This window comes from Callorhinchus milii, unplaced genomic scaffold (genome assembly GCF_018977255.1).
Source record: "Callorhinchus milii isolate IMCB2004 unplaced genomic scaffold, IMCB_Cmil_1.0 Scaffold1, whole genome shotgun sequence".
NCBI lineage: Eukaryota > Metazoa > Chordata > Chondrichthyes > Chimaeriformes > Callorhinchidae > Callorhinchus > Callorhinchus milii.
This window is the reverse complement of record NW_024704742.1, coordinates 121437301-121689343: the sequence shown is the minus strand read 5'-3', so window position 1 is coordinate 121689343 and position 252043 is coordinate 121437301. Positions and strand designations below refer to the sequence as shown.

The following is a 252043-nucleotide window of genomic DNA, read 5'->3' as shown; positions in this document are numbered from 1 at the left end:
CTCTGCTTGACCCCACCCCCCACTGCCTCCCTCTGCTCCAGCCTGGGAATCCTCCACTAGGCTCATTGCGGTACTCAGCGTTGGCTGTCCAGCAGCAACCACTCCGACTGCCCCATTCCCCACTACCACCGCAAGTCACCCCGGGCCCAGACCCCAGGGGCTAACATCTCCTCCCTCATCCACATCCCCACCCTCCCTGCCAACCAATCCACTACCCCCTCCCATCCTACACATCCCTCTGCCAACTGTCCACTCCGCATTGGCCTTGAAAATGTCCACTCCATCTCCAACAAATCCCTGGCCATTAATGATCTCATCCTTGATGAGAACATTGGCATTATGGCCCTCATGGAAACCTGGATCACCCCAGGTGATACCCTCCCCCTCACATGAGGCCACACCACCCGGCTACACCTACCACCATGCCCCACGCGCCAACCGTCGTGGCGGTGGTGTGGCCCTCATATCCAGGGCATCACTTGCCCTATCCCCTACTCCACTGGCTCAGTCCCCTCTTTCAAACACCTTACCCTCTGACATTCCTCCCACCTCTCTCTAAAAATTCTCCTAATTTACCGCCGCTCAAAATCCTCCCCCACCTTCATCTCTGACATCTCCACTCTCCTAGCTTCCCTCTGCCTCTGCTCCGACTGCCTCATCATCCTAGGCGACTGCAACCTCTACTTCACCCCCTCCTGCTCCACCTCCTCAAACTTCTCCTCTCTCAACCTCTCCCTCCACATCCACTCTGCTACCCATGTTCATTGTCACCAGCTTGACCTGTTGATCACCCGGGGTCTCAGTGTCTCGGATGTCACCATCACTGATAAGGTCATCTCTGACCACCATTTCATCTCCCTCAACTCCCATATCCCTCTCCCCACTGCCTCCAAACCTACCACCATCTTCTACCGCCCGTGGAAGAAGATCTCCCCGCAATCCATCTCCTCTGCCCTGGAGTTCTCTGAATTCCTCCCTTTCTGGCCCACCTCTTGCATCAACCCATTTGCTGCGCTTACTCTCCTCCACAGCACCCTCTCCACCACACTCGACGCCCTTGCCCCCCTCGCCTCCCGAACTGCCTTCTATTCCCGATCCTCACCCTGGTTCACCAGCCGTCTCCACTCGCTTAGGGGCCAGGTGCGGTCTGCCGAATGCACAGCTCAAATCCAGCCTAACGGTCCACCGCCACATCTGGCTGGACCTCATTAAAACCTACCGCTCCACTCTCACCTCACCCAAATCCTTCTTCTATTCCAGGTTATTCCTGGAGGCGAAGAGCAACCCCAGGCTCCTATTCTCAACCACCAACCGGCTACCCGGCCCTCCACGCCACGTAGATTCTTTCCCCTGACTCCCACTGCAAAAAAATCCTGAACTTCCTTGAATCCAAAATCGAGGAATCCGCTCAGCTGCCACTGCTCTCCCAACTTCCATCCCCTACTTACCCCCTCCGCCCACACTCCGATAACTACCCATCCCTCCTTCCACACCTTTGAACCTGTCACCCCCTCCTCTGTTTTCACCACCATATCCTCCATGAAGCCCACCATCTGCTCCCTGGACCCCATCCCACCCCTCTCCTTAAATCCCAGCTCCACACCCTTGCCCCACTATCAGCAACATAATCAATCTCTCCCTGTCATCTGGCATGTTCCTACACCCCTCAAAACAGCCACTATCACCCCCACCTTGAAGAAATCTTCCATTGACCCATCACAGCTATCCAGCTACCGGCCCATAAACCTTCCTTTCCTATCCAAGGTCCTTGAGAGAGCTGTTACCTCCCAGCTTCGCTCTTTCCACTCCTCATTCCCTCCATGAACCCCTCCAATCTGGTTTCTCTGGTCTGCCAACTTCTCAAACTGCTCTGGTCACGGTTACAACCAGGGCTCCCTCTGCCTCCTCGTCCTCTTCGACCTCTCCACTGCCTTTGACACTGTGGACCGCTCAATCCTCCTCCACCGCCTCTCCTCCCACCTCAACCTTCAAGGTTCTGTCTTCGACTGGTTCAGGTCCTACCTTTCACACCGCCTCCACTTCGTCGCAGCAAACAACTTATCCTCCAGTCTCCTCTTAGTTTCGTTCAGGGCTCTATCCTGGGTCCCCTCCTCTTCACCCTCTACATTGGTGATATCATCCGCATACACGGGGTAAATTTCCACATGTATGCGGATGACACCCAACTCTATCTCTCTGTCTCCACCCTCAACTCCAGGATTAATGACGTCCTGACCGACTGCCTGTCTGACATCAAGTCCTGGACGAGGGACAACTTTCTCCAACTGAACGTCAGCAAGACTGAGGCCCTCCTGATTGGCTCGCGCCAGCGCCTCCACAACTCAGGCGCTGGCAGCATCAGCCTCCACGGCTGCACACTCAACCTCACTAAGCCAGTCAGGAACCTGGGTGTCTTATTTGACTCTGAACTGTCCTTTCTCCCCCACATTCGCGCCATGACCAGCACTGCCTACCACCACCTCCGCAACATTGCCAGACTCCGCCACTGCCTCACCTTTCAGGCTGCCAAAACCCTCACATATGCATTCGTCACATCAAGGATCAATTACGGGAACTCCCTCCTCATCGGCCTTCCCAACTCTTCCCTTCACAAGCTGCAGATCATCGTAAACTCTGCAGCTCGTGTACTCTTGTGCACCAGGCTCCGTGACCCCATCCATAGCCTTGCTCCCTCCTACCTCTCTGACCTGCGGACTCCCTACCAACCTGCCCGCTCCCTCCATTCAGCGGCCTCCGGTCTGCTCCATGTCTCCCGCCCGACCCTCCCTATCATCAGTGGCCGGGCTTTCACCTCTCTGCCCCCATACTCTGGAACTCCATCCCACGGTCCCTTCACCTTGCTTCCTCCCTTGCCTCCTTCAAGGCCGGTCTCAAGACCCTTCTCTTCGATCATGGCTTTGGTCACCCTCCCACCTCTCTCCCTTCCCTCACCGCTACCCCACCCCTCCCCCATGCTTGGGTCCCGACCCCTGACTGTCCCGACGTGAAAGGCGCTCTATAAATGTAATTTTGTTGTTGTTGTTGTTCCCTCTCCCTCCCCACCCCACCCTCCAGCCCCCAAACTATGAAAACAGACAAAAGAAAATAGCCTGTATTTTTTTAAAATTTTAATTCCGATATGAATTTGCTTCCACTTCAACTGCTGAGGTCCCTACTGTTGTCAATGATTTTGTACATTTTGTACTTCTAGGTCGTCTTTCAAGCTCCACAGTTGCACAATGTGAATATCTGTACAATCGCATATAAACGTTATCTGCCAAATGTTTGTCTGGTTCACAGTCTTGGATGGAGACCTTTAATTGCAGCATATCTAACAGTGCAAATTTCTTAATATTGGTTAATTCTGTAGCTCTGTGGTTAGTGCACTCGCCCCGCATTCGAGAGGACCTGGGTTTGATTTCCAGGGCAAAACGTTGGGCAAGTTTCCTTACTCAACACTCCTCTGTATACCCAGCAGTAAGTAGGAACCCAGTTGTTCGTCGATTTGCGGATCGCTTTTCCGGGGGTAATTATTCCTTAAAAATTTTTTTGTCATTTAATCCACGACTGTTTGTGGGACACTGCTGTGTGCAATTGGCTCTTGCGATTTGCCAACAAATATGCAGTCAATTCACTATACAGTATATTCTGTGAAGCACTTTGAGATATTTATTGATCATTTCAAGCAATGGATCTGCGTTTGATTCCCGGCAGGGCGAAATGTTGGGCAAGTTTCCTTACTCCACACGTCTAATAGTAAGTAGGAACCTGGTTATTAGTTGATTGGCGGATCACTTTTCCGGGGGTAATAATTCCTTCAAAATATTTTTTTAAATAAATAATTTGGTCACTCATTCTACGACTGTTTGTGGAACACTGCTGTTCACCCACAAAATATATAGTCAATTCACTTTACAGTATATTCTGTGAAGCGTTCTTAATTTCTGAGACGTCTCGCAGATGTGATAAGGCACTATATCAAATGCAAGGATTATTATTATTATTATTTGTCATTTTATTCAGGTTTTCAGCTTTCCTTTACTAAATACCTGGAAATCTTAAATGTGGAGAAAAAAAATTTCTGTGAGCCTGAGGATAATTCTTTTTGACGATAAAGAGGAATTTAATACAAGCTTGACTTAATACTTATCACAATTTAAAGAGAATGGCTGCTGTGATCTGTAGTTTAGTTTACAGCCAGGAAACCCAAATCCTGATCTTTCCCCTTCCATAGTTGACTCATATTCTGCATTACCCTGAATTCACAGGGATATTAAAAAAATATATTCCAGTACAAATCATACACTAACATTTATTTAAATATTGTAACATCAAAAGAGCAAATAAATAATAATAATATTTGCATTCGATACAGCACATTGTTAAGATGTCTCAAAGTGTTTAAAATGAATCAATTGAATTGATGGTAAGAAATTGTACTGTTTTATATGCTGCAAACAAACATCTGTATTTTTGGAAGCAAATGCTAAAAACAAACTACATTTCTCAGAAGCACTTAGGGAACTGTAGAGTAGAAACCAACAGGAGAATTTAGTTACACAGGTGGAGGTTCCATTATAATAAGATTCGGGGCTTCACGTCTACACCTCGCAGTCACGAGATCAGCCATTTACATTTGCAGGTCTGCCTGGTTTCAGCAATGTCTTGGATTACTGATGAGCTCCCAGTCTCCTCGAAGACAATATCATCCCATAGAGGCTCACTTAATTTCCTCAAACACATAAACATGCTACCTCCCAAGGATATTTTTGAGACAATATACTTATTTAATTGATTGGTTCAAGCCCAGCATCTCCTAGCCCAATGTCTAGTGCTAACCAACTAAGTAACAAGCAATGTTGAGACAAATGGAACAGAGACATGCTGCACTAGAACCAGACCATAGTAAAGTCTCACTGGAAGATATTAACCTGTTTGCACTATCAATCAAAGCCTGGAGCAGACCTGTCAGCCAATCAATCTGATTTATAATGATCTCAGGTTATCAGTAATGCATCTTTGGAGAAGCTTTAATACTAGAACAAATTCAGTAGCAGTGATAGTGTAAACAACAACAACAACTTGCATTTATGTAGGTCCTCCACACAAACACACACACACACACACACTGTAGAGTCCTAGAGCACTTCACAGTGGTGGGAGGGGAAGGGGAGGCGGTGGCCGTAAGCATGGTCGAAGAGGAAGGTTTTCAGGTGGGAGAGGGGACAAGGCGCAGAGATTGAGGGAGAGTGTTCCAGACTTTGGGGTCGTAGTGGCTGAAAAGGCGACCTCTGATGGTGGGGCGGAGGGGTGAGGGATGAACAGGAGGCTGGTGCCAGTTGAGAGGAGGCACCAGGTGGTAGATTGGGGAGTGGGGAGGTTGGAGAGGTAGGGAGGTGCCAGAGAATGAAGGGATTTGAATATGAGTGTGAGGATCTTGAAGTTGATTCTTTCGGTGATGAGGAGCTAGTGGAGCCTGACTAGAACTGGTGAGATGTGCGTACAGAGTTTGGTCCGGGTCAGTACGCGGGTGGCAGAGTTCTGAATGAGCTGAATTTTTTGAACAGTGGAGCTGGGGAGGCCAGCGAGGAGTGCGTTTGAGTAATCCAGACGGGAGGTGACAAACACATGCACGAGGGTTTAAGCTGCATTTGGGGTAAGGTAGGGTTGGAGGCAGGCAATGTTGTGGAGGTGGAAGAAGGTGGTCCTGGTCAGGGATCGGATGTGGGGGAGGAAGGACAGCTATGTATTTTCTGATCAAATTAATATAGAGGCAAGGCATAGAAACACTGCAGAGAGCATGCAGTAAAAGTGGGGCAAGTCTATTTAGGTAAAAGTTGCATCTGAATACGGAGATTGAAATGCTGACCTATTTTCACTTTAAACACAGTAAACGCTTTTTTTTCTTTCCCCATCGGTCTTTCTTTCCTCTTGCTCTCACTTTTTCTCCCCTCCTGGTCTTTTACATTGTTCCTGAGTTTAATACAATAACTTGTTATTTCTGTTTTCGTTTGAACGTACTTCACTTTTCTTTGTTCTTGTTACTTCCCTTTGTCCATAATCCACCCTAAAGATTTTGCTAAACCACTGCTGTCCCATTTTGATTCTTTTTTAAAAAAATAATGCAGTACTTATGTTTGATAGATCGCAGAGGTAGGGTGGGGCGAGGCCATGGAGGGCTTTGTATGTGAGGACCAGGATCTTGAACTGGATCCTCTGAAGGACAGGGAGCCAGTGGAGTAGGACGAGAGTGGGGGAGATGGGATCACAGAGTTTGGTGCGGGAGAGGACATGGGCTGCAGAGTTCTGGATTGTCTGCAGCCTGTGGAGGGAGGAGCTGGGAAAGCCGACAAGCAGGGCGTTTGCATAGTCGAGCCTGGAGGTGATGAAGGCATGAATAAGAGTTTCAGCAACCTGATGGGTGAGGTAGTGGCGGAGTCGGGCGATGAGCATTGAACCAGAAACCTCGATTGCACACTAGTTTGGTGAATCTGAGGGAGAGCCCAGGGAGGTTGAGGACTTCAGATTCACAGGAGCGAAGACGTTGATGGGAATCAAGGAGTATGGCTTCTGTCTTGTCCACCCGCCTCACCATTGGAGGGAGAGCCTTTAGCCACTCTGCCCCCAACCTCTGGAACTCCAACCCCCAGTCACTCCGCCTCGCCCCCTCCTTAGCCTCCTTCAAGTCCCGCCTCAAGACCCTCCTCTTCGACCATGCCATTGGCCATCCCTCTTCCCCTGCCTTACCCCCTTAACCCCAGCTTGGGTCTGAAATGCTGTACTCTGTCCAGCGCCTTGGGACGTCCTCCCAATGTGAAAAGCACTATACAAATGTAATCTTATTGTTGTTGATATGGTGACTTTCACATCAGGAAGATGTCTGAAAATACTTCACATGATTTTACTGTAAAGTGTAGCGACTGTAGGTGAATATAATAACAGATTTGCACAGAGCAATGTCCCACAAACAGACATGAAGTGAATGAGGAATTTTATCTGGGTGATTATTGGCCATGATATCAGGAGAAAGTTTTTAACTAGAGCCTTGGGATCTTTAACGTCCACCTGAACAGGCAAACAGGACCTTGGTTTAACATTTCATACTAAGAACGGCTCTTCCAACAACAATAATAATCCTTGCATGTGATATAGTGCCTTTTCACATCTTCTAGATGTCTCAAAAAGCTTCATAGAATACACCGTAAAGTGAATTGACTGTATATTATGTGGGCGAAACACAGCAGTCAATTGTGCACAGCAGTGTCCCACAAACAATCGTGGATTAAGTGACCAAATTATTTTTTTTTAATTTATGGGATTGTTACCCCCAGAATAGCAATCTGCCATTCAACTAACATCCGGGTTCCTACTTAATGCTGGGTAAATAGAGGCGTGTGGAATAAGGAAACTTGTCCAACGTTTCACCCTATCGGGAATCGAATCCAAGTCCTCTCGCTTGCAAAGTGAGTGCTCACAATATAGCATTCCGCAAGCACTGTATTGGACTATCAACCAAGAGTGCGAGTTCAAAGTTTCTGAGTGGGGCTTGAATCCGCGACCTTCTGACTCAGACCTTCCACAACTGCCACATACAGCATTGGGCTCTAAAATGTGGGATTTGTAACAGGATTATTGAATAAGGAATCATGGCATATATGGGGACTTCTTCCAGAAACCTGACATACATCACACCAACCCATGGCAACTCCATTTGAACATCACTGACTTTCAAAGTAGTTCCCACAGGTCAGTGACCCCATTAGAAATTCCATTAGAAATATCACGTTTTAGATCCCAGGTATTAGCAGCATTACATAAGAACATAAGAACATAAGAACATAAGAACATAAGAATTAGGAGCAGGAGTAGGCCATTCGGCCCTTCGTGCCTGCTCCGCCATTCAATAAGATCATGGCTGATCTTCTCACCTAACTCTGATTACCTGCCCTATCCCCATATCCCCTAATCACTCTATTTTTCAAGAATCTATCAGTCTCAGCCTTGAAAATGTTCAAGGACTGAGCATCTACAGCCTTCACTACTCTGGGCTGGTGAATTCCATAAGTTCACTACCCTCTGAGTGAAGAAATGTTTCCTCAACTCTGTTCTAAGAGGCTGACCCTTAATTTTAAGATTGTGACCCCTGGTTATAGATTCTCCTACCAGGGGAAACAGTCCCTCAGTGTCTACTTTATCAGCCCTTTAAGAATCTTATAAGTTTCAATAAGATCCCCCCTAATTCTTCTGTACTCTAGAGAATACAGCCCTAGTTTATTCAGCCTATCCTCATAGGTCAGTCCCCTCATCCCAGGAACTGACCGAGTGAATCTACGCTGCACCCCTCTCTAGGGCAAGTGTGTCCTTTTTTAAATAAGGAGACCAAAACTGCACACAATACTCTAGGTGCGGTCTCACCAAAGCCCTATACAGTTGCAGCAAGACTTCCCTACTCTTATATTCTAAACCTTTCGAAATGTACGCTAACATGCCGTTCGCCTTCTTAGTTGCTTGCTGCAACTAACTTTTTGGGACTGGTGTACAAGGACACCCAAATCCCTTTGAATACTAACTCTATCTAACTTCTCCCCTTCCAGAAAATAATCTGTTCTTTTATTCTTGCTACCTAGGTGAATAATTTCACACTTGCTAACATTGAATTCCATCTGCCACCTACTTGCCCACTCCCCGAGCCTATCTATATCTTGATGCAATCTTTTTGCATCATCCTGAGAGCTCACTCTGCTACCTAGTTTAGTATCATCCGCCAATTTAGACACATTACATTAAATGTCCTCGTCCAGATCATTGATGTAAATGGTAAATAGCTGAGGCCCAAGCACTGATCCTTGTGGCACTCCACTAGTTACATCCTGCCAATTCGAGAATGATCCGTTTATCACTACTCTCTGCTTTCTACCCGATAGCTGGAGAGTACTCCTGGCAAATTATGCATAGAGCCAGCACAGCCTTTTTCTGTGTTGTAATTTCTATAGATTCACCATGGTACTTCAGGCATAATCTAACCCTTTGATCAGCACTGGTCCTATTACCCCATTTAATAAACATTTTAAACCTTATTTTTGAGTTGAACAGCACATGATTAATCCTATCCCTTTACTGCATAATATGAGGAATGACAGAAATGATTCCAAGTGCGCTTGCTGTTTCACAAGTTATTTGAATCTATTCCAAAGACACAGTGATACACAGATGGACAGTACTCAGTCCTTTCAATTCTCATTAAAAACAAATTAGTCAATAATAAATAATAGTAATAATCCTTGAATTTGATGTAGTGCTTTATCATGTCATCGAGACATCTCAAAGTGCTCCACAGGATTTAGTGTAGAGTGCAGTGACCGTGTATTTTCTGAGTGAATGAATAGATCAACTTATTACAGTAAAAACTGCCCAATTGTTCAGTTGGTAAAGCCATTGCAACAGTGAAACTGAGGTACACAGTCCCAGAAGGGTCAGGTTTGATCCTCCTATCTATGCAATGTTAGATGATTGTAGTCAGGGCAGCTGTAAGGGTGCAACAATTGGGCTCAGTGTCCTGGGTAGGGTCAAAATTTCAGCTCCTGACCTCTAGCCAATAAACCCCTCACTAGAAAACACATGGCCTGGATGCTGGCTGAGGACAAAAATGAGTTGTGATGTTATTCACAATCCAATAGCCTGATCACCTTCAGTGCCTGGCTAACACATGAAGAGGGTACATTTGAGCACAGCACTGAAGGGTGGTTGACATCCACATACATCCCCTTGCTTCTTCAAATCAGTCTTCTCCCCTTGAAGAGACAAGGGGAGAAGACTGGAGGGAAATACAAAACTTTCAGAGAGAGGAAAATAATAATAATATTCCTTGCATTTGATATAGTGCCTTATCACGTTGTTAAGATGTCTCAAAGTGCTTTACAGAATATCCTGTAAAGTGAATTAATTGTATATTTTGTAGGTGAACATATACAATGAATCCTAACCCTTCACGAAACGCTCCAATAGGGTTTCCATGCCGCCCACAGCACAGAAACAGCCCTGGTCAAAGTGACAAATGACATTCTGTTCATCTGCGACCAGGGCTCCTTCTGCCTCCTCGTCCTCCTTGACCTCTCTGCTGCCTTTGACACCACTGACCACTTTACCCTCATCCAACGCCTCCCCTCACACCTTAATCTTCATGGTTCTGTCCTTGAATAGTTCAAATCCTACCTCTCAAACTGCCTCCATTTCATCTCCACAAACGGTTTCTCCTCTAGGCCCCACAACATCTCATGCGGAGGTCCTCAAGGCTCTGTCCTTGGTCCTCTTCTCTTCAACATCTATATGCTGATGTCTCCCCCTTAGTGACATCATCCGCAGACATGGGGTCAACTTCCACATGTACGCAGATGACACTCAACTCTACCTCTCTGCCTCCACCCTTGATTCCAGGACCATTGCTGTGCTGATAGAATGTCTGTCAGACATCAAGTTCTGGATGAGAGCTAACTTTCTTCAGTTGAACGTCAACAAGACCGAGGCTCTCCTGATTGGCTCCCGTCAGCTCCTCCACACCTCAGGCACTGACAGCATCACCATCCATGGTTGCACACTCCACCTTGCTAAGCCAGTCCGGAACCGTGGCGTTTTGTTTGACCCACAACTATCCTTTCTACCCCACATCTGCGCCATGATCAGCTCCGCCTTCCCCAACCTCCGCAACATCGCCCGACTCCACCACTGTCTCACACCGCAGACCACCAAAACCCTCATACATGCAATCATAACATCCAGGCTTGACTATGCAAACTCCTTGCTTGTCGGCCTCCCCAACTGCTCCCTCCATAGGCTGCAGATCATCCAGACCTCTGCAGCCCATGTCCTCTCCCGCACCAGGCTCCGAGATCCTATCAGCCCCATCCTCGCCTGACTCCACTGGCTTTCCATCACACAGAGAATACAGTTCAAGATTCTGGTCCTCACCTTCAAAGCCCTCTGTTGACTTGCTTCCCCTTACTTCTGTGACCTCCTAACCCACTATCATCCTGCCCGCTTCCTCCGCTCAGCGGGCTCCGGCCTGCTTCACATCCCCGTCCTCGCCTGCTCCACCATTGGTGAGTGGGCATTCTGCCACTCTACCCCACCCTCTGGAACTCCATCATGCAGTCCCTCCGCCTCCCCCCCTCCCTTGCCTCCTTCAAAACCCATCTCAAGACCTTCCTCTTCGACCATTTTGATCACTCTGCTTCCCCCCTGCCCTCCACCCTCCCCAATCCCAACACCCAGCTTGGATCCGAAACACTGACTGTCCAGCACCTTGGGACGTCCTCCCAACGTGAAATGTGCTATACAAATGTAATGTTGTTGTTGTGAAACGGGACAGCCAAATGTGCATAGCAATGTCCCACAAACAGTGGTGGATTGAGTGACCAAATTATTATTATTGTTTTTTAGAAGGGATTATTGACCCCGGAAAGCAATCCACCAATTGACTAACAACCAATTTACTGCTAGGTAAACAGAGGCATGTGGATTAAGGAAACTTGCCTAAGGTTTCGCTTTGCCCGTAAATCAAACCCGGATCCTCTCGCTTGTGAGGCGAGTACTCTAACCAATAAGCTACAGGAATGAAAGAGTGAGGAAAGAAAAAGAGGAAAAAAGAGGCAGAAAGCATTGAGGAAAGGTAGCATAAAAAAGAAAAATCTAAAATGATTTTTTTTTACACAAGAAATGTTTCAAAAAGGAAAGCCTGAGCTCTGGTGCTTAGCCAGAATTGTCAAGCTTTTGGGATATCTAACCGATCTAAAACGCGCTATATAAGTATCAATTGTATTATAAACAATGGAAAAAGAAATAAAAAAGGGATTGGAAGGAAAAAATCTACAAATACTATAAAGAAATATGCAAAGGGAAATAAAAACATTGCAAGACAAAAAACAAGTCACAATCAGGAATAATATGAAGGAAGAAGAATAAAACAAGAGCAAAATAATATATCCAAGCTCACAATAATTTTAGTAATGATTTACCTACATTTTAAACTCCTTTCTTATTTACTTTGGCAGCTCTTTTCACCTTCCCTCGTTTCAAAGGAAAAGATATTCTGTTCGTGCAATCTTCAGCACATTGCGCAGGTAGAGATTTTACATTCTACTGAATGCAGACTTCTATTTGCATTTGCTGCTTTGCAAGCTGTCAAATTCCCAGTTAAGGTGGACTGCTGTGAGAGGATTATCCCAAACAATTTTTTTCCCGATGCAGAATGTGAAACAGCAAAGGATTCATCGGGAGCTCTGTTTAAGTACTGTTTGGAGAAGATTTTAAACATTTCTTTTGTGCCAAAAAATGATCAGAAAAGCATAGAATTTGATATGAATTTTTTACACAGTTGTCAGTACCAGAGAAAGGAACTTCTTGCAATGGATGAGCCCGATTGAAAATAACATTTTTTGCTTTTCTGCTCCTATAAACCCCAGAGGCCATAAAATGTCATCTCGTTTTACTCTGTGGGGACCATTTTTCGGACAACAGTGGCGTTCGGGGAATTTTGGTATGTTCAGACACACAGAGGCTTTTCGTGATATCAGATCACCAGTGCCTGCAACAATCTCCCTGGAGGCCTCTTCTGAGGCATCGAAGAAGTTTCAAGAGACAGTGAGGGGTGCTGGACACCCATACCATACCAAGTCTTGGGCTTCTTTAACTGTGTTTTTGGTCATCTTTTCTTCTCCTCACCCCCCTCAGCTCCTACCCTCAGCTCTGGTACCCAGACAGATTGTGAAGCATTTGGTATGTTCTCCTGATGTGAAAGGTGCTATGTAAGTGTAAATCATATCGTATAAAATTGTATTCTGAGTGTGAGGTAACCCTATTGCTCCAGATGAATTTCCACTTACTTTGCCTTTAATGACAGGGCCAGACACTGGGATTGAGTACAGATGCAACAACAGCACAACCTTTGTTGCTGTTGCTGATGTACCCAACTTACGTTTCACAGAACCAACCACTTCACCTGTCCTGTTGCTGATCCTCACCAACTTCAGAATATAGTTTCCTGAGATTGCAGCGCTCAAGAAATATAAATGGACTTACTGAACTTTGTATACACTGGAATGATGTTCTGCTGCACTTAACTTTGATATGTGAGATGATGCTCCTGTTTGCTGCCAATTTAAAAGCTTCATTGAGTATAACCATAGAAAGCATACCCACAAATAGATGTGCCTTCAGCGAGAATGGTCTATTGTGGTCTGTATTTAAGCCATAAAAGGTTTTACAAATGTCCATTAGTGACTATATGTATATTTATTACTGCTATTATGCTTTGTGGTGACACTGGGCTGAGGCTTCTGTACATGTAGTGGATAATCTCTAAAGCCTTTGTACACTCACTTTCCAGTATTGGCATTCCTTATTTGTATGCCTACAGTATTGTTAAGGTTTGCAATTTCTATGCATGCGCTGTTTGTAAGGTTTTAGATCATCAGACTCTCACAGAGCACACTATTCGCTGATCTCATGACTTTCTTTATTTAGATCCTTGTTGTAATAAAAGTTCATTGCACAGCACCAAACTGTATCACTGTTCTCATTGCTTGGAATAAGATTTTACGCTAACAACCAGCATATGTTGTTTGTACAAGCTTTGCAATTGTTTGAGGTGAGTTGCGGGAATCTCTCTGCCTTGCCCCCTGCCGTGCTTCCTTCATGACCTCTCTCAAGACATTCCTCTTTGACTTGCCTTTGGTCATCTAACCATCACCACCCCACTTGCTTTCCACCCCCCTCCTGATTCCAAACCCCAGCTCGGGTGCATGGGACTTCCTCCTGATGTGAAAGATGTATGTAAATCCAATTTGTTGCTGTTGCTGTTGTAACTCAGGCCTGATTCACAATCCCGGCCCCTCTGTCCCACCATCTTTGACTAAATCCCTGTGTCTCATAGCCCTACACTCAGGTTTTCAAAAAGATTTTCAAACTACTTAAGAACACAAGAAATGCTAGATGAAAAAAAGACCAAAATGTGTCTGCCGCCTTCCACCTTCCTGGCTGTCGCACGCACATATGTCCCAAACTACCTATGTACGTTATTCCATAATGTTATTTCCTAAAGGAAAACTATCTAATCTGTGTTTGAAGGAATCAACACTTCCTGCTTCAACTGTCTCCCTAGGGAGCCTGTTCCACAGGTTCACTATTCACTCACTGAAATAGTGTTTCTGTAGATTTGTTCTGAACTAATCTCTTCTGACTCTGCCTTTGGTCCACTTCCATTTACCCCACTATCTTTCACTCTGCTCAGACTCCCAATCCATCTCTGCAAAGGACTTTGAGATGTTTCCCTATGTGTGAAATGCACACATGTGTGTGCAACTTATTTTTGTTCTTTTGAGCTCTCAGTTTTCATCTCTTACTCTATCCTTGGGAAGAGTATTGCGCACTGCAGATATGAGCAGCTGGGCTGGTAACTCCCTGCCCATTCTTAGGCAACATGAGCTTAACCTTATCTACTGCACGGAAGAGGGTTTAGATGGAAGAATGCAAAAAGTTTCCAGGAAGTTTTGCTGCATTGCTCTTAAATAAACCTACGAACTGACCTCAAGTGTTAGTGCAATGTAGGACTCTGCTTTTAAAAAGTACAACTAATGAGTTTCAAATAAATTCGCTGAAACTCTCTCCCTCTATCCCTCCGCCTTGCCCCCTCCTTCCCCATCTTCAGGTCATGCCTGAAGACCTTCCTCTTCGACCGTGCCTACAGTAAACTCCCCCTTCCCCGGTTCAGCATCATGCTCCACCACTGTCAAGTGCTCTGGGATGCTACCCTTGCGTGAGGGGTGCAAACTGTTGTTGTTGTTAGTTGCTTTTCAAACAGTGCATTACTCACTCATTCATCTTTCTAATAGTAGCAACAAGTCATTCATCCAGCTTCAAAGATAGTCAGAACAAAAGAGACGCTAGAAATCCAAGAGCCAAGGCAAAGAATGTTTTTTTTAAGAAAGATGGGGTTTTAATTGCAGAACGAGAGAGAAAATAACTAGCAACCACAGAAACTGGGCTCATTATGACACAGCTCTAGAACAGGTTGTAAACTGTTATGTATCACAGTGGCCAAATCTATGAATGGTAAACAACACAAGAGGTAAAATCAATACATCAATGAATGTCTTTCGCAGCAATTATTTTTAACCGAGGTGCAGAGATAAAACAAACGTCTATTGCCAGAAGATAGTACATAATATTGCTATGGGGAAATACTGCCAGAGAAAAGAAAATTTGTGGTTTACAAATAACTTGCTCCGAGCATTCAAAAGCATTCCTTGAGGGTGATAATTTTCAAATCAAGCATAACATTCACATGAGATCTAGGAGTATAATATCTCACAAAACTCATGCAAATTCTTCGAATTTATTGACGTTGCAGATTTCTGATGGCAACAGCAAGATGTATTATGAACTTTTTAGCATGGTTTGGTTATTCAATCCACGACTGTGTGTGGGACACTGCTGTGCACAATTGGCTGCTGCTTTTTCACCCACAAAATACATAGTCAATCCATTTACAATATATTCTGTGAAATGCTTTGAGATGTCTCAATGACTTGACAAGCGCTACAGCAAATGAAATTATTATTATTAATATAAGGAGAAGAAACAAATAGTTGTACACGTGTCAATATCATTGAAAAACTAGTTTGCTTTTGTGAAACTCAAACATTTATATATTGTTCTTGTCTTACAATTCAATTCAGAATGCCCTATTGACCTGCATTTCAACAAATTGTATGAATTGTATGGCACTATGCAAAATGTAATTTTGTATTGTATTGTTTGTAATTCATCTTTTTAAGGTTGAAAATGGCCTGCATTATAAATCTATGAAACGTTCATACAGCAAATACTCAGCAATTCAAATCTTAAAATGGTATAGGTTGTTTCATTGTGTTATAGAAAAGGCCTTTGACAAAAGATAAACAATTGCCTTCAAGCTCTAAATTGTTCTCGCTGAGAAGCACTTTACATTTTGTTACGTATTTGTGTTTGAAAATTACATGCACAATCACAGAAAGAAATGATGAATGTAAGTGTGTTGGTAACTGGGTACATCCTAATTACTATAATAAAAACTCATAAAACTGAAACATTTACTGTGTGCAAGAATTTAATCTAAGGCTCAATCTAATTCTAAAGTTCCAGATAAAATCAGCATTTTATTATCAGATCTTTATTATTAAGTTCATTGGCTACTTGTTTTCCAGGAGATGTTAAAGACACTATTCAAAAAGAGGGAGTTTATTCCAGTATCCTGGCCAATAATCCTCCAGATTTAATGATTATTCACCTCATGGCTGTTTCCTGGATCTTGCTGTGTGAGTAAAATGGTTGCCACATTTCCCTGCAAAAACACTTGTTACAACTTGACCACAGTTATGGTGAAGCATTTTAAGATATTTTGAGATGATAAAGTGCTGTAAAAACAAACACAACAGCAGTGGAAGACATATCATAGGCGCCTTTTCGTAAATTGAGCAATTTTAATATCTTTCATTATACTGTAATTAAACAGAATAAGATCTGGCAACAATGCAAGTTCTTTCTTTTTTGTCTGACTCCTGTTTTATGACAGGCATTTTTTGAACTTGTGGTCTGACACACTAAAGCTATTTTCATGATAGCACATGCCACTTGCTCCTCAGCAAGTTGCACAAATTGTTTCCTACTTAGCTCCACACTCAGCTCTGTTTTCCTAACATTTTAAATGATTCTCTCCAGAGTTCTTTACTCCGAATTCTTTTTAGATATTCATATTGTAACTTTAGTACCCATCGAAACCTGCTAGGAGCATGGATTCTTTCCACTCAGCTCCTTTGAACCCAGCAAGCAAACCCCTAACAGGTAGTGTGGTCCTAGCTTGACAAGCAGTGGGAAAGCTTGCCAGACTATGCTTTCAATGGCAAGCTATGCTGTTTTAGCTGGTTAAACTTCAGTAGCTCTCTAATGCACCCTCTAGGTCCCCAAGCCTTGGCTCTTGCCAAACAACATGTAACACTCTCTGAAATTAAGTATGCAGGGTGCGTCCCCCAAGGGACAGAATGTGCATTGCGTTCCAGACACAGGGAACTTTCCATAATAACACTCTGTTTGCTAATACAGGTGCACCTAACAGTAAATTAGTATCACCAGGAACTAAAACATCAGTTATTGAGGAAGGAGTGGAACTGATAAGCAGCTAATCTTTATATCCTAATTGCATCAATTCAATCTGGTTTTATTTCCACCATTAGTCTCAGCCAATGTGGTAATGTAGTTTTAACCTGCAGTTAAAACCTGACAGAAATTCTAATTCAGAATGAATGTATCAATCCTAAAGATGCAACACAATGTAACATGAGGCAATACTAAGGAGTTTCCATAATTTCTTTCTATATCAATATGCGCAATAAATTACATTGAATTGCATCATTTCATTGCAACAATTTGAATACCTGTTTTAGGTTCGTTGTAAAATGTACAATAATAAATCTTACATTTGATATCACAGTTGAAAACATCATCAAGATGTCTCAAAATCCTCATAGAAATTACTGTAATAGTAACTATGTATTTGCAGGCAAATGTGGAAGATAATCTGCACACAGCAATGTCCCTATGAAATAAATGACCAAATTAATCTGTGGTAGTGGGGGCTGGGGGTTGTTGACCAAGGCACAGGGAGAAACTCACTTCTCTAATGAATAGTGCCATGGATCTTTAACGTCCATCTGAACAGGCAAATGGGACCTCGGCTTAAGGCGGGATTTGAAGGTGGGGAGGGAGGGGGCAAGGTGGAGGAATCATGGAAGAGAAATACAGAAGAAAACAGTGAATCAAGAAATAATATAAAATTGTATATTCAAATTACTATAAAATTCCACAGTAAATAGATATCTTCCTTCTCTTCTAAAATATAGGGATAAATTTTACAATATTTCTTTACCATCTGTCTTAATTAAGAAATTTGAGCGGGGACTCTTTCTGGAAGTACATCCCACTTGTCATTCTAGCCTGAGGGAAACATATTCTGAATAGTGGAGCTTTTTGTTAAATTGGATTAAGTTGGCTCATGGACTCTCAGATTACCTAAGAATTGCTATTAAGAAATACGGCAAATTTGATTCCATATGTTATTAAATTGTAATTAAATTTCACTGTATTACATATGGAAGTAAAATACTGTTTAAAACATTAAGAACAAGCAATTTTGTTTTAATGGTTCAAATTAAATAGCTTTTGTAAACAACAAAATTACATTTATAGAGCGCCTTTCACGTCGGGAGGACGTCCCAAAGCGCTGGAACGTTTCACAAACAATTAAAGTAATGGTGATTAATGTAATAGCATAAGAACATTTTATTCTAAAACTATTTTCTGATTTGCTGCAGGACCTTTGGTATTTTAGCACCAGATTAAATTGTTCCTGATGAATATGATGTCAATTAAAATTAAAATTGGTCACTAGATATCATTGGGTGGGGGTATTGGGTAAATTGCTTAGGCTAAGTGGTTTGTTGAGCTGCCTAATTGCCCTGGTGATTGGGATCTGATGGGATTCGCTGTGCATTGCTTTCAGTAAAGTACATTGTGGAATATTTATACTTAAAGGTTCAAAATTATGAAAGGGTTTGAGAGTGTTAATGGGAAAATGTCATTTTGGCTGGTGGTGAACCGGCAATAATTAAACTCAAAATCATGCATTAAGGGAGCATTGTTTCACACACACGCACAATAAATATGATATTTCAAGCTCCTTGAAAGAGTCGTTGCTTCCCAGCTTCGCTCCTTCCTCTGTTACTACTCCCTTCACGAGCCCTTCCAATCGTGTTTCCGCGCTTCTCACAGCAATTTATTTTGAGGATGCTTATACATTTACGACTTGGAATCCATCTTGATTGGTGTGCAAAGTTAAGCTGCAACTGCTGCTCAAGTTCTACACATCCAAAAGGTGAGAGCATGCTCAGTGGGTATGGAAAAGTAAGTGGGGTCTTTGTTTCTCTCTCAATAGAATGATATGTATCTCAATAGCGACATGTTTCTCAATATAATATTGGAATTGGGTCAACCTTCTGTGGTGGTCTCAGTGGTTTGGTTCCTGAGTCAAAGTTGCCCATAGTACTCAAGGGCACTGCTGTTGACAAACCGGATAGCCTGGCTCCATCAGCAGGACTTGGAGGTGCAAATTAGAATCATAGAATTATACAGCACAGAAGGAGGCCATTTGGCCGATCGTGTCTGTGCCAGCTCTTTGAAAAGAGCTATCCAATTCAATCTCAACAATTTATATAGAGTCCTTTACACAGGGTAGCATCCCAGAGCACTTGTCCTCACCAACCTTCACCTCATGCTCTCCAGAATTAGGTTAGCAGAGTGTGTCCCTCCACGGAAAGTTGGGAGTTTTTCTGTGGTGTAGGTGACATACATATGTGGAATTCTCACTTGGTTTAGATACTGTTAAGCATTGCGATGTGTTTACACATAGAATCGTAGAATCATACAACACAGTAGGAGGCTATTCAGCCCATCGCGCCTGTGCCGGCTCTGTGAAAAAGCTGTCCAAATTAACCCCACTCTCTGCTCTCTCCCCATAGCCTTGCAAATTTGTCTATCCCAAATACCTATCCACTTCTCTCTTGAAAGTTGTTATCGAATCTGCTTCCACCACCCTTTCAGGCATTCCAGATCCAAACAACGCACTGTGTGAAAACATTTCTCCTTCCCTCGGGTTCTTTTAACAACTATTTTAAATCTGTATCCTCGGGTTACCAGCTCACCCACCAGTGGAAACAATTTCTTCCTGCTCACTCTATCAAATCCCCTCATAATTTTGAACACCTCTATTAAATCTCCCCTTAATCTTCTCTGCTCCAAGGAGAACAATCCCAGTTTCTCTAATCTCTCCACATAACTTAAACCCCCCATTTCTGGTACTATCCTGGTAAATCTCATTTGCACCCTCTCCAAAGCCATGAATGACATCCTAAAGGGTGATGCACAGAATTGAATACAGTACTCTAGCTGAGACCTAACCAGTGTTTTATAAATGTGTCAGAAACCCAGCTGACCAAAATGAAGATGGTGGAAGACCCAGAAAAAATAATAAACATTGAAATAACACCTCAAAAAAACTATCGGATCCTGACTTCCATGACAATGCTGAAAGAAACTATGTGCTCCTCATGGACTTTCTAGCCAATCATAGCTGTATACTTAAAGGCAAACTGAAATTCATCACAAGACTAGGAAAGCTATCAGGGTGGAAGGTAAAAGGAGGTAAAAAGTCAAAGATGTTCAAACCACAATACAGACTTGCTAATAACATTTGGGTCCACACAGAATACCAAGTGATTAGTTCTCAGCCACAGTAAAAGACTTCTAAAACCCGAGTTCCCATAACCTTGCAAATTTGTCCCCCCCAAATATCTATCCCCTTCTCTCTTGAAAGTTGTTATCGAATCTGCTTCCACCACCCTTTTTAGGCAATGCATTCCAGATCCGAACAACTTGCTGTGTGAAAACATTTGCAACAATTACAAAGACATCAGTCTTTTGGTCTTTGACCCTTATGCTTTCTGACAAAACACTCGCTGGTTTTGCAGGTGAATTCAACTATAATCAGGCTGATAGCAGAAGAAAGCATCTGAGCATGCACCAATTGTCATCAGTTAAACTGCTGACACAAGATTGAAGAAAGCCAAATTGTACCCAACTTGTGTCAACATTAAACAAGCTCTGCTCAGACTGACAGGAGGGGTTCTGGGCTAGATTTTACCACTATGTTGACAAAACTAGGCTTGTCATTCATTGAGAAGCTTCACAAGGCACAAGCACACTCGGTAAGAAGACTTTAAGGAAGAACAGGCTGATACAAACAGAGTCATCCTGTCCAACCTATTTTCAATCACTTTTATCAAGGGGTTGTCAAAACTAGTAAGAATACTACCAGTTTTGAAGCATAAGCGAGCAGGCAGCATTGATGCTTTGAGCTTTGCACTGAACTCATTTATACTGAGTTGCAATATTTAAACCAACATTTCAAACAGTTCTCCATCAGGAATGAATGAGTGAATCTTTGCACCTAGGACAAAGCCTCACCCAGGATGATAAAAGTCATGCGGCAGCAGAGCTGTGACAATCAATTGTTGATCACTGCAACGTTCAAGCACATTGTTCCCTACACGTAACCAAAGGGATCTGAATATAATACCATACTCTTCATCCCACCAACACTTCTACTGCACTGTGACCAATAGCAATTCTCACTTGAGAGAATTAATGATATGAAAAACTACATGAATGACAAATATCTTATGGAGACCACCTTTTCAGGAAGAAATACATCAGCAAAAACATAAGCTCCTAAGATAAGTTTGCCAGTACTAGTGGTAAACCATGCGGTTTGTTAACTAAAGCTAGTACACGTTGGCTCTCCTCTGCACCTTTCTACACTGAGTACTGTGCTAACATGATGCAGATAATGTGTAGGTTGTTTAAAACAAAACTCACATTTGCCTTTCCCATTGGGAGGATGTCCCAAGATACTTAACAGGTCGGGGTCTTGTAGCTTAGTGGTTAAAGTGCTCGCCTCACAAGCGAGAGGATCCAGGTTCGATTCTCAGGCAGGTCGAAACCTTAGGCCTCAATCCACGACTGTTTGTGGGACACTGCTGTGTGAAATTGGCTGCCACGTTTTGCCCACAAATATACAGACAATTCACTTTACAGTATATTCTGTGAAGCTCTTGTATCAAATGCGAGGATTATTAATATTATTATTATAAATATAATAGCTCAAGATAAACACTAGTTCCTTTCGGCTTCTCCTCTTATAGTCAAATCCTGGTGTCAAGAAATACAGAGCAGACCACCCACTCATGGATAATGATGATAGCATTGGGAAGATCCACCATTCAGATCCATCCAACAGCATAGAATAACACCATCACTACCAATCATAAAGACTATCCATTGCACATCAGACAAAGAACTCCTACATCAAACCTTCATTAGAGATAAAAAATAAAGAGATCAAACTATTAAGCAAAGTAATGTTAGTGAATGGGTATGAAAATACATTAGGTGCAGAAACTGGTACAATAAGTAACAAATTCATTTAGTAAAGTAAGTTGAAACATTATGAACATTTTGTTGGAACACGTTTTAAATAAAAAAAACTCATAAACACGTAGAGAAAATGGCCATTTTTTACAACTGTTTTATCATTACTAGAAAATACAGTGTATAACTCACATAACCCACCTTTTTAAAGGCCATAGCTCTTTAATCTCCAATACTATTTCTTCTCAACCAGTTACTTCTGCAGTTCTTTCTTGAACCACTTTGAGACTGTCCTTTACTTGAAAAGTACTACTGATATTCTAAATATCGACTCATTTATGGAGAAAAATTTGTTCTAATCTCTATGCTTGCTAGATAATTCCTTGCATGTTCATTTTAAAGCTGTGTACTTTGGATTCTATGATCGCAGTCTACGTCAAATAGCCTGCTTACATCTATATCTTTTATGCTTCACAGCATTTTAAAGATTTAGGTCATGTCCTGCCTCAATCTTTTCTCCAATGAAAACAAGAATGAAAATGATCTACAAATCTCAGCATTACTCTCGTCTCAGCATCTTCTCTAACCCTATCCATTTAACATCCTGATTTTTTTAAAGGAGGACATACAAAAATATACAGTATTTTACATAATAACAACAATTCTTGCATTTGATATATTATACAGAAGGGTAGAACTTCCTTCCGATTTATATTCAAATGTTCATATTGCAACCTTATTAGAATTTACTTATCCAAACAATAGGATTATTATTTTCAAACCATCATTTAGATTCAATGGAACACAGATGAATGGTAAACATGACACATCTAACAATTAATTCTGATAATAGTCTGAACTATAAAGTTCAAGGTGGGTATGACAATCTGGATTACATGGATGGACAGAAATTTTCACCATTGAAGAGGTTCATTTGCTCATTATATACGATGTTACTTTTATTCATGCTTCTAATTTTTTAAATTATTTCCTTATCCACCTCATCCCTCATATCCCTTAATGTAATTACTGATTGGGTGCTTATCCATAGGGATATAAGAAATATATTCCACACATTATAAGAGACTGACAAACATTTTTTTTATACTGTAGTACATTATATTGGTTTGGCAGTTGAAAATTTCACCTTCGAGGGCCTCATATTGAAAACGTTCATCAATGATCGTATCTGAAATATTATATCAAGGGCATTTCAGGGCATATTCACACACCCTGAAATGTATGGTAAATCTGGAGTGCCATGCAGCATTCTCCTCATCCAGCCTAGATGAACAATATGCATTTAGATGGATGACAATTCTCTTTATTTGCAACTTAATCAGAGTAAAAATGAAGGGTTGTCCAATTTGCAGTACTTCAGTGTACAGTTCTTCTGTACCAAACTGAGACTGTATTTGTTCATCTCTGAACTGATATGCAATTCCTGTAATTGTTTAATCACACACATGCACACTTACACAAAGAACCTTTTTAAAATAATAATCTTTGTGTGAATGACACTGTTAAATATTTCACAAATATTCTACTTTTGTTTCAGACATATCTTCAGAAATTTGTGATTTATTAGGAAGAACAACAACATGCATTTTTATAGCTCCTTTCACGTACATAAGTTCCCGGAGCACTTGACAGCAGCAGAGTCTGACCCCAAGCCAGGGGGACGGACAAACAGGAGACCGGAGCCAGCCAGGCAGAGTAGAGGGTAAGCAGATTGGATAGATAGGGAGGTTGGAGGGCATGAAAGGTTTTGAAAACGAGTAAGAGGATTTTGAAATCAATCCCATTCAGTAATTAGAAGCCAGTGGAGCCTGGCAAGCACTGGTGTGATGGGGGTATGGAGTTTTGTGCAAATGAGTATCTGGGCGGAGGAGTTTTGGATTAATTGGATTTTGTGTATGGTGGAGCTGTGGAAACCAGCGAGGAGGGTATTGGAAAAGTCCAGCCGGGAAGTGACGAAGTCATGGACGAGGATTTTGGCTGCGTCGGTTGTGAGGTACGTACTGAGGCGGGCAACATGACAGAGATGGAATAAAGCAGTCCTGGTCATCTTTGAACTGACATGAAATTAATTGTTTCATTACACACACACACCTATACAGAGAACCTTTTTTAAAATAATAAATCTATTTTTGGAAAACGGTGTTGGTACACTTTAACAATCTGAGTATCTACATTTCTTGACTTAACAAAAGTTGTATTAAAATCACTATTAACAGTGCATTGAGTTATTTGTAAATGGTGCTGAATGATTTTTTTTCAAGTCACAAATGTGACCTCTAGTGGCAAGTAACATGATTAGCTTTTGCAATTTATTTTCCAGAGTTGGAGAGATTTGGATGAAGACAATGCATTGACCCATTTGATTTTCTCCTTTCAGAATATCAACACTCAAGCTGTTTCTAATAGGAGGCCAGTGATCTGGTTCCTACCACCCTTCCTGATCACCCGTTCCAACTGTTAATTACCCTCTGGGTAAAAGAATACTTCCTTCGAATTTGTGCAAAAATTAATCTCCGCAACTCTGAACCTGTGACCTCTTCCGTTGCCTCGAAATTATTTTTTGAGGTTCTATATGATATGAAGGATTTTTTCTCACCTTATATTCATGGTCTTAAGCAAAATGTGGAACATCACAGAGATGCAAGAAATAGGCAAACAAAATCCAATTTTACTTACCTCATGCATCTGCAATTTTTTTTACTGGTAGCACAAAGATATTTGTTAACAGAAAGAAAGTCAGAGACAAATAGAAAAATGAAAGTGTTAATGAACAGTTAACTGAGAATCAGAGAAAAAGAAAGAGGCACAGAAAGATAGAGCGTTTCAGAAAGAAACAGTCTTAGAAAGATTTAGAGTCAGAGCAAGATGGGCTGGCACAATGTGTTGAAAATTTTAAAACATGTCATCACTAGTAAGAGTAATTTTAATGTGATGTAATATTCCTGATAAATTATACTAAATATGCTTCCACAACTAACTAATTATTGTGTTACAATTTTTACTTTTCCTGTTACGAAATCCCACAAATTGGACTTCATGATTATCAAACCTAGACTATTAATTGTTGCTCAATAAAGCAATGTTGCTAAGGCAGAAAATATTCATTATCCTTTGCAAAACACTTTTGCTTTGGTCATCTGATACATATCCTGCTTCAGAGTATCCAAATCAGAATGAGAATTCCGCATATGTATGGATCCTACACATGGAAGATTTCCAGTGTTTGAAATGGAATACGCACTCTGTCCCTGGAGGAAAGCACATTGCATCCCTAAATCCAGAGTATTAGGTGCAAGTTGGCTAAAGCCAAGACTTCAAGACTCCAGTGTACATTGTAGTATCAATTAAGTTTAGAATTTTGTTCAGGAAAGAGCCAGGCTGGCTGGTCTGTCATCAACATGGTACTTTGGATCCCCTAGCTCAGTAACTGGACTATCAAGTCTGTTAGAGGACTCACTTGATTCTGACATTCTGTTGTCAAGCACATCACCTTGGAGCTCAGCTCAACCCTGCTCCAAAGAGTTTCCATTTCTGGGAATGCCTTTTCATCCATATGCATTAATCAGACACTTCAAAATGTAGGTTGTTAACTTACAGATCAGGTTAGTTTTTGGTCGAGGCGGGGGCGGGGGGAGCTGCAGGGGGAAGAATTCAGATCATAAACCCTCTTATATCTCCTAGAAACATGGGCCTGTCACCAGGGTTGAACCTGTGGCTGTGAACAGAGGTTCTATATCAATGCAATATTAAGTTGAGGAGAGCATCAGAACACTATTATAAATGAATTATATCAGCAAATTGGTGGGAGGATTTGTAGATGTGTAAAAACACACAGAATGAGTAAACATAATTTGGCCTACAAAGTCCATTTCCTCCACAACCCATATAAAATCTACCCAATCAGACTTCACCCATTTGCATGATCTACTGGAGAAAAACTCCTATAACAAACCCTGAAAACTCAATCATGATAAATTCCATATATCATTTTTATTGTTGCAGTATTCAAACATGATCTCTCCAGACACTGCTCTCTTCTCACAATCCCAAGTCAAATATCCTTAAAACTACCTCATATATTTTACCATTTTTAAGAGACCGAGATGTCCACTTTGAATCTCTGTGAACCTTTCCTTGACCCTAAAAAGTTCTAAGTTCTAATGATCATCTTTAATCTTTATCGTCATCGTCAGAATGCTACCCCACCTGAAGGAATGGTGGTTCATCAAAGGGATGCACACAATATTGCAAATATGGTCCTATCGGTGTTTAATACAAGAATAGTATTATGACTTATAATAACCGCACCTATGTAGTGCCTTTCACATAAAAATAAACATTGATTCACTTCTAAAATAATCAATAGGATCACTTTGGTCTAAAATTACACCTTAGTAACTGAAGAGTTTGAGAAATAACATTTGTTCAAGGACTTTATTGGAGAACAAGTCTTCAGGTGTTACATGAAAAACACAATCCAGTTGACAGTGCCATCGATTTTTTTTAAATCTTACATTTGTTGCATCAACATAATGTATTATTCAACTACAAGTAGTCCAAACATTTTACAGTAAATCTTTGAGGTTTTGATGATGTGTTAAGGCATAAGGCCCTATCAAACACAAGAATTATAATGAATTATAGAAGACGTCTGTGAATTGACTGATTCAGAGATACAGAACTTACTCTTCCCTCCAGGGCTGAGTATCCCCCAATCTCAGCCACAGTTAGGAGTGTGCTTTCCCCACAAAGAAAAGGAACTGTGGAATTAATCCATATTTAATTTGTATTGTATATTTTGCCCACCATCTAATACCTTTCTCAGAAACGACAGAAGTTTCAGAATTGATTAACCTTTTGACTGCAGACAGTGCAGAAAAAGAAATAAATCATATAAAGACAAGTTTACAAGAATCCTCCATTCACTCACATTTTACACCATATTGTTATGTGAAATTAGTCCTATAGCTTAGCGTTTAGAGCACTCGCCCTCAAGCGAGAGTATCTGGGCTCAATTCCTGGGCAGGGCAAAACTTTGGGCAAGTTTCCTTACTCCACACGCCTCTGTTCACCCAACAGTAAGTAGGAACCCGGTATTAATCAATTGGTGGATCGCTTTTCTAGGGGTCATAATCCTTTTTTTAAAAAAATCATAATAATTTGGTTACTCAATCCACGACTGTTTGTGGGATACTGCTGTGTGCAATTGACTGCCACGGATCGCCCAGAAAATGTACACTCAATTCACTTTACAGTATATTATGTGAGACGTCTCGAAGACATAAGGCGCAATATCAAATACAAGGATTATTATCAAAATATGGTATAAATTATGTAGGCTACTTCTGAGATAACACATAAAATGAAAATACACAAGACGATAAAAGTAATAAAACAACTTATATGAAGTGGGGGCAACTGATGACAGTAGATGGCACCATTTAGTTACTGGCTTCAAATACAGAGAATTTGCAGCTCCAAATTAAAAATACAGTAAATGTTATAAGCTGTACAAACTCTCAAAAGAGGAAAAATGGTTATCAAGTAGTAAACTAATTTTTAAAAATCACTTTTGCACACAACATGGTGGTAATTAACATTGAAAGTTAAAACTATTTACATTAAGCTACTGCACAGTGGTTTCCCAGGCCCAGAGGTCAATCTTTATTTGGGGCTTTTGTACAGAAAAAGTAAAGGCAAACGGGTTTTGCAAAGTTAGATGGAGGAGAAAGGAAGAAACACAAAGAAATGTTTCAGACCAACAATAAAATTACACTCTACAATAATAAAGGCTGGTTCAAGATAAATGAATTGTAGGTTCAGACCAGGAACCTGGAGGGTCTTTTATTCTGAGCGTCAACAACTAGTGTATTGAGAAAATAAAAGGCCATTAAAGCTGGTGGTGTTGAAATCAAATTGAGTGATAACATACACATTTCTCTACCACTTTAAGCACTCAAGAGCAGAGCAAAAAAAAATCTTTACTCCTGTCACTCACCTTCCAATGGTGCAACATTTCCTGAACAGAGATGGGCATTATGGTCAGTTAATACCAATAAAGGTCACTCGTAATCCCTGGAATAATCAATAAATTGATGATTTACGTTAATTTTATTGCTGAAGAGAAATAGCTAGAGTCACTGAAGCCTCAATTCAGACATTGACTTAGTTCATCATGACCTCAGAATCGAGCCTCTTGTGACACATCTAGGCAATATTGACATTGGATGTTTATACACCAATACCAAATTTAAGCTTTTATCTAAACTTCACATGGCAATCGTTTACTCTGCTCTTCTTTAGGTAAGAACAATAGGATTGTCCATTCTGTCAGCCAAAGCAATAGAATTTAATTCAACATCCATTGAAGCAAATCTGGTCCAAACATAACACAGTACAGGTAACATAAAACAAATAACTATGGTATAACTAACTCTTATCTAGCTATGGTCAAGTCCTGCTTAAAAAACCCACAAGATTCAGTAAATAACAGCTGACCCCTAACACACCAACTCGATTATTTATTTCTCAGTAACTACAGCAATAATCATACAATACTCAAAAAAAATTCCATTTCTGCCTTAGTTTTAAATCTCTTATAAAAGGTTTGACCTTACCACTTAATGGATACAAATCAGACTAAAATGTTTTTGTGCAGTATCCAGTGAATATTTTCTCATTAAGTCTCAGACTCAATTAACCTTGCACATCTACCACGCAACAAGAATTCTGGAAACTACAATCTACATAACATTGCAAGGGGTCATACACAGTAACATGGATATTTTCAGATACAGCAATATGGATATTTTCAGCATTCAACAGCTCCAAATCTCCTGACATAATTGAAAATTGAGGACATTTAGAGACAATCTTCTAGTGGCAGCAGCAGCAATCCTCAGCAATAAGATTTTACATCCGAAAACTCCGGGTTCGTTGAAATGGCTGGAATGACTTCTTCATGGTGAAAAACATGAGCTGTGGTTTGAGTTTTGGTTTTTCAGGAAACAGCAGTGCCTCACTCTCGGTTGTTGGAAATCGATTTTGATATACGTCAGGATAAGATTTCTGAAACTGAAGCAAAAAAAGCAATTTAAAAAATGAAACAATACAATAAAATCATATTCATATTACATCATTCACATCAGCAGGACATCTCAAAGCACTCCACATTGCTGGCTATGTCCCAAGCTCGGAGATGGAACCAAAAAGTTTAGTGAGGGGGAAACATGACCCAAAACATGGTCAGAGGTAACTTTGAGGTAGGTTGGGGGCACAAGTCAAAGGGACTTCAAAATGGAATTCCAGAGAGTGAAGCAGAATGGCTGATAGGTTGTCTGCCAACAGTTGGCAGATTGAACGGGGACATGAACTAGGCCAGTTGATAGAGTTGTAGGATTTAAACACAAGAATCTTGGACTCGATCCTTTGGAGGGTGCGGAGCTAGTGGGGTGATAGGCTCACACAATATAAACACGAGGATAAACAAATGAGGAACAGCTCTTATGTTGAACATTTCTGAATATTCGTACAGCATTGGTATTATTCACTAGCCCGAGCCATGAAGGTTAACCTTCACAAGAACAAATTTACATTTACATCACGCCAGGAGGATTTTAGATTCCAAGCAACTTCTTGGTGGCAGATTAAATAAAATATCATGTTGGATCCAAGGTTGCAGTTTATATAAGTTTGCTGCAATTGTGGAAAATCTGGAGCAAAGTATTTACAGTAATGTTAAGGCAATAATAATAATAATAATAATCCTTGCATTTGATATAGCGCTTTTCACGTCGGGAGGACGTCCCAAAGCGCTTCACAGAACACACTGTAAAGTGAATTGACTGTATATTTGTGGGCGAACGCGGCAGCCAATTGCGCACAGCAATGTCCCACAAACAGTCGTAGATTGAAAATGGCCAATTTAATTATTGTTTTTGTTTTTTGGAGGGATTATTATTAGGCGTGTGGAGTAAGGAAACTTGCCCAAGGTTTCGCCCTCTGCCTGGAATTGAACTCAGGTCTCTCACTTGCAAAGCGAGTGCTCTAACCACTGAGCTACAGGACTCCACAATAAAACATAAACTATTCAATAGATATTTAATATTCAATACATAATATCTATTTGTAAAGATTATTGTACAGTTGTAAAACAAATGTGACAGAATCCTTAATTCATTCTACCTGCTTTAGTTTCCTCTTTTTCTCTTTGACAGACGTGCTTTTGTCCATTATTATTTCTTCCAGCAAACAAGCAATTGATTTTTGGGCACTTGTTCTTGGTTCCTTAAATTCCTCAGCAATAATCTGATGGCAAGAGTAGGAAGCTAGTGTAGCATCAGCATCAGCGCCTTGGTACTTTATCTGGTAGTGATTTGGTAAGAAAAGGAAGAAAGACTTAGTTGTAACCTCTACAACTGAATTCAAACAATTTGCAGCTGCCTAGGAGTGACTTATTTCCTTCTGAAGCTGCAGATTTTACATTCATTGCAGGTGGTCAATAATGGAGTAAATTTTTAGAATTACTGAAGCAAAATAAAAGTCATCATTTTAGTGACATTTAGGCATCATTAATAGTCATCCATTAAACAATCTACCTGAACTCTTCGGAGGTGAGCCAAGTGTTCCTCTACTGCACCCTGCAGATGGTCAGGAATTCTTAGAACATCCTGGTAATGATCCATCATAAAGCTGACTAGTCTAGCTGCTAGCAACTCATCAAGATCCACCTCATCCTCGGAACAGAGGATACAACGAGAGAAAGTTTGAACCATCTGCAATAATGTTTTAAGAATATGTTAGTTGTTATTTCTCTATATAAACCTATGTATTAAGAAATAAATTGAAGCTGATTTGCACCTGTTCCTCTAGTTTGACTCATGGATCTATTAAAAAAAACAATGTAATTAAGATACATTTGAAGAGATATTAACAAGCTACATAAAAGTTTCTATATCTGCCACCCCTGTCTCCTCACCACTTAATAAGTCTTTATACTTAATATACTTTCCTACTGGAAATACTTTGGGGTGAGTATAAAAAAAAAGATTTCCATAAAACAGTACTTGATGTGAGGTGGAGAACCTACAAAAATATTTTAAAAACTGACCAAGATAATTCCCATGAAGATTTTGATTTACAGCTCATTGTTACACCCATTATAAGGCAACTCGTTACAGTGAGAGTGTGTAGATTGTGGCGCTACACTACACTGAAAGGTACATGTCCAGCAAACTATTGCCCAATTCAAACTTTAGGAGCCACAAGTAAGTTGAATGTGAAGCCATCAAAGGAGTTTCTCCTGGTGCCCTGGCCAAGAATCTCCCCAAATTAAAATGAATCATCTTTTGGGACATTGGTGCCTCCACTTATAACATAGTCACATTTTACAGCGTATCCTATGAACTGCCTTTAGAAGTCTTCCCGATGTGAAAGGCTCTATATCAAATATAAGGAATATTATTAAACTCACCAGCATTCTAGCTCCAATAGCATTGTGTAGAGCTGGCATTTCAGTATTTTGAACAATTCGAGCCATCATTCTCATCAGAAGCTGAAGCTTTCGACGATTTTCCGGAGGTAAGAGGAGGCAACAAACCTGCAGTGCTTCGATACCAACATGCTGTTGTTGCAAAAGACCTAGGTTTCCAAAGAGAATCATGGTTAAAGTAAAAACAACAACTACAACTGTAACTCCCCTTATCATCTCCAAAAATAATAAATGTCAAGCCCATTTATAAATCTTTCAGTTTAAAAAAAATTGGTAGACCAAAAAGGAAAATGGTTTCAGCAAAATATTTTAAAAAAGCACAGAATTCATCAGCAAATCCTTCGCCATATAAACCCGTACAATCATCCTACCTTTATGACACACCATCTTTAATCAGTAGCTTTTGTTTGATTTGTATAATTCAAAGCAGACTGCCACACACTGTTTTGTTCATAATCCCATTGTACCTTTATACTTAAAGCAAATTAATAGAAGTAGATCATGAGAAAGCATAAGCCACCAGCCACCAAGACCAATTCAACAAAAGCTAGCAGATCATTCCTGAAAGCAAACCAGACAGGAATCATCTGTACATATTGAAGAGTGCTTACTTGGCATGCTGCTAGGCTTGAGCAGTACTTGGAGAGCAGCTCCACGTGGGTTAGTAGAAAAGGTGTATGGATTATCAAGATCACTCCCTGAACTAGCCTTAGAAGGTAGGTCTCCTGCCCAAGTATTTTGAATATTATTCAAATCCTTTAACACCTTGCTTGGAGAGCTAGACTTTAGTCTATTGAAACAGTGAGCAATAGATTGGAAAGCCGATCCATTCTCAGCTAGATCAATTGTCGATTGCTTGAAACACTGATCATTACAACATTGAATCTTTGTTGAAGATTTAAACCACTGATGTTCTTTTCTTTGGTTACATCTATAATTTTCTCCTTTTCCTTCTTTTATTGGTTCAGAGTAGACACGATTCAATCTATCTTCACACTGAGAATTTGACTCAGTTCGAACAAATCCAGAATCTTTCCATTTTGATGATAAACTACACAATGACTGCTTTCTTTGCTGAACTAGGCAAGTTTGCGACTTCTCATTTTCCAGCTTTTCTTTTTTAAACACCAACTTTGTATTTGAATTAAAGAAGGAAGAAGGATGTCTTTCAGTTTTATTTCCATTTACTGTCATGTTAAGGTCTTCTAATGAGCAATACCGATATGTGGAGACCCAGGGATTTACAGCCTCGTCTTTCAGTTGTCTGAGATTTGCAAGGCTACTGCCTCGATTCATCTTGACATCACCCTTGCTTTCCATCAAAGGGTTTGTAGCATCTTGTTGACCCAGGTCATTTGTGGAAGTGTGCATCAACGAAGGTTGAGAAATGGATCTGTCCCTCAATTGGTTGTTAATAAAATGATTATGAACTTCAGGATGCACTAAGCTAGATAGGCTCCCATGACCTTTTTTTACACATTGGTCATTCATAATTTTGAAAGACTGCATGCAACACTTCAATTCTAGAGTTCGATGTGATGACTGTTGTAAGATTTCAGGAGAATATTCTGAAAATTCTTCTTTTCTACCCAGACTTAACATAAGATTTTCAATTGAAATAAACGAGGAGAGTATGGCCTGGCTTGCTGTGTCACGAGTCAATGATTCTTGTATACAAAGTGGTTCCCTTTGTCGTTCTTCAGTTTTGGAAGTTTGGCAGGGAAGTGTAATAAACCCTGAGAGTGCTGCATGAAGTGCAACAAGATGATAGGTAACAAAAAACAATTAATGTTACAATTGGACTGAAACATGACAATGGATATGTACATTGAAGAGAAAGTGACATGTGGTTAGTTGACTCCCTCAATTATGATATTTGAAAGCATGCAAATCATAAGATACGACAAACGATACAAACTTAATCTGAACAGAGAAATAATTAAAGATGTTAACACGACTCATCTCAAAAGACAGGCCAAAAAGTTGGAATGAATGCACAAAAAAGGAACATGAAAATAAAACATGTGAACCAATGTTCAATGGATAACTCAGATGAAAGAAACGCACTCCATTTATCAGATTATTGCTATTTAAGCAGAATTTATTGACAATTGTGATCATCCTGTAAAGGAGCCAACTTATTTTCTGCAGTAGTTACCGTAGTTTTTGAATTAAGTTAATCTTTGCATGATACTGTACCTTCCTCAGAACCCTTTACATCGATTGCCTCTTCTTCATAAGTACTGAATAATGTATTAGTTCTATTAATCCTCTAGAAAAGGTTAATAACTCTAAACTTCTTCAGATAGCACGGTAACAGTTGCCATTACAACCATTGTGCTACAGCAGACAATACTTCAATGTTTGCATAACTATTCCATTTATAACATGCTCTGGACAAACTTTATTGCACTTTAATGCTATGTAAAAGGTCAAATTTAACATATATCAGGGTTAGAAAGAATAGAATAGAACAGAATAAGATATGTCAGGATGGAGTTGTTATGTGATGCCACACTTAGATTTTACAATTCTATAAGTTGTACAATATTGGGAAGGTTAAGTGAATTTGAAGTCTAAGTGTCTTGGGAAAGATTGTGTTTAAGTATATCTTGTTGGTCATAAATAATTTCTGGTGGCACAGTATGTACCAACACGGGTTCAGGAATAGATCTATTAATCAATTGTTAGCAAAATGTGGAGTCCTGTAGCTCAGTGGTTAGAGCACTCGCTTTGCAAGTGAGAGACCTGAGTTCAATTCCAGGCAGAGGGCGAAACCTTGGGCAAGTTTCCTTACTCCACACAGAGCCTAATAATAATCCCTCCAAAACCAAAAAAACCAATAATAAATTGGTCATTTTCAATCTACGACTGTTTGTGGGACATTGCTGTGCGCAATTGGCTGCCGCGTTCGCCCACAAATATACAGTCAATTCACTTTACAGTGTGTTCTGTGAAGCGCTTTGGGACGTCCTCCCGACGTGAAAAGCGCTATATCAAATGCAAGGATTATTATTATTATTATTATTATTGCATATTAGTGTAAGAGGTGGCAAGTGATAGCTTGATTTCTAAGACAAGGATAAAAAAGTACTTGTATTGTCCCGTCAAAATAACCATTAATCAATTGTTAGCATTAATCAATTGTTAGCAAAATAACCATTGATCAATTGTTAGCAAAATGACTATTGTATATTAGTGTAAGTTAGCATTTATCAATTGTTAGCAAAATAACCATTAATCAATTGTTAGCAAAATGATTCATATATATTAGTGTAAGAGATGGCAAGTGATAGCTTGATTTCTAAGACAAGGAGAAAAAAGTACTTGTATTGTCCTGTCAAAGAGCATAGAGTAAATCAATTTTTAAAGACTCAGCCAATGCATTGCTCAGGAATAAAGGCAATGTGATCTGAAAGAGATTGATGAATAGAATGGATTCATTAACATAACAGTGGATAGAGTAGGATGATTAGTAGAGGAAAATGATTGGAGTGGATAAAGAACAAATTGAGAGAAAAGGCTGAGCAAAGTCAGTAGTTGAGAAATCAACAGCAAGAGTTCCTCTAAGCTGATCAAGTGTGGGTCTCCTTAGAGGAAATAAGGGTATCAAAATAGAATTAAAGACTTGAGTCCAATATCTAGGGATACAACAACAACGAAATTACATTTGTAGAGCGCCTTTCACGTTGGGAGGACGTCCCAAAGCGCTGAACAATCAGATGTCAGGGCCTGAGCATGGGGGAGGGGTGGTGTAGGGGTGAGGGAAGGCAGAGAGGTGGGAGGGAGACCAAAGGCACGGTCTAAGAGAAGGGTCTTGAGACCGGCCTTCAAGGATGCAAGGGAAGAAGCGAGGTGAAGAGCCATGGGATGGAGTTCCAGAGTGTTGGGGCAGAGAGGCTGAAAGCCCGGCTACCGATGGTAGGGTGGGTCGGGCGGGAGACATGGAGCAGGCCGGAGCCTGATCAGCGGAGGGAGTGGACAGGTTGGTAGGGAGTTAGCAGGTCAGAGAGGTAGGAGGGGGCAAGGCCATGGATGGCCTTAAAGGTGAGGACGAGGATCTTGAACTCGATCCTCTAAGGGATTGGGAGCCAGTGGAGTCGGGCGAGGGTGGGAGTGATGGGATCACGGAGCCTGGTGCGTGAGAGTACACGGGCTGCAGAATTTTGGATGATCTGCAGCTTGTGAAAGGAAGAATTCGTAAGGCCGATGAGGAGGGAGTTCCCGTAATCAAGCCTTGATATGACGAATGCGTGGGTGACGGTTTCGGCAGCCTGAGGGGTGAGGCAGTGGCAATGTTGAGGAGGTGGTAGTAGGTAGCACCGGTCATGGTCATGGGAGAAAGGAAAGTTCAGGGTCAAACAAGACACCAGGTTCCTGACTGGCTTAGTGAGGTTGAGTGCAGAGGCGCTGGCGCAAGCCAATCAGGAGGGCCTCGGTCTTGCTGACGTTCAGTTGGAGAAAGTTGGCCCTCGTCCAGGACTTGATGTCGGACAGGCAGTCGGTCAGGACGTCAGTAGTCCTGGAGTTCAGGGTGAAGGCAGAGAGGTAGAGTTTGGTGTCATCCGTGGAAATTTATCCTATGTCTGCAGATGACATCACAGGGGGAGCATGTAGAGGGTAAAAAGGAGGGAACTGAGGACAGAGCCCTGAGGAACACTGCACGAGACAGTGCAGGGGCTAGAGGAGAAACCGTTTGCCGCGACGAAGTGGAGGCGGTGTGAAAGGAGGACCTGAACCAATCAAGGACAGAACCTTGAAGGTTGAGGTGGGAGGAGAGGAGGTGAAGGAGGACTGAATGGTCTACGGTGTCAAAGGCGGCGGAGAGGTCGAGGAGGATGAGGAGGCAGAGGGAGCCCTGGTCACACATGGTCAGGATGTCGTTTGTGACCTTGACCAGAGCAGTTTCCGTACTGTGGGCAGCACGGAAACCTGATTGGAGGGGTTCATGGAAGGAGTGAGAGGAGAGAAAAAAGCAACGCTGGGAGGCAACAGCTCTCTCAAAGACCTTGGTTCTTGAGCAACGGCTCTCTCAATGAACCTCTTCCATTTATTGTAAAATGTCAGTGGAAGGCACCATCGGAGGTTAGAACCCCCACAAATGAAGCTCTAAGACTCTCATTTTTAGGATTGCTATGGCTACCAGCTAGGTTGAAAGATCTAAGTAAAGAATGACAAATATGAATCTACAGTTAGTACCAGCAAAGTTGGTCTCTGCGTCGTAGGCCTGAACAATTTGTGAAAAAATCACAATTTCCTTTGCCAGTTTACTTGCAATTTCTAAAGAATTGGCCAGCTTCACCGAAATCATCTCCCTAATGCCCCTTGGAAAAACAACATAGAAGTGTCCTGATTCAAGTATTTTTATGACCCCCAAAGATGTTCAAGAATAAAAAAAAGTATCATACATTCACCATAACGACAAACAAGATTTCTTCAATTCAATACTTACAAAATGTTTACTGTAAGACAAATTGATGGTTTAAAAACTCACCTAATATATTGATGAAGAGTTCATAAAACTCAAATGTGAGCAATGGCTCCTTTAACTTCTGAAAGTAATCTGCTATGGTTTTGAACACATCTCTTTCAAATCCTGGATACATAGGCTGGTTTAGATCACTTCCATTTGGCCCTAGGTGAGGAAAACACACAAAAACAAATAGTAATTGCATTAAAGCATTCAACTAATCAATTGTTGAAATAAGGACGAGCAATCATTATTTTGTGAAGAGCAAGAACACAGGCTTGAAATGGCTTATGAATAAAGCCCCTGACGTTTCATGCATAATTCATGACACTTCAGTATAGTGCTGGAGGAGTGTGCTGCATTTTCAGAAGTACCATTCTTCAAATGAAATGTTAAACCAAGGTCCCATCTACCTCTTCAGCTGGATGTTAAAGATCCTGTGGCACTATTCCAAAAGAAAAGGGAGTTTGTCATGTTGCCCTTGGCCAATAATCCCAAAGAAAATTGGTCACTCACTTAATGCTGCTTATGGGATATTGTTGTGCGCAAATTTCTGTAACTGTGGAGCTATGTTAAAGTAGGGCAAATGAAGTATATAAATACATCAAATCAACTATTGATTGATCACATCGACATGAAAGGTGCTATACAAATTTAATTTTGCATTGTATTGAGAATTTCAATTGTGAGGTAATAAAACAATATCAAAAGAAGTACAGACAGGATCCACAACGGCTTAAGGATCCTTCTTGCTTACTCAAAAAGTACTTTCCATTTTCTAAAGTTAGGACCATCTTCATGGATAAATCATATTTGCTTTACCTGATTAACCCATAACAGAAAGGTAAGTTGTCTCAGCCAGTAACAAGGAAAACCTCCCAGTATCTGAATTTAGAACCTGAGATGTTTTGAGTAAACATCAAAGGACAAAGATAAGGCTGAAAAGGGCACCTTGTATTCTGTGAAAGAGCAACACCAAGAATTGCCTGTGCCACAAGCATACTGACGCTTGACTTTTTTTTATTTAGGTTTATCACAGCTAATATATCTCCTGAGAATGCTGCTTGAATGATCTGATTTGTTACCATGTTGAAAGTCAGGGTGGTTTATTCAATTATTGCAGATCTAGGAAGATTATAAACTCTGATAAAAAGACACTTTCTAGTCAACCTTTGAATGTGAAGCAGACGGGAGTACTGATGGATCTAGATTATTCTTGGTCCTTTCAGGTTATTTAATTGGAGATGAAGTTGTGCTGTTTAACATCATAGACTTTTTTTTTTTGTTTCCCCTTCAATCATCAAGGCTGTTTCTGGAATGTGTGAAGAATATTCCAACAACTACTTAATTTATTAAGACATCCTTAATTTATTTTCAGAATCTATTTCTGATTGTAAGGCTATTTATAAATAAACAAATATCTAAATATAAAAATCCTTTAAACAAACACAGTCATCAATTTGCTATATGAAAAATAGTAATATCAGATATGACTATATTGCATCTTTCTCCAATCTAGAAACTCAACAGTAACTAAGAAATTTAGCAGATACTTGGCTGCATTGTAGATCAATATGAAAGCAAGCAGAGTGCTGAGTTCCTTAACTCTCATGCTTATTTTATTACTTCTTGCCAAATCGCAAATGGTTTTATGTATTCCCAATTGCAATTTCAACTAAGTTGATGGATTGCGTGTACTGAGCAAACTAATTCCTCAGTGTGTAGGTGTACCATATAGTTATGGTTCATATCTACAAAATCTTTTATAAAGGATGCTTGATACTTACAGTTTGCAAGACACCTCATTGCTGACAGAACCCAATGTGGAAGTTCTTCTGTTTGGAAAAGGAAAATTATTTAGGCCCTTTTTTAGACATTACAAATTAAGAGTTAAATCCTAAAAAGGAGCAATCTTAAAGTCCTCCTGGGGTGTAATCAGCGTCTCTTTGAGCTGAACTGTCTCCAAGGTGTTTGAACCAACCCCCTGTGGTGGTCTTGGTAGTCCGGATCCTGAGCCAGGCAGACTCACAGTACTCCATGGCACGCACTGGTGATGACAGCACAGCCAGCTTGGCTCATCGGAAGGACTTGGAAGGACAGACACTGGGTGCTCCCACACAGCTCCTGTCACTGGGGGTAGGGAATTTTCCCACACAGCTCCTGTCACTGGGGGTAGGGAATTCTCCCACACAGCTATTGTCAGCAAGCAAGGGTAGGACCACCTTAACCATAGGGCTTTTGCAAGTCAAAGTCCTAACGGGTAAGAAGATCGTAGCTGGATAAGCAGCGGCAAAGTTTGCCAAACAGTGCTATCAATGGCAAGGTATGCGGTTTTAGCTGGTTAGACCCAATGCACACTCTGGGGTCCCCAAGCCTTGGATCCTGGCAATCTGCACCTAATGCTTTCCAGAATTAAGCAGGATGCATTCCTCTAGGGAGTGCGCGCATTCCATTCCAATAATCAATCTCTATAATTCCCATGCATATGTGAGATGCATGGAATTCTCAGTTTGTTTTGGATACTCTTAAGCATCGTTTCCGAATATGTCACACCAAAAAAAAGGATTTTTAAAATTAAACAATTGTGAAAAGCAATGAACACAAAGATACCTGATTTGTTCTCTAGAATTACTATTCCTTGCTTATTAATATAATGTACATTATACATGATGTGTTTCGGGTTGACTAGTTTAGCATCAAGCACTCCATCCAGGGAATCCAGCCCTAGGATCTTCTGCAACCTGGAAGTCAAAAGAAATTTGAACAATAGAACTTTGAGTATTCTTGCATTTTGAGGAAAAATATATTGCTCTTATAGTAAATACACAGTTACCATTTAGAGCAAATATAAAATAGGTATTTCAGCTAACTCTTCCAATGAACCAAGAAAACAATTTTAGAACAGGATCAACAAGCTGATCATGTGTATCAATTTGGTTCAGTTGGTTGAACTCCAGGTTCTAGGCCAGATTTGGGTATCAACCCAAGGTGGAAAAAATTGGGTCTGAAAGTGACCCCTGACCACGACAAAAGACATGGGTGAGAGTTTTGGCTGTGTTGGGAATGAAGTAATAGTGGAGCTAAGAAGGTTAAAGGAAGCAGACTTGGTCAGCGCCTCAATGAAAGGTTGGAAGGAGACTTGAGGATCACAGTGGGAGTGATGTCAGCAACAATGTGAGAAAGTGGGAGCCATTGAAAAGAAATACCCTCTTTAGAAATGATATTAAGCACGCTGAGACACCACCCTGCGTGGAGGGCACTATATAATTGCAAGTTGTTGTTGTTAATATACAATTTACAATGAAGTTTTGCTAATCGAAGACTGAATTTGGCAGCAAAAATTATTCAGTAAACCAAACTATTCATTTAACTAGACTAAACATAAGGAGACTCATCTCCCAGAGATTGAGGCATGCAGCCTCCAACCACACTGTAACTGGAAACACTCTCCCCATTCGGACGCATCTTCATTCACGTGTGGAACCAGTCAATCGCCAACGACCTCTCCAGGGAGCGAGAGGACATGAGGGGGAAGGAGGAGAAGAAGCTGATGATGTTCTCGCTATACCATGAAGGTAATGATTTGGGATTACGTGTTTATCCGTACTAAGATTAATGGTTTTATACGGGCAGACACGAGAAAATTGTTCAATAAACCAAATTATTCATATACCCGGTATTCAAATTACCCAATCTGTATTCTTAGATTAAACGTGCAGAAGGGATTTGGGATTTCTAAATTCTATTGAATAAACCAAATTATTCAATTATCTGATATTCAATTAACAGAATTTCACTGTATTAAGCTATAAAATAGAATATACAACATATGGGGAATAAAGCAGCATTTGAGTAAATGGCCCCATTAAAAGTCACACTATACAATCATGATTTTTAGGAATCTAATGTTATTTATTTTGGAAATGAGAAGTGGGGAAACTCGGGGAAGAGAAAGCACAAACACGTTTCACCTACTTTGATAGTGTAATTGATTTCCAAATTTCTTCCATAGTTCCTTTTGAAATCTCTTTCCTGTATATTATTCGACACTCGGGTACTTCCCCAATTGCAATGCTGTGCCGCTTCTGCCACAAATCAGCATTCTAGAACACATCGCAATAAAAACAGTCAAGTGAATGTAGAAACTTACAATACATCACAAAGTACATTATGCTACTGTTAAATCAGAGCTTCCAACACACTTTCAAACAACATTTATTGAATTAAGTGGTTTGTATACACACAAAATTAACGTTAAGAATTTAATGAGAATTTAACAGGATTAGATATGTACTATTCGGTAAGAATTTTCACACAACATTGAAGATTGACACAAAGCAGAAATAACTAATTCATACATTGATGTCTATATATCAGACAGGGAAACACAATCAAGTGGTTCCATTACTACATATCAAACATCAAGTACTACTTACTTAAATAGACTAAGATAATTACTTTTTAAATTGTAATTAATCCAATCTTTGATACTTGAGTGTTTTGCATGGCAGAGATCTCATGATAGAGATGAATGGATATCAAAAATGCTACATAAAGCTTTGAGTAGTGTGTACAACAGAAATGCCAGCTATCCACAAAAGTGAAATTTCATTATAGTCGACTTTTCCTATTCAGGTTATTTGTGGCATAAGAAACTGTATAGTTTTTATGAGCCATTGCAACCAAAGCCAATAAATTCAGGTAAAACAAAGTCTTCCAGGCATAATTATTTGGGGCCCCCAAAGATAAAGCATTTTACAATTTAAAATCCCATATTTAATGCAAGACGATGCACGTTTTACATCTTCAGCATTCAGTTTAATATATTGTAGCGCGAAACAAACATAATTAGTGAAACAGAACTTTTAATATGTTTGTGTATATTTTACCCATTTTTACCATTTCTAGTAATAATAATTGTACATGTCTTAATTCTATAGTTTTTATGTTCTTTAATTATAGAAAAGAGAAATATACAATTTGATTAAAAAATTTCCCCAATAATAAAAATTGAAAAACATCTGAAAAAATATATGGCTAGTAATCTCTGACAACAAAAATGGCCAACCTCCAGGATGTGAAGGCACAATAGATATCACACTGCACATGTGCGCTTTGCGCAGGCAATGTCACACACGTTGTCAGCCATTTTTGTAGTTCAAAACAATTTTTTAAAATTGTCAACAATAGGAATTCATTTTCCTCGGTTCTGCAGAAAATTGAAAGACTCGATAAATAATTTTTAATTAATTAAAATTGAAAACGGGTAGATCCATCTATGATCCAGAACCCTACAATATGCTGCTCAAAGCTATCTTTGTAGCAGAAAAAAATCACGAGTGCACTTTATGCCCTTAATGTATTTCAATCGCTACTGAACAATACAAATCATATATCTACAAATTACAGTATTTCAACGTGTCTTACCAAAATTACAGGTCTCACCAGGACAGGACCCTGTCTTGGAACATCGTAGTCATTCCAGTCTGGAAATATGGGATTTAAGTCACGGACTAAACGTGTTGTCTTTTTTGGATAGGGCTTAAGAGGAGATGATGGAGGAAATCTAAAGAAAAAAATGTATAATCGTAGAATCAACATATTTACATACAGGGCAACCATTTATAGCACTGTTGCCTTGATCCAGGAATTACCTGGAACCAATATCATGAAAAAATGTCTGTCCCTGCTAGTGTTATATTCTACACATTGTAATAATAATCTTTGCATTTAATGTAGCGCTTTTCACGTCTTCGAGACATCTCAAAGCGCTTCACAGAATATACTGTAAGGTGAATTGACTGTATATTTATGGGCGAAAAGTGGAGCCAATTGCACATAGCAGTGTCCCACAAACAGTCGTGGATTGAAGTGACCAATTTTATTATTGTTTTTTTTTCTTGAGGGATTATTATCAGGGGTGGAGTAAGGAAACTTGCCCAAGGTTTCGCCCTGTCGCGAATCGAACCCAGGTCTCTCGCTTGCGAGGCAAGTGCTCTAACCACTGAGCTACAGGACTTCATACAGCACGAACATCATTTTCCACACCTGCACATGAGCACCATGGATAACAAGCACTGCTGATCTTCAGATTTAGCGTAGCAGTTTTCACATCAAGAGGACATCTCAAATCGCTTCACAGGATATACTGTAAAGTGCAGTGATTGTGTGCATTGTGAGCCAACTCGGCAACCAATTTGCAATGTCCCCTTGTTTCACAAAGTAACATCAGTATTGCTGGACCTCAACACAGGAAGTAACAGATAAAGACCCAAAGATATGGAAGTTAGCCATAATTTAGTACCAGAGGCTGGGTGTACTGCACTGAAGGAAAAGCTATATTAAAATGAGGAGAAAAAGCATTAAGGGTTACCCTGAATCAAATTAGTCTCTATAACTATATTCTAATTCAATTGTTCGTAAAAAAATCTGAGTGGGTCAATGTGTTCCAGAACCAAAAAATTGAACATGTTCAATTATATATTTTAAAAGCTTGTTTCCCATAGGAGCAAATTGAAAACTATGCACTCCAGTTACTCAAGTGAACCTTTTGAGGCACAGCTCAAGAACATTGCAATCAAGGCCTGGGGACCTATCGTTTGTTAGCTCAACACCGATGAGGGACAGTGGGGTTAAAAAGAAAAAAGAAAAACAAAATAAATTAAGGAGCCTCACGTTTACCTATACAGGCGATTGTTGTCTTCAAAGTCTTCTTTTCCCCATCTTCCCTTTATATCTTCAATCACATGATTTTTTAAAAACTTTTTGAGTAACTGTACAGTCTGGCTGCGAGTAACTTCAGAACCAAAGTTGTGGTTGCATCTAAGTAGTTTATGTAAGCAATCAACACCCTCCGAGGCAGAAAAACAATGGCCATAGGTACGAAAATGAAGTCGATGCTTCTTTAAGGGCATTCCTCCTCGAAAAAGCTTGATAGTTTCATTCCACTGGGAAAGAGAAAAACAGGAATTCAAAATTAATCTTAACCAATTTGCTTCAGAATAAATCGTGACATTAGTCAGTTTTTACTGATTTTCACCATATATTCACAGATTTGTTTCCATTAAAAGGTACTCTGATAGATAATGAATAAAAAAAACTCATTTTTTTCAAAATAAAAACTGAAATCTTTTCAGATTTGTTAGGCAAACCAGCAGGCATTTTGCATACAACAAGAACCCACAAATACACATGGAGGTAAATGGCCACAGACAATAACAACCACAGCAAATTATATTTATATAATGCCTTTCAGCTCGGGATGATATACCAAGGCTAGTCAATCAAGGGTTTGCACTAGAGTTGGGGGATGGAATCAAGAAGGGTGGAAGGCAAAGGTGATTGGGAGGATGAGCAAAGGCATGGTCAAAGAGTCTGGCCTTGAGGGAGGCAAAGGAGGGGAAAGGCAAAGGGACTCAGGATGGAATTCCAGAGGGTAGGGCAGAATAGTTAAAAGTCCGACCACCGATGGTGGGGTGGCTAGGGGACATGAAGCATGCCAGCGCCCGCTGAGCAGAGGGAGCAGGCAGGATGGTAAGGACGCAAGGGTAGAGATGGGCAAGACCGTGCAGGGCTTTAAAAATGAGGAAGAGTATCTTAAACTTGATCCTCTGGGGATAGGTAGCCAATGAATCCACGATGGGGGTGATCGGCTCACGGAGCTTATAATAATAATAATAATAATCCTTGCATTTGCTATAGCGCTTTTCACGTCGGGAGGACGTCCCAAAGCGCTGCACAGAACACACTGTAAAGTGAATTGACTGTGTATTTGTGGGCGAACGCGGCAGCCAATTGCGCACAGCAATGTCCCACAAACAGTCGTGGATTGAAAATGGCCAATTTATTATTGTTTTTGGTTTTGGAGGGATTATTATTAGGTGTGTGGAGTAAGGAAATTTGCCCAAGGTTTCGCCCTCTGCCTGGAATTGAACTCAGGTCTCTCGCTTGCAAAGCGAGTGCTCTAACCACTGAGCTACAGGACTCCACGTGCTTAGTGTGGTAAAGAACAGGAGCTGTAGAGTTCTAAATAATCTTCGGTTTCTGGATTATTCAGAAGAGTGTTGGGAAGTCAGGTAAACAGGGAGTTAGCATAGTCAACCCTGGATGTGATGAACCCATGGATGAGGGTCTCGGGGGGCTGAGGGGTTAGGTAGAGGTTGAGGCCGGCAATATTGGGGAGGCAGCGGAAGGCAGAACAGATTAAAGGACGGTTGAGAGTCAAACAGAACACCAAGGCTCCATACTGGTTCCGTGAGGTGGAGAGTATATGCATGAATTGTAACGCTGTCAGCACCTGAGGTGAGGAGGAGGTGCTGACAGGACCCAAGCAGGAAGGCCTCGGTCTTGTCGACATTCAACTGGAGAAAGTTAGCTCTTATCCAGGACTTGATGTCTGACAGGTAATCCATCAGGGAATAAACAATTTTTCTTCAAGCTATCAAACTATGAATGTACAAGATTAAAAAAAATGAAAACCAAATCAAAGTTTATTTATACAAAATTATAATGCCCTCTTGAGCCAATTCCACCATCTTATTGGACCATTATAGAGTTAATCCATATCTGTCAATACATCTATTTCCTAAGCATTTATCTACCTTTAACATAATCAATTATGGATATACAGCCATTTGAAGAAATGTATTCTACATTCTCAGAACTCATTGTGTGAAGAAATGTTTTCTTAATTCACTTTTAAGATGGTCTTTTATTTTACACCGCTTTATGTAGCTTGATGTGCATTATTACGCGCTCCAAAACCCTACTCTGCGTGAAGAGTGCTATATTAATGCAACTTGTTGTATTTTAATAATATTAAACAAGTATTTTAAACACCTCAATCAGATCACCTTTAACCTCCTCAATTCTAGGCAATATAATCTAATTTTGCCTAGCCTGAACAGATAATCTCTTTAACCCCAGGTGTTAATCTGGTGAAAAGTTATTGGACACCCTCTAAGGTTAGTAGAATAATAATAATCCTTGCATTTGATACAGCGCTTTTCACGTCTTCTAGACGTCTCAAAGAACTTCACAGAATATACTGTAAAGTGAATTGACTGTATATTTGTGGGCGAAACGTGGCAACCAATTGCACACAGCAGATGAAAACAATGAAATAGTAATAACGATCTTTGTATTTGATATGCTTTCTAAGGATGGAAACTCAAACTGGATATATTACTGATATCTGACCAGCAATCCAAGACATGTGCAGAAACACTTCCTTGCTTTTATATTCCAGAAACCTCCTTATAAAGCGCAGCATCCATTAGTTTTTTTGATTGTGATCTACACCTGTAAACTAGCGTTCAGCGACTCAAGTACTCAGACCCTTCACATTACTTTGTTCATCTACCAAACTAATGTCTCTCCATTTGCAAGATATTCTTGTCGGCCATTCTTGCATCTCAAATATATTTGCTCAAGTACATACAGTGACTACACTTTACAGTAAATCCTGTGAAGTCCTTTGAGATATTTTGGCAATATGACAAGGCCTTATTTTAAATGTAAGGATGCTTATTATTTACTGTCTCATGCTACAATGTTTCCGCCCAGTTATCTTAGCTTTAATGAACCAAAATTAAAAACGAATGGATTAGAGCTAACAAACCAGATACTTATAACCTGATGAGAAAGAACAAAATGAATATTCTGGATGGTACAATCTCAAAGGTGAAGAAACAAAGAGACCAGGGGGTTAATAACAGTAAATCTTTGAAGGTGGCAGGACAGGTAGATAAAGCTGTTAAAAAAACACATGGAATATCAGGCTTTATAACTAGTGGCATAGAATACAAAAATCAGGAAGTTATGATAAACCTTTACAAAACACTTGTTAAGCCTCAGCTGGAGTATTGTGTTCAGTTCTGGATACCACACTTTAGGAAGTACGTCAGGGCATTGGAGAGGATGCAAAGGAGATTTACCCGGATGATACCAGGGATGAGGGACTTCAGTTATCAGGAGAGGCTAGAGAAGCTAGGATTATTCTCCTTGGACCAGAGAAGATTAAGATGAGACTTAATAGAAGTTTTCAAAATTGTGAGGGGATTCGATACGGTGAACAAGGAGAAACTATTTCCACTGGCGGGTGGGTCGGTAACCCGAGGACACCGATTTAAAATAGTTATTAAAAGAAACAGAGGGGAGATGAGGAGAATTTTTTCACACAGTGAGTTGTTCGGATCTGGAATGCATTGCCTGAAAAGTTGGTGGAAGCCGATTTGATAACAACTTTTAAGAGAGAAGTAGATCATTATTTGGGGAGGACAAGTTTGCAGAGCTATGGGGAGAGAGCAGAGTAGTGGGATTGAATTGGATAGCTCTTTTCAAAAAGCCGGCACAGACACGACAGGCCGAATGGCCTCCTTTTGTGCTATACAATTCTATGGTTCTTATTGGCAATGTCAATACCGAGCCAAATTGCCCTCCAAGTAATTTCTCCTATGATGTTCCATATCGCAAATCATTTGGTCTTTACTCGTAAATGAAATTTATAACACCTTATCACCTCATCAAGACGTCTCAAAACGCTTCACAGCATATGCTGTAAAATGGTGCAACCGCATATATTTTGTGTGTGAACACGACATCAAATTTGCACACAGCAATTACCCCACAAAAAACATGAAATGAATGACCAATTTTATTTGAGGAATTGTTGGCCAAAACATTGGGGAAAACTCCTATCTTTTCGAATAATACCACAGGATCTTTAACGTCCATCTGAACAGGCTGATTGGACCTCAGTTTAACCTCCAACATTGCAGTGCTCCCCCTTGCCAACCAAGATTGTGAGCTCAGTCCCAAGGCAGGGCTTGAACCCACAATCTTCTGACTCAGAAGCGAGAATGCTACCTACTGAGCCAGGCTGCCCCTTGTACATAAACAACACCAATCTCTCTCTATCTCCCCCCTGGATTACAGGACTTGTGCTTTTTTGACCAATTACCCTTCATCCATCAAGTCCTGAATGAGTTCCAACTTCTACAGCTCAATGTCACCAAGACAGAGGCTCTCCTTCTTTGCTCCTAACAGCACCTCATCACCTCAGGATCTGACTGCATCAACCTAAATGCATGCTCAGTTCATCTCACAGATGGTAATAGGGAACCTTTGGGTTTTATTCAAACCTTCAATTCTTTTTCAAAGCATAGATCCGGGTTCTCACCCACTCAGCCTTCCCTCACTTCTGCAATATCACCAAGCTCTGCCACCACCTCTCCTTCAGGCTGCGGAGAGCCTCATGCATAACTTCATCACATCCATGTTCAATTATTATAACTTGCTACACTTCCCAGCTCTTCACGACACAAGATGCAGATCATCCAGAATTCTGCAACCTGTGTCCTCTCCCACACCAGGAGCTGTGAGCCTATCACATTGATCCTTGCTTGCTTCCCCTGAACTCAAAATCTTTGTCCTCATTTTCAAATGTCTCCTCCTCCTTCCACAAAAAATAAAATAGCATTCTGCAATGCAGCTGACATTCCAATAAAATTCCTCTCCCTATGTACAACGTCTATGTACTGCCGCAATTAGAGGTACTCAGAATTTCACTGATCTGCTTAAGATATAAATCAATTACTTCTCTTTATGTACAAAAGTTAGAATCAAACATGACAACAAATAGCTTAGGTTGAAGGTTCATTTCAGCGTAATCAGCTAGAAGAATCATTTCTATTAAGACATAGAAAACCTTAAACTTAGAACAATGATTCTTCAAACGATTGGTTCTTTTCTAATTTAAATAATGCACAAATTAGTCTCATCCACTGATCCCATGTTGAACTACAACCATTTTTAATTGGAGCAGTTTTTAAAAATGTTTGCTGCAGAGATTCCCCAGAGCTTATTTAAATTACACGAGCCTCAAATGTCTGCAAACAAACTGTAGTAATTAGTCTTTTCTTAAAATTATTTCCTGCAATTACCTTGGATAGATACAATAAATGTTTTGATGTACGTTATCTGTGATCTGATGGAATATTTGGCACGAATATCACTATTTAGACTTACTTCAAAGAGAAGTGCAGCAGGAAATCTTTGAAAGTCCATTTTATTTTAATAATTTACTGGTCCCCATGGTCTAGGATTTCTTACCCCCATTACAGCATTTCTCTGAAAATATACTTGAGTAATTAAATTACATCAAGGCTTGACTATGCAAACTCATTGCTTATCGGCCTCCCCAACTCCCCTCCACAGCCTGCAGATCATCCAGAACTCTGCAGCCCTCATCCTCTTCCCGCGGCAGGCTCCGTGACCCTATCACCCCCATCCTCACTGGCTTCCCATCACACAGAGGATACAGTTCAAGATCCTGATCTCCACCTTCATAGCCCTCCATGGTCTCTACTTCTGCGATCTCCTAAGCCCCTACCATCCTGCTCATGTCCTCCGCCTCGCTCATCCCACTATTGGTGGGCAGACCACCTGCCACTCTGTGCCCACCCTCTGGAACTTCATCCCGCAGTCCCTTCGCCTCACCCCCTCCCTTGCCTTCTTCAAGACCCGTCTCACAACCCTCTTTTTCGATTGTGCTTTCGATCTCCCTGCTTCCACCCCCTGCCCTCCACCCTCCCCGACCCCCAGCTCAGGTCCGAAATCTATCTGTCCATCGCCTTAAGACATCCTCCCAATGTGCAAGGCACTATACAAATGTAATTTTGCTGCTGTTGTTAAATTGTCAACTTTACTGCTGAGCTTCAAAAGAGTGCTCAATTTCTTAGAAAAGTGGGGGAACAAAGGCAACTAAATATAATAGACATCCTGCACAGACCGAGTTACTGCAAAGTTCTGGAAAATTTGATTTGGTGCCAAGAGTAATCTCAACTAAACATTTAAATGCAATATCAAGCAGTTTCCCATTCAAGCCTAGTAAGCCACCTAGTAAATCCTATTCTCAAAATTACATTTGTATAGCACCTTTCACGTTGGGAGGACGTCCCAAGGCACCGACCTTCAATATCAACCACTTTTTCAAGCATCTATCCAGTTCCTTGTTAAAATTAATTTATCGACTCTGCCTCAACATCATTTGGGGCAGAGAACTCCACAAATGACTAAAGATAAATTTTTCAAACCACTAATTCATGAATTCATAGAACCTTTAATTTTTCAAACCTTTAATTCATGAATTCATAGAATGTTAGCCTATTACAGCACATGGGCTGTACTAAAACATTCACTCAAATTCCTTAATTTTTCTGTGCTGTTTGTTTTTTCATTTGCAGTTAGCACTGCATCCAAAATAATAAACAAGTGTGTCAGTAACACCATGAAGTTTGGTTAACCTAGAAGGCTGCAAGACAAGCTCGTCATCATACAGTATATCATAACATTACTTGGAGCTGCATTATTAAATCTTCCTCCACGAATGATTTTTTTTAAACATTTACTTTAACAACAACAAATTGCATTTATATAGCACCTTTCATGTCGAGAGAGCGCCCCAAGGCACTTAAACATTTTAGGATTCATTTTCTGATAACTGAATATCTTTTAGTAAAACAGTAAAGTTAAAATTAGAATTCAAATATCTCATAATTTGTGACTTTTCCATTTTACAATGCAAAATTACATTTGCAAAAGCGCTTTTTGCATTGGGTGGACATCTCAAAGCGCTGTACAGTGAGGGATTAGAACCCAAGCGGGTGGGGGTGGGGGTTTGTTGGGATCAGGGAGGGTGGAGGGCAGAGAGGGTGGCCAACCGCATGGTCGAAGAGGAGGGTCTTGAGGCGTGTCTTGAAGGAGGTGAAGGGAATGAGGGTTGGAGTTCCAGAGGGTGGGGGCAGAGAGGCTGAAGGCCCAACCGCCGATGGTGGGGCGGGCCGGGCAGGGCAAATGGAGCAGGCCGGAGCCTGCTGAGGGGAGGAAGTGGATAGGTTGATAAAGGGTTAGCAGGTCGGAGAGGTAGGCGAGGGCAAGGCCACAGAGGGCCTTGAAGATAAGGACGAGAATTTTGGACTCGATCCTCAGGAATGGGGAGCCAGTGAGCCGGGCAAGGCTGGTGTGGGAGAGGATACGAGTTGCAGAGTTCTGGATGATCTGCAACTTGTGGAGTAAAGAGTTGGGAAGACCGACAAGCAGGGCGTTGGCATTTTAATTTGTATACTGCAGAATCCATAATTAAGCAACTATCTTAAAGGGAAGAAAGTCTAGTACTGAACAAAATGTTCAAGTTCCTAAAACCATTAACAAACAAAATAGTGAACATGATTGCTACAGTTCACAGCCATGTAGAAAGGAAATGCCATGTTGTCTTGTCACAAAAGAGAAGCCTCTAGACAAAACGTTCAAAGGGTTAGAGCTGATTAAATATGTACCAGTCTTTCTGTGTCCCCTCACCCCACAAATGACCACTCTTCAATAACAAAACATCATGTATGTACTGGTACTACGTATCCCATTGTATTGTTGTATTGACTCTAATCCCATTCCGCTGCTCTTTCTCCATGTACTTTAACATTTAGGTGCCGACTTGGCTCAGTTAACACTCTTGCCTACAAAGCCCTCCATGGCCTTGCCCCAACCTACCTCTGTGATATCCTAACCCTCTACCAATCCGCCGGCTACCTCCGCTCAGCCGGCTCCGGCCTGCTCCACGTCACCCCGACCCACCCGCCCCATCATTGGCGGGAGAGTCTTCAGCCACTCTGCCGCCAACCTCTGGAATTCCATCCCCCAATCACTCCGCCTCGTCCCCTCCTTAATAATAATCCTTAGCCTCCTTCAAGTCCTGCCTCAAAACCCTCCTCTTCGACCATGACATCGGCCACCCCACACCCCCCCACCCCCCGATCCCAGCTCGGGTCTGAAATGCTGGACACTGTCCAGCGCCTTGGGACGTCCTCCCGACCTAAAAGGCGCTATACACATGTAATCTTGTTGTTGTTGCCTCTGAGCAGAAAGTATTTAAGTTTGGTGATGGACTCTTGGTCTTTGTCTAACACTCAAGTCCAGTGAAATGGAAAGGTCACAAATTAACATTTTTTGTACAGAGCCATGAGCTCTTTAAAGTTGATCTGTACAGGCAGACAGGGCTTTTGGGTTATTTCCATGAGTGGGAAATCAGAACATATGGTTCTCCAATTGTAACCTAACCAATGTTGTGTGCAAATTTAGCATCATCACTTGTGGTAATAATAATTCTTGCATAGCACCTCATGTCGTCAAGACATCTCAAAGCGCTTCACAGGATATACTGTAAACCAGAATGACTGTACATTATGTGGGTGAAACATGGCAATCTTAAATGTGTACACAACATTAGTTAGATTAGTTAAAACGTTTGGTAGATTTGGTGGATTTTATAGACCCGACTTCTTGCATATCAACCTTCAAAGTCGATGTTAATAGCCCCTCAGTTCCTGGTGTGTAGGATGCATTTACAAAGCACCGGCAGTCATTATAAGTGAAGGAACATCACATGCACAAACACTTGCATAAACATTCACCATCTGAAAACATACTCCAATTACTTGCATTTATAATAATGATAATAATCCTTGCATTTGTTATAGCGCTTTTCACGTCTTCTAGACGTTTCAAAGCGCTTCACAGAATAGGCTGTAAAGTGAATTGACCGTATATTTGTGGGCGAAATAGTGCCTTTCAAGCGGGGTGCCGTCTCGGAGTGCTTAACAGAGGCAGGGCTTCACGTTGAACCAGGGTTAGGTAGCCATAAAAAAGAGGAAGGTCTTCAAGCGCGATTTGAAAAAGGGGAAGGAGGGGGAATGGCGGAGGGATTGAGGAAGAGAATACGTTTTGGCGGCGTAGTAGCTGAAAGCACGACAAGGCACCCTTTCAAGTTGGAAGACGATTTGAAGAACTCGGTGCAGGGCCAACCTGCTATAATAACACAACGGAAAAGTTCTGCTGCCTTCTGAAGTTAGAAAGGAGGACATTACACAAACGTGTTAAAGAGCCACCCGTGCGAAGTGCAACAACTTACATTTGTATAGCGCCCTCCATTGCTGGGGAGGGTCTCAGAGCGCTGATCAGCCGCTGAGCTCCACATGGAGGTGGGGAGAGAGGGGTGAGGTGACCGGAAAAAGGTCAACGAGGAAGGTCTTCGGAAGACGGGCAAATAGTGGGCAAGAGGGTCGGATAATAATAATCCTTCCATTTGATACAGCGCCTTATCACATCGTCTCCAGACGTCTCAAAGCGCTTCACAGAATGATACTGTAAAGTGGGTCGACTGTGTATATTGTGGGCGAAACGCGGCCAGTGGTGCAGAGAGCGCTCCGGAGCCTCGGGGCACCGAAGGCAGAATAACAAAGTCTCGGGTGCAAACTGCACTCCCAGCCCCGGCTGCACCGGCCGGTGAGACTCGGAACCGCGGCAGAGGCGCCCCCTCCCTTCCCCCTTCCCTTCCCCCTCCCAGACCAAGTCACCCGCTCACCAGTTTGGTTGCCCTGTAGGGCCCCGGGGCTATGATGCCACTCTCCATGGTGCTCGCGCTGTCTCGGCTCGGCCCCGGCCCACAGGCCCCCACATCAGTCAGCCACAGTGACCGTTGGGAGTCACGGCCTCCGGCCGCTCGAGCTCCTTCAACCCCCGGCAGTTTGAATCGGGAGCTCGCGCGCCCGGCGCCCTCTGATTGGACAGGAGCGGAGGTCCCGTGACCCGGTAACCGGGCAACCGGTCAGGAACGCTTAACGTTCGGTGTGGGGGGGGGGGGAGGAGAGGAGAGGAGAGCGGGCCAATCGGAGCCCAGCATGAAGGGCACGTGATCGGAGCGCTGGGGTTGGTGACGGTTGGCTGCTGTACACATCAATGAACAAATCAGAGGGGAAAAAAAACCTTAGCCGTGTTGCCCTGTGGTCAACGAGTGAATTAGTTCAGCGGTTTGGCTTTGCACTCCTAAAAACATGGATGGGAATGAGTCAGCCCGGGCTGTGACTGGGACGTCAAATGTCAACACCCATTCAGATATATATATATCTGTCATACATAGCAGATGTATGACAGGATCCAAGCGGCGTCTCTGCAAAAGATTCTCTGCAAAGTTAATAATAATAATAATAATAATCCTTGCATCTGATAGAGCGCCTTATCACGTCGTCGAGACGTCTCAAAGCGCTCCACAGGATATGCCGTCAAGTGAAACGACTTACGTGGGTGGGACGCGGCAGCCAATTGCGCACAGCAGTGGCCCACGAACAGTCGCGGATTGAAGTGACCAAATTATTTTTTTATTAAAAAAAAGAGATTATTATCCCCGGGAAAAGCGATCCGCCAAATCGACTAACAACCCGGTTCCTACTTTGCCGCTGGGCGTGGGGAGTGAGGACACTTCTCCGACATTTCGCCCGCCCGGGGATTGGATTACGATACTGAACCAAATTACGTTTGCGAAGCGCTGACGGGGTCAGCGGGTCAGGGGGGTGGGAGGGGGCGAGGCCGTGGAGCGCCTCGAGGACGAGGGTTTTGAATGCTATCCTCTGAGGGATGGGGAGCCAGTGGGGTCGGGCGAGGGTGGGGGTGATGGGGTCGCGGGGCCTGTGGTGCGGGACCGGCCACGAGCTGCAGAGTTCTGGTTGATCCGCAGCTTGTGGAGGGAAGAGTTGGGGAGGCCGGCAAGGAGGGAGTTTCCGTAGTCGAGCCTTGAGGTGACCTTATTTTCTGGCTCGTTCTGCCCAACTGAACTTGATACTCGGAGAGAAACGTCTTAGGGGAAGAGTGAACATTGAAATTAATAATAATAATAATAATCCTTGCATTTGATATAGCGCTTTTCACGTCGGGAGGACGTCCCAAAGCGCTTCACAGAACACACTGTAAAGTGAATTGACTGTATATTTGTGGGCGAACGCGGCAGCCAATTGCGCACAGCAATGTCCCACAAACAGTCGTAGATTGAAAATGACCAATTTATTATTGTTTTGTTTTTTTGGAGGGATTATTATTAGGCTCTGTGTGGAGTAAGGAAACTTGCCCAAGGTTTCGCCCTCTGCCTGGAATTGAACTCAGGTCTCTCACTTGCAAAGCGAGTGCTCTAACCACTGAGCTACAGGACTCCAAATTGAACTGAATGCTGCAATTCGACAAATATGGAAGGATCACTTCTCAAGACGATAATTGTTTTTTTCCTCCCCTCCTTTTTTGGGTGTCTTAAGAGGTCAAAAGGCCAGTAGTTTTAAACCCAACACCGCATGCAGAAAGCTGAAAAATATTTACACAATTACAATAGTAATCATCCTGCTTTTTTTAATTCAGTACATGCATTAATGCATAGTTGTAGTCATTTACAAGAGGTGCACTTAATAACAGTGGGTCATCTCAGAAAAAGTTTTAGATCACCTTACAGAATCTTATTTTTTCCAATGAAGACACCCTCCAACATACTTCAGGAGAGAGTCAGATCATGAAGTCAAAAGGACACTGTGCCTTAGAGGGCTCATTATTAACAGCATGTGGCCAGGACTGATGTGCAGTTTTATAAAAAACACAGGTAGCAAAGATAATATAAAAATACAAAATCTCAGATATACCATTTTACAACACAAAATATCCTCTGGTAAGATTACTTAACTTCAATGATCTCAGGAGATTCTTTTTAACCCTTTCACGCAAAATATCAATAAAATACAGATACACCCCCTTAAGACAAATATGCAATCTACTATCATTTCAATGGAATAAGATTTATTTTTTTAAAAATCAGTATTTTCTTTGAGAACAGTGCATATAAAGTCATCATGTCTGATTTGAAGACATTCATCCCAACAAGTATCGCCACATATGAAAGAAATTCATTTGAAAAAATGCCTGTAATAAAGATAATGGAAACTACATAATGGAGACAAAAGTTATGTATTGGATTATTACACAAAGATAAACTTCCAGGAATATGTTCAATACCCAACATAGTTCTCTCAATAAAAAGTCACTTGTGGCAATCTTGTCAAAATGCATCTGTGTCATTAGTTTTCCACCAACTATGGTTTCATGTAGTCTTTCAAAGAAAACCTGCATTACTCGTTCAAGTTACAATAACCTAACAGTACTTGGATTTGGAAATGTAAAAGTAAAATTCAACCCTTTTTAGAAAGTGGCAGGTTTCTAATTCACTCAGCTTCAATTTATCTGCTGCCTACTTGGAACAATACTCGAAAGATATTCGCCTTGCAGGTCTTTTCCATTTAAAATGGCCAATTCCAGTATAGCTCCCCCTTTAAAAAAAGAGTTCTGGGCAGGAGGATAAAATGATCCTTTTTTCCCCCACTCCCGAAACTGCAACAGCCCAGTAAATCCTATATACAAAACAAATTCATTGTTCACTAACAAGCTACTTAACATTTCTGCTCACTTTAAAATGCTGCCATTTGTTGGAACAGGAAATCTGTGGATCATGCAATAAAGCTCTTTTCTGTGATCACTGCCTTCTTTGGCACCTTCCGAAACATTAGGTAAAATATGGTTGCATTGTAATCGAGAGTGAAAGATTATGCCTTTTTCCCATTTTCCCAATAACACATACTTTTCATCCTTCAATTTCAGTCTGGTACAAACCTCCTGCCAAAGCCAAAGAGTACAAGAACTGTTCATGCTCCTTCTAATTTCTTTTTCTATATCTCTCACCCCACAAATTAATCTACATCTTTCTCTCTCCAAATTACAATCTACATCTCTCTCTTCCTGAGTTACATTCATATCTCTTTCTCTCCTCCAAGTTAGTCTTCAGACACTTCCTACAACTTTCTTCCCAATTCATTCAACAACTATATTACAAAAATCCCCGGCTATCGTATGCCTCAGATTTTCTTTAAAAAAAGGTCAACTTTCTGTCAAATCCCTTTATCCACTAATGGAATAGAACCATCTAAAAACATCCCTCAGATTTATCCAATCTAATAATTTATTTAAAATTAAAAGAAATCACGTCTTTTTATCATACCGTGTCTCAGCCGAAAACATTGTTCAAAATTATACAATCTTAACACTGATGCTAGTGTTTAGCCTTCTCTATTCAGCCACTATTTTTTCTCCCCTCAGTGTCTGTTTTCCTTGATATAGGCTGCAGCTGAATAAATCTATAAATAGGGCATTTGAGTGTTGAGCATAAAAAGCTAATTTCACTACTCAGTCACACAACTAAAAATAAAGGAACTCAGGCCCTTTTATCTGTGTTGAAATGGCAACAGAGAAAAAAATTCTATTGATGATCTACTGTTAAATAGGTTTGGTATCAATGAAAAAGAGCCAACGATAGTTCATAAAAATACAGTGGAATCCGCTTTAGTCGGACATCAGGTAAATCGAATGAAACGACTGGCCCTGATTCGTTTGTTTCTTACCCATTTTAAATACGTCTATTAATTTGGACAAAAATCCAGTTAATCCGTGCAAAATGCCGCACTGATCACTGCTGAATGTACTCACTGTGCCGCAAGTGGCTTCTGTGCCGCAAGTGGCTCCATTTAACCACAAGCAGCTCTGGAATAGAGATGGGAGGAGTCACATTGAGATTGACAGCAGACTCCAAACATTCGCAAGCGGGTCTGGGGGGGACAGTGACTGCATCCGTTAGAAGTGAAGGGGACCAATTAGCAGCGGCTCTGATTGACACCTCTTGGAGCTGCTACTAATCGGTCCACATCCAGAACGATGAGAACTGCAATGGGAGGGAAGAGGAGCTCAGCAGAGGAGACGATTTGCTGAGCGGAAAAAGAGAAAGGTAAGAACTTTGGTTACCCGACGCTGGGTAGATCAGACAAAACTTCCTGCCCTGATGTGTCTGACTAAAGCGAATTCCAATGTAAATGAAAATTAAGTGTTAGATTAGTTACAATGTGGTTAATGTAAATCATAATAAATACAAGATAAGCCTCTTGACTATATGAAGGAAAACCCTCTTGAAAGTTGCCTTATTTACATTAATACGTTGGAACCAGCAACATCACTACAATTGCTGAACATTACCCATGTTCAAGGTGCACAGCAAGAAGTGGAGTCTTGTGTGCCATCCTACTTTAAATCCAGTTTAGAACAGGAAGGGATTGAGTAATGCAATGTTTTAAGATGGACTTCTCCACAATGCAGCAGGTGAAACAATAGGCATGGTTTAGAGCTCAGGCAAAGTATCGAGATTGTGAGGATTGTGCCACTTTCTAAAGAGCTTTACTTTGACAAGTTTAGCAGCTACATGGTAGCATGCTTTGGTAACAACAAAATTATCACAAACATTACATTCATCACAAATACATATTATCCAATTTAAAAATGTGTACTCCACAATGTACATGTTCCTCAAAATTATCTAGAGCTTGAAGTACCAGTCAATTACATTCCAGTGTTAGAATTATATTCTGGTGGTAGAATTTTTAATGCTCTTTCTTCTGTTTCTTCGTCATGTCTTTTGGCAACCTCTGACCCTTTGTGTAAGCATGGTACCAGAAGTTGAGGAACAAAATCATGAACACAACTCCATACAGCCAGATGATGTAGAGGAAGACTGGGTATTGGTACTGGCAGTTTTTCATGAAGAAGAACTGCCCTATATGAACAGTAATAGTCACAAACTGGATCTGGAAGTAAAAAAAAGTTTAAATTGGTTATAATTTTAGAATCTAAACACAATACATATTAAGAAATCGTGTTAGAACAGTCAGAAATTATTACCAACTAAATATTGAGGAAAAACTGAAGATGGATAGAGCAAGTTAGAAAGAACCTACAAATCACGTCAATTCATTAACTCAGGATTTAAGAGCTATATTCTCTCACTTGCACATAGTCACCTGGTATAAGAGCACCACTTAGAATGTGCTGAATAGAGCAATGATCAATGACACAGAAGGCTGCTGAAGATTACACAAACACTGGGTACTGGAGCTCTACAAGAGGCAATTTACAATGCCAACAGACCACATTATAAAATTTAAGCCAGCACCAACAACCATTCAATGAAGCCTCTGGAGGAGAAAAAGTTACTCTGGGTTCCATACATTACTCAAATAGGCAATCAGCTTCATACAGCAAATCAAGTGTGCTGTAGCTTTAATATCTTGGTTTTGAGTTGTAGAAAAGTACTATACATATATATATATATATATATATAATCATATCACTGCATTCACCTCCAAATATGGATGTGCCTCAAGTCAATGGGTAAATGTACTTCATGGGATACCACAGAGACCCCAAATTTAACCTCTATACTGAGCTGATCTCCGCTTGAGCAGTGATGGAGAACTACAATTGGCCTCATCATTCCTCAACACACATTGGGGCACATGGAAATTCACAAGACCAGACAGGAGCATCGCAGTTCATCAGAGCTGCCCAAAGTAAAATAATCCTACATTATATAGTAGAACCCCATGATAATGCAGGTGCATTGTGGATCATGTTTGGTTTCAGTATGCAAATTGTCCAGCTTCACACAAGCTAAAAATAGTCACGTCCATGTTGTCACCACCACTTGCTGTGCACTCTCCATGCAGAAAAAGCCGCACATTTTCAGACATTGCCAAACAAATAAGTTACATAAGTTAGCAGCAATCAGACATTGGCCATTTTTAAACATGGAAACTCAGTGTGTATACACAGTAAGAAGCGTCATTCTCAACTATTCTGGTTTTGTGGCCCCTGTTAAATCAATGTTTGGGTTTATGATCTAAAACAGCAGGGTTCTTCTGGATCTCTTTGCCAATCAGTTGATTTTCTTTAGGCATGCTTCAAAGTCATTAAGTTTAGGTCCAGCTTCCATTGTGATTCAAGTGCACCAAAAGGGAACTGCATGTCGGCTTTTCAAAGAAATTATTTTCTTAATCAATTAATCCAGCCTACATTCACTCGTGCAGATTCACCCATTTTCAAGTTAATTGACTACTTACCTCAGTTTGTCAACTGATGAAAATTAGCTGCCTCCCTTGCCTACATTGCAAACCTTTTTTGATTAATCCAATATAGTAACGTATTTTGTGAATTCTTTTACACAAAGGTGCTATGGAAATTGCAAGTTGTAGTTTATAACGGGTTCCCCTGTTGTGGACATTTCTTTTTTAAAAAATTTGGTCACTCAATCCATGACTGTTTGTGGGACACTGATATGTGCAATTGGCTGCCGCATCTCGACCACAAAATACAGTCAATTCACTTTACAGTGTATTCTGAGAAGTGCGTTGAGACGTCTCAAAGACGTGATAAGGCGCTAGATCAAAATACAAAGATTATTATTATTGCAATCCTTAAACCCACAATGGGGGAACATTTTTTCAAACTCACATGAAATAAAATGTCAGTAATACTCACTAGCTGAATTGTAGTCATGTACTTTTTCCACCACAGATACTTCTGGTAAACTGGTCCCATTGCAGAAAGGCCATAGTAAGCATACATGATGACATGTACAACACAATTTACAAGAGCATGAAAGGTTCCAAGACCACCTGTGGGGGGATAGAGAAAGGATGGAAAAAAATTAAGCTTTTTGGGTTACTCAAATATTAATAGAACATACAAATAATAATAATAATAATCCTTGCATTTGATATAGCGCTTTTCACGTCGGGAGGACGTCCCAAAGCGCTTCACAGAACACACTGTAAAGTGAATTGACTGTATATTTGTGGGCGAACGCGGCAGCCAATTGCACACAGCAATGTCCCACAAACAGTCATAGATTGAAAATGACCAATTTATTATTGTTTTTGGAAAAAAAAAGTTTAAACCCCACATGTGCCAAGCAATCAAGTTGAACATATGTTACAAATGCAGAACCGTCTAGAACTTAAGGAACTCTAAACTTGAACTTGCAGTGCAAATACTTAATACAATCATAATTATGTTACTGGACAAGAATTGTAATATCTAGGCACAGTTTGCTAACTAAAAATTGTTTCTCGTCATGCAGGGTACCAACAACAACAAATTACATTTGTATAGCGCTTTTCACGTCAAGAGAACATCCCAAAGTGCTGGATAGTCAGGGATTTGGACCTGAGCAGGGGGTTGGAATCGGGGTGGGGGAGGAGGGGGGGAAATGGAGGGCAGGGGTAGGAAGGTAGTCAAATGCGCGATCAAAGAAGAGGGTCTTGAGATGTGATTTGAAAGAGACAAGGGAGGGAGCAAGGCAAAGGGACTGTGGGATGGAGTTCCAAGAGTGGGGGCAGAGAAGCTGAAGCCTTTGAGACATCTCAATGACATAATGAGCAACATCAAGGATTAAGTATTGAATATAATTTGCTCAGTGTATACCTATGACCCAGCTCTCTGTACAGTAATTGATATCATCAACTTGGCCTTGCATATTTCTATTGTATTGACTAATTGTTGCAGTGTATAATAATCCTTGCATTTGATATAGCACCTTATCAAATGTCACAATTATAAGGGAAAGGGGAAGTTGCTATGTTTCGAAATGTTTAACAAGTCTGTTGTGTTACTGAAATAAAAGCAGAATGTTGACTAACGCAGTAGATTTCTTTCAATTGTATTTGGTTCCTGTGCCACTAGAGGGCACTTTTGTGCATTTTGTAACTAAAGTACTATATCCCACAAAACATGCTTGCACCACCCAATGGCTGAAAGCTAGTTACTGCAAAAGTTCAATTACTATAGCACACAAACTATTTCCTTACCGCAGTTTGTCCCCAGGAAATAGTGGTAAATGTAGCATGGGTTATTTGGCAGTTAACAAGTTTTCACTTCTAAGCATTTCACTTCTACGTTTAGCAACTTCCCCACCCATTTTCTCACATTAAGCCCAGTAATCTACCTGGAGCAAATTTGACACCAAACCACCATGTGAAAGGCATGATAGAATGGTGATATACGTGAAGGAATGTCACTTGGCTGTTCTTTTTTCGAAGCACAAAGAAGATCTGTGAAAAAGATGGAGAGAACATTTAGTTTTGAGTTTTTTTTTAAAAAAGGAAAAAAAAAGTTGGAATTTAAAATGCTGGTAGTTGGCAGGACCTAACAGAGAAAGATCAATGGGACTTTTGTCAAAACTCAATTCATTGCTATCAGTAATTACCTTAGCCAGTGGTTACTTTAGTCAGTAGTTAACACCACTTTCCCTTGGTTTCCCAGCCATTTCACAATGTGCAAGGTGCTATATAAACATAAATTGCGTTGCACTTTTAATTATTTTGTTAAGTAAAGAGCATTTTGCAAGTTACTTGGAAATTCTACTGATAAAAAAAATTGTCTGTTGACCACTTATATAGAGAAGTTTAAAACTGTCCTAATGTGTTTTAATTTTGACTTTTATAAATCAAGTTATTGAAGATTTCAATCAACGTCCACAGCAAACTGTAACAGGTCAAACAGAATTCTGAAGGCTCCCGCCTTCTCACCCAAAAAACATCTTCCTTTTCTCTTTATTTATACTTACAGTGTCCAACAATTCGATGAACTTTGACATGTAAAAAAGCCAGCAGGTCCATGCCATCTAAGGGCCAAAAATATACATCAGTACAAGAAAGCACAAACCTTTTTCCAAAGGAAATCACTAAAAGTCCAAGTTTTAACAGCAATGGAGAATCAGATTGTGTACATAGTGGCAATAATCTGCAAATTCTTCCTCCCCACAAAAGTGAGTGGAACTTGAAACCCTTGTTGAAGATGAAACTTAATTTTAAAAATTCTATTTGCATTCTAATAGTCTTAATATATATGAGAGACTTCTCTTCATGGGATTTCTAACAGGAACAAAGAAAACCACAGTGGCAAATCAATCATAAATCAACAGATCAACATTGCAATTACACCAGCAACAGAACTGAGGTTGCTGAACCACCAAATGAAGCTCCTTCAGCCATTATCTCCAATGGCAGCAATGTCTCTGTAGGCAAAAAAAACCCTAGTGCCAGGAGTTCTGTTCCAATGAGATATTTTGCTGCAATTGGCCTGTACGGAGCTTTCCCAGNAAAAAAACATTGGAATGAGCGGTTACACCCTTCAAGATATCATTGGGACCAGTGTGAATTGCACATATCCATGTGTTATCGAATGTGTCTGATCACCATAGGGCTTCTCCCTCCCATTACTCATGCTACAACAATATTGAAGCTGCGGGAACTTCAATTGTAGCATGACAGTTTTTGAGCATTTTTACCATCGTCTCCAGAGATTGCTTGCGGCAAAAACATTCTGTGTATGTATTGACATCATTGGACAAATATTTTGATGAAGTTCAGTAAACTGGTGAACTCTGCTACCCAACTATCATAGACCAATAAGGTCTGCTGCCTAAATAACTAGCCTAGGCTGGAGGCACACCCCAAAAAATCTTCCTCCCTCCCCTCCACCCTCCTAACACACGCATACTTCTGCTATTTTTATTTGGTAAGTGCAGATGACAAAACAAGCATTCTAATGGTTTGTGCTTTTTTTAATGTTCATACTTGCTCTCGAGGTCATCATAATGACTTCAAGATGTCCACGCACTCCAACTCAGCAACGTTTCATTGTGGAATCAGATTCTGTGTGCGGAGACAATGGGAGAATGACTCCAAGTTGGGTCTTAGTAGATTTGGAACCAGAAAACTAGCCACTTTGCAGTAAGAGTTTATCGCCAAAAGCAACTAGTCTTGTAAAGTGTAAAAAAGTGTATAACTGCAATAAAAACAGTTAAATATTTACATACCCTGAGGGCTTGTGGAGAACTGGAATAATCCACAATGTCACAGTGGAACGAGTATCCTGTGGCCCATCCAGACATGAGAAACTGCAGATTTCAAGAGCAAGTACATGTCAATAAGGTGTGTAAAATACACTTGCTAAACTACACACCAGGTCTTAAAACACTTCGCAGGATATAAAAAAACAATAATAAATTGGTCACTTCAATCCACAACTGTTTGTGGGACATTGCTGCGTGCAATTTGGCTGCCGCATTTCACCCACAAATATACAGTCAATTCATATTACAGTATATTCTGTGAAGCGCATTGAGACATCTAGAAATGAAAAGCACTATATCAAATGCAAGGATTATTATTATTATGCTGTAAAGTGGAATGACTATTTTGTGGGCGAACACAGTAGCCAATTTGCACACAGCAATGTCCCACAAATAACCATGGAGTGAATGACTAATTTTATTTGGGGGGATTTGTTGGCCAGGACACAGGTAAAAATTCCCTTCTCTTTTTGAATAGTGCCATGGGATCTTTAAAGTCCACTTGAACCGGCAGATGGAATCTCAGATTAATGTCTCGTCTGAAGGATGTCACTTCCAAAAATGCAGCAAATCCCCAGTATTGCATTAGAGTGCCAGCTTAGACTATGATTCCAAGTCCCAACATGGGATTTGAACCCATAACATTCCAACTCAGAGGTGAGAGTGCTACCACTGAGCCGGGCTGACACACTTGCATATGAAGCATGTATGTTCACTTGAGTTTGGGTGGCAAAGCACCATTGTTGATATTTAAAGGAAAAAGTATTTGGAGCCCTCCGTAGCTGAGCAACACAGATATTCTCACCAACAGCAAATCAAAATGGTGGCCCAACTAAGATCCTTAGTTCGAAAAGAAATTTAACCAATAAAGGAATTGAGCCCACTCAAAGTGATAGCAACATTATATGAGCTCATTAATTCAGGTTATGCCAGTCTGAGGAGAGCTTGAAATTCCAGACTGGTTGCCAAGTTTAACATACTTGGGCACGTTTCACAGGTGGAACAAGATTCTTTTGTACCGCAGTGACTTATAGCTGCTTTAAGTTGGCTGCGGTGCTTGTAAAGAGCACTTTTCAGTCCACTTGGGTCACCAAGCAATTAGAGGAGAATCACAAATCACTGGATTCTACGGCAGGAATATCATCGCATGCAGAGATTCACTAGCACAAAATAAATTCCTATCCACTTAACTTATCAGGTGACTTTATTCAACGTACTTAGAACTTTTTTTTAAGCTATCTAGTTAAACAGATGGAGTGACAAAATTTTACAAGCCAGTTCTGGTCACGAGTTAATATAAATGCCATCATCTAGTTGAGATTTTATTTTACTCAATGCTTGTTCGCAAACGCAAATTGTCCACCAGCCAGCAGGGAACAGTGGAGCCTTTCGTTTGGATTTTAGCCAAAGCAAAACAACCAACAGATTCCCAACATTGTTTGGCATTTTTCAAAATGACATTAAACAAAAACACATTTAAACGATTCTATTCAAAAGATTTTTTCTAATAAAAAAATCCTACAATGATTTTCTTGGAGGTAATTGGCTGCTCCAGCATCCACAATGGTTGAATGGTGATAGTATCCCACAAGTTCAATGTTCAATCATGGATTTAGAAATGGCTGGATGCAAGTTTTTATTAAAATTTGGTGTATTTACCATTTTTTCCCCCCACACAAAAAAATGCTCTCCCTCCTGGTATATTCCCATCTGCCTCAGGTCTGGCCTCCTCTTGCTATGGTACAGTTCTAGTGGGCGCTAATTGTCCTCTAGACGGAACTGAAAACCCAGACTGCCACTCACCAGTAGCGGTGTAGAGTGATGAGGAGCTAGAACCCCAACTGTTTTTTCCCCTCCCTAACCCTGGAAAGGACAGACCAATTTAGCCTCCTCATGCAGTTTGACAGACACCAGCAAACTACACAAGACTGAAATTCTAATGTTGTCTGTAAATTGTAAATGATTCACTACGTCCTGGATCGAGCAATACAACACTCCTCCCATCACTACACTGGAGTGTCAGTCCAAATTATGAGCTCTAGCTTGGATGTGGAGTTTCAACCCATGAACGTTTGACCACCAGGTGTGAGTGCCACTAATTGAGAAGTGCATCTCTTTTCATCACTCTGCCCTCCCCAAAAACATCAGTCGATGTGCAACATGTTGTCAACCTAATCAAGTTAGTCACTCTCGCCGCTGAATCAGAAGATTGTGGATTCACAGTCCAGGTCTGGATTTTGAGCTCACTATGCTGACACGCCAGTGCAGTGCTAGGGGAGGGTACACTATTAGAAGTCCTCTTTCAGATGAGACACTGAAGTCCTATCTTCCTGTTCAGATGAACGTTAAAGATCTCATGGCACTATTTGAAAAGATGCGGTATGGATCATTTCACTCACCAGTGCCAATTCCAACCTTGAAGAGCCAGTTTAAACTGTCCAATTTCAGTTCATCCAACTTACAGCTTTGGCATATTCACTTAGTCACGTACCTAATGCTACATTTATAAGGGTTTTTGTTGTGTCTTTGGGGAAAAAGTCCAATACATTATATAGCACCTTTCACATCAGGAGGATGTCCCAAGGCACAAAACAATCCTGGTTCGAAACTCAAGCTGGGGTTGGGAACCGTAAGGGGGTGGGGGAGGGAGGGGAAAGTGGACTGAATACTTGGTCAAGGAGGTAGATTTAAATGAGGTGAGGGATAGTACAGTAGATGTAATGCTACAATGCCACAAGTCACAAAGTAGTCCTTTTTTTTCACTGAAGAGACATTTAAGGGGGACCCAATAGAAATTATAAAAGAATGCAATAATGTTCACATAAATAGTCTGTTTCCACTAGTTGGGGAGCCTGTTACCAGGGGACACAAATATAAGATAGCGACTAGGGGATCTAAAGAGAATTTAGGAGGAACTACTTCACACAGAGGCTAGTAAAATTGTGGAACTCACTGCCTGAAGTGGTGGTTGAATCAGATAGTACAGATGCATTCAAAAGGAAGCTAGACCTTCACATGAGGGAGAGCAGAATAATAATAATCCTTGCATTTGATTTAGCGCTTTTCACGTCTTCTCGATGTCTCAAAGTGCTTCACAGAGTATGCTGCAGAGCGAATTGACTGTATATTTGTGGGTGAAAACGCAGCAGCCAATTACGCACAGCAGTGTCCCACAAACAGACATGGACTGAAAATGACCAATTTATTATTGTTTTGTTTTGGAGGGATTATTATTAGGCGTGTGGAGTAAGGAAACTTGCCCAAGGTTTCGCCATGCCTGGAATTGAACCCAGGTCTCTCGCTTGCAAGGTGAGTGCTCTAACCACTGAGCTACAGGACTCCTGGAGGGTAAGGGTGGGAGTAAGGAGTGGGTGAAGACTTATTTGGAATATAAACACTGACACAGACTGGTTGGGCTGAGTGGCCTGTTTCCGTGCTATATGTTCTTTGTAAACCTTTGTAAAATACTTACTTCATAGCACATGTATATTGAAAACAGCACCAAGGAAAAGTTGTACACAATCATGATCTGCTTCAAGTTAAATGGCTTCCTGTTTTCCATAAACTTTGGCCCAAAAGAAGTTACAAAATAGATATAGGCTCCAATGATAATAGTTTGAGGGAGTGGAGAAGACATTAATGGCCAATCTTCAACTCTGGGGTCTAGGAGAAAATGAAAGAGCCCATCAGACAAGAATATCATACACCTACAAACACATATTGCTAAAACTCCTCAGTCTCATGAGGTAAAAGGCTCTAAATCAACTGCAAGTTTTATTATTATTGTTTATTAATAATAATAAATTTTCATGCAGAGCCCATTTCAATTTGAGTTTATAATTTGAACTCTGCCACATTAAAACTCACATGATATCAAAACCAAGGTCTCTAAAAGCTGGGTGTGGAAAGGCACTGCATGGTACAATTTACACTTGTATAAGAATGTCCCAAAGCCCTTGGTGTAGTACAGAATTACACAGACTAGAAAGGTTCAAGTTGGGCATCTTGGTTGTGTAGAATAGATAACCACAGTGAAAATGCCAGTTAAAAATTTTAGGGAAGCAGAAAGGTAGTAATGAACAATAAAATACTGATCCTTATCCAGTAACCACTGGCACAAAGTTTGTTTGTGTAAATGTCTATCAGGAAAACACCAAAGATGGTCAAACATTGCTCTGACATTAATCCTCTGTCACACATAAAGAATGGTTACTTAGCGTTAGACAGCTTTCAGGACTCGTTGGCCCATAGCTCAAATCATGACCTCCAGGAGAGAAAAGCATTGTACAGTTTTGTTTGAACATTGTTCTTCGTGACACCACCCAAGAGTTGCATATAATTATTGTACCAAATACATTATTCCAGGAGATACCAACAACATGCACTTATATAGCGCCCTCCACGCAGGACAGCATCTCAGAGCACTTAACAGTGGTGGAGCCTGACTCTGAGCCAGGAGTGGAGGGAGAAGTGGTAGAGGTGGCCGTAAGCACGGTCGAAGAGGAAGATTTTTAGGCGGGACTTGAAAAAGGGGAGCGAAGGGGCAAGGCAGAGGGATTAAGGGAGAGTGTTCCAGAATTTTGGGGCATAGTGGCTGAAAGCGTGACCTCCGATGGTGAGGTAGAGGGTGCGAGGGACAAACAGGAGGTCAGTGCCATTCAAGCGGAGCTGCTGGATGGTGGATTGGGGAGTGAGGAGATCGGAGAAGTAGGGAGGTGCCAGAGAGTGAATGGATTTGAACTCAAGTGTGAGGATCTTGAAGTTGATCCGTTCGGCCAGTGGAGATGTGGGTTCGGAGTTTGGTCCGCGTCAGTATGCAAGCAGCAGAGTTCTGAATGAGCTGGATCTTTTGAATAGGGAGCTGGGGAGAGTAGGTTCAGTGCTAACAATAAGGGCATTATATATATCACATTGTATCAATAGCGTGCCAATTACCAGATCAGATCAATAATCTACCAGTCAGATTACTTTCAACCCTAAGTGGAATTTGAAACTAATAAAAAGTTAGTCAAGGACAACAACATTCAGTTGACCCGGTTATCCACGCACATACATACCAGAAAGCTGGCAGTACCAGTGGACTCATTGGCTGGCTTCACAGCTTGCAGGAAAAGACATTAACTTCCTATACCGAAGTCAACAGTAGTCACACCTCAATACAATGCAGAGCTTGGTTTTATGGACACAAGCACCTTATTGTAAATGGGCACCAATTATATGCAAATAATCAGTTCAAGGCAAAAGTACCCATAAAATGTAACCATCTCTCCCCCAAAAAACAAAATTACATTGTATAGCACCTTTCATGTCGGGAGGACGTCCCAAGGTGCTGGACAGTCAATGTTTCCGACCCAAGCTGGGGGTCAGGATTGGGGAGGGTGGAGGTCAGGGGGAGGGGAAGGAGGGAGGGGGCGAGGCGGAGGGACTGCGGAATGGAGTTCCAGAGGTGGGGGGGCAGAGTGGCTGAAGGCCCGCTTGCCAATGATGGAGCGGGTGAGGCAGTGGACGTGAAGTAGACCGGAGCTCGCTGAGTGGAGGGAGCGGGGAGGTTGTTAGGGGGTTAGGAGGTCGCAGAGGTGGGGGGGAGCAAGGCCATGGAGGGCTTTGAAGGTGAGGACCAGAATCCTGAACTGTATCCTCTGTGTGAAGGGAAGCCAGTGGAGGTGGGAGAGGATGTGGGTGATGAAGCCTGGTGCGGGAGAGGACACGTGCTGCAGAGTTCTGGATGATCTGCAGCCTATGGAGGGAGGAGTTGGGGAGTTTGAATAGTTGAGCTTCGATGTTATGAATGTGTGGATAAGAGGTTTGGTGGCCTGCAGTGTGAGACAATCGTGGAGCCGGACAATGTTGCGGAGGTGGGGGAAGGTCATGGCACAGATGTGGGGTAGAAAGGATGGTTGTGGGTCAAACAAGATGTCAAGATTCCGAACTGGCTTAGTAAGGTGGAGTGTGCATCCTTGGATGGTGATGCTGTCAGTGTGAAGGCGTTAACGGGAGCCAATCCGGAGGGCCTCAGTCTTGTTGACGTTCAACTGAAGAAAGTTAGCTCTCATCCAGAAACCTACCAGCATCTTTGAGCCATTCATCATAAAACCGTACTGCTCTAGATGTCAGATCTTTGAAAGACATTTTCAGAGATGTGCAATGTTTATCCAAGGTTTCAATGCTGCAAAATAAATTCAAATGTTACAATGATTACAGCAATAAAAAAACACAAATCTTCAATCTGAAAACAAAGAAATATTCGATGCTTCTTTCGATCAGTAACAATGTCTTTTTCGAACATCACTTTTCATTTAGCGCAAATAATGATTAGTCGTACATTTTAATATCATACACAATGAAGATATTCTCTATCAGTCCTTTTGATGTTAGTCTCTCAAATGCACTGCTTATATCAGCTTTTCACCATGAAGTGAGGTGGTCATGTGTGGGGAAAGAATTGTTGGCCAGGGCAACAGAACAAACAACCTTCTCTTTCCAAATATTGTTATTGGATCTTTAACATCCCCCTGAATGGGTAGGACATCTTCTGACAGTGCAATGCTTCCCAACATTGCACTGAAGTGCAATGCATCATAGACTATGAGCTCCAAGTACTGACATGGGGCTTCCGCCCACAACCTTCAGACTCAAAGGTAAGAGTGTTAAACTGTTGCTACCAATTGAGCCAGGTTAACACCCAACAGTTACAAACTCCATTTTATTTTTCAGAATCCTTAAATTCAAGTTATCTAAGTCACCATGCGGACAGTTTAGTTTATTCTGATATTTCCATTGCTTATAATAGATTGTAAATTCTCTCCTTCACCTCAGATTTAAACCCCAAACTGAAAGATCCTATAAATATTTTATTTTCATAAACAGAACACTTTCATTTGATCTGCTGCAAGATCACAATCGTACGAATGAGAATTATACAACAGATTCAAAATGTTCAGTCCAGTTTGCAAATTACTCCAGATTATAAACTCAGTTTACAAGATGTTCAGGGAGGGGGGGGAGGGGAAGGGGGGTTGGGGGGGCGCGGGAGACGAGGAAGGGAGGCATTCAATTAGTTGGACTATTTGGGCCAAAATGCCTGTTTCCATGACCCATCATTCCACAATTACAGTCAAGAGACCAGATCACATTGTGGGCAATACATTGTGGGCAATACCACCCTGGTTTAGCCTGGGCACACATATTATTTAATATTCTATACTGAAAAGGTGACGGCAGGATTTTGGCACTAACCAGCCAATTCCCAAATTAAAACATGCTTGCTCTCCAGCTTGTCAACTCGCCAATGAAAATCACTTATTGTGTATACAAACTTCATGCTCAGGTGTACACTACGAGCAGGAAACATCACTGCTGTTATTTTGCAAAGGAAGTGACATCAGTAGCAACCCAATGACTGTAAGACAGCTTTTTTGCATTTATAAGTTTATGGATCCGAACCATTGCAGCTTTTTGGTCAGCTGAGTGTCCAACACATGCGGAAGCCCATAACCATGCTTAAGAGTAACCAAACTAGACAATGTTCCCACATATGCTACTTACATTTGAAATTTCCTCATGTCAAGAATGGAATGCACATTCTCTCTGGAGGTACACTCCCTACTTAACCGCATTCAAGAGAGTATTACGCATAGGCAGACAAGAGCTAAGGTTTGGGCACTCCAGCGCATGCAATGAGGTATTACTGGAGTTTAAAGAAGCTAAACCACGTTGCTTGCCATTGCAAGCATTATTTGTCAAGCTTCCCACTGCTTGTCCAGCTAGGTTCACCCACATAATTAGGTTTTTGTTCCTACAGGGTTAATAAAAGCAGGGTGAGTCACTACCCTCAGTGTCCTGCTGATGAACCAGGCTGGCTGGTTAATTATCAGCAGTGCCCTGGGGGGCTGTAGATCCACCCCACAGAAACTGGACGACCGAGATCGCCAAAGGGGATTGACTCAATTCCAACAATCAGCTGGAGGCAGATCAGCTCCAAGGAAACAACGCACCCCCCACCCCCCCAAGGAAACCAAGTATAAGCCTGTATAATTTGAAATAAGATACAAATGGGAACAGAAATGCACCTTTATCTCAATAGTTACTGAACATTCCTGTCAAACAGGTTCTTCAAATGCCGACACCAGTAAGTATTGAAAAGGAGGCTGGTGGGATTGGAACACAAAACTAGCATTGTATGATCATCACAACAAGTCTCATTATCAAACAAAACTTTCGGTAAATAAAATGATCTATTCTTTAGGATGAACTTATGCATACCAAACTCAATACATATCAAACTCAATAAATATACCCCTAAAGATATGGAATGCTCTGCCCCAGAAAGTTGTAGCTGCCCATGACCGTGTCTGCCCTATTTCCCGCAACTCTGCCCTCACCCCTTCCCCCTCTTCCCAGAACCGTGATAGGGTCGTCCTAGTCTTCACCTTCCACCCCATCAGCCTCAACATGCAACAAATAATTCTCCGCCATTTCCGGCACGTCCAGCGTAATCCAACCACTAAGCATATCTTTCCCTCCCCTCAGCACTCTGAAGGGACCGTTCCCTCCATGACTCTCTGGTTCATTCCTCCATCACCACCAATTGCTCTCCTCCCCCCGGCACCTTCTCGTGCCAGCACAGGAGATGCAATACCTGCCCTTTCACCTCCTCCCATATCACTGTCCAGGGTTCCAAACACAGATTTCAAGTGAGACAATGATTTACATGTACTATCACCAATGTAATTTACTGCATTTGCTGCTCACGATGTGGTCTCCTCTACATTGGGGAGACGAAAAGCAAATTGGACGACCGATTTGCCGAACACCTCCGTTCAGCCCAACTGAAGACAAGCTTCCAGTTTCTTGCCATTTCAACTCTCCCTCCCACTAGCATTCTAACCTCTCCATCCATGATCTCCTACGCTGTTCCAATGAGCCACAGCGCAAGCTCAAGGAGCAGCACCTCATTTATTTGCCAGGGACCTTACAGCCCTTTGAACTCAATATTGATTTCAACAATTTCAGACCATAACAGCTCACCTTCCCTCTCCCCCTCTTCTGTGACCATTACTACATCATCTGGGTCCCAGACACACCTTCTCTCTCTGGTCTGCCTATTTTGTTGCAATTACCCCTCCCCCCGTTTTGCATTACTAACACCTCTATTCCCCTGTTTTGTTGCAATCCCTCTCTTTGTTTTGCATCATTAATACCCCTGTCCTCTACCCCATTTTCTCCTTTGTCTTTCTTGCCCTGCCTTCCCCCTCTCTGTTACCCCTTAAAAGCCTCTCCCTTCCAACATGCCCCAGTTCTGACGAAGGGTCACGGACCCAAAACTCACTTTCCTTTCTCCTTAGATGCTGTCTGACCTGCTGAGTGTTCCCACAGAAGGAGCCCATTTGGCCCATCGTGTCTGTGCAGCTTTTTGAAAAGACCTATCCAAACCAATCCCACTCCCCCACTCTCTCGCACTGCAAACTTGTCCCCCCCAAATAAATATCTACTTTTCGTTTAAGTTGTTATTGAATCGGCTTCCACCACCCTTTCAGGCAATGCATTCCAGATCCAAACAACTCGCCGTGTGAAAACATTTTTCCTCACCTCCCTTCTGTTTCTTTTAACAACTATTTTAAATCGGTGTCCTCGGGTTACCGACCCACCCGCCAGTGGAAATAGTTTCTCCTTGTTCACCGTATTGAATCCCCTCATAATTAAGTCTATTAAGTCTTCTCTTAACCTTCTCTGCTCCAAGGAGAATAATCCTAGCTTGTCTTGCCTTTCCTGATAACTGAAGTCCCTCATTCCTGTTTTATAAAAGTTTATCATAACTTCCTGACTTTTGTATTCTATGCCCCTATTTATAAAGCCTAGTACCTTAGATGCTTTCTTAACAGCTTTATCTACCTGTCCTGCCACCTTCAGACATTTACTTATATGAACCCACAGGTTTCTCTGTTCCGTCACCCCCTTTAAAATTATACTATCATTTTTTATATTCCTCTCCTCATTCTTGCTCCCAAAATGCATCACTTTGCATTTCTCCACCTGATATGTAATGTAAATATGATATAGTGAAAGGGCAGGTCATTGTGATTAAAAGGTTTAATAAAGTCAGGATGTCCTGGTAAATAATATGGCAGATAAAATTGCTCATCTACATCACAGTAAATCCTGTGAAGTACTCAAGACATCATTCAGACGTGAAAGGCACTATAATAAATGCAAGGAATAATATTTGTCTTAGTAATAACCAGTGCAACAGGTTTGGTGGATTGAATAACCTCATTATGTTCCTATATTTCACACCCACATTTTTGGGGGGAGGAGAGGCTGTAGAAGAAAGAGTGTGAGCAAAGTTCACTCATTTGAGATTACCTATCAGCATTAATGATCATGGGTGGTCCAAGTGGTGATTCAGAGGTAATATTCATATAATTTTCATGTTTGATACCACCCATGATTTCATAACCAGAAACCGACATGAACAATGTGGTTCAAAATAAAATTGTGCAATTCAAGCTCTGTCAAGGTTACTAAGTTATTATATGGAACTCCCAGGAGGCAAATATACACTGGTAGATAAGATAAATATTCTGATAAATTATAATTAGTTATAACTGTCTCCAATATTCATAAATATTAATGTGCAATTTTCAGTACTTCAGTACTTCTCAACATCAGATTTATACAAACGGTAACACATTCTAAAGGATTATGACTACCGGAATAAGATCTCAACAACAACTTGCATTTATATAGCATCCTTCACACGGGTAATGTCCCGGAGCGCTTGAGTATTCTCTTCTGCAATATTAACCTTTCCAACTTACAATAATCTTTGTATTTCTTCTGTAATCTCTCCTTGAATTCAAAATGACCAATTCCATCAATTTAAATTGCCTTGTGCCCTGCCCTTTCCAATACCTAATAATTTCTTAATAATTTCCATAATTGTGTGAGCAGATCGCAACCCCAAGAGAGTACACACTGTTTTAGCAAAAGGGAAATTTCTGTACATATATCGAACTCTCAATAGTTTGGCTTTGAAACCCATCACTTTGCTTAAGAGTATCCAACACCCCAATGTACAAAATAACGTTTCCTCACCCGACTGGTACAATTATCAATCTACTGTAGAAGAAACAACATCTCTCAATCTACATGGCAGACATAACTGAAACTTGCCATTTGTCTGGAATGGGTTCCATGTATTTGTGCCAAAAATTTTGAAGTTTTGATTAAAAATAACAGAGTTCTTGTATTGTAAATGAGCTATTACAGTGCCTATTACTGCATACCTGCTCTGTTGAGTTTATATCAATGATCATTGACACTGATCAATGTAAAATAAAAATCTATGAACAAATATTATTTTGAAAAATAATCCAACCAGTAATGTGCTTTTAATTTTGTGTCATTTCCTTATTTTCACTGCCTTTTACACTTTACATCAGACATTCACTGTATTAAAAACAGATAACGTGTTTGAAATATTATTTAATTGGCTATTTTATACTTTAAGATTCACTTAGTAGTCCTAACCACAATATTTCTCTTCTATGAGCAATTGCGAGTCCTGTAGCTCAGTGGTTAGAGCATAGAATGGCTAAAAACTGTTCCAGTAGCCAATTAAGCTCAATATAAGGAGCAGAGGAGGGGGGGTGTCGGGGGAAATAGAATATTTGATATAATCAGGAAATTGTGGAACTTAGTGTTTCCAATTGCAGAATTACAATATGAAAATCAAAATTTTAATAAAATAGAAAACTAACTAATAGATACAATCTAGTGTGTAACCTACATGCAACTGAAGGGTAGCGTTTGATTGTGCACACTGTGACGCATTATGTACTGATAACACCATTTCCTATAGTAAAGTAATTCAGTACATTTTTTCAGGCAGATTTGCAGAGGACACACCCATGATGCAAGATCAATGACAACTCAGCTTGTTTGAAAAATAAGCAAACTAAGGATCCATGTTGCTTTTACACTAATAACTGGCTGCTATGTTCTGCTCACAATATACAGTCAAAACCATTTTACAATACATCCTGCAAAGCAGTATGAGACATCGCAACGACATAAGGTGCCATATCAAATGCAATGATTATTATTATCTCAGACAAAAGTTCTGTTAAAAACAAGTGTGCTTACTACAATAGTAAGCAGTGTGTTTTCGAGTACGGAATCTACCAGTTGCAGAAAAACACTGGGAATATTGAAACTGCTGGCACTTAACCAGGTACAAGAACTCAGCGGTATCAAATTAATCAGATTTTAATCACCATAGTTACTAAATCACTACTCGGGTCCAGTGTGTGGATGAGGATTGATTCCACGTCTTCTGGTATTAATGTACCACTTGTAGCAGAATAATTATTTATCATTAAATCTTCCTTCTCAGAACAGTTCAACTTGCTAACTGAAGAGCTGCCAACTCCACAACTGCAAATGACAGGGTTGAATTAACATACTGGTCACCAGTTTACGTCCCACCTAGATTTCTTGTGGTTTCAGTTGACCTTTCTTGTTACTTGTAACAAAAACAAGTGGCCGAGGAGTAATTTATTCTGTGGAATAGAATTCCTGAATACCAGCAAAAAAGACTTTTTAAAAGAAACAGCCTTCACTATTAACAAAGTATTTAAAAATAATTTGGATGACAGTGCATAAAAGGGACATGATTGACTATTCCAAATCATGATACACCAGGATTCGACCACAAAGCAATGTGTATGTCTGGTGTTCACTGAGGGTTCAATACGAGAATAAACAGAATGGTTTGTAACATAGAATTGCATGGAATGAGACGACACTGAAATGGGCCATTCAGCGCAACTCATACTTGCTGGGAAGTCTGATTAATTTGATTTTAGGAAATAAAACACCATTAAATTAGTTCTGTTTCAAAGTTCCAAGTGTCAGAATGAGAAAATGTACCTGAAAGCTGATTCAGAGAGTGAGAAAAAGTGAACCAACTCAGTATGCAATAAGCTGGTTTTGTATGGAGATGTCATGTGGTTCTCATCCCTTTTGATGAAAATCCTGAAACTTACATCCCAAAGTCAAACTATTCCATATTCCTGCATGCTTTTCATTTTATTACCACAGGGGGCAAATTGCACAGATTTATATAATGCATCTTCCCCCCTCACCCCCCCCCCACCACCACTTATCAAGCCTGCAACTCTCCATATTACCACTGTTCAAATACTGTTTGTCTGGAAAAAGCCATGTCTATATTCTGTACTGCAGCAAGTTAGGATCCTACACAAATATGTACCTATCTCTTACCCTCACCAACTTTACGTGGATGCATTATTAGTTTGCACAATTACTCAGCAGCAAGCCATCAAGTCCTGACATGCATCTTCCGTCAACATCAAAGATTAAGATCATAAACAGAGCGCCTCCAGCTATTATTCAACACACGTTCTTGTGCTATTAAAAAGGTCATTCTTTTCAGTTACTGCATTAACCAATCCACATCAGATCAGTCATTACAGTACCACAAGCAGATACACAATACTACAAAAATGTCTGGCACAAATCCGCTTGTACTTGAACATTTTCACTTCGAGCCATCTCGTAACAGATAAGACAATCAAAGCCACTTTACACAGCCTCCCAGAAGTCAAAATGAAGTAATTATTCACAGGAACAACTATTTTAATACAATACAAACTCTAGATTGGGGCTAGAGACAAGAAGAACTGCACACAAATGAGATGCTGGCAATGGACACCATTTTTTGGCCACATCAAAGGGAAAACGAGTACAATTTGTAATGCTCACTTCATAAATGCCTTGTTGTATTAGCCAGTATAGCAACACAAGAAATCATTTTATTAGGATACAGAAGATTACTGCATTTTTACAACATTCATTTCTTCACAAGTGTGCAACTGTCAACTTCAAACAGCCCAGTTAGCTTTCCCTACAACATTTGGAGTTTTAGTAAAATAGTGTAAATGAGCAGTATATTGATTATAGTTAACCATAGCCTACTGGAAATGGTACAGCTCAGTAATACTGACAAGGAAAGTCATCTCAATGTGCTTTCTGCCATCCCAGACTATCATTATGCCAGCAAAAACATTTCTGTTCTTCGTAACTGCATGATCTTTTGAAAATATGTGGAGCAGGATTGAGAGAATAATTTCCTTGCGATCAGTTGAAGAAAATGCAGAGAAAGCAGAATAAATTAAGAAAATGCATTTCAACGTCCAGGAATCTTTGGTGAAGTTTCTTAGCGCTCTGAGACACTCTCCGGCGCAAAGGGCGCTACATAAATGCAAGTTGTTGTTAAAATGCAAAAACGATAAATTGACATAAAACTCGGCTTGCTGTAACCTGGAGCATATCAGATGAAACACGAGGCAGTTCGTTATTGCTCAAGTTGATTACTGTAATGTGCATATCATTTAAAGCTAGGAGTTACTCATTATATGAGCATTACAAGTTGAACACCTGCTCTTGACGTTTTAAGTACGGTATTGAGCAACAATATTATCGCAATATTCTCTCTAAATTGCAGTCTATAAGACGTAAGCAACATTCTGTCCCCAGGTATTCATGTTCTCCTGACATTCAAAGAACATCACAAAGAAAGTCAGAAAGCTGCAGATTACTTTTGACACACAAGTTTCTGAAAGATTGATAAGTAGATTTGATATCAAAGCACTGAGATCTCCAGAAACAACTTAGTGCTCTTATAGTCCTGTTTCACCTTGTACCTCTAGCAGTGGAGTACTGGGTTATTCTCAAGAACAGGATTATTTTGATCATTTGCATTCAGCTGTCCTTAAATATTGTCCCTCAATTTTAATAATAATTCTTGCATTTGACATAGGGCCTTTTCACATCGACTCAAAGCACTTCACAGGTTATACTGTAAAAACATGCCAGCCAGTTTGCACACAATGTCCCACAAACAGCCATGAAGTGAGTGACCAATTTTATTTGGAGATTATTGGCCAGGACACCGGGAGAAGCTCCATTTTATTTCAAATAGTACCATGGGATCTTTCATGTCCACCTGAACGAGCAGATGGGACCTTGGTTTAAAGTCTCATTCGAAGGACGGCATCTCCAACAATGTAACACACACCCAGCACTGTATTGGAGTGTCAGTTTAGACAATATGATTCTAAGCCCTGGCATGGGGCTTGAACCTACAACCTTCTGACTCAGAGGCAAGAGTGCTAACATTGAGCCAGGCTGACACACTGTCAAATGTGAATTTTGCTAAATTGAACCATCACCTTCCATTTTAATGCTTCATTTTTGAAGAATGGGGCAGTGAGAAACTAACCTCAAATCTCATGAAACTACAACCTTTTTTAGCTGATCACTACAGTCACACCGAAAGGCCTGATATGAATGTCATTTTGTTGTTATTATTATTATAAGTGAGTGTGTCCAATCTGAAGTAAGCAAGTGCAAGTTGCTGTAACAGTACAGGGATATTTGAAGGGCAGGAGAAATAGTGCAGATTCCTGCAGAAGTCACTAAACTGCTCCTCTTTAACTTAATTAGGTAATTAAGTTGGACATCAAGTCCTGGATGAGGGCAAATTTGCTACAGTTGAATGTGAACAAGACTGAGGCCCTCCTGATTGGTTCGCACCAGCGCCTCAGCATCTCAGGCTCTGGCAGCATCAACCTCCATGGCTGCACACTACAACTCACCAGCCAGTCAGGGACCTCGGTGTCTTGTTCGACCCTCAACTGCCTTTTCTCCTCCACATTCAAGCCATGACCCGCTCTGCCTTCCCTCACCTCCGTAACATCGCTCGACTCCGCCACTACCTCATCCCTCAGGCCACTGAAACTTTTGTTCATGCCTTCATCACCTCCAGGCTCGACTACACAAATGCCCTGCTTGTCGGCCTTCCCAACTCCTCCCTCCACAGGCTGCAGATAATCCAGAACACTGCAGCCCGTGTCCTCTCCCGCACCAAACTCCATGATCCCATCTCCCCCATTCTCATCCGACTCCACTGGCTCCCTATCCTTCAGAGGATCCAGTTCAAGATGCTGGTCCTCACATACAAAGCCCTCCATGGCCTCACCCCACCCTACCTCTGCGACCTCCTAATCTCCTATCAATCCGCTCGCTCCCTCCGCTCAGCCGGCTCTGGCCTGCTCCACATCCCCCAACCCACCTGCCCCACCATTGGCAGGAGAGCCTTCAGCCATTCTGCCCCCAACCTCTGGAAATCCCTCCCCCAGTCACTCCACCTCACCCCCTCCTTAGCCTCCTTCAAGTCCCGCCTCAAGACCCTCCTCTTCAACCATGCCATCGGCCACCCCCTTTCCCCTCCCTTACCCCAGCTCGGGTCTGAAATTCTGTACTCTGTCCAGCGCCTTGGGACGTCTTCCCGACATGAAAGGCGCTATTCAAATGTAATCTTGTTGTTGTTATTGTTAATTATACAAGGAAATTGTCAGACAGGAGAGGGTTGGAGGCTTTACATTCCATGCATTTGTTTTCCCATCACAGTGGTAGGTAAACTGGAAATGGTACAAAACAAACCAGGTAAATGCACGATATTAAGACGAAATTTAAGAGGAATTGATTATTTTGATCCAGGTTGTTGGAAGATACAAAAATGGTATAGGTAGAATGACATTTAATGCATCACAGATTTTAAGCAGACACTAAGGTAGTTGTCTTACTTTTTTAAAAAAAATTCCCAAACGAACTATTCACCGACCCTCAAAAAAACGGGTACGTTTTAAAAACAGCAGTGTCACAGATACAGGTGTCAAATACCAATATCATGCAGAAAATGTATTTTGCGTTTAAGCAACCAGTCTCTCAGAATGTAGGACAAATGGTGACAAGTTTGCAAAGAATGCTTCAAAGAAGATAAGTAAAGTGGTAGGACAGGACAGTTAAAAACTCACGAGACTACTCAAGTCATTATTTTAAACCCACAGAGATACTGCAACGTGAGAGCTGCCAAGTGGGAACAATGGGAGCAGAGAGTTCATGAAGTTTGGCATATGTATAAAAGCTGTGTACCATATCACATCAATAAACACGCCTGCTTCACACACACACACACACGTTGAGACAAACAAACAAACCAAAAGGACTAGAATAATGTCAAGCACTTTACAATCATTTAAAACACACTACTTACCACTTCTCCCAGCTACACCATCCAAACACTTACTAGTTCCAAACTCCGCCATCTACATACTCACCACACCAACTCCAAATACCTCACTCCATTCCTCAACTGGCTCAACTGGATTCCAGCAAATCAATTTCAAAGTCTTCATTCTCACATATAAATCCCTCAATGACCGAGCACCTCCTCATCTCTCATCTCCAAACTCACTCCCCTGCTCGGTTAACTCAGGCTTGTTGCTCATCCCCTCCCTCTCCACGGCACCACCAGTAGCCAATCTTTCAGATTCCACATCCCTAACCTGGAACTTCTTCCATCTCCATTTGTTATTAAATCCCACCTTAAATCCTACCTTCTCGTAAACTTGTTGAAATATTTTCATGAAATCTGGATATGCTCAGCCGAAGCTCAGGGAGATGGATTATACCCTTTAAATGTCTCATCCAAAGAATGGCACCTTTGACAATACAATGTTTTCCCTGGTACTGCACTTGAGATTCAGACTAGAAGATAATAATAATAATCCTTGCATTTGATATAGCGCTTTTCACGTCGGGAGGACGTCCCAAAGCACTTCACAGAACATACTGTAAAGTGAGTTGACTCTATATTTGTGGGCGAACGCAGCAGTCCCACAAACAGTCGTAGATTGAAAATGACCAATTTATTATTGTTTTTGGTTTTTGGAGGGATTATTATTAGGTGTGTGGAGTAAGGAAACTTGCCCAAGGTTTCGCCCTGACCTGCCTGGAATTGAACTCAGGTCTCTCACTTGCAAAGCGAGTGCTCTAACCACTGAGCTACAGGACTCCACATAATCTAGTCTATTCCCAAACCCACAATCTTCTGACCCAGTTTATTAAAGAAACATTTTCATCACTTCGCTGACTGACATTGTCAAATCTTAACATAAAAAGGTTAGAACCTTTTGTGGTTCGTAAAGACACAATGCAGGGTAGTGCATCAGTTTACACCTGATAGGACAATGAATCAAGTGTCAGCACAGCCACATTTGAACATGTTCCAGTTAATTAAATCTCAGGTTCAGTTAAGTCCACACTGTACACATGGTATAGCTATTGCCATTTCAAGCAGATTGCTCTGTGTGCATTGCTAATGTCATTACTTGCACACTGTGTATGAAGCAATGGAAACTTCATCGCAGGGAAGCAGGATCACTGGCTATTTTTTCCCCCATGGACTTGATAATGTTGTGTCCAATTTTTGGATCCATGATCCCAGATTCAACATTATCCAGGGAAATATTATCAGGATCGTTCTCTTTGTCAAGAAAGTCATCACGAGTAGTGGAGGAGCTCAATCAAAAAAGTAGCTTCCCCTTACTAATCAGGGAAATCTATCAATACTGCAATGAAGATAGAAATTCAAGAAGTTTCAGGAATACAACACTGGAATTTGATGCATCATTCTTGCTTCACCTGCTAGTTAGGCGTCAGTCTGGCTCAGTAGATAGCACTCTCCTTTCAGACAGAAGGTTGTGGATTCATGTCCTACATCAGAACACACACACATACACACACTCTCTCTTTCATATTTAATCCCTCCACAGTCTTGCCCTACCTTACCTCTGGCCCTCAACACCAACCCAGCCGCTACCTCTATTTAGTGGGCACTGGCTGCTCATATCACATGCACCACCATCAGCAGTTAGGCTTTCAGCACATCTGCCCCCTTTCTGTGGACTTGCAACTCGCCCCTTCGCTTACCTCCCGCAAGACCACTCTTTGACCTACTTTCGACCATCTTCCCCATCCCTCCTCACCAGCTCAGGTACAAATCCTGCAAAGTTCAGCACCTTGGAACATCCTCCCAACATGAGAGGCACTATGTAAATTTGGGTTGTAGGCTGGACAAGGTAAAAAAAAACATTTTAATGAATTGCCTTTGAAGCCTTCAGAACACAAACACAATCAACCACCAGTCATGTTCTTCATAAAATCGTTGCATTTGATATAGTGCTTTACCACCTCATCAAGACATCTTAACGCACCTTACAGGATATACTGTAAACAACAACAACAACAACAACAAGATTCCATTTATAGAGCACCTTTCACGTCAGGAGGACGTCCCAAGGCGCTGCACAGTTGGGTCATGACCCGAGCAGGGGGAAATGGTCAGGGTGAGGGGAGGGAAGGGAGGGAGAGAGGAGGGGGGAAATGGTCAGGGTGAGGGGAGGGAAGGGAGGAAGCGAGGAGGAGGAAGAGAGTCGAGAGGGGAGCTGAAGGCACGGTATGGGTGTACTTTGTGAGCGAATGCCGGAGTCAATTTGCACACAGCAATTTCCCACAAACAGTCACAAACTCCCTGAAAACAAAGGGTGCCATGTCACCATGTACTGCTCTACACACACACACACACACAGTGGGACTTGAAGCCAAATGGAGCACACAACAAGGTCACATCAAATCAGACACACTGAGCAGAAAATTTACAAGACAGGAAAAACATTAGATGCCATTTTGCCAGCCAGATATTATTTTGAAGAAAACTTTGCCAGGTTGCAACTTTATGCATCAGTGCAGCAGGAGATCAGGAGTAAGGAATCCAAGCTGTTTGGTTCCCCCTCCCTAGCCCAGGGTGCTGAAACAGCCATTTACTACTAACTGTACACAAACAGTGAGGTCACAGAGTTTAAGACACTTAAAAAAAACATACACACTAGGTTTCTAAAGTGGAAGAGAGAGACTTGGAGTTATGTTACCATGGACCCAACCCTGGGCTTTTGATTCAAAGAATAAAGTGAGCAAAGATCCAAGTGGATTCAACTACTTAAAACTGGATCAAACTTGCAGTTCTACAGCATTCCAGAAAATTCCATGAAACCTGCACTCCATCCATCGACCAGGAAGCTTTAAGGGGCGATCGAGAGACTCTCCAAAGCTCTTTGCACACAATGTGGTCCTTGTGACTCAGGACCAGGCACCTGATTATCTTTTAGCCCCAAATCAAGTTTGCATCATTGGAGAGACAATCTGGGGATCAGCTCAGAGTCTCCAATTCACTTTGCTAATCCACATGTTTAAAGGACAGGGACTCACAAAGCGACTTGTGAACAAAGTTAAGTCAGTCTTCATTTCAGCACTTTGCTGTGATTCAGGTAATCTGAACAGGAGAGGCTGCAGGAGAGGCTGTGGTTAGGTTCACCTTTTACTGCAATGATTTGCTTCTTCCTTAACCACACAAACAGGTTCCCCATCATTTCCAACACAGAAACTTGGCCACAAACTCATTCATTCCTGAACCACAGGGAGAGAGAGAGAAAAAAAACACAGACTCCGATTGGGGCAATTTCAATCAAAAGTAGCTCTGCAGATACCAAATCCCACTTCTACTCCACGTCCGGATGAAATGACTTGTGGGTTTGGGATTTATTCACTTACACATGGATTAAAAACAAGTCCCAGCCAGAGCCAGAGCCCATGTCAACCAAACAGGTTGAGGGAATCAGATTTCTCCCCAAAGCCCACGACACATACAGTGGGGAAGGATGGAGGCAGTCAGAACTCTTTAAAATCCAATAAAACTTTAAAAGGGTATATGGTTCAAAACTGTTAACAACTTCCCCCAATGATACTGAAATACAATACCCCCCACAACAACCTATTCATCTCAGTGGGGTGGTGGGGGCTCTGCTTTCTCCCACTCACCTGTCCACCACCAAAGGAGATTTGAGATACTCTGCTACAGAGTGAGCAACAGGTGCAGTGTTTACAGTTACATTAGATGTTACTGAAAGAGTGGGATTTAAAGTGCAAGTTTGCTCACCTGGAGGGGCTTCAAATAGGTCCTCACAGCGATGGAGAAAGTCTCAGAAGTCAGTGATTGAGAAACTTCTCTCTCTCTCTCTCTCTCTCTTCTCCTCCTCACCTACACAGACACCTGTCCCTGACCCTCCCCCAACACCCAGTAATCCGGGAAAGGGGATCGCCTTCGCTGTGGGAACTTGTGATAAAAGTTGCAGAGATCCGAAAACGTCAGAGCCCACGATTGGCTGCGCNTTTTTTTTGATCATCAATATTAAAATCAATCCCCTCCCTCAGTGTTTGCACAGCTCTCAGTCGGTGCACTTAGCCTCATGTTTGACGGTTGTTATGAGAATCAATATGCACACAGTGAGGCTGTGAGCGGTTACTGGGACCTCCTTCGGTCAACAACCAGTATTTCCAGAAGTGGCTGATATTGCAATCACTCCCTGGTTCAGTCACACACCCACACACACACACACACACCAACCTCTTGCCTGATCTTCTTATACCAGGGCTTATTTTAAGGAATTGTGACAGGTGGGGACTGAACTCAAAGGGCTGCACATTTAATCCCCACATCCAGATACATTAAAAGAGATTTCTGCAGATCAAGCAATGCTTCGGGTATTTCTTTCAAACCTTAGAATGCTTAAAATGTTGCCTAAAGGCACTGGGTGACTGCCTGGAGAATGCCAACGAAATCACAATTTATTATTATTGTCATGCAAGGGCAATTTACTAGTGGGAACTTTTGAAATTCCCGCTGTGGAATTCCTAGGGGCTGGTGGGGATTTTCACCCCTTAGTTTACATGATATAAAAAAAAATGTCCTGCCTTATACCCCATTATTACCACGAAACGAAAAGGAAAGTTTAGGAAAAAAATATCTTTTGCACAGGCGGGAGGTTGTTAGGTCGTGGAAATGTCTCACCTCAAATCGATGTTTCACTAACAACAATAACAAATTGCATTTATATTGCATCTTAAATTGGTCATTTTCAATCCACGACTGTTTGTGGGACACTGCTGTGTGCAATTGGCTGCCGCGTTTTGCCCACTAATATACAGTCAATTCACTTTACAGTGTATTCTGCGAAGCGCTTTGAAACGTCTAGAAGATGTGAAAAGCGCTATATCAAATGCAAGGATTACTATTATTATTATATCTTTTCCATCTGGAGGAAGTCCCAAGGTGCTGGACAGTCAAGAGTTTGCACTTGAGATGCTGGTTTTATTTGGGAGGGGAGGGGTGAGAAGATGACCAAAGGTACGATCGTGAGATGGACCTTGAAGGAGATGAGAGAAGGGCCGAGGCGAAGGAACTCCGGGATGAAGTTCCAGAGAGCGGGAACAGAAAGGCTGAAGGCACTGCAAAGTAATATCATTTAAAAAAAAGAATTAGACAGGTATTTGAGGGAAAATACAATTGAAGGTATGCGTAAGGATCAAAGAAATGGGTTTACAGTACCTAGTTCCAGTGATGGATGCTGGCACGAGCACAGAGGATAGGCCCAATGATCTCCTATGTTGTAAACATTCCATGATTCTCCATACAGCAACAATATTACATTTGTATAGCAACTTTCACATCAGGACAGCGTCCCAAGGCGCTGGACAATCAGTGTTTTGGACCCGAGCTGGGGGTCAACAAACACCTATCAAGAATTTGTAGTGAAATACTGTTGTCTGTTGTGCAATTTCTAGCAGACTACAAAAGGCCACAGTTTTTTCTCCAGAACAAGTGCTTCGTACTTTGTATTTAAAGAGGGAGAGAAAAAGTTCTTCAATCTATTTGCAGCTCTGCAGTGTAGCAACCGATTTGATCAACCTGCTGAGTCACTTCAAAAAGAAACAGCTTTGTAATATTCTAAACTATTGTAGGTGTGAATTTAGTGCTTCACCTTGGAGGCAGATAACACAGAACAAATGAAATTGCCTGATATCCGAGAGTAGTCCATACAGGCCAGCAAGAATAAGGCCTTAGCCGATATGAATGGGCTGAAAACCAGAGATGATGTTTATACTGCGGCCAGCAGCAATGGAGTAAATATTCCTCTTGAGGCAGGTCTCCACGACTTCAGTAGAGCATTTGCCCAGTAAGGTGAATGAGGAATTAGATATATCATTTTATTGCAGAGGATAACCAACAATGTGTGATGGGACTGCAGCATCTAACAACAGCTGAAAATTATATACTACAAATGCAAACTAGTCATCAGAACTCCAACAATCTCACAACTGTATTTTCTTCATATTTCTGAGCATTTGTTTCCCTCTAATCGTCCTTTTCCTGAAAATGAAATCAATCCTCTGTGACATTTTTGGTGGTTCAGTACCTGAGCCAGGCAGATATGCAGAATCCAAGGCACTGTTGATGATGGACCAGCCAGCCTGGCTCATTGGTAGGCAGTCCATACAGGCCAGCAAGACAAACAACAAGATACAACAAGATTGCATTTATAGAGGGCCTTTCACGTCAGGAGGACGTGCCAAGGCGCTGGACAGTTGGATCGGGACCCGAGCAGGGGGGAAATGGTTAGGGTGAGGGGAGGGAAGGGAGGGAGCGAGGAGGGGGTAGAGAGTTGAGAGGGGAGGTGAAGGCACGGTTGAAGAGAAAGGTTTTGAGAACGGCCTTGAAGAAGGAAAGGGAGGAAGCAAGGCGAAGGCACTGGGGGATGGAGTTCCAGAGCCTAGGGGCTGAGAGGCTGAAAGCCCGGCCACCGATGGTAGGGCGGTTAGGGCGGGGGATGTGGAGCAGACCGGAGCCAGAGGAACAGACGGTACAGGCAGGTAAGTAGGGGGATAGTAGGTCAGAGAGGTAGGAGGGAGCAAGGCCGTGAATGGCCTTGTAGGTGAGGATGAGGATCTTGAATTTGATCCTCTGGTGGATGGGGAGCCAATGGAGGCGAGCGAGGGTGGGAATGATGTGGTCGCGAAGCCTGGTGCGGGACAGTACACGAGCTGCAGAGTTCTGAATGATCTGCAGCCTGTGGAGGGAGGTGCCGGAAAGGTTTAGTGGGACTTTGAGGAACAGCCCAGTCATGGGATTCTTCCCACTTGGCACCTGGTAACCATGCAAGGAAAAGCCTCTAACGGATAAAGTAGTTTAGATGGACAAGCAACAGGAAGCTTGCAAGGTCAGCTTGTTAAATTCAGGAGTACTTTACTCCAATGCACACTTTGAGACCCCAAGCCTCGGCTCCCGCCAACCAGGAAGCTCTCATTAAAACTTTGAGCTCATGGTCGAACCTGATTTCTCGGAATGCATTGCTGGGAAAGGGCTACATTGTCGGAGATACCAACCTTCAGATAAACAAGGATTCTCTGTCTGTTTGTTCAGATGGACAGTGAAGATCCCATAGCACCATTTGAAAAGAGAAACAAGTTTCTCCTGGTGTCCTGGCCAATAATCCCCTGGACTAGAAGTTGATCAGTCACTTCATGGCTGTTCATGGGACATTGCTATGTGCATATTTGCTACCACATTAGCCTACAAATACACTATCACTCTACTTTGAGATGTTTGAATGTGATAAGGACTATGTCGAATGTAAGAATCCCTTTCTGGTACCAAGATTTATGGCATAAATCAAGAAATATTCACCAAGAAAATTTATTTTGTTGGCCGACCAAAAAGATTGGCCGCCACTGCTCTTGTGAAAGAGTGCACTTTCTATCCCAGCTAACCAAAGAATATGTGCAGAATTCTTAGTCGTTGTGTTTTAAGACACTGATATGCAATGTTAGCTTTCTATGTCACATACTTGGTTGACCAAAAAGCCATTTTTCCTGAAGGTGCCAATGCATGTGGTTGTCCTGTTTATCACAGGATTGTTGCTTAACAGTGGGAAATAAGTACATTTAGTCAAACAATGGTAACATAGAAAAGCTTTTTCCAGTTCCACCCAACCCATGTCCAAAGTATGTGCCTCTAGCACTGAGCATCACTGGATATCAATCAGCAATCTTGATTGGGAACCTTTGAGACTGGTTGTAACATTTCCCAACAGTGCTCTATGGACAACAGATAACTTAGCACAAGCTACAAATTAAAAATCTGGAATCTGGAACAATACAATTATACAATACAATTATAGCTGTAGATAGGAACGAGGCTCTGGAGGGCCCAAAAATAGAATCCATTTGGTTAGAGATAAGAAATAAGAAAGGAGTGGTTACACTGATAGGGGTTTACTATAGACCACCAGACAGCAGGAAGGAGATAGAGGAGCAGATCTGCAACCAGATCGCGGATAGATGTAAGGCGAACAGAGTTGTGATAATGGGGGATTTCAATTATCCCAATATAGACTGGCAAAATAGCAGCGCTAAGGGCAAGGCAGGAGAAAGATTCATAGACTGTGTACAGGAAAATTTTCTTGAGCAGTATGTCTCCAGTCCTACGAGGAAGGAAGCATTGCTGGATCTAGTTCTGGGGAATATAATAGGTCAGGTTGAGCAGGTTTCGGTAGGGGAGCATCTAGGTAACAGTGATCATAATATTATTAGATTTAAATTACTCATGAACAGGGACAAAATACAGTCAAGGGTGAAAATGCTTGACTGGAAAAGGGCTAATTTTGATGGGCTAAAAAGGGACCCAGAGTTGATGGACTGGCAAGTAAGACTAGCAGGTAAAACGACTCATGAGCAATGGGAGATCTTCAAAGATATGATAGCTCAAGGTCTAAATAGATATATTCCCCCAAAGGGAAATGTGCGACAACCAAGCCACCCTGGATGACCAGGGATATTCTGTCTAGGATGAAAAAGAAGAAGACGGAGTACGACAATTGGAAGATGCAAGATACTGAGGATAGCAAAGCGCATTATAGAGAATGCAGGAGTGATCTTAAAAGAGTGATAAGACAGGATAAAAGATCACATGAGAAGAGGTTAGCGGGTAACATAAAGGGGAATCCTAAAATATTTTACAAGCACATAAAGGAAAAAAGGTTAGTTAAAGGTAGGGTGGGGCCAATCAAAGACAATGATGGCAATCTTGTTGTGGAGGCAGAGGGCATGGCTGATGTACTGAACGAGTACTTTGCATCTGTCTTCACAACGGAAATGGATGCCCCAAATGCCACAGTATTGGATGAGAGGGTAGAGGAAATAGATCAGATTACTATAGACAGAGAGGAAGTTCTGAAAAGATTGACTGGGCTCAAAATTGATAAGTCACCAGGACCAGATGGGTTTCACCCAAAGTTGCTGTGGGAGATACGGGTTCAAATTGCGGAGGCTTTGGCCATTATATTTCAATCTTCACTGGACACAGGAGTGGTGCCAAGAGACTGGAGAGTGGTTGATATTACCCCTCTCTACAAAAAGGGGCAGAAAGACAAACCCGGAAATTACAGGCCAGTCAGCCTAACTTCGTTAACAGGAAAATTACTGGAGACCATAATCTGGGACAGAATAAATCTCTATTTAGAGGAACATGAGGTAATTAGAGACAGCCAACATGGATTTGTTAAAGGCAAATCTTGCCTAAAAAATCTAATAGAATTTTTTGAAGAGGTGACTGCGAGGGTTGATGAGGGAAATGTGGTGGACGTTATTTACATGGATTTCAAAAAGGCTTTTGACACAGTACCGCATAAAAGATTAATACAAAAATTAGAGGCCCACGGTATTAAGGGGACAGTGGCAGTTTGGATTAAGAACTGGCTGAGTGACAGAAAGCAGAGGGTGGTGATTAATGGGTGTTTCTCAAAATGGAAGGAGGTGTGCAGCGGTGTCCCCCAGGGATCAGTATTGGGACCACTGCTCTTTCTAATATATATTAATGATCTGGACTTGGGCATAGAGAGCACTATTTCCAAGTTTGCAGATGATACAAAGTTAGGTAGGGTAGTAAATAGTGAGGAGGACTGTAACCAACTGCAAGCAGACATACACAGAATGGTGGAATGGGCTGACATGTGGCAGATGGATTTCAATGTGGATAAGTGTGAGGTGATACACTTTGGTAGGAAGAATGATAGGAGGCAATATAGACTTGGTAGCTTAATCTTAAGGGGGGTGAACGTACAGAGAGATCTGGGTGTTCAAGTAAATGAATCATTAAAGGTAGCGGGGCAGGTAAATAATAATAATAATAATCCTTGCATTTGATATAGCGCTTTTCACGTCAGGAGGACGTCCCAAAGCGCTTCACAGAATATACTGTAAAGTGAATTGACTGTATATTTGTAGGCGAACGCGGCAGCCAATTGCGCACAGCAATGTCCCACAAACAGTCGTAGATTGAAAATGACCAATTTATTATTGTTTTTTGGAGGGATTATTATTAGGCGTGTGGAGTAAGGAAACTTGCCCAAGGTTTCGCCCTGTGCCTGGAATTGAACCCAGGTGTCTCGCTTGGGCAGTAAAAAAGGCAGTAAGACAGTAAAAAAGGCATTTGGTGTACTGAGCTTTATTAGTAGGGGCATAGAGTATAAGAGTAGGGAGGTTATGGTTAATCTATACAAAACAGTGGTTAGGCCTCAGCTGGAGTACTGCGTCCAGTTCTGGGCACCTTACTTCAGGAAGGACATTAAGGCACTGGAAAGGATGCAGAGGAGATTCACGAGAATGATACCAGGAATGGGGAACCTTAGCTATGAGGACAGGCTGGAGAAGTTAGGACTTTTCCCATTAGAGCAGAGAAGGTTACGCGGGGACCTGATAGAGGTCTTCAAGATCATGAAAGGTTTCGACAGGCGAGATAGGGAAAAGCTGTTCCCGCTGGTAGGTGTGTCTGTGACCCATGGTCACAGTCTTAAGATATCTACCAAAAGAAGCAGAGGGGAGGTTAGAAGAATTTTTTTCACTCAGCGAGTTGTTCGAATTTGGAATGATCTGCCTGAAAGGGCAGTGAAGTCCAATTCGATAACAGCTTTTAAGAGAGAACTGGATAGGTATCTGGGGAAGACGGGTTTGCAGGGTTATGGGGAGAAAGCTGGTGATTGGGGTTAGTGAAAGTGACTTGCTCTGTCAAAGAGCCAACACAGACTCGAAGGGCCGAATGGCCTCTTTCTGTGCCGTAACATTCTATGAATCTATGAATTGTAGTTATGTATAAGAGGGATCGCAAATTAAAAACGTTGGGTGTCAAATTCTTTGAAACAGAAACAATTTGTAAAGTCACTGCCAAGTGTGCAACTGACCCATACAGAATGAGATAGTCACAGGTTCAATCACTAGTCTGTGCTGATATTAACTTACTGAAAATAGAGGGGAACCTGGAGGCTAATGTTAGTGAGGAATTTAAAGAAATGAACATCAGTAAAGCAATAGTACTCGAGAAATTGATAGGATTAAAAACTGATAAATCTCCTGGACCTGATGGCCTGCATCCTAGGGTTTTAAAAGAGATGACTGCAAAGACAGTGGATGCTTTGTTTTTGATCTTCCAAAAATTTCTGGATTTTGGAATGGTTCCCATTGATTGGAAGGTCGCAAACATAACGCTGATATTTAAGAAGGATGGGAGACAAATAATGGGGAACTATAGACCAGTTAGTCTGACATCAGTAGTAAGGAAAATTATTATATTTATTATAAAATTCTAGAGTCCTTAATTAGGGACGTCGTTGTAGGGTACTTAGAAAATCATGACATGATTAGGCAGAGTCAGCATGGCTTTACGAAAGGGAAATCATGCTTAACAAATCTTATAGAATTTTTTGAGGATGTAACTAGCAGGTTAGATGGGGGGAACCAATAGATGTGGTGTATTTGGATTTCCAGAAGGCACTCGACAGGGTGCCACATAAAAGGCTGTTGCATAAGATTAGAGCCCATGGAATTAAAGGTAATATATTAGCATGGATGGGAGAGTGGCTAACAGGAAGAAAACAGAGTAGGGATAAATGGTTCCTTCTCAGATTGGCAGGATGTGACTAGTGGAGTGCCACAAGGATCAGTGCTTGATCAGTACAGTCAAATAGATAGGTTTTAAGGCAAGACTCAGGCAGATAAATAATAATAATCTTTCCATTTGATATAGTGTCTTATCATATCAGAGATATCTATTTACAAAGAGACAAAGGAGCCATTACTGTGTATCTGAAGGCAATGTGCCTGCCAATTTGTACATGTAGAGTGGAGTCCTGTAGCTCAGTGGTTAGAGCGCTCGCCTTGAAAGTGAGACACCTGGGTTCAATTCCTTACTCAAGTTTCCTTACTCCACACGCCTGATAATAATCCCTCCAAAACAAAACAATATTCAATCCACGACTGTTTGTGGGACACTGCTATGCGCAATTGGCTGCTGCGTTTTGCCCACAAATATACGGTCAATTCACTTTACAGTCTATTCTGTGAAGCGCCTTGAGACGTCTAGAAGATGTGAAAAGCGCTATATCAAATGCAAGGATTATTATTATTACATGTCTGACAAACAGGCAGTGCTTGACAAGAGATTCCTGAGGTTTGTAAATAGATTAACAAGTTACTTGAAACTACACATATGTCAGTTTAAAGATAGCTTATGGAAGATCTTTGATTTTGAAGGATATAGTGGGAAAACACTACCTTGTGGAGTCCTGTAGGATATTGGTTAGTGCGTTCACCTCACAAGTGAATTGACCCAGGTTCGATTCCCGGGCAGAGCAAAACCTTAGACAAGTTTCGTTATTCCTCTATTAGTCAATTTGGGGATTACTTTCCAAGAGTAATAAGCCCTCACAAAAAATGTGGTCACTCAATCCACGACTGTTTGTGAAACACTGCTGTGTGCATTTGGCTGCTGCATTTTGCCTACAAAATAGTCAATCCACTTTTCGATATATTGTGAAGCACTTTGAGACGTCTCGACTACATGATAACAAGATTACATTTTTATAGCACCTTTCATGTCGGGAGGACGTCCCAAGGTGCTAGACAGTGTACAGCATTTCAGACCCGTGCTGGGGTCGGGGGGGGGGGGGGGGGGGGGGGGGGAGGGAGGAGTGACTGATGACATGGTTGAAAAGGAGGGTTTTGAGGCGGGACTTGAAGGAGGCTAACCAAATACAATCTTGATATGAACAACTTGTAACTATCTTCCAGGGGTGGGTGGAGGGAATGAGCAAGTGGATTCCCCTTGGGGTGAGCTGGCTCCAAGATGACATGTTTGACAATGTATTGTGGAATCAAATCAACCCTATGTGGTGGTCTTGGTCATCCTGTTCTTGTGTCAAGCAGGTCCATATTCCTCTAAGGCACTGTTGATGACAGAACAGCCAGCTTGGCTTAGGGGAAGGGATTCTTCCCACTTGGCTCCTGTTAACCTCATAGCTGGACAAACAACTAGAAGCTTGCCAGGCTTGTAGAGGAGGAGGGGAGGGGGTAGCGGTAGCAAGGGCAGATATGGCAGAGTGGATCCCCCTTGAATATCAAATGTTCTACTTTTTGTGTAAGTGGTTGTGTTAAAACTGTTGTATTTGCCAAATCAGTGTTCAGCCAAAAGACCCTTTGTGGTGTTATTTCATGTGGGTTTGGCCACATATATATGTGAGAGAGAATAGAGGGATATGGGCAAAGGAGTAGCAGGAGTGAAGGCTTGTGTAGAGCATAAACATTGTCATGGACGAGATGGATCAATTGACTGGTTATTGTGCAATAACATTTTATGCAATTGCATATGCACACACAATAATAAGCTTGCAGAACTACAAAAAAAATGCAACAGAAAGCAGTAAACTGAACTAAAGCTGGAAGGAAACAAGTTAGTCAGGAAAGTCAAATAATGGTCTGGAGTGTGATATTCTTAACTTGGGCATTCCATGATAAACAAATCTTTTAATGCATTGAAATCCTTTCCACCATTTGAACTGAAAGCTGTAAAATGAAAAAACATTCCTGTGATTTAAACTGCAAGGTAGATGTGTGTACATATTGCTTTATTGAGACAAAAATGATATGAAAAAAAGTGATACATTAAAAAATAAATCCCCTCTCTCAAAGTTTCTCCATTTCTCTCCTGAAGGTATTAACTCATGCTGTGGTATGGTTTCATGAGCTCCAGCCACATTCCAGCAAATTTCTTCATTGGTGACACAGACAGTCAGTACTTGCAGGATATTTGATTGTGGGCTAATTAAAATTGAACAAGATAACCTTCACCAGCTGTGCACAAAAGCTAACTTTCCAGAAAGGGGTCATACAACTGTGTTCAGGGTTGGGAACCTGGTCTGATTTGTCCCTCTATAACCCAGGACCACTGAGGGCAATTGTGCAGTCCAGTCACCAAACAGCCTAAGAACAGCCATCTCTGTACAGTTACACACTACCAATGAACTTACCAACGGAATCATTGGAGTAGTCAGGAGTAAGACTAATTATCAATTCACATAAATAAGATGGAAAACAGGCCCAATCCTTTTAATATAAATCTTAAACATTATGGTCTTTGTTACGAGTTGACGTTTCTAAATATTCTTGACTTAAGAACTCATGATTCTTTTTTTAAAAAAAGGGGTTAAATCAAACAATTAAACCAGTGTGACATACTAATTCTTTTACACTAAATATTGACTAAAAAAAATCAGTAATTTATAGCTATTTTACATTTTTAATTAAAGTACCACAGATGCTTCATCTCAGCGATAATGTAGAGCTGAATAGAGAAGCCAGACCACTTGAAGCTGTAGTTAAGGCTCCTGGGAATGTCTATCGAGCTCTGGGCATCTATTTTAAACGGGTTTCCTCTGACAGAGGAACGTGGAAGTCAGTTCTCCTCCTCACTGCTGCTCCATTCATCCTGGAAAGCACGATTCACAGAAGTGCTCACTCCAGACTGCAACACAAGAGAAAAAAGCATACTATATTATTACTCTATATTGGTAAGTTGGTGTCAGCCTGGCTCAGTTGGTACAACTCTCGCCTCTGAGTTCAGAAGGTTGTGGGTTCAAGCCCCACATCAGCTCTTTGAACTCACAATCTAGATTGACACTGCAATATAGTACTAATGGACCGTGCATTATTGGACATGCCATCCTTTGGATCAGAGGTTAAACGAAGGCTCCATCTGCCTGTTGGATGTTAAAGACCCCATAGTAACTAATTGCAAAGAGAAGGGAGTTTCTCCCAATTCCCGGCCACCAGTCCCCCAGATCAATTCACCCCAGTCCTCCCCAGCATCCACTGTGTACCTGTCTAACAGCAGATCGATTCCAAGTTCCTCACTGCCCTAACACTGCCTCCATTTATCTGATTTTTTCCAACCCCACCCTTCTGCTCGCCACTCCACTGACTAACTCAGGCTCACTGCATATTTCCCAAACACCATTGTTGGCCAAGCCTTCAGATCCTACACCCCTAAGCTCTGAAACTCCCTCCTTCTATCCCTACATCTCCCTAATATGTCTTTAAGTCCGACCTAAATCCTACCTCTTCAGACACACCGTTGGCCACTTCTCCCTCCCTTGCTCTGTATCCGACCCTGACCTAGTAATGTACTACTAAATGCTACCCTACATGAAGGGTGCTATATAAATGCAAGTTGTTGTAAACAGCATTTGCTTCACAGCTGTGTGTGGGACGTTGCTGTGTGCAAATTGACTGCCGTGTTTACCTACACAAGTCACTACACTTTACAGTGACTTTGACATGTCCTCCTGATGTGGAAGTTCTGTAACAAATGCAAAGATTTTTTAAATATATAACATGTAATGTAGTTGTATATTCTTTTAGATTGTTATTTTGTTGGCATCCCTATTCTAAAATGAGAATTGTGATATGGAAACTAATTTAGTATTTACAAACCACGGCCCATAAATTCCATGCATGCCATCAGTGAAAGCCAGCGATTTCTCTACAATAAGTAGGAAGAGTTAGAGGGTGCCTATTTCTTTTGAGTTTGCTCCACTACAGCCTATCAGCTAGTTAAAGAACAACACTGATAAAGACACCAAATAGGAGATTGAAAGTCAGAAAAATTGAGCTTTAAAAACAATAAGTAAATGACTGAATATCAACATGAACACTCCCCCGATGGCCTAGTGGATAAAGGCCCTGCCCACCACTTCATCAGATAATACCAACCGGATGGTAGAAATTTTCCCTCAGTATAGTTTTGAGATTTTTTTCTCAGCATTTGAAAGTGCAAACTTTGGATAATTTTTACTTAAATTCAATCTTAATTTTCAAGATTCTTTTCAGAACTTAATTTTCAAGAACTTTTAAGAAAAACAGCTTGAAAAATAAGACTGAATTTAAGAATTTTCCACAATTTGCTCTCTCTCAAATGCTTAGAAAAAACAATGTTAAGTCTAAACTCAGATGAAATTCCCCCCCTGCAGAATAGATTTAAATTTTGGTCTGTGCTTTAATAAGTTAGCTGGTCTCTGTCAGGCAGTAAATACTAATCCTTGCATTTGATATAGCACCTTATGAAGTCTTCAAGACGTCTCAAAACGCTTCACGGAATAAACTTAAGTGAATTGACTGTATATTTTGTGGGCAAAACAAGACAGCCAATTGTGCACAGCAGTGTCCCACAAACAGTCGTTGGGTGTTATAATTCTCCCAAAACATGCACTTGAAGACAGCCAATTGCTGTCAAGCATAATGTTTGTGTATTTATAGGCAAACATGGCAGCATTAACAACTATAATAGTGTTACTGCAATATCGTTAAACAAGATCTTGACAAAGGGCAAACAAATCCAAAGCAAAGTCAATAGTCTATTTCCTTTATCGCTAGCTACAGGTGCAAATGAGTCACTGTAAACGAAAGTGAACTCTGTAAACCCAGGACACAAAAGTGACTTTTACAATTGTTTAAAACAGAGTTATTTTTGAGATCACAAGTAAGGGAACAATGCTAAATTCCACAGCCAGGCCTTCAATAAACAACCATGGATGCCATACCCAAAACGTAAACAGTGCTTTGATGTCACAACATAAATTACATATCACATGATTGGCAAATAAACTACTGATATGACTGAAAGAGAAATATGTTCCAAGTCATACTTGGAAACACAATTTTTTTAAGTTTGAACGTTACAGTGAATATATCAAACCCTACATAGCACAGTACTAAAAATCACATTAAATATTAGTAATTAAGGTCCAATAATCTTATAAGAATTATCCTTTCATTTGGTATAGCACCTTTCACACTGGAAGGACACCCCAAAGTGGAGTAATTGTGTATTTGGAGCCAATTTGCGCACAGCAGTGTCCCACAAACAGCCATGAAGTGAATGACCAATTTTTTGGGGGGAGGTTGTTGGCCAGGACTACAGGCAAAACTTCCTTCTCTTTTCGAATAGTGCCATAAAATCTTTAATATTCCACCTGAACAGGCAGACAGGACCTTGGTTTAATGTCTCATCCAAAGGACAACACCTCCAACAATGCAAGGCCTTATGTGTAAAACTCTTAATAATATAAGCTTTTTTCCCCAACTCTTTCTACTTATGCTGCCACTTTCAAGGACTTATGTACCTGCACTCCCAAATCTCCCTTTGCTCCTCTGCACCTTGCAAGATACTGCCATTCAATATATATTCCCTTCTTTCATTTTTCTACCAAAATAAATCAACTCATATTTTGCTTTATTAAACTTTATCTGCCACTAATTTGCACATTGTGCTAATCTATTTAAATTCGCCTGCAGTCCCTTGTTATCCTCCTCATATTCACTGTGTCTTCTCGTGTGGTATCATCTGCAATGTCTGATACTATACCCCTATATATAAGTCAACATCATTAATACATATGGAAAAAGAGACCTCTGTGGCACACATTCCATGGTCGACAATAAAGACTGGTAAAACACATTACAGTTCTTGTAAAGAGAGGACATAAACTCAGAATTGTTATTGTAAAATTTAAGAGGGAGATTGGAACGCACTCTTTCTTTCAGAGTATTATCAGATTGTGGAATATTTTGTACACGTGGCAGATACCAGATCAACATTTAGGGAATTGGATACGCATTTGAAGCGGGAATGTAAATGAACGTTGAAAAGAGTGGATAATTGGGATTAGATTTGTTAGCTCTATTGGATGAGCTAGCACCATTTTAGGGTTGATGGTTTACATGCCCTTCTCCTAGGCTGCAGTTTCTGTAAGTTGATCAATATTGGTCTGTGATGACAATGCAGTGCATGATTTTCTCCTCTTACCCCTACAGGCTCCTCTTCTTCAACAACAATTCGACCAAGATCTGGGACCCATGATAAAATGTTCACATCACTGCCTCCACTATAGAGTTCCTGGAAAGAGCAAAACAAGAAATTAAAATAATTCCAACTAAGTTAGTGTTTGAATTTCACATTCAATACCCGTTTGAAACTCTTTTTATATGTTGATTTGTTTTTAGGACAACTTTCTTTTTCCCTTCTCTTCTAGCAACAGTGCACAAGGATGTTGGATCTCCAGCAGTCTCAGAGAGAGTAAGAAATCTGTATGTCTTCAGATGACACTCTACAGCTTATATTTATAGAGTACCTTTCAGTAGAATGAATATCTCAAAGCACTTAACACTTGATACCTAGGGAGGAACTGGGAAGAGATGTTAGGGCTATCAACCAAAAATATGGTCAAAAAGAGGGCTTTGAAGGCAAGGAGAGAGAATCGATAAATTTAGTTCAAAAACAATGAATTGGTAATCAGCAAACTGACAATGAAATGCTTTGATCCATGTGAAAACAAGTTCAAATTGCTTGTTAACTGGTTCAATGACCACTGCAAGTGGCTTTTTGGACATGATCAATCAGTCAGGGGGTGGTAAGTATCAGCAGACAGTCATCGATTGGGATTTCTCTAGGAGATTAAGGTCACATTAGTGATAACCACATCACATGCTACATCTTTCACTCATACAATGAAAGCAAAGAAATACAACAGCAAGGAGAACCAGAAAAGTACAGCAGAAAAAAGAGATTTATTAATCCTAAAATACATTAAGAATGAGTATGGAAACAGTTCCATTAACTCTACATTTATCCTGGTGTGTTGATATCCCCATATATATGGAAGAATATCCACAGGAATACTTACCAAACCTGTAAAAAAAAGTTATAATGACCAGATACGTAGGCTAACACAGCAGCCAAATTTGCACACAGCAATGTCCCACAAATAAGCATGACTGATTTTTTTTATGTTGGGAATTGGACACCAGGAAAACTCCCTATCCTTGTCAAATAGCACACAGGATTGTAAATGTCCATCTTAACAGGCAGAGGGAACCTCAGTTAATGTCTCATCCAAGGGACGGCACCTCCAACAATGCAGCACTCTCCCAGCAATGCACTAAGTGTCGGCCTAGACTATGAGCTTAAGGTCTGCGCACGCAGCTTCAACCCACAATCTTCTGAGGGTGCTCCTATCTTAACCGGGCTGATATACTTAGTCTCCTGGATATGCAATATTTCCTTTACTGTTTTAGCGGTTTAGGATTATTGCAAATATTGCAAAAGTATTTGTGTGATCTATCTAAAAAGGTATTAAATCAGAAAGCCATTTCTAAAACAACAGGGAAAGTGGAGGTGAAGTGCTGGGCAACAGAATGTCAAGTCAACCCTCTGTGGCAGTCTCAATAGTTCGATAATCTGCAATACTCCAGGGCATTGCTGACGACAGAACAGCCAGCCTGGCTCATGTTAATAAATAAACCGGACATGAAACGCAGACTACCTGAACAAACTGTGGGAAGCTTGCAAGATAGTGCGCTTAATGGCAAGTTGTGCGTTTTTAGCTGGTTAAACTTCAGCAGTACCTCAATACGCACTCTGTGGTCCTTAAACCTTGGCTCTTGCCAACAACCTCTCCTAAACTCTTTGGAATTCAGTAAGTATCCTTCCAGAGAGAGAATGGGCTTGCCTTCCAGACAGGAAAATGGGCATTGCTTTCTATATGTAGGTGGCATACACATGTGGAACTTTAAGTTTGGTTTTGATTCTCTAAAGCATGGTGATGGGTTTCCGATTGTGTCAGATACCAGGCTAATCAAAAGCAACGACAGAAGTACTCTTTCATCATTAAATCATTCCAAATTTCAGCTCAGCTGTTCTCTGCTAAGACAAACTATATACAGAGAAAGAATAAATGACTTACTTGGAAATCAGATTGGAAGATGCAGCAGTTTACAGAGTTATAATGGCCCCTGAGTTCAGTTAGTAGTTGTCCTGAGTAGATATCATAAACAGATATACAACTACCCACAGGAACAAAGGCAAAATCTGGGCTGCAGCCACTGGACACTGTAAACTGGAGGCTCTTTCGGCTTTCATTCCCCACTTTTCCGTAGTTCACCTGAAATCATCAAATGCCTATAATTACTTGTCAAAGGAATTCCATATCATGTCTTTTCTGAATTTATTTTTTCTAGTTTTTTTTAATTGTCTTGGAGCGATCTGATCCAGTTTGTTAAGTGAGTGATGCTATATTGCCTAAACGTGTGATCAGAATTATTGTTATTAAATAATTATTATTATCATCATCGCAGGTGAGGTTAGCTAACTCAGCACAGTTGAGAGATCAACATGGAACACTCCAGCTCTGAAACCCATGATTCAGTGCCATTATCTACTGAGTGGTCAGTGCAATACAGGAATGTCAGTCGTAGGAGTAAGTGATGTACTGGTGTTCTTATTAAAAATAAGTGGAGAAAATGGAGGATAAAAAGTGGAAAATAATAGAAAATTATAATTCAGGAATTGGAATAGTACTGACATTGAATTTTGGGAAAGTCTGCTCACTCATCAGATGGATGCCGGAGCAGTTGAACAAAACTGGGAAAAATGTAAATGTTTTGCTTCTTTAATTTAATGTGGATCCCAGAAGGATTAATTAGCTACAGAACAACTAACTGGAGGCTAGGCAAATTAGTTGATCAAACAGATCAAACATGACAAATGCTCACACATTTTTCTAATAACGCAGATTATTTTTTCATTTTCACATTTTAGACTGTAATTCAAGCCACATGGGTGAGTTGCCACCAAGCTTTCAAATACATTGGGTGGGTTTTGGTAAAACAATCTCTGAAGATAGCTGCCAAATAAGAGCATACACTGGTTCATTGTCTCCAGGGACTGGATTGGAAAAGTAACAAGAAAGCAACAATTAGTGTGAGACAATCACTTGAAAGTGGTCTAACTTATGCCATTACAACTGAGGTTAGAATAATGCCTGCAATAGCCCCGTCACATAGTTTAATGGCAAAATCGTGTTCACCTGCTCCTTACTTTATAGCGTTTACGTTACTAGGTAAATATAGCTGCAGTGCAGCCCCTTAGAAATGAACTTCAGTATTCGCTGATAATCCAGTTGCATTGTGGTCCCCATTCTATGTGTATGTGTGCAGCCAGCTCACTTTCTTCTATGTGCCAACCATCCTTTTGCTTTAAAACGACTGACTTCCGGATCATTAGGTTGCCGCTGATAGCACTTTCTGCTTCCTGAGCATGTGCAGAAAACAGAGAGTGATGTTGGCAGTGACTCATTGGCCACTTTTCTTTTAGAATGGGAGATGGTTAGCTGTCAGTATACACAGCCAAACCTGCTATTACACCTCGCTATAATCTGGCTGAGATTTTATGGAACCCAAACACTGTTATAATGAGGCTGCACTATATTAACCCAACTGTTTATTAAACAATTTAAACACCTCAACTATAACAATTTCTATGAGAACATTGCTTGCTATGCTTGCTCCTTGCCAAAAACAATTAGTTAAATGTTCAGTTACAAAAGCAGATAATACCAGCGTATTGACTCCTGTGGAACTATTCCAGAGTCTCATGCGATCATCTGTGCCAATAGTTAAAAGGTGCAGCCCATCACTGGTAAAGCAGAGTCCATTAACACGGCCATAATGGGCAGTATTTCCTGTCAATAAATAAATAAATATTAATTAATATTTCCCGAATCACTGTGGATAGAAGCTATGGTATTCCCTGTAACAGCTAGTATAATAAATCCTTTATGTTACAATACATGTGTCATCTTTTATGCTACAAAAACGGAATAAACATTATCAAAAAATACAAGATCAAGATATTTGTTCACTTTCAAGGCAAAGTTTCCCACAAACAGTCATGGATTGAGTGACCATTTTTTTTAAAAAAGGAATTATCACCCCAGGAAAAGTGATCCGCCGATCGACCAACAACCAGGTTCCTACTTACTGCTAGGTAAACAGAGGCGTGATGGAGTTAGGAAACTTGCCCACGTTTCTCCTTCCCGGGAATCAAACCCAGGTCTCTCGCTTATGAGGCGAGCGCTCTAACCACTGAGCTATAGGACTCCACTGACATCTTGCATCGCAGAGCCCTCCCACCCTATCCTGTGGCTGGTGTGGACGCTCAGCGGAGGTTGAGCACACATATGTTCAGATACATCGCAGAGGCTTCTGCTCTATTGGAGGGCCATGCTATAATAAACGTATACTTAATTTAAACAAATTTTAACAAATAAGCTGACAGCTCTGGGACCATGGCTGTTCGTCACACTAACAGTTGCTCGCTATGTGCGTGTTGATGTATATATACATGCTCACAATGCTCCCTGGACCTTTGCCCAACTTGTCATATCTGATAACTTGTTACTTCACTTTCACTTCAGAAGGAAGTCTCTTCACAAAAGTCACTATAAAGTGTGGTGACTGTGTACTTTGAGGATGAATGCAAGAATGCAGGTCACCCAGCACTAGTGTGGACCGTCAGCCTAGACAATGTGAGTTCAAAGTCCTGACATGATACTTGAACCTACAAATATCTGACAGAAGCAGGAGTGCTACCAACTGAGCCAGGCTGACACACAAAGAAAGTAAGAATAATTCATCCGAGGCGCTTTTTGTGTGAGAATTAATAGCCAGTACTAATGGATCACAAACAGAGGCTTATGTCAATAGCCTGTCATGTGACACAGACAGCAAAACAACAACAAGATTGCATTTATAGAGCGCCTTTCACATCGGGAGGACGTCCCAAGGCGCTGGACAGTTGGGTCGGGACCCGAGCAAGAGGGGAAATGGTCAGGGTGAGGGGAGGGAAGGGAGGGAGCGAGGAGGGGGAAGAGAGTTGAGGGGGGAGGTGAATGCATGGTTGAAGAGAAAAAGACATGAGAAAATAAATAAAATACCTGACAAGCAAAAATAAAGGGGTGGTTATTACCTGCCTCTGAAGAAGACTTGGCAGTTTCACCATTGTGCTGATCAAGTACAATTACACTTCCCGCAGCTTGACGTACGTCCCAGAATCTAACTTTACTGTCAGCACTAAGAAACATTTGATAGAAAAACATATTTGAGAAATAATAATAATAATAATCCTTGCATTTGATATAGCGCTTTTCACGTTGGGAGGACGTCCCAAAGCGCTTCACAGAACACACTGTAAAGTGAATTGACTGTATATATTTGTGGGCGAACGCGGCAGCCAATTGCGCACAGCAATGTCCCACAAACAGTCGTGGATTGAAAAAGACCAATTTATTATTGTTTTTGGTTTTGGAGGGATTATTATTAGGCTCTGTGTGGAGTAAGGAAACTTGCCCAAGGTTTCGCCCTGCCTGGAATTGAACTCAGGTCTCTCGCTTGCAAAGCGAGTGCTCTAACCACTGAGCTACAGGACTCCACAGACGGAAGCGATTACTTTTCCCAACTCTTGAAAGTTGGATCCTTTTTTCCCCTTCCACTGGGTACAGTTAGCCTTGACAGTGAGGGTTGACAGGCTATTCAACCTTTGTCACATCATGGCCAAGCCGATTCTTTTGAGCTGATTCCGTCCTAAACCCAGATCAATATCTGTCCACTTTCCAGCAAGGGCACTGGAGTGTGATCAGGATAGGGATATAGCTAACATAGTCAAATTATTTGTGATAAATAGTAGAAATGTGTAGTTTTACTGTTTAAAAAAAAACTTTCACGAATGCCTTATGGGGTTACTTCTCCTACCAAAACTACCTGTGCAAGAATGGAACTGCCCAGGGTAAAGTTATTGTTACTTGTTCATGAAGAGATTTAATAAGTCAATGGCACTGAATAATAATCTTTGCATTTGATATAGTGCCTTATCACGTATCCTCGAGATGTCTCAAAGCGCTTCACAGAATATACTGTAAAATGAATTGACTGTATATTTTGTGGACAAAACGAGGCAGCGAATTACGCACAGCAGTGTCCCACAAACAGTCATTGATTGAGTGACTAATTTTTTTTTAAGGAATTATTCCCCCCCCCAGAAAAGCAATCTGCCAATCGACTGACAACCGGGTTCCTATTTTCCTACTTACTGCTAGGTAAGCAGAGGCTGTGGAGTAGGGAAACTTGCCCAAGTTTTGCCCTGCCAAGAATCAAACTCAGGTCTCTCCCTTGCGAGGCAAATGCTCTAACCACTGAGCTATAGGACTCCATGTCGAGACAAATTTTTTTTTTCAGGGTGAGGTGATGGCAGTTTAGAGGGAAAGAACGCACTGCATTCATGGGAGGAATATTTGCAGGAAAGCCCAATTTTATACAACATAAAGGCACATGTCGCCTAGTTTTAAAAGTGTCCAATTACTTAATTAATAGTGACCTTATAAGTCACTTTACCAAACCTGTATTTCTACCTTAAAACATGCATTTTTTTTAAAATCAATTACCTTGCTGTTACTAAGATATGTTCATGACGTGGTGACCATTTCACTGATAACACCTCACCTTTATGACCTAAAAAGGAGGAAATATCCGTATTAGGAAGTACAAAGAATGTAAATGATTATAAAATACAAAAATAAATTACTACAAGGGGCTGACAAAATCTTTGTTTTTCATCAATGTGTGAGCCTGATCTGGCTCAGTTGGCAACATTCTCAAGTTTGAGTTAGAAGCTTGTTCAAGTGGTCATTCACTTCATGGCTGTTTGAAGGACATTGCTATGTGCAAATTGGCTGCCCTTTTTGCCTACAATTACAGTCAATACACTTTATAGTAAGTGCTTAGTGATGTTTTGATGTTGTGATAAGGCACTATTCTATTATTTATTATTATAGTCTTAAGCAGAATATATCATGAGCAATAGAAATATACATTCTGCGTGGCATTCAACTATGATTTTTTTTAAATAGGAGTTCCCACCTCCCCTTACACCCAGATTTGGACTTTTCCTACATTGAAAGTCAATACAATATTTACTTTACAAAATAAAGTTTAGCATTTGTAGATCAGGTTTAACATAACATAATGTAAACCTGTAAAGCTTTATAGTGAAAAAAATGCTTAAAGAAAGGATAGCACTTCAACTTTTCTCGTACTATTCCAGCAGCAGATTCCCCAAATCAAAAAGATTTCCTAAAAGCTGCAAAAAGGGCACATAATTCAAAGATTTTACACAAATTACTTTTAGTCATGAACTTTTTTTAAAAAAATTGGCCTTGGCATCTCTTGCATCTGGGCTGTCTTTGCTTTTCCCGAGTGTATACTGTACTTACAATAACTCTTTTGATACGGTGCGCACCGAAGCTTCTCATTATCACAGTGGTTGTGTTGTTTAATGAAATAACTTGAAGAAATTACATTTTTATAAAGCCTATCAATTCAAATATTTCAAAACACGTCACCTGCAACCATGGCACTAATGACCAAATAACTGGAAGGATTTTTGATACATCAAATTTTTTCAGATTAATTTGTGAAATTATCATCTGAAAGAAAATGTCTCCAACAATGCAGCGCTCCTCCCCTACTACCCTTGAGAGTCAGCCAAGGCTATGAGCTCAAGTCCTGATGAGCGATACAAACCCAAAGCCTGAGAATACTACCAACTGAGCCAAGCTGATACAATATAATTGATTTGTATAAAGAGAATTAATTTTAAATCATTTTCATTTGAGTATTGTCGGGGCTTCTAGAGAGAGCTTACCCTGTAAAATGTGGGTGAAGGATCCAGACTTAAGATCACAAAGCTGCACTTTGGGATTCTTGGTACCAACTGAAACAAAGAGATCTGTTTACAAAGGAATCATCACATTTTAACAATTGCTGCATAAAGTATTAAAAATGAGAAACACTAAATAACAGCTAGAAATGTTTGCATATTAATCAATCAACACAGCAATTTTATTTCTACATCTCAAATACTACAACATGCATTTTATCATAATTCTTCAAAATAGCACTGTAGAAAATTAATGTTGTACCATCAACATGGATGAGAACACTTAATGTTCCCTTGTGGAACGTGGCTTAAATAACCCATGCAATGTTATGGCTTTGCAGATGGTAACAGCCTTCTATTGTTTGGTTCAACCAGCCATTCTTTGTGCATTAACAGCAGTCAGTCAGTGAGCTATTCAACCAACAGAATCAGAAGCAGGAACCTTGAATGATTTTACTGTTCCATACCCAAGGGACCTTCATACCTTCATAGCCTACAATTCAATTCCACATTTACCATTATAAGTTCACAATTGGTCATACGAACATCATTACCCATACTTGATAATAATTTAGGATATAATACGTCAAAATGGTAACCTCAGATTTCAAAAGGTTAAAACTGCAGCAGAACAATGAGTGTTTGAGTTAAAAAAGATAAATCTTCTACTAGAATTTTTTTTGATAAATATTTAACATTACACATTTGGCAGTTCCAGCATACAAAGCTGTAAGTTGTTATACGAACCAGCTATTAGACAATGCTTGGTTGCAATTGGTGACATATGATGACAGTAGACGGTTCCTTCAAACGTGAACACTTCAGCAGGCTATGTAATAAAATAAAATTACCAGTGTGAAACAAGCATTTGGTGAACTCCTTTCAGCAAATGTTATGTTATGTTAGCACGGAATCCCATACACATCACATCAGCTCACTAAATCTTGATTTTGATCCAAGATCACTTCAGTCATCCTCCTCAAACTTGCCCCTCCAGCTTGACCTCCCCACTCAGTCTCACTAAAGCACTTTGAGATGTTCTCCAAATATGAAAGACTATACAAATGTGAACTGTTGTTACTGTTGATCTTGAAAAAATCAACGTAACGTACTTTAATTTGTCTGCAGAAAATATGGTTTACATACTCCAGCAGTGACGTAAAATTATTTTTAAAAATTACATTTGATATAGTGCCTTTCAATTGTTGAAACATCTCAAAGCACTTCACAGCATCTGCTGTAAAGTGTAATGACTATTTTGGAAGCAAATGTAGCAAAAGCAGTCTCTCACAAACAGCCATGAAATGAATGACCAGACTTATTTGGGGGATTGATGGCCAGAGAAACGCCCGTCTCTTTTTGCCATGGGATCTCCAACATCCACCTGAATTGGCAGATGGGACCTCAGTTTATATCTCATTGCAGGACAGCACCTCCAACAATGCAGCACACCCCCAGCACTGCATTGGAGTGTCAGCTATGTGAATTCAAATTCCCAATGTGGAGCTTAAACCCACAACCTTGACCTTTTCTGGCAAATTACTGGATCTCAGTGCTACTAAATTTGGGAGATGATTAAAAAATAAAAAGCTGAACTTTGTATTGTTTACCACAGAAAACTTTCAGCTTTAAAAAATTAAGTGATCCTGTCCAACATTGAGTAATTGTTTGCATTTCCACCACATAAGAATCATATATTTTCTACATAAACACTAAACTTACCAAAAGGCTATTTGTATCCCAGATTTTTAGTGTTTTATCAAATGAGCTTGAAGTAAACATGCCAGTGTCACAGGGGTACCACTGAACAGTCTCCACACTGAATTTGTGTGAGTGCTGATGAGACCTTTTGAAGAAAAGATATCATTTTTAGTAACTAGCTAGATTTTGAATTAGGCATTACTTGGTGTCTTAATAAATTAATCAAATGGATTCCTACCTGCCCACTGTACAGATTGCCTTACAGGTATACTGCGGCTTCCTACTGATGTTCTCCAGGTCATAGATTACAATGACACCATCTGACCCACCAGAAAGCATGCTAAAGGAAGAATTAATAAGGTTTAGTGCAATACACAAAGTAAAACTGGAGCAAAAAAGTAGAACTTGCACTATAAAGCTTCAAATAAATTATAGTGTTTCCATTAAAAGGACAAAATAAGATTACTTTGCCCATCTTAAATTGAAGTTCATTTTCTAGACCTGGATTTTGTATAAAGGTTCATCTGCACCTTGGCACAGCACTAAAGCAGCTTGATATAATTCATGGCTTTGTGGCCACATTAAGAACTTAATTTCCTCCTTTCTTAAACCCCCCCCCCCCAAAATCAATTCAAACATTTAAGAGTTCTTGCTTTTCTAAGATTACAAAATGAGCTGTTAAGTCTATTTACCTTTCATTGAGAAAATTGTGTATAGCGGACTGTGAACATTTTGTAGAAATATATGATTGAACATTTTAACAATAAAGAAATCTGAGCAATGCTTTGGAATTATAACCAGAAAATGCCTGCGTTGCTAATATTTTTATGTATAATTGTCTACCATTGTTATTTCAGAGCAACGTGGAGTCTTCCTCCTGGTTATTCTGTTTTATATTCCCTCACAATCCAAATTTACCCCCAAATTTAAATGATGTGGCTGCTCTCTTCAGTGCTATTTATGGCACACTGGTGACATGGGTTAGTTGACACTTTTGCCAATAATGTTGATTTTCATTTCCAATCATTTATTTTTGGTAAAGCCTTCAGAAAGTGTATTTTATCGTTAAAAGCACTTATGTAAATATAAATTATTATTTTGTGAAATTTCATAAAAGCTATAATTGTACTCAAATTCTCCTTGCAGCCGCGGTCTTGAATGGTAGCAGCCTAGACTGTTGGAGGTGCCTTCCTTTGGATGAAATGTTAGAAGGGTCTATCTACCTGTTGAACTGGGCATTAAAAATTCTTGATTTGATATAGCACCTTATCACAACATTGAAATGTCTCAAAGTGCTTTACGTTAGCACTTTAGGAATTATTGTAAAATGTAGTTACTGTGCGTTTGTGTGTGAATACAGCAGCCAATTTGTGCACAACAATGTCCCATAAACAGCCAGTAGGTGAATGAGCAATGTTGTCTGGGGTATTGTTGGCCAGGACACCCATCTCTTTTTAAATATTGCATGGGATCTTGTCTTCCTGAACAGTCAATGCTATGATTCAATTGGTGCCCTGGCCAACAATTCTCCAGATAAATTGGAGAATTCATAGCTGTTTGCAGGACACGCTTGTGGCTATTACACTTACGTACAAATACAGTCACCATATTTTCCAACTATTTTCTGTGAAGCACTTGGGAGATGTTTTATTGTTAAAGGAGCTTTGTGAAATGAAAGTTTTTTTTGTTATTTTACTTTAAAAATTATTTTAAAATTAGAAAAGCGCACAAAATAGTCTGCATTTTAAACCTGAATTTCATCTGTCACTGTAGGTTTTGTCAAACAGAGTGTAAACCACACACTGTACTTACTATTTTCCCTCAATAGGGTCGATATCAATAGTGTTAACGCCACTTCCATGGATTCTCTGCACATCCCGATCTTTATTTAACTCCAGATTTAAAACCCTTGATACAAAAGATAGAAGCATATTTATTCTCAGACAAAATTAGCTACTAACATTTTTTCTTAAATTCATAAAAATAGCTTTAGTCTAATAAAAATATTGGTCTAAGGCCAATTTTAATGGTCTTACCAATTCTTCATGAAAGTTTTCAAATTACTCTACCCATAACGCTGGCTAAACAAACTTCCAATATATTTTGCAAAGTACTCTAATAATGTTTCTGAAACTATATGGAGTAGGATAATATTACAGATCTGATTAGGATTCTAGTTTTGAGAATGACAGAGACATATTGATTTCCAATTACATAAACATATGAACCAAAATGCAAACAAAAGATCATGCACACGATACATGATCAATTTCAACATCCTCACCCTCACCTACAAACCCTTCATGCCCTAGTACCCCTCAATCTCTGTGATCTTTCCTACCCCGCTCTTCGGCTTGAACCCCTCTACTTGTGAAACGCGGCTCTGCCATGGCTCCTCCGAGTCACCAACATTGGCTCCTCTGTATCTGCCTTTAAATAACACCTAAAGAACTCTTCTTCCTCTTCCTCATGTCTGATGCCGTCTCTGTGAAACGCTCCTGACTGTTATCCTACACGAAAGGTGTTATATCAATGCAAGTTGTTGCTGTGGTAATCTTGCACTCCTCCAGTTTCCTGAGTACTCCCCCAGAATTCAGCATAATCCCAACAGATTTCCGGGATAAGCCTCCCTCCTTGCTCCCCTCGGTTTCTTGGATACCAGCTCAGTTTCCAGGATTACCACACCTTCCCGTAAGTTTCCGGGATTTTGTTTGGCCATTCGAGTGTCTTGGCACCAGCAGAAAACCATGACTTATGCTCAAGAGTATCCAAGCGGAACGGAGAGTGCCACGCAGCCCACCCTCCACGTGGAAATTCTGGAGATGCTCATTGGGACGCTTCGCCCTCAAAATTAATTCCGGAGAGCAGTGCTGTCATCAGCAGCGCCCTGGAATACTGCGGCCTCGCCCGGCTCGGGAACCAGACCCCCCCCCCCAGAGACCGTCACCGAGGGCTGACTCGATTCCTTAGCCAAACATGTCACCTCGGAGCCAATTCAGCATCAAAGAGACCCCACCCCGGGCCAGGAGGACAGTCATTGGTTGGTCATCTGACATCCAGGTTTCCAGCATGAACCCCCCCCCCCCACTCCTTGCTCTCGCGGTTGCCAGGGTCCGGGCGCGGGTCGCACTCACCTCCTGGTGGACTCGGCTCGTCTCAGTGTCAGCGGCTCATTGAAGCCGCCCTGACGAGCCGACAAGAGACCGAGCATCGCCTGGAGCCCGGGCGTCGGCCTCCCACATCCGCCGCGCCGCACGTCTCTCTCTCTCTCTCTCTCTGCCCCAGAGATTTTAAAAGATGCGCTCCCTCTCCCCCCCTCCCCCGAAAAAAACAATCACACAAAGAGAACAACGTCAAACCCCCGCACCCAAATACATCCTAATAACGGACTGGCTCCCGCCGCGCGCCGTTTACATGACAACGGGACCCGCCGGCGCTAGGCGCCGCCATGTTGGGAGGTGAGGGGTCACCGCCAAGAAGCGCCGCTCGGATTGGCTCCAATGGAGCCGGGAGCACCAATCGGGTGTGCTGTTGCTGGGCGGTGCGGGGGGGGGGAGACGCAGGCGATGGACAGGCTGCGGGCGCTGCTCAGCAGGAGCTTCGGCCTCGTCAAACAGCTGGTGGGAACCGACCACCTGGGCAACAAGTATTACTGCATCCCCCGGCAGGAAGGCTGGGCAGGTGAGCGCACCGTCACCCCGGGCGGGGCGTGTCGTCAGCAGATGAGTGAAGGGCGCAGGGGTCCGCTCACTCACTCAGTCTGTCTGTCTGTCTGTCTGAAGGGTAACCAGTCTGGTTACCACTCACTCAGTCACTCACTCTGTCTGTCTGTCTGAAGGGTAACCAGTCTGGTTACCACTCACTCTGTCTGTCTGTCTGTCTGAAGGGTAACCAGTCTGGTTACCACTCACTCACTCTGTCTGTCTGTCTGAAGGGTAACCAGTCTGGTTACCACTCACTCACTCACTCAGTCCCTGACCTCAGTCAGAAGTTTGTGGGCTCAAGGCCCCACTTGAACTCACTCAACTCATTCAGTCTTAAGTCGCCTTCGCCTCTCCAATTCAGTGTTTTTTTTTAAATTTTAATGTGTTTTGCATTTTTTTTGTACATCCTGTGAAGCTCTTTGAGACGACTCGAAGTCCTGATAAGGCGCTATTATCAAATGCCAGGATTATTATTATTATTGTTATTATTGTTGTTTAAATTTTTTTTTAAATTTTGCTGAGGGCGTGAGGCTTTGCCGGAGGCGCCGTCCTTCGGATGAGATGTTAAACTGAGGTCTTGACTGCTTGTTCAGGTGCCCGTTGGAAAGAGAATGAGAGTTTCTCTCGTTATTCTGACAAACAAATCCCCCGATAAAGTTGGTCATTCACTTCATGGCTGTTTCTGAGGCAATGCTGTGAACAAAATTTACTATTTTCAGCTGTTTCTCCTGACACAATAGGGCTATATATCAAATGCAAGGATTATTATTATTATTGTCATTATACAAGTGGATTATAATGTTTATTGTAACTTTCAGTGTTTGGTCCTATCATGTAAACCCTGATGGTTAGTGATATAAATGTTATAGTGTAGTGTGTAATCCTTAGAAGTCAATGTATGTAGGTTCAAACCTCATATCAGATTGTGTTGGAGTTATATGTTTTAAACAAATTTGTCTCCCCAAATTTCTTGGTAAAAATAAAATTTAAAACTTAGCCACCAAGGCAGTGGAATTTTTACAACATTTCTAATTATAAACCCTTGTCACTCCTAAACTGGTCTAAAATCGATTTCAAAGCTGAAGCGGGGTGGTGGAGAACCAATCATTCAGAATTATTGTTGGTGTTGAGTGAATTAGTGTATACAATGAGAATCAAATGTATGCACTTATTATTCGCTGGTGGGGCTATGACCACCCAATAGTGACAGTAAAAAACAACATACAAAGTGTTTTTTAGGAATGCTCATGGATCATAGGGAAGTAAAGCTGTTGTCTCAGATACTTGGCATAAATTCATGATGTTTTTAATGTAAGATAATGGTTATTTCACCATCATGTACTCCAATCTTAATTTTATTTTACACAACTTGATTTTCACAAAGCACAAAATTGACAGTTCAAATAAATCTGCATATTCAACCAAATGGGTATGTGATTTTGCTCTTAATCTTTTATGTTTGTGTCTACAGACTGATGAAAGTGCATATAACATTGTGGCCTCCTGCTGTTGCTTACCATGATACACAATTTCTGAGCTGTAGGTGGCAGTATTTACTAAAGACTGAAGATTTGGTCCAGGGAGAGGAAAGAGAGACAGACATTGTTTTTGAAGTGTCAATGTGCTATGTATCTCTTGGAAGAAAGCCATTTTTGCCATCTTTATTCAGAGTATTGTAGAGTGGTGTTCCTCCACCAGCAATTAGAAAAGCAGACCCTAAGGGGTACACAGACTCCCAAATAATGTTCGAATGGTCCAAAATCACCGATGTGTTGGGTTTCTTTTCATTTTTTTTTGTCTCCTTTCTTTTATTATTGCGCGCCTCCAGCAATGGTAGTTTATTATTCAGTCATTTACTTGTTCTTTAAATCAGCAGTAAAAATTGTCAGAAAGTGGTTCTTAAAATTGTGTATAAGAATTTCACTCCCATTAATAAAGTGACAAAATGATTAAAAATTCTAACTGTATGGTTATTAAACATTGAGTCTGATACTGAAACTTATTTATACTATGCCTTTTTTTGCATTTCACGAAACATTGAATAGTTTGAGTGCTAGAGAATGTGAAGCTATAGCATTTATTTTCCAGAAGCTAGTAAAAATAATCCTTGCATTTTTTATAACACAGTATCATGTTGAAATGTCTCAAAGCATTTCACAGAGAATTCTGTGAAATAATGGCTGTGTATTTGTAGGCAAATACAGCAGCCAATTTGCACACGGCAACATCCCACAATAGCTGTGAAGTGAATGACCATTTTTGGGGGGGATTGTTGGCCTCGACACTGGGAAAAGCTCTCTTCTCTTTTCGAATGGTGTTAATTATTACCTCCATCTAAGCAGGCAATTGGGACCTCGATTTAAAGAGCAGAACTGAGAGATTAAAGCAAATTGCTTATTTTATGGTACTTCGTAACAATATTTAATGTTTATACCACATAAATTGATGCAAAACTACTAACCATTTAACTCATTAATGTTAAAAGTCTAAAATAATTGGAACATAAATTACACAAGTCCTTCCGTTATTTAATTTTGGAAACTGATTAAACTAAGGTGTGTGTGAAACTATTCAAAAAGAGGAGAGTGTTCTCTCAGTACTTTGGCCAACAAACCTCCAGATTAATTGATCATTCACCTCATAACTGATTGTGGGATCTTAGTTTTCATAAATGGCTGCTGTATTTTTGTACCAAATAGTCACTGTAGTTGACTGTAATTGCTTGTGAAGCTTCTCGGACACTTTTGAAGTGATAAAGTGCTGTAAGAAGCAAGTTTCTTTCCTTAGTGTCTCACATATGGGTTTAAAATGTAAAATATCTGTTTACATGGAATAGTTCACAGCTTATGCTTACAGCTGAAATATGCCGAATCATCATCTTACTAGTAATGCTTGCAGCTTATCAATCATCATTCCACATATCATCACTGGAGGCTTCTCTGTGGGGTTGCACAGGGAACTATTATCTGTAGGGTTATTGATGAAATTGATCACAAGACTTTCATTTTGATATTTAAGCTAGCTCCATGACCAATGAATTCAATCATCATTTTGAACAATATTCAAGGTGAGGGCCCTCCATCCTCAGAACTTTTCCTTAAAATTAATGAAGCAAATTAAATAAAAACAGAAATGTAATTTACTCTTAAGTGTCATACAACCTCGCCAGCAATAAAATGTAAACTATTTTTATCTGTGATGAGTTATTGGGGCAGCATGCTTTTTGTTGGTTATTGTTGATCATGATGACGTATCCTGTTTATTCAGTGTCGGTGGACATAAAACCATGAAATATTTCAATTTTTTAATATATTCAGTTTTGTTATGAGCTCTAAACAATTTCAACCGCTTGGTGTTGTAGGAAAAAGATGCTGGAATGTTTATAAACGCATAAAGGTGCCATACCATAAAGTTGCAGTGTGAAAAATTCATAAAAACGTGACTGGATCGTGATTGAAAGGACCTGGATATACAGTATTTAACACAATGCATCAAGCAGTGTTAATAATCTTAACAATAAGTAAAATCTACTGTGAAGTTGAAAAGTGTGCTGCAGTAAATGCAGTTGCATTTGTATTTTCAGAAGTGAAAAGCTGATATAAGCAAGTTTGAAGCATGGCCGTGATTCATGCAAATTACATCGAAGACTGAATTTTGCTGCTGGATTGAAAGCAGACTTTCCATTCAAATATTTGGTCTGCCTTGAGCTATTTCACACATGAGAATTCTTTCTGTGGTTGCCTTTTGAAAGATTGGAATTAAAGTGGTGTATCCACCAGAAATTATAATTTCTCTACCTCAGGCTCGGATATTTCACATGCCTTTGTTTACACATGTGGATAGCATCCATTTTGTGATGTTTTTTTTCAGTTACTGAGACCAGAGCCTAGTCAGTGCTATTGGGGCAATATATCAGGTGCGGATCCCTGACTCACCAGTGCTTTGGGATGCCCTGACGTGAAAGGTGCTATACAAATGTCTGTTGTTGTTGTTATAACTCAATTTTGTAGAGGAGGGCACACAAAATAAATATCTATCTTGGGGAAAGAAAGTCTGGTGCCATAAAGCATGGTTGGGATGTACTTCTGGGTGCTCAGTAAGGTGCTTCAATCTTATTTTTTGACAACTCGTAATTGTATTTATAGCATTAAGCAAGGAAAAGAATGTTGCCTCCAGCACATCTGGAGAGTGACTGTCTAAACATTCACTTATGTAGGAATGAAATCATTCCATCCAGCCCAGGACTTGTTGTCTGACAGGCAATTGGTCAAAACAACAGAGGTCCTGAAGTCAAGGGTAGAGGTAGAGAGATACAGTTGGGTGTCATCCCCATACATGTGGAAATGAACCCCATGTCTGTGGATGATGTCACCAAGTAGGAGCATATAGAGCACGTGAGGAGAGGACCGAGGATAGAGGCCTGCGGGATACCGGATGTGAATCTGCGGGAATGGAAGGAGAAGCCATTTGATGAGACAAAGTGGTGGTGCTGAGGTAGGTATGATACCAGGATAGGACAAACAATAACAGAATTACATTTGTAGAGCGCCTTTCACATTGCGAGGACGTCCCAAGGCGCAGGACAATCACTGTTTTGGACCCAAGCTGAGGATCAGGGAGGGTGGACGGTGACCGAAGGCACAGTCGAACAGGAGGGGCTTGAGACAGGTCTTGAAGGAGGCAAGGGAGGGGGCGAGGTGGAAGGACTGGGATGGAGTTCCAGAGGGTGGGTGTAGAATGGCTCAAGGCCCGCCCGCCAATGGTGGGCGAGGTGGGGGACGTGAAGCAGGCCAGAGCCCGCTGAGTGGAGGGAACGTACAGGTTGATAGGTGGTTATGTCGCAGAGGTAGGGGAGAGCAAGGCCATGGAGAACTTTGAAAGTTGAACAGTATCCTCTGTGATGGGAAGCCAGTGGAGTCGGGCGAGGATGGGGCTGATAGGGTTGTGGAGTTTGGTGCGGGAAAGGACAAGGGCTGCAGAGTTCTGGATGATCTGCAGCCTGTGGAGGGAGGAGTTGGGGAGGCCGACAAGCAGGACAAAGGTGGAGCAGACACAAGAGGCGGTGTAAAAGTATGTTAGGCTTTTTATGGTTAATTTATTTAGGAGTAGCATAATTTTAGCAGGTTTACCTAAGAGATTAAGGTACTGGGTTATGCCCTGACACAGACTGGAGTATAGTTGCTTTATTTAGGATTCTGTCTTACCTAATCTCATGAGGGAAATAAAAATAACCACAGGCAAAAATAATTTTTTGTTCTCTCTGATCTGTAAAGATAAGGCAAGCTCTACATTTTGTTTCATGATGCTTCCATGCTTTGCCAGCAAAACAGCCATCAAGTTTGCATAGACGTTTACAGCACAGAAACATGCCATTTATCCCAATAAGTTTGTGATGGTGTTTCTCTCCACATGAACTTCCTATTCTAAACCTACTCACTCGCTCACTTCCCAAGCCTTTGAATATTTCACTTTTTTCAAGCATCTATCAAATGCCTCTTGAAAAGAATTTGGAGAACTTTTGTGTCAACAACAGATTTTTGGCAGAGAATTCTATATTCCAACCACACAGTGTATATGACGATATGTTTTCCAATCTCCTCTTCAATTCTTTACTGTTTATCTCAAATCCGCACGTTTTCTTTCCTGACTGTTGACCAGTAAAAATAATCAAATGCTATTTATCCTATTGTAACCCTTCATTGTCTTGACATTCTGTATTCAGTCGCTCTTTAAACTCCTGTCTTTGCGACAAAAGTCCAACTTCTCAAACCTCTCTTCATAACTGGAAACCTTTATCTATTAAAACACGGTGAATCTTACACTTTACCGTTTTACTTTATTTTATATAATTCCGATAAAAATGCTCAAAACTATTCACAATGCTCGGTATTCCAGTGTATTCGATTATCTGATCAGTATTTAACCATATATAACTGTCATTCCTGTCTTTAATCAGATATTTATCCAGCTCTTTTTAGCAGCAGTTAATTAACCTCCAACTCTTTCTGATGAGAAACAGTTCTGCATATGTACTATTTTATGGCTGGGAAGGAACAGCATTTTTTTAATTTCTTGTCCAATCTGAGGTTTATTAATTCTTTACTCTTTAACCCTGTATCTGTAATCATCCTTTAAATTAAATAACCTGCTTACTTGCATGTTATATGCCTCTCAGTATTGTAAAAAAAAGCGCCTGGGTCTTCCCACTGTCTTTTGCACCAATGAAAACAAGTGCCTGTGTGTCTCACATCTTAGCTTTGCCCCAGAATCCTCCTTATGTTCCCTCCACTCCAAAACATCAATATAAGCATTCACCTATAAAACACAGTTACAGCACTCAAAGTATATCCTGCGCTTTTGGACGTCAAAGGCGCTATACCACCAATGTTAGTATTATTATCGTATATTTTCACATTTTTCGAAACCTTGAGTGAAATTTTACCAAATCAATACCTTCTAAAAATCTGAATAACATAAGGATAGACCAGAGAAGCTGGGATTCTTTTCATTAGAGCAGAGAAGGTTAAGGGGAGTTACAACAACAATAACAACAACAACAACAACAACAACAATGCAGGGTAGCTTCCCAGACAACAACAACAAAATTACATTTGTATAGTGCCTTTCATGTTGGGAGGGTATCCAAAGGCACTGGACAATCAGTGTTTCGGGCCCGTGCAGGGTGTCGGGATCAGGGAGGGCGGAGGGCAGAGAGGAGAAGGAGGGTGACTGAAGGAACGGTCGAAGAGCGTCTTGAGACAGGCCTTGAAGGAGGGGCGAGGCGGAGGGACCGTAGGATGGAGTTCCAGAGGACGGGAGCAGCATGCCTGAAGGCCCAATGGTTGAGCGGGCGACGTTGGGGAAGTGAAGCAGGCCATAGTCCGCTGAGCGGAGGGAGCAGGCAGGTTGATAGAGGGTAAAGAAGTCGCAAAGGTAGGAGGGATAAAGACCATGGAGGACTTTGAAAGAGGACCAGGATCTTGAACTGTATCTTCTGTGTGACGGGAAGTCAGTGGAATCGGGCCAGGTGGCGGAGCCTGGTGTGGGAAAGGACACGGCTGCAGAGTTCTGGATGATCTGCAGCCTGTGGAGGGAAGAGTTGGGGAGCCAACAAGCAGGGAGTTTGCATAGTCGAGCCTGGATGTTATGAATGCGAGTTTGAGGGTTTCGGCGGCCTGCGGTGTGAGACAGTGGTGGAGCCAGGCAATGTTGTGGAGGTGGGGGAAGGCAGAGTGGGCCATGGCATGGATGTGGAGAAGAAAGGACAGTTGAGAGTTAAACAAGATACCAAGGTTCCAGACTGGCTTAGCACGGTGGAGTGTGCATCCTTGTGTTTTGATGCTGTCAGTGCCTGAGGTGAGGAGGCGCTGACGGGAGCCAGTCAGGAGGGCTTCGGTCTTGTTGACATTCAGCTAAATTCAGAAAGTTAACTCTCATCCAAGACTGGATGTCTGACAAACATTCTGTCAGGACAGCAGTGGTCCTGGAGTCAAGGGTGGTGGCAGAGAGATAGAGTTGGGTTTCATCTACATACAAATGGAATTTGACCCCATGTCTGTGGATAATGTCACCAAGAGGGAGCGTATAGATATTAAAGAGGAGGGGACCAAGAACAGAGCCCTGAGGAATACCACACAAGACAGTGCAGGGGCTAGAGGAGATGAAGTGGAGACAGTGTGAGAGGTAGGATCTGAACCATTCAGACAGGTGTTCAAAATTATGAGGGGTTTTGATAGAGTAAATAAGGAGAAACTGTTTCCATTGACAGGTAACCAGAGGACACAAACTTAAGATAATTGGCAAAAGAACCAGAGGGGAGATGAAAATTCTTTTTACGCAGCAAGTTGTTACGATCTGGAATGCACTACCTGAAAGGGCAGTGGAATTGGATTCAATAATAACTTTTAAAAGGGAATAGGGTATTTACTTCAAAAGAAAAACATTGCAAGGCTATGGGGAAAGATCGGGGGGGCGGGGGTGGTCGGGGGACATTGATTGGGTTGCTGTTTCAAAGAGCCAGCACAAGCAGGATGGGCCGAATGGCCTCCTTCTGTGCTGTAGGATTCTATGTTTCTATAACCAGCAGATAGCTGGAAATCTACTTATTTAATTGCCTCTTCAAAAATAATTTAAATAAATTTATGATTTTTTATGACTGATCAACTTGAGGAATGTCAGCCGTATTAACTGGAATAATATCCACTGTAGACACTTGTACATCAAGTAAAGCAGATCCAGAACAAAGCACCATTTTGTCTCCTTCAACAATTTTCTTTCTCTTCAGTTTATTAAAAAGTGTTGCCCCCCCCACCTCCTCGCGCATGTGGAGGTGGGGGGAACCTCCACTCCACCTATTCATTGACTCACTCACATATTGTGCACACACTCAATCATACATACACGCACACTAATTCACTCATACACACACAGGGCAATTGTGAACTTTTAGATTTCCACATCAACCTTCCAGAGTAAGATTGCCAGTTTATTCTGAATTGCGAGTAGTTTTTTTGCTTTGGGCCTTCAATGACTAGATGAAACTACAAATTAATTTCTTGCAGGGCCAGCAGAAGGAATAGGCTTTCATCGATTTAATCTTAGCTGCCTGAAACGCAGGTTGTAAAGGTGAACAGTCATTTTGCTCACTCATGGCAACACTCTCATGCATGACCTATTGCTTCTGAAACCATTCTGATTGCGCCTTATGGCCCTTTGTACTGTTTAGTTACACACTAATAACATCCTATTATACCCCAGTCTGTGTCAGGGCATAACCCAGTACCTTAATTTCTTGGGTAAAGCTGCTAAAATTATGCTACTCTTACATAAATTAACCATAAAATGCCTTACATACTTTTACACTCCTTTCCTTTCCTTAACGATTCTTTCTCATGAATGGCATCTGGCCTAAGGTACATTCAAGACTTTTAAGTTACTTGTGTTTCTCTATAACATATGTTTTTCTGACCTATGCATATGTTCCAAATTTCAAGCCAATTTGACAAATCAACATCAAGTGATCTCTTATTAAAAGCAAACCGTCTTAATTTCCAGAAAATATTTTATTTACACCATTCTTTAACTTTATTATTGTACAGTTTTGATGTTAAACTAGCACAACATGTTTCTCAGGAAATGACTTCCAGCTTGGAACACAGTTTTACCCTCAGGGTTCGAAGGGGAAGGGAAATGTGCACAACAGATAGCTTTTGTATGGAATCTGAATTGTTGATGCCAACGCCAAGAGTGCTTTTTTCCCCCTTGAATTGCTTCAGCACAGTAACACTGCAGTTGGTGAGGTATTTTTATAGTTTCTTGCAGGGTGGAGAAAATGTGTCCATTTGCAACAGCTTCATGTGGTCTGAATTCCAATGTCTATTCTTCCAACGTAAAATGTCATGCTTGTAGAAATGTCAGTAAAAACAGCAGTATAACTGTAGTATTTTGCAAACTATTCATATCTCTCCCTTCCAGGCACCCTCTTAGTCAACGGTGGTGTTGACATTTGGTTTCATTACACTCGGTTCAGAGCATCTGACATCACAGCTGGAAAATTCCAGTGGTCCTGACTTCATTCCTGTCTTTAAAGGTCTTTGTGCACTTTGGCATTGCAAGCAGTGAGTGCACTGTATTTACCATTTCAACACGCCAACAGTTGAGATGTACCCACATGTATTATTGTAGCCTGGTATATTAATAGATCAGACTTTTTGTCTAACCAATGTTTAATCTGCAGGTGTTCTCAGTGGGTGAAGGTTCTGCAGGGTAAATAATAACTGCAGAAACACCAAAGCGAAAGAGTTTGCAGAATTATTAGTACTATCATTTCTTGGCTTTCGAACTTGGAAGTAGAACTGATTTTTTCCATTGTAGTTTGTTCTGTTTATACTACCCAATGCAAACTGACTAGGACATGCTATTGTGAAATCCTGTAGCTTAATGGTTAGAGCACTCGCCTCGCAAGCAAGAAGACCTGGTTTGATTCCCAGGCAGGGCAAAACTTTGGGCAAGATTCCTTACTCCACATGCCTCTAATTACGTAGCAGTATGTAGGAATCCGGTTATCAGTCGATTCGTGGATTGCTTTTCCAGGGGTAATAATCCCCTAACAAAAATCACTCAATCCACGACTGTTCGTGGTTCACTGCTGTGCACAATTGGCTGCTGCGTTTCGCCTACAAAATATACAGTCAGTTCACTTTACAGTATATTCTGTGAAGCACTTTGAGATGTCTCAAAGGCATGATAAGGCGCTATATCAAATGCAAGGGTTATTATTATTGAAGATTCAGCCAACCATGTTGTCACGTATAAGCAAGGTGGCTATAATTGCATTAGCAGACACATTGAGCAGTATTAGTTTGCATAGTTTAAGAATTCTGTGTTGCTTCATGGGGTGCCAGAGTAGTATTTGCTACCCGCTCTCCATGAAGAAATGCCTGGCCTCTATTTATAATCTCTGTGGAGGCCAAGTGTCATCAGGAATTGAGGAATTGGCTGCATAAATAAATAATAAGTATACATCTGATAAATGAGATAATCCTGTCATTAAAGGTGGGGAGAATTACAAAACAATTATAACCTTTTTTTGAAATAAACACACTTCAGTATTTCAATTGGTACTTTTGTTTTGGTCAGCTTAGTGTGTGACACATGCAGAAAACCATCACATTACGTGTATCCAAACAAGACTGAAAGTTGACATATGTATGCCACCTACACGTGGAAATTTCTCTGTGTCTGGAATGGAATGCACGCTCTCTCCCTGGAGAGACACACCCTGCTACCTAAAGCTGGAGAGTATTTTGCGCAGGTTGGCAAGAGCCAAAGCTTGGGGACCCCAGAATGCGTGTTGGGTACTGTTGGAGTTTAGCTACATAGCTTGTCATTGAGAGCACTGTCTAGCCAGCTTTCCGCTGCTTGTTCAACAAATACCACCCTACCTGTTATGGCTTTGGCTGACAGAGTTAAGAGAAGCTGAGAGGGACAATTCTCTGCTTCCAGTGACTGCTCTACCTCTCCAGGCCCTGCCGATGCACCAGTCTGGCTGGATGGTCTGTCATTACCTGTGCCCTGGAGAACTGCATAACCACCTGTATCCGTAAATGGTTTTTCAATTATAAACCAGTTTATCTTTATTTTATCTATGTAATATTGTACCCCAGTCATTTCCCTTAATAATGAGCCGTAATCCTATAACTGTTCAAGAATACATCATTGCTCATAAAAGGTGAGAATAATGAGATGTTATTTTACTCTATACAGTCGTGCTGGGATTATTGTAATAAGGGAACAATGATTTATGTAATAAACGTAGCTTTAACTGCTTCCTCTACTTCAGCGTAAAAGGCTTAAGAGCACTTTATTATCTAATATGATGCTGGATTAATTTGTAGTGATACAAAATAGAATTGTTGCTCCAACAGCCTAAATATTTATATTCAGCTCCCTGAGACACGACCCTGTGTGAAGGGTACTAAATAAATGCAAGTTGTTGTTGTTCATGAACGATGGTGCCTATTGCCATTATGAGATATTTGCTTCATCTTGTGTTGCCAGACTGCACTGGCTGTCTGTCCCAGAGAGGATCGACTTCAAGATCCTCACCCTTGTATTCAAATCCCTCCACTCCTCTGCAACCTCCTACCTCTCTGACCTCTTCTCTCCTCAAAACAGTACCCGTTGCCTGTGTTTCTGGGTCTGGCCTCCTCCTCGTCCCCCGAGTCCTTCAGCCACTATGCCCCGAGGCTCTGGAACTCACTCCCTTCACCTCGCCCCCTCTCTTCCTATTTTCAGGTTTCAGCTGAAGACCTTTCTCTTCAACTGTGCCTTTGGTCACCTTCCTCCCCCTCCCCCTGGCTCGGCCCCGGGATCCGTTACTATGAAGCGCTCTGAGATGCCGTCCGGCGTGGAGGGCGCTATATAAATCCAAGTTGTTGTTGTTGGGTCTGGAACATATAGTGAGGAAGAGGAATTGGGGAAAACAGTGATTAAGAATAATAGACATGATTTTTTTTTATTTTTCTATCTCTTAAGTGCCTTGAAATACTATTGGAATGATCATTTTATTTGAATCTCATGAAATAGTTTGTAGATACCAAGATAGAACCATAGAAATTAATGGCACAGAAGAAGGCCATTTATAGCACAGAAGAAGGCTATTTGGCCCATCAGATCTGTGCTAGGATTTTAACGCGCAATCCTTTTAGACCCATTTACTTGCCTGAATCCCATTCTCCTGTAGTTTATTCCTCTTTAGGTATTTATCTAACTCCCATTTGATGGTGCCGTATTCTTTTTCGTTTCTGCATTTTTTGATGGAAAAGAAATAGCATAGAATTTGTTTGGTGAGAAAGCTTGGGGCAATTCAACAGGCAAAATGCACCTTTTTGTGGTATTCACCCGGTCGTCAAGAGAAATGAAACTTCAATCTGCTCATGTTATCGTCACCTCTTCAGCTAATAGTAGAGAATTTCTTTTCAGCTTTCCTTGGTAACAACAACAACAAAATTACATTTGTAAAGAGCCTTTCATGTTGGGAGGACGTCCAAAGGCCTGAACAGTCGGGGATCAGGAACCGAGGGTGGTGGGGCAGGGTTGGGATGAGGGAAGGCACAGTCAAAAAGGATAGTCTTGAGTCGTGCCTTGAGGGAGGCAAGAGAGGGAGCAAAGCGAAGGGATTATGGGATGGAGTTCCAAAGAGTGGGGGCAGAGAGGCTGAAAGCCCGGCCGCCGATAGTAGGGCGGGTCGGGTGGGAGACCTGGAGCAGACCGGAGCCTGCTGAGCGGACAGGTTGATGGGGTTTAGCAGGTCAGAGATGTGGGAGAGGACGAGGCCGTGGAGGGCCTTGAAAGTGAGGACGATGATTTTGAATTCTATCCTCTGAGGGATGTGGAGCCGGTCGAGAATGGGGATGATGGGGTCACAGAGCCTGGTGCAGGAGAGGACATGAGCTGCAGAGTGCTGGATGCTCTGCAACTTGTGGAGGGAAGAGTTGGGGAGGCTGACAAGGAGGGAGTTATCATAGTCGAGCCTTGAAGTGACGAATGTGTATATGAGGGTTTTGATGGCCTGAGGGGTGAGGCAGTGGCGGAGTCGGGCAGTGTTGCGAAGGTGGGGGAAGGCAGAGCGGATCATGGTACGGATATGGGGGAGAAAGGACAGCTGAGGGTTGACAAGACAACAACAACAAGATTCCATTTATAAAGTGCCTTTCACGTCAGGAGGACGTCCCAAGGCGCTGCACAGTTGGGTCATGACCCGAGCAGGGGGGAAATGGTCAGGGTGAGGGGAGGGAAGGGAGGGAGCGAGGAGGGGGGAAATGGTCAGGGTGAGGGGAGGGAAGGGAGGGAGCGAGGAGGGGGTAGAGAGTCGAGAGGGAGCTGAAGGCACGGTCAAAGAGAAAGGTTTTGAGACCGGCCTTGAAGGAGGAAAGGGAGGAAGCAAGGCGAAGGCACTGGGGGATAGAGTTCCGGAGCCTCGGGGCTGAGAGGCTGAAGGCCCGACCACCGATGGTAGGGCGGTTGGGGCGGGGGACGTGGAGCAGACCGGAGCCAGAGGAACGGAGCGTACGGGCAGGTAGGTAGGGGGATACCCTGACGCCCTGACTGGCTTGGTGAGGTGGAGTGTGAATCCATGGATGCTGATGCTGCCAGTGCCTGAGGTACGGAGACGCTGGCACGAGCCAATCAGGAGGGCCTCGGTCTTGTTGACATTCAGCTGTAGAAAGTTGGCTCTCATCTAGGACTTTTGGGACGTCAGTTGTCGTGGAATCAAGGGTGGAAACAGAGAGATAGAGTTGGATGTCATCCGCGTAAATGTGGAAGTTGACCTCATGTCTGCAGATGATGTCACCAAGGGTGAGCATGTAGAGGGTGAAGAGGAGGGAACCGAGGACAGAGCCTTGAGGAACACTTCAAGACTGTGTGGGTGCTGGAAGAGAAACCATTGGCAGAGACAAATTGGAGATGGTGTGAGAGATAAGACTTAAACTATTCCAGGACCTTGAAGGTTGAGGTGAGAGGAGGATGGAGTGGTCCACGTTATCAAAGGCAGCCGAGAAGTCAAGGAGGCAGAGGGAGCCCTGGTCACAGATGGACAGGATGTCGTTTGTGACCTTGACCAGAGCAGTTTCAAACCCGATTAGAAGGGCTCATGAAGGGAGTGGAAGGAGAGGAAGGAGCAAAGCTGGGGAGCAACAACTCTTTCAAGAACCTTGGAAAGCAAAGGGAGGTTGGAGATGAATTAGAAAGCAGGGATGGGTCCAGGGAAGGTTTTTTCAGGATGTGGGTAATTATAGCTGTGTTGAGGGGGATGGGAACGTTGCCAAACGATAGGGAGAGGTTGATGGTGTCGGAGAGTAGAGGGATAAGCTGGGAGATAAGGAGAGGAGTGGGGATGGGGTCAAGGGAGCAGGTGGTGTGTCATGCTGGATATGGTGGTGATTAGAGAGGAGGGAGAGACATGATCGAAGATGTGGAGGGAGGGATGGGTAGGGGTCGGAGTGTGGGGGGGAGGTAGAGAGGGAGTGGCCATTAGGAAGGCAGAGGCAGCTGAATGGACCCCCTCGAGCAATACTGACCTGGCTGCCCCTTTTGCTCAGCAGGCAATAGCCTTCACGTGCCCCGCCCACCATTGGAGGTCAGGCTTTCAGCCTATCTGCCACTCTCTGGAACTCTATCCCCAAATCCTTCTGACTTCTCCCTCCTCACCTCTTTTAAGGTCTGCCTCAAGACCTTCCTCTTTGACCATGTCTTCAGTCATCTTTACCCTCCCCAACCCCTCAGCCCCCATCCCAGGTCCCAAGCTAGGACTGTCAAATATCCTGGGATGTCCTCCCAGTGTGAGCCATGTAAATTAAAATTATATATAAATTTATTGTAACAGTACATTTATATGTATTGCCATATAAATGTAGTGTACCACAACAAGCACGTTTTAACCAACTTTAATTGTCTTGTTCTGACCATTAAAGATGAGTGCTTTGGGGCAATTGTGCTCAAAATAGATTTTAATAAAGTCATGTTGTTTCTACTTTTAGTGTTTGTTCCACTGTGGTTCATGGGGTTTGAATGAATGAATGAATGTTACCAACTGACGGCATGGATTTCCTTTTTTTATATTTATTTAGCGCCTTTCTCGTTGGGAGGACATCCTAAGGCACTTAAGAATACTGACTTGGCACTGGAGCTGTTGTGGAGGGAGGTGAAAGATGACCAAAAGCCTGGCAAAGGGATAGGTCTTGAGACAGATCTTGAGCAAGGTGGGAGGGAGCAAGTCGGAGGGACTCCTGGATGGAGCTCTGGGGGGGGGGGGGGGGGGGGGCAGAAAGACTAAAGACCTGCCAGCCCATGGTATTGTAGCTATTTAGTTATTAATCCTTCCAAATAATATTCCTTCAATAAAATGTTCATCTTAACATATCCAAAGAACTTCTTAATAGATGACACAACCACAGAGTTACTGTATAAACTTTTGAGGATTCCTGTGGAGTTTGATGACTTGCAGTCGAATTAAGTGAATCCATCAGGAGCCACTCTGGATGCTCTGTGGTACACTATAGTGAAGCAGATTATGCCATGTAGAATTCTGGTTTGTAGCTTGCTATTCAGCAGGGGATTTTCCAATATGCCTGTTGATGGAAATGGCTGTCAGACAGAATCTCTCTTAGCCTTGGTGATCTCTCCAAAATGAAAATCCATGGAACCAAATCAGAGTTTCTTACATAGGTAAGGAAAGCTTCACCACTGATATTCTATTCAGACGTTGAGCTGCGCACCTTTGCCTGGGGAATCCCTGACTTGGTGTTGGCAATAAGAAAACAATTGCTTGGACATCCTCCTGATGTGAAAGGTGCTATACAAATGTAATCTTGTTGTTGCTTCATTGTCATAATCTGATTGCACCCTCTCAAGAAGTCTTGCACACAGTTCAGGAGCTCACTAGATGTACCTCACAAAGCAGCTTTGCAACAAGACCAAGATGTTATTTGTGCATAGATTTGATTTTTTAAAAAATTATTGTGGCCAATTTCCAGACATTATTCCTTCTCATCACTCAACCCTATTAACTACTTCTGTACTGTACATTGGGACAATAATACTCAATGGGTACTAGTCAATTTCTTAGATTCTTACAGAATGATTTTGACATAGTAATATCTTTAATTTTAAAATCTGTTATTCCTCATAATAATGGGACCTTGTATCTTTTTCAAAATGTTTATTGTGTTATTGGAGGTTGATTACAAAGATTGTATTAAAAAAAACTTGAGTCAGGGCATTACATTTTCACATAATATCTATCCCCATCGAGAATTTCGAGGGAGAAAAAGTGTGTTACACCAAGCATTGAACTGTACAAAATCTTCCATTTATATAGTAAAAGGCAAATTAATTTCACAAGTAGGAGTTTAAGAGTTAGTGCTAGATAATGCATACATTAAGGAGAAAGGAATAGAAGAGTATAGGCTAGGGAGGAAGGGCAATTAGGGGCTCTTATGGTGTATAAACAATGACATAGACTAGTTGGGCTGAATTGCATGTTTTGGTACTGTAGATTCTATGTAATTCAATGTAATAATGCACATTGCTTGTGTGATATCTATATTAAGGATAGAACAATAGAAATGTACAACTTGGAAGAAGGCTGTTCGCCCATTGTGTCTCTCGATGGGGATAGATAGACATGGCTCCCTCAAGAGTAATCCTTTCAGTCCCATTTACCTGCCTTTTCAAATATCCCTGTAGCTGACTCTCTTTAAGGTATTTGTCCCGTTCCCTCTTGAAGGCCAATGAGAATTCTGCCGCTCTACTCACAGCAGGACGTTCCATATCCTAACTATTCTGTGCGTGAAAACATTTTCTGTTTTTTAAATTGATGCCCTCTAGTTACTGTCTCACAGACCAGTGGACTGACCAAAATCCTCATCCTCACTTTCAAAGCTCTCCATGGCCTTGCCCCCTCCTACCTCTCTGACTTACTAACCCCATATCAACCTGTCCGCTCCCTCCGTTCAACAGGCTCCATGTCTCCCACCTGGCCTGCCCTACGATCGGCGGCCAGACTTTCAGCCTCTCTGCCCCCACTCTTTGGAACTCCATCCCCCAATCCCTTTTGACCAAACCTTCGGCCGCCCTCCTACCTCTCTGCCCTCCCTCATCCCAACCCTGTCCCCAAACCCCCACGCTCGGGTCCTGATCCCTGACTGTTCAGCCCCCTGGGACGTCCTCCCGACTTGAATGGCGCTTTACAAATGTAATTATTTTGTTGTTGTTGTTGGAAATAACTTCTCCCTGTTGATGATCACAACCTTCATAATTTTAAAGACTTCTATCAGGTCACCACTCAAACTTTTCAGCAGAAAAGGTCGCAGTTCCTCCAGTCTCCACTCATAGACCAGTGAATCTCTCAAAATCTAGTCCAATAAACAACTACAACAACAACTTGTATTTATATAGTGTCCTTCACGTAGAATGTCTCAGACCATTTAAAAGGCCAGATGTTAAGCAAGGGAGGGGGAAGGGGAGGTGACCATAAGTCATAACAATAAAAAGTTAAAAATTGCAAAATATGTAGATTGGTGAGGATAATTTATAAAGTTCTGTTTGTCACCAAGTGCAGGTTGTGAGTTGTGTATATTCCAATACTAATTCAAATATGTTACGGAAAGTTGAAGGTAATTAATTGTATTTGAACGGAATACATTTGTGGAATCTCAACAATTATTCAACATATGGTCTGGGACCACTGGGGGTCAGTAGTGTTTTGAGGATTTTGTTTCACCAAATTACAGTACAACATAATGGTTCTTTTCAATTGAGCGGCAGATGGATGAGCACAATGATCCATACTGGGAAGAGTATCTAATCTCTAAGCCAAACAAACTTTCCAAAATTATTCTGTGAATTAATTTTGAATTTTCCTCCTCTGTTGATCTATTGACATGCACACAAAGTGTTAAACAAGATTACAATATTGTATGTACCTTTAATCTCCCTGGAACCAATGCACTTTTTTTCTTGCATTGTGTGCAGTTTATTACTTTAGTTTGTAAATTGTAGCACAAATCGCATTTAGAGACTTCAAATACACTAGGTTTGCAAACCATAATTGTATTTCAGGTCAATTAAGTTTTGCAGGGCCAAATGTCAAAGCAGCATTGAATTTGAGCAGGTCAAGATCTTTCTTTGATGCTGTCTTGATGCTGTGTTGAAAGCGTGTTAATAAAAAGCACAGTGGGGCATACAATGTATTCTAAGATACTACACCTTTTTGTTTCGAAAAATATTTTTGTTTATAATAAAACAAAACAGAATTAAAGACAAACACACAAATAGAAGTGATATAGGTTTTTATTTATAAACTCCTCATGCACAATGTCAACATATGTTATGCTATAAATGTTATTGTTTCTAATTTAATCATGACCAAAGAGTACAATTATATAACGATCAATGAGTCACAACAGTGCAGAGCTTGAGATTCATAGTCTGGGTTGATATTCCAGTGGGGAGCGCTGTATTGTTTGAGGTGCTGTCTTTTCAATAAGTTGTTAAACGTAAGTCCCAACTGCCTCTCCAGATCAGAAATCGACTACAATTTCTTCCAGTTTTCTGCCAAACATTGCTCTTCATCTCATGGGTATTTCTGGAACTTGAACAAAATAGCTGCCTTGTTTATAATAATAATAATCCTTGCATTTGATATAGCGCTTTTCAGATCTTCGAGACATCTCAAAGCGCTTCACAGATTATATTATAAAGTGAATTGACTGTATATTTGTGGGCGAAATGCGGCAGCCAATTGTACACCGCAGTTTCCTTACTAAAAAAAAATTCCTGTTAAGTGCTTTTCAGTGTTATACAGTCTATAAAAACGCTTCTTTAATGTAAATAAGCTCTTTATGATTCCTTTCAACACTGGAAAGAGAAATAAGCATTAACATTGGAAGCCAATATGTGGATGGATATATGGATTGGGCCTCATTGATTTTGCATACTAAAGATGAATGAAGCAACAGTTCATGAATATTGTGCAAGAGAGTGAGGAGAAACTTCTTACATTGTGTCAAGAAAGCAAAAGTCAAGTGAGTAGCAGTGGCAGTGATGGCAAGTGCTGTGATAATCTCTGAAAATGTTACTTTCGTTGAGAGCTTTCAGTGTCAAAAAGGCAAATTCAGGCTTCATAAGAGCTCAGGCAAAGTTTGATGATGGTGCTCAAGGTAGATAAATCACCTGGTCCGGATGGGGTGCATAATATTAATAATCCTTGCATTTGATATAGCGCTTTTCACGTCTTCTAGACATCTCAAAGCGCTTTACAGAATGTAAAGTGAATTGACTGTATATTTGTCAGTGAAATGTGGCAGCCAATTGCGCACAGCAATGTCCCACAAGTGGTTGAAGTGACCAATTTATTATTGGGTTTTTTCTTGAGGGATTATTATCAGGCATGCAGAGTTAGAAAACTTGCCCAAGATTTCACCCTGCCGGGAATCGAACCGAGGCGAGTGCTTTAACAACTGAGTAACAGGACTCCATGATCCTAGGCTACTGGACTCCATGCATCCTAGCTTACTGAGGGAAATAAAGGTGGAAATAACGGAGGCTCTTGCCACAATCTTTCATTCCTCTTTGGACACCGGGGTGGTGCCAGAAGACTGGAGGGTTGCAAATGGGGGATAAGGATAAACCCGGGAACTGCAGGCCAATCAGCCTGACGTCAGTAGTGGGGAAACAACAACAACAATTTATAGAGCGCCTTTCACGTCGGGAGGACGTCCCAAGGCGCTGTACAGTTGGGTCAGGACCCGAGCAGGGGGGAAATGGTCAGGGTGAGGGGAGGGAAGGGAGGGTGCGAGGAGGGGGGAAATGGTCAGGCTGAGGGGAGGGAAGGGAGGGAGCGAGGAGGGGGGAAATGGTCAGGGTGAGGGGAGGGAAGGGAGGGAGCGAGGAGGGGGTAGAGAGTCGAGAGGGGAGCTGAAGGCACGGTCAAAGAGAAAACTTCTAGAGACGATAATCCAGGATAAAATTAATTTTCACTTAGCAAAATATGGGTTAATAAAGGACAACCAATACGGATTTGTTAAAGGCAAATCATGTCTGACAAACCTGATAGAGTTCTTTGAAGTAATGGAGGGTGGATGAAGGTAGTGCAGTTGACTGATGGATTTTCAAAAGGCGTTTGATAAAGTGCCACGTAATAAACTTGCTAGCAAAATTGAAGCCCATGATATTAAAGGGACAGTGGCAGCATGGATATAAAATTGGCTGGGAGACAGAAAGCAGCTTTTCGTGGTGAACGGGTGTTCTTCTGACTGGAGAGAAGTATACAGTGGTGTCCCCAGGGGTCGGTATTTGGAACACTGTTCTCTTTAATCTATACAAATATAATAATTGCATTTGATACAGCGCCTGATCACGTCTTCGAGACGTCTCCAAGCGCTTCACACAATATACTGTAAAATGAGTTGACTGTATATTTTGTGGGCGAAACGCATCAGCCAATTGCGCACAGCAGTGTCCCACAAACATTCGTGGATTGAATGACCAATTTTTTTTTGAAGGAATTACTACCCTCAGAAAAGCGATCCGCCAATCAACCAACAACCTACTTACTGCTAGGTAAACAGAGGCGTGTGGAGTAAGGAAACTTACCCAATGATTTTCCCTGCCGGGAATCGAACCCAGGTCTCTCACTTGCAAGGTGAGTGCTCTAGCCATTGAGCTACAGGAATCCACTGTAGCTCCAGGTCAAATGGCCTGGACCTGGGTATAAGGAGTACAATTTCCAAGTTTTGCAGATGATACAAAGCTAGGAAAAGTAGTAAATGGTGAGGAGAATAGTAGCAGACTGCAGGAAGACTTAAACCGACTGGTGAAATGGGCAGACACATGGCAAATGAAATTAATGCGGAGAAATGCGAAGGCATTTTGGGTGGAAAAATGAGGAGAGGCAATATAAGCTAGATGGTACAATCTTAAAGGGGGTGCAGGAGCTGAAAGACCTGGGGTTCCACACAAACAAATCTTTGAAGGTGGCAGGAGAGGTAGATACAGCTGTTAAAAAAGCACACGGGGTACTCAGCTTTATAAATGGGGCATAGAATACAAAAATAAGGAGGTTATGATGAACCTTTGTAAGACACTGGTTAGTCCTCAGCTGTGTTCAAATAATAATAAATAAATAATCCTTGCATTTGATATCACGCCTTCGAGACATCTCAAAAAGTGCTTCACAGAATATACTGTAAAGTGAATTGACTGTATAATTTGTGGGTGAAACGCAGCATCTAATTACGCACAGCAGTGTCCCACAAACAGTCGTGGATTGAAGTGACCAATTTATTATTATTAAAACGATCTGCCAATCCACTAACAACCAGTTTCCTATTTACTGATAGGTAAATACAGGCGTGTGGCATAAGGAAATGTGCTCAATATTTCACCCTGCTGGAAATCAAACTAAGATATCTCACTGAGCTACAAATTCTGGGCATCACACTTCAGGAAGGATATCAAGACCTTGGCGAGGGTGCACAGGAGTTTTACCAGGATAATAATATAATAATCCTTGCATTTGATATAGCGCTTTTCACGTCGGGAGGACGTCCCAAAGCGCTTCACAGAATATACTGTAAAGTGAATTGACTGTATATTTGTGGGCGAACGCGGCAGCCAATTGCGCACAGCAGTGTCCCACAAACAGTCATGGATTGAAAATGACCAATTTATTATTGTTTTTTGTTTTTGAGGGATTATTATTAGGCGTGTGGAGTAAGGAAACTTGCCCAAGGTTTCGCCCTGCCTGGAATTGAACTCAGGTCTCTTACTTGCAAAGCGAGTGCACTAACCACTGAGCTACAGGACTCCACAACGATGATACCAGGAATGAGGGACTTGATTTATGTGGAGAAACTAGAGAAGCTAGGATTGTTCTCCTTGGAGCAGAGCAGGTTAAGGAGAGATTTAATAGAGGTGTTCAAAATTATGAGGGGATTTGATAGAGTGAACAGGAGAAACTGTTTCCACTAGCGGGTGAGCTGGTAACCAGAGGACACAGATTTAAGATAGTTGTCAAAAGAACCAGAGAGAAGGTGAGGAGAAATTTTTTCACACAGCGAGTTGTTCCGATCTGGAATGCATTGCCTGAAAGGGTGGTGGAAGCAGATTTGATGATAACTTTCAAGGGAGAAGTCGATAGATATTTGGGGAGGAAAAATTTGCAATTGCAGGAGAGCATGGGGGAGTGGGATTAATTTTGACAGTTCTTTCAAAAAGCCGGCATGGGCACGATGGGCCGAATGGCCTCCTTCTGTCCTGTATAATTTTATGTGTTTGTGCCTGTGAGTTTGTGATCTTGATCATAGATTCAGGAAGGTTTCCTGAGTCAATGCTGACATTTTTTCAAGTGGGAGAAGGAAAGAGGATGGTGAATTATTGATATGCAATGGGAAGACAATGGGGTTTTATGTTGAATGGATAAGATCAAATGGGTGGACTGCCCTTGTTTATCTGAACCTCTTTTGTGATAAGAGGATGACTTACAATCCACCATTTTTATGATGCTTTTGACTGTTTTTCCTCCTAATTATGATCTATGTGTTTCATAAGAACACAACCACTCTTTGTTCCTCATCCCAAAAGCTACGGAAAATACAAACAGATCTTTGGCTGAACTCTTAAGTTTTGTTTGTAGTATTGGGAACTGTTTGGATGTCATTTTAATTGAAGAGACAAATATGGGAGCATGGAATCCAGGTTTCTCAATCAAAAGTTAACTTAAGAGCAACCAACACGAGCTCTGTTAACATACTGTCTCTTGCACTCCAAGCGCATTTTGATTTCTTTATTGGAATCCTGATTTGTGAAAAAAAATCAGTGAAGCAATTTATCGAATAAATAAAGACACTCCAATCCTCCCCATAGATATGATAACTCGTGCAGAGCTCTCATGACCTTATCTAGGTGTAGTCTTGTTCATGATTTGAGCTCAGGCATAAAGCCACCTCCAAACTAGTTAATAGGTTATATTACAATACAACAGACTGCTGGGAGTGCATGCTGCCACTAGGAGATGATAAAAGCATTTGGATGTTCTGTAAGGCAAGGCATTCCAATGCCACAACTAGATCTGACCAGTTAATATTCTGCCAAGATAGTTTGTTCCTGTACAATTATTGAACTTGCAATGTTTGCAAATAGTCTTATTTTCATCTTGCGTTTTGACAGAGAAATGATGATACTGTTATGACTTTAAACAACTTCATGCCTGTGAGTATTTTATAAGTACAGTGCTGGTGTTGTAGTTCAGCTAATGAAATCTCAGAGATCAGAATAGTTTGAATATGTTACAGTATTTGTCTGTGGAATCCTCAAATTGGTTGCAGCAGATTGACAGCCTTATAATTCTGTTTTGTGTGTGTTCATTTCTTGTTACTGCACTGGAGGTCAAAGAGCAGGTTTAGTGCATCTTCTATTCCCACACGGGTTCTGAAAGCCCTTTCTTTTTAATATATTTTACTTATATTTTTCTAAATCATCAAATGTTAAACATAAAATAAGCTAAAGTGAATGCCTAATGCTGTGATTTTTATTTATGTATGTGACATGCTTTGTAGCGCTGCAACAAAGTGAGAGTGCTGGCTGTGCAGAATACTAAATCGTCACCGATGAATAATGGAAATGCACATTAATGCTCAAGCTGGCTGATTGAGCTTCATGCATATTATTTCACAGGGCCTTGACCATCATTTATAATGTAATGGAAGTGGCTTTGCACTGGCAGGTCAATGTTAGTAATTTCTAGACAATCAAGAAGATCTCCAGACATCATTAGGGGGAACAAAATGCATTGTTTATTTCCAGATAAAGATTCTTACACTGCAGTGTTAATTACCCTTTGTGTCCCATTCTTGAGCTATAAATGATTGGGAATCTTTGCCATTATCGTGTAATGTTTAAAGGTATAATGTCTTTGGGAAGTTTTTTGATAAATTCATCAAACAGAATATTGTACAGCATTTCAACTGAGGAATTTTGAAAGTTTACAAAACAGCATTTCTTTCTGTAAATGTGGGCCATTTATCAAATATTTCAAAGTACAGTGCCATGAAACAAATCTTCTGTCAAAAACAAACCACATTGTGTTTGGATAGGGTTACAGAACCAGTTTCTTTTAATCTTCTGCATTAAGCACATACCAAAATGAAGTTACCAAAGCACATTCAGGATACAGTTCACTGTTAGGAACCATAAAATGAGGAATCAGTCAGTTGCTACAGCTACTTTGTTTTTTACATTTTTTATCCTGAAGGCAGTGATTCATACCTGAGTACAGTTCCACGATTGCCTACAGCACAAGTTGCTGTCCTTCATTCAGAAGTCCGTTCTATTTGAGATCTGGGGAGCAATGTCATATGAATTATGTCATCATCCAACATCTTGACACAAGCACTCTCAAGCAGGGGTCACTGGATAGTGATTTGGAACAGGAAACCTGTCTTTCTCCCCTTGCTGTGGCAGGTTCTGCGGTCCATTGTACTCACCATAGTTGGGATGAGATGACTAACGTGGATTTGAGTTTGAACTTCCTGGTCTGTTTTCTGCTCTGAGATGCCGCCCAGTGTGAAGGGTGTTATATACATGCAAGTTGTTGTTTTGTTTTTCAGTAGCATATTAAATGCTGCCTTTATTAACTGAGCTTTTGGGATTGTACATAAACCACAATTTGCATTTCATATAAAAGAATGTCTCAAAGCACTTGAAAAATGTTGCAGTAGACACCAAGTAGGGAAATAAGACATTTTTAAATATGGTTCAAGAGCTCCGTTGAAAACCTGTTTGGGGAGTGAGAGAGGTGGCAAGCAACTGAGAATACCAAAGAGTGGAATACTATTACTATTACTACTACTAATAATAATCCTTGCATTTGATATAGTGCCTTTATGATATCTTTGAGATGTCTCAAAGCACTTCACAGAATATGCTGCAAAGTGAATTGACCGTATTCAGCAGCCAATTGCGCACAGTAGTGTCCCACAAATAGTTGTCGTGACCAAAAATTATTTTTTTTAATAGTGGCTGAAGGCTTGACCACCACCACCAACAACAACTTGGATTTATATAGTACCCTCCACGCCGGATGGCATCTCAGAGCGCTTTACAGTAATGGATCCCGGCGCTGAGCCAGGGGGAGGGGGAGGAAGGTGACCAAAGGCGCGGTCGAAGAGAAAGGTCTTCAGCAGAGACCTGAAAATAGGAAGAGAGGAAGCAAGGCGAAGGGAGTGAGGAAGGGAGTTCCAGAGCCTCGGGGCATAGTGGCTAAAGGCACGGCCGCCGACGGTGGAGCGGAGGACTCGGGGGACGAGGAGGAGGCCAGACATGGAGGAACGAAGGCAACGGGTACTGTTGTGAGGAGAGAGGAGGTCAGAGAGGTAGGGGGGGTGCAGAGGAGTGGAGGGATTTGAATACAAGGGTGAGGATCTTGAAGTCGATCCTCTCTGGGACAGGGAGCCAGTGCAGTCTGGCAAGGACTGGGGTGATCGGGGAGCGGAGTTTGGTGTGGGTGAGAATGCGGGCACAAGAGTTTATGGATGGTAGTGGATGGGAGACCAACGAGGAGGGCATTAGAATAGTCCAGCCGAGAGGCGACAAAGGCATGGACCACCAATGGTGTAGTAAAAGAAGTAAGGAGCGATCAATAAACCAGAGTTGGTGGAGCATTGTGTGACCTGGAATATAGGGCTTGAGTGAGTTTGAAGGAATTTGAAGACCAGGACGAGTATCTTGAAATGAATCTTTTGAGGTATATAGAAACCAATGGAGCTTAGAAAGTGTGTGGGTAATGAGTGTGTGGACTAATGTGAATTCAGGTTCATCATTAAGCTTTTTATAATAAATGTTTTGGGATTCATTGGGTTCTTTACCAATGTTTCAAACCATTGCGGATACTTATTTGATCTTTGGTTACAATTTGTTCATTGAGTACTTCTGACGTGCAGCTTTCAATTGAGGTAGAATATGCCTGCATTTTCAGTGGTAACTAATTTTTCAATGGATTGGTTTTAAAGTTTTATGTCTTTATCAAATTGAGATCAAAAGTTGAGAATTACTAGCTAATTAAATGCTATGAAATTTGATTATCCGAATTGCTTCAGACATCCAGAATAACTGATAGGGTCATTTTCTCTAGTAATATAGTAAGAAAGTAGTGATAATAACTTGCATTTATTTGAACCCTTTCACACAAGATAAATGTCCAAAGTGTTTTACAAAACAAGTTTGACTAGAATTCAAAGTGAACGTTGTTTATATAGGTAAACGTGGCAGGTATTATATGTCCACAAGATCACATAAACATTGAGATGAATAGTCAATGAATTTGAATGAATTAATATATGGGAGGGGAACCGTAGATAAAATTAGACCACCCCCCCTCCATATTCTGTGATGCCTAGTGTTGCATTTAACAATTGCTATAGTTATGGAACTAATTTTCACAGCTGCCTGGCTGGTGTACCCAACCTGAGAAAATGTAACTTTTAATTAACGTACATTTAATTTGGTATGCTTCTGCAAGTAGGGAAACACTGTCTAATAGCACATTGCTCTTTTGTAGCGGGTGGAAAAGTGTTTGATTATATAGTCTGTCTTGCCCAATAGTAAATACAGCTGTTGAATGAGCACAGATTGGCATGAAAACTGAACTTGTAGAGACATTCAGGGCTGACATGTCTTTCCCTCCAGCTACATTAGGAGGCTACTGGGAGTTAAAACATGAGTTGTGAAGGGGAAGGTAGGAGAGATAGAAATAATGAAACTGGAACAGCACCACAGTGAGACCTATTGCTGAACAGATGTAATAACCCAGCATGTAGCTATGATAATGTTGTCATAAAGGTCACATGTGACTAGACCATATAACACTCAAACTAAATAACAAAGATATAAAATTAATTCATTAGCACTCAAAATTCAAAATGACTGAAATTCCAAATAAAGTTTGTAGTAATGTTCATTGGTTCTGAATTCTGTTTACATAATTTAAGTATTACAGCTGTGCTTTTACACACACAACACACACGCACATGAAAATCCTGAAAGCTTCTGTGAGAAGAAGCAACAATTTAAAAAATATTGTTAATATCGTCAGAAAGACACCGGTAACTATGTAATGAAATGATTTTAATCCATTAAGTAGTTGCATAAAGCTTGTATTATAGCATAAAAATATTAAGGAATTACAAAAGCTATAGTCTTCAGTAAAATAATACTCATATGGATGGTGAAAATCATATAAATAATCCATCACATATCTCTCAGCAAAACAATAAAGTGGAAAAGGGATGTACAACATTTTGCTGAACAGTCAGATTATTGAGATTATTGGTTGAAAGACATAGATATAAGCGTTTTTCTAAAGCTAAAACTGTAGTGTCTGTACTGATGCTGCTTTTCAATTTTGCTTCAGACTATCCCTGCATTCACCAATCCCTCAATTCCCCAACATTGGTGGCATGCCACTTGATGTTGTTGTAAAAATGACAGCTTCATTGCAATTAATTATTATATATTTAATGTAAACGTAAAGCCAGTTTACATTTCTGTGAATTAAATTGATTGATAACAACTCAAGGCAGCTTTTCAAGCAGTTTTCCATTTTTCCGTAAAACAAACATTTAGCAATTTAGAATTTAGCAATTGTATGTGAGTAGCTGTTTTGAATAGAATATCAATTTGATTTAATTCAAAAAGAATTTAGGGAGTGGAGATGAAGTTGTATCCTGCAATTTTTCACTCATTAAATCACCAGCTGAGAGGATGGGAATCCAGTGATATAATAATAATATTTGCAATTGATAGAGCACCTTATCACATCTTTGAGACATCTAAAAGAGCTTCACAGAATATACTGTGAAGTGAATTAACTGTATATTTTGTGGGCGAAACGCGGCAGCCAATTGCGCACAACAGTATCCCACAAACAGTTGTGGATTGAGTGACCAAATTTTTTAGATCTATTTTGAAGGAATTATTACCCCCGGAAAAGCGATCCGTCAATTGACTAACAACCGAGTTCCTACTTACTAGGTAAACAGAGGCATAAGGAAACTCGCCCAATGTTGGTAGGGAGTCAGCAGGTCAGAGAGGTAGGAGGGGGCAAGGCCATGGACGGCCTTAAAGGTGAGGATGAGGAGCTTGAACTCAATCCTCTGGGGGATGGGGAGCCAATGGAGTCGGGCGAGGGTGGGAGTGATGGGGTCACAGAGCCTGGTGCGTGAGAGTACACGAGCTGCAGAGTTTGAATGATCTGCAGCTTGTGAAGGGAAGAGTTGGGAAGGCCAATGAGGAGGGACTTTCCATAATCGAGCCTTGATGTGACAAATGTGTGGGTGAGGGTTTCGGCAGCCTGAGGGGTGAAGCAGTGGCGGAGTCTGGCAATGTTGCGGAGGTGGTGGTAGGCAGTGCCGGTCATGGCACGGATGTGGGGGAGAAAGGACAGTTCAAGGTCAAACAAGACATCCAGGTTCCTGACTGGCTTAGTGAGGTTGAGTGTGCAGCCGTGGAGGCTGATGCTGCGAACGTGCACAACACTTAGGCCCTTGTTTCACCTATCTCAACACAACTCTCCTGGCGACCATAGCATGGCAACTTTCAAATCAATAGCTGTGTATTGCAGCCAAAGCCACAATGACAGAGTTAAGAAGTGCTTGACTTTTTTTTTGAATTTTTGACACTTATCCTGCAGAGGGAAAGGGTAGAGACCCACAGAAGAACTGAATCTTACAGAAGAAGGTCACTGACAAATGGTGTAAAAGCACTCACAGTAGCAGAAAGTGCACGTAGAATTACATACACAGGCCATTTGGCCCAACTAGTTGGTGACAGTGTGATACAGTAAACCCCGGCTTACCAAGACTCCGGGTATCCGGAATTCAAACCTAGCTGAACAGGCCTGAAACGGGAATTTATACAAAAAATGGAGGTGAAAAAAACTGGTAAATGCCGGTACCAGTATTGTAATTACACTGAGCAGAATTTGGCTGGATTGCATCTCACCCCCTCCCCCCCCCCCACCACCATTGGTCTGACTAGCCAAGGTTTTAGTTTACTACATATGAGCCTTCACCCCACTGAATCTGTCACCCTGTGTGACCTGCTAACTCCACACCTACCAGTCTGCTCCCTCCGCTCAACAAGCTCCAGCCTGCTCCAAGTCCCTTCTCTGTCTGCCCCACCGTTGGTGGTTGGGCCTTCAGCCTTTCTGCTCTCAACTTTTAGAACTCCATTCCACAGTCCCTCCGTCTCACCCCTCCTTTGCCTCCTTCAAGGTCCACCTCAAGACCCTCCTCTTCAACCGAGCCTTCGCTCACCCTCCTATCCCTAACCTTCCTGCCCTCCACCGCTCCTGATCCCAACCCGCAACTCGGGTCCAAATCCCTGACTGCCCAGTGCCTTGGGATGTCTTCCCAACATGAAAGATGCTGTACATGTAATTTGTTGTTGTTGAATACCCTCTCCTTTACCCCTTTATTCCCTTCTCCCTCATGTATGCACATTTTCGCTCTTCAAGATATTAAAATAGAAAATGTCTTAATATTTAAAAAACAGCAAACATTTACCTTACAGGAGGTACAAATGCTTTCTGATCCATAACCTTCACCATTGTGAGGGAAGGAATAAAGAAAATATAGTATCAATTGCATGGCACCAAGTGTGTGACAGGGGAGTTCATGTTAACGAGAAGGCAGAGTTCTTTGCTTGTATTTTCATTTACATGGAGCTTTGTTCACTGGTTTCAAATGCAGGTATTAGAGTAATGGTAGGAGAGTGGACCACATGAATTCTTATGCTTTTTATTGCAGGAACTGCATTAAGAGATGGGGTATTCTGCTGCTGAAGTCAAACTTCTAATTCCTGTTAAATTGGCAATATTGCTCTGGCTGATTGCTATAATGTCCTCTTTGGGACCACAGCACCACCTAATCTCCACTATACATGGAGAAAATTTCCGCAGATTTTATGGTATGAGTGAATCCTTTGAACTAATAAAAGTTTGAAGCAGAACTTCCTGTTTCCTGTATTGGTTGTGGCAATCTTATCAGAGGCTGACAGCTAGGCAACTAATCAAGGATTATAACTATAACAGCTTGATTTTAATGAAGTTGATTTGTTCACTGTATTCAAGTTTTTTTTTAACCTGATAAAGGGACTGCTTGGATACTGTACATTGGTCTCACAGAATATATAATAATAATCCTTGTATTTGACATAGTTCCTTATCGTATCATAGCTCCTTATCCTTATTGGAGTCCTGTAGCTCAGTGGTTAGAGCACTCGCTTTGCAAGTGAGAGACCTTACTCCTCACGCCTGATAATAATCCCTCCAAAAAAAACAAAACAATAATAAATTGGTCACTTTCAATCCATGACTGTTTGTGGGACACTGCTGTGCGCAATTGGCTGTCGCGTTTGCCCACAAATATACAGTCAATTCACTTTACAGTATACAGTATACTGTGAAGCGCTTTGGGACGTCTAGAAGACATGAAAAGCGCTATTTCATATGCAAGGATTATTATTATTATTATCACACTAAAACATCTCAAAGCACTTCACACGATTAATTGTAGTAACTATTTGTAGGTGAGCACAGCATCCAATTTATACACAGCAGTGTGACACATGCAGTCAGGAGGTGAATAACTGATTTTCCTGGAGGATTCTTTTCTAGCACACCGGAGAAACTTCTTTCTCTTTTCAAATAGTGTTACAAGTTCTTTAATATCCACCTCATGTCCTTGATCTCATCCGAAAGATGTCATCTCCATCACATCAGCACTCCCCCCAACACTGCTCTGGAGCATCAAACCTATTACACCTTCTAACTGGAAGTGCTATCAATTGAGCCAAGCTGACACCTGAAATACTGAAATCCTACTGCTTATTATTCCATTTGCTTATATTTCCATTCACTATAAGCAGAAGAGAACACATTTTTTTACTCTCCATTGTTTTTAACGATGACGACCTGACCTCAATAATCTATACGTTGATTATTTTCCTGTTTAAAATACAGTGCAATTTATTTCCAGTTTTAATGTAAATTTTATCACTGTTGTAATTAAAAATACAAGTGTCCCTACAGAGATGTGAGCTAATTTATTTCAGTGATTCTCATTCAATGGACTACTTATTCTCTGTTTCTCTTGGGGAAACACTGTCCTGGGAAGAATGGTTCCCATTTTGAATTCCACTATCAAAAGTGTTAAACTCTTTTGAGGACTTCAATAGTGTTCCTGTAATAAATCTATTTTAAAAATTAATACAATTGTAACAGATAGGTTTGTGTAATGCTGTGATATGAAGAAATGGTTTCCAGTTTATTTTTCCAATTTAGAAAATGGTTTATCAAACTTTGCATGTTTTTGAATCTTAATAAATATTCTCCTTTCGAAAAGGTTAAAGGATTTGAGACAGATACCAAAATCAGACACCCTTTTCTGGAGTAATCTTTTTAAAACACATTTTTATAAAGATTTTTTTAAATATGTTCATTTTTTTCAAGGAAAAGGTTTGACTTATTATAATAATACTACAAATAATAATCCTTGAATTTGATATAGCGCCTTATCACATCTTCATGAATTCTCAAATCGCTTCACAGAATATACTGTAAAGTGGATTGACTGTAGATTTTGTGGGAGACTTCAGTTAATTGTAGCATGGTATTACAAAGGATAGGTTTGTACAGCAAATAGGGTTAAAGACTTTCAGGAGAAATAACTGTGTCTTTGGTCTCCCTCCCACCTCTCTGCCTTCCCTCACTCCTACACCCCATGCTCGGGCCCCGGCATCTGACTGTACAGCACTTTGGGACGTCCTTCCAACGAGAAAGGCGCTCTATAAATGTAATTTTGTTGTTGTTGTGATCATTCTTGCAACTTACAAAAAAGTATTTTGATGGCTGCTATGCATTTTCATATTTTCAGGCATATAATCAACTTAAACCGACTGAAGTGAAATGCCACCCTTCTATCTCTCTCATATCCTTATTAAAAGAAGATATGTTGCTATTGTTAACTTCACAATATAAAAGTGAAAGTAAAATTTTAATAATTAGACAAGGAAGGAAACAATAGACATAGTGATTGAAAGAGAGCAGGATAGAAACAATGTCCTTTTTCCCATTATGGCAATTTATTTCTATTATAATTTCACCCTTGGCCTCCTTCAATCACTATGTCACCCTCAATTAAGCCATTTTTCGTGTAATAATTTGTTTTACCAGATTTCACAGTCGAACCAGCTTTCTTCAGCAGTGACCTTGCAAATTCCATGACACAGCATAATGCAGTCTTCAAATTATGCTTTTGAGTAGGTCAAACAAATTTGATTTTGGATAACATTTCTACGATGTTCATTGATGTTTTGAAGGTACATTCAGTAGTATAGCCCTTTGCAGTTAAGAGATTAAAGCCATTTGCTTGAAGTATCTACAGTTCCATGCAAATTATATAACCGTTTATTCTTAACTGAAAAGACTACAGAACTAATTTTTAAAAAATCTGTAAGGCATAATTTTCAAGAATTATATGGTTCTATAGTTATGGATGATATTTTGTAATGGGTATGTAGCTGTTTTCATAACTTGCATTCTGCTTCTGTGTTAAATTGGCTATCTCTTTCCTTGGTTCTTTGTAACTTCCTGTGGTCCCATTGGCAAGGGGTTATAGTTAACGTTCTAACTAATACAAAGAGCGTAGCAAGAATTTAAACCTGCATGGAAAGCAAGTTGTTATTTAAAAAAAAATTTAAAATAAAAAAATCATTCTTTGAGTAGGTATTTTTTAAATAATTGTGTTTTATTTTTGCAAGATCTAAAACCTGTGTCTTTTCACTGTCTCCTCAACCAGCTCTGTATCTAGGTCCCAACGTATTCATGTGTTGAAGAAGACTTTCAGACTGCACTTACTGTGTGGTTTTTATTAATTTTGTATGTTCAATGTAAAATAATTATTCTTTGCATTCAGCAGTTGGAATAAAATGACAGATCTATAACTAAAATGATATGTCTTATAATTTTAAAAATGATGCATCTTCAGAAGAAACCTATTTTTTCAGGAGCTCGTTATTTTAATGAGTATTTCAGAAATGAAAGATTGTGAGGTCATACGGTTTTGAATTCTAGGAGAAGTCATGTAGGCAACATTGTTAGAAAAATGTGCCCAGACTTCATGTCAGCTGATGGGAAAGATTCATCGTATTTTATTTGAAAATTCAAAATTCCTAAACAAAAATTAGCTAGCAGAAATACAATAGGAAATCATTCTCTGTACTACAGTCAAGCTGCTAATAGATTCAACTTTTGGGATTAGCCTCTTGCTCTGTTTAATTCTGCTGAGCATAATATATCAATATTGTCTTGTACACGTGCTCATTGGGTCCCAGATAATTAAAGGCATTTCAATTCACTCTACATTGACGTTAAATTAGTGAGTGAGCTGCAGTATAAGAAGCCAAGGTTAAAACAAGTTGATGGAGCACATAGAGTTCTCAAACTTCTGAATGGTACCTCTCTTTGTGGTTTTCCATATCCCAGCCTGATGCTACTTTATTTGGCCATTTATTTTGAATAAACAGAATATTTTCAGTAACATCTCATAGCTATTCCATCTTCCTCTGCTAGTTTGATTATCCCATCTAGTAGTGTGTGGTTTGATGCTCCAATCACAGCAGTGTCTCTCAGTGGTCACAGTGTGGTGCATTCTCCATTCTGCAGAAGCTGTGCAGAAGTGCTCCGGTTTATTTCCTTCATTCCATTTTCCTTCGGTTGAAATTCAAATGTTGGGAAATTGCAGAAATTTACAATTCAATATGTGTTTTGTCAGGAAAAAAATCATGGTTTGTTTTGACACTGTGATGGAAATTCAGAGGAAGATAGACGTCTCATGAAATTTGCAGCTGCTGATTGAATTTATATTTTCATAAAGGCCATCAAGTGCGGTAGCCTGCAGGGGCAATGAAATGATAACAAAAACTGTGGGACTTGCATTTTTCGGGTCCCTTTACTTATAGATTTGTTTTTTTAAATATCCTGCAGCCCAAAATAGAAAAATTAACAGGCAGCCAGAGAGAGAGCTGTTTCTCTGCCAAATTTAGCAACCGCAAATTAACTTAAACTCAGATTGTGAGATTGATATTAAAATACGTTTTAGTAAATTCCTTGTATTGAATAATTACACTTGTATCTGTAACTACCTCAGTGAATGCAATCAGAACATTTCAAATTATCCTAAGGTAGATTGAGAGTTAAAAATATTTAAAGCAAATTGTATTCTAGATTACAGCTTTGCTTCATAATCATCTTATTTTTGTTCATAATTTCTGAATTGTAATAAAATGACTATTTCTATTGCTGATATGGGATTTTTAATTTCGAATTGATTCTACATAAAGTTGTTAAAGTTTGGAGTATTTTGCTATTGCTACGTGCATACATTTTATTGCAGTGTAGTCAGTCCACATCACTTTTGCTATGAATTCTGTACAAAGTGTTAGTGGTACAGTGTTTTGTACTTCATCCAATTCATTCCAGATGAACTAACTGTTGTAAAGGCAAGAAATCACACAGAGAGCAATACTGGTGCAACATTGTCAGGTTCCTTTTAAGCCTTTAATTGCATTGTGGAGTCCTGGAGCTTAGAGTTTGAATACTCGCCTCGCAAGCAACCTGAGTTTGATTCCCAGGCAGGGCAAAAGCTTAGGCAACTTTCCTTACTCCACACCCCTCTGTTTACCTAGCAGTAGGAACCCGGTTGTGGATTGATTGGTGGATTGCTTTTCTGGGGGTAAAATCCCTTTTTTAAAAAAAAAGAATTTGGTTACTCAGTCTACGTGCAATTGGCTGCCGAGTTTCCTCCACAAAATATACGGTCAATTCACTTTAAAGCATATTCTGTGAAGCGCTTTGAGACGTCTCGAAAATGCAATAATATATCAAATGCAAGGATTATTATTAAATCCATTGCAGTGGACTTCATATTTTCAATTTTCTTGAAAGATTCTAAAAATGGACATGTATTGCATTTGGCCCTTCATTTATTTTTAATTTGTTTTCTTTTTAAAATCTACATCATTTTTTTCTGGTAGGAAAAATACGATATTTTATTTCTCTGAGGCAACAACTTTATTTCCTTTTGACTGAATATAGTATTAAATAAACACATCCGATTCAATACCTTAAAAACTTGTTGCTCTAAAATCTTGAACAAGCTGGCATTTGACGCTGTACTTTATGTTAAGTACGATCCATTTTCCACTAAGCATCTGTATTCTGATCCCTTGAGGGAAGGCTGGAGGATCAGTAAGGTCACATTTTCACTGTCATTCCCACTGAAAGGGTCAGTTAACATCACGTGACAATGTTATCTGTTTCTCCTTAGGTAGGGATACTGTCTCATGGGTTAACTCTTGCTGAGAGTGGAACCGTTGACATCGCTGTTGCACTTTTGCATAAAATGTTACAGCTGTTCTGATTTGGTTTATTTGTGTGCAGATCACAAGTTTATTTTATTGTTATTATATGCATAATACATTTCAGTTTAGAAAAAAATATTGTATTATCATGTCAATTTTAACTGGAGAGAGTTAATTGGTCTCCATTGAAATTGGGCAGGGGATTGGATCCAGATTTCCCACTCATTCCTCTTTGCAATGTCATGGAACTATTATTACAATTTTTCAAATGATTCCTGATACAAGGGAATGGCTTGAAGGGAATATTTGGACCATTGTGGAAAACCATCTACATACAAAATACAGGAGATGAACTGTCTTTTGGAAGCTGTTGAAAAACAAAGAGGGAGGGAATTGGTCAGTAGGGAGGATAGGCTGATTGAACAGACATTGCCTAGAAAGGTTTATCCTATTTGCCGGTAGTACTGGGAATCAGAAGGAATGAGGTTATCTACCTGTAACTTTTAAGTTAACCCTGGAGCATTTTTCCGGGGCTAATTGCACTTTTTCTAATGAGCAAGAATTAATATTCTCACTACCACTATTATTACAGAGATCATATTTAGTGCCTTTAATTAAAGTTGTGCTCTAAAATAAGTTCTCCACTCTGAGAAAAATTAGAAAATCCATCCTAAATAAATGTTGACAACTTTTCACAGTGAATGATTATTCACAAATTCAGAAGTAAACATTGAAACCTAGAGGAACAGAAGGAGTTTGGAGTAAAGAACTGGAAGACTTGGCACCTGTACTGTCAGATGTATGCATGTGCCAGGCTTAAAATAACATGACGAAAAGTACACGCAAGTCTCCTTAAAAGAATAAAAGTGGATGAAACTCCTTGAGAGAGAAACATGATAGAGAATCACTGGCTTGTATTTTGTGGTTGCCCAATTTCCATTCCATTTGGGTAGGCTTTGAGAAACTGGGTAAAAGATTTGCTAAATCACTGCTATTCCAAAGTAGAAATCCCAGGGTTTCTAAAGAGAATTGCAAAAACTATTCTCAATCTAAATACAGTATTTGGAAGAGACCACATCCAGGGTATGTAGAATGAAGGGATCTATGTAAATGCAAGTTCTTGTTAATAGCAATAATCCTTGCATTTGGTATGGCGCCTTTCATATCAGGAGGAAGTTTTAAAGTGTTTCACAGGATTTACTGCGAAGTGGGTTAACTGCATTTTTAGGTGAAAACAGCAGGCCAGTTGTGTGTAGCAATGTCACACAATCATCGATATGAAATTAACAGGGTTGCTTGGAACCCTGTACCGCACGCAGCTGGTGGCAATGTCTTTAGAACAAAGGAAGAAAAAAATCTGTCAAATGTTCAGAAGGGATGAATAACAATCTGGTTCTCTTGAGGTGTAGCAGAAGTGAATCTGTAAGTTGAATAGTTAAGATAGTAAAGGTCCTAAATTTGACTATAAAAATAGATTGATTCTCTTTGTGCAGAACTGTGCAGCATTTTAGCATCAATTTAAACACAGACATATTGTGTATGGAAATGTTCCATAGTCTGGTTTTAAGCACTAAGGTATTCATTTCTGATAATTAAACAACCTATCATTTTCGTAATGTGAGAGTTTTTCTAATGATTTGAAATTGTCTTTAAAATATGCCATAAGTTACTCTATAATTTCTGGTTCCAGTAGTCTCCGTGGAATAGTCCACATTAATGTTTCACTGGATCTGTAACTTCCCAACATTACATCTGCAATTCATGCCCTTGATGTCTTTTTCATCTCATTGCCCTCCATGGAGTGCCTCATTTTGTTTGCCTTTATAGGTTATATTTTATTATTTATAAAAATCGGATGAGCAACTACTTCCTTATTGTGAATTGAACTCCCATGTGTTTTGCAAATGACATTTTCCAACCTCGGAGAGCTTAACATATTCTTTCAGCAAGAAAGCTATGAAATATTAGGCTACCTGTAAAGAGGCTGTAAGTTTCAACGTTAGAAGGCTTTGCAGCATTCTAAAAGTGGAAAACCTTGGTTGGTTGGTTGGTTACAGACACTAGTAATAGAACATTACAGCTCAGAAAATCACAGAAGCCTTTGTAGGATACCATCTTTACTTTCATAAGTGTTAAACTTTAGTATAAGTGGTTTCACTATGCAAAGAAAATATTATTTGATTTATGATGCAAAACAAAAATTCAATTTTCTGAAGCGCTAAGTAAAAAAAAGCCAGGTCTTTTAACAAATAACAGGGTGCTTTGGTTTTATTTTGGCAGATTAATAAAATGCTTGTCTTTTTGGTTCCAGTAATCAGCATTCTGTAGTCTTAACTTGGGATTTGAGAGACTGGTATTTTACATTCCAAATATTCAATGTGACCATTTTGGATATAGAAATCTAGGCTCCCCAAATCAAATGACTAAATATGTGACCCGTGTACTCCCAGGGTAGGTAGTTACAGAGTACAGCCATACACATCAATGTTGTCAGTGTTTCTCCGGGTATTAGTCCTGCTTTGATTCCAGTTGGTAATACTCCAGTAGGAGAGAAAAAAATGTACCACTGACAGCTTGCAGGCATTCACACAAAATAGTCTTTTCCATGAAGAAATGTAAATTCAGAGCTTAAATTGTCCCAAATTAATGAAACCATTGGAATAACATACATAATACATACATACTGTATAACATAATGTAACACTAGGATGATTTGCCAATGTTTTATTCAGTTTGCAATAATGGAAGTAACCTGGCAGCAGTGTTTTCCAATCAAATGGTTACATATTCAAAATCCCAGGCTTGCTTGTCACTCAGGGTACTCAGTCTGTCACTGCTTGAGAGCAAGTTACATCAGTCCTTGGCTGGGCCACCAGTTGGGATGCCTTGTTGGTATGATTCTGCCTCACACAGAGAAGGAAAAATTGGCATTGTGTATCTTACCCACCTCCAGACACAACCTGATGGGTCATAGCAACGTGAAATTGGCCATAGTCACAAAATACTTTCCTGTCTTCTTAGCTGAACAAATATTGAAATAACCATGGCCACCTGTCCAGAACAAGTATCGTATTCCGGTGAGTACTTGATTATCGTTCACGTGCCAGTTTCCTAGAACTGGTGCAGTCACTCTGCATGATTTTGTTGACCAAAAAGGCAGTTGTCGTGCACACTAACTGGCATTTTAGATTTCTCATAAATCCTGGTGGTTAAGCCACTGTTTCTGATTCAGTTGCCACAGATGACAGAGGAAGCATCAGGCAGCAAAATGGGTTCAGCTGCAGGTAGCGTCAATCACACTGGGTCATTTTGCTTGCACGTTTTAGTCAGCCGGGTACCGCAAACACAACTTGCATTTATATAGCGCCTTTCACGCCGGACGGCATCTCGGAGCGCTTCAATGTAGTATGATGCATATAGAAACGCAATGCAATTTACTATTTATATAATGCCTTTCATGTCAGGTTGACATCTCAAAATGTTTGACATTGTTGGCTGGGAACCTGAGCTGGGGGTGGGAGCTGAATGGTTGGGAAGGGGAAAGATGACCGAAACTACGGTCAAATAGGTATGTCTTGAGACCGGCCTTTAACAAGGTGAGGGAGGGAGCGAGTTATAATAATAATCCTTGCATTTGATATAATGCTTTTTCACATCTTCTAGACGTCTCAAAGCACTTCACAGAATAGACTGTAAAGTGAATTGACCATATATTTGTGGGCGAAACGTGGCAGCCAATTGTGCACAGCAGTGTCCCACAAACAGTCGTGGATTGAAGTGACCAATTTTATTTTTGAAGGATTATTATCAGGCGTATGGAGTAAGAAAACTTGCCCAAGGTTTCGCCCCGCCAGGAATCAAACTCAGGTCTCTCGCTTGTGAGGCGAGTGCTCTAACCACTAAGCTACAGTCCTGTAGAGGGATGCCACAATGGTATTCCAGAGAATGGCGGTAGAATGGCTGAAAGCTTGCCCGCCAATGGTAGGGCGGATAGGACAAGAGATATGAAGCAGACATGTCGTTGTTTCCTGATTGAAGAGAGCAGCCAGGTCAGTGTGGTTGTAGGAGGTTTCAGAGATAGCATTGGATGAGACATTGAAGAATTTGAAGGTAGGAACAAGAATCTTAAATCCGATCCACTGAAGGATTGGGTGCCAGTGGAGCCAAGCAAGGAGCCAGAACCTGGTATGGGAGAGGATACAGGCTGCAAGATTCTGTGTAGTCTATATCCTGTGAATGGAAGAAAAGGGTGTTAGCGTAGTAATGTGTGGACCTGATAAGGCATGAATGAGAGTCTCATCTACTGCTGGGGAAGAGATCCTGTTGAAAGCAATTTACAGTGGAGAAAACAATTGCAGTGTGCTGGTTTTGTATTGTTTAGTTCAATTGTTGACAAAATACATTGGAATATAATTTACATTTATATAGCACCTTTCACATTGGAAGACGTCACAAAATGCTTAAGGTTTATTCTATTTGCTTGTACTTTTATTTATCTGCTTGTACAAGGATATACTACTTATTTCCCCTTCTACCAAAAACATGGGATAATTTTATGAATATCATCTCATGGTTCTTTAAAACTTTCAAGATATTGGAAAAAACAGAATTCTATGTAAATAATAAATATAGTTACATGTACCTGAGATTTTATATTGAAGATCAGGATTTTGAGAATCTCAAATTTTTCATCAAAACTGAAAATCTGTTATGCTGCCTCTGCTTCAACTCTGTGCACAGTCATTGTCGTATATTGTACTCTGATCTCTTACATATATCCCTTATAATAGTTTTTCCCTGTGTTGTCTTCTCACTGTATTCCCGGCACAGACTGCAAATGTGCATTATGTCAATCACAACTAATTTTATTTTCAATTTTCATTATGTTTATTTTTATTACCTCAGTTATCTGTAGTTATCATTGTTTTGCTGGTTGCCAAACTGCATCTTTATATCCTCTGTAGTCTCTATTATTCCTTTGAACAGTTAATGGTCTAACTGCCTGCATGATATGAAATGATATGACTGTGGCCTGTGTGTTTTCCACTTTCATTGTCATGCATTTCATTGTAGTCTTTGTACAGTGTCTAGAAAAATAAAAACTGTGGATGCCAAAGAACAGTAGCTGTTTTGGTTCCATTTACTCTTTATGAGGCTTCAAACAACCCTATTGTTATGTTTGCTTTACATTCATCAACGTTTTAAATGTCCTGGTAGGTAGGTCAGACCTGAAATAGTCACAAGAGGATATATTGCTCAAAATCTTGCTTTGTGGGAACAGAACAGCTTTAATGATGACTAAACTTCGACAGGGTTGACAGGCTAGTTAAGTATTTTGTATCCTGTTGGCTTTAAGTGCACAATACATACCTTCCTTTTTAGAACAGTACCACAGTTTTGTGCAGTGCTTCAGACGTTAATAAGAAGCGTGAATGCTGAATCTCGTAAGAGGACTTTTATGTTTTGCTGCAGCGCAAAATTTGTAAATTGTAATTTCAGGCAGCGAAGAATCAACCCCTCTGCCTAGAGTCTGTACACGGTCATTGATCTATATGCAAATCTTCTTATTGCATAAATGTCTTGCAATAGTTTTTTCCCTATGTTGTCTTCTCACTGTATTCCCGAGCCAAATATGTGCAGTATAGGTTATATGCTCTAAACTGCTGAGTGGTTATGGTGCCATTTTGGGGTGGGCAGGTATTTTGGTCTTTGCCATCTTGTAAGTGTACCAGAAAATAGTAGGAACAAGAATCAAGCCTCTTGCAATACAACCATTTGGAAAGATATCCTTAATCTTGCATGTTCTTGCTGTGGGTCATATTGTAACGAGAAGGAAGAGTATGTCGAGATAAAATGTCAGACCATCAAAAAGGATCAAAAAGTAATCCTTACTTATTCTATGTGTATACTACTGTACAGTGTTTGTATTTTATAGTAATTGTGAAAATCAAGGTAATATGAGAGAGGCTATGACTGTGTCCCACAGACAAATCAAATAAATAACATACACGCAGCAATGTCAATTAGTTTATTTTTTGTCGGCTACAAGCGTTGGATAAATATAGTATATCTACAGTGCATTTGGGAGATAAAATATGACCACATACCTAAGAACATAAGAATTTGCTAGGCAAAAGAAGACCAAGATCCATCTAGTTCGCTTTCCACCATCATAGCAATCACTTGACATGTGGTGTCCCAAACTATATAATACGAACTATATAATAAGAATAAACAGAAAGTGTAACACACAGGTGATACGGTGAGCAGTGAAGGTGCTGAAGATAATGTACCATCGGTAACCAAGCTTTCAGTCAGTTTGGTCTTAACCTCTGGCCCTGGAACTCCTGGCTCCATCTGCCTCCATCCCTCTGCCTTTCCCCTCTCTATCTGTCTTTAAATTCCACCTTAAAACCTACCTCATCAACTCACCTCTGGTCAAGCCTTCTCCCTTGTTCTGTGTCCACCGTAGTCTCTGTGAAGCACTCTGAGATTTATCCTACGTGAAAGGTGTTGAATAAATGCAAGTTGTTGTTGCTGAAGATGGCCATTGCAATTGTTATGACTTGCTGCCAGAATTGTGTCTAATTGGTTGTCTAAGCGCTCTGAGACGCCGTCCGGTGGGGCCTATATAAATGCAAGTTGTTGTTGTTGTTTAGCTCTCTCTAGTTCAACGTTTGGTTGGAGTGAAGTTGCTGAGAGAAGTTTGTTTGTGCAGTACTTTCTGTGGACAAGCTGCTTTCTGGTTCTTTGTAAAACGTCCGAAAGCAACAGAAATAGGATATGAAAATAATTCAGGCTGCTTGATATCCCATAGGGAAGGGGATTGCCATCCATGATTTATATTTTCTAGATGCAGTATACAATAGTTCCTTTCAAAAAACAAATTGTGATATTGTTGGGGTGTGGTGAGGGAAGGAAAATTTAAAGAACCAAACAAGGTGATCCTTCAAAACTGTTGGGTTTGATCGCCTCATCATCCTGGGTGATTTCAACCTGCACTTCAGCCCCTCCTGCTCCACCTCCACGGACTTCTCCTCCCTCCTCTCCTCGCTCAACCCCTCCCTCCACATCAACTCCGCCACTCACATTCATGGTCACCCACTCGATTTGGTGATCACCCGGGGCCTCAGTGTCTCGGATGTCATCATTACCGATAAGGCCGTCTCCGATCACCACTTCATCTCCTTCACCACCTCCACCCCCCTCCCTACCTCTACCAGACCCACCACCATCTTATGGAAGAAGTTACCCCCACATTCCCTAACCGCTGCCTTGGAGTCCTCTGAACTCCTCTCCCTCTGGCCTTCATCCCTCACTGACCCCTCTTCTGCTCTCACCCTCCTCCACAACACCCTCTCCTCCACACTCGACACTCTTGCCCCCATCACCTCCCGTACTGTCTCTTACTCTCGCTCCTCCCCCTGGTTCACCACCCACCTCCGCTCACTGAAGAGCCAGGTGCGGGCCGCTGAACACACCTGCCTCAAATCTGGCCTAACGGTCCACCGGCAAATCTGGCTGGACCTCCTCAAAACCTACCGCTCCACTCTAGCCTCGGCCAAGTCGTCCTTCTACTCCAGGATAATCCTGGAGGCGAAGAACAACCCCAGACTTCTGTTCTCTACCACATCCCGACTCCTCCGTCCACCCCGCCACCCCGCGCAGGTCATCTCCTCCAACCTTCACTGCGAGGAGATGCTGGATTTTCTTGAATCCAAAATCAAGGGGATCCGCTCCACAGTCATTGCCCCTCCAACTTCCACCCACCCCTTCCCTCCCACACTCCGACTCCTACCCATCCTCCCCTACACACCTTCGAACCCGTTTCCACACCCTCTGTCACAAACTTATCCTGTCCTTGAAACCCACCACCTACTCCCTGGACCCCATCCCCACTCCACTGCGTATCTCCCAGCTCCACCTCCTTGCCCCACTTCTCACAGACACCATTAACCTGTCCCTCTCCTCTGGCTCTGTTCCTATTTCCCTCAAAACTGCCACCATCACCACCACACTGAAAAAACCCTCCCTTGATGCGTCGCAGCTATCAAGCTACCGGCCTATCTCTAACCTCCCCTTCCTGTCCAAAGTTCTCGAAAGAGTCGTCGCCTCCCAGCTGCGCTCTTTCCTCTCCACCCATTCACTACTTGAACCCCTCCAGTCGGGTTTCTGTGCTTCCCAGAGAACGGAAACCACCCTGGTCAAGGTCACTAATGACATCTTGACCATCTGCGACCAGGGCTCCCTCTGCCTCCTCATCCTCCTCGACCTATCGGCCGCATTCGATACGGTCAACCACTCCTATCTTTCTCCACCGCTTGTCCTCCCACCTCAACCTTCAAGGCCCTGTCCTTGAGTGGTGTAGGTCCTACCTCTCCCACCGTCTTCATTTTGTTTCCACGAATGGTTTTTCCTCCGACCCCCGCACTGTCTCATGCGGTGTCCCTCAGGGCTCTGTCCTCGGTCCCCTCCTCTTCACCCTCTACATGCTCCCCCTCGGTGACATCATCCGCAGACATGGGGTTAACTTCCACATGTATGCGGATGACACCCAACTCTACCTTTCCTCCTCTACCCTCAACTCCACGACCACCGATGTCCTGACAGCTGCCTGTCCGACATCGAGTCCTGGACGAGAGACAACTTTCTTCAGCTCAACGTGCGCAAAACTGAGGCCCTCCTGATTGGCTCACGTCAGCGCCTCCGCACCTCAGGCGCTGACACCATCAGCATCCAAGGCTGCACTCTCCACCTCTCAAAGCCAGTCAGGAACCTCGGGGTCTGTTCGACCCTGAGCTGTCCTTTCTCCCTCATATCTGCGCCACAACTGGCACCGCCTTCCATCACCTCCGGAATGTCGCCAGACTACGGCACTACCTCACCCCTCACGCTGCTGAAACACTGGTCCACGCCTTTATCACCTCAAGGCTGGACTATGGGAACTCTCTCCTCGCCGGCCTTCCCACCACCTCCCTCCACAAGCTGCAGGTCATTCAGAACTCTGCAGCTCGTGTACTGTCCCGCACCAGGCTTCGCGACCACATCACTCCCACCCTCGCTCGCCTCCACTGGCTCCCCATCCCCCAGAGGATCGAATTCAAGATCCTCATCCTCACCTACAAGGCCATTCACGGCCTCGCTCCCTCCTACCTCTCCGACCTACTATCCTCCTACTTACCTGCCCGTACCCTCCGTTCCTCTGGCTCCGGTCTGCTCCACATCCCCCGCCCCAACCGCCCTACCATCGGTGGCCGGGCCTTCAGCCTCTCAGCCCCCAGGCTCTGGAACTCCATCCCCCAGTGCCTTCGCCGCCTCCTCCCTTTCCTCCTTCAAGGCCGGTCTCAAGACCTTTCTCTTCAACCGTGCCTTCAGCTCCCCTCTCGACTCTCTACCCACTCCTCGCTCCCTCCCTTTCCTCCCCTCACCCTGACCATTTCCCCCCTGCTCGGGTCCCAACCCAACTGTCCAGCGCCTTGGGACATCCTCCCGACGTGAAAGGCGCTCTATAAATGCAATCTTGTTCTTGTTGGGTTGGAAGCTGAGAGGGTCTCGAAAGTCAAGCAGATTCCAGATTTTTGATTGAATCATGGAAAGTTTACAGCACAGAAGGAAGCCATTTGGCCCATTAAGTATATTCTTGTGCTCATTCCCCACTGGAGCTATCCGCTTAATTCCCCATTTCCCTGCTCTTTCCTCATGCCCTTTAGCATCTTTCCTCAAGTATTTAGTATCAAGTATTATCTAGTTGTCTTTTAAGTATAGACTTGGCTTCACCAGCCATTTGTGGTAAGGTATTCCACATTCTTTCAACCATTTTTCTTGTCATTATTTCATTATTGTCTCCAACCAGTGGAAAAGTGTATCTCTATTTAACCTAACAAAATAATTCATAATTTCAAAAACGCCTATTAAATTCTTCAGTATTTGAATAACAACCTGATAAACAAAATAATCTTTCAAAAATCTCTAATTTCAGTGCACTTTTTATTTCTTTGTTTTACTGCAGCAGTACATTTCTGTCTTGCTTACTTGTATTTCATAAAGCATTGCGAGGCACAATGCTTCCAAACCATTCTTACTTTTTACAGAGTTTGTGGAAAGTCTGTTAGAGTTTTGTTGATTGTAAGTTGCATCAGAGTATATGTAGCTGTTTCTGTTTGTAGTCCCTTACCTCATTGCATTTTTTAGGGAAGTTTCAAGAACAGCCAAAACACAGTGCTCCAAAATATCTTTTCCACTCACAGTCGCAATGGCAAGGCCATAGGGAAGATTCTAGGCAAAACTCATTTGGCTGTTCTGTATGCTCCAGATACAGTAATCTGAATTTAATAAATGCGTCAGCTTATGAATAAATAACAGCTACAGCACAATATAGAAAGTAAATGCTCTGACTGTTTTTGAGCATTGCATATTGAATGATTAACTTGTGAAGCATTCCATCCACTGGAGATTGATTCAGGAAGGCCGATTTGTTGTGATGGCCTAGTTTCAAACCACTGTTTGCAATGTCAGTCAGTGGTATGACAATGAGCAAAGATTGTAAATGGATATATAAACCATATTTATAGCCAAATAAAAATGCTGCACTCTCCTTACTGCAGATTCATGGGGGACCAGCAAATGTGTTTTTGTTTTTTTCTTCTTTTCCCCGCGGGGATGTGCCTGGCCTCCGCTCTATTCCTCCCCAATAGCACAGCTGAGCCTGGAAAAGTGGTGTGTGGGGAATCGCAGGAGGAAACCATGTACTACGTCTTCATGGGACTTTGGGCTACTCTGGCAAGATCTTAACTTTACTGACAATTAAATGCCTCTTCTGACTGTAATGAACTTGTGGAGTCCTGTAGCGTATTGGTTAGCGAGAGGACCCGGGTTCGGCAAAACCTTAGGCAGTTTTCCTTACTCCACACGCCTCTGTTTACCGAGCAGTAAGTAGTAACCCGGTTGTTAATCGATTGGCGGATCGCTTTCCATGGTTAATAATCCCTTCAAAAAAAAATAATAATTTGGTCACTCAATCCACAACTGCTGTGTGCAATTGGCTGCCAGGTTTCGCCCCCCAGATATATAGTCAATTCACTTTACAGTATATTCTGTGAAACGCTTTGAGACGTCTCAATGGTGTGGTAAGGCGTTGTACCAAAGGCAAGGATAATTATTATTATTATTATTATGAAGTATTAAATGCCTCTTCTGATTGTAATGGACTTCCCATCGCAAACCAAGGAAAGTTTAAGTCATTTTAAAAGAGTTGTAAATAAAGAGGTCAGAGGATTTGCAACCAGAACAAAAATACAAGAATTGCATGTAGTCTTCGGTGACAGTAAAAATCACAAATGCTGTATTCAAGATAAAATGTAATTTTCTATAGAATCAGTATTTGTCTACAAGACTTCACAATAGTGACAACACTGAACTTGGATTCCACTTTTGATTTGCCTTTAGTCTGTGAGCTAACCACACCTGGCATCGTCCAGCTCCACTATCCCCAACAAATTGACGTTTAAGATCCTCAACCTCACCTTCAAATGCCTTCACAGCCAAGTCCCACCCGACTTCCTTGCTCTCTTGTGATCCCATTCCCCCGCCCATCCTCTCTGGCCTCCTTCACACCCCACCATCGTCAGCAGGGGGGCTTTCAGACACTTTGCTCCACTTTCTGGACCTTTCAAACCCTCTGCCTTGCCTTTTCTCTCTGACTGGCCTTCGGTCGTCTTCCCTGTACCTAGTTCACCTAGTTCAGGCACCCACTCAAAATCTGTAAGGAGCTTTGAGAGGTTTTTCTACATGAAAAGTGCGTCTTAGTGAAAATTGTTGTTGTTGATTTGTTTCAGGATGTTGCTGGGGGAGTGCAAAGGTGCCATTTTTTACAATAAGACACCAAACCAAAGTCTCATCTACCTGTTCAGATGGACATTAAAAATCCCATGACACTATTCAACGCGAAAAGGGAAGTTCTTCTGGTGTCCTGGCCAATAGTTCTCAAAATTGAATTGCTCATTCAACTTATGGTTACCTTACTGTTGCAAATGATTTCTGCGTTTGCCTACAAATAGTCTCACTACAGCAGACAGCAATTGTGAAGCATTTTGTCACATTTTGCTATGAAAAGACATTAGAAGTCCTGTAGCTTAGTGGTTAGAGCACTCACCTCGCAAGCGAGAGATCTGTGTTCAATTCCCAGCAGGGCAAAACACTGGGCAAGTTTCCTTACTCTTGTTTACCTGGCAGTAAGTAGCAACTCGGTTGTTACTTGATTGGCAGATCACATTTCCGGGGGTAATAATGCCTTAAAAAAAATAATTTGGACATTTAATCCACGACTGTTTGTGGAACACTGATGTGTGCAACTGGCTACCGCGTTTCGCTCACAAATCATAGTCAGTTCACTTTACAGTATATTCTGTGAAACACTTTGAGACATCTAGAGGACATGATAAGGCGCTATATCAAATGCAAAGATTATTATTTATTGTACAAAAAGGCTTTTTGCAATGGCAAGTTACTGCGGCATATTCAAGTCCAAAGTGCCACTTTTTGTAGATACGTTCAGAGAGAAAAAGTTTTAGGTTTCTTGATCTGTTATGTAAAATCTTTTTTCTTCCCTCCAAAGAAATAAATAAAATTGGAGAGGGTTTTTTCCTCTAAAATGTAATAACCAATTTAAAAAGCCATGTTGTAAAACAAACCAACTGACACAGATAGCAGGTGACCAGAGGTATTGCATTCTATCAAATCATATGACTTTTGGTACCAGACTAAAACATGAACCTTTCGATATAATTGACAGTCTAGTAGAGTGCTAATTAATAAGCCATATTCCATATTTATCAGTAGCAACATTCTTGAGCAGGCCTATTCATGAATATCCAAAATTAGCCAGAAGTCCACAGGCTTCCTTCAGTGAGATAACCATGTCAGGAATAGTTTTACTCTGTGTACCTGTATCAACTGGGAATTAGTTTACAACAACATCAGCTTGAACTTATATAGCACACACCACACAGGGTAGCGTCTCAGAGCGCTTAACAGTGGCGGAGCCTGACTCCAAGCCGGGGAAAGGGTCCAGGTGGCCGTAAACATGGTGGAAGAGGAAGGTTTGCAGGCGGAACTTGAAAGAGGGGAGAGAGTGGGCAAGGCGGAGGGATTGAGGGAGAATGTTCCAGAGTTTTGGGCCAGCGGCTGAAAGCACGACCTTCGATGGTGGGGCGGAGGATGCGAGGGACGAGCAGGAGGCCGGTGCCAGTCGAGCGGAGGCGCCGGGTGGTGGATTGGGGAGTGAGGAGGTCGGAGAGGTAGGGAGGTGCCAGAGAGTGAAGGGATTTGAACACGAGAGTGAGGATCTTGAAGTGGAAAATATTAGTTTAAAAATATTTTGCCTTAGATCTTTAACAAATAAATGGTTTATACCAGGGTCAATCGCAATCGACTTCTTGGAATGTCAAGAAATGGCCAAACACCCACACCAGTCCAGGCAACTCCATACCAGAGCTCCAATAGCTTCTGAGTTGCTGTACCCATGGTGCAGCCATAAATGAAGAAGAATTCAATGAATAAAATGTATTTGTTGGCCGACCCTAACGGTTGCCTATACACAGTAAAACAGTTTCCCTTTCTTATAACTACGTCTTCTTGCATTGGAACTAAGAATGTTACACATTTTGTTGATGCTGCAGTATTCTCTTAATGGTCTATCCTACTTGAATATATGTTAAATTACAGCAGTACTTTGAAGGAGGACAGACGTATACGATCAGAGAACCTAGTTAAACAATAAATCTCAATATAGAGCAGGATTAGTGGGACTTGATAATAAATCACTGGCCACTCTGTCACCTTGAGTCAATGTGTGACAAGGAGCCAAGTTTTTTTAAAAAAATGTAAATGAGGTCTTACAATTTTCTTTTAAGTTGTGTAACTTTCTGTTTGTTAATAATATACTTTAAAAGGTTAACACAACTGTTTATTGCCCCTCGATGTAGGGTTCACTGGTCACCCTGTGAAATATCTGTTGAACCACCTGAACGCAATGCAGGGTTTTAAGAAGAGTCAAAAATATGCGATATTAAATGACGTTGCAATAATTCTGCGAATACTTACTCAGTACATTTGACTTCAAATGCTGTAGTACATTTAAATACTCAATCTATTTAAAGGAATCTGCTTGGTGATTGGGTGAGTCACTATCGGCAGGCGGGCCTTCTGCCACTCTGCCCCCACCCTCTGGAACTCCATCCCACAGTCCCTCCATCTCGCCCCCTCCCTCGCCACCTTCAAAACCCACCTCAAGACCCTCCTTTTCGACCGCGCTTTCGATCTCCCTGCTTCCCCACCTGCCCTCCACCCTCCCCCACCCCGACCCTCAGCTCGGGTCCGTAACTCTGCCTGTCCAGCGCCTTGGGACGTCCTCCCGACGTGAAAGGCGCTATACAAATATAATTTTGTTGTTGTTTTTGGTGTCATACTTCAGGCGAGTAACCAGTTAATTTCACTGTAAAATACCACACTCTAAAGCTTTCTCATTTTAATTTGTATTTCTGTAGCCAGCGCTTTTGCATTCTAGTCTAGAAAAGATAACAAAGTAATGTAATAATAAAGGACCTATTTTTTAAAAAAATCAATTTTATTTGCAGTACACATTTTAAATCAAATGCAGTTTTAAGTAAACCTATCTTTTGGGTCAAAACAAATACTCCAGTCAGTCAACAATTTGACTGACCCCTATTATTGCTGGATTGAATTTGGATTCATATAATCTTTTTTAATGCAATACAAGCAGTTAGCTTCAAATTGTTTTTACCAGAACCAAATATAGTTACAGAGAAACCATAAAAGTGCATTAATGTAGATCAAGCTCTGTATGCTTATTCCCACAAGAGGTAGGAAATGAAGGATTAGACTGATCTCATTGTGGTTAAGAAATGCAGCAAATCAGATCACTAAATTTCATTCATTGGTCAAATGAATTTTGTTCAACGTAAAAACTCAACTGAGGAGAAAATATCTGGTGATTCGCGACTCCATAGAACATTATGGTGCACAGAGCCACTAAAGGTGAAAAAGAATATAAGTACTGTATTTTAAAATAAGGTGAAAATGCTTGAACGCATTTTAAATGCAACTGAGTCACAATGCAACACAGGATTTCTTGAATGTCAAATTAAACAAATATCAGCCATGTAATTCAAAATACCAGCAAGAATGATCAAACTAAGTTTTTTTTCACTGGTGGGAGTGTATTATCATTCCTTATGTCAGTGATGAGTTAGAATGGGATTTATTGTGAGTGAGGATAGACCTAAATACTCCCTCTTACTGATGAATATTGTGTTCTCCAGCAGTAAACAATAAATCAGCATTCAAGAGTTGTTGAAAGGCAATAGTAATGACAGTACCATTGCTCATATTTGAGATGGTTAAGTGTGGTTACCATAAATACACATTGCACAACATGTAGAAATAACAAGAAAAATTATGACTACTAAATGTCTGAAATAAACCCAGAAAATGATGGAAACGCACAACAAATGAATCAAAGCTGAATAAGGAAACTATGTTAATGTGTCATTTCTCATGTGCTGATTAACCTGCTGTGTATTTCCAGCATTTCCTGCCTTTATTGCACAAAGTGTAGATAAGGCATTTAACAATTTTGTATATGCATAAAGATTTGAATGTAAATTCCGATAGATCTGACATCCATTTGACAAAGCAGCCAAAGAAAATCCCAATCTCTGAATTGCCTTGATATTTGAGGAGAATGCAGATTTCATTGTGGAATTCTGTACACCAGAAACAACAAATGTTAGTCTTATCCTCGAATTCCTCCAGATTTCCCCAAACTTACTGATCTCAAATTAGTCTTGTTCAAGTATTCTTGTGGTAGAGTTAGGAAAGTGTCTGGGAGAGTCTATGCTTGAGCATGTCTCCTCACATGGCAATACACGATTAGTCCTATGATTCTCTCTGGAGATGTCTGCTTTCAGCACCATAATATCTGAGGTGGACATCATAGGTAAGAGTATGAAAATATACTCATACACATTTTAATACAAAACAAACTTTTGTACTGCAAATTTTGGAACAGATTACTTTGTTATCTTGCCTTTAGAAACTTGGATTGATCCTTTAGGTTATGCTTCTTATAAATTCCTTTGTACCCTGAAGTACATGCATATTGGCATAATTTAGAATAATACTTTTACTGCATTCGTATCTTGGAAATTTGCTGTATATTGTAGAACTGTATGGTGTAGGTATCCAAATCACGTATTTAAGATTCAGTCTAAATGATGTGGGTTATAAAAAGGTCGGAGACTAGTCTCCTAGCCAAAAAGAATGTATTTCAAGGTTCAGACTGCATGCTGCATTAAGCATATCGTGAGTAGCAGAAAGTCATAATGTTTATGACTGTTGTAAAAGTGCTGATGTTTATGGCTGTTTTTAGCCCTGAGCTTCTGAAAACTGCAGTAAGTAAATTACCACATTGACTGTGTAAATAAATTACTTTTTTCAGAAATGGACTGTAAAGTGTGTCTCCATGTGGGGGGAAGGTGGGGGTGGAGAGTCAGCAGAAAGTTTGCAATGTGGGAAAGAGGGCTTGAAGTTTCAGTACTGTAGTTTCTGGTTGAAATTAATGGTAAAATATTATCTTGAGGAATTAGTTGCAATGCTAATAAACATTTATAGTAATGATGATCTTTGCATTTGATATAGTGCCTATAACCCGAAAACATCTCAAACCACTTCACAGGTAATTGCTATTAAACATGGTGATTGTGTATTTTGTCAATGTGAGAGCCAGTTTGTACACAGTAGTATTCCACAAAGAGCCATGAAATAAATAATCTTCTTCTTCTGGGGGATTGTTGGCAGGGACATCAGAGTAAAATTCCTTATCTTTTTGAACAGTGTTATGGGATCTGAGTCATTGTGTCACCACCTTCGCTATCATTCCATTTTAAAAGGTTTAGCAGTAATTACAAGGAGAGGGCATAGTCCTCAATCTTGTCCACTTTGGATGAGGAAAGATGAGATGGTCCATCAAGCCTTCTCTTTCCAGAGTTGGTATGTTGCTACTCAAATATGGACACTTTCATATCTCTCTCCCAAACTCATTTAATCTCTTAATAATTTAATTTAATTTCCCATAAAATATACAACAACATGCATATATGAGGATCTCAGCAGCCTGTGGTGTGAGACAGTGGCGGAGCCGGGCGATGTTGCGGAAGTGGGGGAAGGCAGAGCCGGTCATGGCACGGATGTGGGGTAGAAAGGACAGTTGAGGATCACTACACTTTACAGTATATTCTGTAAAGTACTTTGAGACGTCTTGAAGACATGATCAGGTGCTATATCAAATACAAGGATTATCATTATTATTGCTACTTATGCTCTATTACTAAACTCCCAAATGCCTTTCACTTGGCTCAGCAGTGCTTCCAGTTTCCAAACTTGTTTGCGCTTTTGAGTTGTTCTTTTCACGTAGATAAGAAATCTTTTGCAGAGAAAAAGGAAAGGGAGTACAATCTAAATGTGAAAGAAAATAACCTGAACAATAGTTTCAGATACACCAAGGCAGCAGGGTGGAAGCCATAGGTTCAGAATTGTGAAGGGCTATTTTAGGAGAAGCATCAGAAAAGATTTATTTATAGAGGATGATCAACAGCTAGGTCAGTTTGCCAGAAAGAGTGGCCGAGGCCAGGGCACTGAACTCATTTAACAAAAAAAGCGCTTGATGCTCCAATGTGAAGAAAATGGGTGGGTATTTTGAAGGAGGAAATTGGATGGGTCGAAGGGCCTCCTTCATCCATTCAATCTTTCAATCTTATGGGGAAAGAAAATATGCCCTGGATAATATCTTTTGCTATGTGGATTTTCTTCAATAGCAGGTACATGATTTCTCATAATATATATTGTGAACAGAAATCTTGACCTTTGCAGATGGCTGCATTTTGCATTTTTATTTTCTGTGTTGGTGGAAGTAGATTCAGGCGCAGCAAATGTTTTCTCATGGGTGTATTTTGTGATTACTATATTGCTGTGAAAAGACAATGGATAATATGATTATTGTGTGTTGAATATTCATTCCATAGCGCATCATCATTTATCACTTTATCCAGCAGAAAGAAAATGTGGCAATATTACTGTGTGTTGAATATTGCACAATATATCATTGTTTCATTACATTGTGACACCTCTACATTACATATAGAAACCAATTGCAGTAAAATGCATACTTAAATTAATTTAGCCACACCAAATACTGCTGTGTGCCTACGGCTCCTGTTATCAATCTTCCCACTATCTGTAATGAAATCTAAGGTAATGTATACCTGTGCATATTGCCCAAATCACACATACGACTGGGTTTGCAAATGTACTTTAGCCATATGGCACTGGGGTAGAATCTGAAATGCAGGTTCTCGTGAGATTTTGTATTTTTTGGTTGGTGTTTTAAAATATGTTTACAGTGTATACATTGAGTGTGTTTTTATTAGGCAGCAGTCACTGGTGAAGAGAACTATAAACAGGGAGCAGTGTTCTGACATTTGAATAGAAATATATTCATCTCTCGGCAGTTTGAGTTCCACAATTATGTTGGTAAAAACTGTATCTGCTTTTATTCATGATATTTAACATTTGTAAAATAATACAGGTTAAACCGCTATATATTATAGGCAGGACAGACTTCTTATTCTTGCTGATTTTTCCACACAAGAAAACAAATTTGAAAGTAATGTTGCTGTCTCTATTGGGAAGATTACTGCCATTCTGATTGTCTTTGTGCTCTTAAAAAAATTATTATTATTATAATTATTATTATTATAAAAGATTCCTGTATCTTAAAATTGGAATGTGGCTAGACCTGATGCTGTCTATGCAAATATTATCTTATTCCAGCGTCAGCATTGAAAGGTTACTGCAATAATACAATCTGACTTTGTGTTGTGATACGTAAATATAGACATTTTTCTGTGATTTTGTACCTCTGATACCACTTCTCCATTGTTACTTTTGTTACTTAAGCCATGTGCTTGTTCTAATAATAATAATTTGGTCACTCAATCCACAACTGTTTGTGGAACACTGCTGCGCGCAATTGGTTGCCACGTTTCGCCCCCAAATGCAGTCAATTCACTTTACAGTATATTTTGTGAAGCACTTTGAGACGTCTCAACGATATGATAAGGCGCTATATCAAATGCAATACTGTTTATTGTTGGGAAATCACTCAACATAGCTTCTGTATTATTCTAGAATAAAAAGCAAGTTCTTCTATTTTAAAAAAATCTAAATAATTTTCAAAAGCCCACATTCCAGGTTGCAAACAGTGCAAGTTCTCAGTATATTTTGAGTTTATGCACACAAATCTTTGTCGTTTGTGCATGAAGTAGCAAAATAAACAGAGTACCCAGTGTTTTTTATAATGTATTCCACACCATTCATTAATCACAAGGGAGATCCAGGTGAAGAAGGTCTTTTGGTTCATTTAATCTCATTCTTCTAAAATGGTGTACTAACTCTACAAATTAAGGCAATTTATGTTTACTCTATGTATACTAGTGTCAGGAGGGGTCCCAGTATGGATCCCTGAGGTATCCCATTCGCTATTTCAAAAAATAGCTCCCCTCTTGAATAGCCTCTGATCATGTTCCTTCAGCCAGTTATTAATCTGTGTTCATGTTTTACCCTCAATACCCACTGATACCTTGTACAAGAGTTCTTTTGTGTTACTTTTAGCACTGGTCTTTTTGGAGTGTATTATTACACTGTATTATTACGCTTTATTACCCTACACTGTACGTTTTCCATTACCAATTTGAAAAGTCTGAGATTAGTCATGCAAGATTTAACCTCTCTGAAGGCTGTCATTTTACTATATTTATGTTAAAGTGTATATTGAATTTATATTACCCTCCTACCACTACCCTCCCTGCACTCCACCCCTCTTGATCCTAACCCCAGCTCGGGTGCACATCCTTGATTGTCCAACACCTTGGGACATCCTCCCAATGTGAAAGGCGCAATACAATTTGTTGTTAATGTTGTTAGTATTACACTATGGCGTTTCGCGGAAGGTGTTTCGCCCACAAAATATACAGCCAATTCACTTTACAGTATATTCTGTGAAGTGCTTTGATACGTCTCGAAGACACGATAAGACACTATATCAAATGCAAGGATTATTGTTATTAGAATTATGTGATCAACAGAATACAAGAATAGTTTTGTATTCCGCTTTTTTTCTCGATTCTTACCCTTTCTCTCCTGGAGACATCCCCTCTTGCTGATAAACAGAACCTCCCATGGCCATTCATTCTGTGTATGCCCGGATGGTGGAGGGATGGGAGGCCACAGCTGGAGGTTGATCTGCCCGCACATGTGTCCTTTCAGCAGGGGATCACAGGATAGCAGGGAGTAAAGGAAACCCTGGCTAATTAATTGTTTTCTTCTCCCTAACCCTGAGACAATTGTAAGATGCCCACTCAATTATAGCATGAGCACTGCTGCCCCAACTCAGATTGACTAATGACACAGAACGGTGATCAAATCTCTAACCTTGCTGATTTGCATGAAAACATTCTCTTGCTGTTGTCGCTGACTGAAGCCTTTAAAGGAATCTAAGAGCACCGTGCATCCATTCAGGTTTCCTGCGGGTATTGCGTATTCTATTGAACTATTATGGTGATAGTCAATTGAAGAGCTTTATTTTACGAAATTGAAAGGGTAACCATGGATAGCACAGAATGAACCTTTTTAACGAATGGAATTGGGGATGCGTGCACAAGAAGTGAATTGTATCCAGTAGCCTCTTCACATTTTTCCGTGACAACACTTTGAAAAACAATCTTCAAAAATGACTCCCAGAGTTTGAGAGTCCAAACCGCTCTCGGTGTAACAACCCTATGCAACAATTCAGCCAAGGCTGAATGCTGTGGAGGAAGGAAATGAAGGCAGGTGCTGATAGTGCCAATGAGAGTTTTTATTGCTGGCTTGAAAATGGTTATGAGCTGCTGCACCTAAAGAATTGCACTGTCTCTATCACCCTGGGAATCTGGCAACAATAGTGGTCCCTTGAACAAAAATGTGCCCTTGTTCAGCAAATGCATCATATGCAGTGGTTATTTATTACATTTTGAATTAAGAGTGTGTTTCTGTATAGAAGAGAAACCAGTTACGTAACTATTTGTCCAACTGTCCATGAACAATAACGTGTTACTAATGTAAAAGAACTCTTAGAAATTTCTGGAGGAAAATAATTACAATTGCAAGTAGACATTGACACAAACCTCTTCATACTGTGGTTTACAAATGCATGTGGTTGTATACAAACCCAGCTGTCAATACCATTCTGTGCATCTATTTTACCATTAATGGAAGTGCCCTACGTGTCCAGATGCTAAGTGTTGCGGCTGTGAGATAGGGATGTTTTAACAAAATGTAAAGGCTCTCCGTTTCCTGCCTTTAAATGTTTGTACTTTGTCTCCATGAAAAAATAGACAAATTTACTCTTGAAAAATAATCCCATTCTTCTTTTATACAGAAGACTGATTATAGAAATGGTGATGAGTTTGCAGTTCTATTTGATAAACATCTTTCCCCATCATTTTATTTTTTTCTGGGGGTGTCTTGTTTGGTCAGCCGGCTGTATAACACATGTAGAAACTCATTACTATGCTTAAGAGTATCCAAACCAGACTGCGAGTTTCACATATGTATTCCACTTATCCATGGAAATTTCCCTGTGTCCGGAACGGAATGCACACTCTCCCTAGAGGCACCACCCTTCTTGTCAATTCCAGAGAATATTGAGTGCAGATTGACATAAAGCAAGGCTTGGGGACCCCACAGTGTGCATTGGTTTGGGGTATTGCTGGAATTCAGCCAGCTTAAACCGCATAGAAGCACTGTCATTGAAGCACTGTCTGACAAGCTTCCTGCTGCTTGTCCAGCTAGGATCACTCTACCCACTAGGGTTTTGGCTTACAAGGAGCTGAGTGGGAAGAATCTCTGCCTCCAGTGACAGGTCTGGCCCTCCCAAGTCCTGCCAACGAGCTAGGCTGGCTGACCTGTCATCCACAGTGCTCTGGAGTACTGAAAGCCCACCTGGCTCAGGAACCACACTACTGCCACAGAAGATTTATTCCATTCCGACATTCCTTTGCCAAGCATTTGACCTTGAAGCTACTTAAGCACCAAGGAAGTATTGCTTACCTCTCCCTCCCCCCACTCAAGTTTTTTTTAGTTATTGCAGAAAATAGGCTTCCAACTTAAGAATGAATTTAAGACCATTTCCAAAAATTCTGCATGATCTTTCAAGTCACTGTATTGATATCAGCAACATGAGGTACAACAAACAGGCTTTGGATATCTACATAACTGCAGTAATTCTGATCAGATTGATCTCTTGGTAAAAAGACGTCAGCAAATTTATCGAGACCTTTCTCTTCGATTGTGCCTTTGGTCGCCCTCCCACCTCTCTGCCTTCCCTCACCCCTATACCACCCCTCCCCCATGCTCGGGCCCTGACACCTGACTGTTCAGCGCTTCGGGATGTCCTCCCGACGTGAAAGGCGCTCTATAAATGTAATTTTGTTGTTGTTGTTGAGTAGCTGAGTTTTATGGTTGTAAGGTGCCAGATTTGATTCCCAGTTTGCTGATCTCAGCCAGAGCAGAATTAGAGGTGGTACAGTTGGCCTCAACGCCCAAGTTAGGGTGGGGAAAACAGCTTCTGACTGCTATCCAGCCCAGCCCTAACAGAGATCTATATATATGGATTCACTGAGGACAGAATTAAGCTTGATTATGAAATTAACATCCTCTGCCCCCCCCCACCACCACCACCATGCTAGCAATTGTTGACACTTCCTGTTCAGGAGCACACATGAATAGTGGATATTGAGTGAGGAACCAAAGGGTAAGAAGAGCCCAAGTTTCTGTATCAACAACAAACAAAAAGTTATATTTGTAGAGTGCCTTTCATGTCGGGAGGATGTCCCAAGGCACTGGATGTATCCTGTAAAAGAAAAAAAACAGGCTTACATTTTCAGGAAAGAGGGAAGAAAATCAACAAGAGGCAATAAATGAGAGTAAATTCGAAAGCAGATGATTGCTCCCTGAGACTTTCAGCGGTGGACTTAATAGATCACATTCAGCAATCTTGAATATACAAGTGTAAATGTAGAACTATGAACATCACTTGCCCCAAGTGCAAGAACTTTCTCTTAAAATTCCAAAGGTCACAGATCCAGAGTGGATGACATGCTCAGTGTACTTTTTCTGATGTTGCGTGTTTGGCTATTTTCGCCAGCAGGCACTATTCTCCCAATTGGATGCTGAATACTGATTTGGAAGCAGATTGTGAACAAACTTCCCCCAATGAGTAGGGAGTAGTCTCCAGCAGCTTTTTGTTTCCTGGACTAAGCATCTTGAGCTGATGAATTGACTCACTGTCCTCAATTCCTTCATTTACTGTAGAACTTGGTGGTCCTTGCGCGATAGCCATAGTAACACTACTCTCCTGATGTCATCTGAAGTGCTGTGAAAATTCCCTTGGATAAAGGACAAAATAGTGCATAGTGCCTGATAAAAATGCTTTGGCAGGATATAAAATAAACAAATGAGGACTAATGAAAGGCCAATGTATGTTCTTTTAATTCAGCAACCTTTTACTGGCTCCAAACGGACACCTCCTGAGCAGTAATTCTCAAATTGATTACTATGTACTATGGTAATGATTGCAATTATTCATTAATAAATTAGGAACTAAGCAATGGTGGAGCTAATTGTTTGAACATTAGCAGTGTTGAATTACAGTGAACATGTTTGGCCTGAGCCCAGAGAAAACAGTTTCCGAACAAAGCATCTCTTTAGGAAGGGTCTCCAATTGTAAAAGGACAATTTCAAGCTTGTGGTACGACCTGTATAGGATAAAGTCAGCTATAATTATAATAATCCTTGCATTTGACATAGCGCTTTATTACATCATTGAGACGTCTCAAAGCCCTTTACAGAATATACTGTAAAATGAATTGCCTGTATCAATCAAAAAAAGCAATCAATCAAAAATGTTTTGATTGATTTACTGTATATTTGTTTGAGGGCATTTGAGTGGTCAAATGCCCCCTCGGTGGTCTCCCCTCTCTACAATTCACAAAATTCCAACTAATTCAAAACTCTGCCGCCCGCATTCTCACCTGCACTGAACTCTATACCTTCATTACCCCAATCCTTATCAAACTCCATTGGTTCCCTGTCACAGTGGATCGATTTCAAGATCCTCACTCCTGTGTTTAAATTCCTTCACACCCTGGCAGCCTCCCATCTCTCCAACCTGCCCTCTCCCAACCTGCTACCTTCACTCGACTGGCTCCTGCCTCCTCCTTGCCCCTTGGAACCTCTGCCCCACCATCGGTGACTGTGCTTTCAGCCACTACGCTCCGAAGCTGTGGACCTCTCTCCCTCAATCCCTACGCCATGCCCCGTCTCTCCCCATTTTCAGGTCGCGCTTCCTCCCCGTGGCTCGGCTTAGGGCTCCACTACTAAGCGCTCCGAGAAGCCTCTGCCGTGAAGGGCGCTATATAAATGCAAGTTGTGTGAAATGCGACAGCCAATTGCCCACAGCAGTGTCCCACAAACAATGTTTTTTTTAGTGATTTTGCATTGGCAGCAAAAATACCACAGCTTTTATAAACCAAATAACCTGTGAGCAGTTGTAAATGAAAATCGTTAAACTATATATTTTAGGTGAGCGTATATGTAGCTCAATATTTACTTCTTTATAAAAATACTGTACTTCTATATTCATAGGAGGATGGTAACAAAGGGAGGAAAAAAGCCAAATGCTTGCACTGTAATGTTACAAATATTGGACTGAAATAAAAACACATTGGTTGCTGAATTCCACCTATGTTGCTATATTCAGTGAAAATAGCAAAAAAAAGATTCCTGATTTTTTTTAGNAAAAAGCATCAGCTTTCCTTGGTTAGTAATACTGTACTCTCACTTCTGGAAAAGAAGTTATTGGTATAAGCCCATGACAGAATTTGCTTATGGTCTAGGCTGGGAAGTCCTTCATTCTCACAGTTGACATCTCTTTGATGAGGAGTTGTACTCTACGGTACCCACATGTTGCTGACGTTTTTAACGCTTGTGAAGATTGAACAATTAAAATATATTTCAGGTGGTCAAGTGGATGCAAAGTGGTGTAAGGAAAACTAAAGATTGTCAAGTGTATGCTTTTTTTGAGTCTACTGAATATATCTGTGGTATAACTAGTCTAATTGAAATGTGTTTGGTCTTTTTTGTATTAAACTATGTTTTTGCTTTTAATGTTGTTTCTTTTAACAATAAAAACATGCACATGGTCAACATTTTTGTTTGTTTGTCAGTCTGGGAAAGGCCAGGGAGTGTTACAAAAAAGAATAAGGATGTGGATGGTGGAGGGATGGCAATAAGGAATAAGGAAGACCTGCCCCCTCCTGGGAAAGAATCAAACAAAAAAGAGGGACCCATTGATTTGAAACTCACTCCTACCATTAAAACAAACACCGACAACAGCAACAAAATTACATTTGTAAAGTGCCTTTCACGTCGGGAGGATGTCCCAAGGCGCTGGACAGACAGAGTTACAGACCCGAGCTGGGGGTCGGGGTGGGGGAGGGTGGAGGGCACAGGCGGAAGCAGGGAGATCGAAACCACAGCCAGGGAGACTAGATAATGGTTGTGCGCTCAGAGTCCCTGACTTGCTTGATATTTTACGTTTCCCGAGCACTGACATAAGAATGTTATCAGTCTGGGGTACCAAGCACTCAGTATGTTGGTCCCCAACTGCAGAATTAGCACTGAACTGAAATAAAACATATCTGAAGACTGCACTCTCAGCAGGGAGCTGTTTCACACTTTCAAGTCTCGTATGTGACTAAGATAACCACAACTAAAACTACGGGATCAATGGGTTAAGCACCACGTATCCTGCTATATAAACTGTAAATGGAATGTGTTTAGGTTCAGTTACTACTTTGGGACGGAATACAATAGATACATCTCAGTTGCCATTCTCTGAGCCAAACTCTGTTGACTTGCTATTTGCACTTTGGGGTCAATTTCAATGCATCAAACGTTTCTTGGAGCCCTTTTGCTTTGCTTCATGATGAATCAACCCATGTAAACCAATCCTTTCCAGGAGAACAGGATTTTACACAAAATTATTTCTTGAACTCCTTAGCGCTTGCAAGGTAAAATAAATTGTTCCTCTTCTCCCCCTTTTTTGGATCAGTACTGCATATACTGAAGTGAAAATATTGTTGTAATGAGAGGGGAGGGGAAACTCTCTTTACATTATCTGTGTGTTGATATTTCGACACTTGTTCTTTGTTTCAGGTCAGTCTGTCCGTGAAAAGAGAATGGTAGAACCTGCCCACTCAGAAGAAGTTGAATTTGGAATAGAAAATATTCCCACTGAATGGGAAGGTAAGAGAATACACGGATCCCTCCTGGGTGAATGAATGTCCATTCAGACTCATGGTGACAGTGTTTGGTTCTCTTTAGGCACGAATCGAAAGCTGCCCAGGATTTTGTTTGAGTTTTCTTTTTCATGTTCTGCTCACTATCTGTAAATTTGTTGTCATAATCCACGACTGCTGGGCACAATTGGCTGATGCATTTCCCCACAAACTATACAGTTAATTCACTTTACAGTATATTCTATGAAGCTCTTTGAGCCGTCGCAACGATATGGTGGTGTATCAAATGCAAGGACTATTATTCATAATGGTGCTCCTTAAAACTGAGGAGTCCTAATAATGGTAATTACTTCAAAGATAGGGAGGTAGTTTCTGAATTAATGTTTCCTTTAAGTCTATACCAATAGACAACAATTTTTTCCTGCAGACCAAGTGATGATTTCAACTCTACTCAGCTCCTGAATGAAATGCATACAGTGAACAAGAGAAATTCCACCTGGATCTAGATTTACTCCCATCTCTTAACAATAACAACAACAAAATGACTTTTGTAATAGCGCCTTTCATGTTGGGAGGTGCTATTTCAGAGTCCTGAATTTGGCAAGTTCTTAAATACAGTTTTCATTTTGAAACAGGTTTTCTGTATGTTCCTTTAAAAAATTCTCTCTCAAAATATAAAAACTAAATGTTATGAAATGACAAATCCATCCAGAGATATTTCAAAAAATATATACAGTGTATTACAAGTAATATTGAGTCCCATGCTTGACTGAAATCTCCGACCTTGAATTCTTAAGCCTTTCATCATCTGGGAGTGTATCCCATTGTGGAACCTGTATCTAACGCTAATGCAATGGTAAAAATGGCAGTTTCTAGACAGATTTTCTTAGAATTGGGCAATGTGTAGATGAAAACATTTGGAACACTCTTTGTTCTTTGAGAGAGAAGAGCTGTGGGTCACTTTGATTGTTGTAACAAATGTTTCCACCCAGTGGTGAGTGAGGCAGAAATGGACATGGCAAACCGGAAGCTGTGCTACGGTGCTAAATCGCTTGAGCTCAGATCCCCAGAAGCAGTACTGACACTGTACAGAGCTCTGGTCAGGCCGCACCTGGAGCTCTGCATACAGTTCATGTTGCTGTGACATAAGGGGGCTGCCCCAGGCCCTAGAGGAACAACATTTCATGTCTTCAAAATCAGTCCCTACTGACCATGCAGTAGAACGGTACTCTCTGACTTATCTGGGTGTATTTGTGATTGGTCTGCAACTTAAAACAGTGAGCGGAATCAGATCTTTAGTGCCCGCTGGCTGCCATTTTTCTGATGAAAAACTGGTACGAAACCAAATGTTATATTTTGGCCATTGTATCGTGAGGCATTAGTTCTAACTGAAGAATTTTCTACGTTGCCCCGAGTTTTGTACTAAGCAAAGCAAAGGCTGAGATTTTCTGTGTTATCTGCTCAGTGTGGCATGTAGGAGAGGCTAGAAAGTGTGGCTCCGCTGTGGGGACTCCCCTTCCTCTAGGGCTGCCCGGGTCAGCCTCCCAGCTGGCAGTCAGCTCCACTGCACATTATATTGGAATGTGCGGTCACAGTCACAGTTCCATCCCTTCGCTCCGCCCTCCCCCTTTCAATCTCTACAGCTCAGTCAGGCGAGTACACAAGGGGATTTACAGTCCCACTGGAAGTCTAATAGATTTACTTGATTTTCTTGAACCAGTGGAGCAGAATGTCAAACAGAAGCATCATAAAGGCACAATTAAGCCAAGACAACAAATTTATCCTCAAGGTTTTATCTTGCTTTTCAGAGAAACAATGGAGCCTGCCATCGTCTACGTCTTTCCTAAATCTAGATATGATTCTTCTTAGATTTGTTTACTTCTATCCGTTTCTATAAGAAGTCATTTATTGCTTTTAGGCACACTTAAATCATAATGCTCCACATTCACATTCAAAATTCTTATCAATCAATCTTCTATTTGATTGCTACTTCCCGAGTGAGATTGTTTAGGAGTGTTAAAGGCCACTGCACAAGATCAAGATTTAGGTGTCAACCTGGCTCAGTTGGTAGCACTTTTGCCTTTGAGTCAGAAGGTTGTAGATTCAAGCTCCATGTCAGGACTTTAAGGTTCCAGTCGAGGTTGAATAAGCTGGATTTAGTACTTACTCAGGAGTTTCCTTTACTTGAGATTTTTTACGCCTATGATTTCCACTTATGTGTATATTGCTGTTCCTTAATTTCCTCAGAATATTTATACAGTAGGATGAGAACAGAGTTCAGAAGCGAGTGCTTTTTGTACACTTTCCTCTCCATTTGAAAAAATATAATTGACATCTAAATGGATGAAATTCTGAAAATGATATTCTGAAAAGCATATTGTGTACTCTTAGAATTAATTTCTATCTCATTAATCCTTATCCAGTGCCTTGGGACATCCTCCTGACGTGAAAGGCGCTATACAAATGTAATTTTTTGTTGTTATTTACATTATTCCATACAAACGACAGCTACCTAAATGGAACATTATCAAGCTTGTAACAGAGTAGTTCTTCCTTAGTATTATTGTAAATACGAGCTTATTCTTGTAATGAGGTAATTTGGGTTTGATTCCTGAGCAGGGCGAACGTTGGGCAAATTTCCTTACTACACATGCCTCTGTTTACCTACCAGTAAGTAAGAACCCAGTTATTAGTTCATTGGCGGATCACTTTTCCGGTGTGCAATTGGCTGTTGGGTTTCGCCCACCAAATATACAGTAAATTCACTTTATAGTATTTTGTGAAGTGCTTTGAGATGTCTCAAAGACGTAATCAGGCACTATATCAAATGCAAGGATTATTATTGATGTATAGAAAGTCAGGATGGACAAAAAAAATTGCAATCTGGTGAAACGATAAGGAAGGAGGGTGGACATGATAGAAGATCCATATTAGAGCTATTTAATCTCAGAAGCAGCCTCACTCTGTACTAACCTTTCTCTCTTTTCTTTAGAAGTAATAATATTAATTGCGCCAAATTGCAAGAGAGGTATCTTCAATTTTCTTTTGACCCATTGTTGACTGCTGGTCCTGTAATTGTGATTCAGTGTGGTCATCTGCACATTCAAGGAGTACAGATCCCATTTAACACTATGGGTTATGTCAGATCAGCTTCTAAAAGGAAATTCTCCAGAGTGCCTGTGGAGGTTTAGCAATTGTGTTGTGCACCTAGCATGCTGATGTCACCTTGGCCCTTCGGTGTAACATTTTGATTACAATGCGGTTTTAATTTGAGTGCTCAATTTTATGCTCATTACAATGTATTCTGCACCAGTCCGCATATTAAAGCTTGATGCAAACCTCATACATACTAATAAGCATGCAAATTAAAAAGTGAACAAAGAGTGTTGAAGTCTGGAGGTATGCTGATGGAATGACCTACAGTAGCATGCGATTTTGAAGAATGGTTGTTTTTAATCATTTTAAAAAGGCTTATGTTTAACTCTCTAACCCACAAAAGCTCTTTTCCATTGAAGTGCTTCTCATTGCCAGCTACTTGTTCCACAAAAGGAAATTTGAGCGTTCTGCTAATTTTGCCATGAAAGCATTTGAGACGACCCCTATGTGACATAGAAAGTATGGTTGAGATAGTTCAAAACGATGCGTGCAGCAGATATTAAAAATGAATGTGTTCTGTCATCTACTTGAAATGCTGTTGAAAGTGTGAAATCCTGTTACAGCTCCTTTCACTTGTTTAATCAGTGATTCGGTTGGTTGCAGACTGGTGCTGTACGGCCTTAAATTCCAGACGGCAGATTTCTTCCTTTCTGACCATGCTGTCTGACTTTTTTGGGGGGGTTATGGCTCCATGGACATCAACAGCCCCTCCAGTCCTTTGCCCAAATGACCATACTTTATCTCGGAGTTCAGACAGTGGGTCGTGGTCAGGCCATTTAACCGTAGACTGTATTACAGGGAATAATAATAATAATAATCCTTGCATTTGATATAGCGCTTTTCACGTCGGGAGGACGTCCCAAAGCGCTTCAATCCTGATCCAGTTCTCATCGGTTCTCCACACACATAATTCAGTAGCAATCGCTGGATAACAAGTAGGAGCTCTTGTTCACTCTCTCGTCATTGTTCATCTGTTGGCAAACTTGACAGTCAATTTTGTACACAGCAGTGCCCCACAACCAGCCATGAACTGTATGATCAATTTCTTACCTGGGGGAGTTGGTGGCCAGGACACTGAGAGAAACTCTCTTCTCTTTTTGTATAGTCCCATGGGATCTTTAATATCTATCTGAACAGGCAGATAAGACCTTGGTTTAAGGTCTCATCCGAATGGTGGCACCTCTGACAATGCGCCACTATAATATAACATATATATGGCACCGCCTTCCATCACCTCCGAAAGATCGCCAGACTATGGCACTACCTCACCCCTCACACTGCTGAAACCCTGGTCCACGCCTTTATCACCTCAAGGCTGGACTATGGGAACTCTCTCCTCGCCGGCCTTCCCGCCACCTCCCTCCACAAGCTGCAGGTCATTCAGAACTCTGCAGCTCGTGTACTGTCCCGCACCAGGCTTCGGGACCACATCACTCCCACCCTCGCTCGCCTCCACTGGCTCCCCATCCCCCAGAGGATCGAATTCAAGATCCTCACCCTCACCTACAAGGCCATTCACGGCCTTGCTCCCTCCTACCTCTCTGACCTACTATCCCCCTACCTGCCTGCCCGTACCCTCAGTTCCTCTGGCTCCAGTCTGCTCCACATCCCCCGCCCCAACCGCCCTACCATCGGTGGCCGGGCCTTGAGCCTCTCAACCCCGAGGCTCTGGAACTCTATCCCCCAGTGCCTTCGCCGCTTCCTCCCTTTCCTTCTTCAAGGCCGGTCTCAAGGCCTTTCTCTTTGACCGTGCCTTCAGCTCCCCTCTCGACTCTCTACCCCTCCTCGCTCCCTCCCTTCCCTCCCCTCACCCTGACCGTTTCCCCACTGCTCGGGTCCCGTCCCAATTGTCCAGTGCCTTGGGACGTCCTCCCGATGTGAAAGGTGCTCTATAAATGAAATCTTGTTGTATAAATAATGATGATAATAATAATAAATCCTTGCATTTGATATAGCGCTTTTCACGTCTTCGAGACGTCTCAAAACGCTTTACAGAATATACTTTAAAGTGAATTGACTGTTTATTTGTGGGCAAAAAACACAGCAGCCAATTGCACACAGCAGTGTCCCACAAACAGTCGTGGATTGAGTAACCAAATTATTTATTTGTTTATTTTTTCTTGAGGGATTATTATCAGGCGAGTTGAGTGAGGAAACTTGCTCAAGGTTTTGGCGTGCCGGGAATCAAACCCAGATCTCTCATTTGCGAGGCGAGTGCTCTAACCACTGAGCTACAGGACTCCACTGCAATTAGATTTCAGAACAGAATAAATGAGCAGCCTATTTCCTCCCAGAACTCCAGAGATACATGGTGAGACATAATGAAGAAGTGGCGCTCAATTTATAAAATTAGCAATTACAACTGAAGAGTTACTATTGTCTAACTTTCTCTAGAGTGTGATGTACAATTAATATAATAATAATAATAATCCTTGCATTTGATATAGCGCTTTTCACGTCTTCTCGACATCTCAAAGCGCTTCACAGAATAGACTGTAAAGTGAATTGACTGTATATTTGTGGGCAAAACGCTGCAGCGAATTGCGCACAGCAGTGTCCCTCAAACAGTCGTGGATTGAAAATGACCAATTTATTATTGTTTTGTTTTGAAGGGATGATTATTAGGCGTGTGGGGTAAGGAAACTTGCCCAAAGTTTCGCCCTGCCTGGAATTGAACCCAGGTGTCTCACTTGCAAGGCCACTGAGCCACAGAACTCGACCTGTTCTCTTGTTTTTTTGCTTTGTTTCTTAACATGACAACAACAACAACAGCAACTTGGATTTATATAGACTAGAGTTGAAATACAGTGAAATACACAATACATATTTAACAGAAAAATAAACTGATTTGATTATTTAGTGAAACATTCACCCACACACCCCCACATCATCCTTGGGCAGATTTTTCACAATAGCATTGCTATTGTCTTTCTCCATCTGGAGATTGTGAGCACCACTTCACATTAGGTTGCCAACACTCCACCATCAATTAGTAAACAACAGGTATGTAACACAGGTAGAGTTTGTTTTTCAGTTGATGCATTCCTCTGCTATATCCTAAGGTTTAATTCCGGTGTGATGTGAACCCACGATTATCATGGTCATATTTAAGTGTATGATTCATCAGTTTTAACTGAGGCACTGTTGTGTCTTAGTTGGTTTATACTCACTATGGGTACCAAATGTTACAGGTAAAATACAGTATTGTTCGAACAAGAATTTCTGAAGATTTCGTGCACTAGCTTTCATTCTTGTTCTAAGACAAATAGCAAATAATTGAGACGTATGATGACATTTAGTAATTATGACTTTCTTATCCTTTTATCAGCTTGGGTCCGAGGACGGAGAAAGGAACCACCCACTATGGAGGTATGTTAACCTTCCAAATAACAATGTCTATAAATAATAAATCATGTATCCAAAAAGCATAAATAGCATGTATTTAAGTGTGTTATTGTGAATTCCTTCCTGTTTAAGTACTGTAATTCCCTGTATTTAGTGCTTGAAGTAAACTATGAAGTTCCAAAGACAGGATTCACAAATAGAAAACTCTTGAGTCGCAAATATCAGATCTTGCCAGGAGCCAGATTTGTGTTACATTGAACGGTAGAAACTAGATTGCACAATGCATTTGGTTCAGTATGACGTACCTCAGGAGATAGTAATTGCATCATTTTCAGCCCATGTGTATATACATGTATATATATATCGATGGGAAGGATAATTTACCCTAAATTTGAACCCATTTTAGGAAAACAGAACCTGGAGGCCATTTAGCCTATCAACCTGTTCCAAGCAAAGGAAACTTTCTCTGTACTGTATTAAGTGTTTAAATCAAAAATTGGTTGGTACAGGCTCAATAGTGGCCAAAGGAATTGAGTTCAATGCTTGGCAAGTTTTCTGTGCTCAAGTAATAAAGTTAAGAAACAAACAACAAATGTTATCATCCTTAAGTAGGATAATATCTTGGAACATCTTGGTCAGATGCTGAGCAATGGCAAAGGGACGGTGACCCTAAACGCATTCAAAGAGAGAGGTTTTCTGGTGGGATTTAAAGATAGATAAGGGGGTGAGGTGGAGGAATTGAGGCAGGGAGTTCAAGATTAGGAGCGTAGTATCTGAATTCAGCTTCAAAACCAAGTGAGTCCAACAACGTTTCAAGCTTTGAGGACTGGCTACAAGTCTGGAAAATGATGGTTTACTGAAATAATTGCTGAATTCACAGCAACCTGTTAGAGGAACAAGAAGTTACTAATATACCTACCTCATTTACGTGTGGCACTAACTGCCTATTAAAAAAATCTTGTCATCCAAAAGCAATTTGCTAACTGTCTAGCTGCTTTCTTGCAATGAGCATTTCACTTCAAGAAGCTTTACAAAAATATCTGCTGCTTGTGCAGGAGTTTGCCACGTAAACCCAGAGCAACACTTGCAGAAATGTTAATTCTATTCTGAAAAGATGAGATCAAATGGGACGAAGGGCTTTCTTTAACCTCTTTTGTGATCTTGTTGTGACTAAGGTAAGAAAAGTTCTTTTAATTTCCTATTTGACTTTAAATTTCGCCCACAAAATCTGCTTGAAACATTTTGAGATGCCACAACAATGTGATAAGGCGCTATATCAAATGCAAGGATTGTTATTGTTTATTATTAGATTCAATGCATTTACCTTATTCCATCTTTTTGTTGAACTATCTTGATCCAATCTTTTTGTTTCACCGAGGGTGTTTTGGTTTCTTCTGCAGTTTTCCTGACCAACCTTTCTTCATCTTTGTTCCTTTTGCTTATTTCTGTATTTTTTTCTCTGCCAGTAATATTTGCCCCATTTTCTGTTTTTCCATATTTTATTTTGTTTATTTTTCTGCATTTTTTTACATTTCTCACAGTAATGCTATGAGACAGCCTCTTGATGTGAAAAGCATTATAAAAATGTATTGTAAGTTCAATTGTTCTAGGTTTGAAGTTCACCTAAAATAAATCCACGTAAATAAATTACTTGCAGTAAGTAGGGTTGGTTGCTAGTAGATTGGCGGATGGTTTTCCGGGGGTAATAATCTCTTTAAAAAAATGTTAACTCAATCCATGACTATTGTGGGACACTGCTGTGCACAATTGGCTGCCACGTTTTGCTCCCAAAATATACAGTCAATCCACTTTACAGTATACTCTGTGAAGCGCTTTGAGATGTCTCAGCAACGTGATAAGGCTTATATCAAATGCAAGGATTATTGTTATTATGTGCCTTACTGTTTATTTGTCAATAGTTTGTTTTAAAAACGAGGAAGAAGTTGCTTTGATATGTTTATAATAAAAATAATACTAATCCTGCATTCATTTAATATAGCGCTTTATTGCATTGGAAGGACATCTCAATGCACTTCACAGGATATACTGTAAACCGGATTAACTGTTCAAGATGCCAGTTTGCTACCTCAGTGTCCCGCAAACAGTCGTGGAGTGAGTGGCTAATGTTATTCAGGGATTTGTTGGCCAGGACACTGGGAGAAACTCCCTTCTCTTTTCGAATAGTTCCATGGGATCCTTAACGTCCACCTGAATGGGCAGAAAGGAACTTGATTTAATGTCTCATCTGAAGGACATATTAAATGTTCTTAAATATGTCCACTGTTCTGTCCTCACCACCTTCCTAATAATGTGGAATTCTCTCTGTATATTGGTATCTGCCCTCAAATTACAATACAAAATTACATGTGTCGGGAGGACGTTCCAAGGTGCTGGATAGTCAGGGATTTGGACTCAAGCTGGCGGCCAGGATTGGGGAGGGTGGAGGGTAAGAGGGTAGCTCGATCGAAGAGGAGGGTAGCTGCATATTAACTATGTTAAGTCACTCAAGTGATGTATAACAACTTGCATCTACATAGTGCCGTTCACATGGGGTAGCGTCCCAGAGCGCTTGTACCTAGGGAACGTCGTCAAAGGAATACCAGGTTGGCCCCTTTGGATTCTTTGAGAAGTGATGTGTTGCTGTTTGATCTTGGTTAGGTTCAGGTCCAGTGAGTGTATAACAATACCCAGCCCGTCCACTAGATATGGTTCAGCTCCCAGGCCTGTGGAAAGTTCCACCCACCTAAACGCAATGTAAGCAGCTCTGGTCCAAACCATAGCAAGTTATCAAAATAAGTCAATTGCAGGAAGCAGATACCAATATTCGACTCTTAAACTCGCATTGCTACCAGCAGATGAACAGGTATGCGCAGAGTTCAATGTTCTCTCACACAGTCCCAATGTGCACTGACTACATAGTGTTAATTTTAAAAAAATAAATCAAGATTTTGGTTGTAACAAGTCATAGAAAATATTGCTGATGATCCATTAAACTGCATTAGTTATTTTGAACCCTGGAAAATTCATGTATTTTTACTGATTACACGTTTGTTTTTTAAAAAAGAATAGAGTTTGATTGTGGAATTTTTAATTTGAGACAAAAAATTCCCTACATATAATTATTTGCCTCAAAATAAACAGAAACTATACTTGACAATAATTACTTTAAAATGCTTGGTGATCTTTCGTGCTATAAAAATCCAATTTTCCTTCTGCTTTCTAAATTTGGTCATTGTGAATTTTCAATACGATTTGAAGTCAGATAAAAAGAGGAGTGTGATTGGCCAATAGAGGGCAGTCTTATCAGCTGCTTGGTGAATGTCCTTTGATCTAAAGCATGTTATTTAGTGTCGATGTTCATTTTTTGAACTAAATATTCCACAAGCAAAAGATATATGAAAATTATGCTTTAAATAGTTTGTGATGTTTAACCATATTCAATACATCAGCTTCCATATTGCAGCCGGCCCTGAACAAATCACACTGTATCGTGAAGAACCAAAAATGTTTATGCTGGGTGTTTTGCTCAGTGTAAATTATAAAACAAGGATTTCCAAAAATCCCATTCAAATCTCTTGGATAATCCACTTGGTTAATATAATTGCATTTCTTTTTAATATCTGAGGTGAGATAACATCCACTTGTCAATCAATACCTGTCTCAGTTGATATGCAAGAAGCAGTTTCTAAAACTAAGCTATAAAGTACATGAAGCCTTTTTAAGAATGAATAAACATTTTTTTCTACTTGCATGGAGTACCTCGTACTTATTGTTCTTTCTCTGTCAAGAAATGAACTCAGATAACTCCCAAGACTAGCCTGTACTTACTACAAAACTACATCTCCTAAGGTTCTTAATTATACAGAGAATTTACAGTACTAATCACTGTTGGCAAAGAAATCTATTTGATCAGTTCTTAAGATTAACCTCAATCAGTCGGTACACAAGCCACTGCCGCTAATACCAATGGAAAACATATCTGCCCCCGTCCTCCTTTGAGTAACTAGATTGTATTTAACAATAGCAGTGGATAACATGAACTCAACTTGACCAGAGATATGTGATCATGCCAATGTAACCAGTCTACTGCCAGTGCATGCTCACTGTGCCTACTATGTGCAGAAAGCTTCTACGTACAGTATAACATTGTATTATACATTTTGCTCCAGACCAGTGGTTTTCTCCAGTTACTGGTATTAATGTCTGGAACCGAAAGAGCATTCATTGTGAGCTCTGAATCAAATGCGATGTATTGTAAATGGATTTTTTTAAAAAAACGTTTAGATCGTGTTTGCAGGGCTTTTCCACAGAGCTTGTGCGTCCTCCATTTAAATTATTATCCTCCGTGGGGGAAGGTAAGCAGGATTTCTTTGGGGCTCAGTTAGTTCCAAGGTGATGTGTTTGGCAATGGAATATCAGAATGGAGTCATACCTACGTGGTCTCAGTAGACTGATTGGTAACCAGTCAGTACTCCAAGGCACTGATGATCATGGACCAGCCGCCTGACTGGTTGGCAGGACTTGGGGTTCCAGCCTGGTCACTGGGGGCAGGAATTCTTCCCATTTGGCTCTTGTTAAGCTCAAACCCAAACTCTAATAGGTAGGGTGATCCTAGCTTGATAAGCAGCAGGAAGCTTGTCAGACATGTTTTGCAGTGGCAAGCTAGGCAGTGTTAAACTAGTTAAACGTCAACAGGGCCCCAAAGGAAGGATTGCACAACTAATGCGGAAGCGCTGCCCAGCAGGTTGGGACCCCAATTCATAATATTAATAATAATTTCATGGACCCCAACTACTGTTTTATAACTGGGCTCTAGTGTAGTTAGTGCTTGTTTGTTCAGAGACTAATCAAGTGCCATTTTAACAGCATTTCTGCTTTGAATAGTGGAGGGGAAATTGCAGGGGACAGAATTATCCTACACATCTTGATGATTTCCTGCCCCAAGTACAGCTTGTATCCTGTATATTACTCGGTGGAACTGGTTTACATTCCATACATGTTTTGTTTGTTGCTTTATTTTTCCTTTCCAGGCACTCCCTGCATGGACCCCTGTACTCCAGATCCCGCCCTATCCACAGGACTGAGACTGCCCTGCCCAAAGTTTGCAAACAAATTCTCTCCATCTGTGGCCAGTGTTTCTCTATGCTTCTTCAATCTCCCCGCCACTTTTGAACACTGTCAACCACTCCATCCTTCTCTAGCACTTCTCTCTGTTGTATGACACCTAAGTCTATCTCTGTCTCTACCCTCCACTCCAGGAACACTACTGTTCTGAATTCAAGATCGAATTCAAGATCCTCACCCTCACCTACAAGGCCATTCACGGCCTTGCTCCCTCCTACCTCTCCGACCTACTATCCCCTTACTTACCTGCCCGTACCCTCCGTTCCTCTGGCTCCGGTCTGCTCCACATCCCCCACCCCAACCGCCCTACCATCGGTGGCCGGGCCTTCAGCCTCTCAGCCCCCAGGCTCTGGAACTCCATCCCCCAGTGCCTTCGCCGCCTCCTCCCTTTCCTCCTTCAAGGTTGGTCTCAAGACCTTTCTCTTTGACCGTGCCTTCAGCTCCTCTCTCGACTCTCTACCCCCTCCTCGCTCCCTCCCTTCCCTCCCCTCCCCTCCCCATTTCCCCCTTGATCGGGTCCTGACCCAACTGTACAGCGCCTTGGGATGTCCTCCCGACGTGAAAGGCTCTCAATAAATGGAATCTTGTTGTTGTTGTTGTTGTTCTGACTGCCTGTCAGACATCAAGTCTGGGATGAGCTGTAATTTTGTTCAGTTAAACTTAGACAAGATCAAGGCATTCCTGTTCTCCCCACAGTTAAAGCTTGCCTCAAGACTTACCTCTTTGACCATGGTTTTGGTCATCGTTTCTTCCCCCCCCTCCACCTCAGGTATCCAGCCAACTGTGTAAAGCACTTTGAAATAGCCACCTGACTTGAAAAATCTATATAAATGTAAATTTAATATAAATCTCCACGTGTAGGTGGGAAAGTTGAATGGACAGTTTAGAGGCAGGAGGGGCAGTTTGGGTCAACAAAATCAAAAAAAAATCATTGAGGGGTATGATCTAGACAACGTATGTGATTTTTATTTTCCTTCGGGTCCAGTTACATGGACCTCGATATTCTTTTTCTGGTCCTGTACATTGTTGTGTTCCTGTGACTTAACTGAGCGTGTAAGAATGTATGCATGTGAGTGAAGTGCAATCTTGTATGCATTATGACTTAACCCATTTGTGTCAACTTTACATATTACAATAAAGAGAGTGATTCCACCCACAACAATGAAGAAGAATAGTAATAACCCTTTAGTTTATATCGCCCAACACAGCTAGTCACCAATTTGAATGAAATGGTGAATTGGCTTGCATAATATGTAACTCAAAAATACTCTCTCAGGCACGCTTTATAACTTCTTTTTACAAGTACATTCGTCTTAAAAAAAAATACCATTTATGACACTTGTCTGTAGATATTTGTTTATTGATCGTAGTAGAAGTCCATAGAGTTTCTTGCACATGTGAGCCAAATAGATGAGTTGAAGTTGAAAACATAGCATTCACAGACTGGATGTATCTGCAGTAATCATGATTGAAATTTTGTAATTTGACATCAAATTCACTAAAACGAGAATTGATAAATCTGGACACACACAACCACTTGTAAACGTACACAGTTCTGTAGAGGCAGGGCTATGAATTTGGGCCTCAGAGCTTTGGATTCTGACCACCCATCTCTGAGATCCAATCGCATAGCTCTACTTCCCGCATTCATCTGCAACGATATTGTATTTTGATTGAATGCAAAATCCTGCAGATTCTGGAAATCTGAAACAAAAACAGAAGTCGCAGGGAACACTCAGCAGGTCAAGGAGGCATCTATGGAGAAAGCAAAGTGAGTCAATGTTCTGTTCTTGTTTTTTATTTTGATTGGATGGAGCCAGCCTGTGATTGGAAAGTGCATTTTTTGAAAAGAACTTAAAGCAATAAAATATGATGCAAACAAATTCATCCAGTACCTGAGAATGTTAATAAATTAGGGACTTTTCGGCACTTGGCCAAAAACTGTTGTCTGCCCTGCACTAAACATCAGAATCCCAAAGACCAGCAAAGACTGTTTTATAATTGGAAGTTTGGTTCCAATCTTTTGTCAGACTTCTTAGGGTGTTCCCTTTGCCTCGCCCCCTCCCTTACTTCCTTCAAGGCCCGTCTCAAGACCCTCCTCTTCGACTGGACGTTCAGTGACCCTCCTACCCCTACCCTCCCTGCCCTCTACCCCAACCTCCAGCTCAGGTGCAAATTCTTGACTGTCTCGGGCCTTGAGATGTCCTCCCAATGTGAAAGGCACGATACAAATGTAATTTGTTGTTGTGTTTCTCAGAAAAGTCAAACAGAAGTTTAGAAAGCAGAAGAGCCCTTAGCATTGAAATTATTTTAACATTGTTACTTGAGAATCCTGCAATTCTAGTCACAAAACAAAAGTGAGAATTCGCGCAACTTCCAGTTTGCAAAATTCACATTTTCAATATTGAGTTTCAGCAATAAATATCTCTTGTTTGTCAAGATGCTACCCACACCATCTACATTTTATCTCAGTTAATCGTTAAATTATCTTATGCAGTTTACCCAATTAATGGCTTGACTTTATTTAATTTCCCGTTTAAGTGTTCATGCCCATCTTATAATGTTGGTACAATTTATCACTTCCAGCAGTAAAGCAGTTAGGAGCAAAAAGCCCTTATATCTCCTGCTCTAAAATCATATTGGCCAGGAGATGAAGAGAGAAAATGCTGCTTTTTGACAATACAATACAATTATACAATATAATATAATTAACATTGTTATAGTGTCTTCTATGTTGGGAGGATGTCCCAAAGCTCATTCACAGTACTGGATGGATGCATGGACATAATTAAACATTAATATTATACATTAATGACACAAAACTACCCTCTGAAAACCACAACAACTTGCACTTTAGCATCTTTTACATCTCAAAGCACCTATTTCTTAAGGTGCTCTTTTCATCCAGGTGCTAGCATGAATCGTATTCAGATCCCACTAAACTGATTTATACCATGTTGTCTCACCAGAAAGATGTGAATAATGGAGTATAATTCATGGTTCTCCATTGTGATCATATTCTTGTAAGGATGTACCAACCACCCTTTTAATAATAATAATTCTTGCATTCGATATAGTGCCTTATCACGTCTTCGAGATGTCTCAAAGCACTTTGCAGAATATATTGTAAAGTAAAATGACTGTATATTTTGTTGGAAACAATGCACTTAATATCTCCAGTATATAGATTTTCTTTTGGAGAAAAAAATAGACCTTTTTTATTTTGGTTCAACTAGACTGTATTAATGTGAAATGTTAGATGTTGACTATAGCCCTGTGGTAGCACTCTTGCCTCTGCGTCAATAATTCGTGGGTTCAACCCCCACGTCGGTACTGGGTATCACATAATCTAAGCAGACGCTCCAGTGCAGTGCTGGGGATGTGTTGCATTGTCCGAAGTGCCATCCTTTGGATGAAACATTAAATCAAAGTCTCGTCTGCCTGTTCAGATGTTAAAGATCTCATGGCACTATTCAAAAAGAGAAGGGAGTTTCTCCTGGTATCCTGGCTGACAAATTCCCCAAAATAAAATTAGCCACTTACTCCATTGCTGTTTGTGGGACATTGCTGTGCGCAAAATACACTCATTCCACTTTACAGTATATCCTTGGAAGCGCTTTGAGACACCTTGACCACACAATAAGGCGCAAGGATTATTGTTATGTTGCCTGCAATTGTGATCAAACATTCTGCATTCACTTTACCCAGCATTATCCACCATATCTTCCATGCACTCTGCTTTTATGTGCAGTATACTGTAGTACATTTTACCCGACTGTCTGATTTGAAAAGTTTACCGATTCTGACAGACACTAATGCTCGAAACCGCAGACACTGCAACTTTAATGTACACAATTGGGCTTTGCTATTCTGGCTGTCTCATATGTGTTCTGACAGAAAACAAGCAACTGACTTCAATTTAAGGGTTCCTCGTTGTGTGCAATTGGAAATAGGCTTCATTATTAATTTGGCAGGTATTCAAATAACTGAAGAGCTCTTAGTAAAAAGCTGTATTTGGGAGGAGTAACATTAAAGAGCCAGGGATTGTCCCTCAATTACAACAACCATTCAGGTTAATTTGTTGGTTGCTGCTACATTTTGAGGAAGGAACACTCTATTGTTAAGACTGACATATGCATACCAAAATAACCATTTTAATTAGTGTCTTATTATTCAAAAGCCCTGTACGTTGACACTGAAAGTTTGACAGTGGACTGATTGTTACATGCTTACTGCTGGCAAGCACCAGCACACAGTAGACCCTGCTTATTGGCCAAAACCCTTTAAGATGTGATTATCGCACTCTGTTCAAACATTTGGAAAATGAATTTGTTCTGCAATTGTACAGTGCTGAATAATAATGGTGATTAGGATAAATCAAGCTGCACAGATGGTGGTACTGTATACAAATAACACTGGTTTTGTTAGGGGGATTCTGCACTTTATGTTTACATCCAAAGATGCATGCATATGCTGCAAACCAAATAACGTGATTTGAATATCAGTACCATGTTCCTATTGTAGTGTAACTCTGGCTTCTGCTCTATAAAATAGAATTGAATAAGTGGGATTCATATCTCAACCCTAAGTGAACTGAGGATTTACTTCAGAGCATAAGGCACTTTGAGGTTTTACAGTGAAGCATATCCAAAGCTAGTATTTTTGAGAAAAAGCATATTCTTCACCAGTCTCTCAGCTACATGTATATAAATAATTATTATCTTGGGCCATCTGCTGATTTGATGCAGCTCTCGCCCTGTGGGAGACATTACGCTTCAATGTTTTGAATTTTTTCATCCTCCTTCACAAGCACTCACCAAAGTGTGTAAATGTACATGTACAGTGTTAATATTTCAACACGGTTAGCACTGCAAATCATTGTGTTTGTTCAAAATAAACAAAATGCCATGCACCACTCTTATTGCAATCTGCACCCACTACCAGAAGTGTAAATTCAGATATGCAAATATAACAGTTTGAGAATTATTTTGAAGAACATGACACAGCCCATTGATTTTGTTTTAGAAAAGCTCTCGTAGATATCAAATCGATGTGATTGAATCCCCATTGAGGTCTAATTGATGGGATATTTTGGGGCTGATTTGCAATATTTGATGTATCAGTTTTGACTTCTGGGATGTGAATATCAGAAACTATTCAATTTGCAAATCTGCTTATGCCCAATGCTGAAACTCGGATGGCCTATTTTCGAGCCTTGCAATTTCTGGCATTCTTGATAAGCTGCTTTGCAAATCTTGCAATTGTGCCAGTTGTAACAGCCCTAACTCTCACTGTGACAGAAATTTTACAAAACCTTCCAACTGTCCTAAAAAATAACTCAGCATCAAATTTGAAAAACAATAAAGGATGATTCCATTGAAATCTATATTGTTTTGGGTAAAGCGCAATATATGTATATATAAATATAGACTGTGTACCTGAACCATCATACACTTCATGTGAGGCCACAACAGCAGCATATGGCTTGACTGTAGCCTGATGCTAGTCTGGCTTGTCATTGTTAATGATTTACCAGAGCAACGGTCCCAACTGGAAAAGGGCAGGGTAGGGACAGTCTGCAGCACGCATGGTTTACTGTGATGCTCAGACAGTGGTATTAATTGCCATGGGCTTCTCCAGGTCTGTGGGAATTATTGTACTGAAACCGGGTCCCACATCAGTGATCACTGATGTCTCTTACCCAGATGTGGCTAAATTAACTGTCACAGAATTTCAACTGGGTGCGTCCTCATTTACCACGAGAATAAGATGACTTTTCAGAAGTATTGCACGTGTCTTCCATTTACTAAGCATATTTTAACTTCTTGATGTAGGAACCTTCAGACTGCTGAAGGATATATAATGGACAAAAAGTGGAATGGATTATTCCGTGATTCTATTGTGAAAATGCTCAGAAAGGAAAATGACAGCACAAATGGTAAAAAGTGCCTTAGGATAAAAATTGTATGTAATTCAGGAAACCCCATGCACATCATCTCAACTTGAAAGAACTCTACTTCCCTGAAAATGATCTCAGGTTGGAGCAGATTTCTCCCAAGTTACTTTTTTTCAGCTCTCAAACCATTTCCATTGCATTTTTTCTGTTTTAAGATCTTTTTGCAGTCAGCTTCCTCATTCAAGAGTGACATTTATAAAGTTTTTCCTCTAAATTAGAATTAGAATCCTTATTATTTAACATTTTGCATTTGCAAAGTTATCTGGGTAGTCATTGTTAGAAGTACAGAAGCAAATGCATGTTTGCCTAAAAATACACAGTCACAACTCTTTACACTGAAGTTCTGTGAAGAGCTTTGAGATGTTCCGATGATGTGATAAGGCATCACAAATAAAATTATTATTATTATTTAAACAGGTCTAACTGGCAGCATCGACATTCTTGGGAAAATGCAGGAACTGAGAAAGGTTTGCAGTCAATTTCATTTTCAATTAAATTTCAATTTTGCCCTTTTCTCACATTTAAACTTCCTGTAAAACTAAATTGGCCAAAAATTCCTCTCTGCCTGCTTGCACATTTTATCCATCACACTTGACTGAACGTTTTGTGGAATTCATTTTCTGTGAAAGTGCAAATTATTTTTACTATTTGTGCCTTTTTCCAGCATCTGTACATCTGATGGAGAATAAGATATACCGTAGTTCAAACCAATAATTTCACACATAATCTGAAATATTGTTTGGCAATATTTGAAAACATGTATTTAGTAGTTTATGAAGAATATTTGATAATATTGTGACTTTCTAGACCAGGTTAACTTTCTACTTATGTGATATACAACTTTTGCCTTTTGCTCAAGAACAGCCTCTACACAAGTATGATTTGAGTCACTCTCATATTTATATGTACATATAGAGAGACAATGCGTACATAATGCAGTATTTGTAAAAGCAACTAAGTAGGTGGGGAACGTGTGGTGAAAAGTGATCAAAGGTGTGAGATTCCATTCTTAATAATAATAATCCTTTCACAGTGAGAGGTGTCCCAAAGCGCTTCACATGATATATACTGTAAATTGGAGTGACTGTGTGTTTTTGTGTACTTGTTTGTAGAGAGCAACCACTTTTTATGTTTGAAGACAATTCAGAATGTCCTGCTACTACTTCACATACACTAATTGGAATATTTCATTTTTTTAATCAATTATAAATCAATCCTTTGAGAAGCTTATAACACTTTACTTATAATGCTTACCCATTTGTGGCCATATTTTATTGACAAACTCTTTGTCAAAAGTTTAATTGAACTTGTTGCTGACTAAATTCACTCCTTTGAAACCCCAAGGATGAAACTGGCTGAGTGTCAAAGCTGAGTCCATTTTTCTCACTTAATCATGTAACACTTAATTCCATAACCTAATTAATTTCGTAAACTCAAAAATCCCAATTTAACAACATAATAACACAAATAACAAATTGCTTTTACATAGCTCTTTTTGCATAGGGAGGACGTCTCAAGGCACTGGACAGTCGAGGGTTTGCACCTGAGCTGGGGGTTCGAGTCAGGATATTTATTTAAAGATTTAAAAATTTTATTTGAAGATTAAAAAATTGTTTGTTATTATCTCTGCAAACCTTACCAACTGAATTAAATATCCTTATATAGGTGGATTACTCATTTAAATAAAATGTTTGACCTACAGATTGATTCCCACATGTGCAGCTATCCATTTCACGTTTGGTTTCTTGATCTACCAAAGATCATAATCCCAATTGAATCAAGTGACCATCGAGAAGAAAAACCCTGTTTTGTCAGATGAAACTACATTGCTGAAGTAAACTGAGAATTCAAGTGTTTCATTGTCTCTGGCTTTTGTACTATTTCCCTTCCCTTCATTAGAAGGACCTCCACAAATACAGAAATGCAATTGTTTGTGGAAATGTGAGATAAAGCCCTCTTTCATTTCAATGACAATTACTGTACTTGGTTATATAAAAGTCTCTATCCCAGTGTCATGGATTTCAGGAATGTGAGGAGGTGTATCAGAAAATTATAATAACATGTCCTTGAACCTTTACATTACTTTATTAGTGCCCGTATTAATTGCGATACAGCACTTAAGGTGCAGACTTTCGCCCCATTTGTGTGTGATTTCAGTAGCAGTGCTACTTCCATGGCAACCTTAAGGGATAAAGAGTAAACTTGGATAAAGAAATCCTCTAAGTGCATAAGCCTTAATATCTTAGCCTCAAAGGAATACTGTGAGATAAGATTCCATAATGGCTGACAATGTATCCTGTTACAATGGAACCTGTATTTTGTTTAATATCTACTTATTTTATTTATTTGCTGCTGAGATTTTTTTTGATATAAATTGTCCACGGCAGAAAGCCTCTCGATTGGAGCTTTTTTTTTGCCGATTCCTGGCTTGCGATCTCAAGTGTTACCTCTGAGCACAACAACAACTTGCTTTCATTCCCCACCTCCGCAACATTGCCCGGCTCCTCCACTGTCTCTCACCCCAGGCTGCTGAGAAATTTGAAGAAATAAATAATAATATTCCTTGCATTTGATTTCGTACTTCCACATGTACATGGATGACACCCAACTCTACCTCTCTGCCTCCACCTTTGACTCCAGGACCACTGCTGTCCTGATAGAATGTCTGTCAGACATCAAGTCTGGATGAGAGCTAATTTTCTTCAGTTGAACGTCAACAAGATCGAGGCTCTCCTGATTGGCTCCCGTCAGCACCTCCTCACCTCAGGCACTGACAGCATCACCATCCATGGTTGCACACCCCACCTTGCTAAGCCAGTCGGGATCTTGGGGTCTTGTTTGACCCTCAACTATCCTTTCTAGCCCACATCTGCGCCATGACCCTGCCTTCCCCCACCTCTGCAACGTCGCCCGCCTCCGCCACTGTCTCACACCGCAGGCCACCGAAACCTTCATACACGCTTTCATTACATCGAGGCTCAACTATGCAAACTCACTGCTCGTCGGCCTCCCCAACTCCTCCCTCCATAGGCTGCAGATCATCCAGAACTCTGCAGCCCGTGTCCTCTCCCGCACTAGGCTCCGCGACCCTATCACCCCCATCCTCGCCCAACTCCACTGGCTTCCCATCACACAGAGCATATAGTTCAAGATACTGGTTCTCACCTTCAAAGCCCTCCACGGTCTTGCTCCCCCCGACCTCCTAACCTCCTACCACCGCTCCCTCCGCTCAGCAGGGCTTCGCCCTGCTTCACATCCCCCGCCTTGCTCACCCCACTATTGGCAGTGGATGTGACGGGCCAGCGGGCCTTTCTGCCACTCTGCCCCCACCCTCTGGAACTCCATCCCGCAATCCCTCCGTCTGGACCCTTCCCTTGCCACCTTCAAGACCCACCTCTTCGACCGTGCTTTCAATCTCCCTGCTTCCCACCCCTGCTCTCCACCCTCCCCCACCCCGACCCTCAGTTCGGGTCTGTCCAGCAGCTTGGGACGTCCTCCCGACGTGAAAGGCGCTATACAAATGGAATTTTGTTGTTGTATAAAAGCATTTGGCAGAATATATTGTAAAGTAGTGACTGTGTATTTTGTGGGTGATAATTAACAGAAAGTGATTCCTCTCAAAGGCATAAGTCTCTTGTATAGAATGAACACAAATAATCTTTACATAAATGATTGAGAGTAAATCCCACTATTTCATCCCTATAGCACTGCCCTCTGTGGCAGAGAATCGGTGGGTGTCCTACTTCCAGGTCTCTCAACACTGCTTTTATCTGACCACTAGGAGTCATCACTAGTTTGTGATCCATCATCGTCAATCTATAGTATTTCCCCAGAGGCATTTGGAGCAGCTTTGTGGACACCATGTTTATTGGAGGATAATAGTCACTAGATGGTCATTTCACTGCCATTTTGCACCCACGAAAATACACAGACATGACACTTTACAATATACTCTCTTAAGCACTTTGCAACATCTAAACGACGTGATAAGGTGCTACATGATAAGGTGTGGAGTCCTGTAGCTCAGTGGTTAGAGCACTTGCCTCTCAAGCGAGAGACCTGGGTTTGTTTCCCAGCAGGGCGAAACCTTGGGCAAGTTTTCTTATTCACACGCCTGATAATGATTCCTCAAGAAAAAAAATCACAATGATAACTTGATCACTTCAATCCATGACTGTTTGTGGGACACTGCTGTGCGCAATTTGGCTGCCGCATTTTGCTCACAAATATACAGTCAATTCACTTTACATTATATTCTGTGAATCGCTTTGAGACGTCTAGAAGACGTGAAAAGTGCTATATCAAATGCAAGGATTATTATTATTATTACCATCCCACAACAGGGCAGTTGATTGATGACCAGACATTGAAGATTCTGTGTCGCTACATGAGTACAATGTAGATTGTAAAAACTTGACTCTAATTTCCTCTTCTCTCTGTACCAGTGATATTGTACAAAAGAATGCCTATGATCTTCTAGTCTGTGCATAGTATTTCATGTATGAAACACAAAATGTAACAGTCGTTTGCCAAAACAGTTTCCTTAGGTTAATTTTTTTAAAAATCCATAATTTGTCTTTATACAATTTCAACCAGTGATGAGTTCAGATCCTAGTTTAATTTGCATTCACACTTATTGATAAGCTCATTTGTTGGCTGTCATTGCTTAGTCCCCAACAGGAGAACAGTGCACACTCAGGTCACCTACTCATAGGAATGATATTAACCAAGAGATGGTATAGATGCGAGCAACCATAATCTTCATGCCTGATGTCGCTACTTGAGCACAATGTAGATTTAAGTTCTGAGGAAAGTTAAAAGAAGTTGGGACTGTTCTCTTTGGAAGGGTGGCAGATTAGAGGTGACCTTATTGCAGTTTTGAAGATTATGAAGAGGTTTGAATGAATTTGATGCATGTGCACTGTTCACTAAACAAAATAATCCCAATAGAAAGGATGTAAGTTGAAAATTATGAAGTAAGGAGAGTTTTTAGGCAACCCAACAGTGACTTGAGGAATAAGTTACCAAGGAAGGGCAATGAAGCCATCTACAAATCAGTGCAGTCCTGGAAGACGAGGGTTTAAGGAAAATAATGAGAAGATGGATATCGTCAAAAAGAGATGGGTTATTCAACTTACGGTATTTCCTGTTCTAAAACATGAGATATGTATAACTGCCTCAGAGAAAGCTTTCTGAAGGGTTAGCCATGCCATTGATTTTGCTGTGGCTGTTGCAATGTTTATGGTCTGGATTATTGCACCTTTCTAGATGTTGAAAATTAGTTGTGAGGAGAGTATTTGGGGAGGAAGAGAAATACAGTCCCAGCAGTTTCTTCTCGGTGGTAAACTGGCTAATTGAACATCTCCAGTTTTATTCATTTGAATCCCAAGGTTTAAGAATTTTGAATCATCTAGAAAACATTGCTGCAAAACAAATCAATACAATGTTTTAAAACTTCTATTCATGTTTATTTCATTTGTGTATTTGCAAAGGAAATTCTGGCCAATGAAGAATATAGAAGAGTGATAAAAATGCGTGCCCAGGAAGTAGAGGAGAAGGAGAGACGTGCGCAAGAGAAGGGGTATGAGGAAGGACTTGTTGCTAAATCTGTTAAAACTCAAGTCAAAGGGCACGCCTCTGCTACATACTATGCAAAGGATGAACCGTCATCAGAACCCTCAAGCACAGCAAACACCTTCCAACCTGGGAGCTGGACACCATCAGAGAGCTCCAGCAAAAAACAATAATTGTTTTTGGCTCCTGTTTTAAAGGAGTTTTGTTGTGGGACTAACAGCTTGCAATCCAAGAATTTCTGCACACATATGCACACACAAGATGCCTTTGTTGTAATTGGGAATAAAGATTATTCTGAAAATTTCTAAATTGCTGGATTGATTTTTTTGAGAAATGTCCCACAATTTAACACTCCAAAGTGGTATAAATTGTTACATGTACATCAAGCACACATGCATTATAATGGAATAAACCTCTGAGTAGCAGTGAGTGTCCTAACTCGTCAGCCTGAGTCAGTATGGTCAGTTTTAACAACAACAACAAATCATATTTATATAGCGCCTTTCACATCAGGAGGATATTCCGATTATCACCCACTCACATGTATTATAAGCACAGTTCTCTGAACAGTGTTGTTTAATTTTCCAATGGGTCTGCAAGTGTGGTTGGAAAGAATGGCATCATGTGAAACATCCTTAAATGAACAGGAAAAAAAATGGAAGACATTTATTTGATTGTCTTTTTTTTTAAAAAAAGACATCCAGGAAGTGAACACATTTTGGTGAAAATTTAATCCTCCTCATTACTGATTGGGGGGTGGGGGAGAGAGGAATCTTTGCAGGGACTTGCTGCAAGGCACAAGGCACAAACTGGGCTTGTAATATAAATTGCATTATATGATTTTTTCTCTTTATGCTAACTTATTCTGAAAGTTTTTCTCAGCTAGTTGTTATTCCAGCTAGTATGAACAGTATGTACCTACCCATTTGTTGCCAGCAATTGTGGGTGAATAATTGAGAGCTTCTAGTTCAGGAGCACCACAGTTATTTTCAACTTCTCCTCAGCCCCAATGAAATGACATTAACTAACTGGGGGGAGACATAAGCTGGACAAAAACTGTGAGTGATATAATCTTCTATTTAGAATACAAGCACTTCTGTTAGTAGAAATGAAATTTGTGGTAATTCATCATAAAATGAATGTGTTGCGTCCTTACCAATATGGTTCAGGTCCTTAAAATAGCTAAGATTGTATTTATATCAACTGAATGACAGTCATAAAGCATTCTTAGGAAAGCATAAAGTTCTGTACTAACAGTGGAGTTTTGTGTTATCAATAATGAATAATTCCTGTTTGCTATTGATGGTAATTTTGAATGTGTTTTTATTATTGAGCAGGGGATTCAAAAGTACATTTGCAGGAACCCGTTACCATGGTTAACAGTTACAGTTCTGCAGTTCCTGTTACTGAGAACCCACAGAAGCAGCATCTGTTTGCCAGTTCTGGAGTGTGCAATTTCTCTGGAGAATACAGGACAGGGTGGCAGAATTAATTTTGTGATTTATAGTCTAAGTTGGTCGCCACAATTTAATTTGTTCTTTTAATCTCCCTTATCAACTTTTTTTACTGTGCAACTTGCTCTGCAATCAAACTCCTTGTGCTATCCTCATCATCATAGGAAGGTTTCTACCTATTAATTCAATTTTGACTTTGTTCCACATTTGTATCTCTAATATTGTAAAGAGAACTCCAAATTCCTGAATTATTGTATTCAAAATCTACAAATATTTTTAAATAAACCAAAATTTTATGTAAACTTTTATTGCAAATCTATGTATATCCATTTTTTGTAATTTGGAAGACTGAACCTGTAAACATATGACAAATGTGGTAGTCTGTAAATCCAAATAAAAGTGGTTTAGCTGTTGATTTTGTTGATAAAAATTTTCAAGTAATGGTTTCCTATTGCATGAAATACTTGGAAAGCGTAGGACAAGAGAGGGCTATTTAACTTAACAATCCCGCACCCTTCATGGTCAATGTAAAACCTATCCTATCGGGCTCCCCATCTACACACTGTATCTCTCAATGGAAAAATCTAACCAGATACTTCCTGATCCCAAAGGTACTGAAACAATAATTCCAGAAATTCATCCTAGCTATCTTTATTGTTCATTACTGGCTTCCTTCTCTCCACAGGCGGTCCTGTATCACTGCCACCCTAACATCACAGAAACCAATGTGACTGTGGAGTAATTACAGTCTGCACTAACCCTTTATTCTCCAATACTGTTCAAAAGCATTATTTATCAAAGCTTATATCGATATGCATAACTTTTGCATTTGATATGGCGTCCCATATTGGGAGGACGTCTCAAAGTGCTTCACAGGTAAAGTTAAGAGAATTACTATTGAAGGCAAGCCTGTCAAGGATTGGATAGAATGATTGTCACATTGCCTTTATCTCCATTCTATCTATAATAGATCACATATTACTTATTTGGAGGTGGAAGAAGCAACTGCAGGTACTTAGGTATCTGCTGGCAGAGAATCACAACACCATGCCTCTATTTCAAGGCCCACCTAGCAATTTTGCAGGCAACAATCAGCACACTGTATGCAGAGGGCATTTGTTTCCTTTAAACCAGCAAGATTTTCTTCATTTTTATATAACATTCACATAAGCCAGGGAGTTAATCGCAATCAAAAAGTGCTTTATTCTCTGAATGTAAGGTTTATGAAATGCTTGGAGCTACCCAGATCCTCTCTCTTTAGGAAGCTTGAGTTGGACAGTGCATTAGCTGGTGAGTAACAGGCTGTGAGCTGCAGACATGAGTGAGCCCCTCATTCTCAATCCATGTTCAGAGGTTATAATAAGCAATGCCAAGCAAACAGAAGAATTATGGAACGTACATTGGCACATTCTCAGATGTATTTTTCTGGCTAAGGTGTTGGGTTACAGCATAACTAACCAGATCTCATGACACAGTGTAACATTAACACTTTGTAATGTTAACCTTTCAAGTGGAAAGTTGTTTGAGAATTACAGGATATTGCTGCCAAGGGTTAGAAAAACTGCACAATGTATTCTAAGGTCAAGTCATGACTTTTATAAAAAGTATTTTCCTCTTAAACACGGAATGAATTTTGAGATGCCACTGAGGAATAGAAAGTAGTTTGTGTTGTATAACATTACTTACATTAACTATTGCTCTTTATCACAATGAAACATCTCAAAGTGTTTCACATGATGAGTTGCACTGAAATGTGTTACATAGGTCAATGTGGCAGCAATATTCCATAAACAATGAATTAATTTTAGTGAAGTTTGGATGAGGGGGTAATATTGACCAGGACAATAGGGAAAACTTCTTCAAACTAGTGTAATGGAATATTCAAGACAGACAAATCTTTGGCATGTGTCATCCAATTGACAGAAGTTACAAGAGTCATGAATGACTGAATGTCAACTGAGGAATAATTTTAAATCCTAGTATGGAGCTTTAAATTGTTACCAATTTAGTCAAGCTGACACATATCTGCTGTGTAATAATTGGTATGTTTTCTGGAAGTATGATGTGGATAAAAAGTGACAAGACTTGAAGATGCTGATTGAAATGAAATAGAACACAAGAGCAGTCAATCCACTAGTCTGAGCAAAAACGTTTTTAAAACTGAAATGTACTTCGTACAACTATGCAGCATTAAAAGTATTCTTTTAGGAAGCCGGGTGAGAGTTCATTTTGTGTAAATGTTTTTTTTATTTCATTGCTAGGGCTGGGTTGGTGAAAAATTGTCACCAAGAATATCATGTTGAAATATTTGAGTAGGTCACATAATAAACTAAAAGGACACCTTGTCAAATAATTTACAATTTATAACACTGCATTGAAAGATTTTGGAACTGAGGTAAGAAGTCAATCCAGGGGAGCTGGTAGTTCAATTGATCAGTATGTTTGGCAATATGGTGAGTAGAACTCCAGGTTTGGTAATCACACTGAGTGTTTTCTGTCAATACAATAATTATACAGAGATGAATACAGTATTATAATACCATATTTGCAGCACAAGTGGTCTGTCCCCCTCCAAAGCTGCCTTTGTCCACCATAAGACTGATTATTTTTCTCCCTCACCATTAAGGGCCAGGGCAATTGAGCCAGTTTATATGGTGAGTGTGATGGGCCAGAGTGGGATGTAGGTTTACCCCACACTTCCCAGTATCATATTCTCCAATCTCAGCTAGACTGTCTGTAAAGATGGCAAGTCTGGACAATATCTTTCGCAGCAAGTGGCTTCTCCTCCAGCCCCTGCAACGTCTCGTGCGGTGTTCCTCAGGGCTCTGTCCTCGGTCTCCTCCTCTTCACCCTCTACATGCTCCCCCTTGGTGACATCATCCGCGGACATGGGGTAAATTTCCACATGTATGCGGATGACACCCAACTCTATCTCTCTGCCTCCACCCTGAACTCCAGGACTACTGAGGTCCTGACCGACTGCCTGCCCGACATCAAGTCCTGGACGAGGGACAACTTTCTCCAACTCAACGTAAGCAAGACCGAAGCCCTCCTGATTGACTCACACCAGCGCCTCCACATCTGGGGCGCTGGCAGCATCAGCCTCCACGGCTGCACACTCAACCTCACTAAGCCAGTCAGGAACCTGGGTGTCTTGTTTGACCCTGAACTGTCCTTTCTCCCCCACATCAGCACCATGACCGGCACTGCCTACCACCACCTCCGCAACATTGCCAGACTCCACCACTGCCTCACCCCTCAGGCTGCCGAAACCCTCACCCACGCATTTGTCACATCAAGGCTCGATTATGGAAATTCCCTCCTCATCAGCATTCTCAACTCTTTCCTTCCCTTCATAAGCTGCAGATCATCCAAAACTCTGCAGCTTGTGTACTCTCGCGCACCAGGCTCCGCAACCCCATCACTCCCACTCTCGCCCGACTCCACTGGCTTCCCATCTGGCGCTATAAATGTAATGTTGTTTCACCATATTTCCCTCATTTTCTCAGGAAGGTCAAGATTCAGTTAGTTGATTTGAGCTAATGTCAACCAACCTTAGGGAAGCTACACTTAACCTCAGTAAGTCTGTCCTAGAGAGAGGGAGGGGCAAATGAGCTAAAATTCCTGCTCCCAATCAATATTCAGTAACTTCTGCTGGAATGTGTGAGTTGCGCAAGGACAAGACCAAGTTTGGCTAAGGTGATCTCGTTCAATAGCCTGTCAACACTCACTAATTAGGCTCACACACTGTATCAAGATGGGTGAACAGCAACCAATGCCTGTGGAATACCCCAGCATGATTCAACATATTCAGTGAAAAGGAAATTACAGTATTTTATTGTTAAAAGAGTTTCCCTAAAAATGGAATATTGGAGGGCAAATCAAGACACTCCTACAGACCTGTTATCAAACTCAAACACATCCTTAGGAGAGTTCTTATGACCACGCATGAGAAAAGGTTATGGAGCAGGGATGAGAGAAAGGAAAGAGATTGGTTTGGATGAAGAAGGCCCTTCGGCCCATCTGATCTTATCTCTCCGGAATAAAACAACAACAAATTGCATTTATGTAGCACCTTTCACATAGGGAGGACATCCCAAACACTGGACAGTCAAGAGTTTGCCCTAAGCTGGAGGTTGGAATCAAGAGGGGTGGAGAGCAATGAAGATGAAGGTGAGAGGCTGACCACAGGCATGGTTAAAACGGAAGATTTTGAGACAGGCTTTGTAGGAGCCAAGGGAGGGGCGAGGCAAAGGGTTTCTGGGATGGGTTTCCAGAGGGTACGGGCAGAAAAGCCGAAGTCCCAACATGAGACAGGCATAGGAGGGGACATGGAGCAGGCTAGTGCCTGCTGAATGGAGGCAGTGGGCAGGCCATCCTCCCAACACAGTGTCAAGCTGTTTTTTAAATGCGTCCAGTGTACTGGACTAATCCCTTCCTGGCAATGTGTTCCAATCAATAATTACCCTCTGGGAAAAGCAAAACGTATTGGTATCAGTCCTAGAATTGCCTTTTGCAACCTTAAACCCGCATTCTCCTGTTATACAGCCACGGCGATCCTAAAATGTTGCACTTCGGTTTACTTTTTCAATTCCATTTAAAATGTTATATATCTCTGTGGGATCTATGAGAATTCACATGAGGTGAATACTTTTGTCGACAACCATGGCATCTATTTTGCCCTTAGCAAAGTCCAGCAGAGAGAACTTGCTTTGTATCATTTTGATTGTTTTTATCTCAACTCAATATTTTTTGGTAACATTGATCAATGAATGTGAGACAACTAAAACTTAAAATGGCAATTTGATATTTGTTGCAATAAATCTTATTTCTGATTCCATCATCAGATCAGGGATAGCTCAATCATTATCAGCTGTCACAGTGCAAGCGCTTTATCGGGATACTCTGCAATACAGTATTACAAATATTGTCATGGGGAATGCCAGGAATTTACACTAATCTAGGCGGTTAATGCAGTTAGAAGCAATTAACCTAATGATTTCAGCAGATACACAACAACTTGTGCCATCTAAACTGCAGTCATCTGATTGAATTTCCTGTTAATTTGTGATTTGAAAAACTAATAGTATTATGCCGCTGATTACAATTAAATCAGTTAATGTCTGTTCTGTGTTGCTTTGCAGAGTTTTTCTTGCCATGATTTTCATGCTGAAGGTGAGCTTAAAGTACATAAGCATCTGGGGTTCTCTTTGGAGCTAACATCAAGATGATATGCCTGGTAATGCAATATCAGAATTGTCATTCATCTGTGGTTGTCTCAGTCGTCCAGTTCCTGAACCAGGCATGTCTGAAGTACTCCAAGGTCCTGTTGATGGCAGACCAGCCTGCCTCATTAACAAGACTTGGAGGAGCAGACCATTCACTCAGCTCCTGTTAACCCTGCAAGCCAAATCCGTAGTAGGTAGGAAGGGAACTAGCAAGAGGCTTGACAATAGCTGAAAGTTTTAGCTGGGTAAACTCCAACAGTACTGTATCACCAATGCACACTCTAAGGTCCCCTAGGTTTGACTCTTGCCAACTTGCACAAATTAACTCTCCAGGAAGAGAGTGTCAGCAAGGAGCATCCCTTCGAAAACAGAGTGCACCTTCCATCAGATAAACAGACAACATTGTTGTGAATGTTTTTTCTTTATAAAGGCTTGGTTAAGAGCCAAGATCCAGGAATATAGGGAATCAGACCACTATTTTTCTTTATAACTTGTTTATTCTTTAACATGCCTTACAATTCTCTATTTGTAAACATGCCATATTTAACTCTTTTATTCTCTTTAACATACCTCCTTTGTATTTCTTCTAAACATTAACAATACTTTGTATTTCTTTACTCTTTAACAATACTACTTTAGTATTTCTTTAAACGGTTTGTACATATCTATACTTCAACCTATTTCTTATCTAAAGTAATCATAAGTCTCCTCCTCACTTACCTACAGTAAGTCAAATAAGGAAGGTGACTGTAGGCACGATTGAAGAGGCACAAATCCACAGAGATAGGGAGGTGCAAGCGGGTTTCTTGATTGGGGAGAAACCGTTGAGAATTACAATTTGGAGAGGGGCAGTCCCAGAAGCCATCCGCAAACAAGGGCAGGGAATCCTCTCAAACATGGTGGTAGGTTTACACATGATCAGAAACCTAGCTGATCAAATAGCATTTCTGTTTATCAGTGTTTTCATTAATCACTCCCAGCTCAGTATAGCACGGATAAATCTTTTTTCACTGTTTCAATAATGTCCCAGCCTCAGTAAAGTCCTTCCCTCCCCAAATTGCCCCTATTGAGCCATTTCACATCCCACCACAGACTCTCTCTTGACATTACTAAGTTAATGGTAACAGTGAGCAGATTTAGCGTAGTGAACTTTCGACTGATAATAATTGGATTGAGACTGATGAAATTTAATTCACTTCATTCCTTTACAGCCAGAAAGTCTTAACCCATCTATCTAGATTTTATTTTATATCCAAAAGTGAAATGTCTTCTAATCTATTTTTCCACTCAATCTCCTGTCTCAGTTCAGTCTCATAACCATTATGCAAACTGTCCCCAAAGGTTTGACAATAATTCTGAATGTATATGAATATTGCACAATATTAAAATTCTGGCCTTGAGGACAATTAGATTTTTTGTTTCTCCACAATAAGTACCGTCTGTCCGTCACCAACAAATTGTCAATATTTTGCTGTTTCACCTTCAAAGCTCTCCACGGTCTTGCTCCTCTGTAGTTCTATGACCTCTTAACCTCCTACCAACCTGTTCACTCCCTCCGCTCCGCCTGCTTCACGTCTCCCGCGTTGCCCGCCCCACCATTGCCGGGCAGGCCTTCAGCTTCTCCAGTCCCACGCTATGGAAATCCATCTTGCAGTTCCTCTGCCTCGCCCCCTCCCTTGTCTCCTTCAAGACCTGACTCAAGGCCCTCCTCTTCGACTGTGCCTTGAGTTACTCTTCTACCCCTACCCTCCCCACCCTCTTACCTCTCCTGATCACAACCACCAGCTCAGGTGCAGATCCGACTGTCCAGCATCTTGGGACATCCTCCTGACATGAAAGGCACTATACAGATGTAATTTGTTGTTGTTTGCCTTGCAACCTCGTCAATGTTTTTTTTACAAACAGCATCCAAGCTCTCCCTAATGGTCTAGATCGCATACCAATATCTTATGATCAGTCAGAATAAGGATAGTCTTCAAAATTATTTTGGGAGGCAAGTGGTTTATATATTATATGACATAACAAAAGGAGGTAAATGTAAGGAAGTGTCTCATTAAATTGACTGATGATTTTGACAGTGACAAACAGCAATGGTTAAATGGCTTCTTCAATCCTGAAGGTTTTAGAATTTATGCAGTTCAACCTCAGTGTGGGAATCTCAACAAAACTCACTACTTAAACCATTTCAGTCTGTTTTCATTTGGACTTGATGGCAGCCAAAATCCCGAACTTACTTATGAGAACGCCACACTAATGAGGGTGAAATAGATCAATATATTGTCTGCCTGTAAGGGTACGTTTCTACTGTCTTGGCTCGATTACGGAAACTCCTTCCTCATCGGCCTTCTCAACTCTTCCCTTCACAAAAACTGCAGCTCATGTACTCTAGCGCACCAGACTCCGTAACCCCATCACTCCCATCCTCGCCCGACTCTACTGGCTCCCCATCCCCCAGAGAATCAAGTTCAAGATCCTCGTCCTCACTTTCAAGGCCATTTATGGCCTTGCCCCCTCCTACCTCTCTCTGACCTGCTGACTGCCTACCAACACTCCCTCCATTCAGCGGGCTCCGGTCTGCTCCATGTCTCCCGCCCGACCCGTCCTACCATCGGTGGCCGGGCTTTCAGCCTCCCTGGCCTCACACTCTGGAACTCCATCCCCCAATCCCTTAGCCTCACCTCCTCCCTTGCCTCCTCCAAAGCCAGTCTGAAGACCCTTCTCTTTGATCATGCCTTTGGTCGCCCTCTCATCTCTCTGCCTTCCCTCACCCTTACATCACCCCTCCCCCATGCTCGGGCCCCGACACCTGACTGTTCAGCGCTTTGGGACGTCCTCCCGACGTGAAAGGCGCTCTATAAATGTAATTGTGTTGTTATTGTTGTCTTGGTTCCCTGCAACAAATTTAGAGACCCTCAAAGAACTAATTCGCAACATCATAAAATTCACAGCATTTTTATTTACTTAACTTTTCAAGTTCTACTAATTTAATGAGCCGGCCCATGTTCTGACAGTACAAAAGGGCTGGTTTGGTTTTGACTAGTACTGCTCTACTAGTACACTGCCATCTTTTCCCATGTATCCACAAACTCTTGCCTCGACACCAATATATCAACAATGATCAAATCCAGGTCTTCCTTCAGTGGGCAAATCAGCTGTCCCATTGCGCAAAGCACCCTGTAAAGTAGATCAAGTATTTTGCAAACCAATCAAAAGCAAGAGCTTACATTTTCCGCTGCAGTAGCTGAAAAATGGTAACGTCACAATGAGTTAGAATTTCAGTCACTACCTCCACCAAGCTTCTCCCATCATTACATTTATATAATGACATGTGAGCCCAATATTCTACTTTGAATTCTGCACTGAGCAATGCAATCCGTTACCGTCATATTACTCTTTACATGTCCACCAATGAATTATTAAAAAAGTGAATAGCATTATTTTCATTAAGCAACAGATACAGCTTTTAATATTACCCCATCAATTTGGCCAGAATACTCTGGCAACTTTTAAAGCAACATCTATAGAGTGACCGTCCAGGGTTTAAACTGTACATTTTGCTGTTTTGCGGAACTGAGTTTAGGGCAGGGCGATGAAATTTAGGTCAACGTTCTCTCAAGAGTTTAAATGTTTCACGTGAAGCCCATGGGAAGGTAGATTGTACATGACTCTGGAACACTCTCCCTCAATCCCTCCGCCTTGCCCCCTCTCTCCTTTTTCAAGTCCAGTCTGAAAACTTTCCTCTTCTACTACCGCCCATCCCGGTTCAGAGTCAGGCTCCGTCACTGTTAAGCACTCTGAGACACTAGCCTGCATGGAGGGCATTATATAAGTGCAAGTTGTTATGGTTGACTCTTACTGGGAGCTGGGGTGATTTTCATGAGATGAGTATAGCCACTCCTAGATGAGAAATTTGAGCACGACGGAAAAGGATCTTATCTAGAGACGGCTAAGGTTTTCATGGTCCCTTGGGTGCATGGGGCATGGAACATATTGCACATGGTTGATATTTTATCAAAGCCAATTGTAGGTTGGCTTAAACATCTTATGTAGGTGGTTAAATTTTGCGTTAATATATGTGTGAGTCCATAAAACAGCATAGAATCTAGCCACATTAAGCCACGGAGGAAATGAATAATTCCCAGGTTAGAAGATACATTTTTGCTAGACACTGGCATCATCTCAACCAGTCAAGAGTACAGTTGTATTGTGTTTAATGACCAAAAAACAATTGTAATTTGAAAATATTTGGCAAAAGGGCACCCACACTTCCAAAGAGCTGAATATTGCACCAACTCAAGTAAATCATTGGATAAGGGAACCTGCTTTCTGTTGTACTTGGCACAATTAAAAATCATAAATTTCCAACATATGAAGAACCATGTGGAAGACTTTAAATTGTATCTAATTTAATAGATAGCAGATGGATAAACTGGTGGGCTTCCAGTTATTCTCCTCTGGCATCATTATTTATGGAATTCTCAAGATTCTACATCCATATGAGACTCAAAGACCATGCGTTTCCATCTAACCTTAAAAATAGCCGCCTGCATGTCGAAGGATAGCACCTTTGACATTGCAGCACTCTCCCAGCACTAGGCTGGAGTATCATCCTAGCCTACAAGTTCAAAGTCTTGAGGTGGGGCTTGCAACCACAACCTCCTGACAGAGGCGAGAATGCTACTGCTTCAGCAAGGCTGAACATTGATTTAGTACATCAAGAACAACAAATTACAGTAGGCTGTTTTGTAGAATGCTCACCATGAAGTTTAAAACAATACTGTTGCTATTGAGGTCTGTTGATGTAAAATAAAATAGCATTTCACTATGAAATAAACTGTCTGTACACTTTATAGTAAATCCTGTCATCCTCCACAAACAAAAGGCCCATTATCAAATGCAAAGATTATTATAATAGTAATATATTTAGTTGTGTCCCACAATTTCCTGATTTCAGTCAGACGATATGGGGCAACATTTCCTCTGAAGAATGGAAAATCTGAGGATTTGCGCACCTCCCAGCGATCAGGCCTAAACCATGTTTTCTTTGAGGGGGGGGGAAGAATTAAAAAAAGAATCAAAATATAAGAAACCACTTATTATTTTTACACTTTTATCTAAAACATTAATTCTTCAACCTGGCATCCAATACACACCTTCAATGCGTTACTCGTACTGACAAAAGCCTAAAAATAGGCTACTAAAAATGTGGCCATGACACAAGCAGAAGCGTGAACGGTTTACTATTTGGAAGCGTGAACGGTTTACTATTTGTTTCACAAGGTTTTGTATCCAAACATCCTTTTCCTTTGCTTAAACCACATGATCACAGCTTTAACCATCTTAATATAAAACACTTGTTCAACAATAATAATATAATGAACTAAAGAGCATTATCAGAGCTTAAGAGATATAGCAGCACACACTTAAATAGTTTCAGTGTAATTTGTTCATCCAATAATTTTGGCATGTTGACACAGGCAGTACAAATATCAGTTAAGAGAAAAATGTTGAAGACAGAATTGCGCAATGTGACAAGCCAATTGTATTTACCACACAATTATCCTATATTTTATTTACACTGTCATCTAAACATGTCAACTTATCCTGGATAGAAACCCTAGAGCTATGGAAGTTGAAGGCTACAATGCCTACTAGCTGATCTCATTCTGACTTTGTATATTGTCAACAAGGCAAAGGTGTTCCAGCAGCTTACGCACTTCCTGAGTTCCAGCAATAAAATAGTGCATCCCTTCAAATATTGAAAGCTGAAAAAAAAAAACTATGAACATGCATGTGGACAATGCATCTCTTGAACATCTATCAATCTGAGCAAGCAATCTGCAAAGTGTGCATGGAACAGGGGAAAACACAAGATGCACCCCCCTCCACTTCTCCTCACCCACATAGTTGGAGTAGCCAAGAATCAACAGGGAATCGTCACCTCACCACTGTCCACCTAAACACCTCGCTCGCGATTAGTGGTCAGCCCTGTTCACCTATGCACTCTGGCGGGGAATGAGATTTGTTCCATCAACTCTCAATACATAATGCTACTAAAGATCAATGCAACTTTCAAATAGCATGTAGCCATTTTCCAAGAAGACATGGAGATGGGCAGAATTCTACTTTATTAAAAAAATCAAATGTAGAATTTTATACAAAATCACACCCTTATAAAACATAGCTTATTAACTAGTGCAAATTCCAATTATTTAAGAGTAGTGTATCTATAACTACTCTATACTAATGTTCTTAGTACATACATACTGGATTCCGAGTGGCATGGGGAGAAACTTAGGTGCCTGGGCTGGTCATTGTATTAAACTGGTTCCATTCAATAGGTCCCAAACATTTTCTATGCTAATAGTATTTTTAGATAAGACTTCAACAGTACCCCATAAAATGGTCTGGCACTGGAAAGCAAGTCTGGCAAGACTTTTGTTTATAGAGATGCAAAAGAACCACACTTTGATAGTGTCACCTACAAATGACAATGATGGATCTGAACATTAATTAAAACTGATGCACATTTGTAAACTTATGAAGTTCACCAAGTGCTGTACTGACTTCCTGAACATATAGCCACCATGATGATAAGAACTTAACATTTCACTTCTGTGTTGAATTAAGATTGTTTGCTGAATAGAACTGAATGTATTTTGTGAATATTTTAGGAACAAAATCAGAATAATTTTCATCAGAATCAGAACATTCAAGCATTGGCTTTTATGAATGAATTACTGACAAACAGAAAATGTTCACTTCAGTGCAATGTGCGAGTTCATTGTTATAAAACCAGATTTTATGAATCAAGAACATGAGGAATGCAAGTGTATACAGTTATTTCAAGTAGCAAATAGTACACAAGTAGAAAATTAGTTCTGAAGCATATCATAAAATCCAAACATAGAACATGGGGAATAGAAGCACATGTCCAATGAATCAGTAACTGTGGTATGGTGTTGTCCATTAGTTATTGCCAAATATAAATGTGAATCTGAAATAGTCAAACAAAGCTGCATTTCAGTTCAAGAAAGGGAAGGTTTGCTGGTTACATTTTTAATCCTTCTTTACCCTCTTTACTTTACTAATATTTTCTTGACGCTTTTGTTTCTTCTTCTGCTCTCGATCCCTGGCCTCAATCATTTTTGCCAGTTTCCATGACAACAAAGCACTTGCTAGGAATAGGGGGGTTAGCGCCAAAATCACGGTTGAAAGGAAACCATAGGGGTCTTTAGCAGCCCATTCAACAATGTATGTTGCCCAACCTCTTATGTCCAACATCTTGTTTACACGAAGATCTGAAAAGCAAAGAGATAGCATTAGAGTCAATACCGCAAATTACAGATGTTAAAATTAGTTCAATGACTTAAATGTTACTTGTTGTTATTCTCCTTCCTCCAATTCTTCTCCCCACTAAGATATCATCCCTAATCCACATTCTCTTCAGTCAGAATGGTGGAATAAACTGCTTCATGGATATCTCCACAAGTGTCAGACTGTCGCTAGTCTTTCAGATTTACCACATAGTTAGAAAGGTCCACTGCCGACATTTCCTCCCAATCAGACAAATTTGCTTATTGCTCATTTACCTAAAGTTAACATTGAGATTCTTATTGTAATGCCCAATTAAACCCAATCAGTATTATGTTTCAGAATGTTGATTTTAAAAAGCTTTACTTTTCTAATGCAAGAATCACAATGAAATAAAATAGAAACTTGGAAATCAATATCATGCCCTCTCAGTTGTTGAGTAGTTTCAGGTCTTTTAATCCAACTTTCCCACATTTCCAGCCCTCCCCCATACCTTTTAATGTGCTCCCCAAATATCTATCCACCCCCATTAAATATCTCAATCAATTAGCCTTCTGTGGCAATACATTCCACATTCTCAACTCGAGTGAAGAAATGCTTTTAGTTGTAACCTGCATTTTCAAAAACAAGCATATCAGCTAAACATTCTACATACCAATCTTTCAAAAACAATGTAATGTTAAGATTCATATCAATATTTAAAGAAAACAATGCAGTAATGTCTCAGAAAGTCAATAAATCTGGAGTATACATATCTGAAACAACTACCAGATTTTTATAATTCATTTTGTTGGATTCTAGTGGCTAAATCTGAATGAAAAGGCAATTGTTTTGCCATGAATACAAACTATCCTGCTTATAGCTTAATTGTAAAATGAATCTGATGCAGATAATATTTATAAAGGCAGTGTTTTGACTAGTTAAATGCTGCTTAACTCTATTAATCTTATCTTTACAACGGTGCCACATAATCCTTCTGAAACATAGCAATAATGATTTCAGATAGACATTCTAAATCAAATTGAAAACCTTCAAAATTCACCTCAATACAACTCAGCAAACCTTATTTTTTTAGTTTTAACTACACTAAACAGTTGTATTTATAGTCTGCGAGTATAGATTTAGCAATACAGAAGATTCAGCAATGCTGCCAATTTCTAGTCAAAATAAAATAGGTCTATTCAGTTATTCTCTAAACTATATTGCAGAAATAAACTTGTACTCTTCTAAGTAAACCGTATAAGCTGATTGACTGGCCATTCTTTCATTGGGCGCCATGAAATTTCATTCCAAAAATGCATGCTTCAAGAATCATGAAAGCAACTTATTGGGTTATCTGAAACAAAGCCTGATTTGCAATGAGTTGTGAAACACTTGCTTCCCCCCTCCCCAGCCTCTACAAACTAATTCCTCAGGTGGAGTCCTGTAGTTCAGTGGTTGGGAGCACTTGCCTCGCAAGTAAGAAACTGGTGTTCGATTCCCAGGAGGGCAAAATCTTGAGCAAGCCTGATAGTAAAGCTTCAAGAAAAAAACCAATAATAAATTGGTCAACTCAATCCACGACTGTTTGTTGGACACTGCTGAGCTCAATTGGCTGCCATGTTTCGCCCACAAATATACGGTCAATTCACTTTACAGTATATTCTGTGAAGCACTTTGAGACATCTCTAAGACGTGAAAAGCGCCACATCAAATGCAAGGATTATTTATTTATTTTTACCCATCCTGGCAGAGATGTCCATCCTGTCCACTTCTTCACAACTCCCCTATTAAAGATATTCTGTTCTTAACTGGGGCACTTGCCGTGAGGCAAAGCAGCTCTCGTCAGTTTTGTCTCTCTCTTGAGATAAGCTGATTCGGTACCACAGAGCTTCCCAGAGAGACACTTAGTGTGGTCTGGAGCATGCATCGGTTTTCCCTCCCTTGGGGGAAGCTCGTTTAGTAACCATGAGCCATCCCAGTGGTGCACTTGGTGTAGGCCAAGGCAGCCTGTGTCAGTTCTTCCTCCCATGAGGTAAGATACTCAGCTACTAAGATTCATTCCAGCTGGCATCCATTTGCTAATTGACAAAACACATCACGTGGGTCGAAAATTCAAATGTCAGAAAGTGCTGGCACTCAAACTCATTTGTTACTTTAAGGTAGTAGACCGTGACATTTTGAACTTACATTCTGCTCTCCCATCCAAAGTAACTACTATCATGATGTGTAATTTCATGACCTCTACAGAACCAAATATCAAAGGAATTTATGCCATATCTTCTTGTTGCCTTTTGTCCACAAAATACAGTAAATCCACTTTACAGTATATCCTGTGAAGTACTTTGAGACACCTCAACATCCTGATAAGGTGCTATATGAAATGCAAGGATTATAAACTTGATGTAGGTTGTACAGTAAAAACCAAAAGTTGCTTCCAGGTCTGCCTTCCTCATTTCTCAGCCTCTCTTCAACTAACCAAACCAAGTCTGCTTTTCCACAGCTTTGCCTCATCTCCAGCCAAAAATTGCCCAAACCATCATTACCGCCTTTGTCAACCTCCAGATTAAACTTCTCAAACCTCTTCCTCACTAGCCTCCCCAGCCCCATTGGTCACAAGCTCCTGCCAAATACCGCAGCTTGATCCGTACCTGCACAAACATCATGTTACCCTTGGATAAAATATAGCTTTAGTTAAAAATAGATTAGTGTTCTGGATTACTTCTGTCACATACAGAATCTTAAATGTAATGTGCACAAGAATGTGGGTGTGATTATTTTAATCCAAGTGTTCAAACTATTTTAAATCCATATCTAAAACACATTTCACACCACTGACCTATTTTGCAAAAGTTTTTGAACAATAGCGAAATTTTTAAATACTCCTGTTCCGGTTTGAATGTTTTGATTGATTTCTAAAATGAAGCCATGGAATCTTAAGTGCTATTAAAGGAGAATGTTTGTTTCTAAATTTTATGTTAAAAGAAAACATTTTAACATTTTGACATGTATTGTATCTTATTAACCCATTGAACCCAAAATGCTTATAAATCTCGCCCATAAAACAGTCAATTCACTTTACAGTGTTTTCTGTGAAGCGCTTTGAGACGTCTCAACGACGTGATAAGGCGCTACATCAAATGCAAGGATTATTAGTATTATTAATTCATAACTACAATAAATGTCAAACTGCCTGGAAGCCTATTGTTCCATACTAAATATCAATGGCATCGTACTAATTCTGAATCAGGTTGAATCTGGGAAAAAGTTTATCTTCTGATATCTCTGAATCCAATCATTACAGTACACGTGTCAATACTTTTTGTTTACAAACTGTTGGTTAAGATCAGCCTAGACAGAAAAAACAATTTTCTGATGTAATTTAACAATATTTTAAAGTCTATTCCTTGGTAACATTGGCTGGTTACTACAGTAGTGGTAACCACTACAACAACAACAAGATTACATTTGTATAGCGCCTTTCACGTCGGGAGGACATCCCAAGGCGCTGTACTACAGTAGTACCAACCACAGTTCCTTTTGTCACAGCAGCATAAAAACTACCATACTCAATGAGTATTTGACCATCTGTCCATACTCCACGTAACCTACAATTCCATTTATTCAACCACATGTTTATTCAGTTCTTTTTTCAAGCGCCAATCAAAATGTGGGAACATAAAATGAAGTGATTTCAAACTGAGAACTCCACAGTTCAAGTTGAACAATAATCTTACATCCACATAATTGATGCCTCGTTTTAAATGCGTGGGATTGCATCTCCCTTCAAGATTTTCTTCAGGGAAAATAAGTTGGGGGGGGAAAAAAAAAGTACCTTCATGACCTAGAATCACCCTCGCATCGCTTCGCTGGCCTTTCCTGAGCGCTCCGCACCCACCGCGAAAGGTAGGATAACCAAAACTAAATGATGTGCTCGATCGTAAGCTCGATGCAGGAAATAATGCAGTACATAAATGGGGGAACCAATAGGTATAAAATAAAACGTACTCTCCCTCTCTCAACATACTGAGGAATCATAGAATCTTACGGCACAGAAGGAGGCCATTCGGCCCGGCGCGCCGTGCCTGCGCCGGCTCTTTGTAAGAGCGACCCAACCAGTCCCACTCCCCCCCACTTTTTTTCCCCCTTTCGAGTACCGATCCAATTCCCTTTCGAAAGCTACTCTCGAATCGGCTTCTGCCGCCCTTTTCAGGCGGCGCTTTCCGGACCGGGTCAAGTCTCCGGGTCCGAACGGTCTCTCCCCGTCTGCCCTCCGGGTCCTTCCGGAATGCGAAAAAAATGGCGAGAAGTCGAAGTCTCCGTCCAAAGCACGAAGCGGGATCCACTTGGTGGATAAATCCATAAACTGCACACGTGTAAAACCGTACACGAGACCCCCCAAAAAAAAAATCACCACAGAGAGCCTTTTCTCTGGTGCCCCAACATTTATTACTGTCGACGGCCCCTTCGGCACTGGGGGGGGGGGGACCACCGTCCGTTGTCGCAGTGATTTGCAGACGCACAGACAGACACCCACTGCGGGTGTAAGAGGTAACGGTCGGCACCGCCGGGGGTTTTGCTGAGAGGCTGCGGGACAGACCCTGACCCTGGGACCGGCACTCAGGCCTCCCCTCCCCTCCCCACCGCCCCGGCCCCGGCACTCAGGCCTCCCCTCCCCACCGCCCCGGCCCCGGCCCCGGGCCTCCCCTCCGCCCCGGCCCCGGCCCCGGGCCTCCCCTCCCCTCCCCACCGCCCCGGCCCCGGCCCCGGGCCTCTCACACCCGCGCTCGGCTGTGGTCTGGAGCCGAACCCGCGGCTGCCTTGTCACCCTCCCTGGGCCTGGGCCTCGCTCTCGGGCACCGCCGGAGGGAGAGCGCTCCTCCTCCTCCTCCCGACCCGGGGACCCGGGACCAGGACCCGGAGCGCCGCCTCACCTGAGCCACACGGACCGGAACAGGGCCGCCGCTCCTCGCCGCGCATGCGCCACACCCCCCCCCCCGGGCCGCGCGGCACTGCACCACGTGACTGTACAAGTCATCTCCGAGCCCAGAGCACAGTCATACAGACCAGAGCACTGTGTCATACAGTCATACAGACCAGAGCACTGTGTCATACAGTCATACAGACCAGAGCACTGTGTCATACAGTCATACAGACCAGAGCACTGTGTCATACAGTCATACAGACCAGAGCACTGCACTGTGTCATACAGTCATACAGACCAGAGCATTGTGTAATACAGTCATACAGACCAGAGCACTGCACTGTGTCATACAGCCCAGAGCACTGTGTAATACAGTCATACAGAGCACTGCACTGTGTCATACAGTCATACAGCCCAGACCAGAGCACTGTGTCATACAGTCATACAGACTAGAGCACTGCACTGTGTAATACAGTCATACAGACCAGAGCACTGCACTGTGTAATACAGTCATACAGACCAGAGCACTGCACTGTGTAATACAGTCATACAGACCAGAGCACTGTGTAATACAGTCATACAGACCAGAGCACTGCACTGTGTCATACAGTCATACAGCCCAGACCAGAGCACTGCACTGTGTAATACAGTCATACAGACCAGAGCACTGCACTGTGTAATACAGTCATACAGACCAGACCAGAGCACTGTGTAATACAGTCATACAGACCAGAGCACTGCACTGTGTAATACAGTCATACAGACCAGACCAGAGCACTGCACTGTGTAATACAGTCATACAGACCAGACCAGAGCACTGCACTGTGTAATACAGTCATACAGACCAGAGCACTGTGTAATACAGTCATACAGACCAGAGCACTGTGTAATACAGTCATACAGACCAGAGCACTGTGTAATACAGTCATACAGACTAGACCAGAGCACTGCACTGTGTAATACAGTCATACAGACCAGAGCACTGCACTGTGTAATACAGTCATACAGACCAGAGCACTGCACTATGTAATACAGTCATACAGACCAGGGTAGAGCACTGTGTAATACAGTCATACAGACCAGAGCACTGCACTGTGTAATACAGTCATACAGCCCAGCCCAGAGCACTGTGTAATACAGTCATACAGCCCAGACCAGAGCACTGCACTGTGTAATACAGTCATACAGACCAGAGCACTGCACTGTGTAATACAGTCATACAGCCCAGACCAGAGCACTGCACTGTGTAATACAGTCATACAGCCCAGCCCAGAGCACTGTGTAATACAGTCATACAGACCAGACCAGAGCACTGCACTGTGTAATACAGTCATACAGACCAGGGTAGAGCACTGTGTAATACAGTCATACAGCCCAGACCAGAGCACTGTGTAATAGTCATACAGCCCAGACCAGAGCACTGTGTAATACAGTCATACAGACCAGGGCGGAGCTGGAGCATTGCACTGTGTAATACAGCAATAGAGAGCAGCTCAGAGCAGAGCATTGCACTGTGTAATACAGTAATAGCGGGGCAGTAAAAAGGCATTTGGTGTACTGAGCTTTATTAGTAGGGGCATAGAGTATAAGAGTAGGGAGGTTATGGTTAATCTGTACAAAACACTGGTTAGGCCTCAGCTGGAGTACTGCGTCCAGTCCTGGGCACCTTACTTCAGGAAGGACATTAAGGCACTGGAAAGGGTGCAGAGGAGATTCACGAGAATGATACCAGGAATGGGGAACCTTAGCTATGAGGACAGGCTGGAGAAGTTAGGACTTTTCCCATTAGAGCAGAGAAGGTTACGCGGGGACCTGATAGAGGTCTTCAAGATCATGAAAGGTGTCGACAGGCTAGATAAGGAAAAGCTGTTTTCGCTGGTCATAGTCTTAAGATATCTACCATAAGAAGCAGAGGGGAGGTTAGAAGAATTTTTTTCACTCAGCGAGTTGTTCGAATTTGGAATGATCTGCCTGAAAGGGCAGTGAAGTCCGATTCGATAACAGCTTTTAAGAGAGAACTGGATAGGTATCTGGGGAAGACGGGTTTGCAGGGTTATGGGGAGAAAGCTGGTGATTGGGGTTAGTGAAAGTGACTTGCTCTGTCAAAGAGCCGGCACAGACTCGATGGGCCGAATGGCCTCTTTCTGTGCCGTAACATTCTATGAATCTATGAAAAAAATACAGACCAGGGCAGAGCTGGAGCATTGCACTGTGTAATACGGTAATACAGACTAGGGCAGAGCTAGAGCATTGCATTGTGTAATACTGTAATACCAACCAGGGCAGAGCAGAGCATTGCACTGTGTAATACTGTAATACAGACCAGGGCAGAGATGGAACATTGCACTGTGTAATACAGTAATACAGATCAGGGCAGAGCAGACCTGGAGCATTGCACTGTGTAATACAGCAATACAGAGCTAGAGCATTGCACTGTGTAATACAGAAATACAGATCAGGGCAGAGCAGACCTGGAGCATTGCACTGTGTAATACAGCAATACAGAGCTGGAGCATTGCACTGTGTAATACAGTAATACAGATCAGGGCAGAGCAGACCTGGAGCATTGCACTGTGTAATACAGAGCTAGAGCATTACACTGTGTAATACAGTAATGCAGAGCAGAGCTGGAGCATTACACTGTATAATACAGTAATACAGACTAGGGCAGAGCTGCAGCAAATAATTTACAAAGGATGTACAGGATGGAAACAGCTCACTCGACCCAATCAATCCATGCTGATGTTTATATTCCACACGGATCCTTGGCCCCCTTGTTTTCCTCATTTATATGCTCCCTCTTGGCGGTGTCATCCGCAGATGTGGGGTCAACTTTCACACGTATGTGGATGACACCCAAATCTACTTCATCTCCTCCAGCTGCGACTCCCAGTCTGCTGATATCCTGTCAGCTTGTTTGATGGACATCAAGGCCTGGATGAGCGCAAATTTCCTGTAGATGAATGTCGGCAAGACAGAAGCCAACTCCTTGACTCGCGTCAACGTCTTCTTGCCTGCAGGCCAACCTCCCCGGGCTCTGTTTCAGACTCACCGAACCTTAGGCGTCAGGTTCGATCCCCAGCTTTCTACCACACAACAACAAGAAAATTAAATTTGCATAGCGACATTCACGTTGAGAGGACGTCCCAAGAAGATGAACAATCAGTGTTTCAGACCTGAGCTGGGGATCCCGATCGGGGAGGGTGGAGGGCAGGGGCGGAAGGAATGTAACTGAAGGCTCGAACGAAGAGGAGAGCCTTGTGACCGATCTTGAAGGATTCAAGGGAGGTAGAGGGACTGCGGGATGGAATTCGAAAGGGTGTGGGCAAAGTGGCAGAAGGCCCGCCTGCCAAAGGTGGGGCAGGCGACACAGGGGACCTGAGCAGGCCGGAGTCTGCTGAGCGGAGGTAGAAGGGCAGGTTGGTAGGGGGTTAGATGGTTGCAGAGGTAGGGGGGAGCAAGACCATGAAGGGTTTTGAAGCTGAGGATCAGGATCTTGAACTGTATCCTCTGTGTAATGGGAAGCCAGGATGGGGGTGATAGGGTCGCGGATCCTGGTGCAGGAGAGTACACAGGCTGCAGAGTTCTGGATGATCTGTAGCTTATGGAGGGAGAAGTTGGGGAGGCCGACAAGCAGGGAATTTGCATAGACGTGCCTGGATGTTATGAATGCGTGTATGAAGGGCTCGGCGGCCTGCAGTGTGAAACAGTGGCAGAAGTGGGGAAGACAGAGCGGGACATGGCAAGGGTGTGGGGTAGAAAGGATAGTTAAGGGTCAAAGAAGATGCCAAGGTTCCGAATTGGCTTAGTTAGGTGGTGTGTGCATCCTTGGATGGTGATGCTGTCAGTGCCTGAGGTGTTAGGACAGCAATTGTCCTGGAGTCGAGGGTGGAAGTAGAGAGCTTAGGAACATAGGAATTAGGAACAGGAGTAGGCCATTCAGCCTCTCGAGCCTGCACCGCCATTCAATAAGATCATGGCTGATCTTCTAACCTAACTCCATCTGCCCGCCTTATCCCCATATCCCTTAATCCCTGTATCCTTTAGAATCTATCATTCTCAGTCTTGAATATGTTCCAAGGACTGAGCATCTACAGTCTTCTGGGGTAGAGAATTCCATAAATTCACTACCCTCTGAGTGAAGAAGTGTTACCTCAACTCTGTTCGAAAGGGCTGTCCCTTAATCTTAAAACTGTGACCCCTAGTTATAGATTCTCCTTCCAGGGGAAACAGTCTCACACTGTCTACTCTGTCAAGCCCCATAAGAATCTTATATGCTTCTGTAAGATCACCCTTAATTCTTCTATATTCTAGAGAATATAGGTCAGGTTTACTCAACCTAACCTCATAGGTCAACCCCCTCAACCCAGGAACTAACCTAATGAATCTACGCTGCACCCCCTCTTAGGCGAGTATATCCTTTCTTAAATCCGTAGACCAAAACTGCACAAATGTCCTCTCCCACCTCTCCGCAACTCTATCACCCACACACTTGCCCAGCTCCACTGGCTTTCCGGTGGGAAGTATGGAAACCCGATTGGAGGGGTTCGTGAAGGGAATGGCGGGAGAGGAAGGAGTGAAGCTGGGAAGCAACGACTCGTTCCAGGACCTTGGAAGGGAAAGGGAGGTTGGAGATGGGGCTGTAGTTTGAGAGCAGGATGGGTCCAGGGTTTTTTAAGGATAGGAGTGATGATGGCCGTTTTTAGAGGGGTGGAAACTGCGGCAGTGGGCAGGGAGTGGTTTGTGATGTCTGTGAGTAGGGGGCAAGGAGCTGGAGCTGGGAGGTAAGGAGAGGGGTATGGATGGGGTTGAGGGAGCAGGTGGTCGGTTTCATGTGACCTCCAAGATTGCTGTGGAGTAGAAGGACGATTTAGCGGAGGTGAGGGAGGAGTGGTAAGATTTGATAAGGTCCAGCCAGATCTGCCGATGCACTATTAAATTGGATTTGAGCTAGGTATGTTCAGCAGCATGAACCTGAGCCTTAAAGTAGCAGAGGTGGCTGGTGTACCAGGGTGTTGTCATAGGAATATAGGAACATAAGAACAGGAGTAGGCCATTCAGCCCATTGAGCCTGTTCCGCCATTTAATTAGATCATGGCTGATCTATATCTTTACCAGAATTTCAAATCCAATTTCCTGCTTTCTCCCCGTATCCCTCAATACCCCGACCTACCAAAAATCTGTCAATCTCTTTCTTGAAGATGTGGATGGATCCAGCATCCATGACCTTTTGGGGGAGAGAGTTCCAGATTTCTACCACCTTTTGAGTGAAAAAATGCTTCCTAATTTCACTCTTAAATGGTCTGGTTCTCGATGTCCGTGAGTAGGGGAGAGTTCAGGAAGTGAAGAGAAGGCAAGGCGTGATGGAAAGAGAGTTGTGAAGGAGAGTGACCGAGAAGGATAAGTCATTGCAGGTAGAAGCCCAGAGGGGGGGAATTCAGTTGACTCCAAGGCAGCGGAGATTGAGGGGGGCAGATTTATTTTACAGGGGTGTGCCCAAAGTTTTGCTCTGCAGGGAATCAAACCCAGGTCACTCGCTTGCCGAGACTCTCATCACGCATTCATAACATCCAGGCTGAAATACGCAAACTCACTGCTTGTCGGCTTCCCCAACTCCTCCCTCCATAGGCTGCAGATCATCCAGAACTTTACAGCCCCAGGCTCCACGACCCTATCACCCCCATCCTCGCCCAACTCCACTGGCTTCCCATCACACAGTAGGTACATTTCAAGATCCTGGCCCTCACTTTCAAAGCCTTCTATGGTCTTGCTCCTCCCTACCTCTGTGACTTTCTAACCCCCTAGGGAACCTGCCCGCTCCACTCAGCAGGTTCCAGCCTGCTTTATAACCCCCACCTCATCTGCCCCAACATTGTCGGGCTGGTCTTCAGCCTCTCTGTCCCCATCCTCTGGAACTCCATCCCGCAGTCCCTCCACCTCGCCTCCTGCGTTGCCTCCTTCAAAACCTGTCCCAAGACCCTCCTCTTCGACTGTGCCTTTGGTCACCCTCCCCAATCCCGACCCCCAGCTTGGGTCCGAAACACTGATTCTCCAGCTCCTTGGGGCGTCCTCCCAACGTGAAAGCCGCTATACAAATGTAATTTGTTGTTATTGTTGTTGCGAGACAAATGCTCTAACCACTGAGCTACAGGCCTCCACATAACCCTATCAAACATTTTGATAATTTTAAACATTTCTATTAGATTCCCTGTTTCAGAGTCTCTAGTGAGAAAAGGCCTAAACTATCCAATCTATCCTGATAGCAGTAACCTGCCAGCCTTGCCATCATCACTGCATGATGTGATGCAGGACAGGGCGAACAAAGAGCACTGACTGCATAATAATAATCCTTGTTTTACAGCACCTTTTATGTCAGGAGGACATCTCAAAGTGCTTCACAGGATTTACTGCAAAGTGTACTGACTGTATTTGTAGGCAAATACGGCAGCCAATTTGCACACAGCAGTGTCCCACGAACAGCCATGAAATGAATGACCAATTATATTTGGGGGATGGTTGGCCAAGATATAATGTAATGCAGTACAGGGCAAAAAGACTAGAGCACAGTGAAATGTAAAACAGAGTATAATTCAAGAATGCAGAGTAAATGTCAAATGTAATGCATTGAAGTACAGTGGAATCTGCTATAGATGGACGGTGGTAAATTAAATAAAACTCCCGGCCCAGATTCATTTGTATTCTTACTTGTTTTAAATATGCCGGTGGCTTCAGACAAAAATCCAGTCACAATGAAGCGCTAGACACCACTGAATGGATTCAATCGAGTCTTCTGTATCTCGAGCAGCTCCAGGATGGAGATGGCAGTAGTCTAACTGTGATTGATTGACAGCGGACTCCAGCCATTCACAAGCGGCTGGAGCTGGGCTGTCAATCAGTGAGGGGCAGAGGAACGGGGAATAAACATAGAGGGAACAGGAGGAGTCAAATGGTGATTGATTGACAGCTGAAGCTGTTTGTGAATGGGTGGAGTGCCAAGGAACCGCCATTAATTGGTCTCCATCCCATCCGACAATGGGAGGGAGGAAGCATCTCTTTCGCTCCTCTGCTAGGCGGGAAGAGGTAAGAGAGCTTTGGTTCACCTCGGACACCCCTTCAGCCGGACAAAGCAGCCGTACCCAGTTTGTCTGGCTTAGCTGGCTTCCGGCTAGTGCAGTACAATATAGCAGGATCTTGCTTACTAATATTACATTGTGATGTACATTGCTGGGTAGCACAGTAAACAGTGGGAAAAGAGTCCAGTACACTCAAATGTACTGCAGCATTTTTACCCAGATAAAAGATCAAAGTTCATATCACGGGCAATTCTTTAGTAAGCTAAGATATGTTCATTTTAAGTATCCCGATGCTTAAATCTTCACCCTTATGCTACCCCATATGAAGGGTGCAGCTGCAAGTTGTTGTTGTAACCTGCAATTTACATATTATTTACACAAAGTGCCACACCAATAATCCAGGTCTCCCAAGCAATGTATGAGATATTTCAATCTACTCTGATCAATTCCACAAAACTATCTCTCTTCTCCATTCCCACACTTGCCCCCCACCCACCCAGCCAAGTTTCCCGCTATGATTTTTCTTTTCTGAATTCATTTTCCGGTGCTGCACACCAGAAGGGCGAAATGTTGGGCAAGTTTTCTTACTCCACACGCCTCTGTGTAATAATTCTGTCAAAAAAATAAATAAATTGGTAACTTCAATCCACGACTGTTTGTGGGACACTGCTGTACACAATTGGCTGCGCGTTTTGCCGACAAAATATACAGTCAATTTACTTTACAGTATATTCTGTGAAGCGCTTTGAGACGTCTCGAAGACGTGATAAAGCACTATATCAAATGCAAGGATTATTATTATTATTATTCCTCAGCTGAATAGCTTTGAAGAGGATTTGACTTCCCAGTCTTCTGTCAGGAACAAGCTGTAAACACCTGTCTCCTTCTGATTAATCAAGCTGAAGATTTGTGCACCTTTCATAACACCAGTTCAAAAGGAGATCTCACATTTGAGCTTAGTGTAGTGTAGCTGAAGTTCAATATGCAATGGTGCAATGTGCTCTTGAGACTAGTGCGGGACATTGCTGTGTGCAAATTGGCTGCAGTGTTTGCCTACAAATACAGTCACTACACTTTGCAGTAAACCCTCTACTTTATAGTATACCCTATTAAAAGCACTTTGAGATGTCCTCCTAATGTGAAAAGCGTTAAATCAAATGTAAGGATTATTATTATTACATCCTCAACCCTGATAAAAAGTCTTTCCATCTTATATAATATAGTTCTACTAACAGATTGAAAAGTGTATCCATCAAATTTACTTTATTAACTGATAATGGGGTTGACTGCTCTTATGATGTTATGTAGATTGATTATCAGATGACTTGAGCACTGTATTACTTATATTAATGTGGTATGTTTATTAATCAAAATCAAAGAATTTAGAAATCACTAAAAATAGACCTTTTACATTGTCAAGCATTTTAAGGGTAAATATTTTAACTTCATTATTTTACGGCTAAAAATGCTAATTTATCCTATGAATTAGCATTTATCAAATGGTAATTTCTCTGATTTTCTATGAATTAGTTAAAATTAACACTTCAAACTTGCATAAAATGCATATTAAACTGTTTGTTTTAATCCCCATGCTGTCAACATTGGCCTTTTTATCTTTTAAGAAGTTTGTGTGTTTTGTGTTTTTAGGAACAAAATTCCTTTAGAAATGTAAATTTATCTTGCAAAAATTAAAGAGAATTTGAGGTCAGTACAGGGACCTTTTAAAATTTATACATAACAAATAAGATAAAATTCCTGCTTCAGAATTGAACCTATAATAGGGGGAAAAAATCAGTGTTCGTTTACATGAATTTTAGTGATTTACTTGGGTTAAATTACAATTAGAATGAATGCTAATGTTACACAATTAACATAAATTCTATTTACAATATATTTTTATTTTGAGGTGTATAGGAATTTTCTTATATAATTCTCTGTTATTTGCGTATTATTACAATTAATTGTGTATTAATGTTACAGTATTATTGTCTCATTAAGACCAAAATAACTAAGAAACGTCCACCAATATGATCCTTCCACAGATCATAAAAAATCTACCCAATTGCTGACGCCATCACACCCACTGAATCTCCTTGGTGGTGGGAGGGGGGGGACATTCTGCATAAATACTCCATTTATAATCAAATAAGAACCCAGAATATTTATTCTTTCTTTGCATCTTTACAATTAAATCCTGAACCTTCTTCTCCACATAAAATATTCATTGACTGCACCTCCCACTTTCCCCTCCTGCACAGAAATCAGTGTGGTCCTCGATCTTGTGGCATAGAGAATTAAAGTACTGCTTGGTTCAGCACTGGATCATTCAATAATAATAATAATCCTTTGATATAGAGCTTTTCACGTCTTCTAAACCTCTCAAAGCGCTTCACAGAATATGCTGTAAAATGATTTGACTGTATATTTGTGGGCGAAACGCGGCAGCCAGTTGCGCACAGCAGTGTCCCACAAACAGTCGTGGATTGAAAATGACCAAATTATTATTGTTTTGTTTCAAATCCTTATCTCAGTCAAGGAAGAAATGGGGGTTGCAATTTGTATCATGGTTCCCGCACCCGATTGCTGTCCCCCTCTCCCACCCACCCACCCCCTTTTGCAGGAAAGTGCGCTTATGTGGTTGGGACCAGACTTGACTGTGATGCTCTCTGTCAGCAATCACTGTCAAGACCGACACCATGAATAATGGGTACTTGGTTGAAGTAACAGAGGGAAGCTTGCACCTATGAAGCTGTACACAGCAGAAAGAAAAAATAAGAATCAATACAACTTCAGGAGGGAAAAATTGGAAAAGAAAAACTGGCAAGGAAACAATAAGCCATTGAGCACTATGAAATATTTGTTCATATCATTCTGAACCTATCACTATAGCTTCTAATAGCATTTCCAAGCTAATTCTTAAACAGTTCTTTTATTAAAGGAACGTAGTGAACATTGCAGCAATCCTGGTTAATAGGGTTAATTCTCCTAGATACTGATGCCAAATGCTAGTCTGAACAGGATGGTTTATAGAAAGTCTCAGCCAGTAATAAACAATAGAAGACTTATCCTCTTTTTAGTTCAGGGTGAGATAGGATAAGCTCAAGGTAGAAATGGAGTTATTAGATAAGTGTGTCACACCTCCTTTCAAATTCTCACGCATGAAATGAGTTTCCAGAGATAAGCTACACTTTCAAGGTAATTCTTTTGTATTTTGAAAGAAGCAATTGGCATAAAATAATTTCTTTTCAATAGAATTGGTCAGTTTTCCTAAGGTAATGCTTGATTACAGTAGCTTAAGTTACATTTCATTTCTATAAATAAAGCCAAGTCAAAGATATCAACCATTCAACAGTGCTACATGATGGGCAAACATTGAGATCTTCAACACGAGTTGCTTAGCTTTGGTAGTGCTGTACGTGCCAGAACTAGTAAAACAACACTGCTAACAAATTGAATAAGAAATCATGGATAGCCAACCAAACATGGACAGAGTCCTGAAATTGACACCCACTGAGGGAGAGAAATTGACATGTTTACCCAGCTATCTTGATCAGATGGGTATGTTATTTTAATGACGTAAAATTATAGATTTAATGCGGTAAGCACATAATTACAATGTGACTTCATGGACTGCATTAGGTAGTCTTCCCAAATATGTACATGACTGTAGCATCTTGAATTAGGTGTTTACGTTGATATCATATGTTAATTGATTCAAGTAGCGTTTTGAAGCCTTGTTCATTGCTCTGTAGCATTCGAAACTGACTGAGGTAATCTTAAATTAAACCTAACTGATGCTTTGATATTATAATCCAGAAATTATTATGTATTATTGCTGATATTATGTTAATGTTCATATTATCAATCATGTTATTTGTGCAAGTATGTATATTTTTAAATAAAGTAGAGATTGAACGGGTCCTGTGGAGTCCCTTGATAATTCTCCTCTGAGATGTGAGCTAAGGGTTAAATGGTGTTCTTCATTGGTGCTGACACTTTATCTGCAGCTGTGATTGCTTTCTGAGTCAGGCTGTGTGGGATGATTCAGGCAAGCCACAGTTAGATATCAGATCCATCGCTAAACAAAAAACTCGATTCAATACTGAGGCCTCAGATATCAAGTTCTCTTTCATAACGAGGATTCAAGAGATCACCCCCACAAGAGTGGATTTGGGACAATCAGACATTTGAGGATGTGAAATAAATAAGTCTCAACAAATTAAGCAATGAACAGAATGAGCAATAGTCCTCATGGCCTCTCTTGCTGGATTAGTGCATTGACAAATATTGACAAATATTGTAAGAAGAATAAAGGAAAAAAATCTTGTTTTTCAGATTAAAAACTCATTGGGGTCTAAAATGCAGCATTTGCAAACTACTAATTATGACTTCTACTTTGCACCTGAAGTTATAGGTTTCACTAATAAATTCTGTTTAAAAAAAAGAGAAAAAATTGTGATTCTGAACACTAGCAATTTTTGTTTTGCTGTCAATTAATTGCCTTTTTGACTTTCTGAAAGAGAGAGTACAGAGAGAGAGAGAATGACTGACATGGTGCAATACAACAGAAACAGTGTAATGTATGCTGAAACAAGTTTTTAGTATGTATTGCAGTCAATTTATGTTTTCTGTGATGTGTTATTATCCACACCATCTACTTATTCGCAATGGGGCCATTCCCAAATAGTGCAGATATTCAGCTCTTACTGTACAAGACTTTATTCCACAAAGACACAGCCTCTTTAAATATATTAATTTGCACAGATTTATTTAAACATAAATGCTCACTTGAAAATAGTACCTGTATACTTGTTATGCTGCCTTTCGGCTGCATATTTTTGCTTCAATTAACCAGCTGCTATCTTTCAATACAATCATATTTTATTGTGCTCATATAATTAATAATAATTCTTTCATTTCATATAGTGTCTTATCACAACAACAACTTGTACAACATATACAGCATGTATATAGCGCCCCTCACTCAGGGTAGCGTCCCAGAGCACTTGACAGTGATGGAGCACCACACCTAGCCAGGGGAAGGGGCAGGTGATACTGGGCACGGACGAATAGGAAGGTCTTCAGACGCAACCTGAAGATAGGGAAGGAAGGGGCAAGGCAGGGGGATGGAGGAAGATATCCTGACATCCTTGACTTGGCTTTATACAGAGAAATGAAATATAATTTAAGCTACTGTATTCAAACATTACCTTAGGAAAACTGACTAATAGTCTCAAAGGGCTTGACTGAATATGCGGAATAAGTATTAGAGTAACAATTCTTATTAAGAGTTCCCTATTTCACTCCAATAATTTAGTTTTTTTAAAGTTATATTTGTCAAAATTCTACCAGTTTTGAAATGCTGTTCACCCAACTAAGGATTTTGCAAACTAAAGTACATCTTGCATTATAGGATCTTGGTTTCAGGACTCACCTGAGAATTTCAAGGGTCTCAGCTAAGACAATATATTAAGAAGCCCGATCAAAATCTTTCACCATTGCAGAGCAGGGAAGAGAACTGTACAAACAGGTCCAGTAGAATATTTGCTGCAAGAAGGTGGCAGAGCCTGTTGGGTGAAGATAGCAGGAAAAGATTAGTAATTGAAAATCTGAGAGAACTGAACTATTTGGCAGCAAAATAGATCTGTGTTGGGAAACAAAGGAACAGAAAGCTATAAGTGATGGGCAAGCTTAACAGTCAGCCAGTACCATTTCTACTCGACACAGTGGTGGGATTGTGTATTGTATCAAAGGAATGTTATAATAAGAGAAAAAAACACTTGAGAATGCAGTTGAATTGCCAGCACCAGTTGCTGTTATGAGGGAGTTGATACAATCCTTTTCTGTTTCTTTTTTTTGTTCAAAATGGTGTCTGCACAATACTCTACCCCTATTAACATAAAGCTATGTGTATCAGTGCCAGTTGGACATTGAAAACATTACAAGTAAATTAGTGTCATTGTCCTAAACAAGGTGTCCGCTTGGCTCTGTTGGTAGCACTCTAACCTCTGGGTCAGCAGGTTTTGGGTTCAAAACCCGCATCAGGGACTTTTGGCTCATGGTCTAGCCTCATGCTGCAGTGCAGTGTAGGGGGAGTAACTGCATTGTCAGAGGCACTGTCCTTTAGATGAGATGTTAAACCCAGATTCTGACTATTCAGATGTATATTAGAGAACCCATGATGCTTCGTAAAGAGAAACAAATTTATTTTGGTGTCCTGGCCAACAAATATTGCAATGACAAATGGGCCATTCATCTTCTTGTAGCTTATCATGTGTTGCTGTGTGCAAATCGGCTGCCACATTCACCTACAAATGCACATTTAGTACAATAACAGAAATTACTTTGAAATGTTTTGACTTGATAAGGCACAATATCTGATGCAAAGATTATTATTACCTCCCCCACCATCCTGCCTTCTGCCCTCCAACTGGCATAGCACTGAAGTAAATACCAACCCCGAAAAAGTGCAACTTTATTTCCTTTTTATTGATCTCAAGAACCTGTAAAGACAAGAAACTTCCATCCATCATCCAGCCTGTGACTGGTTACTTTTCAAAATTGGTGAACTTCAAACCAAAACAACTCACCAGTAATGCAGAGTCTTTGAGAGCAGGGATTGTAGATGTTGTGTGGAAGAACTGGGTTTGATTCCTTTTCCTCATTCCATGTTTTCTATTGCAGAGATCCCCACCTGATCAGAAGACCGGTGGTTTCAAATACAACCACAACAACACATTACATTTGTATAGTGTCTTTCATGTCAGGAGGATGTTCCAAGGCACTTGACAGTGACGGTTTTGGACCCGAGCTGGGGGTTGGGATCAGGAGAAGTAGAGGGTAAGGGTAGGTGGGGTGACCGAAGGCCAGTCGAAGAGGAGGGTCTTGAAGGGCCTTGAAGGAGGCATGGAAGGAAGTGAGGTGAAGGGATGGTGGGATGGAGTTCCAAAAGGAGTGGGCAGAGAGACTGAAGGCCCGACTGCCGAAGGTGGGGTGAGCCGTGCGGGGGACATAGAGCAGGCTGAAGTTCGCTGAACGGTGGGAGCAGACAGGAACACAAGGGATTTCCTTTCTCCACTCCCACACGCTGGGGTGTGGCAGAGCCCTGACTATAAAACTAAAGCATTTATTTGGTGCAATGGATCCAAGAGCACCAATACACAGATTGAAAGTGGTCTATTTTTAAATGAGTCTTTGGAGATGTCTTTTCCAAACACCGGTTACTGAGTTTGATATTGGCTGTACAGAGGTGAAGAGCGGCTACCTGACATAATGGTATTGATACATGCCATCACGTTTAAGCTACTGTTGTGTTTTATTTCACACAAATTGTTTGATTTAATTTGCATGTGGATTTTATTGTACTTTGGCCGCTATATAATGCTGAATCAGTTCAGTTTGACAAATTGACAAAACCTGACTCTAATCTAGTATCAAACTGAATTTACACTGTGAAACATATTGTTTGAGATCTTGATATCAATGTCTAGGGTATTATGCAATTTAATAGCAGAAGAAATAGTAAGAAATGATCCAAATTATACAAGTCCTAATACTTTGCTCAGGACTTCCCCACTCCTGCTCATTTAAGCAATAAAACGAAACGTCTCTCTGAATTCTAAGACCAACCTGCCTCTGCAATATACAGTTCCATTAGTTACTTGCTTTACTCATTTCCCTGATTTGATTTTTAGCCAACAAAGTCTGGTATTTGATGGATATAAATCATAATGCTGCCATATGCCCCAGATGAAGAATTTCAATGGATTAAATCTACCATTAATCTACACAAGTGCAAATTGAACCTTACAAGTATGATTTATGAGAGTTATATTAATGGCCAACAAGTGTCAGCATGGAATAACTATCAGTTTTATTATTGCTTGCAGATATATTTTGACACAATTTAGCTGTTTTTCATTAGCATCAAACAGTTAGGTGGAATGATTTTTTTTGCCAGGTGCAAATTGTAACACAAACAAGTGCAGCTTTATTTTACAGTAAATGAGTAAACCAGCTATATCCACGCTATATGTTGCAATGAATAGAACAATAACAACTTGCATTTATATACCACCTTCATGTAGCATCTTAGAGCACTTTCTGCTTAAGTATATGTGAATGAATATTGGTTTGGCATTTTATTGCTTTGTGCAGTACTAGGGTCAGGCTAGCTCTATTGCTAACACTGCTACCTCTGTATTGGGTTGTAGGTTCTGATGTTACCTTGTTGTTTAGACTGATATTTCAGTGACTGCAGTTCATTGTCAAAGATTTTGTCCATGGGATATGATGTTAAGTTAAGATTCTATCTGGCTGTTCTTCAGGTGAGCGTTAAAGATCCCATGGCACTATTTAAAAAAAGAAGAGATAATCTGAATTGCTAATGTCTTTGTTGAAATGATTGTGGAGTCCTGTAGCTCAGTGGTTAGTGCACTCGCTTTGCAAGTGAGAGACCTGAGTTCAATTCCAGGCAGGGCGAAACCTTGGGCAAGTTTCCTTACTCCACACGCCTAATAATAATCCCTCCAAAAAACAAAAACAATAATTAAATTGGTCATTTTCAATCTATGACTGTTTGTGGGACATTGCTGTGCGCAATTGGCTGCCGCGTTCGCCCACAAATATACAGTCAACTCACTTTACAGTATATTCTGTGAAGCGCTTTGGGACGTCCTCCCGACGTGAAAAGCGCTATATCAAATGCAAGGATTATTATTATTATTATTTAAGAACAAAATTACACTTGTATAGCGCCTTTCACATCGAGAAGACCCCCAGTCAGTGGACAGTCAGTGTTTCGGACCCGAGCTGGGGGTTGGGATCAGGGAGGGTAGAGGGCAGGGGGAGAAGGAGGGGGATCGAAGGCACAGTCGAAAAGGAGGGTCTTGAGATGGGTCTTGAAGGAGGCAAGGGAAAGGGCGAGGCAGAGGGACTGCAGGATGGAGTTCCAGAGAGTGGGGGCAGAGTGGCTGAAGGGCCACCCGCCAATGGTGGGGCGGGCAAGGCGGAGGACGTGAAGCAAGCCAGAGGAAGCAGGCACGTTGGCAAGGGTTTAGGGGGACGCAGAAGTAGGCGAGAGCAAGGCTATAGAGGGCTTTGAAGGTGAGGACAAAGATCTTGAACTGTATCCTCTGTGTGATGGGAAGTCAGTGGAGTCGGGCGAGGATAATAATAATAATAATAATCCTTGCATTTGATATAGCGCTTTTCACATCGGGAGGACCTCCCAAAGCACTTCACAGAACACACTGTAAAGTGAATTGACTGTATATTTGTGGGCGAACGCGGCAGCCAATTGCGCACAGCAATGTCCCACAAACAGTCGTAGATTGAAAATGACCAATTTATTATTGTTTTTTTTTTTTTTGGAGGGATTATTATTAGGCGTGTAGAGTAAGGAAACTTGCCCAAGGTTTGGCCCTGCCTGGAATTGAACTCAGGTCTCTCGCTTACAAAGCGAGTGCTCTAACCACTGAGCTACAGGACTCCACAAATGGGGGTGATAGGGTCACGGAGCCTGGTGCAGGAGAGGACACGGGCTGCAGAGTTCTGGATGATCTGCAGCCTGTGCAGGGAGGAGTTGGGGAAGGCTTTAAGAAGGCTTCTTTCACATACAACTTCAATACAAATGACTTCAGCCTCATCCAACACTGGAAAATGAGCTGATCCATCCAGGACGGGATTTGAGCTACGCCTGTAAATTAGGGTAGATTTCGGAAAATAAGCTAGAGATCCCACCCCTAATCATTTTTCAGAGACCCCTGTTGAAAGATGGACGTATGCAGACATTGTGTAAGGACAGGACCAGGCTTGAATAACATTTACTATCTAAACTCATGGGATTTGAATAAGGGACCTGAGACACATGGAATTGTACCTTGGTAGAAGGAAGTCAGTCAAACATCTGTAGGAGAGGAACAGGGAAGAAAGGAACAATGAAGAAAGAAAGAATCTTTCTTGGAACAAGCGATATAAAAACATTTCCTTCACTCAGGGAACAAACTCAAATGGGCTTTGATTGAATGTATGCTTAATCTACAAATGTGGTGCAAAATTATTATCGTCAGTTCCCTCCTTCCTTGATTATAGTTTTAATTGGTGATTTTCTACTTGGGCAAGAAAGTTGAATGTCTGAAATACATCTACAGTCCAAAATGAGACTGGTAGTGACAGCCAAAGTTAGTTTAGCACCATATTTAACGCCCTTAAAAGAATATACTGCTGGGTGCTTATAGCGCAAACCACCAGCAGCAAAAAGAATACTTCAGTGTGAAGCCATACTTCACAGAAATTAGTGGGGTGTGATTATTGTATTTTAGAGAATTTTACTAACTGTTCCTGGTTTACATATGTACTATATACAGTGTATATTTAACTTGAAATATGTTAATAATAATTAATTTACTATCCTCCCCTGAGGGAGGTAAGCGAGTTCTCCTTGGAGCTGACCTGACTTCAAGGTGATGTGCTTGGCAGCAGAATGTTATTTAAATTTACCAGTTAGATAATTGATTTATCCCTTTAACCAACTAAAAAGCAAGTGTTATAAAGTACTTAAGAACCTTGGATACTAATTTTTTGTTGCATTGTAGTATCCCATGGTATTTAAACTTTTAATCTTAAAAAACATTTGTCAATGTGGTGCATACCTGTTTTCTATCAATGTGTGTCAGGACTAGTTCCCTCATTTACTTAGTTCTAGCCAATGACCCAGATACAGCTGACATCCCCGATTAATTGTGGTAAGACATGATGTAATGTACCTAAACTTCCAGAAGGATTTTGATAAAGTACCACATTGAATATCCTTCACAAGCTGATTGCACTGGGTAAGACATGGACTTTATTTGTATTGAAATTGGTCAGACATCAGCTGATATGTATATCTTATCAAGCTCTCTTTGTAACTCCTTTGCTGCCACTTCTGATTCTAGTTTCTCCCAACTCGGTGTCATTTGCAAATGATGCTTGGTGTAATCTGCAAGGATAAGACATAAATTTGAAATTAGTTGAAGGTAAGGAAGTAGAGGGTAGTTGGTAGAGAAACTAAGTCAAAATAGTTATTGCATGTGCTACCTATTTAGCTGATAGTTGACAACCAGATATAGCACAAAAACTGTGCATTGTGTGTTGGTGTAGGTCCTCCTGCCGACAGTGCCCCCTTGTGGCCCTGGAGGACTCATGCCAACATAGTCACCCCGGATATCATCATTGAGCTCTTTTCCCTTGGAGTGCGATATCTCAGGAGTTTACTGTATCATTGACTTGGATTCACAGACCCAGTGAATTCAAAGACCTATTTGCAAATGACATCCAGTTGGGGGAAACTGGAATCAGAAGAGGCAGCAAAGGAGTTACAAATGGATCCTGATAGGACACCAACAACAACAACTTGCATTTATGTAGCACCCTTCAACACAGATGCAAGGTACTACATATAGCTTGTTGGCCTCCCCAACTCCTCCCTCCACAGGCTGCAGATCATCCAGAACTCTGCAGCCCACACTAGGCTCTGCGACCCTATCACCCCCATCCTTGCCCAACTCCACTGGCTTCCCATCACACAGAGGATACATTCAAGATCTTGGACCTCACCTTCAAAGCCCTCCATGGTCTTGCTCCCTCCTACCTCTGTGACCTCCTAAACCCCCACCATCCTGCTCGCTCCCTCTGGCCTGCTTCACATCCTCGCCTCGCTTGCCCCACTATTGGCAGGCAGGCCTTCCGCCACTCTGCCCCCACCCTCTGGAATTCCATTCCGCAGTCCCTCCACCTCGCCCCCTCCCTTGCCTCCTTCAAGACCCATCTCAAGACCCTCCTCTTTGACCGTGCTTTCAATTTCCCTGCTTCCCCCCCTGCCCTCCACCCTCCCCGACCCCAACTCAAATCCATATCTCTGTCTGTCCAGCACCTTGGGTCGTCCTCCAGATGTGAAAGGCGCTTTACAAATGTAATTTTGTTGTTGTTATAGGAAGTGAAAATATAAAGTAAATATACTCCAAGGATGTGGGATAGAATTGCCTGCTCCCAGTTTGTCCCTCCAAGCCCTGCCAAATAGTCCGGCCGGTCTGTCATCAGCAGAGCCCTAGAGGACCTGAGTATTACAGTCCCGCCTGGCTCAAGACTGCTAAAGAGGGTTGACTCAATTCCAACACTCACCGTGGAGGCAGCTCAGCTCCAAGCAAACTGTGTTTACTCCCCCTGGGAGCGTTGAAGTAAAATATAATGCAAGATGGCATAATTACCAGGTCTTTCTCACAGGAATTGTGAATTGACATGCATATTTTACTGTTTACAGTAACAGAACTACTGCCAGCGTTCCCTGTTTTGTTCTTCCTGAATGCTGGATGTTTATTGTTTGGTTTTGTACAATGGACCCTTTATTTTTTGGCATAATTAAAGAGTGACTGGCAGCGAGATACATTAAAATGTATTTCATTTCCAAATGTGCATCTCTAGTGGTATACATCTAACATCTGTAGCCCTTCAGATTCAGAGATATCATTGGCTTTGTAGGTCATGCGTGATTCAGTTACTGTGTGTGAATAAAGTTGATAGTGATCTGTACCTTTGGGAAGACATTTTGGAAGAATTATTGCTGCTGTACAGCTTCTAGTTTGTATTGAGGTGTATTTGGCAGGAAGCCTTGTGATGTAGTGCCCTAGATAGCTTCATAATATAACAGTACAGAGTAATTTGGCTGATTCCTAGCATGTACTGTGTGTTTGTTATTGGCACGAAAATTGAGGGCATTGATGATCTTCATTGCAATCTTAATGGTGCTATTCCTTCAGGTTTGTTGAGCTTGAGTTTTCACAAGCAACTATGACCTGCCCAGACAACTCACTCCATTTTGCTAGGTGCGCTAGCTGCTAAGTCTCTGATGCCCTCTGGGGTCAGAGACCGTCCTTTCCTCTTGGATATATCTGGTAGTGCCATTACACCCATGCTCTCTAGCAGAAACAAACTGTATTATTCACTTCTCACCTCCTACTTGCAATTAATTTTCAGACTCCTCATTAACTCCAGGGTAGATCTGCCATAAAATAGTCACATGTCGCTGGGCCTTCTTGGCTGTGAAGCACAGCACAGATTACTCCTTAAGGTTCTTTGACCATTAAGAAGATAAGTCGACCTTTCCTCCCTTTTTGCTAGTTTTTGAAGTATGCCCTGAGCAAAGCTAAACACAGATGATTTGCCTATTGGTGTGACTTCCTAACATTCCGCCCCTGACAACAACAATAACAAGTTGCATGATATAGCGCCTTTCACATCAGGTGGTCGTCCTCAAGGCGCTGACACAAGTCTACATTTTTACTTATGCAGAAAACGGTCTCCTGGGCAACAATCCCCCAAATAAAATTCACTTCATGGCTGTTTGTGGGACACTGCTGTGCGCAAATTGGCTTCTGCGTCACAAAACACAGTCACTTTACAGTATGTCCTGTGAAGGGATGTCCTCCCATCATGAAAGGCGTTATACCAAATGTCAGGGTGATTAGGAATGTAACAACTCTACTGACTTAAACTAATATCTGCACTAGGTTTATATTTTTATAATTTAGAGAAATAATATTTTGATGTTGCTCTTATGTCATTATGGAAGTTTAATACAATGTATTGCTTGTTGCATTTTAAATTGTATTAACCAATACTGTATCGTGTTACAACAAGAGCTATTTTTGCATTCTATCATTTAGCATTGCAGATGAGTTAATTACTAAATCAGAGCATGAAATGTGCATGCAGCTTTAATTTATTTTATTCAAATTCAGTGCACAGGTCAGCCTCAGTGGCAAGTGACACACGAGCCATAATTAACACTTGAAGGCGCCCCTTACCCCGGTTAAGCATCTGAAGCCTGAAAATTTTCATGGGTTCAATTTAAGACTATTTTTCTTCAAATTTATGTTTTTCTTCAAGGTTTCCCAGGAAATTGTAAGATTCAGTTGTAATTTGGTTGCTAATTTTCTGCAGTTCTTTTAAAAGCGAGTAGAAAGTGCAGGAGAATATTTTTCACTGGAAGTGTGACAAGTGCGTGGAACAAACTACCAGGACAGATGGTAGCAGGAAGATCTATGAAAGATTTCAAGAAGGAACCAGACATGTTCCTGGAAGTTAAAAGGATTCAGGTGCGTTAGATAATGTGATGTGTTGACAGAATCTCTTGGGAAGCTAAATGGGAAGGCTCGTCAGAGTAATGGTACACTCTTGTCTGAAACTGTTACTGTTTTACTCTCATTACCAGAGTGGATATCTCCTCTTCACATTTTACACACTTTCTTTTATTTAATATTTTTAGTAGCAATTTTCTTTTTCAAACATACTTTTTTTGTATGGAATATTACGTAACACTGACATTTTAGCTTTCTGAATTAAAAGCATGAATATAGAAATATCTAAAATCTTTTATTTGGTTCTGCATGGTTGGTTACATGCAGAACACCAGTTCTTATATTGGCAGAGCACCTTCCTGTTTTTAATTACATTTTTCTGTTCAAGGGTATCACCTCCACACAACCTTTAGGAAGGTAAGTGAATAATTTGTGGCCTTGAGTGTAAATCAGTCTTTTCTAGAATATATTGGGCAAAGGGTGAGATTCTAAAATTGAATAAATTAGCACACCAATTCCAGAGTAAAAAAAATGCATTATTATAAAACTTTATATGATTAGGGATCTCAGGGATGTGTTTCGCAGATAATTACTGTCAAGTGTGGTGACTGTACTTGCAAGCAAATGCAGCAGTTACTTTCATCAGATAGCACCAAATATTTCTGAAACAGTTCAGTGATAAGGGGCTCCTCTATTCTCCCCCAATAGAAACCTTTTTGAGGGAACTGGAATAAATGAAGCATTGCATCCCACCTCTTCAATGTATTGTTATACTTGAATCATAGATTCATTTTAGTGGCACACGTTATTCCTGCAAAAGGGTAGCAACATAACAGTAGCTATAAATGTAATACCAAGTCAAAGTGATCCCTACTTGTGGTGATTTGGTGGGACCTTACTCAAAGTTTTTTTTAGACAGTGAATGAATAACCATATTTATATTGGGGCACTGAAATAATAATGAGATAAACTGGATTAGGTGCTGGATGGTAACTGGACTATTAAATAGTCTAGTTGAATGGCTTAGTTGGTAAAAGCGCTACCCAATGTGGAAATAGGACCATACAGGTCAATGTACCAGACTCAATGAGGTCTGTGTACAATTGATGTTAGTCTCCCTGCGGGGAAGAAAATCAGCCACGTTTCCTGTTCTTGATTACTATCCAATGACGTTTACTGGAAAATGTGGTTCTGTGGATGTTGGCAAGGGCGGGTTATGGTCATAAAAAGGAAAACCCACTCAATCTCACAAAATGCCTTTTATTGTGGGGATGGAGTGGGGGGAGGAACATTAGGGCAAACATTAAGATGAAGCGTCTAACATTGTTATCTGAGTTGTGATGCCCCCCAGTGGTCATGTAGCCCATCAACACACAAAAGCTTTTGCGGAGAAGCCCATAGAGCCATATCCCAACAAAGAGATGACTTTCAGAAAAGGAGGAGGGAACTTTGCAGAGGGAACCACAACCAATGGAGCAGCAACTCAGTGCCTGAGTGCATTGTTTTGCCATGAAATGATAACGCAGGATCAATTTGTGTATCCCCCCCACCAGCACTCAGCTGTCTATATAGTGAGATTCTCATTAAAATGTGATTCCGCTGCGTTTTGGAGCACAGATAGATTTCTGTTTCCTGGCCCCACAACAGGACTTTGAACTCATGGCCCAGGCTGACACTCCATTGCAGCACTGCATTGTTGAAGGTGCTGTCCTCTTCAAATTAGATGTTTTTAAGAGAAAACTCCATACAGAGATGAGGGAGAAGGGAATAGAGGGTTATAGGTGAGGGGAACGGGAGAGATGGGGACTTGTGTGGACTATAAACATTGGCATCAGCCTGTTGGGCCAAATGATATGTTTCTGTGCCTTATCACTGTACGTAACTGTAATGTAATAATAAGATAATCAATCTCCAAATAATATTTTCTAAGTTGAAAACATACAATTAGTATGTGCACTCACTCCACAATGTTTTTTAAAAAATGTAAATAGAAATTAAACCAATAATACAAAAAAGTAAATAGAATAATTAAACTAATTATCAATATTGTACCCCAAAAATGTAATTACTGGACCTACTTTATAGTAGTCTGAGGGCATAAAATATGGGCTATTTCCTTATCAACCCTGTGGTGCAGATTAAATCTGGATATATACTTACATGGTTATAATGTGGTTCTTACATTGGTTGGCAGTCAGCAAACAGATTGCAAGGGGATATGATAGGAAGAAAAACAATATTCTAAAAAAAAACTTCTTGTTGTTCTAATTTTTGATTATTAATATGCTCTGACAAGGTAAAACTGATCATTTACATTCCATATAGAGCAACCAGTGAAATTATTATGACCCTCTGGCGAAGGTACCATATAGTGGGTGGAGGGTAGAAGCAATCCCAGGATTGCCACAAGTATGAAAGCTTAACTCCACCTTATAGGAATGTTTGAAGCATCCAGGTATTACATTTCATCATCTTAGTTGTGCACGCTTTATGGCCTCAAAGAAAAATTATGTTTATTACTCACTTATGTTTGTTGATGAGTCCAAAAGGAGGGGCTTAAATATAAACTACTAAATATAACTAGCGGATCTAAAGGAACAACTTCTTTACACAGAGGGTGGTGAGAATGTGAAGTCTGTGACTAAAGCAAAAAGCATTCAAGAATTTAAGAGGAAACTTAATGCATATATAAGGGAAAATGGAAGCGAGACATAGGAGAGGGGAATAGGAAGGGTGGAGGCTCTTATAGGGTAAAAACACCATTATGAACCAGTTGAGTCGAATGGCCTGTTTTGTGCAGTAATGTTCTATGCAAATCTATGTAATTCAATTAATGTAATTACAATGTCAATAAATTAAAGAAACACCTGTGCCTTAAATTCACATTTTACATAATTATTCTCATATGTATAATGAAATAAGTGAATTGCTTTTGTTGGAAAAAAAAGTCTATTCAACTTAATATATAGTGCGATAAATTATAGGCATCAGTTTTAAATTTCAGTCAGGTGCTTTGATATTATTCAGCACATATTCAATATTCTTCAACACTGAAGGGTCAAACCAAAGAATCACAACTAGATTAAAAGACATTTCATTTTTAAAGCGAGAAAAAGAATGTTGTAAAGTGATGGCTCCTGTTCCCCTCAATTCAATGAGAATTCAAGGTTATCTAAAAAGATGTTCCAATATATATTCATCACTTGGTTAAATTAACATTAATTGTTTGGGGTTAGGAACTATGCAGGAGATAAGTGATAACACAGTAAGTCAGCACACTACCTCTTCACTCCTGCGACCTGCGTTTGAATCAGGCCCAGATAGTAGGAAGAACATTTAATCTCTCGTTTGGTTGCTAGGAATTATTTTCGACAGCTTCAACCAGTTCCTAATGGGAAGTGTCTGCATCGTAAAATTGCTATTAAAACTGGTTACGTGAGTATGCTAGGTGGACCAATGGTCTACTCCTTATTATGTTACAATGTAATTCACTCTAACTGAAAGAGGCGATAGGGACGATAAGTGTGGAAAATGGAAAAAAATCACACTTGTTGCATTCTGCAGTCCTGTTCTGAAGTGGAGTTTATGGTGCTGTTGAGGCTGTCTTCTTCCTGAGCAGGAAGGATTGGATCCTGCCAAGAATGGTAAAAATATCCCTATTCCACACAATGATATTCCTTTCCATTATGATCAAAATTAAGCAGAGTCTCCTCGAAGCTGAACTGGCATGCTTGCCAACAGAATATCGGAATTGAGCCAGCTCGCTGTGGCGGTCTCCCTAGTCCAGTTCCTGAGCCAGGCCAGTCCGCAGTATTCCAGGACACTGCTGATGACAGCTCAGCCAGCCTGGTTCATTGGCAGGACCTGGAAGGGCAGACCAGTCACTGGGGGCAGGGAGTCATCTCACTCAGCTCCTGTTAACCATGCAAGCCAAAGCCCTAATGGGTAGGGTGGTCCGAGCTGGACAAGCAGCAGGAAAGCTTGCCGGATAGCAATATCAATGGCAAGCTGTGTGGTTTTAAGTGGTCAAACTCCAGCAGTACCCCAATGCACACTCTAGGGTCCCTAAGCCTTGGCTCTTGCCAACCTATGCCTAACACCTTCTGGAATTAGATAAACCACAACAACAACAAAATTACATTTGTAAAATGCCTTTCAAGTCAGGAGGATGTCCTTAAAGCACTGACATGGTCCTCCTCCAGGGAGAGTGTACATTCTATTCCAACAATCTATCTCTGGGATTTCCATGCGTAGATTGGATGCAAGAAATAAATCTTGGTTTGGATACTCTTAAGCATGGTGATGGATTTCCGCATGTATCAGACACCCAGCTGACCAAAAAATATTCATGATCAAAAGCAAAACATAACCATAAAATGTAATAGATTCAGAGATGTAAAATGAGCAGGCTACCCGTTGACTGTTGATAATATATTTATTCATTGATATCGGTCCTTTTCCCTCAAATGATGAATAAATTAATCAAAGTATCAAAAGTGCTGAATACCTGCAAACTTCTTTTTGGTCGTTACAACAACAACTTCCATTTTTGTCACCAAGCCAGTCAGGAACCTAGGTATCTTGTTCGACACTCAACTGTCTTTTCCCCCACATTCAAGCCAGAACCCACTCTATCTTCCCTCACCTCCATAATATCGCCTGACTCCGCCACTACCTCACCCCTCAGGCCACTGAAACGCTTGTTCATGCCTTCATCACCTCCAGGCTCGACTACACAAACTCCCTGCTTATCGGTCTTCCCAACTCCTCCCTCCACAGGCTGCAGATAATCCAGAACTCTGCAGCCCATGTCCTCTCCCACACCAAACTCCGTGACCCCATCTCCCCCATTTTCGCCCGACTCCATTGGCTCCCTAACCTTCAGAGGATCCAGTTCAAGATCCTGGTCTTCACATACAAAGCCCTCCATGGCCTCGCCCCACCCTACCTCTGCCACCTCCTAACCCCCTACCAACCTGCCCGTTCCCTCCACTCATCCGGCTCTGGCCTGCTCCACATCCCCCAACTCACCCACCCCACCATTGGCGGGAGAGCCTTTAGCCACTCTGCCCCCAACCTCTGGAATTCCATCCCCCAATCACTCCACCTCGCCCCCTCCTTAGCCTCCTTCAAGTCCCGCCTCAAGACACTCCTTTTCGACCATGCCATCGGTCACCCCCCTTCCCCTCCCATCCCTTAGGCTCCCAACCCCAGCTCGGGTCTGAAATGCTGTACTCTGTCCAGCACCTTGGGACTTCCTCCCAACGTGAAAGGCGCTATACAAATGTAATCTTGTTGTTGTTATGTCGTGCCCATCACATTGGATAACGTCTTGGAGTGCTTTATAATGACGTACACCAAGCAGGGGAGCGGGGGAAGAGGGAGGTAACTATAGATGCGGTTGAAAGGGTAGGTTTTAAGGCAGGACTTAAAGACAAATAGAGAGGACGCGAGACAAAGGAATAGAGGGAGGGCATTCCAGAGTCTAGGGGCATAGAATCTGTACAAACCATTAAAGATCCTGTGGTACTATTTGAAAAGAGAAGGGAGTTTCTCCCCAGTTTACTGCCTAACAATCCCTCAGATAAAATTGATCACTTAGTTCATGGCAATTTGTGGGACATTATTGTGTGAAAATTGACTGCAGCATTTGCCTACAAAATATAAAGTCACCACACTACAGTAAATCCTGTGAAGCACTTTGAGATATCCTCCTGATGTGATTGGTGCAATATCAAATGCAATTAATAAACCACATAAACAGTGCTATCAAACAAATGACGATATAGTGATATAGTTTTTTTTGCAGTTCCTATCTCTAATCTATTTAGGTCTAAAACTCTCCTTTTAGAAAACACTACAGTGGCTACTATAACTATATTGAGGTTATATTAGCAGTAAACATTTGCTTTATATTTATGACAGAACTTAGCAGCAGAATTTTGGTGAATTCATGATGAATTAAACTTTTTTTTCTCAAATAGCATTACTGTTTGCACAGCCTTTACAAATCCACAGGACATCCAGCTTACAACTGCTGCACCCCCTAGTAAACAACTTCAAAGGATAATAAGCTTTGGTGCTTAAGTACCAATCTGATCCACGCTGCTGTTGTCTTGTAACAATGTAAACAAGCATTTAGTAATCTGTCTCTTTCTAATGCAATCGTATTCTTTTTAGCATTTGCTTATTGTAGAAATCAGACTTATGGCTTAGGTACCAAAGTCTTGTTACATGTTACAGCTTAATACTTCTGATCACTGTAGTCCACTCATATATGTTGACATATATTAAATAATATTGCAATCAAATAATAGGTTACTCTTCAATGTCCGCTTTCAATTTCACTTCTATAGATATTGTAGACTCAATCTTTCCATCTGTTTCAGCCATTAAATATGTTATTAGCCTTGTTTTTGGATTTGGGTGCTGTAACTTTAGAACATGTTCCTTGACAATAAAGAACATAGCCAATCACATTTTTAACTACCTTTTTGCAGCTGTGTACCAAATTCAGTGAATAAAGTTAGTACACTGTTTTATGTAAGTCATGTTCAATATTCGAGCATACAAGATACCAGCATAACATTCATGAGTTCAGTTAATAGATTTCATGTGGTGTATTCAACTGCAACATTGCAGAAGAATTTACAATACTAACAGGGTGCCATACCATTGCACATAAACTGCCAGTAGCACATCTGTGTCAACATGGTGTTGATTTTCCTTATGGTTCGTGAATGCTAGCTTTTCCAGACACGTTGTCAGTGTTTATGAAGGAACTGTGTTATCACGATTACCATCTGAGTAACATTAGCAGCCCAACATGCCCAGCTGTACCCTTCGTTTTCCTTTACACAACTATCACAAGTTTTTTTCACAGGATATCCTGGTGCCCGTTATATGGATGATGGAAATAAGCTGTTATCTGTCTTCCTGGTTCAGGTGCTGAGCACTTAACATTGCAAGATAGTGTTGCTTTACAGCTGACAACAATGTTCAGCTGCACCATACTATTCCTGGCCAGGAGGACCAGAATAGGGTTAATGCTACCAATGAGAAACAGATTTTTGACTGATCATTTGTAAGTTGATATTTGTTCCTCTGAATTAATGTTGACAACCAGCACAAATTGTGTCTATTTTTATTGTAAAGTTGATGTGACTTGTTGATGAGAGGTTAACTGTTAGGGTTTCTTTGGTTTGTTCCAGCCTCCTTGTGTATATTTACTGAGCCTCAGGTTATATACAATGTTTGAAATCAGAATTTGTCAAATCCGATATTGGGGGTGAAAAGTACTAATAACAATTCTTGCATTTCATATGGCACTTTATTAATAATGATAATAATCCTTGCATTTGATGTAGTGCCTTATCACGTCGTTGAGACGCCTCAAAATGCTTCACAGAAAATATTGTAATGTGGATTGACTGTGTGTTTTGTGAGCGAAACATGGCAGATCTGCCAATCAACTAACAGGGTTCCTTATTATGCTTAAACGTATCAAAGTGCCTCACAGACCTTTCCAGAGTACAGTGACTGTGTATTTGTAGGTGACACTTAAAAATTGTGTTCAAACCGATTGATAATTACTAACTGGCTGTGGATATGAATCTTGGACCCTATTAGGGAATTAGATAAATACTTGAGGGAAAATAATTATAAGATACAGGGAAAGAAAGGGCATTGGATAAGAGTACAGCAAAGAGCTCCAGGAGGGGAAGCTCGCAGATGGTGGCGTTGGGGTGAGAAGAGCATTTGAAAAGTCAAGTTTAGAGATGACAAAGATGTGGTTGAAGGTTTCAGCAGCATTGAGGATAAGCTAGGGATGAAGGCAAGCAATGTAGTGATGCTGCAAACAAGCAGTCTAGGTCAAGGATCAGATAGATGTGAGGGTGGAATGAGAGCTGAGGGGACAGTTATTCTTTCCATTTGGTTCCTGTTAACCCTGGAACCCAAAGCTCCAATTAGTAGGGTAGTCCCACCTGAAGAAGCATCTTATCAGATAGTGCTCTCAATGGCAAGCGGTTTACTTAATCCAACCAGAGAAAGGATTCTTCATGTAATTTTCCAATGGTCAGATCTCTGGAAGAATACCATTTTAAAAAAACTTCTGGGGACCTTATATTGTGACGTTCAGATTAATTGTAGTCTATTGGGTCTAAATAATAATAATCCTTGCATTTTATATAGTGCCATATCACATCGTTGTGACGTTTCAAAGCACTTCACAGAATATACTATGGGAGATGGCTCTTGGGAGTGGTGGAAGTATAAACATATCTAATCATATTAAGGAGGAAGTGTATCCGATTGAATTCTTGCATCCTAAATGTTTGGGACAAGTCTGTGTCCCTCCTTGTTAATGTCTTGCACTGTACAACTGCTGGCTAAATGCAGTCTGTCCCTCATGAAAAATTGTGAAGTACTTCTCTGGCTGTACAATGAATGGAAGGAAACAGTAAATTGTCGGTCAGTATCATTCCTCGTTGTAGATTTGCAATGCTATTGTATCAATTTCATGCTGATGGACAGATTAATGCAAATACAGCTGCTCTCAAATGTACATTCTCAGGTATCAGTTCTTGGACAATATTGTACTGTGCCTCCTGCCCTAGGGCTTATCATTCTGCGATCTCAAGAAATGATCACCCAACCTTACTTGGTCACTCAGTAGGATTCTAGGCCTCTCTGGAGTGTCTATAAGCTTTCATATTTATTTTTAATGTTATGAGTTTCGTTGGTATTGAATGAACGAGTGCTTATTTTGCTGTATTTCTGTTTCAATTGTTTTTTTCAAGGCAAAATACTACATTTCATATAGCATCTTGTTACATCAAAAAATGCCAAAGAATTTCACACAGTGGAGCTGAAATGTAGTAAAGAATTTGCAAATTGGAAGTTAGTGCATTAACAATTTGATTTAGGACTGAAATAGCAGAATTTTCTACCAAAAATCCCCCAAAGTAGAAGAAATTCACGATCTCAAACATTGTCAAAGACCATTTTGCGGCCGGAGTTTTGCTTCTGACTCTTTTGTCAGATTTTTTTGGTCTTTCTCAGCTGTTTATATTGTGGATTTTTATTTACCAGTGACCATTCAGAATGTTTTATATGTAGCACTATTAATGAAACCTGAGCAGCAACATTTACAAGCACCAGAAAATAATCCTTTAAAGTTTTCCTTTTTCTGCTCTAATCTTTTCCCCTTTGCTCTAACCTGTCTGCCCAGTTGCAGTTTCACTTCCAAGCAAATGTAGGTTAATCAGCTTTGTTAAATATTTATTATTCTTAAATAAATGTTGGTTATTTAATTTATATCTATCTGCATGGGAATTTTCCTTGAAACCTTGTCTTTGTTCATTGATGTTGGTTTTAGTGGTCTTTCTGCAATTTGATTAGTTTCCTCTTCATGATCTTTTGTTACCTTTTACATTAGTCACCCTCCGGTAACTTGGCCAAATTGACACTCTTCATAGCTGAGCCTAAACAGTGAGTATCACAGGTTTTTAACAGGGAGAAGGTCACTTTAGTGCAACTGCCAGAGGCAGTGAGGGGGCCTGGATACTATCTTTCACCTGAGAAAAGTTGTGCAGATTGTAACTAATGGAGAAGAAAAAACTAAATTTGCACCAATATTTTGTACACAAATAAAAGCCTATCCTTACACAATTATCAAATAGTGAATATGTTATGGATTTACACTACATACAAGCCAGTACAAAATAAAAGGCACAAACTAAAAAGGCTGAATCTTTCACTGCTTGTTCCCAAGGCTAAAAATGATGTGAAGCTGCAAACAAATCTAGTCAGCACTAACTAATCACTGAGGGTCTGTAGGGTTTGAGTGTTAATTTAATAGGCTGCAGTGTACAGTATTTTAGTCTGTACCTGAAAAGGCACATTCCGCCAGTGTATACCGGTCTATCTTCTTTTACATGAAATATATACACATTAGTTAAGAGGGATCTAATAGTCTATAAAGTAAAAGCAGTTCACAAGGTATAAAAGCAAAAATGATAATGTTATCAATTTCTTGCACACTATGAAATTTTAATCTTCACTAGCTGAGATGTTGAGTGGAGGTGAAGCACCTTTCCAAAATAATGGTGATTAAGTGGCATAATTAGGTAACTAATAGAAGTACTTTTCAGACCTTCAGCAATATTTTGGGACTGAATTGTATGTACACAGCCAGAGACAGTGTTGAATGAACTCCATGTGCTTTGTATGGATGCATGAAGAGCAAGTGTTTTCTGTGTGCAGATTCTTTTCAGATTCAGACTCTTTTGCTATGCAGCACTTGACAGAATGTCTGTCTATTCTGCAGGTAGAAGCAGTGCTATATGCAAATCATTCATAGAGGCAAAGAACGTGACATTACCACAGTGAGGTGGCAAGGCACATTGCTGTTTGATAAGCTTGTACGCTAATGTCAACAGAGTTCTCTTCCTGCCTTACTGTGCTGCACTTACAATAAGATCACAGTGTCTGATTCTGCTCTGTTTCCTTTCTGTGAGAATGAGGTATAAGAAACCCCAAAGTAGCTTATTATTTACTATTTTAGGAGAAGTCCTGGGCCTATGGCAATGTGATGCACTGTTATGAAACAGTAAAATGAAAGCAAGACAATTTTGGCAACATGCTGTCTGTCTTGTGATTGACTACAAACCACAGTGTGGGGGAGGGGGAGAAATCTTACTTGGTTAATTTTATGCATTTATAGCCACAGGAGATATATTGGAATACAAATTATGTGCATCTGTGTACAAGGGTTTACAAGCCTAGACTGCCCGGTCTGAATCCTACAGAGGATTCAGTCTCACTAGAGCCTGATGTTTTCTCATGAGCTGGTGACAAAACTGGGCCATATACCGTAAGAGGACATGAATATTCTCAGTGGCCAAGGTTGCTGAGGTCCTGAATGTACTTGCAACAGACTCCAGGCTTTGTCTGGGGGCATCAACCAATAATCCATATTGACATCAATCCACCAGGTGTCAGAAGCCAGGGGAAGGGGGTAATTCTATACAAATGTAATGTTGTTGTTGTTGTTTATAATCCATGTTAACAGAGAGCAAAACATGGAGATACATAGACAACAAGAGTTCAATGTCTTTGTGGATTTTTCAAATGTGTTTGGAATTAACGCTATCCGTGTGAAGGGGGCTATATAAATGCAAGTTGTTGTTGTTGAATTTGTTGTTGATTGAGCACACAGGGCATTGAAGCATCCAACAGTGAACCAACCAGCATATTTTAATTGGAAATTTTTACATTTTATCAATGTTCAACTGGTGTGTAATACATTGATCAAATGAACACATATTTCAGTTAACAGTAGCCTGGCTCAATACATGGTTCATTGTGCTGAACCATGCTTCCTTGTGCTGCCACCCTCAGGAAGGACGTGAGCCTCCAAGGATGACATCTGGGTGATTAGGGTGTGGCTGTGTCATTGCCTACTGGCCTCTAACAGAAATCCGCACCAGAAAGGAAGTGCAGGGAGGTGCACTAATAAACAGGAGCCTGACTGAGCACACGATTGGTGTGGTGAAGCAACATTTAAGTGTCTGAAGCATTCAGAGGCTCTTTCTCTAGGAGTCAGCAAAGAATCCAAGATTTGCAGGTATACACAGATTGACCTAGTTGGAGGGGGTTGCAGCTATCTAGGTGTAATGAAGACTGTGCATATGGTAGAAAAGGGTGTAGAAAGCCTACAAAAGCCTGCTGTAACAGAGGGGAATAAGTTGATGCTGGGCACCATCTCACTTTCAATAATATTCAGTAGAAATCTGGATTCTGGCATGCTTCATTATGCCATGGGTAGCCTAATCTCAAGAGAAAAATACTCCACAAATCATCTGAAGTGCCACAAATGACAGTACCTTATGGTAACTCTTCTGCAGCACTGTTGATGCTGGCTGTTGCTCCTTCTCCAGATGGCCATGGGTGAGCTATGATGGAAAATGAAGAAGGAGAAATATTAGCAATGAATAGAACCTGTCATTTCATCTGTGCACTGGCCTAGCCATAGATCATGGTGGGGATAATGATCTATTGCACACATCTAATCCACATGATGAACCACAGTATGCAACACCACAGCAGATGCAACAGAGCAATGCATTGTCATTCCACAGTCTTATGTCCATGAAAGGAATTAAAATATTGTTCAATCTCTTACCTTAATTTGAAATCGGTAATTCTTAATAAGGAAGAATGAATTATGATTCTCAATTGATAAAGGCTGCTTTATTGATATAATGTCTCATTCATTGTCTCTCTGAATGTTTTGCTTGTACCACATCTATTCATTTCTCAACAGACTGTGGGGTGTATTGTAATGATTTGACCTGATGATACTCTTCTACATGCTCCTGAAAGGTTAATTGGTTCTGGCTTTAGTGGAAAGAGGTTGTCAGCCAGGCCCAGTTGGTAGGACTCTCACTCACCCCTGAGTCAGAAGGTCAGAGGTTGTGGTTCAAGTCCCACATCAGAACCTTGAACTCACATAGTCAAAGCTGATACTGCTCTCCACTGATGGGGGTGCTATCCTTTAGATGAGATGTTAACCCGAGCTTCCATCTACCTGTCCAGATGGACGTTAAAGATCCCATGACAGTATTCAAAAAAAGGAGGGGTTTTCTCCTGGTGTCCTGGTCAACAATCCCCCAACTAAAACTGGTCATTCATTTCACAACTATTTGTAGGCCATTGATGTGTGCAAATTGTTTGCCTACAAAATACAGAGTCACGACACTTAACAGTAAATCCTATGAAGCACTTTGAGATTTCCTATGGATAAAATGCAAGGATTGTTAATATTATTATACACTTATTAAAGATTCTGAACATAGTTGATCTTTTCTGAACATAAACCGAAGGTCATCTATTGGGGGTTATTTTTCATCCAATGCCAAAATAAATACTGTATTAACAATGGCTTTTTCATAATACTGCTGTATTTTTCATATCTCTTTCATTAATTAAACTAATATCATCTTTCTATGCAGTTTTCTACTTACACTAGGTGTACTTTCTAGTTTTGTTATTTTAAATTTAAAATAACCTTTTGTGGTGGAGTTCAGTTTGAAGTTGTAGAATTTGTCTCAACACAGAGTAAAGGGCAATTGAATCTGATGGATAATTGAAATTGGTGGTTACCTGGGGTTCTACTGTGATCTACGGAAATTCCCCACCAAGACCCATGCCGTTTATTAACTTTTCTTTCTTCGTTTGCTCTGCATACACTTCACTTCAAAGTCTTCTGAAATTTTAAAGAGAAATAATAATCAGTCCTTTGATGAAGAACAGAACAGATAGGGCACTTGTTAACAGGACACAGTGATGTATTTCATTATCCCCTCTCATGAATTACATTAAGAATGAACAAGCTTTTTTTAGTTAGCAAAAGCTTGCTGTTGCATAGGACCTTAATCTAGAAGCAGCTCACCTTTGACATTGTTTAAAGTGATGGTCCACGTTCATCACTGATAATCTCTTAATGTTATTTTTGACACCTTTGTAGACTTTCTAAACCATGTCTGTTCTGATCTGACAAGATGAGATCTATCCTGGTGTCTTGGCTGAAGAGATATGAAAAATGGCATCTTCATGCTGTGTCAATTAATGTAACTTCCTTTTAAATGCAAATGGAAACATTTGGTTAAGAACCGGATTTTTAGGGTACTAAAATCAGGGCACATGGCGACAACTGATATCAGCCTGGCTCAGTGGTAGCACTCTCATCTGAGTTAGAAGATTTGTGGGTTCAAGACCCACATCAGGACTTGGAATCACATTGTCTAAGGTGAGGGTTGGGGGAGGGCTTCATTGATGGAGGTGCTGTCCTTCGATGAGACATTAAATGTCACCTCTTAGCTGGACTACTCTAACGCCCTCCTCGCCGGTCTCCCATCCACTACCATCCATAAAATCCAAATCATTCAAAACTCTGCCGTCCGCATTCTCACCTGTACGAAACTCGTTCCCCGATTACCCGAGTCCTTACCAGACTGCACTGGCTGCCTATCCCAGAGAAGATCGATTTCAAGATCTTCACCTTTGTATTCAAGTCCCTGCACTCCTCTGCACCCCCTACTTCTCTGACCTCCTCTCTCCTCACAACAGTACCCGTTGCCTTTGTTCCTCCAGGTCTGGCCTCCTCCTCGTCCCCCGAGTCCTCTGCTCCACCTCAGCGGCCGTGCCTTCAGCCACTATGTCCCAAGGCTCTGGAACTCCCTTCGTCACTCCCTTCGCCTCGCTCCCTCCCTTCCCATTTTCAGGTCTCTGCTGAAGACCTTTCTTTTCGACCGCGCCTTTGGTCACCTTCCTTCCCCTCCCCCCGGCTCGGCCCCGGGATCCGTTAGTGTAAAGCGCTCTGAGACGCTGTTCGGCATGGAGGGCGCTATATAAATCCAAGTTGTTGTTGTATGTTTTGTTCTTATAACATCGGCCAGTATGCACAGCTGAGTGCCAGCAGGAAGACATATCGGTACAAGTATCAGATAGAGATTGAACCCAATTACATTTGACAAATGTGGACATTTGGCATGACTATCTGTTACATCAGAAGACATCTGATATATACATATAAACACATACACTTCTGGTGAATTATAGATAGTCAAAACTCCCAGTTAGAAATCAGATTACATCTGAAACTCTAAACGTCTAGCAACACCAATGGCACGTTTGCAACTTTGGTTTTGGTGCTTTACATTATATCTATTACAAATATAATCAATCATGTGCAGAACAGTGTATATACAGCATTACAAAATGGCATGACATACTATTCATAAAGAAATGCATTCCAGATGCCTGAAATTCTTCTGAGCCTTACCCTTAAAACCATTGCCTTAAAATGTAAGATTGTTTGGAATTTTGGAACATTCTTAACTTAAGATTCCTACGTACATATTACATTGTAACATGGGTAAATTCTGTGACTATTGCCTCATTGAGGTGTATGGACCAGGACAAT

General features: G+C 41.0%; 5 protein-coding genes, 1 long non-coding RNA gene and 2 other non-coding genes across 13 annotated transcripts; 1 reads left to right on the top strand and 7 right to left on the bottom strand.

Annotated features, from left to right (window-relative positions):
• Positions 1 to 27366: 27366 nt before the first annotated feature.
• Positions 27367 to 53623, bottom strand: depdc1a (DEP domain containing 1a). The gene is made up of 11 exons (XM_007892154.2): positions 53470 to 53623; positions 43734 to 43999; positions 42480 to 42618; positions 41028 to 41155; positions 39663 to 39793; positions 38840 to 38887; positions 37077 to 37217; positions 31565 to 31731; positions 30690 to 30866; positions 30277 to 30456; positions 27367 to 29166 (listed from the first exon to the last, which is right to left on the bottom strand). Exons 1-11 carry the CDS (start codon positions 53515 to 53517, stop codon positions 29005 to 29007), a joined length of 1587 nt encoding a protein of 528 aa, XP_007890345.1. The 5' UTR covers positions 53518 to 53623; the 3' UTR covers positions 27367 to 29004.
• A 1637-nt stretch (positions 53624 to 55260) lies between these two features.
• Positions 55261 to 84927, bottom strand: elovl7a (ELOVL fatty acid elongase 7a). The gene is made up of 8 exons (XM_007892153.2): positions 84623 to 84927; positions 69768 to 69868; positions 67175 to 67365; positions 63667 to 63747; positions 62413 to 62469; positions 61792 to 61897; positions 60327 to 60463; positions 55261 to 58597 (listed from the first exon to the last, which is right to left on the bottom strand). Exons 2-8 carry the CDS (start codon positions 69829 to 69831, stop codon positions 58394 to 58396), a joined length of 840 nt encoding a protein of 279 aa, XP_007890344.1. The 5' UTR covers positions 69832 to 69868; positions 84623 to 84927; the 3' UTR covers positions 55261 to 58393.
• Positions 84928 to 94184: 9257 nt separating this feature from the next.
• Positions 94185 to 111623, bottom strand: ercc8 (excision repair cross-complementation group 8). Of its 4 annotated transcripts, none has more exons than XM_007892147.2 (12): positions 111289 to 111623; positions 109967 to 110062; positions 108393 to 108494; positions 108176 to 108299; positions 107201 to 107282; positions 106439 to 106507; positions 105180 to 105246; positions 103709 to 103812; positions 102298 to 102422; positions 100647 to 100844; positions 98711 to 98800; positions 94185 to 95371 (listed from the first exon to the last, which is right to left on the bottom strand). In XM_007892147.2, the coding sequence occupies exons 1-12, from the start codon at positions 111363 to 111365 to the stop codon at positions 95303 to 95305; spliced, it is 1203 nt and encodes a 400-aa protein (XP_007890338.1). In that variant the 5' UTR covers positions 111366 to 111623; the 3' UTR covers positions 94185 to 95302. The 4 variants fall into 4 exon arrangements, with proteins under 4 accessions (XP_007890338.1, XP_007890342.1, XP_007890340.1 ...); XM_007892151.2 differs by lacking the exon at positions 111289 to 111623 and adding an exon at positions 110840 to 110965; XM_007892149.2 differs by lacking the exon at positions 111289 to 111623 and adding an exon at positions 110496 to 110817.
• Positions 102765 to 102839, bottom strand: trnam-cau. The gene has a single exon. It is a non-coding gene; the product is annotated as a tRNA-Met (tRNA).
• Positions 111624 to 111679: 56 nt separating the features above from the next.
• ndufaf2 (NADH:ubiquinone oxidoreductase complex assembly factor 2) lies at positions 111680 to 197268 on the top strand. Its single transcript, NM_001292383.1, is given in 4 exon segments — positions 111680 to 111835; positions 173728 to 173817; positions 180295 to 180335; positions 196884 to 197268. Coding segments are annotated over 4 exon segments (501 nt in total). The 5' UTR covers positions 111680 to 111720; the 3' UTR covers positions 197139 to 197268.
• Positions 197269 to 210358: 13090 nt separating this feature from the next.
• Positions 210359 to 228542, bottom strand: smim15 (small integral membrane protein 15). Of its 3 annotated transcripts, none has more exons than XM_007892143.2 (2): positions 228372 to 228542; positions 210359 to 210948 (listed from the first exon to the last, which is right to left on the bottom strand). In XM_007892143.2, exon 2 carries the CDS (start codon positions 210929 to 210931, stop codon positions 210707 to 210709), a length of 225 nt encoding a protein of 74 aa, XP_007890334.1. In that variant the 5' UTR covers positions 210932 to 210948; positions 228372 to 228542; the 3' UTR covers positions 210359 to 210706. The 3 variants fall into 3 exon arrangements, with proteins under 3 accessions (XP_007890334.1, XP_042191031.1, XP_007890335.1); XM_042335097.1 differs by lacking the exon at positions 228372 to 228542 and adding an exon at positions 215875 to 215933; XM_007892144.2 differs by lacking the exon at positions 228372 to 228542 and adding an exon at positions 214776 to 214799.
• A 3813-nt stretch (positions 228543 to 232355) lies between these two features.
• Positions 232356 to 232427, bottom strand: trnat-ugu. Its single transcript has one exon. It is a non-coding gene; the product is annotated as a tRNA-Thr (tRNA).
• A 1430-nt stretch (positions 232428 to 233857) lies between these two features.
• Positions 233858 to 250287, bottom strand: LOC121848578. Its single transcript, XR_006084956.1, has 3 exons — positions 250222 to 250287; positions 248943 to 249011; positions 233858 to 233918 (listed from the first exon to the last, which is right to left on the bottom strand). It is a non-coding gene; the product is annotated as an uncharacterized LOC121848578 (long non-coding RNA).
• Between the last annotated feature and the right edge of the window lie 1756 nt (positions 250288 to 252043).

Bases quoted from the DNA above. Each gene is read 5' to 3' on its own strand.
- depdc1a (XM_007892154.2), bottom strand. From the start codon at position 53,517: ATGGAGAGTGGCATCATAGCCCCGGGGCCCTACAGGGCAACCAAACTG. The intron at 37,218-38,839 runs GTAAGTATCAAG...TTCCTCACCTAG, and splicing joins AATGAGGTGTCTTGCAAACT to GGCCAAATGGAAGTGATCTA. The intron at 29,167-30,276 runs GTAGAATGAATT...TTTTTGCTTCAG, and splicing joins AAAAGAGGAAACTAAAGCAG to TTTCAGAAATCTTATCCTGA.
- elovl7a (XM_007892153.2), bottom strand. From the start codon at position 69,831: ATGTCTTTCAAAGATCTGACATCTAGAGCAGTACGGTTTTATGATGAA. The intron at 62,470-63,666 runs GTATGTAAATAT...TTTGGCCCTTAG, and splicing joins GTTCTCCACAAGCCCTCAGG to ATGGCATGGACCTGCTGGCT. The intron at 60,464-61,791 runs GTAGATTACTGG...ATCCCCCCACAG, and splicing joins TGGTGTCAAATTTGCTCCAG to GTGGTCTTGGAACCTTTCAT.
- ercc8 (XM_007892147.2), bottom strand. From the start codon at position 111,365: ATGCTCGGTCTCTTGTCGGCTCGTCAGGGCGGCTTCAATGAGCCGCTG. The intron at 107,283-108,175 runs GTAAGTTTAGTG...TTTATTACATAG, and splicing joins GGGATACAAATAGCCTTTTG to CCTGCTGAAGTGTTCACGTT. The intron at 103,813-105,179 runs GTAATTGATTTT...AATGTTTCTTAG, and splicing joins CATATCTTAGTAACAGCAAG to TGCTGACAGTAAAGTTAGAT.
- smim15 (XM_042335097.1), bottom strand. From the start codon at position 215,920: ATGCGCGGCGAGGAGCGGCGGCCCTGTTCCGGTCCGTGTGGCTCAG. The intron at 210,949-215,874 runs GTGAGGCGGCGC...TTTGCTTTTCAG, and splicing joins TTCCGGTCCGTGTGGCTCAG to ATCTTCGTGTAAACAAGATG.